Source organism: Sylvia atricapilla, chromosome 4 (assembly GCF_009819655.1).
Source record: "Sylvia atricapilla isolate bSylAtr1 chromosome 4, bSylAtr1.pri, whole genome shotgun sequence".
Taxonomy (NCBI): Eukaryota; Metazoa; Chordata; class Aves; order Passeriformes; family Sylviidae; genus Sylvia; species Sylvia atricapilla.
Genome location: NC_089143.1, coordinates 65,981,738 through 66,221,946, shown reverse-complemented (window position 1 = coordinate 66,221,946; position 240,209 = coordinate 65,981,738). Strand labels below are relative to the sequence as shown.

Here is a 240,209-nt window from a genome sequence, read left to right as displayed (position 1 = left end):
TGTGAGGCGGAGGCGGCTCAGGAGGCACATCGCTGCTTAGGGTGAACGTACTCGTCCATTTTGGTGTGTCAGAAAACGAGGTGCTTGCTAAGAGGGGGCCGATGCGCTAGGATCGCCTCCGGTGCCGTGAAATGTATCACTGGAGCTCGTAGATGGCTCTCGGATACCTCGTTACGTACTACCCGTGCTCCTCGGGAGTGAGTTTGCTCGCTGACGTGAGGAGAGAGACTTCTCAGAGGTTTTATTATTTCCAAAGGGAGAGGTGGTGCGTGTCGACCGTCTCAGTAGAAGGACATCTGCAGAGAAGGCAAAGACCTGGAAGCGAATTAAGCCTTTCTGCACGTCTTACTTTGAGAAGGTGTTCCCAAGCAGCACTGACCATCCTCAGCGGGCAGTAGGGAAGAACCACTCCATGGATGTGTAACAGGGCTCAGGGATGTAAGCCTGCCTCAGCAACTCTCCCTGCGGCTGGAATGTGGTGCAGGGAGCACTCCGGACTTGGGAAACGCTGTTACTCCACTGTACCTCCAGGGTGCTGAGGCATCCCTGCTAAATGCCAGCTTTAGGAGTAATCCACAATCACGTACTCGCTTGGAAAACTCAGATGTTTCACAAAGCTGGGAAGACAGTGGGAAATAACATTAAGGGCACTTGGCATTTTCATGAAGCCCCGAGTTTTCAACACCCTATGTAGTGATTAGGTGTTTAATCTTCTGCCCTGTGAGCTGGTTCAGTAATGACTACCTCTGTGAGGAAACAGGATAAGTTCTTGCTAGTTAAAGACCTGCAATTAAAATACTTATCACTATTCTCCTTAACCCGGCAGGCTCTATTTAATATATGTGTAAGTAAACACTATTAAGGAAAGCCTTTTATCTGAACAAGTCACAGCTTGATGGTGGTTAACAACAGTTTTTATTACAGAATTATAACATGTTTAAATTGTCTGGGCACAGCTGTCTGTGGTGCAGATCAGAAAATGACTGTCACAGTCTATCTCTGGATTTCCTTCCCTCTTGAGTTTTAATACAGATTTTTTCCACATCGTCTTAAAGTGTTCTCTTCATTTCCTTTGTATTTCAAAGATGGGTTCAGAAAACAAAAACAAGTGGAAAGAGATGTGTGAAGCACTTTTACCTATCTAGAAAGATCCTGCCTCTAAATCCATCCAGAGGGTTAAATCATTCTGCATGTTTCTTTGAAAACCTGTGGTTTCCCACTGCATGAATGTGGTGGAGTGGTAATCCTGGCAGGAATACTTTAAGAAATTGGTGGTGGCAACTCCAACCTTTCCTTTAATTTTCATTTCTTCTATTCTGGATGCCTTCTGAAGAGCTTATGTTGCTGCCTAGGCTTGGTTGGGACGCCTTGGCTTAGTTCTGTGAGCCATGGTGGTTATTTTTGATTCCCAGATAAAGAGCTGGAAACCAAAATGAGTTTCAGGAACCTGCCCTAAGGACGTGAAGTAATTTAAAAGACCACATTTAGAAGAGTTGGACTTGAAAGAATTTAAACCCTAGAAAAGAGACAAATACTAAATAAATCTGGATTAGACTGTTTCCAAACCTGTCACATTTTGTTACAGTGCTGACAGCTTGACCTGCCAAAGAAATACCAGAAAACAGAGTTTCTCCACTGTGGCTGTTTCCAGCATTCTTCCTTGCCTGACTAGTTTGCCGAGACAAAATGTCTGTCTCTGTACAGTGTAGGAGTTACACAACTGATAAATGGTCTCCAAAAGTCTCTCAGCATTACTGTGCTGCTCTGCTGTTCTTGACCTGTGCTTCTCAGTGGTTATTTAGGTGTGAACAAATCTTACTGTGATCTAAGTGACAGGCAGCTGTCATAGATCCTGATCCGTGATTGGGAAGTCCAGATATAGCTGATGTATGTAATTGCAGTGTCAGGGGAGTAATTGCAGCAATATGATTAAAGGAGTGAAAGGAAAGTTGGACACTCTGGGTGATCTGTGGGGGAAAAAACCCTCAGAATGCTTCAAATTCTGAAATCCATGCACAGCTACTTCATTCACATGGATTTAATCTGAAGAGCAAACAACAGAGTAATAATATTTACCTATGACAGTTTCCGATAAAGTGCTTAGTAAGCCCAGAAAAAAATGTATGAAGGAAGTTTCTAATTACAGATGTTATAGCTTCGGTTGCTCTTGAGTAGTTATTTAATTTTGTAGGGATTTTTTTCCCCTGAGAAAATTCAGAGAACACCTAGAAAGTGAATAACTCATCACTGTATTCACACGCAGTCTCACCTTGTTCTACTTCCTCATCTTCTGGATAACTTATCTGTTAGGAATCAAGGAGTGCCTTGACTCAGAGTGATGCTTTTTCTTCTCAAACACTGCTTCTTACAGCCTCTGGAAAGAGCACAGCTCAGGGAAAAGGCCAAGGAGAGCACAGCTTCGTGAACTGAAATTGAACTCTGACACCAACCACTCATGGCTGAGGCCAATTTTCCAGTGATTTTGAAGGTGGAGAGACACATCTTAGTGTGCAAGGACAGGCTTCATTCAGGGTAGATTAGCAGGTGGACCATGTGTGGAGGAATGTAGGGATTTCTGAGTAAATTTGGAGTCACAGAACAATCAATCAGCTCCATTGATCTGGGGTATTTTAAACTTGACTTAATGTATGAGATGCACTGACGATTTTGTTTTAAACTGATACAGCTTGGAAATACTGATGAGGTCAGTGCAACGCTTAATGGCTTATTTCAAAATAGTACCTGCCTGAATCCTTTTGCACATATTTATTTCACATTTATTTTAAGTTCTACATGTAAACCTATGAAAAAATTGTTTAATATGTCTTATAATGAAGGACTGCTGAATTATTCAGGAATTTCATTTAAAAATTTAAAAATGCAGTATGAACAGTCACTTAACAAAATTTGTATTGGCCCAGTGTGCTGGTTTGGGCTAGGAGAGAGTTAATATTCTTCAGACTTACTGGTCTGGGGTTCAGTTTTTCATTGGTAAAAAATCAACTGTTATTTCTTGGTCTTTATAAACTATATTTTTCATTTTAACTCTCTCTTGGGATTATCCTTGTAAAATGCCGTGGCGTTTCCATGTGCATACTGTTTTGTAGGATCAAAGTGAAGGAACCCGTGTCTCAAGCCAACATCCATTTTTTTTTTAGCCCTATCTGTTACAGTGTTGGTTTTTCCTGGAGAGATTGGCTTCCGTAAAGGACAAAAGCCATTTGAATGTCTTAGACGAGTTTTATGGCCTCTCTTCCATCCCGAAGTCCCCCTCGATAAGGGAGGATGGTAAATACACAGCCCAGTGTAAATGTGTCACCGTAGTGACCTATAAATTTTAAATAGGCACCATTCATGCAATTAGATACCTTTTCTTTTTGTGTGATGTCATGATTTGGAACTGCATCATTCACACATGATGGCAAACAGATTGAGATAGAGTTGTCGTGATAATTAGACCTCTTCATTGGACAAAGCTTGTCAGGGTTCAAAGTCACCAAAAGTCAGTCTGTCCTTGTGAGTCTTTTTGGTTTTTTCCCTTCTCCTTTTTGGGAGGGGTGTGTGTGAAAACTGCAGCGGTGCAGCTCCTGTTCTTTGGCAAGCAGTCATAGCAAGGAGTAAACTGCTGAAGTCCTCTGTGGCAAAGTCCATGTTTATTTCAGGGTTTGCCCTTTGTATTTTTCTATTTTTGATGACAAAAAGGAATAAGTTGAGGAATACAGTCAGATTTTGTTTGTCAGGTAGGATCATTCACATCAACAATTTACAGTAGCCTTTGCCACGTTCTAATAAGTACTACCTGTGAACTTATTGCACAGCCAGAATTTTGATTAGTTTGATTAATAAGGTGAATTTTGTGGGTAATTTCTGTTATTAAGACTCGCATTCACTGGTACATGGTACTGTCACCAGAGTCTACAAAACCTTTTCACTGGCTGAAGACATTCCTGTAGTGGAACACCACACCTTTTCATTTTTTAAACAGCACAGCTTTTATCTTAGAGTTTGTAAACTGAGGCCTTTATCAGAGAGAAGTCTGACAACATTTGTTATTGGCATCTCAGATCAACAAACCCTCTTTCTCCAACTTTGCAGGTACTCAGAGGATGGAAGGGACAGTAAGGAGGCTGAGCAAAGCCACTGCTACAGGTAGCAAGGAAGTGTATCAAATTCCCAGTGACATTGCTGTGGAGATGCACAAGAGGAACACCAAATTCCAAACTTGCAGCAGGTACAACAGGAACAAAGGGTAAGAAACTGACAATGGCATGAGGAAAAGAAAAATGAGGGAAGAAGACATTTGCTAGAAGGGCAACAAAGACTTCCCACCATCTAAAGTTTATGTGCAGATAGAAATTCTGTAAAGACTAATTACAAGGTCCCTGAACAATAACTTGTATAGTGTAGCACATAAAAGTTATGACAGTGCATTTATAGGGTTTATTTTCACACATTTCACTTCAGCTTTGGTCTGCCAACTCTACTAGGCAGTTAAAACTAGGGTTTTGTTGGCTGACAGGAGGTTGATGCCCTTGCTCTTAAACATTTCCCTTTATATGTTTTTCATATTAATTACGTTGTTTGTTTAGACATTTTTGTTCACTTAAGCATAAGGAAAAGGCCATCATGCCATTCTCAGAATTTTGAAGGTGAGTAAAGCAGCCAACCTGTAAGATCAGCTGTAACAGCATCCTGTGCTCACAGAAAAGCACACACTGAGATTTATGTTTAATTTGACATGTCATCTAAAAAAGCAATCAACCCTGTGGAAACCTTACAATGATTCTGGCACTGTAAAGCTGAAATTTATGGCCACCTAACCTAAAGCTTGTTAAAGAATAAGCACCACAGGCCTCTCTAAAGCCTCATAACATACTGTCGTGGTGGTTCCAAACCATTTTTCTAGCACCAGACCGTCCTATCTATCACCAATAAACTGCTCCCTAAAATGGCCTCATTTGAATACACACATATGAATACTAATTTTAGTCTTCCTGATTTCTTTTCCAAAGCAGCTCGAACCAACTCCTGGCAAAATGTTTCCAAGATCCAAACCTTATCAGAGTCCTCACTTTCAGTTTCTCAAGTGAAGGTGCAAAATGAAGTAGGCAACAAATGAGTGTAAGCTGTTGATAGCATAAAAGGAAGTGTCCTCCTGTCTGCCAAACCCGTGGCTGAGAACAATAGCTGATTTTTCTCTGCAGGTCCCACATTGTCTGGGGCTTGCTTCTAAAATAATGTCAGGAGAAGTTAGATGAGCTTGACCCAAGTATGTTAACAACTGCTGATCTACTGCAAGCAATGCCACTGGTTCTGAACAAGGTTCCAGTTTGTCCTTTCAGTGCTTGACATTGGAAAACAGTGGTTTTGACATAGGTGTGACCAAATTCCTCAAGACATTCAGAACTGGACTTACATTTCTTCTGGTGTTAAAACTTTTGGGAGGAAAAATTAGGCCCAACTTTTTCTGAGTGGGGAGTACTCCCTATGGTTGTTGATGTAGATGAGCTTTATTTAAGAAGATATCCTTTTGGGAATATCCTTTTGGGAATAATCTAGACCCTGTGATGAGAGGAGTGTAATTATAGTACATTTAATAAATACATTAGGTATTTAAAGATCTGAAGGACAACTGGAAACAAGAAGAACATAATTTTTGTGTTTTGTTGTTTTCTTGACTGTACGCGCTAGTCTGAGAATATCCAAGGCTAGATTCAGAGTTTCTAATTCACAAGTGAGGTACAGTAGATATCATACAAATCGTTGGTTATTAAACCTTTTTGTAAATAAGTAAATAATAGTAAGAAATTAAAATAGGAGCCCTTGTCCTGTGTTTTGCACTCACATAGCAGGCCTGTGTGTGACTAAATAAAAGACACTGGAAAAGCAGGCTTAGTGTGTGTATATCCATCTGTTATCTCTGTAGCCCTATGTCTTCCTTTTGATTTTGAGTAGTGACCAGGACTTAGGCTGAAACTGAGCGAGAAATCCATGTTCCAAAAAAAGCAATGCTCAACTATAATTTAGCAATCAGATTGTTAGAATTGGAAACTGGATGGACAGAAACAGCCTGGGGAGAGTCAGAGGGGTTGGTTGTCTTTAACACAGATAAGGATTTGGGAACTTTGCTGCTAAAGCCTGTGTTGGATGCAGACTTGCAGAGGTAATCTCAGAGCCTAAACTCTTCCTCCAGTGGTACCAGCAACCAGGTACTTGTAGCAGTTTGTGCTGAAAAGGGATTCAGCTATGCAGAGGTGCATAGGAGAGCTCAGCATAAAGCCTGTTCAGGACTGTGAGCTGTTGGAAGTCAGAGTAGCCTGTTTCCTCTATTCCAGTGCTGTTAATGGCTGCAAAGAGGTGAAAAGTAGCCCACAACTACTCGAGTTTGTCTCCAGTGGTGCAGGTATACTGCTATCCGACATCGCTATTGCAGAGGGGTGTTACAGCCTGCTTTGCCTTGTGTGAGGTAATTTCTCTACAGACCATAAAGGTACAAAATCATGTACACCAGGGTTATGAAAGGGATATTGGTACTCTCTGGAGATCATGTTTTTCCCTACTTGAAGTACCATTATGCTGCAGTAGACTCATGCCAAACAAGTATTTGTCAGGGAGATTTCAAATATCTTTGCAAATATCTGTATTCTTTATCTATGTCCATCATAAAGTAATTAAAACTCAATTAATATGTAGAAGAAAATGAAGCAATGTAAGGCTGTGGTTCTGCAGGAAGTCATACAAAATTTGTGAATGTGGGATTTCCTGGCAGTTGAAAGTTGATCCGTATTGGTGTGAGCACACGACTGCATTTTTACCAAATGAGCCAGAGCATATGTTACATTGTTTATTCAGGGTTTATGCCAGCTTTCTGTCAATTGAGCTGGATGAATTATGCCTGATCCAGCACAAAGTTAGAGTGGTACAAACAGACAGTATCTCATCTGATAGGACCTCTCCTGGGACAAAATTATTTCTTCAAGCTATTTACATTCACATAGAATGATAGCCTACCACCCTAATATGCTATAAACCCTGCACAGACATTAGAAAAGTCTGTTGCAAGTCAAACCATGTCTATACCTGATTAGCTGTAAATAGACTGACAATTTTTTCCTCAGAGAGAAAGAAGGGGAAACTCACAAATTCACATTATATTTTGCACCCTAGGCAAGTACAGAAATGTTCTAGGATATGATTTGTATAGAAATCTTGAGTGTAGTCATGTAAATGTAAATAATGAGGTGGGAAAAAAATGAGTCATGGTGATAGTTAGAAACATAATTCTTGAAATTATTTGTTTAGGTTTGGGCCCATGTTGTGAAAGAAAAAGGATTTGGTTTTGTGTGTCCCACCATGTCTCATCATTTAAATATGTAGCTTCTGTGTCTGTTATGAATCCTTGGCATTTCATTCTGAGGCTGAATTGTCATGACAATAGTTGTGGGAAGCAAAGACAGCAAACCAGAACATTATGGTGTGAACCCAGAGATTTTTGAGATCTCCTAAGCTGGAGGGCCCATTAGTAAGTGTATGCAGGTTTTACCAGTTTTGATATAAAATTGGCTGAGGTCCTGGTAAGAGTTTTGTTGGGATTTTGTTACTTTTCATTTAAATTTCATCAGAATTTGTTAACTTATTTTTGTCACTGCACCAGTGTCAGTCTTTGGCTAGGGATGGTGACTGATTGTAATGTATCATTCAGTGACAGCACTGCTTAGCACTCTTCAGGCCACCTTGGCCACCTGTTTCTGCCTGCACCTGTTCTGCAGCTTTTACTGGGCTGGAACAGCAGTTTTTTGGGTGCTTGCTACACCAGCCTATGGAACTGATTTGACTGAAGAAAAGCAGGGATTATGACAGCTGGGACTGCCACTGATTTTTTTTGTTGTTGTTGTTTTTCCTTCAAACTACACAATCTATGAAAACAAATGGATCTGGGAACTTAGAGCAGACTTGACAAAAGGGTATGATGGCAGAGTGGAATAAACTGAAAGGAGTATTATCCCTGACAAACTTGAGGTAAGAGTTTAGTTACCTGCACCTCCATCCCAACAGGAAAAGATTACATGAAGTAGATGCACTCATATGGATACAAGAACACTTGAAAAGTACAGCATTCACTGGGGGCTGTGAGTCAGATTTATTTTGGTATGACCACATCTATACCAATGGTGCTGGTATAACAGTGTTAATGAAAATGTCCTCCTAACTGAGAGAGTGATGCTAATAGAACTTTTACAGGTACAAGACCCCTAAAAAATTGGAATCAGTCATCAATAAATGACATACCCATCTAATATAAACATTGCACACCCCAATTAAACAAGAATTCCTGTTGTGCAGGTCTGAGTTTGTAGAGCTGTTACTCTACTAAGCTAACACTGTGGGAGAATGCAGAAGTTACCTTTTAGAAGTTGAAGAGCCATTTTAACTTCCTGCATACATTTTGGTGAACTTTCCAGAATCAGTCTTGGCACAACTAAAGCATCTTTGGCATTCTTCCATTACTACTGCTTCTACCACTGTTCTCTCTTAAAAGCTCGTGTTTGTTCTCCAAATGGGACCAGATTGTACAGAGAGATTGGTATTTTTAACCCAGTTTCCTGTGGAGGAATAACCTGGGCTCCTGGCAGTGCACTGCTATTCCACTCCTTCAAAACACTCCCATCACTCACTCCAGACACAGGTTGGACTCCAGGCCATTCCAGTGTAATCTGCACCAGCAGAGCCATCTTAGCTGCAATCACTTTACATTATGTGCAAGTGCTGAAGACATACAAGAACTTACAACATCCTTTGGGGTTGAATTTTGCAAAAAGCTCATCAACATAAAACACTTCCAGGCAATATTTGATGAAATATACCAAGTTTAAGGTGTGATGATACATAGCAGTTTGCTGCGTATGAGGGTACTTAACCCAAAAAGTGATTTATATATTTGACTTCTACCTGCATGAGGAACACTTGCTGTGCTGTTTGTGATTCCAGTGCCTTGGGATGGAATGGATCCAGCTGCTGAGCAGCTGCAAGAGGCACTCTCTTGGACAGGCTGCTGTGGATGCTCAGTCTCAGGACTGACCACAGATCCTAAAGTAAAGGAACTGCTGAAGATTATTGAGTGTGGCTGGCCCAGATCCTCCAAGAGGATCCAATCTCCTTCAATGATAGGGCCTGTTAATTAGGGTAATCCAGGTGGGAATCAGAATCGTGAAATGAAACCAGACCCATGCATGTGATTTCTCCTGGTGCATTTTCTTGTAAAACAGTGGCAAATTTGTGTAACATCACACTCTAGGAGTCAGAATTTTCCTCTGCCTCTTCTGTGCCCTTCCCACAAATGCTGTGCTGAACTCCTAAGTCTTTTTGCTCTTTGCATAGAAAATGCAAAAGTATCAGGATATTGAGAGAGTGCATAGAATTCCCACAAAAAGTACAGGGAGGACTAGAATTCAAACTTTTTGAGGCCACTTGTGAATTGAGCTTGATCACAGGCTCTGAGACAACATCTCTTTAGAGCAAAAGATATGAAGATATCCAAAAGGAAAACTCAGATGTGCTGGGGCTCTATGAGAGCTCAAAATATGCAGGATATTTTAAAAAGATATTGACAGTTTACTCTTCCATTTTGGACATGGACAATATGGGAGAGAAGAGTTAGTGGGATGTGACTGAGGAGTATACCAAGGGATTTTTGGTATGCAGAGACTTGATTTCTCAGGAATGGATGTAGCCCTGTGTTCCTCCACCTTCCTCTTTCCTTTCCTCCCAACATTTCTATTGCTGTCTGATCTGTCAAAGAAATACTCTGGCTGTAAGCTGCACTGTAGGAGAATTTATTAAGAGCCATTTTTCTTACCATTGTAAGATATTGTTGCAAAAATGGTGTTGTGTACAGGTAGTATTTATTTATTTGTTTATTGTTCAGGTTTTGTATAGGTCTAATTAGCCTTTTTTAGACACAAATCTCTAAAAACCCCAGAGCTCTCACATTACACTAGTGAGGCAAAATGCACAGAAGCATTTTACACAATTTATAATTATATGCAAGTATTATAATTGCTATGCTATTAACTCCCAGTGTGCTTAAACCTCATTGCACAGCAATGATAATGACACACCTAATGTAGGCTTTGCCCACAGATGATAGGAAAGGAATTCCCCCAAAGGAAAAGTGCTTGGAAAGGCTCTAATGCAAGGCAAAACCACGTTCTGATTTCCTGGGTAGGTCTCTTAAGGTTCTCTAACCTTACAGAAAATAATAATATTGTTCTTATAAATATTTATTTTACTTTCCTTGTTTTTGTTTTTGGAAAGTTAATTTAAAGCCTTTTTACCCATCCTTACCCTTCTCAGTGTTTTGTGAATTGCACTTAAGCTTCCCTAATGTCAAGGTTTCCCCTAAGCTCTGTACTCTTATAAGAGATACTAAGAAAGAGTGAGAACATTTCCTGTGCTACAAACAAGCTGCTGTTTTTACTCACTCACTGCTCTGTTGCAGCTTCTAGCAGTGTCAGAGCTGTGGGCATTTCCTTAATTTCCAAAGCATTTGAAATAAGAGGTGGGAAAAGACATGTGATCTCCAATCTCGGGAAGGAAGCTCAAAACCCGAGATCAAAACCTTTGCTACTATGAAAACTGAAATTGAACAGAACTCTTCACCTTTCTGGTATTGCTTCTAAACACTGAGCTTCTCCCAACCACCTGTGTTATCAAGAGCTTACCTGTCATAGTTTAGTAGGGAATTAAAGTTAAAAATAAGGGGCTTTTTGGTGACCTTAAGAACTTCAGGAAATGGATAAGTGATAAAAGGATAGGCTGAGGCTTTGCTTTTTTTGACAGCTTTTTACAATTGTCCCTGAGCTATTACGTAGTTAAAATCCTTAGAGCTTCATCAGTCATGCACATGGCACTCCTTGGTGACAGAATTGCAGAATAATTTAATTTGAAGGGATCCTGGAGGTCACTTAGTCAATCTCAGACCAGAGCAGGGCCATTTGAGATCAGATTAACTGGGGCTTTGTCCTGCAGAGTTCTGAAGGATGGAGAGTCAAGAGACACCTTTGGACAACCTGCTTCAGTCTTGGACTGTCTTTATTTTGATTTTTTTTCCACAGTAGTTCTGTATGTCCTACAATCCATCTTTCCTACTATCCAGTTGATGACCACGGTCATTTTAGGAAGTAATTTTATCTCTTCAGAATCTTCTGCGCTTGTCTGTTCTTCAGGTCTTAGACTCTGATGTTCATGGAGCACAACTGGCAGGAAATCTCGAGTCAGGACACCATAGAGTTATCTTGGGAATCCTTCTGGATTGTAAAACCAGAGAGGATTTTGTGCAGTGCTTTAGACAAGGTCTTAGTATAACTCCCACTGAGCAGCTGAGCTGAGGAGCACCTTTTGCTAAGGGTAGTCAGGAGAATCAAGGTTTGCACTTTGGTGGAAACCAAATTTGATATGTCTTAGTTTTGTTTTCCCTTAGGCTGGTGATTTGCAGTCACGTGCTCAGAACACTGCTGTTTCTTCAATCCCTGCTCTGCTCCCAAAAAGACAGGCAAATTCCCTCACAAACACTGGTAAAGGATTACTGCTGCCTCAACTTCTTGCAGTAGTTGAAGTTGTGGACCATGGCCCTGTAACCAGCCAGTGCACATGCAGGTAAGCAATGCCAAGATGGACAACAGTGAATGGATTGTTCCATGCACACTTTGGCCAGCAGCAGTGCATTCCCAGGTCAACTGCCAGCTTCTTGTTCCTGAAACCCTTTCAGCTGTGCCAACACAGCTGTATGTGTTTATGTTTGGGAACTGAATCAGGAGACTGATTCAGGTTAAACTGACTAACAATGCTTTTTTTTTGTTTGTTTTAGAATTTTTCTCTAATACCTGTTAAGTTCCCTGGTTCTGATTCACAGGGCAGCCTTACAGACAGCTGTGTTGATAAGTCATATAGCCCTTGAGCAGGACAGGCAGCAAGGGAGGAAAATTTGTTGGAAGTACCTTAAGTCAATCCTGCTGCCAAAGGCAATGTCTCTCCAACATAACAGCCTTGTGACGCTGCTGCTGACAGCTGAGCTGAGCTATTGCTCCTGTGTCCATCTTGCAGTCAGCCTCTGCAATGCTGCCACATCCATGGACTCATAACAATTTGCTCATCAACGGTGGTGAGCTAAAGGTTAAATTTAAAGAGCGTAGCGGAAAGGGATGCCTCATAAATTTGTGAAGTTTTTTTAAAAGGAATTCCTGGCTCTTTGCAAGCACAGTGCTGCTGAATTAGCAGAGCAATGCTCTTTGCAGTTGTGGAATAGAATCTGAATTAGCAGTGTATTTAAAACTGAGGTCCTCATTTAAATTTTTATGTTAATTTTAGTCTTCCACTGATGTCACACAAGTGTACATCAGGAATAATTTTACTGAAATCACAGACATTGCTGTGTCCCTTGTGAAGTAATTTCTACCTGTGCAAAATGCATATGAAATGTTACTAAATCAAGTCAGCATTTTTATTGTCTTGACACCCATATTGCAGTGATGTAAATTGTTGCAATATGAGGCATCAGTGAATAAAATGGCACTAGAATAAAAGTCTCGTGTCAGAATTTGATCCCATATAAGTGTTTAGTACTGTTGTTTTAATGGAACATTGCAAAATTGAAAAATCATTAGTAGTCCTGCCAATGCTTTAGCATTTAAAAGGTCCTATTTTCTATTTCCCCGTAGTCCCTTTATGCCACTCCATTAGTTTAAAAAGGCTATAAAGAGAGAACATTTAGCCACTTGGGAATATTTTCATTTCTGTGTTACTCTTGCCTTTGGCATAGTAGATATGTTAGGTTGTGGCTGAGGAGAAAGGGTCACGGCTGGCCCGCCCCCTTGTTCCAGCTATTCTTGGCTGCTGGAACAGCTCCTGGGGGCCCCAGGCTGCCAATTGTACTAAAATTGCTGGTAGCCTTAAGTCTATTCAAGGAGTAATTAGCTACCAAATGTGGGTAATTGTGACAGAGTCTAGCTAATACTGCTTTTGTCTAACGGACTAATTAAAGGCTGCACATAAGAGAAGAAGAGAAAAAAAACCTCTTCTTTTAAGGAAAAGAATTATTAAGAAAGAAAATTTGATCTAATATTAAAAAAAAAAAAAGTTCTGTTTCTTCTAGCAGGATCCTAGAAGGTTTTGATAATTAATCTTGGATAATGAAGCCCAACTAGAGTTCTTAGATATAATGCTTCATTATGGCATCCTTTCATACTCTTCTTTGATTTCTTTTTAAAAACATCTATTTTTTTGGAAAAGCATTGTTCAGTGCAAGAACATTTAAAAATTATTCTTGCCTATGAAAAGTCAGGAGTTCTAGTTGTGCTATCAGATGTAATTTAAAAAGCCCAGCTGGAGATATGCCATCGTGGGTACTATGATCTGTTTCTCCCTCTGTACAAAATGGGATGGGGAAGGGGAATAATCACCTGCCGGCCTGGCAAGACTACAGCCCTCCATGCATCAGTAGAGCTGAGTTTGCTGTAATTTGTACCTGTGCTCCTCCCCTCTGCTGCTCCTGCAATCAGCTGTGAATAGTTCCATTCCAGCCCACTTATGTAGTGTGTGTCTTCAGTGGCACTTTGATATTTGCTAATGTAATCATAAAATCTCACATCTCAGCTAAATTTTCTATGCCTTTAGCTGTGCTGCAGGCAATAGCAGGTTTCTGAACTGCAGGAGTCCCATCTATAGCTGATTATATTTACTCTTTCTCTACTCTGAAGCAGATCACAGTTAAAAGTGAATGAGATCCTTGCAAGAGCAGCAGACTGAAAAGCAAACAGTTCCCTTTCCTTCTTCCTGCCCAGCTAAACCAGATTATTTTAGAGAACACTTCCTTATGTCCTGAGATGCTGCAGTGTCACTCACTAATACCCTCTCAGCCAGCATTTCCCAGCCACCAGCAGCCACCTGACCACCCTGAACATTCTATTTCTTTCTCTTTGACCTGTAATACATTTCTCAGATACAGCAAACAACTTGCAGTATCTTGCCTTGTGAACTGACCCACATATGCAGACAATCTGCAAAGTTCAAATCAGACTGAATTCCAGACATTTTACAGGTAGGAATACAAGTGTTGCTTTATTATAGCAGCTGCAACTCCTTTTTTATAGCCAGCTTCAAAGAGCAGCTGAACCAGCCTTGTCTCCCTGTTTAAATACCTTCCTACTATGTCCTGAAAGTGGATTAGAAATAACATATTGCAACTGCTCTTCATGATCCAGAAAAAAAAGCAAACAAAACTCTGTGACTTACTGCAGACTTCAACTAGAATGGGCAGTTTCTGATTGTCTTGTGGGGAGTCAGCAGAGTTCGTGGCTAATACTTGCTTTTTCCTTCTGTGTCCTCTCTGTTGATTTGCTCTTGGGAGTTCCTCTAAGTGAGATATTCTGCCTTGGTGTGAGAGTTCCTGTGGATGTGGGAAGACATGGCAGCTCTTTAAACTGAAGATTCAGGTGACTGAATGTCAACTCATGAAAAAGCTCTTTGGTACAGAGCAGCAGAGATACTGGCTTAACAGGACGGTCCAATCTGAAAGTCTTCAGGTGGCTTTGACTGCTTTTGAGGCTGGGGATGAAAGTTCTGTGCATGATGTCTGTGCAAAGATGTCAGAAGGCTCATGACACAGAGTTTCAAGCAGTCTCCTTGTTTACAGTCTTTATAACAGCCATTCTCTTTTCCTTGGTATTAACAATTGGAAGCATCTCGAAAGGGAAAGGCAATCATTGCAGCCCAAAGGAAGGGAAAGAAGTAGAAATTCCTCTGGAGCCTTATCACTCTTTTCTACAGTTCAGGGAAGAGGAACCCAAAAATAGGAATGGTAATGTCTGTACCTTTTTGAAAAGTCTGATTGTTGCAAAATGTGGAATGTATAAAATTTTCTTAAGAGAGTGTGTTCTTATATGTGTGGTCCTTGTATACTGTCAAGCCTAAACAGCAAGAAAGGAGATTTAATCTGTGAAGCAGGTAGCAGCTAGCAAGATCTAAGTGATGTCCAGGTGTTAGAAAGAAAAATGACCTTTGGTAGAATTGCCTTGTTAAGGGCAGGACACGCTTCAATGATCTCAGGCTTAGGGGGAGGTTAACAAAGCTTGGGTAAGAAGGATGTACTGCTCACAGATGACACAAAGAATGCAGAATTTAGGGCTATGAGGATGTTTGGCAGGACCCCCAAAGTAAGGAAAAGACTAATAAAGCCAACAGAGCAATTGTGCTGTAATCAGCTCCAGCTAGGTCAAAGGAAATTCTGGCAGGGGTAGATCTGGGGCCACCAACTCAGACCACCAATCCAAGAAATACACTGACCCAAAAAAAGAGAAAGACTGAGCATGCAGACTAATTAGCATTAGAAGTGAGAGAATCATTAACCAATAGAAGATAGAATGCTAATTAATAAGAGGACTGTGTTCCTTATAACCAATGAACAGTAATCCCCTTGTTTGCTAAAATATGTAAATTGCAAAGAAGTTTTGGTAGTTGGTGTGCTTCATTTGTGGAATACCACTGAGCACCCAGGCTTGTGCAACTCTGAAATAAATAATCAACATCTCTTTTGAGTGCGTAATTATGGGCTTGTTGCACACTGGGTAATGAATCCAATTTGTGTGGACAACAATATAAGCAGCAACAACATTTTAAAAATACCTGTCATTGTTCATCATTATTCACATAACTTTGCAGAGATGGAAATTGTGGCTTCTGTATGAGTGTTACTGCACTGTTGATAAAGTAAATGATAGTGAAGTAAATTAAACTAATAATATAATACTTAATAAAGCAAATTAAATTAAACATGCAGGTTCCACCTGGATATGTGAAAAAACACAGACTTAAAATTCTAGAGGACAAATCTGTGGTTTGGGTTGGGGTTTTTGTTTTGATCTTAGTTGACAGTAATTAGCAGCTCACACGTGAGAAAACGAAATATTTTTTTCCCCTTGTTCATCTGTTGCACTGTGTTTCCCATACCTACACTTGGGCATCATGTCATGAGGGTGAATTCCTTCTTTGTCTCTTTTTACATTAAAGGATTACTGTCATGCTTTCCATCTTGCCCAATGAGCTTGGAATTCTGTTTTCCCTTCAAGTAGCACAACTTCAAGTACTACCAGTGCCTGATCATTGCCTTTGCTCCAGAATAAATGTTGGCCTGATGATCACAGCATACCTCAGAGTGGTTTGTGTTTAACTGCATTTGGCCAAGGAAGAAATTAAGCCAAATTTTCTACCTCCTACCGAGGCTTAATGCCATTTTGTAAATTGGAGCATTATCACCATGAGCAGATCCTTACAAACAGAGATGGAGGACAAGACAGGACAGGACAGCTGCTTTCCATGACTGTGCAAACACATTGCCTTCAGCTGCCTGTGAGACCACAGGTACAGGCTCTAGGTATTTTGAGGGAGAAGTGTTTCTCTATTTTTAGATGAAATAGCATTGCCACTCCAGTTTATCTAAGTAGTCTGGCTACAGAATGCTGCTATATTTAGCAGTCACTTAATGCAAGAACAGCATCTTACAAAGAAAGGTCACGGTACACTTCTCTGTTCTCTTAGTACTGAGTTTTACAATTTATGCTAAACCACTTCATTCCTCTTTAATTACCATGCACTTGAATGTACCTTTTCCCTCTGTAATTGTGGCCTCCATTTCCATCAATATTTGTCTCAAATGTACCTATAAAGAGCATTCCACTGATTTTCAGAGTCATCATTAGCTCTGAGCTCATCCAGAGGCTCTGAAGGGCAGAAAAGGAAATGCATCCTGGTAGGTGAAATTAGAATACATATTGGTACATACCAATGCATATTGGTACATGAAATTAGTACCTTGCATTGTCCTGCCCACTCCTTTTCAAGGAATCCATTCCCTTATTAGGGTTGGGTTGGCTGGCTAATGAGGGTGGATTTACAGCATGTAATCTGCACATCAGCATACACCGCGAGACTCACATTTCTAAGGGGAAATACACTGTGCACCACACTTCCACATCTGATTTTCATGAGTTTAAACAAAGAACTGACTCATAAAAAGACATACTCATTGTAAAGCAGTGAGGCTCAAAGTCAGGCATGGATAGCAGGGACATAGGATAAGGAGTCACTGAAGAGCAGCAAAATAAGGGTAGGGTTACCCTGCTTCTTTGTGACTATGAACTAAATTGGTCAGCTCTGGATACACATTAGATAGTGGGGAGACAAATCAGTTCTAACCGATTTCTGGCTTTGGAGTTTGATTATGCATAAATAGCAGGAGCTGTTCTCCAGGATAGAAGGTTTATCAAGTTTTTCATCTGCTTTTCAGGAGTTGCAAATCATTATTTTTCCTTTCAAATTTCTTTTTTTTTCCCTTCACATTTGCCTGGGAATTTGCTTTCAATGAGAAAAGGCTATGTGTGTGTGTGTGGTATCAGAAATTAAAGTCTGAACTGTGTAGAAATGTGTTACAGAACACATGGAAACATGTCCTGGTAGTCTTTGCACCTTTAAAAAGCTAATCTGAAATGTCAGGAGATAAGAAACACCTATCAACATGAGTGTATGTAAGCACTCTGGATTTTCAAAAATTAATTTGGCATGAGGTTTAGACATTTCAGATGTCGGGTTGAGAACTGTAAACACTATTATCTTGTTACTCCCTCAGAATGGCACGCAGGAATGGCCAAAGAGAAATCAAAGCCAAATCTCTAAATTTTAAGGATATGCTACTAAATTTTTTTGTGTGTGTGTCAAAGAAAGTACACGATGTTAATTAAGTGAGGGGAATTCATATTGAATGTCATATGTCGTCCACACTTGCAGTGTTCCAAGCTGTGCTTAGCCTGTGCTGTGACTTAATATACACAGTGGCATTGCACAGAACAGGTGGGAATCCACAGGCCTCAACACAGAAAAACCAGGCAGCCTTGGCAACTGTTCTCCTGATATTTGTCATTTGGCTGTAACAGGACAGATTTGCTGTTACACTTTCAGGTGTACAGAAACAGGAACTGATTGGTTACTAATTTGGATGATTTTAGTGGTGCATCCAACGCAAATAAACCAATTTACCAGACAATCTGTCAGTAAAAAGATTCCGAGCTTTGCATCGGCTTTGTCATTTGTGAACTTAGCAGTTAATTGCCTGACAGAACTCTACATAAAAGCAGCATTACAGGTATAGGTACTTCGTATTTTCTGACCGGAGTAGATTGAAAAAAAAATTGTCATAACAGTAGAATAATGAGATTATTCTGCGGTTCTTTGTTTTTAGAATTTTAGACAAATATTCTGTTCATAGGAATAAACAGTTGGGTATTCAGTGGTTCATGCAGAATAAGAAATTGCTGAGATTTTATGTCTGAAGGAGGACCACTCCCAAACTGAGCTTGTGTCTCTAAGCAACTTGAATTGTAACATGTAATTTAGAAGCACTTTAAAAATCTAATTCATGTGAGCCAGTCCCCCATTATATACACAGTATCATGTGTGTACCAGAGGCTTGATAGACCAGTAAAGCAGATGATTCACTTGATTTGCTTATGTAGGTGGTTAGATTAGTGATACTACTAATTCCATAGGCTCTGTCTGCATCTCCCTGTGTCATATTTGAATGCTGCCCCACCCATTTCACTTGTCCTAGCTTGGAGCTGGCAGCTCCTGGTGCCACCTGCCCTGGAAGGAAGTCTGTGACCTAATCTCTGTGAGGTGGAAGATTCCCAGTGCAGCAGCTTAGCAAAGGCTTTCCAAATCAACACTGGTATGGGAAGATTGCTGCTTGGTTGGTCTGGTGTGGTTGAAAGTGGACCAACACCTAGTTCCAGAACAAGGTCAAGAAATTAAAGGAGGTCAGAACAAGCCAAGAATAGAAAGTTATGCTCAGGGGCTTCGCAGGGGAAAGCATTCCTGGCTGAGGTATGATGTTTCCTGGGAAGATTTTAGCAGGGAAGCCCACACCTGTGACATGACACTGTGTGTAGTAGGGAAAACAGGGAAGGGATCTCATTGCCTAGTGGGTGGTACAGAAGAACCTGATTTGTCACAATTTTGCTTTTAGGCAATGATATATATATATTTCAGGCTGTCCTGGTGTTTCCAGCTCCATTCCTAGTATCTGACTCAGGCATTCAATATTCCTGTAGCCTGACTTCATTCCTGCAAGACTGCTGTTTCTGTAATTGTCAAGAGGGGTAGGGTGAGAAGTGGGGTGAGAGAGAGGAGCCTGCAGCCTGCAGTCTGCAGAGCCAACTGTGGGGCTTTTATGCCAGATGGTATTCCCCCATCTGAGGTCAGGGCAGCATATGGCATTCAGGAGTCCTGGCATGCCAGGGACACACTGCATGCATTTTGTGTCCAGTGATGGGCACCATGATTATTTTAAGTGTAAGAGGTGTCATTCCATCCTGTTCCATGATTTGTGTAATCATTGTAGGCAATTAATTCATGGCATTAATTCATTAATTCCTTGTAGGCAATTAATTCAGCTCCTGACTTCGAATGGGGTTAAAGCGCACACATAACTTTAAATGTGGCTGCTCAGTTAGTTTCTTTGAACTCTGTTTTCTAAAAAATTACAGGAATTTAAAGAATGTTCTAAAAAGCAGCAAAACCAGGGAGTTCCAGAGAGATTTTTCTGCAGGTGTTTTATTATCCACAAGGTTGCTGTTACACACAGTGAAGAAATGAATCAGGCTGGGAAGGGGTTGTTAGCTGACAAATGTCTGCAGTCTCCTTTCATGCCTTGTTCCAGAAGAGGACTGAAAGCAATAGACAGCAGCACTGAACCTGACCCAGCCTTCCTTGCCCATGCCTTTTTCTCCCTGTCTCTCATTCATCCTGGCTATAATAGGTACCCAGTAAGACTATCCCATGCAATTAAAGAAAGAGTCAGAGGACACTACACAGACTTTGCATATGACCTTCAGAACACAAAGACAAAAGAAATCCAGGCATGTGGAGTTAGGTTTGGTGCCATTCTGAATTGTTCGGGACAGAATCGGGTGAGGGCAGACAGACAGAATGACAAAACCACATGATTCCCTTTTAGGTCCTGTAACTGAGTGTGTCTGCAGAGGGGGAGTGAAGGGGCCATGCTTGTCATTGTCACTGCCCACAGGTTGAGAACTGCAGGAACAGGGAGATTTGTGCAACAGCTCTTCATCTCCTGAGCTCATACATTTATACTTTTATTCCCCAGCGTCACTTAGTTCTCCCCACAGCAACCTCATTTGCTTCCTTGGAGGTGAATTTACTGAGTTTTCCTGCTACAGCTCATACCTACTACTGCTCTTACCTGCACAACAAAAGAACACTGAATAGAATCACATTTGTATTTTATCACTGTTGTATGCACTCAAATGGTAACTGGTCTAGATAGTGCATTAAATTAATTGTAATATAGTTAAATATAATACACACAAAATACTCTGGAGTAATTTTAAAACCTGCAGTAAAAAAGGAAATAAAGTTTTTATATTCATGGATGACCATACTCTTGATGCAGGGCTTGTTTTACACTTTCTGTGTAGAGAAGTAGGTTCCTATTCCAGAAAATGGTAAGGGAGCTTAAGCAAATACTGTTCTATGTTAATTCTTAAAGAACATGAGCATTTTAAAATAGTATACATTTTTTAAAAATTAAGCAGTATTTTAAACTATATGATCTGCTTCTGTTTGCAAACTGAGCTATCAAAAAAACCCTAGCTTCTTTTCAGTACGATTTTTGGTGCTTTTACCCTAAAACTTTAATGCCAGATAATCACACTTGGAACTGACCTGTATGTTCTACAAACCAATTTTCTTATCACTCTGGTTCATTTCAACAACTTAGTTGTTCTTAAACTAAATGTATTGAAAAACAAGTACTCAATTGAAAAGGACAAGCAAAAACTCCTGCTTATACCTTGCTTTTTAGTCTCAAACCCTCTTTTGCAGAAAGCTTCTCCTGGCCAGAAGGGAAATTATTTGCCAATTGCTCACTTAATTGTGCTTCTTGTCTACAGTCAAAAGGTTTCACTGGTTCCGTAAGTCCATCCAGTGGCTGCATATGGGAATTGCATATTTTCAAGGGTAAATGCCAGTTGTGTACAATTTAGTTTATTAAGTGTAGTTGATGCTATTACTGGAAATAAACATGAACTGAAATGTAGAATTGAAATACTCCCAGCCCTTGCTGATAAGTGAAGTATCCTTTGAATAAAACTGGGAGTTGATTTGTTATTCCAGCAACAGGAAAAAGATAAAAGTTTATGATTATTTATCAGTATTTAAATTAATTACCTACTAGAACACGGGACAGAAACCTGCCGAGTGGAAAGTTTTAGCTAATTTTCATTGTGACCCTGAGACAGCTGGGGACATTCTGAATACTAGTTCTTGTTAGCTGTCATCTTAGATCTCATGCTTGGGTTTATACTAAAGCAAACCTCCACGAAGTTACACCTTTTGATTATTAAATATGTCTTTTGTCAAATGGCATAAGGTGCTACACAAAGTAATTAAGAATCTGAATGTAAAGAGGACAAGATCTGAACAGTGTGTTCCAAAAGTCATATTAAGAATTTATACACAAACTATTTCCAGAAAATCCTGGTTAAGTTCAGTATCCAGTCTTGATGGGTCATCAGACTAAATCAGGCCGGCTGATTGTCTGAGAATCTGTGATTAGTTGCAGCATTTCCCCTTGATGATGACAGCAATTTGAGCCTCAGTGCCTTGAACCCTAATTCTAACATCACTCCCATTATTGCCACCACTGTTGGGGTTGTAAGTGTGGAGAATATCAATGGAATACTTTTACCAGTTAGAAAAAGTCCATTTGCTAAAAGCCTTTTAATTCTCTGTTCTTAGCAAACACAGGCTTCTAAAATGTTCACCGTCATTACTGGCTTTATTCTTCCCGTGAAAGTAAATGTATCTTTAATTTTGCCTTCTAGAGTGAATACATTATAATACAGTGTACAATTACATGATAGCCTATAATTTGCCTAGGGGTGCCCTGCTTCACCGTAGGCTGGGGAGGCATAAATAGAGAATGACTTTTGTAACACCAGCCTAAATCTAGCTCTAAAAAAAAAAAAAAAAAAATCAGATGCTTTATTTTTTCTATCTACATAAATGAATTTTACCCTAGAAAGTTTCAGAAGTGTGTCTAAGATACTTTTTGCATGGTCAAATAACCGTATAATAACTACCGCATGCTGTGGTACAACAGTTGCCTTTATAATCCTTTCCATGGTTTTGCACATTTCAGGTCTTCATTATTTCCAGGCTAAAATTGCCACTGCTGAGGTTGCTGTGGTAGTAAACTCTAGCAGCTTCTCTTCAACAAGAGGTCTGGTTTTAGTAACAGAGTTGAAAGTTAGAATATCACAGTTCTTTCTTGCTGCAGTGATTATTATAGAAATAGAGAATGTCAGTGTTTTGAGGATATAATGCAACTGCTCAATCTTTTCTGCTACAGAAACTCTGCTTTCAGGTTGGGATTTTTTTTGTTTGTTTGTTTTTATCTAGAGCCACCATAAATTTATACTTTATTTGGTGACCTAAGTACTTCCCAGACCTGAAAACAGAGTCCTGTATTTAGGCTCCATGGGACTTCTAGTTAAAATCAGATGTCTGCAGAAAAATGAATGCAGAAAGCATTCAGCTCATCTCTGGACCCCAGCAGAATTGGCATGGTTCCTACTTTCCATAGTTGGCTGGTATCTTAGGGATTCACCTTCTTTTGTAAGGGTGAAGAGCTGAGTAGCACAGAACCACTGAATGAGCTCCTCCTTTTCCTTTCTCTATAAGCTGTGACTCTCAGCATATTTCTAGTTGGAGCATAACATAGGTTTCCTTAGAGCTGGGTGTTTATTTTAATACTGTGTGCTTGATCAGGCCTCAAAAACTGTCATTATAATACTGCCTTTGTCCTATCCTTTCTTACAACCTGAGTATCAGTTGGTTATTTTCTTTTATTTGCATTTCCCACTGTTGGGTTTTTGTTGTTCAGGTGTAAATTATGACTATCTCATTTACAAGAACCAAAAAGACTCTGCTCCTTAGTACATTACATTGCAACAGCTACAAATCTTTCCAGAGGTGTCCAGTATATTGTTTTAGTTGTGTTTGTTCCATTAAATATATAGGGAAGTATTTTCCTCTAGAAGACAAGGAATAAACACAATATATTTCTGATTTGTTCTGAGCTCTTTACTGGAGGTGGGAAGAGAACACAAAAGGTATTACAGCTTTTCATTGAGGCCTTAGCAGAGCCCACTTTTGGACTCTGACAACTTCCGTTCTTTCTGTCTGAGGAATATTAATACTGCAGTATTCTGTTAATGCAGGACCTGCATGTTACCCTGTTCTGTGATGTGGCTGATCAATAAACCCCTTCAGGGGGGAGGCTGCAAGTAAAACTGTGGAATTTACAGATTTAGAAAATTATTTTCAAATCAGCCACGGCTTTTTAGCTAAACAAAACAAGATTAATAAGCACCTGCATACCAAGCTCTTCCTATGAGAGTTCACGATATTTACTAAACCCATGGGTTAGTTACAGTTTAGTGAGTTTTGGAGTACACCCTTAATCCTGACCTCAGATGATAGGTTGTTACAGAGACATCAATATGGAAAAATCTGTGCTCTTTCTAGTAAAAGGAAAAATCTAGTTTCTCTTTCAAAGGTCTCCAGCAGTTCCAGAAGTCATGAGATCCATTGCCTGCCTCAATTTTGCCCTTTCAGAACAACTGCAAACAAGGAGAAGCAGTTTTCTCGGGCTTGTAGGCAACCTTTTTTTCTAGAGTGAATACAAATTAATTATTAAAATTCCCACTTTTGGCATACTTCTCATTAATATGTTCTTGCTGAATGGAAGGACTTCACTATTGTATGTGTATTAACTTCAAAGTGGAAAAATGCAGAAGGAAAGAATAAACAAAATTAGAAGCTTTTCAGAGAAAATAATGGTCACAGAAGTGAGTTTACAAGTCAGCACAAAGCTTACAGGCTTATGTTAGTCTGTCATAATTATGATTATCCATTTGTTCTTGCCTTATGAATAAAAATAAAATATGATATTTGTACTTTTGAGGCCAGATTTTCTTTAATCTTTTTCTAAACCAAGTAGTCCTAATTTTTTAAATCTTCTCCTGTGCACAATAGGGGCCAATTTAGTAAGGATTGTCAAATGTCATTGCAAAACTGGGTTTTTCAAATTCTAAAATAATTTTTAAAAAGTCTACTCAGGGTTTATGATGTTATGTTCCATATTCCTTACACTTAAATCCAGAGATCTGTTCCAATTATATTTTCACAGAGCTTTGAAAATTTTGTTACTATTTGATTATGAGGTTAGAAGTTAGTTTTGAAAAATTGTTTTCATGAATATTTCCAGTCCTTCTATTTATGAATGAAGCACAAACTGAAGAGACAGCATAGCACAGAGTCATGAACTGGTTGTTAATTATTTCAGTTTGGAGGCTTGCTCCTGCATCGTCCTGCAGCTGCTGGCTCCTGGCCTCCCATTGAATTAATCTCTTAACAAAGCTGGAGGACTTTTGGATGTCCTTTAATCATCTTTTTTGTGGGCAACTTTGTGTCAAAGAGGGTACAAGCAGAAACCAAAGGAATTAAACAGCTTTGAAGCAGGAAGGCTGACTGCAATGAAATGGGAATGGGATTATTTTAGCTAAAGAGAGTTTTAATATAATGAACAATCTAGAAAAATCTTACTCCTAATAGAGTACAAAAAAGGTCCGGTGGCATTTGATTTATTCCTGCTCTAAGGCCTAGCTTACTTCTGAACAAGTGGTAAGAGAAACTGTTCTGTCAAACCCATTTAAAAACAAGATTTTATTCAACATGAATAATAATGGATTCTTCTAGTGATAAGATTAGAAAACTATTCTGTTTTTATGTAAGCGAGGGAAATTAATTAAGAAAACCAGCAGTGTCTGTGCAAACCCCAGATGTTCTTCTCATCTTTGAAGTCTTGCTTGTATCTTGTCAGGCTCTCTGTCCAATAGTTTTGTTTCTGTGGATAGTATTTAAAAGGCAACTCCTCTCATTTTTGCTCCACGATAAATATTTTTGGCCAGGATATTTTCAAGCCTGATTGGAGTGTGGGTACTGACATCAGGCAGCTTGCAGTCGGTGTATAAGGGAGGCATATTGGCTGCTGTGCATACATTTGGTAGGTCACCCATGCAGGGAGTAAATGGAAAGAAACTGTAAGTGACAGGGTTATAAATACGTGAAGAGTCTCTTGAGCAAAGATTGAGTGGTTTCTGATGTCAGCAGAGCTCTGAGATGAATTTAGTGTCTTGCTTGGGTTTGCTGTTTTTCCATACCTTGTGAAGCAAGGTTCCTTTATAAAGAGCAAGAGAAAGCCAATGGTAATTAATAGAGAACTTAGACACTAAAGTGAACACTAAAAATTTACAGGATCTCTTGTTCTGTCACGGCCACAAACACATGCGTACAATTTTGTTTCATGGATGTAGCTCAAACAGGAATTCTGAACCTATTAAATATAAAGTACTTCAGTTCCTGCCTCTGAGACTGTTGTAATTGGATATTACAAAGAACAATCTTGGACTTTAAAATACTGTTGGTATAGAAACTGAAGTATAAAAACAGAACATATATTAGTACACTACAGATTTAAGCAGGCAAATGAGGAAGATAATGAGTATATATTATATACTAAGGAACAATAGATAATTTATTTTCATGGCAATGCAACAGAAAATAATTTTAAAGACAAAGAATTTAAAATTTCTGTAAAATCAGTGGTAACCAAGGAGGAATAATCTCAGTCAGTGACAATCAGAAAAAAAAAAAAACTACCCTAAATTTTTCTTGAAGAATTATCCATAAGCTTCACTAATAAAAAATTGTATATTTTGCAAATTGTACTGCAGATTACTCTGAAACCTGTTGGAAGAATCAGTGTGACAATGCCCAACTGTATTGGCTTCTGAGTCAGAGCAGGAAGAGTTGTGGACTGAATGAAAAAGACAAAATAACAGCATGTCCTGTATATGAGCCAAAGCTCATATCAGGCTTAAATTCAGTCACAGGAAATAATGATTTTATTTTTATAGAAGTATCTATTTCTCACATTGTATAGTAATAGTAACTCATAGTAATCCTAAGAAATCAGTTGTGATCGCATTGAAGGATGTTGCATATTTCCTGTAGTTGGTCTGAAGGAGCTTTAAGCATGTAAACAGCATCATTTGTTTCAGAGGTTGAAGGTCTAGACCAAAACCAAATGTCTTCTTGGATCAAAAGCCAGTCAAAACATCTAATATTTCAGTGTGGGGGAATCTATGAAACAGTGAAGACCCCTCGAGCAGAATTACCTTTGAGGCACAGCTAAATTTTGTCTTATCTGCCAATACTTATTTGAAATAACCCAGTAATCTATCAAAATCCCATAATGTGTTCTTATCTCAAATCTGAAAAATTAGCTAAGGACAATGGTCATTGGGAGGACGTGATTATTCTGTGCCCCCATCTTTTCCTATCCTTTGTAAAGTTCTATACAACTGGAAAATATTTTCTAACGTTGTTACTAAAATATGTTGCCCTGGCAAAAATCTGGGTATCTGAAAATCAGGTGTGCATGGAAGTAAGTTAGAGGTTATGGGATGACAATTTGAGATGCTTTCTCCGTGTCAGATCCTCCGTGGTGATAACAAAAATGTTCACTAGATTTCAGGCTAAAATGTGGAATAAGACTCAAAGTAATGACTTCTGTGTGACTACACAGCTCTTTCTTCTGACAGTAAATTTATCTCAGGCTTTAAGGAAGTCTACAGGCATTGAGAATTATATTTAACATATTCCATATGTGCAAAAGTGAAACAGAAATTTAAAATACATTAATTTCAGTCACGGATGGGATATAACTCTTAATATTTCCACTTGCACTCTGGACAATATCTCATAGTTCTGTAAAATTTCTTACTCTAAATGCAGGTGTTTTCTTAGAGCAACCCTGTAGAGAAAAATCCCACTCCTTTCCCCTTGGAAATCTAGAATAACAACTCACAGGGTAGAACAAGAAATTAGTTATATCTGGGGAATGTTACTGGTTGAAAAAGGAAAAAAAGCCTATAAAATACAGGTTTGATATCACTTTCCAGATAATGCAAAACTTTGAGCACATGACTGGCTGCATTGTCATACCATGCTTGAAATTGGCAGTCCCACATGGCATTGAATACAGTCCTCTCACTGGGTCTGGCTTGATGAGAAGAGAGCCCTCAACAACTTTCACTCATCTGTTGTAAAATCTTTCTCCAATTGGGCTTTTCTTCCCCTCCACTACATTGCTTTTGAAACACACTATAATAATTACGTTAATATTTCTGGAATTAGGTGCATTTCAGAGAAATGAACTGTGCCCTGTACTGTACTGAGCAGTACTGCCCAGAAATTTATCTGTGTAAAGTATTTCATCATATATATTAGGGTGATATTTTAAAATATAGGTCCTAATGAAATTTGGTTGCGGTAATACAGGAATAAACATACAACAGAAACTCCTAAAAACTTCAGAGTAGACCAATTTCTTACATGTGTATTATCTAAAGATAAAGGATATTCATTATAACAATAGAAGATATAGGTGTAGATGAACAAGATGAACACATCTCATTTTTTTCCTCTTTCACTTCAACACATTTGGGAAGATCTATGATGGAACATGCCTTCCACTTTCCCTCTTAGTGGAAACTGATGAAGTGCTTGGCAGGATCAGTTACTTTAAGGTGTGATTTCCTGCTGGAATAAGATCTGGAGGCCAAAGGGGAGGTGAGGACTTTATTAATCTTAGCTGGAAGTAGGTGCAAGAGATCACATCATAAAACATTCTGTCAGTGTCAGCTATATGTTCCAAGAGTGGATTAGTGGATTAGCATTTTAAAATCTTACTGAGTCTGACAAGCAAGTCTTTCCATTCTTAAAAAAAGAAAAAACAGCCTTCTCAAGTCTGTATTTTTGTCAGAAATTAAGTAGTTTATTTATAAAGAATGTTCACAAAACCAGCTTGAAATGATGTCATACTCGTAGAAAAAGGAATCTTGGAAATACTACATGAAGGTCTGTGCGTTTATGGGTGGGGTTTTTGTATTTTGATTTTGTTTGTAGTTTTGTTTTTTTTTAAATGCCAACTGGGTCTAGATCCATCAATGCAAAATAGCAATAGAAACAATAAGTGTCAAGTTTTTCTGTGTCTCCCCAGAACATGCTAAGTCAGGGCTTTTTCCTGGAGCTGAGGCTCCGAATCTCTTGTTCTCTGTATTTGGAGCCAAAGGGAGAGGAGAAAACATGGATGGCATATCCTGAGAAACAGATAACTCGCATTAACCATGGAAGAACAAAAATCAATTTATCCAGAGTAGGAATTCAAACAAGCCGTTCCTCCTACAAAAGCAAAGTCACTAGGGGAAACAAGTGTGAATTTTCTGTCTTTTTTGGGTTTTTTTGATGAGGAGGGGCTGATGGGACATAGCTGTTCTAGAGAAGAGCCAGTAGCTAAGAATCCTGAGTAAGGGTTGGGCCCTAACTAGTGCCTGGGGGCATATATTAGACCCTCTTCTTTTTTTTCTTCTTCCTTTGGTGGGGATGGCATCTTTTACTGGGCTGTCAGTCTGTTAAGCTTGCTTGTTTAAATGCCTGAATTTTCTGCATTTTATGGGGATAGTGGGCATGTCTCAAGAAAGTGAATTTTATTGTAACACATGAATCATTGATGGAATTAAGCTAGTGTAATTTTTTTTTCTACTCTAAAAAACCCTGAGTTTGTTCCACAAAATAAAGTGCCAGTTTTTGTGCTCATTCAGCATCAGGCAGAAAGCAAACCCAAGGCTTTTTAAAAATTCAGGTGTGAGAAGTTGTGAAGAGCTCTGCTACCATGTGTAACTAAAGGAATGTGAAAAGTTTTAAGTCCTGGTGTCATCTGATATGACAGACCTAGCTGTGTAGAGCTTGCTGCCAAATGCTCATCTAATCAAGGCAGATACATTTCCTGTAGCAAAAGAGTTTCAAGTCATGTCAGAAACAAACCAAAAAAATAAGCGAAGCAGTGAAGGAAATTGTGATGTACTTAAGAAAACAAGGTAGTTCTCAATCTGGACAGTATTTTATTACTTTATTATAAAACGTTAGATTCAGATTGGGTGTTGGTTTAGTTGTTTAGTTTCTGATGAGTGATGCATTTATTTTGGGAAGTATATAACTAAAAGCTTACTGTACTGACAAAATAATGTCTGTGCACAGTCAGAGTGGGAATTCAGAAACGTGTCAGATTATATTTCTAATGAAAGTCTGTGAATTTAAAACATAAATCAAAATTGTTTCATGTCTCATTGGAGCAGAATAGGGTCATTTGGGCATCATCAGAAACAAACCAATGATATATTGTCTTTTTCAGGACACCAAATTTGTGGAACAAAAAAATCCCAAGTTTTTCTGGTACCTAGTTCACATAGATTTTTGTGGGTAAAAAAATTATTTTTAACTTCATTAAATTTGAACAATTGTGCACAAATAGTAAGAGATGATCGTAATTATATGGAAGGACTGTATTAGCCTCAGATCTTTTTTTATTTTGGAAGGGTTTTGTAGAAGAAGGGAATAGATGTGACCCTGATGAGATAAGTAACAGCTGTGTTAATTACCCAATCCAGCTGTGACAATGAGTCACAGCTATAGCAAACAAAGATAAGTGTGATAAAAGGGAGTGGGTGAGCTAGTGAGGATCATCATGGAGAAGAAGGGTCCTTAGGAGAGAGGATCCCTGCAGTGAGGTCAGTGTGGGTGTGCAGTCAGAGCCTGTTGCTGGAACCTGCAGTCACAGTCTAGCCAGGTAAAAGCTGCAGCCAGAGGCTGCACACTGCTCCCTGCAGTCAGAGTTCAGCAGGAAATAACCAGCAGTCAGAGGGAAACCCACAGCAGGAGCTGCTGCAGGCAGAGTCAGTGAATGGTTGGAGTCAGGGTGGCTGAGCTGTAAAGGGGAATAAACCAGGGCCCTTTTCATGCTGTGATAAACAAGGAGTCTGTGTCTTAGGTCATTTCTGCCCTCCAACAAGAGGGCTGCTGCAACAGGGTTCTTTTTACTGCATTTGCTGTTTAGAGTTACTCATGATGAAACTTCAGATTTTGGGCCTACATGTTTTATATCTGAGCTCCCTGGAGTGGTCACACCTCAATTTCACATCCGTGTTGCTTGAAAAGGCCATGAAGGCACTCAAGGATAAATGTATGCAATGGTAATTATGTAATCAGGTGCCTGTAGGTTGCTTTGAGTGCTCTGCTACATCAGGAACAGAGCAGATGAAATGGGGATTGGTTTCTTTCCTGAAACACCTATTCTGTTTCCATCTTCCAGGTCTCCTCTGCTTTCTGCCAGGAGTAGCTGTAGCCCACAAGATGGCACTATACCATAGCAGGGTGTTGGGACATCAGCCCTATAAGCTTAAGCATGGATAGAATCCTTTCTAAGGAATTGTTCCTTTTTTGGGAACTCCAGAGATTTATTCAAACCGTAGTTTCCTTATGCCACAAATATCCTGCCTTCCAGACTGTCACCAGCTGGGAATTGCAGGTGATTCCTGCTAGGGAACACAGGGGAATTCCAGTGTAGAAAGGGATCAAGTTACCAAAGAGTTTGGGAAACATGCTTACCCTGCATGAAAGGAGACTGTTAGGTGAAGGATCCTCTTAGGAGCCCACAAGAGTGTCTGAGAAACGCAGTCAGCTAAACAAGAGTTTGTAATATTAATTTTGTATGTTCTTGGCCCATCTTCAGACTCTCAGCTATAGCTCACAAGTTGTTTTTTTAATTAATAAATGAAGGTTATATCATTTAGAAGGTGTGTCCTTTGAATAACTTTTATCCAGGCCAGCACAGGGAGAAGAAATGCCTTATCACGTTCTGGCCACCTGAGACCCACTGGGCTGTTGAGGCCAAGTTAATTGGTTCTGGGCAGGGTGATATGAGCAAGGCCAGCACCCCTCCCTCCTCAAAACGAGGCAGAAAGAGCAAAGTCCTTCCTGTCCCGGAGCTGCTGTGCAGCTTTGCAGGGGGGAGAGTGGCAGGAGAGCTCTTGCCTTCTGGAAGAGGAAGAACCTTTGCAGCTGTGAAACCTGAGAGAACAATGGAGGTTGTGTAGACCAGCAGTTACAGGGGGCTGCTCTTGGGGCTTGGTGCCAGAGATGTCCCACAGCAGCAATCTTCTCTGTAATAAATTCTAAACTTCTCTTGACCCGATTGCTGCATTCTGGGCTGAAATGCATCTGAACAACTGATGGGAGGTACCCTGTACCTTAAAATTTGTGTGTGCATACTCAATGTCAGCACAACTGTTCTGGGCAAAACCTAAATGTAACTGAAAGCATTTTTCTCTTGTTTCCAGGCCGAATTTGAACTCAGCTTTTTACTCCTGCCATAGGCATGCACTGGAAGAACATCTCACACCACCCCCTCCATCTTGCTGTGGTGAATTAAGTTGCTTTTAGAAGCGATTGCTCACGTGCAGGTAGGCCTTTGTGTACCCTACATGTGTAGTCGTTACAGACCATTCTGCTTCCAATAATCCCTGTACATACTAAGGCTGGAGTTCTTCCAATTTTATCAATATGCCTTAAATCTATTCATGTGAATATTCCCATTGATTTTTTTTTTTTGTATTGTGTACAAGAGGCATGTGCAAAAATTGGAATTGAATTATTGCTTTGTCCTCAGAGGATTAAAACCTTTAGAAATGTCTGTTTCTTGCCAGATGAGACATAAGATCCTGATTTGCACCATCAGTTTTCTATACATTGCAAGACAAAGATATTTAAATAATAATACTGTAAAATAATAAAACAATATAATATTGTAAACAGTATTATTTCCTCTAATGTATAATGGTGGACTCACATAGTAAGTGGCCCACAGCTGTTGGATTAATATATGTAAGGATTTTTAATTTCTGTTTTAAATTAGATAGCCCAGGATGGGCTGTGCCTTTTTTATACATAAGTACATCTATATATGTGTGTGTGTGTATGAAGTCTTGGATTGTAGTCAAGACTATGTAAGAAATATTGCTTGTGTGGAAACTCTGAATGGCCTGCTTCTACAGTCATCATCGTGCAGGCATTTTCCTTCTTTAAATCTACTACCTCTCAAGGCTATTTCCTTTAGGTAACTATTTCTGGCTCACATCACACTGAAAAATATTCCCTCCACAGCCTGTCATCTACTAGGATTCATTTAAAATGAGGTAGTCACTATCCTTATCTAATGAATGATATAGGTCTTTGGCCAGTAGAGTTTAAAAATTAGGAGGATTTATAGTTCAGCTGTCTGAACATAATACAAGATTTTTGACAGTGAAATAAGCATTTGAAATTCAAATTTTATAAATGGGTTCCTTAAAACTATTTGATGTTAAATCACACTGAAAAAGAACTTTATTGCACAAGTGGCTGCAAGACTTTTGAATGCTGTCTGTATTTATGCCACACCAACGCAAGAGAAATTATCATTAGTTACTAAAAAATAAGCTCTGTTCTTTCTAGTTGGATTATATTTAAATCCTGAAAGTTTTTTACAAAAGATGAAAGCAAAGGTCAGTGAAAGATTTATCCCTGAAATAGTTGAAATGTGGTTTGTGGGATAAATGTTTTTTTTTATATTGACTGCATGTCAGCTCTGTATTAGATGTGAGCATGCCAGTAACTGATAAAATAACTACCACAATTTGCCTTCTTTTATAAAAGCAGACATTGCTGTTTGACCCATGCAAGGGTGGTATTATTTAGTAATGTGGGTGCTTCTCATACAGCCTCATTCAAGGCACTTCAAGGCAAGTGCCTGTGCTGGTTGATTAGCCTTCCTAGAACACTCCAAAATTGTTAGGAGGAAGAGATTTCTACCACCTAGAGGGCAATTCAGAAGAAGGATTCACCACAGGGAACAGAATTACTCTCCTAATGAGTCCCTCTCACCCTGCTGATGCACAGAATGCCAGCAGCATCTAACTTCCTACTTTATTGTATACACAGGAAAAAAGAATGACAATGTCAGGAATAAAAACCAAATCAGGAGAAGTGTATTGGCTTGTAGCTGACACATGCAAAATAAGGGCACTTAAGGCCAAAATTAGGAACTTGAAAATGAAAATGCCTACTTCTGTGGTACCAATTTCTAGGCTTCCTCAAAGTGTGCCAGGAGTCAAGTGATGCATCACCAGGCATGTCTGGAACTGCTTGAAAAGTGGTGGTGCTGGAGAGGCAGTGCACATTGTGCCTCAATGTAATCCACCTACAGAAACTAGATGTTCTCTCTGTTATAAGACAAATTCTTTTCTTTTCCTCAGTTTTCATGTCAAGGCCATTATTAATGATTTCAATGGTTAAAGCCATGGTTAAAAGGCTCATTCTCATTTAAAAGTTGATAACGCAGGCATAGAAAAATTTTAAGCATTTACAGTTTGAAATTACTGCAATGATTGCAATAGATGCTGCACAGTAATAGAGGGAGAAAACAAGATCTCACCTGAAGAAATTGTATAATGTAATAAGATTCAAAACCTCTTTTAGTTTAGAACAGTAGAAAAAGTTTAATCAGACTCAAGGAACTGGGGAATTGACAATGTCAGTGCCATATTGATGCCATCACTGCAGCACAGGCTTGAAGTTTCTAGTGTAACTAAATAATAATAAAGATCATGACACTAATTATTTTCACTTTTTTCTTTATTCCTAAGAGACTGTAAAAAAAGGGAAAACTCAAGAATAGTGTTAGCAGAGTCAAGACAAATTGTATTTATCACTGGCAAATGAAGAGGTAGGTGTTAACAGATATCTTCTCATTCCTTTTATTTAATAATGTCCCACTACTAAAGAAATCCAGACAAATCTGGGTGAGTGTTTAGAGATAGGACATCAGAAGATGCCTGTACAACAGTGCTGTTGAACAACTGGCCAATAATGAGAGCCTACATTAATTCCAGAAAGTACACGCAAATTCTATTCCTTGGCTCCATTTTCAAAGCTGCATTTGGAAAGTTATGCACGCTAATCCAGTAACAATAACAGGATTTGTGTTGCCAACACAAGCATAACTTCGAAAATGTAACCATAAGGGTCCAATGCAGCAGTCAGAGTAATTAATCCTTGGCCTTTTACCCTCTGAGAAAAAAAGAACAATTTTGCACAAATTTTTTGTCACTAAACTAAAAATATATCCTGTACCCTGGGGAGTCCTCACATGAACATTCTCTTTGTGGCTGGAGAGATGCAAGATCATTAGGGAAATGGAGGAGAAATAGCAGTTATTGAAGGAATCCAAGTCTGCTTCTTAACCTGTCTGAAAATGCTGTTTCCCCACCATTCCATAGAAGTGTTATTCTAGAATGGTTTGGTTATTAAGGGACTTTCAAAGTTCATCCAGTCCAACAGCAGGGACATCTTCCACTAGATCAGATCACTCAAAGCTCCATCCAACCTGACCTTGAATGTCTCCATGGATGGGGCATTCCCACACCTCTGGGAAGCATGTGCCATTGTTTCATCATGATCACTGTGAAAAATTTCTTTTTTATATCTAGCTGGAATCTACCCTCTTTTAGTGCAAAATCATTAATCAACCCTTGAGCTACTGCAGCAGGTCCTGCTAAGAAGGTTGTGACTTTTGAGTGCTATACAGTTTAAACTGATACAGATGTGAAGTTATAAAAGTAAATATGCTAGTTTACTCTCCTGTTGCCTGACAGGGCAAGGTGTTGTCTGTTCTCCTTCAATTCTTATTTCCAGAGAGTTGGACCTTTGGAAATTTTCACAACTGGCATTTTCCCTTTTCTCCCTCGAATGTGAGCTGTGTGTAAGTCTGATGTGTGAACAGAAAGTTAATGAAATTCAGTAATTCATACAGGGAAGTGGTAAATGCGATCTGAGAAGTTTTAGCCTGGGACTTTTCATTCGGAATTCCTGATGACTTGAGAAAAATGCAAGCTGTGGATCTTTTTCACAGGAGAAAATCAATCCCCTGTGTTAAATATCTGTTGGACTGAATGGATGGTTGTGGCTTTTTTGTCTCATACTGAATGAAAGCTGTCGACTTCTGAGGATATTGGTTTCCAGTCTTAAGGTTCAGAGCAGGATTATTGGTTGTTATTATTATTTGTGATACCTATTTTAAAGAAGGACCTATTTAATATCTGTCCATGATGGAAATATCTAAAGATTGCAGACACAAATATCAGTGTTATTGTAAGTTTGAATAAAACTGTAATAATGTTTTTATTTCAAATTACTCAAGCACAAAGTCTTCTTAGCATTGTTAAAAAAAGAAAATGGCCTAATGATCAAATACAACAGAGGATATTAAATATCCAATATGATACCTCTGAGGTAAAAGAAGGTAGAGAGAATTTCTAAAACAGAAGGATTTTATGGAAAAAGAAACAATGTTATGCTCTACTGAGGTTTTAAAAAATGGGGATGAGGAATTTTTTTTTTTTTTTTAGGAAATGGCCAAGAGGTGGCAGCACACCCTGCACTGCTGTGTGCCTGGAGCCCTCAGAGCCAAGCAGTGCTCATTCCCAAGGGCTCAACAGCCACTTTGCTTCAAATACACCCGATAGGATGATGTCCTTAGAAAATAAATCCTTTTGTGGCTACATTTGGATTTTCTAGAATTATACACGGCCACTTGAAATTAAATATTTTAATGGTTCTGAAAAACACTTGTTTGACACGCTGGCATTCTGGGCTGCTGGTTCTTGCTGTAGTCTCACATGGCACATTGCTGTACCACAAAAGTCAGACATATATGCTTGTGGCTTAATTGGCATCAGTCTGGATCCATAACGAAATTTAGCCAGATTAAGGCTGGCTTGATCCTTCTGCTTAAGAAAACCCCAGGATGCAGCTCATGTAAAATCATCTTGTATTTAGAAAAGTATCTACAGGGCACCATTCAAACAGGTTGGTTCTTTATGCCTAGAGGAGTCACACAGTAACGGAGGTAAACGTGCAGATGTTAAGATGGGAACAGCTGTGGTTCTTTCCTGTGGCCATTATCCTCCCACAATCTTCAGACAGAGCTCAGCCAGTTCTGGACCCCTTTCTCATGCTTGAAAACAGCATCTGAAGGCTCCTCGCTATTAGCTGTGGGTGGTTTCAGCATATGGTGAGACATGGCAATAGTTCAGTTCTAAATGTACACGATGCAGTTGCTGGTTCCTGCCGTGCCAGGATTGTAACTGCGGCACTCGATTTTGCTGTGCTCTGTCACAGCTTGCACGGGCTGGCTCGGAGTGTAACTGTGCCCCTGTTGCCTTTTTCCTGTTCCCTCTGGCCTCCTCACGGGGCTGGGTCCTCATTACCCGGGTGCTGTCTTTCTCTGATGGAAATGTTCACCCTCCCTGCCCCGTGGCCAGGAGCAGTGCTACTTCTCCCAGGGAGAGGACAGGAAGAGCACTGAGCCGCCGCACATTTGATGGGGGTGGAGGTTTGTGTGTCCTAGAAGGCAGCTCAGGTGATTAGGAGTTCAGTGAGGGGGCAGTGGGGCACGGAGAGGAGCTGAGGAAATCCTCTGTAGTGGTCTTAGCACAAAAAGCACATTCTTAGCTGTATTTCCTCATCGATTGCTATCAGGGTTACAAAGGACACCAGTGATGCTCTCTGCTGCTGTTGCCTATTGTGGTGCAGATTATTGCTTTCATTGCCAAGAAGATGGGCTTATCTTCCTGAGTGCTGCAGTTCTTTTCACTTATACCCTTTATACCTAGAAAATAAAAAATGTGACAAGAGTTTCTCTGTTAAATTTAGCTGTTTGGGCAAATATTACAGCCGACAGTAACTGAGGCATTAGTTATTATCTTCAGTCGGAGGAAGGCTTTGTTCTTCTTCTGATGTTGAACTGATTTAGTGGCTTGCAGTTCTGATCAACTCAACATGTGGCCCTTTCTCTTGGCCTCATGTTCCAGTTTGCTTCCTTGTCTCTGATTGTGTATGTTTGATCCTACTATAACCTAGTTCCACTCCCTAAACCAGACAAAACTAACCCAGCAATAGAAGTGATTTGTTGTCTGTGGTGTGGAGAGAGCTGAAGCACCTTCTCATGAGGCTCACGCGAGTCTGTAGTGGTATAAGGTCAAAGGGAGTGAAGGAAGGAACCAAGACAGCCCCTCCAGGTAGCAGAATGATGTTACATTGGCTCAGAAAAGAAAAAGAAGAGTCATTAGTAAAGTTTATTTTGCAAAAATAGGTAATTAATGGCACCAAGGTATGCCACCAGTGAAGTAACCAAAGTCTGTGCTCTCTGAAAATACATGTGAGCCAAATGTGCCAGACATTGGTTTCTCCCAAGAAAGTCAACTTAGGAAACTGTCTCCTTCCCTCAGTGGCTTGTTTCCACGTGTCCTGTGTTTAAATTGCCTGCCTGCTCAGGTCTGCCAGGATAGTATTATTTAGGAAGCACAGTAAAGTGGATCACTGGAATGACCTGGCTTCAAGGTCCGTCCTGTGGCTGGGAATGAAAGGCAGGGAAGAAGAGCAGGATCTTCATCTTTGGGTGCTATTATCTTCTCATATTGACTCAAGCCAAACCAAGTGTTCTGAAGTCTATTACCGGTGTTCTCAGGCAGCAGCCATCCTCTTTTTACAAAAACTGCCTACTCCAGTGTCAGTTTGCAGGGATGTGTCTGCAGTCTCAATACAGAGAGGCAGCAGTTGCCACCGGCCATTATTTTTGACCTGACAGTATGACAGTATCTCTTTGATTTCTGTCTCTCTGCTTTGGAAAAATCTCAGAAATTTGTAATCTCTAAACCATATTTATTGAGGTTTCAAGGAAAATGTTTTTATGGTCAGCAGCAGACCCAAGGTAGTTAAACTTGTGAATGACTCTCTCATGTAGATTGCGGTGATGTAAATGAAGAAACTGTTTGCTGATCAGCCATAGCTGATTCCCTTGTTCTTGGCTGAGACCAGCTAATTCCTTCTCCTAATGCTTGAGATAATTGTTAACTCAAAGGAACTTTCCTTTTTGTATGAGGGAGCATTTTGATATCTCCTGTTGTCTGCATGTATTCCTGTACCTGACCTTGATGTGGCTTCCCTACTTCCCTCCAACAGGTTTTGGACTTCTTTTAGTGCTATTACAGCATGAACATGTTCACATTTTGTACTTATGATGTTACACAAAGTGCCAAACACACTCCACATAAGATATATTTTTAGTTTTTCTTATGTCATTTAAACATAAAATTCCTCCCTGAGTTTCCACTATGAGAAAGGGAGATCAGTCACCTTTCCTAAGTCTTAAAGAGCCTAACGGTGGCATTCTTAAACCTATTGTAGAACTCCAGTAGGCATGAATCTTTCTGATAGTCAAACCAAAATTAAATTAAAAATAGGAAGAAATGTTGTCATAACTGTAGATGTTTGATAACTGCATGTTAGTTTCTGCAAGAATTTGGTGCTGGTACACCTTTAAAATTAGGTATTTCTAAAGGCATTTTGAAATTATTATAACTTAAATAAGATTAGCTTCATCAATGACACATTAAGAACACATTTGAATATATTATTTCTATCTTAATGCTCTGTTTTGAAGTGTTACAGCTATGCCATTTTCTTAAAAGTCTGCCATGCTCTGATTATCAACAGTGAGCAGTCAGGACTATTATTAAATATTTAAAAAAACCCATGGAGAATGCAAAGTAAAATCTATATTGAGAGCAGTGATTAATACTGATGATGGCCCCAGTTGATCCTCTTACACATGACAGTGTAGAATTTGCAATATTTTCCTGAACAAACAGACAGAATTGCTCATCTGCTTTCCTGAATTAGTTTAGGGAAACATTTTGAAAGGTGTACTGTGATATTAAAGGCCATTTCTTTATGCATGGTAGAGTTTTCCCTTGCCTGTGCTTGGAGGCACATAGATAGTTGAGAAATCACTCTATGATGATTCTTCTGAATTATGTGTAGCCCAAATCGGATGCAGAGCTGATGAAAGAGTACAGGATGTGTTAGCAGTCCTGCTTCCAGCCATGCTTATAAGTAAATAATATTAATCCCTTCAGAGCAATGTACTACCAAATTATTAAAGCTGGTTCCCGAGGAAACTTAGGCTATGGTGCTTAATAAAAATGTCATATTCCATGAGTTATTAGTTCCTCCCACACTACTGAGAATAGTTTTGAGCTTTTCTACTCTATCCAAGAATTTGTATCTTGTTAGGAAAATGAAGCCACAGTACTATCCAGACGTTGGCTGTTACTTCAGATGTGCTGTGACAGCAGAGCTTGTAGGAAACCTTTGGGAATATGAAAGGGGGTTCTGCGTTAAAGAAATAGTCCAAAGTGAGTTCACTCCAGAATCTGAGTTTTCATGCCTGATTTTACAGTTCAGCTTACAAACACATCTACGTTATAATGTAACATTAGTAATTTCTCTAAGAAGTCTCATATCTGCATTTTCAAATTACCTCCACGTGGTTATGGAAACAAAACAAGGCTAGCTGCTCAGTTGGCAAAAAACTGCCTCAGTTGAGATTAGTGAACTATCCCAATTTGTATCCGTGGAGAAACTAGCCCACAGGTGTTAACAACAAGTACAATGAAATTATTGTAATCACATAAATTTTCCATGGTGATTTTCTGGTTTTCTGTGTAGCTCATATGGGAAGCGCAAAGATAATAATTAAATTATATTTGTAGATAAACATAAACCATTTTTGGGTGAAAATTAAACCTGTTACTCAAAGGTAATTAAGAGACAGTAAATATGCAAATTCAGTGGAATGCTTCAGACAGATTATTTTTACAGATTAACATTTTAATGGTGCTTTCTCCAATAATTATCAAATTGTTTATGCAGGTCATTTTTATGTGTGATTGCTCAGCAATTCCTGTTAGGTAGTTTTGCTTTCATTAATGCATACTCTCTGAGTCACTAAATCTTGACATTTTCCCTACAGATTAATATTTCACTATTTTTTATTGAAAGGTTTCAATTTTTCTGATATTTTCTACCTAGAATTTTAACACATACACTTTTCTCATGATACATCTTCTACATCATTAATATTTGATGGTAGCCAGAAGAAATTAGTTTAGAATAGAGCTTGCCAGGAGAGTGTAGCATGTATCTGTCATTCTTAGGGGAAAATACCTTATCTACTTGTGTCTATCTGTCTACTTATCTAAGCATAATCCACATATAGAGAAGTATAAAAATCTGCTCAGATTAAGTTTTTATCAGTGATATCCTGAAATTAAAAGCATCCTCAGTAAGGAAAAAAACCCTTATTGCCTCAACCACTTGCTGAGACACTCACCTAAATGTAAGTGCACCTATATCAGTTTTGCACAGTGGAATAAACTTATTTGATTTTGAGCATGTATCTCAGGGCTTTGGGGGATTAGAGCTTTGGCATTGTGTATTCTCATGGAAGTCTGACCATTGAAGTTTATGCTAACTTTGAGAAACACTACAGACATACTCTGAGCTACAACATCAGAATCTGTCTGTTTGCAAGACTTGTAAGTCATCAGAATAAACCAAGACTTATTCCAGACATTAAGGGCATCATTTTCCCACTGGTATAAGGAGTTTAAATTTACAGGTGTCATGGCTTATTTCAATAAAAATGCCAGATATCATTTTCTAAGGGGTGCAATTTCACATACTTCTTCATCTCAGCTAATTTTACCACACTTTTACAATGACTCTTGGTGTTTGTGTTACCAACAAATACAAAACAGCTTAAAGCAGAGTTAGTTTTCTTACCATACCCACAAAAAACACTTCTCCATGAGTGATTGAAGAAGCAGAGTCCAGTGGTGATGGCCTTGATCTCTAGAGCAAGGCTTCCATGTCCTACATAAATCTCATAGCATGCAGAAAAGAGCACTGAATTTAGAAGTTGCCTCTTGTGTGGAAATCTTGCTATCTCTGCCATATGGTTTGTGAGACAACCATGGTTGGGTTTTGTGAGGGTTTCTTGCAGTGTTGCTGTGTTTGTGGTTTTTTGCATCTAAGTATCAACATTTTCAGGTCAGATATTTGGAACTCTGCTTTGCTGGAGTTAATTTGCTCATAACACAGTAGCCTTCCTCCCTTATGTTTGCACAAACTTCAATAGAATTAGCATGTCTGTAATCCTGTTTAGTGTGTAGAACCAAAAAGTGAAGATCTCTCTAGTGGTTTTCAGACACCTAACTGTTGGGTAAATTAGAGAGGATTTTTTAAACATTCAGGAAAAGCTTTTTCCATTAATAAGTCCTATTTTTTTCTTTTCCAGTCTGAATTCTGCAATGCTTAGTTAATTGTAAGCCTGTTACTTTCACTGTCAGATAATAGCTGTCGATGTCTTTAATGGACTGCCTGAAACAAGCAGTGTTTTAGACATATTGGTAGTTTTCAGCATTAAGTTAAATGTTGTTTGATTCTAGCAGCAGAACCTGACTTTTCTGAATTATGCCAAGGAGAAGGAATCTGTTGTTTGTTTTGTAACCCACATAAAAGGCTTACGATTAAGCAGATAAATGTCCATTCCCACAGATTAGTGCAAAACCCTTTCTAATTTTAATGAGAGATTTTTTTTCTCTCAGGTAGCTATTTAAGATTATATTGAAGTTAGCCACAATCTCAACTAAATATACTTAGCTCCTGTAACTGGTAGATAGAAAATTTTATAATAATAATTTTAAAAAGAAGCTAGAGAAAAAGACTTTCTCTGCTTCCAAAAGACCAACAATAAATCCTTCCCAACAATCTCTTCAGTGTAAAATCTTAGTAGAAATAGATTTTCTTAAAAGATGAAGCAGATAATTTTCTAATCCTTTTGGTTGTGAGTGTCTTTTTATATTAATCATAACTTTCAGAATTGGATGTTCTACACTGAGATTCCTTTCTTGGTGACTAACCTAATTCTTGCATTAGCCGAGAATAGTACAACTAAGCATATCAGCTTGAGAGACAGGGTAAAACATTGGGACTTTAGAAATACACACAGATATACCAAAGGCCATATTTTCTTTTGGCTGAAGTGCTTAAGCACAGGATAGGCTTAGATTTATCACTTAGATTTACAGGTAGCAAACAACAATATTTTGCTTTGTGAAAGCTATTCACTGTAAGTTTATTTTTCAACAAGTGAGTGTTTGCTTGCTGAACTGTGAAAAACTGACGAAGAAAGCTTTTTTCCTTCATCAGAATCAAAATTTGAAGTATTATTTGGGGTTAGGATGGTTCATAAACCTGCTTTTTGGGACAGGATGTTTGGCTGAGATAATTAGGCATCGAGTTTTGGTGCAATATCATTACTGCTTACCTACTGTAATTGTAAACATAACTGCCAGAACAAAAACAGTCTTTCCAAGGACAGCATTTAACATATTTTCTTGAGCTGTCGATCACTTCTTTGTAGGATGTAAGGAAAGAATTTCCCTTGATTTTAGTTAGAAATCATCCCCTTGTTAGAAATACAGGGTTTGGTAGTCTGAGGAATTTCTCAGGAAAGTAAAATGAAGCCTTTATAATTACTGAGAATTTATCTATATAATTATTTAAAAAGAAATGGCTATGTTAAGAAATATATAATCTCTTGTGAGAAGGAAAATGGTGACCTAGTGCCAAGCACTGACAAGTTCCAAAGAAGTGATGTCAGGCAATTTGTGACCTGGTGACTGACAGCTGCTGTGTGCTCAGGATGGGCATGGGACTTTGAATGTTTTGAATACTGAGTACTCTGGCTTTTCAACCATCTGCCTTCACTACCTTTTAACCATCCATTTCACTTAGAAAGGAATTCATCAATCCAAACTTCTTACCATTTTCTTAGTGATGTTATTGAAGCTCTCTTTAGGTTGAAGTCTTGATGATGGTTATGTTGAGCTATGTTGTTCAATTTCAAACATTAATCAGCATCAGGGAATGCTCTTAAAGCCCATGTGCATTGTATTTCTGAAGGTCTCTCACCTTTTATAAGGAAGTTACTAATCTACCTTAATTCAAATTGTTCCTTAAAGCACAATTTCTGCAAAGCTTACCATTGTGAATGATGCCTTAAGTTTTAGCTTTTATTAGTACATTCCATTTACTGTCACATTAATAAAAAAATCCTCAGACCATTCTGTAATGTACATAAATGTTACATTTTATCTATTCCTTTGCTTTTGTACATTGCTGAACCATTAAATATCTTCAACAGAAAAAACAAAATACTGTTTTCTATCTGTCCAAATATCATCATCTATCCATCCATCCTTTTGCTGTTTACATATTACATTTTTACTCCAGTTTTCTTTGGATTGATAGTAAAAATCTAAGCTTTCACAAGTTTTCATTGTAGTTCAACACTTGGGGTTTGCATATGAAAACACGATTCTAAATAATACTCAATGTAATGCAGAGTAGTATAGGTCTATACCAGTATATGGATTTCCAGTTTAAAGCCATGAGAAATTTTATTTCTTAATATCTGACATGATGGGAATGAGTTTAAAATCACAAATAAATCATCATAATTCAAATATTTATTAGGTAAGAAATCCAGATAAACTCTTAGAAGATTTTATGTTCTTACAACTATAAAATGTAATCCAAAGGTGAAAGAGGAATGCTTATGTCCTCAGGAAATAGTTTCCTTTGAAGTACTAATTTTCCTCTTTGTGGAAAACAAATGGCCAGAAAAGACACTGTTATTTTGCCCTTTGCATTGTGTTGTGGAGGAAGAAGCTCAGTGATTTCTTCAAGGTCTTAGCTTTAGCTCCTGGGCTATAGCTTCAGAGATTGGTTGCTGCTCCTGTCTGCCATTAAGGGTGTTGTATATTTGGTCTTAAGCATTACTGGGCATTGTAGGACCCCACAAAAATCTTCATGTATTTCTCTTCAGTCCAATGTCAATGAGCTTTCATTTTGCTTTTTCCATTGTCCAAATAGGGATCCTGATTTTACAGCTTTCCTACTTTGAGAATATAGTTTCAGATGCTTGTGTAAATGATTTATTGTCCACTGAATTGTAACAGGCTACATATCCATGAGATTATGAATTTATACCAGTTTATGATAGATTTAAATTATTGATAGAAATGCTATTTACTGACAATGACAAACGTAGTATGAAATAATTATGCTAATATTATCTGATATTTGGAGTTACAAACGTTTTCTGATTTTCACGTGATAGGGCAAGAACCTTTTCAATGACAACTTGTTTTTATTTCTTCCGAGATTATAAGAACTTCCATGACAAAAAACATTGCAGATAACAAACCTAAAGTCCTGAAGGTATTTTATTTTGATAGTCAGTGTAATTACTTCATTATCAGCAATAAGAGTTTTCCCATTGTAAAGTAAAATGACCTTAGTAATTTCCTATTACTCAAGTACCTTACTAGGGATTTAGAGTGACCATTCTTTGGGGATGTTCCAGTCTCTATCCCACTTCTGTCCCTGGTATATGTGATGTGTGTGATTTGTGTTAGCAAATACAGTGGTATCTTTTGCAAATAAATTTTCAAGGGTATAACCAAGCAAGTAGTTAACTTTGCCCACAGCAGGAAAACTTTACAGCAATTAACCTAAAAATGTTATGGTCAGACTGGACTGAAATAAATTTAAATGCCATTTTTTCAACCACTCTTTTTATATAGTTTATTCAACCAGTTATACTGAGCTCCCTGGGATGAGCGATGGGATGTGAGCCCTCACAGAATTAACTAGGTGTATTACTTTCTGTTGTCTGGGGCAACAGAAAATGGAGTAGGAGACTCTGATAGCAGAAGAATTTCCATAAAAAGATCATAGTACAAGTATAGGTACAGAAGCACAGCACTGGATCGTGTCCTCAAACCTCTTATTTCAACCCAGAAAGAGCTTGAGTACCTCCAGACCATGTTCTCCCTGAGGACAATATCAGTGTTTATAACGGATATTTTGATTTGCTGAATTTGCAGGGTCTCAAAAAGCTTGTAACCCAGCTCAGTCCTTCCACCAGAGGGAACAGCTGCCTGTCCCACCTGATCTGCTGAGCCTCTATCCCACCTTTTGGAGAACTTGTCCCCTTCCAATCTGATCAGTGTAGTGGCTGGCTTTGTTTAAGTTTTCTAGGGGATAGGCTTGATCTTCCATTGCTTTTCCAGAATCCCTGATCTAGTCAATTGGATCTCCAAGGGATGGGTTACAGAGGTAAGTCGTAGGACAGTTTAATGCAAAACTGTGTCATATGAGGTCTTTTCTTCTTCTTCTTCTTCAGATGATAAATTATGTTATATGTGAAATGAAAATTGTTCTTGGTAAGAAAGCAACAGGTTACATGGTTGGCCTCTTTAGAAAAGGAAAGTTACACTAATATTTATACCTACCTGTTCCTGTGCTTCTTGTTAGATCTCAGTATGGTTACACCGAGGGTGAAATGTAGGCAAAATGAAGGAAATTATTTTCCAAAAGATTTAGTTTGTAGGTGTACTAAAGGAAGTTGTTCTTTAATGGCTTGAATCCATGGAAGATAGAGAGTGGATTTTGATGCTAGTAAAACATGCTTTGTAAAGCTCTTCAGAAGTCCCTACTGAGGGAAGTTTCAACTTTGCATGTAAATATTCAACTATTTTATTGTAAAATATTTCTCTTATACATGGAACATATTCTTCCTAAATTTACAATACTTTTATTTGATGTTTTTCTTAATTTTCAACTAAATGAGCAAGTCTTATTATTAAAATATATATATAAGAATACAGTTAAGTTTCATTTTCTCAGATGACTTTGATATTGACGAATCTTCAAAATTCCTTTGTAGTTAAAATTCAAAGGATAACACTGAAATAGTTGCATTTGCATGATTTTAGAGGTTACTGGCTATTCTGTCCTCCTATTTTTCATACATAAATATGGCTTCTTGAATGATACTGAGTATTGATGAAGCTGTATGAGCCCTGGGAGAAAACAGGCCTCCCTGGGCATCTCTTTTTTTTCTCCTCTCTGCCTATGGCTGTCTACATATTTTCCTCTAAAGAGTAGGGGAAAATATCACTCTAGAATCTACTCAAAAAGCAGCACAGTTGATATTGTAACAGCAAGCTACTTGTCAGGGAGCACTAACAGAGGCTGAAATCCAAAGCAGGGTTAATGTTGCAGAGTTTCAAATAATTTCCTAAGATTGTATTCATTGGAAATTGGCTTGTATGTTAGTTATAACGAGCGTATTGTATGCAATCTGGCAGAGTATAAATCTTCTGGACTCCAATTTTGGCATAATTTAATTCTAACTGAGTTTTGTTTTCTAACATAACAGCTACTAAAACTGCAGGTGCTGCTTAGTTGAATGACAAGAGATGCAAGGATTGCTACCTACAAATAAATTTTAGGGATGTTTACTATGTTGACTGGATCAAGTTTAAGTATACACTGATTTATAAAAAGAAATGGATTGTTTTTTCTGATATGTAGTAGAAGTTCTGATCTGTTTGAGATAATTCCAGAATTCATTCACATATAGAGGTTCTGAAAAATTAAGATGCTTGAAGAGATTAAAGGAGGCCAATGCTCTTGCACTTATCTACCTCACACAGTGAAGAAAGGAGAGAATTGCATTAAGCAAATTGTGATAAGTGAGACAAGAAAAGACAGACCATGATTCTGTAAAAGCTCAGTGACAAAGTCTAAAGATTTGTCATGAAATTTCCATTTGTGTGTTTAGCCAAGCAAACCTGCAGCTAATAGTGTTGAGGTGCTAATGAAACTGATGACAAGGAACCCTTTAAAATTAAGTTCAGATGAAACAAAACCCCCTTTCATTAGCAACAAGTGAATTGTATAGGGCTTGAAAATCTGTTTCTCTAATTCAGAATCAGGTTTTTTTCTCTTTTAAAAAAACTTCAAATTTCAGTTGTAAACTTCTGTGACAACTGCCTGTAATGCAATAACAGAAGGATTAACTGAGGATTGCATCTATACTCGTGGTGTCATTCTCCCTTATTGATTTGTAATCTAAAATATCTAATCCTGAATCTGCTGTTGGTAGTGTACTTTGAGGACTCTCCTCAACTTCCGGGATTGGATCCAGATGTAGAAGAGCTTTTGTTTCCCATCTTTTCTAAGGATGCAAAGTCCAGATGTGGACCCAAGTACCACTAAGGTCCTGAAGGGATGACAGTTTTTTTTCTTAAAATTAAACTGAGAATTGGAAGTGTTGTTGGAAATCCTTTGGCAATTCACAGATGGAGTTTTCTAATTGATGATTGCCTTTTACACTGATGTCTTGTAAGGAAGATAGCTCTTGGGTTTTAGGTAAAAGAAGGTTTGCAGATAATAACTGGAAGAAAAAAGACAATGAAGGATAACTGAGAGTGCTGGGTAGCATAATCACTGTGAAGTATAAGCCTGGAATAATTTGTTTCAAGTGTTTCTATTAATGAAACCCTGGGAAAATCACCTTAATCTTGTAATCCAGCATTGCTTTCACTCTGCATAGTATTTTCTCTTCCTTTAACGACTGTCTATATTTCACATGCTAGTGATAACATAATAAGGCCACATGGAAATCCTATAAAGATTGGAGAGGAAAAAACAAACCTCTCATGAGAAGCAAAACAGATGCAAAGCTATAACCTTGCACCTGGAAGTCTTTCACATGGCAGTTGTGTGCATTCCCAACCACTCCATAAGGACAGAAACAACACAAGCAGCTGATAATGTGATTGTGAGGAATGTGTTGACCATAGTGATGACAGGGTGATACATTTACCCTCAAGAGCACGAGTGCACCTGTGAAATATTAGACTGTGCTTTTTTGCTAGATCAGTTTAGAAATATTTAGGAGTAAGCTACAAGATTGGAAGGAGAGGGCACTTAAAAGAGGCTGGGAAGAGACATTTGGGAAGAGCAGAGTGTGCTTTCAGAACAGCTTATCACAGAGCTTTGGAAGCTTTTTCCAGTCTCATTAAGAATAGATCCTATGGAGGCAAATGTCTATCAATGCAGCTAATTAAATACACTAGAATTAGCAAACAAGGAGAGAAGATTCCTAGTTTATATTAAAAGTACAAAAATTAACATGTAATTAGCAATGTGTATTTGAGAAAGTGGAAGGGAATGTTTCAGAAAGCTGATTTGATTGCACTGACTGTATTTCTAATTTATGTTTGATGTTAACACACCAAATGGTACAGAAAACATTACATGCAAGGAGAGCATCAAAACTGAAATTACTGTTGGTTTGGTATCCTCTAGATTTCCTGAATTCTTGGAATCTTTTCTTTCATGCTCTTAGATAAATAATGTTTGTGGTTATATTTAAAGAAAACTCTGCATGCTAGTATTGCTGTTTCCAAATGATCCTTTTCCATTTTGGAGTTCTCCTGTGAAATGAAAGAAAGAAAGAAGGTGTACTTGTGGATTGGCTTGTTGTTTAGGGTTTGTTTTCTTTCTTTTTTTCTTTTTCTCTTTTTTTTTTTTTTTTTTTTTTTTTTTTTTTTTTTGCTACTGTTTAATGGTTTCTTATGGAAAATTTAGCAAATCTTCAGCTGGCTTGTAGGGAATATCTGTGGATCAAGATGTTTTGAAAGGAAGATTCTTCCCAGCTAGCTGCTGTTGTGTCTGGGAGATGCTGAAATACATCGGTCAATTTACCTACTTCGGTGCTTTGTTGAAGCTGGATGAAAATGTGTTATCTTATACAGAGGCTGATAGAAAAGAATGTAATGCCATCTGTATAAAATAGGGAGTGTGCCTTATGCAGGCTTGTGAACAGATGCTAGCTGACATGTTTTAGCCAAAAACTATGAAATTAATGATAAGATTTCCTGGGAAAAATATACTTCTGTGAGTATTTGGGGAAAGCAGTTCTGAGCTTAAAATGTCTTCACAGTCAGTTGGATGAGGATTGATTTGGCCTGCTGCTGAGGAGAAGTAGATTCTTCACTGGCAACACCTGAAAGGAAAGGCAAATGCTGAATACAGAGTTTAATGCTGAAGAAAATAGCTGTCAGGAGCTCAGAGCCCAGCTTTCTAGTGTGAGGAAAAGGATACCAGGAGGCAGAAACAGTAGGACACCTGGATCTAGAGTACATTTTTGGAGATGATAGATTAAATTTTCTAAATCTAACTGTTGGAATCAGCCTTAGGAAGAGAAAAATGCTTGGAAAACGAATTAATATTTTGGCAGTCTGTCCAATGTTACTTTGCTAGAGAAGAGGAGGAAATCAATACTAAATATATATAGGAGTACATTATGCTGAGTTATGCTGACCTCATTAAATATATCGCTAACAAATGGCTACAGTGCAGTCAGTAGTGGGACAAAATTGGGCTCCTAGCCTGCTGAAGCTTCCTTTAATGCCAAAGACATAAAGTAGCTCCTTCAGGACATGGTTTAGCAGAGACTCTGAAGCTGGTTAGCCAGATCAGCTGCTGTCAGCTGAAGAAAGGGAAATAAACTAATTGAAATCTCAGCGCAGCAGGAGCTTAGTAAATGTCAGACTTCCCAAACAGTCCCATAACTTGTAAATGTGCTAAAACAGGCCTGGTCATGCACTGCAAAATAATGGAGCAGAAACGTGGTGAAAATGCTTTCTGAGATTCACTGTGGCCTTGTGCTTCAGGGTACAGGATGGTCTGGAATAAAATCTCTCCTGGAATGACAACTAAGTGGTAATCTGTGAGGTTTCTGTGAGCTGAGGGGGAAACTGCAAGTGTTTGCAGGACAGTCATTCTGCAGTGTCTTGAGCAGTGTTATTGAGAGGAATTAAACCTTCAGACTGAGGGATTCAACCCAAAACTGGTTTTGTTTTGAGCATGGCCTGGTAAGGTTCCTTGAGCTACTAGGTCATACTCATTTGACAAGGTTCTAATTTCTCCTAACAAAAATAAAATGTGGAGAATGTTCCAGTATGACTTTATAATGATCTGACCCGTTTCAAAGGTGTGTATGTGGCAATAAACTAAACATTAGAAGCCTAGTTTCTTTAGGAAATGAGACTGAGGGTGTAATTTCTTGGTGCTTGTCCCTCCCCTAATAACTTTTGAAGCCCTTCTTTCATTGTGTTATTAATTTCTTTCACTCAATTTCAGCTGAGGATGGAGATCAGCCTTTAAGGTACTTGATTTCTATGAGCTTCATGAAAATATAATCCATCTCTCCTTCCCAGCTATCTATCAGTGCTCTCATTAGGGGAGTGTGTGTCAGCTCAGCCCTTATCTGTTACCAGATAATCTGTAGGTGGCAGCAATGGTATGAATTGCCCTGATTGCTTCTGTCAGTTCAGTGCTTTTGTGAGCATGGGAGAATCCAGTGTGAGAGCTATAGCTGTAGGAAGTCAGTCTTTTCTAATTCTGCTGGTCATATTTCAAATCAGTTTGACTTCAGGCACTAGTAAGAAGCAACCATAAAGGTGATTAATATTTTGTAATGAAGCTATTGGCACCTAATAAGATATTCACTTCTGTAGGTTCCTTACTAAAAATATTTAAGAACTTGAAGGTAAATGTGACATTCAATTTTGAAAACGTGCATTTGGATGCTAGGTCCTTTGTCTAAATGAATTAATTAGTATTGATTGATCAATTGCCTTCCAAAGAGATAATCAAGGAGTAATCTTGTTAAAGACAAATGGACTACTTAGTATGACTCAAAATGTCAAAGGGCCAAATCTCGGTGTGAGAGTGGAGAATAACCTTGTGGTTACATGGGGACTGCTAAAATGAGAAAGGCAAGAGGGACTCATTCCAGAAAGGAAGTGAGTTTTTTCCTAGATCTCTAAATCAGAGGAGCCTGCAGCTGGCTGATCCAGCAGCTTGGCTTCAACAGACAGTGCAGAAGGGAGAGAATGCAGATATGGGAGAGAATTAGGCCCATTTTGGTATTGTGCAACAAGAAGAGATAAGGTCACTTGAGCTAAAGCTTATAATTGATTCCTGATGTTAGATTTTAAAATGAAAATGTTATAAAAGGTTTTTGGCAAATGTTGGAGTTGACTTTATGGATAATTCCTAATGATGATTATGAACCAGCTTTGAAAAGAGTATTGCAAACTTTAATGTGTTTGAGTATTTCATAATGATCAGCTAAAAGTTTATTATATTAAGATGCAAACAGCATTTGGAAAATGTGCAGCTTCATATTATACTATCACTATTAAAAATCCCCTAGATCTGACAACCAGCTGTGTGCTTATTCCAGTTCTTTTCTGGGTTATCTTAATTTCCGTTTAAAGTACCAGATACAGAAGGTGGTATCTGTAAGCATTGTACTCCAGCTCTTCAAAGACATTTTTAAAAAATTTCTACAATTTCTACTGCTGTAAATAGTAATAAAGATTCTTAATGTCTCATTTTTTGACTGACTTAAACTTTAGACAGTAATTATGTTTATGTTCAAACCTACAGAAGACAGTGGAAAGAATGCTTTGTGAAACATCAGTACATCATTCTGATGATCAGATACATCAGAACTCTTGGTTCTCTTTACAATGCTCTTCCAGTCCCTGGAGTTCCATGATACCATTTTCTAGAAGAGTCTTTTGAACAGTGCTCTGAAACTTTCTGTACTTAGTGTATGACCAGCTGCTAAGGAGACTAAAATCTGGAATAGAACTTTGGCCCTGGCAGTAAGAGTGACCTGGGACCTCTCTGAGAATCAAAAGATACCTTTTCAGTCCTCCTGATAGTGGAGATGGTGCCTTCTGCAGACACACCACTGTTTGCTTATAGCTTGCTTGGGGTTTTCTCTTGGTCACTTTGTTGGGGGTAGAATATAGACAAGGACTCATGCATTAAGCATCACTTGCTGAGTGCCCAGGACTTAATTCTCTACAAACTTTAAAATGCTACTTCAGAACTAGAACAATAGAAGAAAGTTGAAAATGATGATGGCTATAATGAAATATAGTTTTACAGTGTGCATACAGGGGCACCTGGAGCTGGCTGAGTTTCTTTTTTACTCATAACTTCTGTTTGTCTTTTGCTTCGTAATATTTACTTGTGCCAGACTGATCCATTATATAGGGACAGGCTGCAAACTGTTCTGTTACAACAAAAATCTCTACCAAATGGTTAAAAAACTAAATTTTTAAAGTTGTCTTTGAGTTATAGAAACCTGGGATATGCTTTATGGCAATTTCATTTCAAACTGGCTTCTACTTTTGGTGTCATTGATGAAAAGTTTAAAAATTGTAACTTCTGCATTTATCGAGGTTTCATGTTTGTTGAGCTCTGGTCTGTGGCTTAATGGTTGATACTTTTGTATTTTTGAAGAAACATCTGTGACAAACCAGCTGGAGCTTATAGATTCATTCTTCAAAAACTCATCCTGCATATGTTCTGATGCTACAGTTAATCTCCTCTTCACCCTGATATTCCAAGCTTTGTTTTTAAGCCCAGGCAACTCATTGTACACTGATCTGCAAGGATTTCCAAGCAATAAGGCAGACTAAAACACCTTATATTTAAAATTTTGTAATATACATGCCCATGTGTCATGGTTTAGGAATGATGTTCTCCAATTTAGCATTCCCACTAAAAACCACACACTGCTCCCCCCCACCCTCCAGCTGGAGGCTTAAAAGGCAAAGATCGTGGGCTGAGATAATAATTTACTGGAAACGGCAATGAGCTAAGAAATGAAGAAAAAGAACAACAATAATAATAACAAAAGGTATGAGAAAAGAAACATTTCACATGGGGACACCCCTCTGATGACAGAAATACTGGATGGTTCCCTCTGCCACATTTTCACAACTGGACGGAGCCCGTTCTTCCTGAAGAGTGACAATTACACCCTTTCTGTAAGTTGTAAAAGTAAATCTGAGCTACATAAATGATTTGAGGTGGTACAGAATATCATCTGTGTCCTGGCCATGCCCTCTTTCAGCTACTGCAAAAATTAGCCCTGTCCTGGCTGAAATTATGACACCATGAGAAAAGTGGGGCATGACATGAAAGTTATTGCAAGGCTTAAAAAACTGCAAATATCTTTTGGAATATACAGATGGGGGGGTTGTTGTTGTTTGTTTTTGGTGGTTTTTTGTGACCTGCTCTTCATGAAACTCACCACTTCTATGATCCAGTGTTTACATTTGAGGTTGTCACCTCTCAGAAACTTGTATACAAAGTTTACTTAGGAATGCAGAATGAAGTATTCCACCTGCTTCATTTCCAAACCTCTGTTTCATGCAGAGGATGCTCAGGATTGCGTGTCTGTCATATGCTGGTACTTGAAGCATCAGAATTCATGTGGCTGAGGAATTGGTCTGAGTAGGCACATTTCATACAGACACAGCTTTTGTTACTGCTGTGCCAGGGGTTGGCATAATAAGGTTAAGCTTTCGCCTTTGACATGATCTGCAGTGAGCACCAAGTCTGTACTCAAGCAAGGGATTGTGTATGAATACTGTAGGAAATTCAGGCTCTGGCTCAGGTCTGTGTTTCAAACACAAGTTAATGCATGTGAAGTGGTCCCTTTCTTGTGGCATTGATGCTGAGGGTTCCCTAATGATCAAATTGTTGTTTGTTGTGTCTTGACAAATATTTGGGATGTACACAGCAACAGACAACCAGTGGCTTGGTTGTCAGATCTTGGCCAAGAAAGGTTTTGGACTTACATGAGCAACTAAATTACTGATATATTGAGCATGTTTTTTCCCAGGAATTCCAAGATATAAGGATAGTTTCATTTTTCACTATTAAGGACTTATTTGCAAAATCTTTGTAAACAGTCTTTTGTTTCTTATGGGTGTGTTTGGTTGGTTGGTTTGGGGTTTTTTGCCCTTTTGAATGTGTAAGTGAATGATACATTGTTCAGCCCATGGTCCTGCTTACCCTGGCTTGTTCCAGGTGTTCAGGCTTTGGGATATCTGTGCAGTTGGTGCTGGCTGTCAGCTGGAGGTACAAGGACTGATCCTGGACTGATAAGGGTGGCTCTGAGTGCTGACTTTGAGGAGATGCTCTAGGCTGTGTTAGTTGTGTCCTCCAGGGTAGCATTTCTCTGATCTAAAGTATCTCCTGAATGTGTTTTTGTGAGCTGAATGCTGATTTGCACAGAATGAACAGAGAATTTAGCTTTCAGGTTTCTCATGTGGTCATTATTCCTACCCAAGTATTTTAGTTCCTCCTTCCTTTTAAGACAACTTAGACTTTCTGGATTTTAGGTAAGTGGCTCTAACATGGGGTGCACCAAATCATACTGAAAAATTTGGCCAGTGATTCTTGTCATTGATTTTGTGGGGATCAACTTGAAAGGTATGATGGCTTTGTAGGATCAGATAAATCTGTGAAGAAATGTTAGTTTTGTCTGGTGATGAATCTTTGTTTTTCTTCTATTACTGGTTGTGACTGTACTTGGCCCCCACCTTAGTGACCAATGGCATGGCGTTAAGCAAAACAGAATGAAGTAGCTTTGATTTGTTTCCAGATGCAAATAGAGTGTTTGCTTGTTTATGGGCACAGCCTGAATAATCAGTGAATTAACTGGGATTGAAAGAATTTTATTAGTGACTTTTCCAGCATCAAGTACAATGGCCTTGGCAGGTGAGTTGACTTTCTTTTGTAGATTGAAAAATTGAGACTTGGAGAAGCAAGTGACAATTACACCCTTTCTGTAAGTTATAAAAGTAGATCTGAGCTACATAAATATTTATAAAATAAGTGAAAATGACTGTTGATATTACCATAGCATTTCCATCTCTAATTGTTCCAGAGGATTTGTAATGCAAGAATTTAGGACAGTTTTCTTCCAGAGCTGCTTTGTGGGGGTAGAGATCCCTTTCTTCTTTCCATCCTCTCTCTGTCTCTTAAATACCACCCCTCAGACCCCTCCAAAAAAATCAGAGTTGAGATGGCTTTTAGTTTTGGTCCTTCCAGTGGCTATGTCAGCTCCTTTTTTCACCTGTTGCCAGAGTGCTTTTGTTTGTGTTTTGTGTGTATTTTTGGGATCAGCAGTCTTTTCTTCTGAACTGAGCTCTGCTGTGAGTGAGATTTATGGCAATTTGTCCATTCCTTATGCATCAGTGTTACTCTGTGAGCTCCCAGCATCTCTGTCAGAGGAGGAACAGCTTCTCAGAGCAAGCCCACAGTATTATCTTTGAACATATGTTCTCTATTAAGTGAGATGAGGAAGTCACTTAGTTTTCCTTCCATGTGGAGGTTAAAATGGAGGGCTTGTCTAAAAACAGATTGTGCTAAATTGGGGGTTTATTTGAACAGTATGTCAACATTATTAACTTGAAAATATATATACTAAATTGATAGGTTTCCTTCAATTACCTCATCTTGAAAGCTGCTCTCAAAAAACAAGCAAGCAGTTTGAAAGTGATTTAATCTGCCTGAAAATGAGAAAGTCAGATGAAAACACACAACACTTTTGTTGTAAAGAGTGCTAGATAAACTATGACACATCTTTGGCCCATTTTACATCTCCCTGTTTAGAAGTAATAACGAATTTTAAAAACAGAAGGCATCCAGGTTCTAGAGTTAACCTGCAGACGTGCCAACATTGTCCTAAACTTCGGGCACAGACACCACACTGAGTTGCAGAGGGGACAGCTTTTAGCTCTGACCATTTTACAACAGATTATGTGACTGGGATCCTGGGTCTCACACTGTCACCTGGCTGCACTGACAGATGTGTAAGGTGGCAGTGTGAATGTTTCATATGTGAAATGCATATCTTTAAGACTTCCTTGCTTTTAGACATTATTAGGAATATTTTAATGATGTTGTATATGCTAAGAAAGCCCACTTTCTTTAGCATTCCACATAATCATAGACATTTCAGCAGCATTCACTCAGCACTACTTATATCTGTGCCACCCTTTCAGACTCAAGAGCTAAAATTAGGGGCCTTCTAGATTACCCTATTGCAAAGGAGAATCTGGGAATTTCCAGGGAAACTGAGCTGCTTTAGCACAGTTAATGAGAAACATGTGCCAAGCCTGACTTTCTTCAGCACAGCACATAAACTGAGACAGTTTCACCATTTGGAGCTTTAAAACTCTTTCAGTAAATAACCCATTTTAAGAATCCACTTGTTCACAACACAAAAGGAGAGCTCTGGTATTGAGTTCTGGTGTGGACATGAGTCTAGCTGGAAGGAAACAGCGCCTTTACTGACCCATTCTGGTCAAGAACAAGTGCTGCCATAGTAGGAATTGATGATCCTCCTGACCTAGTTCACCATTTCAGCTCCTGATAGAGTGTGAAAGAAATATGACATTTTTACATCTTCCAAACTATTCATTTTCAGCCTCTCCAGTGACTATACCCCTGAAATATCAGAATCCAGAAGTGGTGCTATCTGACAAAATGAATCTAGGATGTCACAGTTCTAGGCAAGCTCTTGCTGTCTGGTGTACCAAATGTAAATGTACCAGTCTTTGTCTTTTTATTTCAAAAAACAAAAATAGCAGATCTTGACCTATATGAATATTGTGGTCTGAGTAGCTTCTGTGGAGGTTGATTCATTAGTTTTCTGTTATTTTAAATATTGCATCCAGTTTATTATTGAATCTGCGCCCTATTAGAAAGGCAGCTTTGCTGTTGTACAAATCAATAGTGTAGCAGTGAATCTAGCTGAGATTCCTAAGCATTCAGGCAAAGAAATCTAGTGATGGTGCACTGTGTAATCCTGGTTTGTTGTGTAAGGTCCAGACACCTTCTCAAGTGGAGGAGACTGCAGAGTGTTTCCTTCATAATTTGTTACTGTGCAGAGCACACAGTGTGAGTTACCTTCTTAGCTACAGCTGAAGGATATGCTGGTTCTGAGGTGTAAAACTGTGATTGGCATTGGGGATAGTGGTTGGGATAGATAGGAATTTGGGACACTGTTACAAAACATGGCAACTTTTTTTTATTTTTTGGGCAAAAATAGCTTGGTCAGTGAAAGGCCTGCACTGGGCTCTTCTAATACCATTGACAGTGTATCTGGCCTGATAAAGTGCAGAACACATCGAGGGTGCTTGAACTGCTGAATAGGGACTTGTTAAGAGATTATAGTTACATGAACAAAAGGAAATTCTTCAAAATGCCTCTGGATTTTTGTGGTACTATATTCAACAAAAACGAATATGCTTAGAACTCCTGAGAACCTGTGGTCTGAATGCCAGTGGGAAAGAATTCACTGAAGCTGGAACATCTTCTTTACTTGAAACTGCTTTGGGATCTAGAAGATCCAGAATTTGGACTTGAATTAGCAGTGAAGCAACATGTGACATGTCATGGACAATTTTCCAGTCCTGCTTGCTGGGGTGTTGCATTTCCAATAGGAAGCTGTAAACCCAGACTGTTGTACTCACATCTCCTTCCCATATGCACATAGGAGCAATATCTTTTTATCTTGCCAATTATTTTTCGTGCTTGGGGTTGGGCTACTGATCTTCAGCACCTCGTTGTTAGTCTGTGTGATTCATCAGTTTGCGTTGCCCTGTTTGATGTGGCAGCTTGTCATTAAAGAGCCCAGTAATTGTCACTTGGTACCAGCCCATCAGCCTCCTCTCTATGTCCAAATTGCAGCTGAGCAGTCTCAGCCTCTTTCACTCTCAGGTGTGAAGGAACTGGGTGGCATCAAGCTTCTCTTCTTATTTACTCTGTCATTGCTCTGTAGTAGTTATGTCTCCCTCAAATGTTGCCACTCTGTATCTGGTGATTCTCTGTTTGCTAAAAGTATACAAGAAAACCAAGATGGAATCAGCTGCTATGTTTACTTATTTGCCTCTCTTAGGATTTATTGTTGGTAGCTTCATGCTATATAACACATGAAAATAAAGGCAGATTTGTATCTCAAAGAGCTTATTATGCTCCTTCTGTAGAAATGATTCACTGGGAAATCCTTTTGGTGTCTGCCTTTCTCTGTGTTCTGGAAGTTGGGACGTAAATTGAAACGCAGAAATGTAAAAAAGAAATTACCATTGCAAGCAGGACTGAAAGTATGAAAGACTTTGTAACTTTACATGCATATAGCTGTGATGAATGCAAACTTATTTTGTTGCGAAATGAAGGCTCATCTTATGGCACATGCTGTATTATGCCTTTATAAAAAACATTTATGCGTGTGTTTGCTTCCCTAGCAGCAGGGCTGGAGCTAAAGACCACCTGATTAAAAGCCTTCATCCTGCAATTCCCAGTATTAGGATAAATCATAGAGCATTGTTTATATGACTCCTTGTGTTTCCTGCCATGTATCCTCACATGCAGATGTTTTTAATCATTTATTGCTAATAGTGAGTATGTCTTAAAGTTTTCTAGACTGTTTTTTGGCATTTGGTATGTTTAAGCTTTGCCAATGTAGAATGGAGATGATTATGTACCTTGAGAGAAATGAAACATCCTTGGGATAATTTTTGGTTTGTTTTCTCTGTTTATGCATCAGCTTTTTGCTATTCTAGAAAAAGGCAGAAACCTTTCACTGGATAAAATTTCTGCCTTGAGTTTCTGTGTTAATAATGCAAGCAGAAAATACATGCTAGGTTTATTGGGTTTGTGTGACAAAGCCCTAAAAAAGTCCTGTGGAAAGCTCCTGGAAGCGTCTCCTGTGTCCAACAGCCAATGCCAGCCAAGATGGACCTGAGGCCAAGCCCATCAGTGCCAGTGGTAGTGCCTCTGGGATAACAGAGTTATGGAAGGGAAAAAGAAACCATGTGAAATAGCAACTGCATCTGGACAGAGGAGGAGGAATGTGAGAGAGGAACAACTCTGCAGACACCAAGGTTAGTGCAGAAGGAGGGGCAGGAGCTACTCCAGGTGTCAGAGATGAGATTTCCCCTTCAAGTCATGTGAAGAGTAGCAACATGAGAGAAAGTACTGACACAGTGTGGGACAGAGTTTGCTTAGGGACCAAGACAAAAGGGAAGTAATTTAGCTATAACTCCATACCTCAAGTCCTTTGTGTATTGAAAAGGGTTCCTTATCAAGAACTTCAAAGACTGAAGGCACAGGGAGTCAGATTTTTCAACTGTTTTAAGTGACTATAGGTACAGTAGTGGTGAATGGGTGAATATCTAATTGCATGTGGTTAACTGGTCTGAGTCATTTGAAGAGCTGGTTGAGAAGATTTTTTTGAATGAGTAATAGGGGAAGGATAAGGAAGATAGTTTTGAAAGAGTATACAAAATTCTGATTTTTCTCCCTCCTCCTCTTATTTGGACAATAACTGTAGGTAGCTGGTAAGAAGTTCTAGCTGAAAAGCTTGATTTAAGAGAGGATTTTCAGAGTTGATTCCCTTCTGAATAGGAAGCTAACCAAAAAGCCTTTTGACTGCTCTTACAGGAAGGGGAAAGGCTGATGCCCAGTTAATGTTTTTCTTCAGCAGTTGCTCATATTAGCAAGAACAAAAATCGCTCTTCTTCAGGGTAATGGAAACTCAAAAGGAATGCTCAACAGTCCTCTAAGTGTGTACCCTTTTTGCTTTCTCTCTTCTCTCCTAGGTAGTCTTGTGGGAAAAAAAAAAACCAACCTTGATTTTGTATGAGAGTTTTATTTTTCTTTATCTTTTGGCAGAAAATGGCTTTGTTAAGGTGGTGTGTGTGTATGTGGGGTGGGGTGTTCCATTTTGTTTTCCCTACCACCATCCAAGTCTCGTGGGAACTGTTTCTCACTTTGTCCAAGAACTTCACAGCTGCTGCTCTTCTTCCTAGTGTGTTCAAAATAAATTGTGAAGACTTTAACATCATACAATGAAAAAAGCCCCTAAATGCTAGAGAACATATCCCAACCTTCTCTCTTACCTATCAGTCTGAGTGGATGAATGAACACATGCTTGTGCTACTTGTTAAAATTAATCTTAAAGCCCTAAAAATGACACAATTAAAAATATATTTGTTTAAATTCCTGACTTCCGAAGAGATACTTGAGTGTTTTATAAATAAGGTTTTGTTATGAAACAGCCAAACTGTCCTTGTGAGCTGTTTCTGGCATCCTTGAGAATTTAATTCTAAATTGTGAGCTTTCTTTTCTCTAGAGCTTGAAAAAGAAACAAAAAAATATATGGGTAAAATAACAGCACATCTAGGATAGATCCACAGAGATTAGTAGGCTCAGAGTTAATGGTCTGCAGTTCTTCCAAATAAATAGTACTCCCAAATATGGACCACGTTTAAAAAGCACAATCTGATTTTAGTAAATGCTGGAGCGCTGTGTGTAGCAGGAAAGGTTGTATTGTGCTGAGGGATTAGAATTTAGGATTCTCCCGGATTTTGATGTTTTCAAAGCTACTCAATTGCCTTCATTAGTGCTTTCCTTTTCCAATTGCTTCCGCAGCAGCAGGGATGTGCCAGAAACTCTTGTTTTTGCTGGTGCAAGTAGTAACCTGATTCTGTCCTTACTCACTAAGGTGCTTTATTGTTGCAGTTCATGTGTTTTAATAAAAATCCCTTATAGTAAGCAATAAACTATCTAAGCTTCTGACTTATTTTCTTGTCAGTCCCTTCCTGGGCACAGGGAGGAGGTTGAGGAAGAAGGGTTTAAGTGTACCTGCAGTCATACAGCAGCAGCATATAAAATGCTGCCAGCTGCAACAGATGTGCCTTACACCTGCTAAGCCCTTGCTAGCAAGCCGGCCTGGCACCCTCTGGTTGTGTAGCAGGCAGGAGTACAGTTTGATCACACTCTAATTTCAGGTTTAGACAATCTCGGTTTTTATGGATGGCGTTTATTAAGTGAATGTCCTGATCGAACTGAGCATCCCGTCGTCTTTGCAGAGCAAAAGTCTCTGGTATCCAGAGACATGAAAGAGAAAAATACATTATCAGTGTAAATGCTTCACATATTCTACATTTGGAAGCTCTGTGGATTCTATATGTACTCCTTCATACATCGGTACATGTACGTCCAACTCTCTTTTCCCAGAAGAGTAAGGAGAGAAATGTTCTGCTCCATAACATTATTTTCTTGTTAAGCTTCAGAGTGTTTGAAAATTAGTGGTAAATTCAAATAGGAAGCACCACATGAAACTGTAGAAGTGTCATCAGTAAATCACTTACTTGCTGCTAGGACAGAGGAAAATGGATGAGATTAAATATGGATAGATCAGAGAGAATGACATGGAAAGGTGGAGGGATGCACTTGCATGTGAAATGATCAGACTGAATATCTTTGGATCATCTCATTTTTGAAGAAAACATCTGTCATAGAGTTTTACACTTGTGATATCTTCTTCTATCATTCAAACTGTTTTTAATTCCTCACTGTGAAAGGGAAGTTTCTTATTAGATGGAGTGAATTTAATTAATGCTTGTCTTTCATGAGAGCAGCCTGAGGTGTACTGCAAAACCAGAGCAGACTCATCCGATTCAGCAGACCTACCGTGTGACCAGCTGCCAGAAGTTGGACTAGGGAGTCAAAGGGAAAGGCTTGTAATCAATTTAGAAAAGCATATAGCTGGGCAGGGAGAGAAGTGTTTCATTTTCAATTTTTGCATGGTGATTTGAAGGACACAGAGATGATTCACGTGAAGGGAATTGATTTTTCCCCCCCTCTTCTAAACCTAAGTGAGCTGAGTTTAAAACTGTTGAAGGATTTTCTGTGAGATGTTCACGCAGCTCCGGTGGTGACAGTATCTTGGCTTCAGTTCTGAATTTTGTTCTAAATTTAGGATTCCTCTTTGCCTCTCTCTTGGAAATGTAGTTGTTCCCTTCCCTGCTTGGTATCAATAACAGTCTGCCTCCCATTTAGCATTACTTCTGAACTCAATAGTTGCACAGTGTGTGAATCTCTTTATATCTTCTGTGACTATCACCATGTTGTGGACATAGATTATTTTTGCTTTCACAGAAGCAATTTACAATAGATGAATCCTTGTTGACACTTATGGGCAGGCAGAGAAAAGTTGTATCACAACAGTCTCAGCTCTGAATCAAAAAAATGTTGTCCTTACCACCTCCTACCACATTTCAGAAACTGTTTTGTTCGAGTTATCCATGTCTCCTATATTTTCTTGGCCCAAAGCAAACAAAAATCAAGTGGAAACCTGCCGGGAGGTCATGTCTGAAGGACAGATTTTTATTATTTTTTTAATTTCTCTATTCACCAGGTCTCTTATTAACATGTTGCTACAGTTTATGTGTAGCTGCATCAGCACCACCAGCATTCCTGTTGTGTGAAATGGCTTGTCTGCCTTCAAAAATTATGAAGAGACAGCAGGCAGAAAGACAATAGATCAGCCAGAGTGTCTACAGATGTTTTTAATCCAATCCTGTTATATATACAGTGTCATAGGTATGCATGTTGTTTTATAGTTATATAAAACCATGAGAGTTTCCTGTCCTGAGGGGCTTACAACATGCAAAACTGTAAATTAAATCCTGCAAGATTTCTGGCCGTCCTGTTCAGTGCCCAGTGTGTATAGGTTATAGCAAATGTGATATGGAACAGCCCCACTTCTCACTGGCTCCATGTGTAAAGGCAAGAAACACATGAGAGAACTGGTAATGGATCTCAGGGCCTCTGATAGAGAATTCCAGTGTATGAACAGGGTTAGGGTTTGCTTTTGTCCAGTTAGTTGCTGTGGAGGAGCTCTAAAACATGCCCAGTGTTTGTTTCAGCTGTGTGTGTGTGTCTTCATGTGGAGCACTGCGGGGTGAATTTAAGAACTGTGGAGAGGAGAGACAGGCGAATAATTTCCTTACTAATGAAATGAGATGGCCATTTCAGAAGCCTATTCATAAGTGGGTTTTAAGGTCACAAAGTTATAAACCAATTACATACTTTTTACTAGCATTTTACAGCTACTGGTCTGGTAGAATTCATACCTTCACAATATATCTGATGGAGATTTGTGCACTTTGCACTTCAGTCTTCCTTCTTTGTGCCATGAAATGTTGACTGGAAAACTTAACTGGGAAATTTATTCTTCCTTTAATATAAGTTCTGTGTTAGGAGTGCAACCTGAGAAGCAATTTTATGGTTTTTACTATGGGGTAAAGAAAATCTTGATTCCTGATAAATAAGGGTAATTTTTCTAGTCCTGAATTCTGACCCTAGGATGGGGTAGTATTGACCTCATTACCTTGTTTCAGGCACAATACCCGTTTCTCCACTCTACCTGGGAGTGATTTATCTTCTTCAGAATGTCTCCATATATGATACAGACCTTACAATTTTGTAGTTGTTTTTTTGATTTGTGGAGGTCATGATAATAATTGCCTGATGTCTTTGACTATATAAATACCTCTCCTGCTCTTCAATTTTATTTTCCTTTTCCCATTATATTAATTTTCAAGGTTTGAAAACAACGATAGGACAGAGGGAAATGGGAAAAAATCTGGAAGTTGGAAGCTCAGAAAAGAGTTAAGTGGGGGTTTTCCTGGCTATAAAATTATTGGGCAGAAGCCAGGTGCATGAGAGCTGGAGAAGAGGAATTGCAGAAGTTGTTTCTCTGTGTGTTGTAGTCTGGAGGAGGAAAAATGAGTGGAGCTGAAACAGGGCACGACTCCAGGGAGGGAGCCTTTTATGACAGCTTTCTGGGAGAGTGGAAACTAGGAGAAAAGATGGCCAGTACAATGTGCATGAAACATGTTTGTTTTACTTAGCTCAGACTGCTTCTTAAAAAATTTAAGCTAAGTTAATTAGCACTTGCAAAATGCTGCTCCAAGTTGCTGAATCGCTTCCTGTCTTTGGGCTAGTTCATTTAGAATTAGCCAGTTCCAGGCTGAGATCGCCGAGTTTCTAACCCTGACAGAAAAAAACCCCAAAACCAACTGAGTTAATGGGCTCATACCCATCTACAACACCTCTGTGCCTCCCCTTCAAAACTCAGAGCGCTTCTGATACTCCCTCATTTCATACTGCAACAGGCACAGGGACAGGGATACTTGGAGATGTGGAATGGCTGCCACACAAACCCCAGCTGGTTAACACGGCCTGCTTAGGGCTGGGGAAAACAAGGCTGTGAAGAGGGCAGGAGAGAAGATTCTGAAATCCTGGGTGACATGGAAAAGGTGGCTAAGGAGCAAGTAACCACGTTTTCTCACAGCCCAAGGGCTGGAGGAGCCTCAAGTGATACTGAGGCTGTTCCAGGATGATGATCCTGGGGCACTTGTTGCCATGTGGTAGTACAAATGCTTTTAGGTAGCTTGGGCTCACAAGCGATGAGTCAAATGAAATCTCACGAGGGTGTTTTGAAAGCAAGAATGTTGCAGAAGGTGCCTGAAAAACTGAGGGATATGTTGGTGTAGCATTGCTTCGTGCTCACCCTCCTCTTGTGCTCTCTCCAGATATTTGCTACTGGCTGTTATCACAGAGACTCTAGCTCAGTGTGGCCATTCACATGGAACAGCAGGTCCCAGGCAGTAAATATAATATGGAATAATCACTTTGGGGCAGTACAAATTTGCTTTTGGGTTCCCTTACAGAGTGTAAATAATTTGGATTCTATTTGAATACAGTCAAATACCAAAGTGGTTTTGCCTTTTAGAGCTTTCCTTCTTTTAAGCTGAAAGAGAGTAATTGCTAAAATCTAAGGCTATTCAGGCAAAATTTCATTGCTGAAAAGAAGGTTATGCATGCAAATCTGCATGGTACACATGTTTGATTTGATGTCTAAGTAAGTTTCAAATATGTATCCAAATGTTAAGATGCTGGCTGAGATTCAACCAGGCTAATATCAAACTTCAGCTGTTGCTTCAACACGCTGGATATGTATTTTGCCTAATTTATGTTTAGTTCTAACAGTGGCAAGCTGTGTTGCCTGAACTGTAGTTTCAGAAAAAGCTGTAGTGTTTCCTTTTTTTTTTTTTCTTCTGTTGTCTTGTTGTTCCTGAAAACAGTGAAGTTACTGTGAAGGTTCTGGTCTCCTTAGAAAGTTAAATTACTTAAAAAAAATCTTTTTCTTTGGCTTCAGATTTATAATCTTTGAGCATGAAATAGGGCCATTGAGAATGTTCACCTCTGGATCTGATTTTTGTGTTGACACAGCCAGTTTACTATACACTGAAGCACTTGACTGTGCCTATGTTGATATTTTAAGATAGGGCTCAGATAAACACCACTTCTGCAAATGTAAATCATGATGGTCACAACCCCATAACTTTAGTCACTTCATTTCAGGGATTTCTTTTGCTTTAGGCTAGTGGAGAGAAAGATTCCTGTAGGAATCCTGTGCACCATCTCTGAGGGGAGACTGAAATGGGACTATCCCCTCTGAAGTGTTTCATCTTACTACATGTATATAAGCACTTCTGCAGGAATATCACAAAATTCTTCTTTCCTTTCAAAAATAAAACTCAAAATTCCATTGAGTAGGAAACTGGGTGGTAATGGGAGGCTTTTAGTGAAAATCTTAGTACTGTATAACTAAACTGTACACCATTGTAACATTGCAGTTCTGCACCATTCTTCAGCTAACCATTTGTATGAAGTGCACAGAATTGGAAATGTGTGTAAAGTAAGAGTTTCTTCTTTTTCTTAATGGAAGAGAGGAGGAAAGCATCCTAAAATATCTCTTATCAGGTGCAGTAATCTTAAATCATCTGGATCTAAAATTAAAATCTGTCCTGGTTCTCTCTAGGGAATACTAAATTGGAGAATACCATTTCTAAACCATGACAAAATTCAACAAGCCAATGGGAAGGAAGAGAGATTATGAAGTATACAGAACAAAATCTGAAGCACTAGGAAGTCAGAACAGTGAAAATTGGATGTCTCTCTGGTGGATAAATCTTTGCAGATTTGTTTCCATTCCTAGAATTACAGAGAATGCCTTGACTGAAGACAATGATTAAGAGAAATGTAGCTCCAGAAGGCATGTGGTTCACCACCTCCCTCAGGAAAGCTTGGTATCAGTAGAGAAAAAAGTGATTTCAATTTATATTTTGGAATAGGATGTTCTGATCTGTGATACGCTGCTGTGAAACCATGGTATGATGTTAATCTGGGCTGGTGTTTAGTCTGCACTCTGCTGAAGACTCCTTTCTGTGTGAGAGAGAATTCAAAGCAAATAGCTCCTACAATTTTGTGGGTTTAAACAAAACAAGCAACACTTGTGTTGTGGTTCATTGCTGTAAAGTAAGGAAAGATATACAGAATTAATCCCTAGTAACCCAGGGTTATCAAAACGTCTTCCATGTTAAATATTCACATCTATGATCTTAATTCCCAAGCCATTAGCAGCCATGGGAATTTCAGGCAGATATTCCAGAGTAATTTATGTTGTTTAGTTGTTTGTAGGCCTTTAAATGGCAAAATTGAAGAGCATGAAGGGTTCCAAAATCAGGAACACATACATCTGTTACATAGGACAAGTAGTGGGTCAGATCCATGTGTGTTCTGAGAGTGATTTGAGGAATGGAGTGTAAAATCCAGTATATCTGTGGGAGATGGGTTTTTTGAGGGGCAGAATAGTGGGAAAAAGTGAAGAAGCAATGAGAGAGAACCTCTGTGAAATGTGTGTCGTTATATACATGTATCATGGCATCCAGGTGCTGGGGCACAGCTCCATTTTAATAGGGCTCGATACAGCAATGGCATCAGGGCTTGTGGCAGGTACACACAGACTTCTTCCTTCCAGGTGTTTTCCAGGTGCTTTTTAGAGTCAGTAGATTGTAGGTGTTTCCTGCAATTCAATTAAAGTATTTTACATTTTCTTCCTCGTTATGTCTAGTCAGGGTAATGTTGAGGTGCCTTCTACCTGCAGTTGCTTAGTCTGGCACAAAGGAAATGCAATAGTAGTATGCAGAAAAAGAGAAAAAAACATTTAATCAATTTACTAGGTGAGTGCTGTCTTCCATTAGTTGGATCAATTACCAGAGCAATTAAATGCCCACTTGTCCATGGCCAGTGTAAAGTCTTGTCTGTCTTTCCAATTCTTCCCTTTGGGATTCCAAAATTTATGCTGGGCTTTGTTAATTAATATCTTTCTAGTGAGCGTGGCAATGACAATTGTTATTTCAAGAGAGAATGTCTCGTAGCTATAGATTGTTAATTCTCCTGTCCCAAATGAACTCCCAAAGGGAACATGAAGTTACAGGTGCACATCTATGACTGGAGAACAAACACTTTAGTATGTTAATGTTAATAGAATGAAAGAAAGGCATGAGAAAGCCATAACACATGGGATTCATGTTGCTTATTGAGGAAACTTTGCTTCCCAAAGTCTTCACCAAACCTTTGATATTATTCAGTATGTCTGCTAGCACAGACAGGGTTGCAATATTAAGTGCTTGAAAGTTAAAAAGTGACCAGATGACCTTAAACTGTCATCAGCATTTGTGTTCTTTTCACAGATTTTGATAAATTGTACTTCTGAACTTTGTCTGCAATTGTTATATGCTTCAGGTGTACTACAGTGGAATGCTTCCTCCTTGTCAGGTCTGGTAGGGTGGCCTTAATCCATGGCCTAATTCTAGGATAAACTTTCTCAAAAATCCCTATAAATAAATATAAAGCCCACAAAGAGTGGACTTCCTCTACAGCTGTAATTAAGTAGTAAATCACAGGAAAACCTTTCTGGTGTTTGATAAAAGAAGTGATGTTTAGTATACTGATTTTTACTGCTGTTTGCTAATAATACTATGTTCAATTCTTAGTTCAACAAAGCTGGATAAGCCACTGTGGTGCTAATTTGAGTTATTACTTGAATCATCAAAGCTGTTCTAAAACCAAATGAAGCTCAACAAATGGTTTAGTCTTGCTTGTATATGGAGCAGGGAGGAGTGAGAGAAACCTATCCACCTAATTATGAATTTGTTGTTGCTCTCTTGCACAACTGCACATCACAATGGAAAGCTTTAATTTATCTGCTAAACTGTCCTCTCAGTTATGGAGAAAGTGAGCTACCTGCAGTTCCCTAAAGCAGTATGTAGCATGAATTATTTACCCCAAGAATAACTCTGGTTCTACATTCTGCACACTGACAAAAGCAGCTGGGTATGGCTGCTTATGGAATCACACTGCCTTTTGTGCAGCAACATGTGGTATTTTTCTCTAGCCCTACTGTTAAACTTAGTTATCAAACAAAACAATGCCAACAAACACATGAACAGACCAAGCAACTTTGTGACCAGCAGGTCCATAGCTCGTACAACAGATGTTTAGATTAAATTTGTTTTCAATCTGCTCTGGTCAGACCTGTTGCTGTCTCAGCCCTTTGAGCCCTGCATTGGACACCAAATAAGGCTGTTGTGGTTTAGGAATGGTGTTCTCCAGTTTAGTGCTCCACTGAAACACTCCTAACCACACACCCCTCATTCACTCTCTGTGTGTCTCCTCCTGAGGGGGAATGGAGAGGAGAATTTGAAGCAGGAAAAGAAAAGATCACTGGCTGAGATAAGAACAATTTCCTGAAAACAGCAATGAAATAAGAAACAAACAGCAACAGCAAAAATTTTAATAATGAAGTGAACTAGATGAGTGAACGATTCACATGTGAGAGCTTATCAGTTTCTCTGTGCCAAAACTTCTCTTTGCCAAAACTAGAACAGTTTGGTTGACAAGAAGATACTTAGGCTACAGTAGATTTTTATTTCCATTTTTAAAACAGTTCACATTAGTTTAGTTTTACCAACAATAGTAGTGAAATAACAGACCAAGGGAGAAATTACTGTGATGTAATTATAAGGGTTTTGCATACATTTTCCCACTCAGATCTCCTCAAATCTGAGACATCTGGCAAAAGATAACCTGAAGGGGACGTCTCTGTTGCCTTATGCACTCTATCATATTTGTCATGTGCTTAAATTACATGGTAATTTTTTTCATAAACTTTTATGTTGTGACTGGTGGATGGTTTTGAGAATGTTTTCCATAGTAGGAGTTTGTTCATCTCAAATTGTCTTGCAGATGTGATGAATGCTGCCTGTGTCTTCAAAGCACAGATAAATGCTGAGGAATGAAAAGAAATTAGATTAACTAAATCAGACGACTGGATTGTCTACTCAGGTATGTCAGTTAGTTGTACTGCCTTTATAAAAACTGTGAAAGCAGTTCTCAGTCAAGTCACTCCACCAGCAGCAGAACAAACAGACCCTGGTTTCATACAGATATGCCTGAGTAGCTGGAGTTTTTCGTGTCTGGGAAGATGTGAGATCCAGCAGATGCCTTTTTGCAGATAGGATGGTTTCAGCTGTGCTGCTGTGTGGGCATTTTTGCCTGTCTAGTAAGGCTGGAACAGAAGTTACAGCCTTTCTCTCTGCTGAAGTGTTGAGCCTCTTTCTTCTCAGCCTACCTACCTCATATCATTACGCTTGATGAAAACCACTGTCTTTGAGGAAATTAGTTTATTGATTCAGAAATTACTGGTAAGAGAGAGAGATAGAAGGATAATTTCTTTGGGAAGCCTTGATATAAAAAGTTATAAGGTAGTGAAGATCAAAAATAACTATTTTAGTGCAGTCTTACAAAAGAATTTTGTTTTTCTTCACTCCTTTATAATATAGGGAAGTTCAAAATGATTAAGTCTGTTTTGGGCTTGTTATTTGTTTGGTGGTTTGGGGTTTTTGGGGTTTTTGTTTGTTTGTTTGTTTTGTGGTGTGTGTGGGTTGGTTTTTTTCCCCTAGGTTTTGATTCTGGTCTTTTTTTTTAAATCATAGATCACCTTTAAAATGCATTGCTTTGCATACACTGAAAGCTATAACATGCATCAGGATATGCTTGTGATGTAAAAATTGTGTGCTTTCATTCTTTTCATGAGGTGAAGGACAATGGCTTTTCTTTTTTTAAGTGTGGCACAGACATTTCTCCTTGCCTGTTGCTTTGGAAAGCTTCTTCCTTCCTTGTCTTGAGCATTTTCTACTTTTTTAGTAAATACTCAAGGAATTTTAATTGATCTGTGCTACTGGATCAGTCCTAAATCACAAAAAACCCCTTCTTAAAGCTCTTCCAAATGCTTCCCAAAGCATGTAGCTATAAATTAAAACCAGTGCAAGGAAATGTACAATAGGGAGAGGGAGAGCCAGGGAAATAACACCTCTCAATTTGTGTAAAGTAAATTAATTAGTGTAATATGCAAGATAAGAGGGAAAGGCAAGTTCTTCCCTTTGACACTGGAACCTCAGGATAGAAACGTCCTAAGGAGGAACTTAGTCTCAATTCATGCTGATAATTAATGCTCAAATTTTGCTGTTTCTTAGAAACTTATCTCCCCCTGTCTTGCATTAATCTTTCACTGAATTTGTGCTTCAATAGGATTTTTAAGAATAAAGAGGGAATAGAAAACACTGCCTTTTTTTTTTTAAGTTATAGTGTATCTGAAATAGCAACAATTATGCTACAGAAAACCCAATCTCAGTAATATGAATAACTGAATGAAGGCATTCTTAACACTGCTGAACTTAATTGTCATGTAAGAGCCTAATGCTAGCCAATTCCAGTTTCTTCATCCAGCAAAAAGGATATATGCAGCTTTGTGTGGGAAGAGAATATAGAAACAGCCTAATTTATCTTGCAGTGGGAAAACCTGACTAGGAGTTGATTATGTCAGTCAATGCTAATGTTTCTGTTTCTGAAGACTAACTATGAGCAAAAAATGATAATGCAGAACCTTATTTGAAATCCAGTTTCTCTTTGTTTCCCCTTCATTTGTAGAAAGGGGTGCTGTGCTGTGGACCTGTACTAAGTTGACTTCAACAGCTGGGTGCAGTGATTCACATTAGATGGAGAGATAACAGGCTCCAGGATATTTCATCCATACATGATTAATAAGATTATATCCATTCTGCCTTCTTGATAGCATGTGACTTATAGGGAGCACTCCTGTGAAATCTTCTTTATATTTGCTGGAGAGTAGCATGAGCTGCTCCTTCCAGCCAATCCCATCTCCTGGCTGTCAGCTCTCCATTCCTTTCATCTCTAAACCCAAATTTTCCCAGCTTCTCTTAAGTGGTGAGTGCCCCCAAGAAAACAGTTTTTCTCAGTAAGATCTCCAGTGATAATTTGTAGTGACTTGTCTTGACTGAAAGGAGTTGAGGGAAATAACAGTTGTACCATTTTCCTCACTATTTCAAATATTATCAGGGGAATTTTAAGGATGGGGTGCACTGGATCAGTGCTTTATGTAGGCCTAAGCCATTAATATCATTACATAAGGTGTAACATGTTTCCATCACATAGAAATAGATAACAGGGCAGTCTTGCTCAATTTCCTGACGGGACACAAAATCAATTGAGGTGAATGAGAATCAGAACTATAATTATATACATGAGGGTTTTCTTCAGGCTCAATGAAATACATGAGAGCCTGCACTAATTCTGTTCCTGCTGTATGTCTATTCTGTGTCTATGTGCTCTGCATTCCTTGGCCTCCAGACCTATCAGTTTGTTTCTTTTCATAAAATTGACTTTGCCTTTTTTGATAGACAGTTAGCAAATATGCAAGTCGGTGAAATTACACATTACAGATGAATGCAGATTTTTTTTTTTTTTTAGGTTTGTTTTTATCCAAGATTTGTATATTGAAGCAAAGTTGATGTCCCTGCCATTGCTTATCATCATTAATAGTCTGCCAATGACATTGGAAAATACTTTTACATCACAAAACCTTATATTTCAGCTTTCATATTTTTTGCTTGGTATCAGAAAGTATTTCTTCTGTTGTCATGTTTTCTACATACTTTTCATGTTGGCATAATCCTATTAATCCCATTATAGAGATGTGAGCATCTTGGATCAATATAAACTGTATTTTTTTTCTTTTTTTTGTATCAAGCAATGCAAAATGAAAATGAAGGGACTGAAAATAAAAGCAGTGGGGAGCTGTTGACAGACAAATAAAATAAAGCATTTTTACATGATCTAGGTTGTACCAAAAGAGGGCAAAACTTGGTGTGCAATTGCAAGCTATCATCTGAATTTTTATCCCTCATGCCTCACAATTAAAAGTAAATAATTTACTTCCCTTGTTAGATAATTTTGTCTTGGTTCCTAGTTGTGTTTCTAATGTAGTTGGTAGAACCCTCAGTCTTGTCAACTTTCAGAACCTTTTAATACTGTAGAAAAGCAGCTGACTGTTTCTGGAAGTAGGTAACTGAGTATTTGACCTATATTATCTTTGCTGTACTCTTTGCATTAAAAAAGCTGATTTTCATTTAGTTGCTGAGGAATTCCAGATGCAGAGCTTTGACATGGTAAATGGCCTTAAAGAAAGAATGCCTCTAAGTTGAGGGTTTGGTTCTTTACTTCCACCTCCCAAAACAGACAGGACTTTCTTGCAGATCCTCAGGTAATTGTTTTTCAGACATGCATTGACTACTTTCCACAAGTAAGAACTGCTGACTAAATTCTTCATTTGAGCTGCTTTTTCTTAGAGGAATAAAAAATGGAGCATTTCTCCATAGGGAATTCAAAATAGAGGTTTTAATTTTAAGAAAAACTCACAGCCTCAAGTGTAATCAGGGGAAGAAGCAAGAAAATTTGTCAAACTCACTTATCTGAGGGTGCCCGTTGTGACAACTGTTTTTCCTCACTCTTGGAATATGTGTAAAGCAAACCAATGACATGGAATATTGTAAAGCTTGAAGAGTTTGAAGCTGTCACAGGCTTGAGTGAGACCTTAAGAACATGAAGAACAGCAGGGCATCTCCTCCTAGGCTTTTCATTCCTCCACAACACCTGCTGCTAACACCATCAAGTTCATTCCAGAGTAAATTGTTGTGGAAGGGGCACTCTTTTGCCTGTTTTTAGTAGGATCCCAGAAGCTCAGGCTGTGCTGGCAACAAAAATAATCCAAATGTGGGTGAGATGGCTCAAGGATAAGGTGCTTAGATGTCTAAGAGCTATGCTGTGAGTTTGGAGGAGTTTGCAATACCAAATAGGAAGAAAATGAGAGTTGAAATCTTTGTTTAAAAACAATGTGTGATCTTCAAACTTTCTTTCAAACATGTTTGAGTTGAGTCTCATATCTCCCAACAGATATGGGGATCTTATGGCATATTTATATATAGACTTGCAGTTCTGGTTTTGTGTTACCACCGCAGATGAGGTTGCTGCAAACAGTGTTGGCAGAGAACTGGGATGTAAAACAGAGAAGGCTCCTTTTCAGAAATTTAACCAAAATGAAGTAAAGCTGAGCAATTCTAATCAAGAGAACGTGTGAGAAGACTTGCAGAATTTTTATATTTCCTGGAATGGTGCTAAAAGGAAGGCTCTTCAAGAGCTTTCTCTGTCTTCTGTGCAACTCATGGCTACTAAAGCTTTATTAAAGGAGCTATTTGAAATTAGTTCTGATTTAAGGAAGAGACAAAGCTCAGACCCTTTTAAAAACGTTTAATATTTGACAAGCCATGTTGAGTCTATACCTTACTTGTGGATTATGACTTGTAATTTATTCTTGCACATGGTGTGCAAAGGTTTTGTGAATTCATCACCAGTGAAGATGTGCATCATTGCACGTGTAAGTCCAGTGGCAGGTGTTGCTGCTTTGTTTTAGAGTTCCTGATGCTTACTCAACAGTTAAAAAAAAAAAAAATAAAATCTGTGTTATGTCATCATTGAATACGTAAAGATATTTTTGTTGGACTGTGGAAGTTCAACTTTTACATAGCTTAATTTATCTCTGTCTTTGATTTGTAATGCTGTGAAAGCCAGCATGCCTAGTGGAGGGTGCACATACATTTGTCTGTCTCTATTTTTTTTTTTCAGGGGTTTATATTCAGGTACACAGTGCTGTTGTTGTCTCAGTCACACCTTTGCTCCTTTTGGGCTTACTATGCAAATAATTTTAAGAATGAAGCTTACAAGTGTGTTCTTCCATGTTAATTGTTAAAAAGAATTCAGGATGAGGAACATAAAATCCAGCATAATTCTGAATGAGAGTATCTACATGAGGATTTAGTGGTTTAAGTATTTGATTAGATTAATTTGGATTTCTGAATGTACTTAGGTAATTGAGCTTTCCGACATATGCTATGAAATAATTTCCTGCCGATTTCAGTACTGTGGAGCTTTGGAACTTGAAGATGCTTATACTTTTTATTTCTTTTGCCTCCTAACCACATTACCAAGTAAATTTTGATACTGTTGTTCCTTCTCAAGTCACTCCCATGTGATACCTCTTAGCCACCGTATTTTAGGTGGCCAGAGATATAGATAAGGTTGAACAATTTTGGTTGCCTCAAAACTTTTCTTAATGCTGCAAATTTCTCTGAAGTCATGTTACTTTCTCAGAATGCTGTAAGTTTGCCACTGCAACAACTCAGCTGGGGTGTAAATGTTTCGATTGTGTTGAAAAGTTACTTTTATAAAATTTCTCTGTCTTCAGATGCTGTTAGCTAATGGTAGCACCTAGGACTGTTGAACAGATATGCTCCCTGATTCTTGGTGGTTGTTTGCAGCTGGTGTTTATATGGCACAAAGGCTGATGAGACATGAAAAATCAGGTCTTTTTTGTGCTTTTGGATGCCAGTGCCCAAGGTAATGATTGGTAGGTTTCTAGAGGTTCAGCCAATGGTTTGGCTGTGATTCAAGGACTCCAGCGATGTGTTTCGGAAACACGTTTCTATAGCAGGCACGTGCTAAAAGCAATCTTTTTCCCAGTGCTGGTGCAGGGAAAGGAAAGGAGTCACAGTAGCTTGTTCCACATGATCTATTTACATGTAGGTTCTACCATGCTGGTTCATATACAGGACTGTTCACAGAGGCATCTTTTGGCTTCTTTTTTAAAAACCAACGCAGTTTCCCAAAGAATAGGGCTGCTTTGTTTATTTGTGCTCTGTATAAGCTTATGAGGGAACCAGTGTACACAATGTATTTCCTGACAGCCAGGGCAAGTTGTCCCCAAAGAGGCAAACAGCTGAGCTAAAGACTGTAGCTGACACGGGAGAGTTGCTGAAGTGACAGCACTGTGGCTGTTAATGACAGGTTTACTGCTATTCTTGCTGTCCTGAAGGATTTTTTTTGCTGAAGGTAGGAATACAGTGCAGGCAGTGAGAATTAGAGGGCTGCTGGTTCAGATTGCTGGCTTTGCTTGTAATACTGCTTGGCATAGCTTGTAAGGAGATCTTTTGTATAACCTGAAGTTTGTCTCTGTCAGCTCAGCTGTAACTCCTTTGTCTCTGGCAGCAGTTCTTTATTTGGTATATGAAGAGCAGAGATCTGAATTTCTGGGAGGGGGGAGAGAGGGATGCAGGGCCTGGGGCAGGTGGAGAGAACTTCACTGTGCCGGCAACAAGGAATTGTTTTCCAGATTTAATAATCTGAAACATTAGAGAAATGGTCACTGCATCAGCTTCCAGAGAAAGGAGAAAAGGGTTGGCTTGAGACATTTTTGAGCCACCAGACATATATTCAAAGTGCCTTTAAAATACTGACTCCAGTGCTCATTTTCTCTAGACTTAAAAATGCATGGGGGGGGGGGGGGTGGAGGGAGCGCTGGTTTAACTCGCAGAAGCAAAGGTTTATCTGTAAGCAGTGCTTCTTTTTGGTGAGCTATAATTTTCAAAAACTAATCCTTGAGGGACTGCCAGTGGAGAATTTGTTCAAAAACCTTGGAGCAAAAGCTTTAAATGAATTGCAAAAAGAAAGAAGCCTTTTGATGTTTAAAGAAGTTTGTCAACATGCTCTCAATGTGTCAGGATGTGTGTGTCTCTTCCCCTCACCCTGCTTCTTGTTCAATGTCCTGTTGCTTGATCTTTTGATATAAACCGGGCTGTGCCTTGGACTGGGAATGAACTGGGTTCTTCTTCTAGGATAAAAGGCATTTGTTTTTGTAAAAAGGTATTTTCACATAAGAACAAAGAAGAAAACCTAAAAAAATATTCAAAAATGTCCTATGATAGCAGCTTTTGTGAATGAAAAGTGGTTAAAGGAATAACCAAGAACAAACTCTTTTTTGTTGAGCCTGGTGAGAGGTGTCAAAAGGAAGCTGGAGATGAAGGGAGGAAGATGAATAAAACTTATTTTATGTTACTTTTCTGTCAAGTTAAACCACCTATGACACTGAATGCAACTTGTCAGTTTGAATGTTGTAACAGACCAAACAGCAAAGCTACACTTGGGAGAGACAATATTTCAAATGGCATTTGCAAGGACAGTCCCTTAAGCTCACAAGTTTTACACACATGCACACAGCTATCCAAGCATGTCACTGTGGGCTTGTTCAGGAGCAACCAGGAAGTTGCTTTTCATGTTCTTTTTTCCCCTGTTCTGCTGGTGATGTCACCTGAGAAAGCCTCTAGTCCTGCAGTGTCCTCCAGACAGGCTTTGACCATGGCATGGTACAAGCGGTTCCATTAAACTGAGCCAGACCCTTTGATCTCACAGACTGGACCCAGATCCTGCTGCTTTTAGTGGAGGCAGTCCTTACTCCTATTAGTCCTTGGGCCCCTCTGAGCTGTGGCATCCAGGTTTGCCACATGCTGGTGTTTATTCCCTAGTTCTCCTTCTTTTTCCCTATAAAACTGCAGGTTACTTCTGTAACCTGAAGGAGACAGCACAGACACTCACTGACACATTCTGCTTTGCACACAAATCCTATTTTGTTGGTGTAGACCACTCTCTTAGCCCTATTTCTCATCTCCTGTAGCTTCTCAAAATGGCCATGAGCCACATGTTCAGGGCTGTTATAGACTGAAAAACTATTGTTACCAGAATATGAATATCTATTTATAAAAGAATTAAAGACAGTTGGATGTCCAAAACATTTGAATTTCAATCGGGAATATTCAGTCGTGTGAACTGAATGTAATATTTTGCCAGATTTCCTTTAAATGACATAATGATAAAAGAACTCAACCTGTTTTCGAATGGCTGCATATTAATAGCTTTGAGCAGGTGCTCTGAAAATCAAGGGAATCTGTGAAATTTCAGAATGCCCCCTCCTCCCATTGAAAGCTTATTTCTAAAAAGTGCACATGTCTTTAGTCTGGTGTAGCAAATGTGTGAGACTATGATCTGTTTGTACTTCTGCTGTTTTGAGATTGGTATTTTTGTAAGGATTCATCTTGCATCTGTCTCAAGTGGAAATTCCACAAAAGCTTAGTCAAAGGACCTCTAAAACATATCATTTTAGGGTCCCTAAAGTGCAAAAACAGTTAGCATAATGCTTCCAGGAAGAAAAACACCAAACAACAAGAAAAAGCCCTAAACTCTCTGAAATGTCTTTTGTCACCTGACCTGCAATTGCTCCAAAAAGCTGGCACAGAAAACTACAAAACTGCATTTCATCTGCAGTTACAGACTGATAGATATTCTTTGTGGCTGACAGTAGGCAGTGAGGCGTAATTTTTTTTTTTTTTTTTCCTATGACTGTTTAGCACAGTAAGTAAATTTAGGTCAAACTCTCAGTCATTTGATCATATGCCTGGAGATGTAATACATTTTGTCTAATAGCCAGGGGAAACAGTCATTTAACCAAGTAACTGTTTCATTTCTTCAAGTGACTAATTTGATGGACAAGGCACAGTTCACAGGAAGACAATAGATCCTACAATGGGATGTTCTTTGCCTGACCTTTCTGCCCAGCTGGATACCACTGGGGTCTGTTAGCATGGAGATGTTTGGCAGCTTGAGGGAAGGGTTTCAGCATCATATCTGTAATACACTTACATCATGCAGTGCATTGCATCATGTGGCTACTACAAATAATTTGCCTCTCTCTTTTTCTGCCACAAGGTTTCTGAAGTAGGGTACAAAGGAAGAGCATTTAGTTAAAAGAAAAGCAAACAGTTTGCTTTACCTTTAATTTCAGGAGAGCACGGGCTTGTATATTTTTCACCATTCTTGATCCTGAAGACAGAATTCAGCACTTTATTGCACAGCTAAAACAGCAGGTGGATTTAAAATGAAGGGACAGCTGTATGGATGAGCTGCTGTATAAGCAGATTATAAAATATTCAGTTTGTAGAGGTGGAACTTATCTACCCTCAGTAAGGAACTCTCTGCTGGTTGTTATTTGACAAGTTCAGCCATCATCGCTTGAAGATAAATGTTGGTATTGCCATTGAAGCTCTGATTAATTCCACATTGGCCTCTTTATCATCATGGTTTTGTCTCTTTGGAAAGGTTTAGTTTATAATGGAAATATATTTTGCTGGTCTACTTTAATCATTATAAACCGCCTATACTTGTAGTTTAGCGCTGTCAACTGAGCATTTCCAATTATTCCGTACATCATGTTCTTCAGTGACAGAATTCCTTTCAGTTTGGTGATGACCCAGGAGAGAGAATCTGCATTTATATCTAAACTGAAAACCACTAAAATTACTGCTAAATTGCATACTTTTATATTCAGATTTAACTGAAAAAAGACTTTCCACTGCAATTTTTAATTTAAATGTGGAGAATAAGGCTGCACAGCCAGCTTTGCAAATTGTTGTAGACATTTGTTCAGGCAGAGCAAGTGTTCTTACTGTTGTAGTACCACACTTTTTATACCAGGCTCGCATTGCTATGCCACCTTGAGGGAAAGTCTTTATTGTACATACCTTCATCTGGGATGGTAGTTTGGGGCAATTACCTTTTATTCTCTTCTTTCTTTAGTGCATAGCATCTGCAGGATTTTGTCCAGTACATACCAGCAAATAAGCATATATAGAATGATTAGTCCCAAGGACTGGAAAAAAATGTAATGTGTACAATTCAAAAATCTTTTTTTTCAAACTCGAAATTTATTGGACTGTTAATCATATCCCATTCTTTCACAGCACTTTCACTTTACACAGATTCTTAATGCTGTTGCTTTAAAATCTTGTTTTATGCTTCTTTTCTTTTTGGTAATTCATGAAGGTGTCATGATTCTACGTGTTAATTTGCCCATGGTTCCAAGTTGTGTGTTAGACTGCCTGTTTTATCTTCCTGCCTGGTCAAATCCAAATTTTTCTCCCTCGTTCTTTCTCCCTCGTTCTTTCTCCCTCGTTCTTTCTCCCTCGTTCTTTCTCCCTCGTTCTTTCTCCCTCGTTCTTTCTCCCTCGTTCTTTCTCCCTCGTTCTTTCTCCCTCGTTCTTTCTCCCTCGTTCTTTCTCCCTCGTTCTTTCTCCCTCGTTCTTTCTCCCTCGTTCTTTCTCCCTCGTTCTTTCTCCCTCGTTCTTTCTCCCTCGTTCTTTCTCCCTCGTTCTTTCTCCCTCGTTCTTTCTCCCTCGTTCTTTCTCCCTCGTTCTTTCTCCCTCGTTCTTTCTCCCTCGTTCTTTCTCCCTCGTTCTTTCTCCCTCGTTCTTTCTCCCTCGTTCTTTCTCCCTCGTTCTTTCTCCCTCGTTCTTTCTCCCTCGTTCTTTCTCCCTCGTTCTTTCTCCCTCGTTCTTTCTCCCTCGTTCTTTCTCCCTCGTTCTTTCTCCCTCGTTCTTTCTCCCTCGTTCTTTCTCCCTCGTTCTTTCTCCCTCGTTCTTTCTCCCTCGTTTCTTTCTCCCTCGTTCTTTCTCCCTCGTTCTTTCTCCCTCGTTCTTTCTCCCTCGTTCTTTCTCCCTCGTTCTTTCTCCCTCGTTCTTTCTCCCTCGTTCTTCTCCCTCGTTCTTTCTCCCTCGTTCTTTCTCCCTCGTTCTTTCTCCCTCGTTCTTTCTCCCTCGTTCTTTCTCCCTCGTTCTTTCTCCCTCGTCTTTCTCCCTCGTTCTTCTCCCTCGTTCTTTCTCCCTCGTTCTTTCTCCCTCGTTCTTTCTCCCTCGTTCTTTCTCCCTCGTTCTTTCTCCCTCGTTCTTTCTCCCTCGTTCTTTCTCCCTCGTTCTTTCTCCCTCGTTCTTTCTCCCTCGTTCTTTCTCCCTCGTTCTTTCTCCCTCGTTCTTTCTCCCTCGTTCTTTCTCCCTCGTTCTTTCTCCCTCGTTCTTTCTCCCTCGTTCTTTCTCCCTCGTTCTTTCTCCCTCGTTCTTTCTCCCTCGTTCTTTCTCCCTCGTTCTTTCTCCCTGTTCCTCCCTTGTGTCCAGCTCTGTTTCTGATACACTTTGGGAATAGTTTTCTATTCCCACACAGGCTTCTCTGGAGAGTCTTCTTCCTCAGCTTTCCTTTTATTAACATCCAGATCACTGCTCTTGGAAGTGAGAATGGAGCCAGTTTTATGATCTCTCACCAGGGTCCTCTTAGTCTTCTCTCAGCTAGGGAGAACAAATGGGCCTTTAGTGTACCCATAAAGTCAATAAACTAGAACTAGTTTGTAGGGGGTGGGGGGCAAGTCCCCAAACTGGGTGGAGGTGACAGCAGAGAGGGTACATCTGCCTCTTAGTGGCATTCCTGCCTTAGTGCTCAGCTGCTCATGGTTTGGTACAAAGAAGTTGTTGTTTGGTTTGGTTTCTGTAGATGCATACTTTTCCCAAATACTTCTAAAAGCAAGTTTCCAAAATACTTTAATAATTTAATTGGCAAAAATAAATGCCAGAAGAGGCTGAACAACGGGTCAAAAATGTATTTGAAAAGAGATGAGATGCTGATGCTACGTCACTTTGTAGGTGGTTTTTGAATTTGACATATAGTAGTCCACCTGCAAGGGGGAACCTGTAGCTGAGAGCTGCAAGATGTAACCTCTGCCAGAACAATGGCAAAGAAAAATGCTGATTAGGTTGTATCTGTCACTGAAGTTCTGGTTTGGAGCAGAAATCCATTGGCTCCTTCTTTTCTTTATTGTAGATGCAAGTTTAAAATTCAATACAATATCACGGGTTTTTTCACCATTTTGTAATTTATTAAGTTTCTGTGTACAAAGTCATGAGGGTTAAAGAGAAAAGGAAATAAACGTGCAAAAATTTATTGCATGGATGTTACTGGAAGAATAGAGAAAAAAAGAGTTGTTCTGACTTTTGAGTGTGAAAGTAAAGCCATATTCTTACATCCTTAAAGGAGGTGAAAGAGAAAGGCAGTAAAGTAGCTTAACAATAAGACCATGTCAAAAGCAAATGTGTTTACTCTTAACAGCTGAGATTGATTAGGCAAGAGTAAATTACTTTGTTGCTTTACAAGCAAACAGTGATAAGGACATACATCTGCTTCAACATGGCATGATTACAGTTCTGGTGTGAGACAGATTTCCTCTGAGCTCTGGGAGTTATCAGATCGGGCTCGAGGATGCTGCTGGGGACATGTCAGGGCAGGACAGGCTTGTCTTGGGCAAACAGATGTCAACTGGCTTGGTAAAACAAGGCTGCTCCATTTTGTGTCTCGTCAATGGTACCACAAGCGCCCTGCCAAACTTCTGGGCTGGATAGTTTTGAGGTGAGACATGTGTGATTTTTGTTTTCCTTTTGAAAGAGAATTTCCTTTCATGCTTGCTTCCTAATAATGTCAGAAGTGATAAATTTACAGGCCCTGAGGTTTAAGAACTCTTTTATTTCCTTTAAGTGTGAGTAACAGAGAAGTTACACCCATATTGCATACACAAAAGGTATTTGCATCATATTATGTTAACATAAAGTTTTAGATGTCCCTTGAGAGCAAAGACTTTGATTTAATCCCCTATTTTTAGACTGAAGTACATCTAAATTGAGGTATCCTTTTCCTTCTACATAGAGTCTGTGTTTTCTCCAGAAAATTCTTTAGAAAGTACAAGTTCTCAAGTACTGGGGTTTGCCTTTGCAGAAAGAAAGGATTTCCATAGAGGAAATCCCATTTCTACCAGCAGCAATAATGTGTTTTCAGGCTTTGCCTACCTGTGATAGATGAACCAGCCACTGTGAAATCCCCAGGGAGGCAGGCTGTTGCTGTGGGGCATTTAAGGACAGGGTTCACTGTACTCATTTGTTCATAACTGACTATCTGGTTTGTTTAGTGATAAGACTAAGACTCTCTGTAGACTAGAAACTGTCTCTACTAGTGAATAAACAAAAGAAACTAATTTCTGGCAGTCAAGACAGAGCCATAATGTTCCAGATGGCTCACAGTATTTGAAATAACTCTAATATTAAATAGATACAGTGTTTCAAAAACTACAAGTGCCTTGTAGGGTTTTTTATTCCCTTATCTCTTTTTTTTATCTTTTAATTTTTAATTTCAGGATTATTTGACAGACACCATTGCTAGGGAAAAAATGGTAAAAATATGTAGCATTTGACATCCAAAGTTTAGGAGGCTGCAGAATAAACCAGACTTTGTGGTAGTCTCATCATTGGAAGACGCGACACAATTCTGTTTGTAAATTATACAGGCTTGTCTTTGTGTGTGTGTGCTTCTCTCACAGTCCCATACCTTTTCCTGTGTGTTCTGAACATTTTTTCAAAAGGAGCTTAGTGGAAAAGCAGCATCTTAAAATCTGCATTTTGCCTGATAGAGTCTTCTTAAATATGAACTGCAAATCTGAATTTTCCCGTGAACAGTTATTCAACAAGAAAGCCAAACAATTAGGAGCATGATGCAGATGACTGGGCAAGTTACAATAAGAGTAGTAAAGTCCCAACCAGTGCTGGAAGCAATGTATTTGCAAAGAAATGTACAGGTCCCAAATTAAGAGTGGGTAAGCAAATGGGAGAGTGCAGGAGGACCAAAAGGTTAATTTGATTGATTCTTTAATTTTCCTTCAGATTCCTGGGACTCTCTTGGGTCAATGGAGAAGGTGTATTATTTAAAGTGAGCTGTTGGGAAAAGATGTTAGAACTACAGTCAGTCTTTCCTTGGCTTCCAACAGAGCTTGGAAAATACTGGTTTGAATCTAACTGTACTTAGATTAGAAGTAAATTCTGTCAAAAATTGACTTACTGAATTTAGATGAACATGAGTCTAAATCCTGGACAAAATAATTAAGCAAGGCTCATTTAGCATATTTTGGCCTGTACTGTGCTGTTTATGTAAATTGCATTAGACCCCCATATGATAATGAGATGGGGATACCAGGGCAAGTTCTAGCTGATTGCATGAACACCATGATTTATTGACATGAAAATAGGAATGACTCCAGCTTAGTGAACTGCAGTTAAAAAACTCCCTCTGGGACCAACATCAGTTGGAACTGACCTCGGGTGCAGTTACAGTATCTCAAGGACACTGAAATTTATGTGAGCTTTTCAGCTTTATTAAGAGAATGATTTTTTTTTTTTTTTTTTTTTTTTTGTGTGTGTGTCTTCTTATTAGCTGCTGAATTGCAACTGGCTTCTTTCATTTTCCAGAGGCTCCTAAATCCACAAGAAGATCAGTAGCACTTTGCAATTAAAGGTTTTCTCAGGTGTGCTGTGCACAAGAGCTATAGCCAATAATGTAGTTTTGGGAAGATTTGTACTTGGCAGGTAAATTCTATGGGGATGGTCCTTCTTTGCTCTTTTTCCAGAACTCTGTGCCCTTGAAAAGCTTTGGAGTATTTCTATATGCATATGTGGTGTGGCTATCTAAGTCAAATATTGCACATGACCCTTCCTAGTTCAACACCAAAAAACTGAGAATGTGCCTTAGACTTCACAATGCTTAGGATTTAAAGTGATTGATTTTCATTTTTTTATACTGAAACTTCAAGGTTTTTTTTTCCACAAAAGGTAAAACAACCTTATTTGTGTCTAGAATATGTACAGCACAGGCAATGATTTTACAGGTTTACTTACACTGTCTAAAACATTCTCTTCAACTCTGACTCCAAGAATGAAGTAGAAAAATGAACTTGTTCCAACCCCCTCTCCCAAAAAATTGCAGTCATTTTTTTTATTCTGAAAGCATGGGAAATCCAAGAAATGGATACCCTATTTATCCAATGACTGGCACAAAGGGAGTGCAATCCTTAATTTTAGGCTTTAGCTATTTTCAGTAGAAACCCTGATCTTTTCATAAGATTCTGTGTCTATTTAATCCTTAGACTATGAGGTTAAACAAACATTTAGACACCTGTGGTGATGATGAGGAGGGAATTTTCCTGGCTAGGCAATGGGTGTAGTTTTAGTGATGGATAAAAATGTTTGTAAATGTCAAATACTTGGTACTCCAGATCTCAGTACAAGAAAATAGTTACCTGTTTGCAAGTAAAAGCAGAAGAGAGAAAATAGCTGGCCAAGGTTTTGAACTGTAATGGGAAGACTGAAACTGTATCTATATGAGCAGCTGGATTTTAAATGAGTGTGGTTTTAAAGTGAAGCCCTTTGATTGTCCAAATATACTGCATATATATTCAGTTCACAAAGGGATGTAAAAACAACTAGATTCCTCTAGGGGGAATCTGACCTGGAAGTTCAGGTCTCCAAATATGCTCCAGTGCTCGAGTTAGGCTCTATCCTTCAGTTTGGGGTTTGCCACCATGAAGTTACCTTGGAAGATAAATACAGAAGGGTCAGGATGAGGATCTGAAATGCTCATGGCTCTCACAGCATCCTGAAGAAACCTTCCTCACTCATCTGTACTTATTTGGAATTGAAATGCTTTTCCTTCTGTAGCTGCCTATCTTTCTCTTTCTGTCTTCCCTTGCTGCATTTGTCTTTCTCTTTATTTCCACTTTGTATGATGCCTTCTCTATTTTGTTCACCACCTTCTGTCAAGTCTATAGTTGCCTGTTTTACTTCATGAAATTCAGAAACCTGCAGCTTTGGGGCCCCCAAAGATCTGACAGTCCTTGAACTCTGCAAAAATTGGGATTTTAGTGCCATCAAATGTATCTGCTGTTGACCTGGAAGTCATTAATCTCATGATGGCTGTTGAAAGAGGATACTGGCAAGCAATGAGAAATTCAACCACCTAAAAAATGAAGGTAGAGCCCTCAAAGGGCTCAAGAACAACATCTGACAGAGGCTCCATGTAGAAGAGTCCAGAGAGTGGCTGTTCTGGAGTTTACTCCAGGATTCAAATTCTACATAGAAGGCTTCTGCAAGGACAGGCCAAGAAATAGAAATACCTCCTTCCATGTTTTCAGCCAGTCTGGAGTCAGTGACCCTTTGTGCCAGTGCTCTGGATCCCAGCCCCACAAAGTGAGCAGCTCTACGTTGTTCTAGGAACAGCGGGAAGTCGGTGCCTGACCTTTCTGGTAGGCTTACAGCTTTAGGCTCAGAGCCATGAACAATCTGTGCACTGCTGGTCTGATACCTTTAAAACACCTTCAGAGCCATCAGCTGTGGAAAAATTCCTGCATGGAACATCTATTTCAGAAATTCCTTCTCCAGTCCTTACTCTGAGTGAGTACCTCTATCAGCCCCAGTGTCAGGGAGCTGTGTTTAATGCAAGCTGCAAAAGCACAGCTCTCTGAGGTTCCTGTGCTGAGAGCCTCCAGTGCAGCCCCTTTCTCACACTCACAGGGCAGTAACTTTGGGGAGCTTGTCCCTGACCCACCAACACGAGATTAAGTATCACTTTTCTGACATACTACAAAGTAGTTATTGGCCGAGGTGCTGGTGGATTGCAGTAACCCTTCTCTCCTCTGCATGTTTCAACATCAGGAGTTGCTGTGCCACCCATCTTGTGTCAGCCCCTGACGGGGAGCCACAAGGATGTGACCATCTGTAATTGTGACAGTCCTGCAGAAATGCTGTGCAGGACAGAGTCACCCCCCTTGCTTTAGGAAGCTGGGAGCTGTGTTGGTTCCTAGTTTCAGTGAAGAGCTCAGAGACAGGATAAATTATAAATCTCTTGGGGTGGGAAAGAGAAGGAAGGGCTGTTGGCTGTTGGGTGCTGTCAGGCCATTACTCCAAACAAGGTTTTGGGTTCATGTAGTACCACAGCATTAGCAGTTTGGGATGCAGATTAAGGCACACTTGTGCATGAGAAGGAATGCCTGAGTGGGCAGCCCACATCATTCTTTGGATCCCCCTAGTCTGCAAGGATTGAGCAGATTCCCAGCTGCTGCTGTGCTGAGATCACTTATCAATTATTCTTGGGAAACAGGAGATTTTCTACCTCCTTTCCTATGGCACAGGCTACACAAAGTCTGCGTGTGAATGTGTGTGAGTGTGGGGACTGGTGTTAAACAGCACACAAGTTCATGTCTCAATAAAAGGGGTAAAAAGAAGGGATTTTTGCTGGGAAGGTATTATCCTTCCTACCCCAGATGGCTGCTGCATGATTCCCTGTTACTGATTTTTCCTCTGCTGTGCTAAGGCTGCTGCTTTAACAGCTCTTGTCAGGCTTTCCTTCACCTCTCCTTTCTTGTAGCTTGATGATAAAAGGGTGTGGCTTTGTGACTGTTGTGGGTTGACTTCAGCCTGCAGCTGAGCACCCACATAGCAGCTCACTTGGTTCCTCCCTCAGTAGGATGAGGGAGAGGTTAGGAAGACCAAAAGCAAAAAAGCAATCATGTACCAAGATAAAGACAGTCTCACAAGTTAACTGCATCCCAGACAGCCCCAGTACAAGAGTCCAGTGTCACGGGGGGTCTGTAGCACGTCCTGTGATGTGAATGGGCACCCAAATGCTGCAGATGATCCTCTCTTCCTTGTGTCTCACTGCATTCATAAGTGAGATTAATGTGGTGCTGAAGTATTTGTGAGAAGACAGAGGGTGCTTGGAGAGACCCTTAGTTTAGGTTGTGAAGTCCTGAAGGATAACTGCCCTTCAGAAAGTTTTGTGAAGATGCTTTGGCCTTGGGCCAGGCTGTGATCCAATGTGACCCTTCTAAACCAAGCACCAAGGAGGTATGAGGTGTCTCAGCAACAGCCTCATAAAGCTGCTGAACAGCTCAATTTAGGCTGAGATGAGGAAATGATGAGAAATAACTTAAAAGCCAAGGTGCTGGCCCTCAGTCTTTTCAGCCATTTATTATTCTTCCTCCAACTTGTTTTTTTTTTTTGTGAAGATTGTCACCCTGTTTCTGTATTTAAATACACAGAAATGGATCTGTTATCACTTGTGAAAATTGCTTCAGTTTTAATTGAAAATCTTCATCATGACTGTTCTCTTACTGAAGCAGCTGCACAGATGTTGGGATCCCATTTATACTGACAGAGTTTACTGAAGGGTGGGGGCCACTCAGTTTCCATTCTCAGGTTTGGTGTTGCTGCAGTGTCTTATATCCATCCTGAATTCCCTGACTCAGTACTGGCCATCAGCTGTGCTTCTCAAGGTTGTGGTTGTGTCAGTGTTTTTAAGGTAACAGGATTTGAGCAGAGTCACTATCTACATGGAAAATACCCTTGGAAAAACCCAAAGTGCTGAAGGAAAGTTGTCTGAATCGCTAGACAGTGGTTTCTCCTTGCCACTCAGTCCTGCATCCGTGATTGAGTTGGGAGGAGATTTCCAAGCTCGTATCTTTTTAAATGTCAGACTTTTTTAAACTAGATGTGGTAATGCGATACCAGGGTGACATTTACCACCAGCAAGGAGTGTTAGTCTGGGCATCCTAGCCTTCTCCAGCAGGCAAGAGGTGAACTTTGAAAGCTTGCCTCTTCAGGAGGTGCCAGTGACAACACACATGTGGATACTCCCCTTGCAGCACTCATCTGTCCTAGGGTAATATGAGCAAGCAGTAGCTTTTATAGCTATTGTTTGTTCTGTAGTCACATAAGCAAATTTAAACCACAAATCTAGAGCTGACAAAATATTTGAAGTTAGAAACAATGCCAGTAAATCCAACTGTCTTTCCATGTGGCACTGCAGCTTCTTAGACAACTCTGTGGGAGTGTGTCTGTCTCGCCCTGCTGGGTTTGGAGGTGTGTGTGGGACAGAGAGAGGATGTTTGCAGCTGAAAGGAAAAAAGGGGTAGGGCAACCTTCAGAAATAAAACTGTGGGCATGGCAGAGGATACAGAACTGTGCAGAGAAATCTAGGTAGAATTAGTAACTCTCCAAAACCTGAAGGAAGTACATCTCCATGGGCTGAAACTGAGCTGTCTGGAGAGATACTTAAGAGAAACTTAACCTGTTTTAAAGAAACTGGCTTCCAAGAAAACCAAATTAATTTCAGCCATATGCTCAGATTCCTCAGAATTCCTGGATATAATGATATAGCAAGACTGTTCCATATTTCTTCTCTGTCTAAATATCAAGGATCAGTTATTAACATATCACCTCTGCATCTGTGACTTTGATTTTTGCACACACTTGCTGTACCTTGAAATGCAGGATTTTGCACACGTAATATGCTGCTTCTTCAACATTTCACTCCAGGAAGCACAGCAGAAGTGGACAAGCTCCACACCAAATAATACAACCTGTAACCTACATACCACATGGCTCTTTGGCCAGTATGTAAACATCCACTGGAATTCATGCCTCTTAATATACCCAGTTATTTAAATTGATTGATATTGATGGGGATAATAATAAATTGGTATCAGATTCATAGGTACTGATACTCATCAGTTTGTATTAATGCCTACTGATGACTGCCATAACAATAAGTATCTCTATCAAAAGGTATCATATTGATAGGTATCCATTCTTATGTAAATCACTGTATCAATACTTACCTGTGAGTAGGTATAAAAAATTATAAATATTAACTACTCTTGCTTTTGAAAGCTATCACTATCAATAGGTATAGATGTCAACTGATATCAAAATCAACAGGTATAGATGACTATTGAAATGAGTAGCTCTTGAAATTGATAAATTTTCATGCCTATTGATGCCTATTGGTTTCAAAATCATTACAGAAATTGATAGATATTAATTCCTGTATTTTGATACCTATTGATATCAGTAAGTATCGATGCCTAATAAGATAAAAATCAACATTGAAATTGATAGCTATGGTTGCCTAAAAATATTGAGATTAGTTTTGACAGACATTTATATTAAAGGTATTGATTCCTTGAAATAGACACCAAAATCTTTGAATGCCTATTGGTATCAAAATTCATATTGAAATAGGTTTTGATGCATTCTAATATTGAAATTTGCTTTCACAATTAGGAGGTACTGATAACTTTATTTATCAATGCACTAAGATATTGAAATTAGCATTAGAAATTAAAAAGCATTGGTGCCTATTGATATCAAAAGGTAAAGATATGTATAAATATCAACACCTGTCAATATCACAATTTTGAAATTCATAGACATCAATGGGTAGCAATGCCAGTGGACATTGACATCAAAAAGTAGCAATGCCAATTGGTATCAAAATAGGTATCAAAATGTATACTGTTAATATCTTTACTATGCCTGGGTCCATGGGCCTGGGTTCAGAATATGTCAAAATTCCTGTGTAATCACACTGTTATATCACTTCAGTTTAGTGAAGATAAGTATTGAATGGTCAGATTTACTGGGAGATGTAATCTAGTTAGATGTAATGCTGAATGAATTGCAACTTGGAGAACTCCTTGATGTTTTAGTGATGGTGCACTCCTGGAATGAAAAGCAGAACCTGTTTCTCATTCTTTTTGAGACAATCTAGACCTGTATATAGATATGAGGTTCACTTAGCCCTCAGTATCTGTATTTGAAAATCTGTGTCCTGCTGCTACTGAAAATCTTTTTACTTTCAAAGAAAAAAGTGTCTGAGAGATGCAACTTTTTATTCTAACTTTACTTTTTTCTACCACTGTCCCATTTAAATTTCCCTTAAGTGCTTTAATACTAAATGGACAGCTTGGCTTTTTTTTTTTTTTTTCTCTTCCTAAATGGTTACTCCACAGTTATCATGCTTTGTAATATTCCTGAAAAGCTACTTAGGTTATTAAATCAAGGGGAGTTTTAAGGACAGAATTCTCATGGACAGCATGCTGTTTCACTATCCTTTTTTTTCTCTAGTATTCTTCCATGGTTTTCTTAAATGGTTTCTCCCTCAAGTATTTCTGCTGAACATCACAGGAGGCATATATGTTAATGTGAGAGTTCTGAGAGGGCACGTCCTGTGACAGGAATGTCTGCATCCTCCTCCCCTGCCTTTGGTTGGTTTGTGTTGTCAAACTGTCTTGGAGAGCACAAACTCAGTTCCTCTTAGATGAAACTACAACCAAAGGCAGGCTACAGGAGCACAGATTTATAGTGCTTTAACTGCTAATGGTCATTCAGTGCAGGGCAGAGCCGGTATAAAGCATTTCTCCTTCCCTCCCGTAACACTTGTAAGCATGAGGTTTTAATTTACAGCTACACCTGTTTTGCTATTCAGACTTGCTCTGAGTGTGCTGCACGACTTGCTAATGAAAGAATAGCCTCAATTATGCTGTGTTCTCATCCACCTAAAAGAAAAATATTAAAAGTGTGGTGTGAGTCCTAAAAATAAGCTTAAATATTTGCATTTTGGTGCTGTTTTCCACAGAATAACATTTCCTACTGAAAAATACAGGCCATCAGTACAGTAGTTTGGGTTCTTAATCTTTAAAGCACCTGTTTAATCTTATTTTTTTGATGTATGTGACAGAATTTTAGTAGGAAATTCTGTTGATGGTTACCAGAGGGAAATAGAATTCAGTTCTTTTGCAGATACTCTTTGGTGAATTAAAAGAGCAGTATTTTCACCACTAAAATAACCTCAAGGGACTCTTATCTGTATAGAAGGAACATATTTCTGAAGTGCAGGAAGACTATCTCTTAATGCTGATGACTTTAATAGAACTGTAGTTGCAGACCTGACTTTCACTCACTGGCACCATAGAACTCCAGAGAGTTTTTCCAGAGAAAATCCTTCCTGTTTATTTGGGCTGTTTGTGAGGGTTTTTTTCTTTTAAACAGCGAGAATATAGATAGCATGATCGTGCCACAGCTCAAGCCATGGCATGGATGCTTTCAAAAACTGTGCCGTTTTGGTTTTCCTCTGAATGTTTGTTACTAACCAAAAACCCCAAAATTGATTCTTGCTGCTTTCTGTGTGTTTCTGCAGATGGCTTTTACAAGGAGGTAGTCCTAAAGTATAAATAAACATCAGTATTTACTGATAAATTAGCAAACTCGATTTACTTGGTGAGAATTAAAGAGAATTCACCAAGTGTAGAGTAATTGAGAAAAAACACACTCTGAGAAATGCCAGCTTTATGATACAAAGGACAAGACCACTTCAGCATTACTTCTATGAAAAGTTCCACAAGTCTGATGTAATTTATGGCAGAAGTAGTGGTCAAACCAAACCCCTAATCATTCTGCCAGGTAAACAGGTAATGGCTCAGCTGGCAGGTGAAGGAACTGAAAGGCTTTGGTGAGTAACACCATGAAAAGAAATCTGGATTTACAGGTCTTTTGCCAGCTGCAATTTGGGATGGTGAAAACCAGCGCACTGAGAAGGGAGGAAAAGCTAAAGCTTGGGGTGCCTTCTCTTTCAGAAAGCAGCTCTGTGTAGAATAGGGATAATTGTGTGCTCAGAGGACTTTAATCTTAGTCTTTTAGACTCTTTAGAGAATCAGGTTGGTGTGCACATGAATATATTTAGTATTTAAGAGACTTTTAAAAGCTAAATCTGCAAAGTGCTTGTGGTAGCTAAAATGGAGATTTACAAGTGATATGTTGCACACAGAGTTAAGCATCAGTTTGCTTCTGTAACCATGTGCTTGCTCCCTGGAAAAAAATGAGCTGGAAATTGGAGTGTCCTGGGGCACGGTTGTAGAAATCGGCCTGTTTTGGGGAAAATTAGTGTTGGTTGATTTGGAACAGCAATGGGGCTATGATAAATTGCATGAAAGAGTGACTGATAGAGAGCTAGTGAGTGCTCTGGACATGTACCAAAGATGCCAAAGAGAGAGAGAATACTTGAGCCTATTCCATCCAAGCAAGCCTAGACTGCCTAGATTGTGGTGCTTTTGAGTGGCCAACAGAGTCCAAGTGCCAGGGAAGTTGCTGAAAGGAACAGCTGCCAGGAATGGAAACAAAATAAAGGATATCCAAGAGGAACAGGAGAAGAGGAAATAAGTATTAAAATGAATGAAAAGGCTCAAGACAGGCTCTCCTCAATGAATAGAAGAATTTTGAAGGGGAAACTTTGTATTGACTGCAGCAGAGAAACCTTTAAGGGAATATATAGGCTGTTTTGGCAGACAGAGGTAGCCTGTGATCTCTGGTGAAAAGATACTTTGAAAATGCTATCTACTTTGACCATGTAGATTATAAATATTTTAGTGAACTACTGTTATGCTTTAACTACCTATTCCTAGGAAGGAATCAGATTTTGGGTTTAAGCTTTTGCACTTTTTCTAGAAAAACTTTACAGCCATCCCCTGCTTCGAAGTAAGAAACCAATTTGCGGATTGTTTTCTTAGCTGGTTGGAACTTCATATATCTTACAAGCAACTTTCTCCTGAAAATATTATTGCCATGCTCTGTATCAATGGAATCCTTTAGTTAACTGCCTTTGCTGTTTATTAGAGGACTTTCTGTTCATTCAAGGAAGGTTTTCTGTAATTTTGGCATAGATTTGGACCTTGAAGTAAAACCACTATAAGGGTGTGGAAGATATGGAGTGAGAGAGTTCTTTTAGTTGTGTAGGCTATAAGTTGTTTGATTTATTTGACCTTTAATTCAAAGTACAAATGCTGGTTTCAGTAAGTGCAGAAGGGCTTTGACCTTGTATCATAGGGCATATTTAAGATTTCACAGAGTGCTCCAAGAAGATTCTAAAAAATAATGTCTCAAAACTGAGGTAAAAAAGAAAGATGAGTAGAGGCATTTTATGCCTGCTTTCTTTCAGAACTGCTACTGTAATACTAGAACAGAAGAATTAGTCCTTCCTAAGTCTCACATTTAAAACATCAAAGACTAAGTTTGCTTCTCCCTATCAAATGTGGCAGTCAGCAGTTCTTCCACAGATAAATAAAAGGAAAAAAAAAAAGTTAGGAAATGAGGACATTCCAAACTCTGGCTCACACATTCTGCACACCCACTAAGGGACACATTGTGGTTTATAATTTACCACCAAATAGCTGTGGAATTGCCCTTGCGTATGTTTCCTTCTGATTTGGGTACATTTGGGGTTGATTTGTTGGGGTTTTCTCTTCTCCCTGTATGTGAAGATAGAAAACATGTTCTGTGCTCCTCAAATGTCCTGTGCTCTTGTAGTCCAGGAGAAAAGAATGCCAATAATATATATATTTTAAAATCTAAACAGAGCTCCATAAGTGTCAGAGATTATTTTTGGAAGATGATTTTGAATCACTATGAAAAATCAGCATATTGTAAAATTAACAAAAACGTGTATACATTTTAAATAAATAACTGGTGATATTTTACTTATTGCTTCTGTTGTCTGTGTGACACAAAATATGCATGTGCACACAATAGGCACAACATGGTTCAAGGACTGAACATGTGTTCATCCCTGCACATGTTTATAAACTTCTTCTCTTGGAGTTCTTTCACTAATTTTAATGCAATAGAAGTCTCTTTTGATTTCTGCTGTACTAGTGAGATTCCTGCTTTCATCCTTTTATGATTGTCTTTGCCACTAAAAGAAAATTGTGAGTGCTTCTGAATGCAAAAGCAGCAAATTGCTGGTGACACAGCCATTGGTTGCCTTGGGAGTACTTGCTGCATCCTTCAGTTTAATTTGCTTAATATATGTAATTAATTAGGCAACTGCAAAATGATAGAAATGTATTTGTGGATTCAGCCTCTGTAAATTAGTGATAAACAATTTGATACTGCAGGACGTTAGTGCTTTCTCTGTGGGACTAATGATGTCTAATGCCTCAGCAGTCATTTGTGGAGCTCATCATGTTTACCTATTAAAATGAAGTCATTACATTTTGCTGCAGAAATCTTAGAATGCTTTTTGGTACTACCTGCTGTGAATTTGGCTGCGAGTTTCTGATCATGAATAGCACCTGAATCCAGGTGGGCAGGATCTTGTCCACTAAAATAAGCATTTTCCACAAAGGCAAAAAGAGGTCTCCTGAAGGGTGGAGACCATTTAAAATGCTTGGACTGCATAGCTGGAATGTGTCTTCTTGTGTGCAGAGAGCTTTTAGTGCAGCAGGTGCTGTGCCCACGTTGTGTGCAGCTGGGCAGCTACACATGCAGCTCCTAAGCCTGCCTGCACAAATGATATTTTGTACATGAAAAGATGTAGGGAAAAAAAAATTTTGGAGGCTCAACTGAAAGAATTTTCAAAATTAAGCTCAAGACCAAGCCTTTCTAATTTCCTGGACAGCGTTTTTGTTTTTCTTCCCTCAGACTATTTAGGGGAAAGCGATAGTTTAGCTGTGGTCCAGGCACGTGGTTACGAATGTCATCTGTACCCAAGAGATAAGTGACGTCACCTCAGTGCAAAGAGGAAAAAAAATTGCAACTTCACTTGTTTGCAAAGGTGGTTTTTCTCCTTGAGGAAATTCTTGTGGTTTTTTTGGTACTGTCAAGCAGCATAAGAAACTTAGGAACTTAATCATAGAATCAGGAGGGTTGGAAAAGACCTTTAAGATCATTGAATCCAATCAGGATGGCAATTTAATGGGACTCTGCTGGGATGAGCCTTTTGGAGCCTGGGGTCTTGAGTGTCTTTGTCCTCTATTTTAACTTGCTCCCCCTGCCAAATCTATTAGAAAATTGATTACTTGTTTATTTTTGAGCTGTAGCCTAAATATTTTAATAATATAATAATACAGGAGATTTTCCTGGATATGAAATGAAATGACTTCTCAATAGTGAACTGTAAGATCAACGTAGTGAAATTATTAATAGAGATTAGAGTACAAAAAAGATAATTTAGGTGGTATCCTATGTATGTAGTATGTGAACAAAAGTGTTATTTTTCACAGGGTTGAAGGTGTCTATTTTTCTGCTGTGAAGTGTGAACAGGGTTAGGATCAGCAAACACCTTTTAAAGTAGAATTTCATTTGGTGCTTATGTTGGAAATGACATGCAGCTTTTAAACCCTTTGTCAACTAATTCCTCACTGGACATTGAGCTTGAGATGGTGGTGGTTTTCAATCAGGGCATAATGTGTTGTGTGTGATACATCAGTTTATTAAGAAATATCATACAGTTCCAATGGCAATGGCTATATAGAATTCTTTGTAATTATAAAGTAGAGGCTTGGGAAAAAAAAAGCCTAGCTCCAAAAAGTTAGGGGCATAAACACTCATTCACAAGGAAAAGAGACTTTCAACTCATGCTGTTGGTTTCAATGGTTGCTTACAAACTCTAAGTACATGGAAATATTTTTAAAGTAAGACAAGTATCAGTGTCTTCTTTCTTTAGCTGGGCTTGGAGACCTCCAGGCTTTGAGATATTTGTGAAAACAAAGCATATGTGTATGGAGTAGCAAAGAATTTTGTGTGTACGCTGTAGCTTGATTTTCTGGACTAATTTTTTTTTTCATGGGGAAAAAATAGAATTCAGGATATTAGAAGATCTTTGGCAACTTTAAGGGGATTTAAAACATTTAACCAGGTGATGCTGATTGCATCTGAAGGACAACCAGCTTAGTTAATCAATGAGGCTCCCTCACTGGGACCAGTATTTTCAACACTTACACACTTCACCTGAACTGCCAGGGCTCACACAACCACTGATTTTGGGCTCTCTTTGCTTGGTCTGAGGTGGGGGACCCTTTTTGCTATCCCTGATTTCCTTCACTGAAGTCAAACTCCTACCAACAAGCCATCTAGGATCTCTAAACCTTGTATCAGGCACTGCTGAGTGAGCACTACAACAAAATGTGCTCACACCATTTTATTAAGGAAGGTGTGAAGGATGCTTAATCAATTCATTTAAAAAGAGAGAGAACCCACAGGAGCAGCTCTTGCAGAAGATAAACATGTAAAGGAAAGTAGAGACAAACTGAGGCTCTAGGCTCCACTGTCAACACACTGGGAGAGAAAAAAAATCCCTTTGCTCTCTCTGTGGGCCTGTCCAGCCTGTCAGTCAATATGTGCTTTATTACACATGTTATCGACCCAAAGCACCACACCAGAGTGCCAGTACACTTTGTACTCTGCCATGGGACTGGCTGCTCTGGGGCTGGCACTCTTTCAGGCTTTCCTGAACTTATCTTCTGTAAACTCTGTGTGCTGTGGCCTGAGACTCTATCTTAAGTAGCTGTGCCCTTTCCCAGAAGAGATCTGAGCACTGTGGGCTCACCTTTAGCTTTGGCTGAGGCCAGGGATGCTGCTGTGGCTACATGAATACTTGAGGAGCTGAGTAGGCTGTAACTGGGGTTTTGGCAGTTAGGTAAGGATTTGTGTGCCCACTATAGGATGTCCCTTTAGGGACCCCAGATTACAGGCAGTTGGCACATTTACTTTGCCCCAGTTCTTACTCTTCCACGTGAAGAAAGTAACCTGCCTCAGATTGTCAGAGACACAGATGTGAGATCGTTTAAAAGCATGGTCTGGGTGAAATTCAGAGAGAATATTTTCTGACTTGTGCAATTTGAGGAGCAAACATGGGTGTTTACTCTGTGCCAAAATCTGCCCACATAAGCAGATCAGACTTTTTTTTTTTAATGTTGTTCTGGAAGGTCAGAGACTATTTTCTGGTTTTTGGTGGGTTTTTTTTCTTTTTTTTTTTCCCTTAGTAAAGCAAAGTTCGCAGAAACCAGAGTAATGATCTGATTTCCAATTTTTGTTCATTCTTCTTGGTGTGCTTAGTTAAATATAACTGTGGCAGTCTCACCTTTGAGTAAAGATGCTGTAACTTCTAAAGAAACAATAAACTCCTTTGTCCATGGGAAAAAAAAAAAAAAGTAACCAAAGAATCACTGGTATAAATGGTACAAAATTACTCGAGGCCTGTTTACATCCTGAGCCCTGAAAATTTACCCTGCAACTGTTAGGGATTCTGCCTCTGGACATCCTCGTGCCCCAAAAACTGTGCCCTCTCCTGTAACCCTCACTGCTCTGGTGGAATCTGGAGCAGAAATTTGGGGTTAGACAAGTTCAGTGTGCAAACACAGTGTTAAGGGCAGCTTCCCCCTCGTCCTGTGTGTGTTTCAAACAGCGCTGAAGGATTAGCCTGCTGTAATGTGTTAGGGCTGAATCATGAATTTGAGTCCCTTTGCTTTGCCAGGGACAGTTTTGATTTGTATCTCTTTACAATTATGTCTCAGTATCTTATTTGCAAAAGAGATAATAATTCTCTGATAAGGGTACTGAGGCTTTTTCTTCTGTCGGGGGATTTTTTTACTGGGTATGTGTTTCTGATAAGCTCTTAGCAAAGTGGAAGTGTAGCAGTGAGAACTGTGTTGGTTTGTGAATGTGCTAATGACAGTCAGCTCGGGCCAGTTTCTGCAAGGTTATGTGGCCCATGGCTATATGGCAGAAACTGCCTCTTTACCCCAATAGCTGCCCACCTTTTTGTGGGGGGTGAGAGATGGAGAGGGGTTAGATAAGGATATCTCAGCTTTCCCCTACTCTGTAAACATTCCTTTGTGCTTAATATTCCAAATCTCTTGTTCCGAGTCCTGTTTGATACTGTTGGACCTCTGAACATTAACAGTAGTGAAATCTAAGTCCATGAGGTAGCTTTTATAGCATTGATGTTGATTTAAACATCCCACACTGTTTTTTGTGCTTATTTACACAGTGGAACTCGTAGAAAAGGTCAGCAATCAATATTGCCACAGGAAAAATATATTTAGTTTAGTTTTCTCAATATTTTTTTCCTACTTGTTAAACACTGAATAACCTAATTTCTAAAACATGTATTCGGTAAAGTAAAATAGCTGAAATAGACAACAGTTGTCTATTTGACTAGGATTTCCTTTATCTAGTAGTGATCACCTCTTTACACTCTTCTAGTTTGTCTACTAGTGAGCTAAATTACTAATAGTTGAAGTAGGTTTCAGGACAACTTCATCTGAAATCAGTGGACCTCTGACTATTTAAGAAGAAAATTTGCACTTTGAAATCATGATTGCCACATCCCCTAAGAAGAATTTCAAGCATGGAAACTGAGGAGAGGGGCTTATTTGTACCTATTGAGGACAAACAGAATACCTCCTATGCATTGTAACTTCTGGCTAATTGTCCTGGGTGTGCTTTTTGCCATGGAGGGTGTAGGATTTCTTGGCCCTTGTGGCAGACCTCAATTTCATGGCCTGCAAACAGCTTTAAATTCAATGAACTGTGAGTCATTGCATTTGGAAGAAGTCCCAGGAGACGCCACAAATAGAAGTGACTCTGTGATAACATGTCCACAAAGAGCAGAAATCCTGGAAGTAACTTGCCATGTGGCCCTTTTGGCTTCCCTTTGGTGCTTGATGGAATCACCACAAACTGCTCAGAGCAATTGGAACAGCTGATCTTTCTTTTTTGAATTAATATTTTTCTGATTTGTAAAAATCCAGAGTTGCAAATCTTTTTCAAAGTAATTTTGGCACTAAGCTGTTACTGAAAAAAAGATTGATTTTTAAACTTCTGTGATAAATTGATACCACTACTCCACTTCTAGCAACCAGTTATCAGGTTGCACTCTGCAATCAGAAAATCTGTAATCAGATTCTTTTGAACTCTTCCACAAGTCTTGTCACAGCACCTTTCTTTCACTATGTGATTTCTGCCTGCACAAACACAATTTAATGTTGAAGTTCATTTAGATGAGCTGTTGTAATGTTGCTTGATGAGCTGCCAGATAGGCACGTGTAGATACTTCACCTGAGATTTGATCTGTTGCTGCTAAACTCTCACTTGCCTGAGGTTTTCATAATCCTTAGGGCATTACCTCGGCTGCTAATTACTTCTCTCATCATGTACAAAATTGTGTTATTTTCCTTAAAGGTGGTGCATCATCTTCATCCAGCTTAACTTGCAGACCTGCAAGTCTGTTTCCAGTTGTTCCATCGAGTTTCTTGTTCTACTGGTTTCCTGTCAGCTTCCGCTTTTCAATTACAATAATTTGGGAACATGTGATCCCAGTACCTATACTTTGGGATTTTTGAATGTAGTTAATTTTACCTATTGGGCATATGTGTCCCTGCTTTCCTTTTCCAGATGAATGCACAGTGTCAGCAGTTGCATGTCCATGCAATGATTGTGTCTGACTTGCACAAAGATTTTAAGATATCTATGTACAAAATATCACGGAGGTATACTTTGTACTGTGTTCTGCGCTGCGGAACAGGCCAAAGGAGAGGATATGGTTTAATCATTAGAAACCTTGGACTGAGAGGCATTACTTCAGGTTTCTATTCTTGGTTTTAATGCTGATTTAACATGTGACTTGTGTGAGTGATATAACCTTTGCATGCCCCTGTCTACCCACAGATAAAATTAGTGTTATAATCTCTACTTCTCAAGTTTTGTCATTAAAAAGAGTACACTGGTCTGTCTGCACAAGCCTTGTCTGAAAGCCTGCTAAATATAAAATTCAACTCTAAGGATTCATTTTCATCTCTTTACATCCCCATCCTTCACTGGCACAGCTTCTCCTTCCTGGGGTACTGGCCCATACACCCAGTTAGTGATGTCTCACAGTTTCATCTCAATAAACCAGAAGAACTATAAACCAGAAGAATGGGGGTTGTGAGCACAGGAGAAATGACATCTTTGGTGTATGGCCTATGAATAAACAAATTACTCTGACAAGCAATCCTGGTAAGCTGTAAACCTCAGCTTCAGAGTCAAAGGCAATAATTTACTACCTGAACTTAGCCTTTTTGACCTGCCTAACTCAGACACAGCAAATTTTGGTAGTTGTAGATAATGAGAAGGACAAAAAAGCCAGAGCACCAATTGGTGGGATGTTCTGTGTGTAATTTTGTGCTCAGGTGCCATGTTGCCATAAACGATGTATTTGGGTTGGACAAAACTGTGTCAACTGTGTTCCTCTATGGCCCATATAGGAGCTGCATTGAGTAAGTTTTATTTCTGCAGGAGTTAAAAATATTGCACTTATGCAACTTGTAAGTGGTATAGATTTACATATGCATGAGTCAAAATCTTTTTTTCTCCCCCTCACTTGTGTGATTAGACCAGCTAGAGACAAAATGGACCTCAGTAGGAACTGGCCCAACTGTGCATCTGTCTTTATAGGGCTCTGCCCTATAAAACACCTCTCACAGGAGATATGAAAGCTCTCTGGAAAATGCCACTCTTTAAGAACAATCTAGTGGTGACAGTGTGGATTTGGGTCTGTGCTGTTCTTCTCTTCAAGTTTCTAATCTTTAAAATAAAAAAGAGCAAATGGAAGTTCCTGAAAGCTGGAGCCAAAAGAGCAAAAGAACAGTTTTGAGTCTTAAGCGATACTCCTGGGCTAAATTTGACAGTGAAGAGAAACTCAGCTTTGTTAGCTCCACCTTCATGTGTGAGGACTGCATGAACTAGTGGAAAAGATTTCAATTGTAAAAGGAGTATTATCAAAATAAAAAATAAAAAAAGGAAGGAAGAAAGATATTTTATTAGCCCCTGCTACAGCAACAGATTTCCACAAAAGGGTGGAAAAGAGTGCTGAAAGGCCACATAGTCTTTCCTTGGATTTGTGCATCTGCTAAAAAATTACTGATCCAAGAGGGTGACATGAAGAAACTAATCAAACAAAAAAATTAAAATAAAAATGAATATAGGAGTGAGTACATCTGATGAAACAACTTGGAGAAGGGACCAGAAGTTCTGTGTGCTAGCACAAAGCCTAACTCGAAGCCTGATACGTATTCTCTGAGTGCTCCTGGAATAAATGATAATAGTGATAGAAAGATAAGTGAGAGAGGCACAGAGCCTTATGACGTTATTTATTGTACCAAAGTGCCTGCTTGGCTGACAAGGTAAATACCTATTAGAAACAAAGGCCAATGTCAAAACTTCTAGTGATTCTACTTAGAGCAGACTTTTCCTCATCCCCTTGATGTTTAGTCAGTGCAGGTAGCAAATTATCCTCTCTTGTTTTACCATAGCTATACTGGTATGCAGCTTCATACCTGTAGTGCTGAGCCAATAACCTTTCCTTTTTGTTTCCAATCACTTCCAAAATTATTCTTCCAGATCCTAGCCCTTTGATCTTTTTTTTATTTATTTTTTTTAATATTTCCTTTTAAAACATAGAAGTGTGTGTTATTCCAGAGGAGTCTTTGTGGGTACACTGCACTCAGAGACAAAATAGCATCTTTGTTCCACTTGTGTTACCTTCTTGTAAAGACTGGGCTAGCTGCTTGTGGAGCACAGAAGGCTCACATCTGGGGAGTATTCTACAGTAATGGAAAACACAGCCCATCATTCATGGTACCATGAAAACATTCATGTTATCTTAAATGTGAAAACAATCATGTTATCTTAAATGTATGGCCTCACATGGCTTCCAAGAGAAATGTTTCCTAAAATACAAGGTGTAATGTAAACTTGGTTATATATGCAAAGGAAAACCAATCACAGGAAAACAAAAATACTGCTTCAAATCCAAGGAGCTTGAGACAGGAAAGTCTGTCATTCCTCTTGAGAAATTAGAGCCCATTCACATTTAAGCTTTTCTCAGAAGCTTGTTCTGAACTTCTTGGAAAGAATTCAGGAAGTGGAACAAATCACATTTCTGGTGATTCTTCAGTCTTTTACAATGGACAATATTGCTTAAATTATTTACAAGAAAAATCATCATATTAACCCACTAGAAGTGCGTACCTCTGTATAATAAATGCCAGTTGCCAGTAGTTTTGCCAATCATGTTTGCTTTTTGTGAAACTTATGAGAAGTCTCTGAGCTCCCGAGGGGCCTGCAGACCAGTGATGGGGAAAAAACCTCTGACTTATTCTGTTCTGTGGTTTATACCATGGCACAGCGACATGTATATGGTGTTTAGGAAATACAGAACAACTAAGTCTTCAGTCAGTGTTACTTACTTACTTCAGGGGTAAGGTGACAGGGGTGTGTCAGCAGGTTTGTTATAATTATCAGGTACTATGACGAGGTGTGTTGCATGGATCATCAATGGATGTTCCTAATTAGGCTGCTGATGTACAGAAAGCTATGCCAACAGGTATCTTTACAGGTCTGGTTGCCAAGGCAAGTGCAGGAAAAAAGTAGGGAATGTGTGCCTTTTCGTATTTTCATGTAGTAGAAAACAAGGGAATCAAAGTCTTAGGCTCTGAAATCTGAAGGTGCTTCAGGGTGTTCTGTGAATAAAACCACGACTGTCTGATTTTCACAGCGCAAGAATATCTCCGGGGGGAGGATGTTTTTGTAGTAAAGTACAACTTTTTAGGATGTGCGGCTTCGATGTTAAGTTACAGTTTCATTATTGGGTAGGTGGGTGGGTGAGACGGCAGAATAAATGACTCCGTTTGCACGCATGAGTAACGACCCAATTCCTCTGCTGAACTGAGGTGTGATTCTTTGGCAGACTGATATTGCTGTGGAGGCTGCATTAATTTGTATTTGCATACTATGGGGATTACTTTACACAGATCGCCTTAATTCTGTGTCTGAGCTTATGCTGAATCTTCTCTGTAGTGTTTATTACCTCAGACTCTATCTGCTCAGGAATTCTGCTCAAAAGGGGGAGTTTTTCACTCAGGGAGCACAGGTGTATGGCGCGAGGTAAAGCGATTTATGTGGAAAAATAAGGAAATCTGCATTCAAACGCGCTTTTTAGGTAATGGGAAGTTTAGTATGTCATTTGGTGCCAATTTAAGGTAATTTCCTCTCCTGCTAGAGAGATGTGAACTGAACCGCAGATTGTGTTGGCTCTTTCTAGTCTTTGAGAAGTATCAAAGTTAACGAGCCAGAGGGATAACGCTGGGGGCTGAGAATAGGGAGCGTGCAGTTTTATTCTTGCCCCGGCAATTATGCGCTACGCATGTGGCCGCAGCGTTTAACTCTTGGTCCCCTCGGTTTCTCTGCTTGACAAATAGTGACTCATGCGTTCTGCACGGGGAGCCAGTGCAGCGCTAGAATTCCTGCTTGCGAAATCGCCTTAAATCTTTTGGAGAGAAGCGTTAATGGTTGCAGGGTAAGGCCAGCAGTGCCGCGGGCGGGATGCGGGTGCGGACACGTATCATTTCCCAGCTGCCAGCCGCACGGCGTTGCCTCCCATCTGCATCTTGCAGCCCGCTGGAAGCCGGGCGGGCGGCGGGCGGCCGCGCTGCCCCGGGGCTCCGGCGGCGAGGGGCGGCGGGAGCCCCGCGCGGTGCGGCCGGGCCCGCCAAGAGTTAACGGCGGCTCCCCCGGGGCCGCGCCGCCGCCTCCCCACCCCGGCGCTGCATTATTATTATTATTTCTCCCCCCTTCCCTCGCCTTCCAGTTTTGGCAGGGGATTAAAGCAGCTCCCCCCTGTGGCAGCAGTGACCCAGAAACGAGTTTGATTCACGGAGTCCTTCCTCCATAACAAGTACAAACGTCAGTCGGAGGGAATCTGTGTGTGTGTGAGAGTGTGCGCGTGTGGCGCAGCGAGCCGCTCTCCGTGCCCGCTGCCCGGCGCCGCGCCGAACTCATGCGGCGGCCCCGAGCCCTCCGCGCAGGGGGAGCCCGGCCGCGCCGCCCGCCCTCGCCGCCGCCGCGCCGCCGCCAGCAGGTAACCGTGCCCGCCGCAGCGCCGGCCGCCGAGCCGCCAGCACAGCCATATTTGATGGGGTTTTTTTGTCGCTCCGGAGGCGGCGGGAGAGCAGTTTCGTGCCGAAGGTCGCTGCCTAGTGGAAATAAGATAGTACGTCATTAACATGGCGCCAAGAGCCGCGCCGCTCGGTACGGGGCGAGGGGAGGCGGCCGAGTTGCGGCTCCGCTATCCCACAAGCAACTTGTGCGGGGCTGTGGCGGGCGGAGGCGGGAGGGGAGGCAGCGCTGCCGCCCGGCGAGACCGGCCGGTGCCGGCTCCCTTTTTGTTCCGCCGCGGGCGAGCGGGGACCGCGCGGCTCCCCAGGTGCGGCGGCCAAGCGAGCCGCCGGTGTGCCGTGCCGTGCCGTGCTGCGCCGCGCCGCGCCGCCGGCCCCGCGCCCCGGGCGTAGCTGCGGGCTGCGCCGCGGGGGCAGCGCCGGGGATCGCCCGCCGCGGAAAGTAGGAAGCGTTGGAGCAACTTGGTAGCCAGATGGCAATGGCAGAGCGCAAGTCCTGCTCGGATACTGATGTGTAGGAAGGGGGTGGGGGAGAGTCATGGCCACTGTGTGTCACCGTGTTACCCAGATGCCCACGAGCCCCGTCGCCTCTCGCCGCGGGCGAGGAGCGGTGTGCGTGGGAGAGGAGGTGCTCGGTGTGCGGGGGCAGCTTTGTTTACCCCCTTACCTCCCCCCAGTCGCACTTGGATTTGGCTTGGGGGGGGGGTGGGAGAAGAAATGCTTGGAAAGCGTAAAAACTGCTCATGGGTGAAATTAAAGAGAAGTTGCCTTTCGGAGCGGCAGAGCCGCGGCCGGTCAGCCGCCCGCTTGCAGGGCGCCGGCGGGTGCTCCGCTGGAGGCGCGGAGCCGGGCTGTCAGAGCTGGCCCTGTCCCCGCGGGCGGGCGCGCGGGCTCTCCTGCTGGAGAACAACTTGCCCCGAAGTGCACGTGTTTGAGAGTGGGAAAAGGCGGGGAAACGTGTGCGGCGCTGCTCGGCCCCGCCGGGGCGCGGGGCGGCATCGGGGCTGCGGCCGGCAGGTGCACGGACCCCGCCGCGCCCGGCCCCCGCCCCGGCGGCGGGAGGTGCAGCGGGAGCGGGGCGGGGGGCGCGCAGCCAACTTGGGCAGGACGCGGCCCCTTCCCGCTGCTCCTGCCCGGCGCGGGCCGAGGGTCGGCTCCGCGTGGCCGGGCCGGAGTTTGCGGGCGAGGGAGCGGAAAGGCGGCCGGCGGTGTCGGGGCGCGGACCTCGCATCGCGGGGGGAGCGCGGGGAGCGGCGGCGAACGCCCCGACTTGCTCGGGCGGCGGCCGGGGCAGCTCCGCGATTTGGCTCTTGCCCCGGTGCCTGGCGAGCGGGACGGAGCGGGGCTGCGGCATTTCTGTGTAACGGGCCGCTCTCCCTGGGGAGGTGAGTGCGGCTCCAGCCATCGTTCCACTTGTTCGTGTTAGACAAAGCCACCCTGCCCGGCCCTGGGCTCGCCTAGTCGTCTGCTCCCAGAAGAATTTCCGCGGTGTTTAGGTTTGGTTGTTTATTTAATTTTTTTTTTTTTTTTGGGGAGGCGGTGTTTTGTTGTTTTGGTTTTATTTGTGGATTTTTTTAAAATTTGCCTTTCCCTTCCCGTTGGCGCCCGCCCGTTCGTTCCCGATAGGATGATTTTGGGAAGGGTGGAGGCAAAGGGTGTTTGTTTGTTTGCACCGCCTGCTGGTTGGTTTCCTGTGACAAGAGGTGATAACACAGTTTCCAGAACTGTCTGGGAGTGGGAGGAGAGACGGACACAGAAAAGGAGCTCGTCTCCGAGCTGCCGCCCGATCGCCGTCCCGTCCCCCCCCTCGGCGGCAGCGCGGCCACGGGGGCGGGCGGGGACGGTGCCGCGGCCCTTCTGGGCAGTGACAGGGCTGCGAGCGAGAGGCGGCGGAGCCGGGGGCACCAAGTTTGATTTGCGGCCGTGGCCGAGCGGATTGGTGCGGCCGGCGGCGGGGAGGAGCGGGAGCCGGGAGGGAGAAGGCGGGGGCGAGCCGGGCCGCTGCTCTGGGAGCCGGTGGCCGTGCCATGGCCGGGAAGGTGCCAGCCCTCCGGGGACGTGTAGCCGGCGGCCGGGCCGGGAGGCTCCGTCCCCTCAGCCCGGCCGGGGCCGAGATGGGATCGCTGCGGGAGGAGGGTGATGAGGAGAGCCGCTCTGAGCGGCGCCCGGCCGGGCTGCAGCCGGCGGTCGGCGTGAGCGCCGCTTTGGAAGTGAGTCCCGAAGGCTCGGCTGCCAGCCTCCCGGGACGTGGCTCCCAGCCTCCCGGGACGTGGCTCCCATCCCGCAGCCCTGGGCGCGGCGGGGAGGCCGAGGCTCATCGCCCCTGCGAGCAGCGCCTGCCGCCCGCCGAGCTCTCCCGCCGGCTCTCTCCGGCCCCTCGGCTGACCGCCCTGTGCTGAGAAGGGTCATTAGGTTCACCCGCAGGTGAGCGCCGGGCCGTCCTGACATCTCTCAGCCCCCGCTAAAACAGGCCCTGGGTGTCCTGGTCAGAGTGGGCGCCCGCAGTGCCCAAATTCCAGGAAGATTTAGCACACGTTTTGGTTGACGTTTTAGTGTCAAAGGCTGGGGATGCTTTTATGCCAGCCCAATTTTTTTAGAGAAGGATTTAGCTGTTATTTGGAATAATTTCCTTTTTAAGCAGGTGCTGTCTTTTAACTAAGTCAGAAGCTGCCCACGCTTGCAAACCTAAAACCTTCGTGAAAGTTATGCCAAAATCTGCTTGTTATGATTCTATTTCTAGAAGTTTCTCACACTCAGTGGGATATTGTTGAAACAGCAAGGATTGTATGTTTTAGTGGAAGGATTTTCCCTCTGGCTTCAGATACCACTTGCTCCCTGCTTTTGAGCTATGTTTAATACATATGTTTAAAATAAAATAATAATAATAAACTCCCCTTTCCTCTCACAGCTGCAGATTTCCCTTCCAGCTTCTCTGGTTTCATTCCTGATTCACAGAACCTAGTAAAAAAAAACTTCCAGTGTTTCCTCAAATGTTTTCTCCATGTGGTTAGTACTGCTGCTTCGTGCTCCTGTTTTCAGCTGGAGATGACCAAGGTGGTACCAATTCCTAGGTGGAAGAGATGGATTGCAGTGGGTGCAGGTTGGGTTGCATTAATTCATGGAGCCAATTTATGCAGTGCTGGAGATTTTGATGGTCAGGTTCACTCACTCCCACAGTTTGGGAATAGTTTGCTGCCGCTGCTCAGGTGGTAAGTTAACATTATGAGCTGGCTTGCACAGGTGCACACATGAGCACGTGGGTCCCTGAGAAGTGTTGGGTTGATATGGCCACATTGTGCTTCTCTCTTGTCTTGTGAAATTTTGAATAGATATGCTGAATTTAGTGGAGATATTCCTTGTGGAGAACAGTGTTGTCCCTGTTTGGCCAGGTACTTATTTGTTTCATGAGACTTGGAGGATTTTTTTTCTCCAGATTTAAGGTCTGTATCTCTTTGCACTGTGGATGGTGCTCCGTAATACTGTAATATTTAGTTTCAGAACCCTTCTTGTATCCTTGTGACTACAAAATGGTGCTGTGAAAGCTTTTATGGAATTTTAAAGTTTTAGGTGGATTTTAGTAATACAGCTGATTTGTGATATAGTTTCTTTTTTGGGGGACTGTTTGATTTTTTGGGGTTTGTTTTAGTTCTAGGGTAGAGGCAAGAAAGTTTCTTGTGATGTCAGGTGTCAGTGAAGAAGGGTGGTGTTCTAAATAAGCTATTTAAAAAGAGCCCAGTAGTAGAAGCCAACTGTCTCCATCATCTGTCCATTTTATTTAGCTGTGTCACACTTCACTTCCATTTGTACAATAGGTGTTCTGAAGCAATTTTTTGTGTACTAGAGATAATTAGGTCTTCTTTTCATTGCAGTTAGTGGATTACTTTCAGGAAAAGCCAGTTTTTCAGTTTGTCTTCAGGGTGTACATCTGTCATAACTCTGCTTTCTTCCCATTCTGTCTCTGCAGCTGTTCAGTGCAGTTTGTTATAGTGACACCCGTTAACATGGTTACAGTTAATTGTCTGTCAGAGTTTGAATTATACATTCTTTACCCAGGGGTTTATGCAGCCCTTGAAAATACTTCAGTAAGAATTGTGCTGTGGAAAACCTTTGACCTGAGGATGTACATTTTTCCATGTATAATTTTTTTTTTACAGTCTGGTTCTGTTTAGCTATTTGCATAACAAGGACTGACACACTTTACATCTTTCTCTTTGATTGCCTCTCTACTTGAGGTCAAACTGAGTGAAGAACTGTGTGAGGTTCTTAACTGTGCACACTGTAAGTGGCACATGGGTGTATATGTGTGCATGCTGTTGTCCCAGTTTCGTGGGGTAGTGTCTGGATTTCTGCTCTTGGCATTTTTTACACTCTCATCAGTGCAGCTCCTGCAACTCCAGTGGGGGAGAAAACAGGGAGGGTCTTGACATCACTGTCCAGTGGGGTCTTTGGGTTTTGTTGGTAATTTATCTCTTGGAGAGGTAAGGATGGAGTAGCACGATAATGCACACTGCTAAAAATAGTGAATTTGCTTTACTATGTCAGGTTGCTGAGTCTAACCCATTGCACTGCATCTGTCATCAAATACTGGGAAGTGGACAGCGAAGTCTGTATGCCTTACCTGCATCTAGCTATTTGTCTGGATTTAGATGTTTGTTGCTCAGCTCTACAGGGATATGTAAATTCAAATGCTGTTTTGTGGGCTGGCATTGATTATATTGGATTATTTTCTAGTCATTTCATTTGCACAGCATTTACAGGTATTTTGAAAAAGGCTTGCCACTCTCTCCAAAATACAGAAGCCAGTTTCAGGTGGTGTAGTTTTTACCTTCAAAAACGATTTGAGCAAATGCACCATCAAAGTCCAGAGTTGCATTCTTATGTTGAAAGTGAGTAAAACCCACAGCTTAATATCAGAGCAAGCACGATCAAAAAGGATGGAAAAGCAGCTGGTAACTTGTTTCTGTGAAACAGAGCAGCACCTTCAGCCTCTGGAGCAGCACAGTAGGGCATGTTGCAAGCTAACCAGTGCTGCCCTGGTGTGGCCAGCTCATCTGAGGGTGACTGGGGACTAAAAAGGCATGCTCTCTGTCCCATTTGTGCCGTTTATCATGGTGCTGCAATTGCATGAAGCGCTCTTGGATGCTTTGCTGCCCATGGAATTGGAGTAACATTGCCAGCAGAGTAGTGGCTGTTTCTGGAAAGCTGTGTTTGGCTGAAGGCTGGCATTGGTCTGAGCCCAGTTTGGTTCCTCCCCAGTAAATGGGTGAATGTTGTACTGGAGAATGGTATACTGCTCAGGAGAAAACAGGATCAGCATGCTGCGTGTTGGTCTGACTGATTCCTGAAAGGATGGTTTTCACAAAAAGAAACTGGTCTTTGGAGGAAATGAAACTGAAAGTTTACATACGAAAGTTGCTGAGTTATTAAGAATTCACAGGAGTCACTGAAAACTGATCGAGTGTGTGGCTTGGTGATGCATTGTCAGCTCAGGGTTTTGGACTCTGCAGCAGCTTTTGAAGTGCTGGGCTTTCTCTTCAGGTGAACAAATGGTGTTTTGGGCAAACGCCCTTTGGGGCTGGTGTAAGAATTTGGGAAAAACAGTTGTAGGAGTGTTTGCTAGGAGATGCAGGGTTCACTCACAAGCACTGCTTGGCTGAGTGTGTCCTTGCTTTAGAGCCCTGCTCATTGTGCAGGGCGGTTTGGGAGCTCACTCTGTGGCCTGTGTGGGTGCGGTGGGTGTTTTGTGGGAGCTTCTGGGCTGGACAGCAATTACACGATTGCACTTGGGAATTGAGCTCAGTCATCTGGGTGTCTCTTTCCTGCCCTGCCAGTGTTGCAGGCTGGGGTGCATAGCTTTTACTCCTGGTGTGAAAGCTGGCCTCAGATGTTTTACTGGTTTTGTGCTTGCATGTGAATTCTCTTTGCTTGCAGGCATAGTGATGGTAGTGTATGCCTGCTGAAAGGGGGAAGAAACTTACAGTATCAGTCCGCATCTAGCCATCACTCTCCATAACCCATGTTTATTTTTAATGTGCGCTTTTTAACATGTTTCTTGTGTGTCTTTGAGTCACCCACCACCTGACAGAAGCCAGTAGCCTTTGAGGCAGAGGCACTGTGATACTCTTAAAACCAGAAGCGTTTCAATCTGCGTGGCTGTAAGTCTTATTAGCTGTTCCAGTGTTATCTCTAGAACATGTGTTCTGAGCTGTGGGTATGAACATCTGGTGGAAGCAGTTTAAAATTATTTTAGAGGTTGATAAAAGCTGTTCTTCTAATGACAGAAGTTCCAGGGGGTTAATCTTATGGGGTTTGAGTCTTGCTCTGAGAAGCCAAATGGTGTTTTTTCATCTGTGATTTAGCTCCCTGTAAACTCAGGTTAGGTTCAAAGATGAGAAAATGAGATCTCTGAGTTTTAACTTTTTTTTTTCCACATGGATCTATAAAACAGTCTCACAGGAGTTTCATCAAATGGGATATTTCTGTTAGTGCTACTGTTGAGAAAACAGGCTTTTCAGTGTGGCCAATGTCAGATGACTAGAGTGGACAAGGAAATTAGCTGCCTTATCTAATACTCTGTACTCAGGAAAGTGGCTTCTGTTCTGGCTTTTTTCCTGAAAAGCTCTGGAGAGTGCTTAAACTGGGAGGTGTGATTACCACTCTTTCCTTTAAACAGTAACTAAAAAGGAGATGTTCTGCTTGTTTTTTAAAGACACGTGGTAGGAGGAAGAAAGTTCCATCTCTTTTCTTATTTTTTTGAATTGGCAGAAAGTACATTAGGAGAAGATCAGCTCAAAATGTGCTTGTCCAGAAAGATGTGAAGGAGCAGAATTCCTAATTTTCTTGTTTGTTGCAAGTTCGTAGATGTGTGTTAATGCACATACACTGTTATTTTGCTTAACAGTGTAGTGTACTTTTCAGACCGTGTAGGAAATAAACCAGGTTTGAAGTGAGGATTTTGACCAGGAATGTATAAAATTACACTTCTGAGATAGGACAATTTTCCTGTGTTTTCTTCCAGATTTTCTTTACTTTGTTTATGGGAGGTTTTTGCTAAGGGAATATCTTCTTTTACATTGCTGTTATTAGTATGTGAACTAATAGAAAAAGTACCTTTCAGATAGACATTCATCTGCCTTGTTTTGGCCTTGTAAGAACTAATTGATTTTTCAGTTCTGCCTTAGCGTGTTTTGGATCTGAATATTGGCTTTCTGTCTTTCTAAGTGACTGTATAGGAACTTGGCTCTGGATCTCCTGCATTTATACCAGATCTGTATTCAGTGGGTTTTGATGGTCCTGGCTGGTTTGTATATTTATCCACTGGCAGCATTTTTGTCTCCCATACACACAAAGTTCTGGGCTGCTTCAAAGCAATTTTTGGAGAGAATTCTTCCATCCCTGTAAGAGGCTGCCATTGATGATTCTTTATTCTCTGCCATCAGACACTGTATGTGAACTTTTACTCTATGAAAAGGTGACCAAAGGTCTTGGTGAGGTGAACCATTCAGCTGCTGTTTAGTGAGCGAAGTTTGCAGTTCAAAACTGTTACATGTTTCAGTGACAGGTGTATTAAATCCCACTCTGAAAAGTCAGTCTGTGGGAGGGAGGCTTCCCCTCAACTCTGTTTGCACGTGGAATATGAAAAAGGAGGGAATCCTGTAATGCTCATGCTCTTAGAACTGTATTAAGTTTTCTGGAAGTGTAAAATAGAGTCTCAGGTTCAGCTGCTTGTGACTTGCTGGTGGTGACAGAATGAATTCACTCAAAAATGCTAATTTCTTTTTATATGAATCACTTCTGGAAGAGCAGACATTTTTGTGCTCTGTTGTAAATAGTGTCAGGCTTTTTGGGTTTTCTTGCTTTGGGAATCAGTCTTGTAAAAGTTGAAGGCGTTATTAAATTTCTTGCAATAAGCAAGAGTGTTCTCAGTGAGCAAAGTTGAAGCAGTTAATTCTCACACGAAGGACCAATGAAAAAAGTTTAGTTGAGAGGTCTCTAGGAAGTCTGAACTCACATGGAAATAAGGTGAGATTTTCCGCACTTAGCTGGAAGCAAAAGAATATTTTGGCATCTGATCTCCAAATCTGTGTGCAGAGGTAGGTGTGAGGGGTTTGCTGCTAGCAGAGTGCCCAGACCTTGTTGATACCACGATTGATAGGTGCTAAGCGAAGACTCAGGGGTTTTAATGAGCATCTAGGGTCCTTGTCAGTTTAACTTATGGTGGATATGCCTTTCTGGGCTTGTCTTGTCATCTTTTTCTCTGCTCTTCAACTTGCACTTTTTTAATAGCTTTCTACATATAAATACTGACTAGCTATTTACAGCTTCCTTGTTCCTTGTTTTTTTTTTTTTTTTTTTTTTTTTTTCTGAATTTAGTTTTGTTCCACTGGGAATAAACGTGAAAATGTCAGCGCCCTGAGAACAGCAGTTAGAAAGATTTGGAGTGTTTGGCCTTTTTATCACAGGCCCATGTGCCCATGAATTTGGCATTGGTAGAAATCTGGCAGTTTGGAGGAACTTCTGAATAATCATCTGAATATTACTCCCAAAGAGCAGTTAGTGTTAGGCATGATGCTAGAAATGTGCCTGCAGGAGGAAGTAACTCTCTCATCTTAGAGGGTGGTGCTTTCCAGGGCACAGATGATGCATGTTTAGTTAATCTGGGAAAACTGGGTTTGCTACTGCTGATGTTTCGCTTTTTACGTGGAAGTGGATGGCTTTAATCTCTGATTTCGTAAATCTAGCACTTTAAACAGGAATAAAATTGCTTCAAAAATATATTAGCCAAAGTAAATATTGACACAAGCAGTAAAACGTTATTGTATTGCAAATCTAGTGTCGGAATAGGCAGGGGAAGTTAAGCACACTGGCTGCGGATGTTTAGTGATTTTGACACATCTCAGGACCAAAACAGAGTTTTTTGGTGGGGGGAAAGCATTGGTGGGATTGTCATTGCCACTCTCCAGCGTTGTTCACCTGTTCATATGATAACAGCCTAATTAAGCATCCTTGAGAGGTTCACTGTTCATATTTCAGCTGCTGTTGGAGTTGTTTGTTTTCCTTTGTGTGCTGTAAATGCTCACATGCCACCAGAAGCACAAGTTGATGACTGCGTGTTATTACCTGGGGTTAAGTGCTGTCTCATTGCTTCCCAGGCTGCCTGCTGTTTCCCGGGGAGATCATGAAACGACATCGGCTTCCTAGCAGCAGTGAGGACTCTGACGACAATGGCAGTAAGTGCTCCTTTGTTGTAGAGTGCAGGAGGTTATGGGTTGGGGAACGTGTTCTAATGCGGTGTTTCTTGTGCCAGAGGCATTTTGCATATTGGTTGAACTGGTAGGAATGTGTGCTGTGAGGATCTAGTTTGGAACTCAGTCATTCTGAGCACAGGTGGACAGCAGATCCAGGATCCCTCGTTGAATTGGCACATAGTTTTGGTGAATAAGATGAAACAAGAGCAAAAAGTCAGTGGTCATCTTTGAAATCCTGGCAAGCAGCATAATTTATCATTATAAGGACAGAGTGAACATGGAGACATTGCCCGTAGAAGTTTGTATAAGGATTTAAATTTGCTTCAGTCTTCTCATACCCTCTTAACACAGTGGAAAATAATAGTGCTTCAAGCTTAAGTAGAAAAGATTAACAGAGCATAAAAGTTGTTCCTCACTGTATTTGAAGATTTGCTTTGAGGAATTGCTTACAAGAATTGGAAGTTAGCAAATCACTAATTTGGATACAGAACTTATTTATGGTTTTTAAGTGTTTCTGTACTGCTGAAACTAGCACACACTGTGGTATATCTCTCTGTCTTGTGTTTGGATTCCAGTGACGGATAATCTCTCATTTAAGCAGAAAAAAGAAGGAGGAGGGTGAGACAAAATACCAGTTTGGGGATCATTTCAAGGCGTCCTATTTGCCCAAATGAGCAAGTAGATTGCACTTGACAATACTGCAGCTTAGCCAGTTGTCAGAGGGGTTTTTGTGGTATTAATTTCATCTATCTGGATGCACATCTTTAAACCTGAGGGTTTTTTTTGTAAATTTTCAGGTGGTTTCCTAGGTACTTTTGAAAGCTTCACTCTGAGAATTTACCCCTGTGGTAGGAACACTGTGGCACCACGTAGGTGACTGCTTCAGCTGCATGCATTTTTTAGGTGTGTCTGTGCTGCTGGCCATCTGCTCAGGTATGGCCAAATCTGCCTCTTTAAACAACCCTAGGCAAACTGTTGCTGAAATGAAGTAGTAAAGGTGAGAGGATTAGAGAAGGTAAGAACTTACAGGCTGATTAGGAGTTAATCCAAATAAGGATTGAGCAAAATCTGTTAGAGGTGAGGAATTTGGCTTGGTTTTGGAGAGCTACCTGCAGTTGGGGGATTTTGGAAGAGAAAATCCCAAGCAAGTCAGACACGTTTTTATTGGTAAGAAGTTTAGCTGAGATTATTGGAATTGGAGTCAATGTACTTCCTTAAAGATGATGTGTGCTTCCCAGAAACAAAGGTGTGTGCTTATTTGTAAGGTAAACAAGTAGCAGCAGACATGATGTCTTCCATTAGAATTTAGCTTCACCCTTTTTTCATTCCCTAGCAACTTTCTAAAATAGTGTTTCATGTTAATAATAGTCTTTGTTTTCACTCTCTTAGCTGTTTTTTAAAGCCTTTGATCTCTTCGTGTGCCTTGTGTAACAGCTTTTACTAAATAAAATATGAAGCAGTTAATCTTGGAATTGAAGTTCTGAAATAGATACAATTGACTGACCTGTTGCTGATTACAGTGCTTGTTTGTAATGTCATTTAATGTATGAGTGTTTGGAATAGAGTTATCAATTCAGTGAATTATATTTTCCACAAAATCTGTTTCATAGATCACGGTATAAGAAAATGAGTTTGGAAAAGAAAAGGAAACCTCTTGCCCTTTTATGATATGTCTATTTTAAAGCCTGGTTATTGCAAATAACTTTGCTGAATAAATTGCATGGCAAAGGTAGTGCAATTTTAAAAGTGTTTTCAAGTATTATTTGAAATATATATGACTTCCTTTGCATTATACTTGTTTTTTCTTTATTATGTGGGGGGGTTTTACCTCTTGTTACTGGGTGAATTCACATACAGATTCCTACATATTCATTCTATTAATATATACATGTTCAGAAGGATCAAGGGTTATTAATCAGAAGCCCAGATAATGTTTAATGTGGGGTCAGCACTTCCAAGGCTTTTTGTCATTCAGACTTCCCTGAAAAGAATGACTGACTTAGCTTAGGTCCTTTCCACTTTTCCTGTTACAGGAGATACCAGTGGTTCCTTGCAACTGTGTTTGAATGTCAAGGGTGTCCTCTTACAGGTTTCACCTTCACAGGATCTCTCTTGCCTTTAGTAGAATTACTGATTACTCTTCACTATGTTTCTTTCTGTATTCTTGCTCTGCCAGTAGTATCTCTGATCCACTGTACTTACAGTGGTCTTAGAAGGGTAAGCAAGCTTTCCCCCCCAAAAAAATAAAAATTTCTGTTGAATTTTTGTGGTCTGTATTGAAAGCTTCAAGTTTTTCACTAGCTATTTTTCCTTCTCAGAGTTTCCAGAAGCTGACAACAATTACATTTGACTATTCTGGGCGTTTCAAACATCATCTAATTGAAAAGTTGAAATTTTAATCAACACCTAGTTGGAATCCTGTTGTCAAACACCTGCTTCCCATTCAGTTAGTGGTGCCTCTTGACCCTCCAGTGGACTTGTTGCATCATTATGAGCTCTGTGGTGTTTGAGCTTAGGGCTCAGCCTTGCTCTCCCTCATCCTACAAGATGAGGATTGTGCCTCCAGCTGCTGCAGTTCTACAGCTGAGTTTGCATATTGTGCTTTACTAGACTGTGAGCAAGCATCTCAGGTTCATCATGAGGGGTCACTGACTAAATGTGTTTGGGATAACCTGAATGATAGTGGGGTTTTTTTGGGCTAGGTTCAAGCATGTAGTTTGTGCAACCCAGAAAATATTAAAAAAAAAAAAGCAACTACATTTTATTCTCTTGAGCTCAGGAACCTGAATGTTTGGAATGTAATAGTGATGATGCCACTAATAATGGAATGTATTAAAAAAAAAGTTGTTTTCCATTGGATCACTGAACTGAATCAGTTTCCTTGGTAGTCACAAGGAAACAAAGCTCATACCCAAGTGCTAAAAATACATTATTCTGGAGACACAGTAGTTTTTCTGAGGGAGGAAAAGGTGCTCTCATTTTGTGAGATGAAAGAAAGGAGAATGCCTTTCATTTAGGGGTGAAATACAGCAGAGAAGAAAGCTTGACAACCTGGCTGCAGTCTTAGAGTATATACATGTATTTACTGACTCATGTAAGATGTTTTAATGTGGGTGGTTTTGTGTTTTTTGCAGTATTTTAAAGCCTTGCAGCACCCTTGCTTTCCTCATCACTTTTTTGCCCTCAGACTTGATTTGTTTCTGGAAGCTAAGCTCCCAAAAGTATTTATTGCATGTACTTCAACCTAACTACTAGAAATTGTTTAGCTGTGTCCCCTTAGAATTAAAATTCTAAATCTTCATTTCAACACAAAGCCAAAATAGCGTGTTTGAAGCGCTGGGCAAGAGGTGTCAGTGCCAGTTTTCCCTGGCAGTTCTGCAGTTAGTCCCTGGATAGCCGAGCCTGTTCTCAGGGATTTCATTTCCTGAAATTAGAGGTCACTTTCGGACCTCTTATCCGTGAAATATAATTGAATGAAAAATGGCTGCAGGCATTGCTCTGGATTTTGAACTCCTGTCTGAACACAGAGGAATGGTGTTGAGAGAGGCTTGAGGAAGTGCTTAAGTGTGTTTGCTCCTGAAAGCTTTTCTCCTTTGGTCACCTGGCAGAGCTTGTTTGTTTCTATGGCCTTCCAGAGAGTGTAGTACAGCAGCTGTAATGGGCATTCATATTAGCCAGGCCCATCATAAAAGCCTTGTGATGTACATGCTGCGTTCTTCAAAGCCTGTGGAAAGGCAATCAGTCATGTCGACCTCAAATCCATTACACTCCTGTTTTCTGGGGGCTGACTAGGGTTTTGATAGTGTTTAAGCAAATTTTGTTACACTGTGTTTCAGCTTGCTCCTCTGTTGCTAACCCTTCTCTTTATAGTTTGGGGTCTCACTCTAATTAAAGTTAGATACTGAAGCTGTTTAAGCTTTCCTGCTCTGTGTTTGACACACCTGGCTTTTTAGTCTCCTTGGTGGGTAAATCTGCAAAGGTGGCCTGTGCTGAGTATTCCATATGCTGTTTCCTGGTGAGATCAAGTTGTGCAGTGGAGGAGTTCCCATTTATAGCTTCAGGGCATTCTTTTTTGCATAAATTGGTTTGACGTGTGGACAGCTTGTTTTTGAGAAAGGTCTGAAACTCATGGACATTTGTATAAGAGAAATTGTGTGAAATCCAGGCACTCCTTGATGTCAAAGACAGTTTGTGTGCTCTTTTCCATGAGCAAGGAATTCAAAGCATGATTTTATTCAGACTTTGCTTGCTCCTATGATGCTTTTTCATTTATTCTTGGAGGGGTTATCAATTTATCATACTCCTACATGCAGAGTGTCCAAGAGAAGAACCGAAGACACTTGCAGATGAAAAATACTTCCAAGATTTACAGAGTTTGACGTGAGTCCTGAGAAATGAAAGATTTAATACCTATGGATTATGGAATAGAGTTCTGTAATTTAGGCAGACCCTTATTCTATCATTGCTAAACAAATGTTATTTTAAAGTTAAACGAATTTCACCAATATCCATTGCACTGGCTGAATGACGAGGATCTTAGATTTAGAAAGGGCTTTGAATCCCAGTGGATTCCTGTAGTGTTTGAGCTGGATCCCAGGGTGCCTTCACAAAGGTTACTGAGTACATAACCTTGGGGGTGTGTGTCATTTACTGTAGAATTGCAGCCGCTGCTGGCCTGAAATGTGGTGATTGCATGTGCAGAGCTTTGTGAAAAGGAAGTGAGGAACAGTTTTTAGTTTTTTTAGTTGAACTGCCTGGGAGGAAGGGATGGTGGCAAAACAACAGAATGTAATGTAGTTACAGTGCTCAGAATTTGGGCAAAGCAGCAAGTGTAGTGGGCACTTATGTGCCTTTGAAAAAGGCTTGGTGAGTGATGACAGATGGTAAGAATGAGCGTCTTACCTGAAGGTTAGTCTCAGAGTGGGGCAGAGTGGCTTGTGGTGAAGTTGCTGGAGCAATCTGGAGGAAGAATGATTTGAAATGCTTACTTTGGCTGATACTGTATTGCATCCGAGGAAGGCACTTCCCATAATGATCACCATCATTTGACAGGAAAAAAAATTTGACAGGCGGAAAAGCGCCAGAAAAACTGCAGCTCTAGACTGAGCAGACCACATTGCTGCTCAGGGAACTAGTGAGTAAAGTCCCCTAAGAAAACGTTTTTGCAGATGCTGGGGTCCATCAGTGCTTGTCAGTTTTTAAACCTCCTCCACCTCCTAAGGGCACAGGAGCAGGCAATTCCTAAAGGTTGCAAGTCAGGCAGGCAAGGCAGAAGGCTGGCTGGGCTGAGCAGGGCTGTCCTCTTGGATGTAAGGCAAAAAAGGAAGGTGCATTCCCAGGCAAGCAAGGTCAGGTGACATGGGGAGAACACAGAGATGCCGATTCCCATCGTAGGGAAAAAATCACGTGGCTGTGGCCAAAGCTCACTTGGAATTGAAGGTGGCCAGAAATGTGGGGGACAATAAAAAGAGTTTTATTAAATGCATCAATGGCAAAAGGCAACAGGATGAGGATGGTGACCTCACAAACAGGGACATGGGCAAGGCAGAGGTGTTAAATGCATTCTTTGCCCCTGTCTTCAGCACTGATGGTGGACCAAGGGGGTCTCAGTGCCCTGAGCTGGAGGATCGTGACAGTGGGAATCATCAACTCATAATTAACCCTGAACTTGTGCAGGATCTGTTGCTGCTGCTGGATCCCTACAAATCTATAAGGCCTGATGGGATTCATCACAGAATCCTCAAGGAGCTGACTGATGTCATTGCAAAACATCTCTTGATTTTTGCACAGTGTCAGGAATCCTGAGACATCCCAGCTGACTGGAAGCTGGCAAAAGTTGTCACGATTTCCAGGAAGTGTGAGATGGAGAACCCCAGAAACCACAGGTCTGTCAGAGTCACCAGTGCCTGGTAAAATCATGGAAAAGATTATTTGGGGAGGTATTGAAAAACAGCTGTAGGATAATGCAACCAGCATTGGTCACAGCCAGCACAGCTTTTTGGGGGGAAAGCCCTGCTTGTTGAATCCTTCTACAACAGGGTGACCTACCTAGGTGATCTAGGAAAGCTGCTAGATGGAATCTTTTTGGATTTGAGCAAAGCTTTAGATACTGTCTCTCATAAGATCCTTCCGGACTAGATGTCCAACACACAGCTGGACATTGTGTTACGCAGTCGGTGGGCAGCTTCCTCAGGGGTCAGGCACAAAGGACTATAGGGAATGGGGTAACATCAGCTGGTGTCCAGGTTTTGCAGGGCTCCATCCTCCGTCCCCCTGTGCTCTTCAACATCTTCATAAGTGACCCGGACACAGAACTGCAAGGGATACTAAGGAAGCTTGCCGAGGACACTTAATTGGGAGGTGCTGTCGACTCCCTTGAGGGCAAAGAGGCCCTGCAGAGACCTGAGCAAATAAGAGGGCTGAGCAATCACCAACCATCTGAAGGTGAATAAGGACAAGTGCGGGATTCTGCACCTGGGATGGGGCAACCCTGGCTGTGCATATGGACTGAGAATGAGAGGCTGGAGAGCAGTGCTGTGCAAAGGGTCCTGGGGGTCCTGGTCTATGGCAAGTTGGACGTGAGCCAGCAGTGCCCTGGCAGCCAGGAGGGCCAACCCTGTCCTGGGGGCATCAGGCCCAGCATGGCCGGGCAGGCAAGGGAGGGGATTGTCCTGCTCTGCTCTGACCTGGGGCGGCCTCACCTCCAGGGTTGGGGGCACTTTGGGGTGCCACAAGGTAAAAAAGGCGTTAAGCCATTAGAAGCCATCCAAAGAAAGGCCACAAGGATGGTGAAGGGCTTGAGGGGAAGTCAGATGAGGAGTGGTTAAGGTCACTTGGTCTGTTCAACCTGGAGAAGATTAGACTGAGGAGAAATGTTGTGGTTTTCAACATCCTTGTGAGGGGCAGGTACCGATCGGTTCACTCTCATGTCCAGGGACAGGGCTCAAGGAAATGGCATGAAGTGAACCGGGGAGGTTTAGGCTGGTTTTCAGGAAAAGGTTCTTCCCCCAGAGGGTGGCTGGGCACTGAACAGGCTCCCCAGGGCATCACCAACCTGACAGAGTTCATAAAGCATTCAAACAATGCTCTCAGGCACGTGGTGTGACTGCAGGGGCTGGTCCTGTGCAGGGCCAGGAGCTGGAGTCCATGATCCTGATGGGTCCCTTCTAACTCAGCACATTCTGTGATACCATGATTCATTTTTGACGAGGCACATTAATTTTTCTTTACAAGACTGCTAGATTGAGTACACCTAAGCCCACCGGACTTTCAAGGCCTTGACGACATCATGTTATCAGTCTGTGAATGGGAGGTGCTCCAATTGACTTTGATAACCTGTAGTAAACTTGAGTTAAAGCTGTCTGCAGTTATGGTAAGGCATGGCTACCGTGGGAACTGGTGTGGGGAGCACGACTGGCATTTGGGTCTTATGCTGAAAGACAAATGAGGTTTAGGAATTCCTGACTGTTCTAAGAGTGACATGTGCCTGTGTGTGTTCTGTGAGATGATAAAAGTCAAATACGTGCTACTGAGGAAAGGGACGACAGGAGGGAACTTGCGTTCAAAGTGCTGTGGTGGGGAGCTGCAGGGAGGGTTTTTATGTGTGTCAGAGACCGAGCAATTGTGCTGTGGTGCTGTAAAGCACTGCAGAGATCATATGGATCGAGGCATTGTTCAGCAGCTGCAACTGGGGAGTCGTCAACTGATAGTAAATTTCAAGTAGCATTGCTGTTGACAAGAGATAAAAGGCTATTGCTTCTTCTGTTTTGATCCTGAATGAGATTATTATATAATAATATGCTATAAAGATACGGAAGATAGATGGGCAAACCCTCCAGCAACAGAAAACTGAGGAAGGAAATTTGGCTACGTGAAATGGTGTCTTAGGTTGTGCTTGCCTGCATGCTGCTTTCTCTGTGATAAGGCCTGAAGACTTCTGCCCAGCCAGCTCTTTCTGTCCCTGGCATAATGGAAACTGCCCACAGAGTAGTTTGCTTCTGTTTGCTCTGTGCTGGAGTTCGAGTCCAAGCATGGAGACATTTCTAAGTGGCATGGAGCCTGTGCTGTAAGGAGCTGTGGGCCAGGCACTAATGGGGAGACTGAGCACCTCTGTTTTCTCCTCAGGCTGCAGATTTCCTGACAGCGCTGGCAGCAGCACCTAGTTGGTCTCAGAGTGAGCTGCAGAGCAGCGCAGGCATCTGGAAAGGCTGGTGTTAAGCAGAAGTGACAGCCAGACATGGATCTGTGTCAGGGCTGCTTTGCTCTGTTGTGCTGCCTGCTGTAGCGGGGTAGAGGAGTGCATTTACGGTGGGAGCAGTGCTTGCAGTGATCTGAGGCTTTGAAGTGTTCAGAGGCTGTAGCAGCAGGTACTTCTCCAGGGACACAGCTGGGTGCCTTACAGGTGGCTTTACAACAGCCTTGTGCATGATTCCTAATAGCTGAGACTTCTCTGCTCATGCTGAGCAGTGTATTAGTTGTGGGGTAGAATTCCCTGAGGGTTTGAATTGTTTTATTGATCCCAAGCAATTTTCTGTTTTGATTGGATTTTTTTTTTTTTTGTTGGAATGAAAACGTATTCTTGACAGATCATTTAATAAAATGATGCAGTTAAAATTGATTAAGTTTTTCCTTTTGGAAAGTGTGTGTTCTTCATAAGTGGGGAAAAAGAATGCACACTCCTTGATTGCTTTCTTTTATTATCAGGAGGCGTGTGTGTTACATACACCCTGTGGCGGTATTATAAGAACACTGTATTTACAGTGTGAAGTGTTCATAGCAGCCTTGGGGAACAGAAAAAAATCCCTCTTTGAGTCTGAGAAGTCCTTTGCAGCACCAGTGGTGTGTTAGAGCTCTGCCTCCCTTCCTGAGGATTGCACCTTTTTCGTGGTTTGGGATTTCTTTTTGCTTTTTGTGCTTTAGTAGATAAATGCAAAAGGAAAACAAAGAGCATGTAATAGGAGTATGATCCCTCTCCCGTTGTTCTCAGTGATGAAATCCTTTTAAAACACACAAACACCTTGGTCATTTGAAAGAATCTGAACTGTAAAAGAATCCAAGTGATCTTGGTCTCTCTCCCAGAGTGATGATGCTCAGTAGGCTGCTGTGTTCATCCTAGACTTGCCGTGATCATGTGACGTTTATTAAGATAACCTTTTATCTCTGATGTTTAACCGTGATGGAAATGCATGTTTTGGATGTGTTTTTTTGGCTTCATGCCTTGGAGTTGTGTATTTTTCATATTTACTGTTTCTCACATGGCTTATGGTAGCATAGGCTCTCTTAACATCTCACTGTTTTTCCATCTGCTGTGAAACTCATTCTTCCCATGAGGTATCTTACAGAACTTTTGTATCTTGCAAATCCCAGTGATTCAGACTTGCTGTATAATTTTTTTAAATTTTAATTTTATTTTACCATGACCAAATTTAACTCTTGTTTTGATCTTGTTTTTCTTTTCTAGTCTTGGCGATCCTAATCCAGTTTGGGACTAGGGCTAGTACTGAGAAAACTTGGTGAACACACCGATTTTGGATAGTTAATGAAAGAGAATTACTTTGGTAAAGTGTTTGGAATCTTTCTGAAATAACTAAACTAGGTTCATGTGCTTATTATAGAGAGCTGTTTTGATTGCTGTGTTTTGTTTTGACCAGAGTAGATTCTGCCTTCTGTATAATCCAGGGACAGTTCTTTCTTCCTGCACACTCAGGTGTACAAATCAGATCATTAACCACTGAAGTAGGTGTAATGGGCTGTGAATTTCTGCTTTCAGCGAGGTCCTTTTTCTGGATTAGGTATGAAAATATGGAAAGGGTGTTTAATAGACAAATAACATCCTTAATTTTCCTCGTGCAATGTCTTTGGTGTAGGCAAAGTGGGTGGATGGCTTATTAGTGATAGCAGTCTGGGAAATGCAGACTTGGGCTTGGCACTGGTGAAGACAGTGACATTTTGCCATTAGCTCTGGTGGAAGCAGCGTTGAAACTCTTGTTTGGGATTTCAAAAGTAGGTAGATTCAGTACTGTTATGGGCTGGATATTTCGCTGTTGTTCAGCTAGCTCCTTCAATTTCTTGTTCTCTTGTCTAAGCAGTGGGGCTGGTTTGAATCTGTGAATTCAAGGCTTATAGCCTGGCTTTGTTTATTCAGTGAGTAAATGTTTTCCCTATTGACGTGAAGCCCTTGCCAAAGGTCATCTCTTAGCTGCAGTGTGTGGTAAAACCTCAGTCCCATGAGGAATTCTTCCACCGTTTTCTCCTGGTATTATGTAGTTTACACTGCTCAGAAAAATCCTCTTCAGTAACAGTGTTTCCTCTGTGCCTTCACCGATTTTGTGTGCGAGGAAGTGGCTATTACAGAACTACCTGAGAAACTTTCTTACCTTATTCGGTGTGGCGAGGTGCTTGGCACGGAAAAGACACCCATTATACCAGATCCTGAGGAAGGCTGGCTGTGTTTGACTTGTCTCTTATGTATGGAAATTTTACATAGTGTGCTTTCACACAGCACTTGAAAAATCATTAAAAAGTGAAGCTCCTGTCGTTTTGATGATAAGAGTTACCCTTTTGTAAAACGTGGAACAGTTAATTAATCCAGTGACCAAACCCTTGTGTACATGGAAATAGAAGTGCGTATTTAAGACACTTGTTCTGATGTGTAAGATGACACAGTGAAGAAATGGAGAGGGGTGAGATATGGCAGGGATTGTCTTACTCCTCACCTTTGTAGCTTCTTTGTGGCATGAGAGGGACCTGGAAAAAGCTGCCCATGCTCTTTTTTAATTCAGTTGGTGATAAGTTGTCATCAGAGCTGAATGAAAGGACACTGGTAAAGACCCAGAAGTACATCACACTGCCACTGCATTAATTTTGCCAGATGCTTGCCTTACTTGGGAACAACTGTGTTGAAGCCTCCAGACTCACAGGCTCATCTCTCACAGAAACTTGAATCAAGCACACCTTGCCAGTACAGCCTGTTGCTCTTAGTTCTTTCTCTTGTGTGCAGGCTCTCTCTCCCAGGTCTAGCAGTGTACAAAACCACTGAGATCCACAAATGAATTGGAAATTTCCAGGTGCTGACTTGCTGGTGCAGCAGTTTAACTCACTAAACACCTCAGTGGCAGCTAGTTGGTCAGATATTAATGTCTTGCCAATGGAAAATATCAGAACCCATGAGAACAGAATACTAATCTGTGTGGGTATGTATGTGGTCTGTGTCTTCTAGGGAGGCTGTTCATAAAAGAAATCACATCTATCTGAGTGTTAAAATGTTAATATTTACATTGCTGCATCACAGGAAATAGATCTGGATTTTTTTGGTCATGCATTTTAGCTGTATATCTCACAGTTTTTGTAAGAAATTTTACTTATTCCCTTCTGACCTTAAGTTTGGGGATGGTCTGATAGGATCCTCACAAGAAGTTCATACTCCTGCTTGTGTTTGCTCTTCAGTTTTCAAGGAACATTTAAATGGAATGGTAGTTAAATGATCTTGGGAGTCTGGCTTTTCACACAGATTAATAAATGGTAATCAGTCACTTCTGTTTTTTCCCTCATAGAAAGAATGAAGAGTGCTGACAATTTCACCATCTTTTATATTAAAACACTAACATTTGCTTAAAATGATCCTCTCTGTATTCTTACCTCAGGAGATAAGATTTTTAGCTATTTGCTGGGAACATTGCTTCCATTTTGACCATTATGCATATTCTCTGCAATGTCTGTTATTCATTGCTGTGTTCCAGAGAGGTTTTATTGGGGCAGATTCCTTAAGGTATCACTAACTGAAAAGAGAAGACAAACAGATAACTAAAACATAATGAATTCAGTCATATCTTTCCAATGAAAGCCTTGGACAGTTACTTCACTTCTAGAATTATTTTATTTATTTTTGATAGAGAGCTTATCCCATCCTGTGCTTTTGAGGAGGGCTTTCTGATCCTCGAGAAGTTTCTGTGGGCTGGTGTGAGGCAGTGCTGCTCTTACAGACTGTAGAGCAGTCTTACCCTTTTTACTCCTACCCTGTTTGTGCACAGACAGTGAAGGAGTGAGCAGTGTGGGAAGGCCTTTGCATCATTTTTCTTCAGTTTGTCTACAATTAATGTCCACATTTGCAAGTTCTGAGTTAATGACATGGGTCTTAGCTTCCCTATCAGATAGACCTAGTACAAGTCCTTCATCTCTGCAACCCAGAAAGATTTATTGCCTTTTTTTTTTTTTTTTTCCTTCCCCCACTACTGCTGTATAGTTGTATAGTTGGCAGTGGAAAATACGTGCTGTACCTGTAAATCTTACTGTGTTGAAATTAGTTGATTTGCACAGGTATAATATATTCTGGTGTCAAAGCACTATCTTGTCAAAGGAGCGCAGATTCTTTCTCTTTTTCCTTTCCTCCTGTTACAATATTTCTGAAAGCTGACAGAGACGATGTCAAACGGTTTCAAGGCAAAAAGGTATAATTTGTTTGGAATGTAGTGAATAATTATGCTGGTAGAAATCACACAGCCACACTGGGAGATTTGCTTGGGAGAAGAAACAACAGCTTATTCTGTGGGCTGTGCTGTGTGTATGTGGCAGTGTGCTTCATTTTGCAGAGGCTTACACCAGCAGAAATCAGGTGACCAGCGTAGGTATCTAGGACATTAACTTCAAAGAGTACATCCCAGGCTATTGGCAGAGCTCCTGGTCAGTTAAGAATCTGCAGGAAGTCATTTACTGATGCTCAGGGGGAAGGATGTTATGAAGTGGCTTTTTTTGAATGTCGGGTTGAAGGCAGGTGAGTGCAGTGCAGCCAGTACAGGCGCATCTCAGTTAGGAAATGAGGAACAAAACAGACCCGGGAGAGTGATCACAGAAAATTGAGGATTGAGTGGCTTTCATTTTCTGGTTCATTTTGAAAGAGTTTCCTGGAGGTTTGTCACAGAAGCCTGCGAATTCTCATTTCTGTATCCTAGGTCTGTCTACCTGGTCCCAGCATTCCAGATCTCAACGTCGTAGGACCTCGTGCTCCAGAGATGAAGACCGGAAACCTTCTGAGGTATTTCTGGCATTTGACTTGCCTTTTGTTACATCTGTCAAAGTGCCTGTGCACACAATATATACATACATGGTTTCTGGTAATGGATCAAATTTGTCTGTTTTTTTGTTTTTTGGGGCTCCATTTTGGCTGGCACATACCTCCCCTCCCTCACCTCACCTTCCCCTCTCTCCCCTCTCCCCAGAGGATTAGAGAGTTCAGCTGTTGGCACAGCTACTGCCACCACCAGTTTCTATCTGTGAATTTTGTTGTAGTCTGACACCCATCCAGCATAGCTGCAGTGTCTTCTTGTGCTATTTTAGGCATCAGGGTTTATTTGCAGCTTGATTTGTGAACAGTGGAAATTTACATTAGGTGCATTTATTTCATAGTTTGTACTGAGGCTTGGTGTGTGTGATCTTCGCTAAAGTGCTTGTCAAACTAGAAATCTGCTTCTTGACAGTTCTGCCTCCTCTAGTGCTTTGAAGAAATACTGCCAGGGGAGATAAAAATCTTTGAACTTTCCAGGTTGGATCAGCTGTTAGTAACACACAAAATGTGATCCATTTCCTTGGAAATGTTCTTGCTGAATCTTCCTGTCTTCAGGCAAAATACTACACTGCAGACTTTGTAGAAGCTGCAAAGAAAGGATTAGCTCTGGGAGACGGAATTTCTCATTTGTTGTACTTGCCTAGTACGTGTATTACACATTAGTGAGTGGTGTTGAGGAAAAACTGCCTTATTAATCTCCCTAATGACAGTTACCTGAGTGTCAGAGAAGAGTTTTCACAAGGAGAATCCCATTCATTGTTCAGTGTGAACTATGCCTAGTATTGGTGATTCCCAAACTCCTTTGATTGTTGGCTATTAAAGACCTATTTTTTGGTAAATGTGGAGTTCCCTGGTGAATTTTTTCTTGTTAGCAATAGTCTTGTTTTCCTTAGTTACCTTTTGTGTATCCCTTATAGAAGTAGCCCCTTATACCTGCTCTTGAGAACTTCCTTGTGAAAGGCTATCAAGAAATTATCTGAGATAATTAGGAGTCTTGCTGCTGATTTTTTTGTGTGCTTCTCTTTTCTTCTCTCCCTTACCTTGCTTTTGCTGTCAGACTCTTTGCAGTTTTGTGCTGTTCTCTCACGTTCTCTCAGTCTGGAGGAACTTCTCTTGTGCTTCCCTTTAGCTCTGCTGCACAGCCTTTCCCCCGTGTTGTCCCCGCTCGCCGCAGCAGAAGAGCGCTGGCAGGAAAGTGACACTCGGAAACTCCCCGGGTGAAATCCTGGGCTCATTGAAGTTGGTGGCAGAATTCCCACTGACTTCAGCGTGGCCAGGGTTTCACCCTTTAGCTTTGAAGTGTTCAGTGCTTCTGAGAGCCAGCACTTCTGTAAGCTCTGCTTCCCTTCAGGCACTCTGATTGCATCAGCAGCTAGAGCAGAAAGAATGGTGTCATGGGGCCACTGGCCTGGGAAGGAGTTTCTTGGCTGTCAGGTGCTGCATTAGCTTTGCTTCTGAGGGAGTTTTGTGACAGATTTATCCAAGAGCCCGAGTTATTTTGGCTCTGAGATTGAGCAAGGTCTGCGTCCTATTTTATATTTTTAGTCTTCTTTTAATTTGACTTTTGATTGCTTTAAGTCAAATCACTTAAAAGTGCAGAATACCCTGGCCAGCCTGTTTGTTTTGTGAGCCCGTTTACTTTGTGGTTTACTTTTCATTTCTTGATTGAAGCCTCACAGGACTAGTAATTGAATTGTTTTAAACATTTCATTATGTTTCATTACCAGCATTCACCATGTTCTTCCTATGGCAATCTTTTTCTTTACTTCGTAATGTTGGCGGTTTTTCTGAACATGTCAAGACAAGTGTTAAGAAAAATGTCATGATCTTATGCTATTTTAATGACAAAACCAGAGCAGAAACAGAAACATACGTAGACAGAAGTGGGACAGTATGTGTGTGTTGGGAGAAGAGGTTTTGAGATGCAAAGTGTGGCAAGGCAAATCACACTGGAAAATATTCTCAGAAGTGTAGTTAGTCATCAAATACACTTAAATACTTCCTAAGAATCCTGGGGTTTTCAGGTGTGTGAGTAGTGGATGAGGGAAGTGGTAGCTCTCTGTGTACAGCTGGTTGTGTCTCAGCCTGAGGGGCTGAGGGAACAGCATGACCATTGGTTTGGGGCTGGGAGGATGGGTCACTTTGCCCCCTTGGCAGCCTCATAAGGGAGTCTAGGAGCACTGCCCTGAAAATCCAGTCTTTTCTGCTGTAGCTGCAGTGTGGGGCTCTGTGGCTGTTGGTTCTGACCACCACGGACTGAGAAGTCTGCTGGGAGCTCTACCTGTCGTCTTCTTGTCCTGGTGGCCCTTATTTTCTGTTACCTGGTTGCTTTTTAACCCTTTCCTTTGAATGAGGCCTGGAGGAGTTAGAAATTAGTGTTGTGGAGGTGAGGAGGGCCTTGCCTTTTGCAGGAAGCAGGGTGGGAAGGGCTGGAACTCACGTCAGCAAGTGCAGGCTTGTAGCTGGGAATGTGCAGGGAATGAGCCTGTGATAGCAGCACTTGGATTTCAGCAAGGCCAACAGGCTGAAGCTGCCACAGCAGTGCCACAGCAGGCCTGCCACAGGAGTGAATCCCTTTTTATTTCATTCTGTGGCTTGCTGAAGACAGCATGGCTGCTTGTTTATGGCTGCTGGCCCACAGGTTGCCAAACATCCTGCTGGCTTTAGAGCTGGATGCCTTTGCAAAGGAAAATTACAGTTGTGACACAGAAGTGATGGAACAAATACCTGTGGTGAATGGGGCGCTGCCACCAGAATTCTAGTTTGGGCCTTATTTTTTTTTAATCTTTTGGGTTATTTTTGTGAGTACTTGCATAACGAGTCATCTCCTCAGAATTTCCTCTTGCAGCTGGTCATGGTGGTGTCACACCTTGATGTCTGCCACAGGGAATTTCTAGAATGTCTTGGTATGAGTCAGAGCTCCAATTATTAAAAAAAAAATCCAAAAAGCCTGAGAGCACAAATGAATCTTCCTTGTGCTGTTGTTTTACAACTCGGAGCTCCTGCAGCTTTTATTGCAGCCAATATGGAGGTAAGGGGGGGTAACACCTTTCAGAAGAAGTCTCCAGTGCAGGAGGAGCACCAGGACCTGTAGTGCAGTTAGGTGGAAGTCGTCCTGTCAGTATTTGTGCCTTCAGCCACCCCTTTCCCTGCCGTGAAGCTACCCCCTGTTGTGCACTGGTGGTACAGTGACCTTGTTCCACTCTGTGCTCCATGGTTACCCTGAAGCTGTGAATCGTAGAGTGTCGATATCAAATGTCAGTGTCTCTATTTTTCTCTCTTGGTCACTCTCTTTGCAGGTGTTCAGAACGGACCTGATCACTGCCATGAAGTTACATGACTCCTTCCAGCTGAACCCTGATGAATACTACGTGCTGGCAGATCCCTGGAGGCAGGAGTGGGAGAAGGGAGTTCAGGTGCCAGTTAGCCCAGGGACCATCCCAGAACCAGTAGCCAGGTATAGTTTGGAGGAATGGGAACAAATACACGTTTGTGCTAGCAGTTTATGTCTGCATTGCCTTGGCTTCCTGAGCTTTGCTGCATAGTGCCCAGTTAGGAAGGTCTTGATTCTCAGAGATGAAGAGCAACCTTCCTCACCTTTTAGAATGGTCAGAGAGGTCAAGGGTCAGGCCTGTTCTGCACATGTGAAATACAAATGTCAGAGAACTGTTTTTGGCAATAAGTGAGCGTGGAGTATGATGACAGAACCTTGAAAATAGCTTCTCTTTTTAAGCCAGATTTGAACTCAGTTATTGCTGGAAGAGCCCTTGTCTGGTGTTCCCTCTGCTTATTTCCAAGCCATAGGTCCTTTGTAAGGACCAGTTGGATAAACCAGGCTTAAGGGCTAGAGAAAACACAGGTTGTATTTTGTTTTTATACTTTATTTTGTGATTTTTTTATTAACCTGAGAAATTGATTGTACAACATTTCAACTGTTTCAAGAACCGTCCAGATGTTCATGTAACTAAATAATGTGAGATTTTCTAGCTCTTATCCAAAACCCCCTTATTTTCCTTGCCATGTTTGTTACACATAGATACGATTTCCTGTTTCAAATTAAACACTGCAGTTCTAAGGGCAGGAGTGTGCTACAGCCCGTTTTATGCTTACTAGGGATTGGAGAAAATAAGAGCAAGGATTTTTGCCATGTAATCATTCTAGATCTCTTTGACTCAGTCCAGGCTGGCCCATAAGGCATAACTAAATGACCCCCATGGAATCACTGCAGCTCAATCCTTGATACATAGCCAAAATTTTGTGATGATGGAACATTGCGTCTTGTTAGGTCTGTATCTGTCAACTTTAGCCTTGGATTCAGGGGGGCACAGGAAAGTTTGTCAGTGTTGTTTTTGATCCGTGCAGCAACCTGCAGAGTGCCCCACTAGGTCTGTGCAAGGAGGAGCTAACCTGCACATCAGGGAAACCCTGTCCTTCCTTCTAAAGGATTGGACCCAGAGTTCCAAGGACAAGCTGGCATTTTGCTCTCTGCTCTGCTGTTTAGGACGTGGGAACAGCCTTTCCCTGTTCCACACTGACCTCTCCCAGTCCCTGCAGAGGCACGCACAAACCTGTGCACTCACATTGCCTGCTCCTCACTGATTCCTCTGTTAAGCATCTCCCAAGGCTGTGAGAGGGCCAGGACACCTGTGGACTTGAGCAGAGGAAAAACCTCCCAAGGCATCACTGTGTCTGTCAGGGAGATGCTTTGGTGGCTATGGCAGGTCCAGGTACTCACGTAGGAGAGAGCTGTTCTCTGCCAAAGGCCAATAGAGATGTTGCTCTAAATTTAAGATGGTAGAAGACAGGGAAAGAAGGCATCACAGTTGTAGCAGGTACAGCTTGTTTTCTGCTGAGGCATCTTGTGTAGTCCTATTGCTGAGCGCCTGCTGGTCAGAGGGGCCTGTTGATGCCTGGTTATTGTCCTCTTTGCTCCCTCATTTTCAGAGAGCCTGCCCTGGAGTGCAGGAACTGCTCTGTGCCTGACTTTGGGAGGAAAGTGGGGGTGTTCTGCACGTGGAATTAGCAATAGACAGGTCATAGCTGGTGTAGGATAGAAGCCAAAGCTGTACAGGGAGCTGCTGCTAGTAAGGAGCATAACAGTGAGTAAAAGGTGTGGGCTGGTAGTGACTGGTGAGGGCAGAGGAGCAGGAGAAAGGAGTGAGGCTGTGTGGAGATTCCCTGTAAACACGTGCTCAGATGGACAATTCAGCTGAATGGCTTGCAGTGTGCAGTAAGCCTTTTTTTTTACTTCTTTCTAGCACAGAAATAAAGCCAGGAAAGGGAGTTGTTTTGAGGTCAGAGTCACTGTGCTTCTTTCTTCCATGCCACTACTGTGGCAGGGTGCTGCCCAGAGGTTATGATTTCCACAGAGAGGTACTCTGGAAGGAATTTATGATAAAGAGGATTTGGAGAGCAGTGCCCAGTTTCTAGTACATTCTCTGTGAAGATGCAGTAGTCTCTAACATTTGAACACTGTGGATTATGACCAGGAACAGTTTGGGCAGCGCAGTTAGGCTGGCAAAGTCGTTCACATTTGTATTTTTCACAGCACCTCAGAAGCTCCAAATTCAGCATTTGGCTCTTGCTCACTGTTTCTTGTTGTCTGAAATAAGCTAAAAGAGGGGAAGCTTTAGGGATGTGCAAGACTGAAATAGGTAGAGGATTTACAGAGATGTGTTTGTGCAAATACAGCAGCGGCAGAGCAGGGATTCTGCTAGGAGTTAAGACATTGGACCTCAGATGGGGGCGGAATAGAGTGGGGTAAGGAGGCTGTCCTGCTCCTTGTGGATCTTAGGCTGCTCCCAGCAGAGTTGTGGCAACACAGAGTGTTGCAGTCTCCTCCCTTGTAGCACTAGCACCCCAAAAGATCATCTCCAGTGGTAGTGCAGGAGGCAGGCATTTGGCACTGTTGCTCCTCGAGGTAGCAGAGTTGTGTTGTGAAGGGGGTTTCATCCAAGCTCGATTTCAGTGTGTGCTGTTAACTAAGAGAAAGGGCAAAGTCCTCTACTGAGAAAGACATAAATATTTCTTTTTTTCCTTGAATATTCCTGTGGTCAGTATTTTAGTTAAACAGATTGATTGAAAAAAGGTCTTAAACCTGAGTTTAACGTGTGTATATATGGCAGCGGCTCTGTAAATACAGCGTCCCTGCTTTGGTTTAAACAAGTGTGAATTTCAGATAAGAGTAAGCACAGCTCTGTTCTCTAATATTTAATTTCATTTAGAAATCTGGCAATGAATTGGATTTCTAGACAACTCCAGTTAAGTTCTTACAATACCACCAATTAATTACGGGAGTGCACGGAACTGTTTTCCCATCACAGCGGTGCCGGGTGGTTGCTGGGACGGTTGGGTGGCTGCTGCTGCTGGCTGTTAGTCCCTTAGAGTAAAGCATTAGGGATTCTGTAGAGCTGAGCCTCTCGGCAGCCCGGCACTGCTCATGGCCTCCTGCCTGTTTCAGAGTCGTGTCCGAGACAAAAGCCATCACCTTCACGCGTCCCAGGAAGTTCATCGTGTCGTCGGGCGCGGAGCCTCCGGAGCTGGGCTACGTGGACATCCGGACCCTGGCCGACAGCATGTGCCGCTACGACCTCAACGACGTGGACGTGGCCTGGCTGCAGCTTGCCAATGAGGAGTTCAAAGAAATGGGTGAGCAGTCAGTCCTTTGTTGGCTGTTCTAAAAATTGTCTTTTCTTTTTAAAGCTGGAATAATTTCAGGGAGGGCAGCAGTGGGAAGGAATAGTAGAGGTATGAGAGATAGTAATCATATGAGTTGGAGTAGCTATGGGAAAGCAGACCTGATGTGGTTAAGCCCTAAGATAGATGCCTTCCTAACTCCTGTGTGTATCTGCTTAGACCTGGTCAGAATCTGGCCACGTGCTTTGGGTTTTTGCTCTGCTGCTTTCCGTCTCACAAAGTTCCCAGTTTGCCATCTTGGTTCTCAAAGGGAACATCAGAGATAGCACTCAGGTAGCTTTTCCAGGTAGTCCTATTTATTGATTTTTTCTCTTGATCACAAATCTGTGTCATCCTTTTAGCTCATGGTGTTCAGTGCAGAGAAGGCAAGACAAATTGTTTGTCAGGTTTAGAGAATCTGTGCCAGCTGAGTGGTGCAGGGAATGAGACAGTAAGGAATTCCTGCACTGATTTATTGGAGGGAGCTCCCAAGTCTCACTGTGACTGTGTGCTGTAGTTCCAAAACAGAAGGAAGAGCTGTCACAAGGGGAGCTTTTCTGCAGAATGGGTTGTGTGTGGGAAGGGACGGGGGAGAGGGGCAAACTGGAATGTTTTCTTGGAAAGAGGAATGCTTCAGGAGAGGGTTTCAGAGGAACTGAATAGGATGTAAGTCAGCACAGAACTTCTGCCACGTTGTTTGGCTGAGAGAAAATGCTGTGCCAGATGGAAGAGGTTAGGACATGTTGGTGAACACTTCTGGTTTTTGTTTTGGCACTCTGGCAGTTCTCTCCTTTGGGTTGCAGTTCAGTGGAACATGTTTTACCTGGCTGTAGCCCATAGGTGGCATGGCTGAAGAGCTGGTAAACCAGGAAATGACCATTTGTAACTCTGTTTCTGCTTTCTAAACCAACACATGAAAAAAACAGATGTCTTGGCCTGGTCTCATATCCAGGCCTTTGTTCCAGATCTCACATCAGCCCTGCTCAGGTTTAGTGTTGGGGTTAGAGGATTTCAGTTTACAATTCTAGAGTTTAGGTTACCTTTTCAGTTACCTTCAGGAGAACAGCAGCAGTGAGTTCCCTTGACTTTCTTCTGGGGAAAAATGCACTTTTTACTGTTTGTTTGGCATCTTTCTATCCAGTCTGTCTGTCTTTTGCCAAAACCAGATGAGGGCTCCTGCAGTGGGGTGTGAGCAGCACAAGAGGGGCAGATTTGTACCTCTGCAGGGAGCCCCATTCTGCTACACCAGCATAACCTTTAAAAAGCAAATCTTACACATGGCACGGTGAGCAGCTAGAATTTGTTGGATCTTATGTTTTGGTGTAGTTTCTTGTAGTTTGTTTGCTCTAAATCACTACCCACTCAGTTTTGCTGTATGCAGAGGGAAGGAAATGCTCCTGTCTGTACAGGCAGCACCTTGAGGGTCTTGAAATATGTACATGGGTGCTTGATCAGACATTGCACACTACAAACACTACAAATGGGCATTTGAAAAGTGAGCTACTGGCTGATCTGCACCTGGAGCACTTCCTTATGGTGTCCCTGCAGCCATGATTTCCCTGTGTTTTCTTTGATCCCTGTAGGACTGCTTCAGGTACCGAGAACATCCAGTGGTTCTGTAGAAGAATGACTGTAAACATCAGAACAGGAGCTGTGCAGCTCCTGCTTCCCTTTCTGTAACCTTTATAAACACACAGTCACATCTCCAAGGGTGACTGACAAAGTGAGAGCAGATAGAATTCAGCTGCAAGCTGGTGTAAAACCTGCCACCATCTGCTTTGCTGGTGCAGCAGTTCTGGGTTGCAGGGCAAAATCCTTTCATCAGCAGGATTTTGGATGTTCCCTCTTGCTACTTTTCAGCTGCTCAGTTTGGGTTGCATGGGACGCTGCAAGGATTTACCTGTCAGTAAGGGAAGCTGGGAGTACTTTTGTGGAGTGTTTGTCTTCTGAGCTGGAGGAGCTAGAGAGGGTTTTTTTTATTCTTTGTTTTGTGGAATTTTTGGCTCAGTTTTTCACCGGGAGAGCTGAAAGGAGTTTTCTTTTTAAAACCCCCATCCTGAGATTGCCATCTCCTCTCTGTCTGTCCTGGTTTCACTGAGGATAGAGCTCATGTCTTCTCAGTAGCTGTTACAAGTGCTGTGTTTTGGGTTCCTGATGAGAATGGTGTTGATAACACTGATATTTTGGGGTCTGTGGTTATCCTAAGTCAAGGGCTTTTTTTCCCCTTTGTGTCGTGCTTCATCAGTGAAGAGGTGAGCAAAAGAAACTGGGAGGGAGCATAGCCAGGACAGGTGACCCAAACTGACCAGAGGGATATTTCACATGATAGAAGGTCATGCCCAGGGTATAAGCTGGGGGAGTTACCTGAAAAGCAAGGCCTTTCTATTTCAAAACAAATCTGAATTATAAAATACCACAACATAATGGGTCTGTAGCTTTGTGTCATGAATAATCTTCTGATGGATGCTGTTGGAAAGGAGCAGATTTAAGATTAGATATTGCATTTAGTTATTGTGCCAGCTTTGATGTTGCATTTGTTACAGCTATGTTTTTCACTTTTTAAAACAAATTAATTGATTGTTGTAGCAGGGTCTGATGCAGACCTCAGTTGGGATTACATCCTGTTGGGCTGGAACTTGTGATAAACAAACAACTGTTGTTAGAAACTGCAGATTCACTCCAAGTATCATAGTAGATTTTTTCACTGATTTTCTCCCCCTGCTCCATCACTTTTGGCTCAAAATACTTTCAAATCTTTCATCAAAGAGTCAACATCTGGGTGGCAAAATTGGAGCAAAAGCCATAGATGATGCTGTCCCAGAAGGAAAAATGAGAACAAGACCAGGAAGCCAAAATCAATCTTGGAAAGTTTTTCTTAGAATTTGAAAGTTTTGGACACTCCACTTTTGTTAGTTTAATACAGTTACAAGACAACTGTGCCATTTTTTTCCCCTGGTTTGTGTTGGAACAGGCATGATTGTCTAGGAATGAAATGTGTCTGGGGGGGGATTGGCTGTGTCTACTCAGCTGTTAAGAAAGCAGGTGGAGCTGTTTGTGGTGATTGTTCTCTCTTTCCTTTAACTCTGTGAACATCTCCTGTTTCCCAGGGATGCTGGAGCTGGATGAGTACACCATGGAGAGGGTGATGGAGGAGTTTGAGCAGCGCTGCTACGATAACATGAGCCACGCCATCGAGACAGAGGAAGGGCTGGGGATTGAATACGATGAGGACGTTGTCTGTGACGTCTGTCAGTCCCCAGATGGAGAGGATGGCAATGAAATGGTGTTCTGTGACAAATGCAATATCTGTGTGCACCAGGTATGGCAGCAGCGGGGGGTCCGCTGGTAACACAGGCTTTTCCAAAAGAGCAATCAGTAAGGGACACAGGTGGGGTTTATTCCAGGTAATCTAACAGAGAACCTGCTGGGGATGCACTACTGTGTGTCAGCTTTCTGTGGCAGTTCAGAAGTTTTCTTAACATAAGAGATATAATTTTAGCCTGTTTCCATGGATGCCTCTTACTCTGGCAGGTGCCTTCCCATCAGCCTGTCCTTCCCTCCCAGCTTTAACAAGTTTCTGTTGTTATTCAGTGTTTGGGAAAACTTGTCTGGTGAGCAGGAAGCACATTTTCTGGCATGTTACTTAACTGCTTTTGTACTGATGATAAGGACTAGGCCTGTGACAGCTGTAAGTACAAGTGACTATCCCACAAGATACGCAGACTAAAGTTGGTATTTTCAGACCTGTAGGGCTTCTCTGATCACATGAAACCTGCAACTTAAGTGGATTAAAGCTGATAGCAGCTGGGATAGAGGGCTCTGTAAAGACACAATCTTCTGAAAAAGTGCTCTTAATTAGGTGCCGTCCTGCACTTTTCCCTCTGAGTAAAAACAGCCTGGAGAGCTGTGAGAGGCTAAGTGTGTGTGTGTTGGCTGTGTGTTCCCAGCTTTGTTTGCTTTGTTCTCTTTGCCCCTGCCCGTGGGTCCAGGCGTGCTACGGGATCCTGAAGGTGCCCGAGGGCAGCTGGCTGTGCCGGACGTGCGCGCTGGGCGTGCAGCCCAAGTGCCTGCTGTGCCCCAAGAAGGGCGGCGCCATGAAACCCACCCGGAGCGGCACCAAGTGGGTGCACGTCAGCTGTGCTCTCTGGATTCCAGAGGTGAGTGCTGCTCCCGGCCTTCTGGGGGACAGAAAACCTCCTTAAAGCATTGCTCGGCGTAGGAGTGAAGTATAAAAGCGTCTGGGTTAGGTAAAAAGTCTGGCAGGGGTGATCCTTCACCTGTAAAGAAATTAATTAAATCTCTTTGGTCAGTTGGAATTAGGCCTTGGAAAACGAGGCCTTTGCTGCTGGCAAAGCTGCTTTAACAAGGACACCAGATACCCTTTCCCTTTGTAAACAGAACATTAAAGGTGAATCAGGAAAGTTTGAATCTGACAGAATTCCTTTGGGTTCTCAAAGTGTTCACCCTGCATGATAGACTTAAATTGGTGAGCTTCACCTTCAGACTAGTTTGTTTGTTAACAAAGGGAGAAACTGATTTTTTTAAAAAATAATTATAGATTCTTATATAAACTGAGGAATTTGGGACACACTAAATTGCCTATACGCACAAGGAATTTTTCTATTATAAAATTGTTTTTCTTTTCAATTAACAGTGTCATAGTCACTCCAGTTTCATGACCATTTTTCTCTTAGGTGAGCATTGGAAGCCCTGAAAAAATGGAACCCATCACAAAAGTTTCCCACATTCCCAGCAGCAGGTGGGCACTGGTGTGCAGCCTCTGTAATGAAAAAGTTGGAGCTTCTATACAGGTAATTTAACCACACAAGTATCCATGTGTTTTCTTTTGTCAGTTTTTAGTAGATAGGAAAAAGTGTTACTGGTTGTTCCTATTGACAACTGATCTGCACCAGAGCATTTTAGACTGGGCAATGTTGTTCCACATGCACATTTATTTTAGGTTGTTAGCTGTAATGCACCTGTAGATCCTTTATGGGGAAAACCACTCAGAAATGTTCAATAACCCTTTAAAGAAAAAAATTTAAAATCTAGAAAGACTGAGAGAACATATTACCAAACCTCAGATTTTTGAAAGAGGAGACGCTGGGACAACAGACAAGACTTTGATCTCCTTTACTTGAGAATAAATGATGAGAGAGTGTTAAGACAGGTGACCCTTTTGGGGCAGTGTTGTGCTTGTGTAGAAAAAGACAGTAAGATGTTGCTTAGCGTTGTGGTGATGCTCCTCATCCTCAGAGCACTTCCAGCAGCAAAACCATCCTCAGGAAGCTCCCTGAGATAGAGGGATGATATTACAATCTCATAAGGAGGCTGAAGTAGAGCTCTTTGTTCTGGGGTAGCCTGATGCTACAGGATCCACAGTGCTCAGACCAGCATTAAGACACAAAAATTGCTCAAGTCCTACGCTACTCTGAAATTAGTTTATATCTATTTCCCTTTTCTCCTCTGGCCCAAGTTATTTGATTGAGGCTGCCAGGAAGAGCTGTAAACCAGCAGTGCAGCAGTAGTTCCAGTGAAACCTATCCCAGTCCACTTCCATGTGAGGAATGTATGAAATAGTAAGTGTTAACTAGAGAAAATAAATCTGTCCACAGCATATAAATTTGCAGCCGTAATCCCTTCTTGCAGAGCCATCCCCTTCCTCTTGGCTGCTGTTATGTAGTTGAAGCTGTTTTTGTCTGTTCTCCAGGCCACCTTCTGATATGTGTACAACAATTAGGAAAAGTGGCAGCTGGAAGTGTGTGTCAGGCTGGTCAGGGAGCAGCTGCAGTAAGCTGGGAAAAACAAGACTGCATATTCCCCCGGGTTCAGCAGATTTCCTCCCAGTGAGACAGGCTTGCCCCTCTTCTCCCAATAAAACATGAGCTGCAGTAAGAGCTAATTATGGCTGAAGCACTTCTCTGTACTGCCCAGTGTTCCAGTTGGGATGCTCCTGGCCTGTTTGTCAGTAGGAGAGGAAAGGGCAAAAGATGCTTTGGTATTTTTCAATTCCTTTTATATGTTGCTTTTATTAAAGACTGCTCATTTGAAACCTGTGTGGTTTAAACCCTGCCATACCTTTATAAGCCATCTGGCTGCTGAGTCAACCTGAGCAGGAAAACCCAGAGGAGAGAGAGATTTGGCTTCTTTACAAAGCACTATATAAACATCCCCGTGCACTGTGTTGCTCTTTCAGGGTCGTTGGCTTGGGTTAGCATAGTTCTGTTTCCTAGTTAGGAGCACTAATGCTCATTTCCACTTTAAATCTTAATCACCAGAGGTGTGAGTGGGTCCAAACACATATGTATGTGTGTTTGTGTATATATACATATTTATAAGTATTTAAACGTTTCAGCTGGTGGTATGTATGATACCATTTTGCAAAAGGGAATCAGATAAAATGGAGATGAAGTGCTAAATCAGCTGAACTAGTGCCCATCACTCTGTGATGGCTGGGTTCACTGAGTAAGAAGAAAAATGACAATATTTGAATTTCCTGTTCTCCTCTCCAAGGTGAAGTGAGGGCTGTACTCAGTGAAGTAATGGTTGACAGTGATTTAATATTTGACATTATAAAATTGGGATAACGAGGGGGGGAAATTCCCATTGGTTGAGGCCTTTTGGATAGCAGGGCTCCAGGTGCTGGGAAAGATTTAATTAAAAGTCTCAAGACTGGCCTGGAGCCACCACAATGTTTTTTCTCCCCCCTGTGCTGGCACAGTCCAAAGGGGAACACTTCACTTAAGGTAACGGTGCTGTAGACAGGCGGCTCTGGTGTCAGTAGGAGTGTTGCTCTTGTGGCTTTTGTGCATGGAGCAGTGTGGTGGGGCTGGAGGGGGCTTAAACACTCCTGTCCCTCTGGGCCACTTGATCCTTGCCTGGCCTGAAAGCACTAAGTCATAACCTTAATTAAAGAGAGCAAGGAAGTACATGCAGCTGAGCAGCAGAGCACGGTGACAAGGTTCTTCTTCCAAAGCAGCCCCGACTTCTCCAGTAGTTTTAGGCAGTGTGGCTTCCTAACTTTGTATTAATTTGGTTAATTGTAATCTATTTTCTGCAGTGCTCAGTGAAAAACTGCAGAACAGCCTTTCACGTGACCTGTGCGTTTGACCGGGGCCTGGAGATGAGGACCATCCTGGCAGAGAACGACGAGGTGAAGTTCAAGTCGTACTGTCCCAAGCACAGCTCCACCAAGAAAGCGGATGCTGAGACTTTGAGTGAAAGCCCAGGTCAGGAGAACAGGAATGGGACTCAGGACACCTCTCTTCCTGCCCACATGGACCCTTTCCACAGCATGGATCAAAACCAGGAGGAGGCCCACAGGGTCAGCCTCCGCAAGCAAAAGCTCCAGCAGCTGGAGGACGAGTTCTACACCTTTGTCGAGTCTCTAGAAGTGGCCAAAGTGCTGCGGCTGCCTGAGGAGCCGGTGGAATTCCTTTACCAGTACTGGAAACTGAAGAGGAAATCCAATTTCAATAAGCCTTTGATTACCCCAAAGAAGGATGAGGAGGACAATCTGGCCAAACGGGAGCAGGATGTTCTGTTCAGGAGGCTGCAGCTCTTCACACACCTGCGGCAGGACCTGGAGCGGGTAAGCCACAGTCAGCCCAGTTCCCAGAGCACTCCCCCCGGGCTGCAGCTCAGCTCAGAGCTGTGCTGTCAGGCACGACCACTGACAGTAAATTTCTCCGGAGCACAGCAATTGCCCTTTGCACACAGAGGTCAGTCACAGGGCCGGCAGGTCTTGGCATGTAGCATTCAATCACCTGCAGCTGGACTGTCGTGTTTTTGCTTGTGCATTTTTACTGATTAACTCGCATGGCTGTGGACTGTGCTGCAGCTGAAGCTTTTCAGCCTTTAAGGGCTTTCCATGCTGCTTTCATCTGGTGTAAAGGATGATGAAAGTTACCTTGATTTGCAGCAGGTCTGTTCTTCATTGGCATACCAGAGTAGGGTGATGTTTCCCTGGATTGTCTGTGTAGGTTTGGGAGGTTAATGATGTTTGATTCATTAAACGTTCATTTAGGTTTTGAACGTTTGATTCAGTAGGATCAGTTTAGTTTTCAGTAAGTACATCTGATCCTGAATTCCTTTCTTTTTGGGGTAATATAAGAGCTCTTGGGGCCAGAGAGAACACTGAAATCAGTTTTTCACGTCCCTACGCACGTGGCTCATGTAGGCCATGGCCAAAAGCTGGCTCGGGAGGTCCCACCTCAGTAACCTGTGCACCAGAGCCTTTCTTTCATAATACTGTCTTATCTTTAAATCAGGACAGAAGGCTCTCATAGATGTACTGCATCCTTTGTAAAGGATCCTAATTACTCTTGTAATGAATTGCTGTCGTTTTTCTTTTGATTTTTCTCCCAGTTTTAACTCCAGCCCATGGCCCTTCTTGTAGCTGTTCCAATGGCCCAGATCCTAGCTGTTACCTGAGATCTTTTGTTCCTGCTCCATGTGCTAAAGCTTTCTAGTCATCCTCTCTTTGATCAGCTAAATAATTAGTTTGTAGCTGGTTCCTGGATCTTAAATTATTCTGTGTGTATCCTTTCCATTTCTAAATGTGATGTTAAAACAGGATATGTGATTTTAGTAATATTTTTAAGGTTTTACTACTCTGTTCCCACTGATGGTACAGTCAAGATAATTTGGATTTTAAAAAAGGGACCTTTGCAAAAACAAACACACTTGTTACATTTCTGCAGATCAGGTCACAAGGTTGTAATTGACAGGACACCACCCTGTACTGAGAAATAAGCCTTGGAGTCATCCACCTGTACTTCTCAGTGATTCCCTCATCTGGGAAGTATTTAATATGGAGTGCATTCAAGGGTTTACAACATTTCCCTCGATTTCGTGTGTGTGAGACTCAGGTGTTTGTAGCAGTTACTTCTGTGCTGTGGTTCTCCAAATCTGATGGAATAATCTGTCAGTTAAATAGACTGTTCTCTAAGAATAGTGTTGAAGGTGGTTTAATTTAAATACATTACTAACTTGTTTAAATGGTCTATAGTGCTCCAGCTGAATTAATTCAAAGCACAGATAGGACAATATCCTGGGAATCCAATTCCTGTAAAACCCATCCCCTTGCTGTCTTCCAGGTGCGTAACCTCACTTACATGGTGACACGGAGAGAAAAAATCAAGAGATCTGTTTGCAAAGTTCAGGAACAGATCTTTAACAGCTACACAAAGCAGTTGGAACAAGAAAGAGTTTCAGGTACGCCTCAGTGTTCCCTTCATCGTGTTAGACCACAGGGACAGCGTTTGCTTACAGGCTGTGAAGGACAAACATTTGTTCTCATTTCATTCCTCAGAAAGATGAATACCTTCAAAATTACTGCAGTGGCCAGATTATCCTTTAACTATTGAGTAACTAATAAACAATATTTTAGATGGCATCAGTCAGATCCACTTGCTGGTTGTTTTTTGCCTCTTGTCTCTGAGGAGTGTCTTTGTCTTAGTGGACAGAGCAGTGCTAGAGTTGTTTGCTACAAGTACCATTAGGTGCAGGTACAGGAAAATAAAACCACACCAGCAGAATGTTGTGAAGCCATGATGGAGCCAGCCACACAGTTGTGACCTAGAAGTGCAGGACAGGCAGCCAAATACCCATTTCTGATGTGAACACGTCGGGCATGAGGAGCAGAGTTAAAACAGGTACATTGCAAGCCGGTATTTACACAGCTATAGAATTGCTTGACTTGAACTGAGTTTGCTTCCCTGCAGGTGTGCCTTCCTCATTCTCCTCCCTGGAAAACACGGTGCTGTTCAACAGCCCGTCGCTGGGCCCCAACGCCCCCAAGATCGAGGACCTGAAGTGGCATTCTGCGTTCTTCAGGAAGCAGATGGGCACATCCCTGGCCCACTCCTTGAAAAAACCGCACAAGAGAGACAGGGTAAGAGACAGGAACGACAGCAAATCCCTGCTGAGGCAGCCCAGCCCGAGGGAAGGGGGCGCAGCTCCGGGCGGCTTTTTAAATTTCGACAAGACCTTTGCTGAGACGCGGATTGTACCGGCACAGCAGAAGAACGGTGTCGTTCTCCCAGAGCACAGGAAGAGAAGAGACAATCGCCCGCAGTGCGAGGTGGCCAAGGCAGAGCTGAAGGAAAAGACTTCTAAACACAACCACAAACTGCTGAGACCCACAGAACTCTCTCAGAGGCAATTGGAAAACAAAAGGGCTGTGAACCACTCCGGTGGTAGGTCAGCTCCTGGCACTCGGAGGGATATAGTGCCTAAATGTAACGGGGGTCTGGTCAAAGTAAACTCCAATCAGACAGTAGTTAAAGTGCCTACCACGCCCACGAGCCCGGGGAAAAACTGGGGCGGATTCCGAATTCCAAAGAAGGGGGAGAGGCAGCAGCAGGGGGAGAGCCTGGAGGAGCCCTGCCGCCAGAACTCCGGCTACCCCTACCTGGGCGTGGGCAGAGTCCCGGCCAAGGAGCGGACAAAGAGCAAGTTAAAGGCCGACAGTGAGAACGATGGCTACGTCCCCGACGCCGAAATGAGCGACTCGGAGCCGGAGGTGGCCGAGGAGAAGTGCAGGCAGCAGAGGCTCAGCCCCAGCAGCAGCATCGGCAGGAGGACGGACATTATCCGGAGGAGCATCCTGGCCACCTGACTGGACACAGCGTCAGCAGAGCCACTGCCCACAAGCCAACTCCTCCTTGCTCAGCGGCGTGAGAGAGGAGCGTTCCTACACAGAGCTACAGACTGACAAACTGAAAGCCCGTTTTTTCTGAGTTGTATAAATATGTTTACATGCACTTAAAGCTGTTTTAAGCTCTTTGGTTTTATTTTGGGTTTTTTTGTTTTGGGTTTTTTTTTTTTTTTCCCTCTGCCCTATCTACACCCCCTCACCCTCCCCATTTCTGTGAAAGGTTTGAGTCTCCCTTATTTGCCACTTTCCTGAGTAAGCAGAAGAGTGACATCGATACTCAGACAGGAGTTGGGATGTACACAACTCACAAAAATCTTCTAAAGGGGCTAGGGTGGGTAGGAGGAATCAGGCTGTATTTATCCCTTCTAGCTAAAAGGCACTGAAAATTTTACTCCTTTCCCCTGACTTCTGGAAAAGCACAAGCTCTTAATTTAACGTGTGTATTGAATGGAAGATGGTTGTAAGACCATGCTGCACTGCACTGGTAAATCTCATTACAAATGCTCCCCGTCCCTGGGCAGGGGCAGCTCTTTCTCCTCTCTTTGCAGAATGTGTTCTGTTGTGTTCAGTTTGAGCACAGGTGGCAGCTCAAACCCCTCCCTACGCTCCAGAGTTTACAGGTAGATGATGACCAGGCGCAGCCAGGACATTGCACTGAGGGAGGAGGAAGGGACAGGGCAGGGCTTGAAAGATTGGGACTGACACAAAGGATGTTCCCAAATGGCTCAGCTCTGAGCAGAGGCAGGTGTGGGGGCTCCAGCACTCCGTGGAATAACCTGTCACCTGTAGTCAGGCACCTGCCTTCGGGAGTGTGATGACAATGCCAGACAGGAGTTTTCTATGGCACTAGGCAGGAGGATTTCCCAAAGGCCACCACAGATGCACTAATGATATGTACTGGGAGAGTCAGGCTTATGACACTAAAAGGTTGCTTTAAATGGACACAAATATATATTTTTAAATAGGATAAAACACAAAGGCAATACATTGTGATTAGCTCTTTACAGTCAAGCAAAGAAAAATCTATTTGGTTCTATTATGGACTAGATTTGATGGAAAAGGGAACTCGTATTCTGATTGTGTACTTTTTTAGTAATAACTGCAAGTGGCAATAATGAGTAAGCTGTGAGCAATAATATGACCAGGTTGTGAGGATACTGTTTTGTACTGAGGAGAGTGCACACATCACAGTGGAGCATTAGGAGCCTGTACCTTTTGGAATTTTTCATAGATGTAGGAGAGGTATTTACTGGTGAAAAGTTTTAGCAGCAATGTGTTCACAGAGAGACAGGCATAAAGAACCTCCTTCTCCTCCACTTTCCCACTCCCAGCATGCTGTTATGGCATCCACTCACTTTGGAATGTCTGACCCTTGTCTCCCAAAGAGGGAACACTGGCAACATAAAATTCCTCTGCCATAGGACTGAGGATTCAATCAGAAAATAAAAAAGGCAATCTTGCTATGCAAGTCAACATTATCAGTTAAATATTTCACCAGAATGCATCCCTGCTTTGAAACTTGGAAGTCTTAACCATTTGAGGAAGGGGAATTTTATGTAAGATAATAGACTTCCAAAATCCTGTTGCTGGTCCCAAGAAGTCAGAGTAATTACATGACTTAGAGAGGTGAGAGTCAGGCAGGGCACTGGTGACTGAGGTTACACAGTCCAAAGGTAAAAGCCACTAAGTTCTACTCAACATCCAGCAACATTCTCCAGACAGGCACTGGTATTTTCTGTAAGAAAAAGCTCATGACCACACAGGAATTGTCAAGCCATAGATGGAATACCCTAAGTTTGGATTCTGAGGAAACCTTTCACCTCACACCCCTTGGACAGAGGTACCTTGTTAATTTGCACTATTATGAACACTAAAGTTGTGCAGAGTGAATGCCTTAGCTGCTTTGTCCCCTGGCACTGAGGACAAAAAGCTTTGGGAGGTTTCCAGTGGAGCTGACCCCAAACCAAAAAGGCTGTGGTACGAGCTCTGTAGGTTAGTTTTGTCCCTGTGCTTAGCCCTCAGCAGGAGGTTGTTGTAGGTACTGCAGTGACAAACCCACCCCTGTGCTTTACTGGGATTTGCTGGATTTCTGTTTCTGAGCGTGACCTTTCCTTGTGCTGACTGACCAAGAGATCTTTGGTATGATCCGTGTGTTCTGTCCAACTGTAGGCTAGCTGAACGTCTGTAGAGAAGCCTGGAATGCCATTTGTTAGGTTATAAACTCACACAGATCTAAATGAAGGGTTCATGTTGTGTACAAATCTTGATTTTCAGAAGTTTGAGACAATTGTGATGACATTTGTAAAACTTGTACAGATTTTTCACTATGTGCCTAGCATTGGTGTCCATTCAGCTGAAATTAATTAAAAAAAAAGGTGCATGAAGAGAAACAGAATTAAAAAAAGTATATGTAGAGATGACTATTTTATATTACATGGCCCAATCCTGTATTTATTTTCTCCCTTTTTTGAAGTATTTCTAAAGACCTAGTTGAAACAGCTGTATTTTTTGTTAAAATATTCCGTAGAATTGTGCCTTTTGTCTGTATGTGAATAAATGCTGTACATTTTTGCAGTATCCTTGCCAGCAGTGGTTTAGACCTTCCCATATTTGTATTTGGGGTCTTACAAAAGCACTTCCCTGCAATGATCTGAGCAGCTTTCATGGATTAGTACAGGTATCACTGTGCACACTGCAGCTGCAGGATTTTGTAAATTTTTGAGGGTTTTTTAGGATTGCTTGTTGCTGATAGCTGTGCCCATCCCATCAACAGCACACTGTGTGGTTTTCCCCTTGGCATCCTCACAGAGATGCTGCTTACCTCAAAACATTTCTATTTGTAGACAGAGGATATCCTTGCAAAGTCCACGATCTCCATGTGTGTTCCACTGGAAAAGGAACATGAGGCTTCAGCCCATGGATCTTTGGGATAATTAGGCTGAAAGGTCAAGCAGTACTGGCTGGGGTCAAGCAGCACAGGGAGAAGATCTGCTTCTACAGCAGGATTTCCAGGAGATGAGGATACCTCCAAACTCCAGATCCAGGAATAGGGAATGGATTTGGTGCCAAGCAAGAAACGGCAAGGCAGGAAAAGGACACACTGAGCAATTCATCGTGAAAAAAAACCAGATCTCCCACTTTGGGAGCAACACGGGAGCAGACCCCTCTGGACAGCCTAGGAAATGAAAGGAGCTGGAGGGTGTATGATGAGCTCCATGTGGCCACATTGCTGTTGGTGGTGCCATGAGGCAGACCAGGACAGAAACCTTTTCCTTTCCTGTGTCATCTGCTGGCATTGCTCTCCTGCCCCTTCCTTCACCCTGAGGTGCTTGTGTCATCCCTGCACTTCCTGCTCTGGCAAACAGCCACCACACAGGAGCTGCACCCCAAGGTGAAATGCACATCCCCATAATTAACAGGGAGAGTGCAGGTGCCCTTCTGTGCCTCCAGCAACAAATACACAAATGCTGAGAACTGCCTGCCCCTTCCAACCAGGTTTCACTTCACAGCCAGAGCCTGCCTTTGAGGAGTGAAGGGGATTAATGGCTCACACAAAATCTTCCAGGTGGCCTGTCACCATCTCAGCTGTGCATTATGCCAAGGGAAACAAGGTGCCTGGTACTTGCCTGCTTCTCTCACACTGCTGACTGATGAAAACCTCACCCAGACAGACACTTGGAACTTCTGAAAAATGTATCCCTGTAGTTTTGGAGAATCTTCCACATCTTTTAACCAAAACTGAGATTAAGAGATTGCAGAGGATACAGGCATCTATCAAAAAGAAAAAGCAACCACTGTAGGAACTAGTGGCTTTCCCTGCAGGAATTGTTTCTGAGGGTGTATCCATCTTGCAGGCTCTACCTGAACAGCCAAGATTTCAGGAGGCAGCACAAAGTCTTGCCTCCACAGGGGGATTAGCCCAGCTCCATCCTCTAAAATGCAAATAGGATGAAGATCCACTGCCATGGACACACAGGTTTGTTAATCCAAATGAGACATTTCCATCACGCTGGGCAAGCACTGCCCAGCAGCTGAATGAGAGGTTAGAAACCAGAATTACACTCTTCACATTTAAGTGGAAGGACAAGCAGTTATGTCAGTTAAGGCCAAGATGTGAGCCCTTCAAAATCAGTAAAACACTTATTAAATGCTTGTAAGACATGCTCAAAGAGAAAATGGAGTTTGGCTGTAATTGCAGAATGATAGCTATGACACGTCTCAACTATGAAAAAATCCCTACGTACATGAGGATTCCCACATCCTGGCATCTGTAGAATTGAAACACACTGTTTCCAAAGGCATCAGGGCGGGGTGACTTCACCTTTGAGTAAACTGAAATAAGAGAATGGAAGTTCATTGACATGTCTAAACCAAGGGAGCAGATGAACAGAAAAGCAAGGAATTGTAAAAGAATTATAAAATTAATAGTATATTAGGAAGAAAAAGCACAACTGCAGGAAGATTACAGAGCTGAGCAATGAGCTGAAGAGCCATAGCAGCATTTCCATTTGTACCTTAGGGACATCACACCAAACTAAACTGAATTCTTTACACTGGAAGGCAATGGAGGCATCATGCAGCTGCAGCACTGACCATCAAAAGAGCAACTCTTTGACGTTCATGATGTAATGAGCCTAATTATAATTAATAAAGGATCTTCAAATTGTTCCCAAGTTACCTGCACTCTAAAGAAAAATTAAAGATACTGAGTGCACATGAGGAAAGCCGAGATGAATTTCAGTACAAGTGTTATCTACTCCCTGTACACAATCTTGTCACAGTTGGAGCTGGTGGATTTTAGACCAAAAACCCAGGATGTGCCACAGCACTGTGTCAGACTGTTTTTCATTTGCTACATTAAAGGACTTGAATGACAATATTTTGCAGTCCTCTTCCAATCTTTATTGTGCATACAGGGACAGGATCTTCATCCATTCCCTTTCTTACCGGAATAAACCAGAATTTGTCTTCAGTTTTACAAGCTTTGCTGTGCTTTGGACTGTAGTGCTCCAGTATGAAGTTTCTCCAGCAATCCTCCTCACTCCCATGGTGAGTGATAAAAACCCGTGTTTAAATGTTTTCCAGATCCTTCAGGGAAACAGCTTTTTTATTCTGTGTAGTTATCAGGCTGAGCTGTAATGAAACACAAGCAGATGATAGCTTCTTAATAATTCTTTGTAGGATCAAAGTAACAGTAGAACTTCCATGCTGAATGTGTCATGAAGGAGAGGGAACAAGCACAGGCAGTGTGAATTTGGGATGAACAGCAGAATTTACAATGTACTATGTAGATGACTACTGCTTTTGTCTTAGTTCAGATCCCAGAGAATATAAGATGATAGGTAACAGGAATACACTTTAAAAGACACCTACAGGATAGATGTTTTAAACTTGTGTGAACATTATCCTGTATTTTTTATGTTTCTCACTGAATCACTGTTATTTCAGAATAAGCCAAGATTCACAGTCATTGAACTGACCACAATAAAAGTGTTATTTCTAGGCACCCTACTAGTCCAGCTCTAGTCCATATTTGATACAGTTTTACAGTGAAGGTGGATAATGCAGTGAGAACACACAAGTCAGAAAGGAGACCTCAGCCTACAGATTAGGAATAGAGAGAATCATCCCCCTGAATCTGATGGAATTCACATGTGAACATTCAGCCTTCTGGGGCCTAGGAGAGAATAAATACCCAGACATTCTTGCAGCACTACTGGAGACCTCTAGCAGGGACAATGCCACTATGTGTTTTTTGGGGTGGACAGTAAAAGGAAGGGGCTTGGCAGAGAAGTCACCACAGAGCAGTGACAGGCCTCTGCAGTAACCTCTGCCACAAGGGCAAGGCAGTTCTGAAATCTGGCAACAAGATCTGGGCAGCATTTGGGCTACACAACATCATCTCTCTTTGTTACCTTTCAGAGAGCCTGGTGAGGAACAGCTAATTACCACTGTTTTCAGGAACAGCAAGACCTCTTCCTCTGTGGGCACTGAGGCCATGAGTTTGTTCCCTTGAAATGTGACATAAGCATGTCTGGATTTTTATGGGAAGACAGCATCTCAGAAGCATTAGAGCTAAACACATCCATATGACAAACAGGAGGTTAAAAAAAAAAATTCCTCTTTCAGAGCAAATCTTCAGCAGCTGAATAGACCTTGTCATGACTGAGAGCATTTAGAGCCAGGAACCACAGCTTATGTTATGACAGCTTGGCAGCTATGCCCATTTATTCACTGCTGTTGGGGGAAAAAATGCCATTTGTCCTAACTGAGCAATTTAGGTCAGCCAAACATTTCCTCTCTGCAGCTCACATGGGGTCACCCACAGTAACAAGCTGCAATTTGCAAATGGTTTTCCTAAATCACTGTAAAAAAAAGCAGGAGGCAGAAAGACCATCTTTACTTAATAGGAGGCCAACTTGAGTAATGAACTTCCTTGGCAAAAAAATGAACTCTGTGTATAAACCCCCATGGGATTTGCTCCAAGTTGTACAGCTTAAACACTCTGGAAAGCCAGAATACTGAGAGGGATGCACTCTTTCTCTCCCTTACCTCGCCAATGGCCTGGAAGGAAACAAGCATTTCCTACTGTGTCTGCACAGTTTTTACCACTGCAGGAGGTGTTGCACACAGCCAATGGTAACTGCATGGGTGCACTCCGACAGACCTGCGCTGTGCAAACAGGAGCTGCGGTTATTTAAGGGGTGTTTTTTGTCTTTGCTAACTTGCCATTTCTAAAGCTGGAAATGCCTCTACACCTTCATTCAAACATTTTGAACTGTGCAGGTTTAATTCATATCAGACTGGTTTCCACAAACAAACCCAAGCTATCAAATAAACATCCTGTCAGAAGGTGACATGTCCAAACTCCAAGCTTGTCAAAACCGTGTTGGTAGTAATGCTCATAAATGATCACCTCTGCCTCAGGAATGATGTCAAGTGAGCACTTTTGCACATCCCATGTGCTTGGATAACACTTGTTATGAGCTGGGTACCTGCTGGGATGCTGTGGCTGCCCTCTGTTCTGCCTGGCTCAGCCGCCTCTGAAGCCTGTCGATGTATTCCCGATATTCCATGATCAGCGTCTCATCCTGTGGAAACAGAACCTGTCATCGCAATGCCATATCCTTCTTTGCTGAATCCACTCCTTCTGTAGCAAAAACAGAGAGCTTAACACAAGAGGAATGTCAGAAGTGGAACTGTCTTCCCCTTACAATAAAAGCCTGAGGACAAACAGCTGATGTATCATAGAGAATTTCCAGCTCAAATGTGACATCATCTGACTTTTCCAATCAATCAATCAATCAGTCTGCAGGGGAAGTTTTACTCATTTCACCATCTTGAAGCAAGATGCATAAAGGCTGACATGTTAATTCAGGTTATTTAATCCACGCAACCGTACAACATAAATGTTTTAGCTTTGCTCAGAAGAAAGAGGAATACAGTAGAGAAGACAAATGGGATGATAAACCTGCTACAGATCCTCTGTTCCCATCAAAGGGTCTGTAAAAAGCCTTTCTTAACTCACAGAAATCTGTTCCTGCATCATTTTTCTCCTCTAAATAACACAGCAGTGAAAACAACAACAACAACGACAACAAAAAACAAGACAGAAAGACTTATCCTGGATAGAATTGGATGTTATCCTAGATTTATAAGGCTGGCAGAAAAGACCTTTCCTAAAGTGGCCATTAATTATTGAACAATGCACATTCCAAAACAACCCTGCCCTTAATCTTCAATGGATAATGCTTTTAGCCATATGCATATATGGACACAGAATGTAAATGCTGCATGCACACAGCACGTGGAGAGCTTGGTGTCTCTGTATATCCCACATTATCTGTAATCCCAGTGCCTGCTCCTGTTTTGAGGCTTGCAGGGATTCCCAGGCAGAAGAAAGTTCAGAACCATTTCCTGAAATTTGTCCAGAATTGCTACATTAGCCAGTTAGAAAGACAGAAAGACTATTTCTCCTTTCACTTTTGTAATTTGAGAGTAAAGTTCATTTGTCTTCCTGCCATTGGAACATGTCAGTCAGCAAGAAACAGTGAGGCTTCCCAATTGTTACTGACTATCCCTGTCAAAAATCCTTAATTTTCTTTAAACCAGCAACATAACTCACCTAAATAGGTTTCTGCTAAGATCTTAGTGTATGCACATCAGGCTGTAACTGAAAGTAGCTGTCACATCAGTCATTATCTTACCTCAGCTACCTTCTCATTTGCTATTTCCAGCTGGGAAATGAGCTCCTGGCTCCGGAGTTTTTGTTGACGCAGCTCGCTTCTGGGAATCAGAAGAAAAGATGCTGATTAGCAAACAGTGGTACTTCAGTTATTGGAATGTAATTCCATAGATAGTTCTGTGAATTGTGGAGGCTTATGGTGGGTTTTAATTACGGGGTTACTCTTAAAACACCGATTTCAAAAGCACCACACAGCACTTCTTCATGCTGTGCATTCAAAACTGTAATGGCAGAGGAACAAGATGTATTTGTTGGAATCAGCAAGACTTTGTCAAGAGCACTTGACATTTTACAGGATTTTTTTTTTCTGTTTATTGAATCTTATTTTGGAGGCATGCTATCTAGTATGCAATAAATATAAGCTGCATTTTGCACAGCGAGTTCAATATTGAGATTAACATTCTAATTAGTGTTCCATAACCAGACCTCAGCGTGGGTGTTTTTAAAGGTGCTTTGAAGTACCTAAAAATAAATCATTCTCTACTTGTGAGACAGACAACAGTGTGACACTTTGTGAGGAAGAGGAAAATACCACCTACTTCAAAGCAGTCTTTTTACTTTTATACTGAATGACTTCTAGTGATCCTCAGTTTACACAGTATTGAAGACAAAAAACATCTGAGTTATGACAGACAATCTCTGAGCTAAGGCCGAAAGGAAACCGTTCTTACCTCCTGTCATCACAAGAAGAGGGATGACTGAAGACACGACTCCAGTAATTCTGGCCAGGGGAAGATGCAAACCTAAGTGAGCTGCTCTAACCTCTGACCAGTCTCTACCACCTCACCTTAAATACTCCACCTGTTGCTGAAACTGCATGCACTGCAAGGGAAGCCTTTATTCTTTTTGAGGGAATGGAGGTAAGGTAGGAGATAACTTTAACCTCAGATCTTCATCTTAAACTCTGCTATTTTAATGATGGCACTTAGTTCTCAACAATGTTTATAAACTTTTAGACTTTGTACTTTAAAGTTAGTACTATAAAAGTTTGAAAACTCACATATGGCACTTGAAATGCAAGGTTGCAATGCATCTGTAACATCAGGTTACCACTACATCTGGTGAGGAGTTTCCTCCCACCTGTTCTCAACCCACCTTCTCAACCTCTTTCACCAGTCCCAGGTAGGTATCACAAGAACAGTTCAACAACGTTGAATTTTCATAGAGATCAAAGTACATAGGCAGATATTTCAATGATGGTAAACAGTTAAAATCACATATAGATCACACTTGTTATCACGTGAACACTTTTATATAAAGTAAGAATTAAAGATGGATTGAGATTGCAAGATCAAGACAGCATGTTACTATGTAACATTACTTTTGTAATTTGTCCTCTGTAATTAGTATTAAGCACCAAATGAGGCATTTTCAATATGGAAGACAAATTTTTAGGTGCCCTGAAAATTCTCAGTTACTGAGAGGAGCCTGTCTCCTGTGCTGTGTGAGGTGTGGAATTAGCATGCTTAGCAGCACAGACCATAAACAGAGTTTACAGGCTCATACACAGCTGTGATCAAGGAATTATTTTTATAATGAGATCACACCAGCACATATTTAAAAGGAAACAGTTTAACCTTGTAAGCATAAGGAAATGTGATGGCTATTGAGCTAGACAGTTGATTCATTCCGAGTGTTAACCCTCCCCCAAACACAACTTATGAGAGATCTCAATATTAGAAGTGAGCAATAAGCCCAACTGCTGGATAATTACATCAGCCCCCACTGCACATTGTCTTTGCTAAGTGAGTAGGAAACAAAAGGTGAGCTGCTGGAATTTCAGCAGACGGGTGATAAATCCAGCAGCTGCAGCAAGTGCTTTCTGCAAAGCTCTCATGACAAATATAGCATGTGCCAGCTGTTTTTTTTGGTTGAATTATACTATAATATGCTTCAGTTACTCTTAGTAATTATGAATTTTGTCTACTGCCAGTACCTGCAGCTGTCTCTCATCCTGTTAATTTTTTTTTCTTTAATGAACATCTTAAAATAAGCAGCTATGGCTGCCAAACATTACACAAGTACAGCCAAGAATAATATTTCAGGAAAAGAGGCAACTTCCTCATCTCAAGATGCCATGCAATTCATTCCATGTACTGTACAGGATGCGGGTAAAGGGAAGAAAGCATTCATGGCCAACACTTGATATATTGCCACCAAAAAAAGCCATTCCTGAGAGGCAGATTCTTTTCAATCACAAAAAAGATAAAAACTAGAATTCCAAACCCCACGCATGCCTACTGATGAGTCAGGGACTCTAACTATGACAAAGAAATGTGTTGGAGGCAAAAACTGGAACAAAGACACCCAAAATAGCTCCAATCAGATGGCTTAACCTAAGCAAAGTCTTTAAATATTAAAACCAATATAGCAAGGATTCCCTTTTGTTAAGGACTGACAATTATAATGCAAGTGACTATTAAGGAAATTAAGCCATTCTGTATAGGTACTCAAATAAATGGGTTTATGCTACAAGTGGTTTTTATTTTTCCCCCTCTAAAAGTTTTATCTTGCTACTAGACAATAATGGCAGATGAATAGGCTTAGTAATTTATTAGCGTGTTCACACTGTGTATTGTTACTGCATTTTATTACTTTGGTAATTAAAGAGCTCAGATTTTAAAGCTCCTCAACTGCAATGTTTCATGGAAGCAAACTTACCCTCCTTTATCATTTAGGCAAATGTTTATAAATGGTTTCATGCTTTGTAGAACAGACCTGTGTGTACCTATTTCTACCCCCATTCAAGCTAAACTGTACCTAAACTGAGCAATCGTCCATGTGTCCGACAGGCCAAAGCAATATCCATGGCAAAGCTGAGAGAACTGTCAATTTCCTGTCAGGTTTTCAAGTTAGAGGATCAACCTTTCTCCCTGTCTGCAGTTGTCCAGTTCTAGTCCACTGAAGGGCATTCTGTGATGATTCAGTCATTTGATTCAATATAAAACTTTGTTTATCCACGGGAATCTTATTCTGTTCCCTGCTCCAAACAGAATCACGTTCAACAAAAATAAGCTCTTGGTGTTGGCCATTGGTGCAGAGTCTGGCAAGGGTTTATCTACTTCCTTGCAAAATTCTCTCTATTTACCCCAGCTCATCATTCTCAGGATAAGGACATAAAAATCTACAAAAAATACTGATAGGCCAATGAGATGGGATTAACCATCTTTTGTATTCCTGCATTTATCTACAGACCTGTAAAGGTGGGCTTTAAAAAACAAATGAATCATCTGCCCTTATTTTTAAAACTTGCATACGGTCTGTCACTTCATTTTATTTGAGCAGATGCTGGCAGATTGTTTCCCCGGTTTTGCCTGAATTCTGCTGTCAGAATTCCTTCTCTGAACCCCTTCCATTCTACCCTCTGCTCTGTTGGTACTGAAGTTTATTTCCATCCAATTTACAAATTCCCTAAACATTCCTTCGGTATTGCTGATTGCACTTTCCATGTGCTGCCATTTATTCTTCCCAGCTGAAGTGTGAAGAACTACAGAGCTTTACACTGATGCTGTAAGGTAAGAGAGCAGTCTCCTCCCCTAGATGTGGCCACAGGAACCATTCTGCTGCATTATAGTGCTTCAGGCTTTTAAAGAGCCTTTAAAAACTTGTGCATTCTTTCCTCCCCTCTTTCAAAAGTAAACTCCTTCAGATGAAGACAAGAAAAGTAAAAAGCTGGAAGCACTTGATAATGACTTTTTTTACCATGGCTGTCAAAGGCAGATTACCTTAAATTTTTGGGACATTCAAACTGAGAGCCTAAAGCTTTACAAATTGGAAGCTCTACACCCTGTAGATGAGCAACAACAGCAACATGGATTGCTTCTAATTCTTATCAAGTTTTACATCCATTTGTGGAGAAATGACACTGGAGATCCAAACAGCTTTTTCTACATCAAGTCTGATTTGGTTATTTAGATTACTTGGACAACATTCCACATATGCAGGAGGAGGGGGAAAAATCAATAAGTAACTCAAGTATCAGTTAAACTAATGAACAAATTATTCACCAAGACTTAAAAGCTGTTTTTGTCTTATGAAAGAAATTACGGTTTGAAATAAGTTTGACAGTTTTATAAAATTTCTATACTTACGTTTTCCAATTAAACACCTGTAAAGAATATAAAAGATTACTTTTTACAGCGATCACTCACTTTATACTATTTTACTATTATTTTACAATTGTAAACATTTGCTGTCTAAGTTCACTTCAGTACATATCATTAGAACTCAAAGTACATTTAAAATGGATGCAACCAGGGGTCAGAGCAGTTTGGTTTCTGACTCTGCCAGAGCAGACACTCTGGGAATAAAGGGAATAAACTTGGCAGTGAGTTGTTAGCCATGCTGCCAAGGGCAAAGTTTGTATTTGGAATGATGGCCCGTGTCACAAGGAGCATGACCTTCCTTGTTACCTTTCAGGGTTGACTGGCACAAGGTTACTGAAGCAAAAGTGGCTCCTTGCCCTTCTGCAAGGTGAAGATGAGGTCTGTTACCCGTAAATGATGTAAGCAGCATCTTAAGATGCTCAGAGGGAAGAAAGCTTTTCTTATAAATGAAGACTGCCATAGATCTGTATGAAGAAAATGGTGTAATTTAGTCTACAAGTATTCAGTGCACTGCCTCCTGTTTCAGCACTGGTTCTGAATTCCAAGTTCAGTTTTATCAGCAACAGTTACTTGTTTAACTTGAATGAGATCCAAAGGTCCAGAAAAGCACAGAATAATTTTCAATGAAGCCTGGAAGTATCAATTTACTTATCAACACTTCTGTCTACGGGTTTTTCCCTGATCTACGAGATCCCTATGTTATTTACATTACATGCTCTACCATTACAGGTTGCAAAATTTACTTTTACTTCTTCATCTTTTTTCAGATCAAAAATCCCCTGGCATTCACTGATGCTGCTTCATTCCTTAGAATTATTTAATGCTTCCTTCATGCATATGGATTACACCTCACCAACAAAACACTGCAGACTTAGAACATGACAAATGAGCAGCACAGAATGTGGAAAAGTTAGCAGCTGCTGCTGGGAAGTTTAATAAAGAAGCCAAAATGTTTCAGACACCTTCACATGGAAAATGAAAGCAATGGGACAGAACTGGAAAACCACCGTGACTTTTAGGCACAGGAATGGGAAACACCTACACTAACAAACGGGACACTGAGTCAGTGTTTACAGGAGCTGCACTAACAGCAAGCTCCTGGTGAAATGCAATCTGAAATGCTTCTCCCTACACATGGATAGGACTTGGTTAGAAGTTTATAACTTCCTGAAAAACCACTCAGCTATAAAACACATTAGCATGCTTCAAGAGGAATGATTCTTGTTAAAAGCTGTATTTTTGTTAAAAAATTAAATTCTGCTTCATGTCACCAACACGTCCTCTGCATTTGCTCATGTATTTACATGGATCCTCCTTTCTCTGGGACCTCACCACGAGGCTTGGTGAGAACATTTCCTGCATTAGCCTCAAGAGGCCTTCCAAACAGAGTGCTTAATTAACAATAGAGTAATTAATCTATTACCAGTATCAGTCTGTTGTTTTGTGTCCTTACTGAAATTTCCCTGTTAAATGCATTTCCTGCAAAATTATTCTGCTTTTTAAATAATCAGCAACTTGATTTTAGTTCCCAACAGTCAGAAGCAATTGGCTACTCTGTACTTGCACTCAAAATGTTATTGTGATAAAATATGATAAATATGACAAATTTATATGATATAAAATATATATGATATATTATATGATAATATATAAAATATGAAATATGATAACAATTAATTTATAGCATAAGCAAGGACCTTTGTGCTGAATAACTAGTACAATGTAAATTCTGGAGCTAAATTTCATAGCAACTGCATTCTGCACTACATTGCTGGGTGTCTGGCAATGCATATAAGGTGAAAAATAAGCTGGCTTGAAAATTTCCAGATAATACTGATAAGGTTCAGTTAGACTGCTTGTCACCATGATATCAGAGCATCACTGCACAGATTTAATACCAAATTCCTGCTGCCAGGCTAAATGACAACCTTCCTGTTTCTACTGCCAGCTTCCTTGCCAGGTAGAGCAAATGCCTGTTAAAGACTTCTATTTCTAGCTTATACAGTATGAAAAAGCAGAACACACAAAACCATATCATAAAGCAACTGACTTAGCTTTTAGACTTGCACCAAAACATCTACTGAAGTCACATAAATAGGGACATTTTCAAAATTTATTGCTCATTTTTCATCCAGGTTCACAAAGCAGACTTCCTTGTATTTTCTATGTCAGCATTTTGCTGCAGATAAATAAGGTCTAAATCTTTTGGTCTGCTGTAACAACATTTTAACACTGAACAGGAAAGGTTTTAGAGGGAAAACAGCTGTTTCACAGACAACTTTAATTATTTTGGAAGTCTGCAATTCTGGCCTTTTAACTGGAACTTGCTGAACCACATCTAGGATCCAGTGATGAACCTAGATGTTCAGCTGTGAAGTTTTTGCATTTTGATTTACAAAAAATAAACTGCAAGTTTTAGAGCTAAAATTTACCTTAGCATGAACGATTGCAAAATAATTTTCTTCTCCAGTTACTGCATTTACAAAAGAAGCTAAAAAAGCATCAATAAGAGCCAGCTAATTACATATAGTGAAGCTACACCACTAAAACTATCAGTGAATCTGCACAGCTCCCAATGCCTCACACACATGCTCAATACCCATGTTTCCTGAAAGACTTTTTCCTTTTTTAAAGAACTGGTTAACAATAATCTTTGCCTGAGCCTAGAAATGAAATAAAGCATAGAAGAAACTTGCAAAACTTATATTCTGCACTGCAAAATACAAGTATCAGGCTAGAAATATAGGTGAATTAAGAGAAAAGTGAAGTTTATATCATATTTTTTCTTAGGAGAATCCCACAACCCATTTTTTATCTTCATTTATAACAGATACTGCTCAGAAGAGAACATTAGATGTACATTCCAAGAGATTTTTGTCCAGTTTATTTCAGAAGTCTGGAGACTCACTCCACAACTGATGTTACGGCTTTTCTGAAGAGGTACAGAAGTTCTCATAATCCAAAGTTAAAATTGTCTAAATTGAGTGTGCTGTATCTTGAAAGAGAAAATCCAAAGTAATATATTCCATTTCCTCTCTGCCATTACAAAACCTCACACGTTATCAACAAGATAATGAAACAGTGGAAGTTTTACTTCAGTGCTAACTTCACAGAGTTCTGTTTAGATCATTCTTGGTTTTGCTGCAAGCAAATTCTTTGAGTCTGGATGATTTGTTTTTCATGGTTTTTCATCACAGGTCTACTGCCATACACCCCCAGGATCTGAAACACAGTTTGCAGAAAGGGAACAAAACTGCACTTACTTCAGCTTAGTGATCCGGGCCTCTGTAGTGTCAGTGAGGTTTTTTGTTTCTTCTTTCCACCGGTTTGTTGCTTTTTGCTGAGCCACCAGGAGACGCCTGAGCTCAGCAGTGGACTTGTGACTGGTGTCCTCCATCTCCCTGAGCCGAGCTTCATACCCATGTTCTTTCACTGCATGCTCATGCTCCATTGTGCTTATCTAAAAAAGCCCCACAAATCCAGTAAAATCCAATCTCTCACTCTTTACCTTTTTTAAATTTTGTTTTACAATGCCAGAGTTAAATTTATAAGCATTTGTTGAAATTGTGTAATGTACAATAATTAAACTTCTAATTATATACTCAGAGATCCGTGTTCCCAAAGCCAATTTAAGCAAATAGGACAACTGACAATAAAGGATAATGAGCTGTGTATGCTTATTTTTGTAAGTAATCTTTATTCTTCTCCCTTGTGTTTCCTCCACAGAAACAAGTTCATTCTTTTTCATCTAGCTAAATGCATTAGTTTCTTAACTGCATCTGCAGTCCTTTGTACATCAGAGGGAAATGAAATCAGGCAGTGAATCTTATCTGTGACTATAATGGAAGCCTGTCTCATTAAAAAATGAGACAGACAAAGATTTAGTATATGCTTTCTATGCTTCATATCCACCACCTCTCTCTGTCACAAGATTCTGATCCTTTGTTTAAGCAAAGAGTTCTGGAGTTAGACAAGAGTCCCTGTTCAATCTGACAGCGTTCTTTATCTTGTAGTGCAAAGTGGAAGCCAGATTTGAGCTGGTCCCCATACACAACTTGTAAAACTGCTTACTGAGGTGGTGTTTCATTGCTCCAGATCCTTAGATCCCCTTTTTTGGTATCTTTACACTGCAGAGGGAAAAGTACCAGCTTTATATGTTCAGAAAGCACATCAAGGATGAAAGCTGTTCCTCCCTCCAGAAGCCACAGGTGCCATGAATCTGCTGAGGTTACTACTGATTCCTTATTCCACCTGCAGCCTGCTCAGGGGCATTGAATGGAACAGCTTCAGAAAGAACAAAGCAGCTTTCAGCTAATAATCTTGTTTGCAGCTAAAGCATAGAAAAGAGTTTCCTCTGTCCAGAAAATAAGAGCCAACATTTGTCAGCCACACTATTAAATTATTTATTAGTTACACACTGCCCTGACAACGTGGTGGACACACAAGTAGAGGAACACTCCGGGAAGAAAGTCAGACAAAGATTTCTGACACATGAGAGACAATAAATCAATGAAGATTGGATATTGCAATATTATTTAATCTATTCATCTTATTTAAAGCAAAGAACATTTGGGGTCTTCTTATCAAAGAGAATTTAATACACATTAAAATACAATTTAATTAGCAAAGATTGTTTTACCTCATGGACTCTGAGGACACACAATGCAACAAGAAAATTACTTTTATGCAGCAACCAGGAAGCATCACTGAAACTCTTCATCTTAGTTTAAGCATTTAATAATGTTATTTTCTTAGAACTGCTGCCTTACTAAGCAAATATTAGTCTTCTATTACAAAAGAATAATAAATAAAACATACCTTTATTTTAGCTTTTTGTTGAGCCTCTACTGCCAGTTTTCTCAAGCTCTCCATTTCGTTTTGCAATTGTTCATTCTCTTGCTGAAGTTTTAATCTTTGATCACTGACAGAGGCACTCTTTTCTCTTTCTGAATCCAGAGTGCTTTGCAATTTACAGATAACTTCCTGGCAACGAGATTTCTCTTCCTCAGAGCTAAAAGAGAAGGAAAGTCTGGCTGCAACTGAACAACTCCTGAACTAGAGAACAGAAGATAAAGACTGGGAGCTATGCACAAATCAGCAAAGAACTTTATCATGATGACAGAATTGATAAAATCAACCTTAGTTTCACAATTATGGTATCTGGATACTATGTCTGCTGCTGATTAAAAAGATTTGACAAACGCACACTGAACAGTTTAAATAGTCTGAAGTAATTTCCACTGCTTTCTCTTCTTCTGTAAACATCTGTAGCACCACTTACTTTATTTCCAGCTGTTTCAGTTTATTTTGTGTCATCTGCAGACTCCGCTGAAGGTCGTCTCTGGCAGCTTCTGCAAGTAAATACTTGTGATGCAGCTGCTCCAGCTTTCTACTGTCAGATTCATGCTCTCTGTGCTCCCTGTAAATCTGAAGAGTGAACTTACATGGGAGTTGACTCCTCATTGCATCCTCTTTTCCCATGATTTAAATAAAACTGAATTTCTAACATTGTTCTGCCACTTGAAAAAGAGAAAAGCTTCCAAAGATCTGATCAGACTTTTTTTTTTTCTGTCTATTGATCTTAACTGGAATATGCAGTAGCATTCTTTTGGATTATGTTAAATATCTCTCTTTTCCTTCTTACACTTTAAAAGATCTTCTGGATTTTAAAAAAAAGAATGCAAACAACCTTAAAGTAAATAAATGAAAATTTACATTTAAGAAAATCTACTCAAAAAATAAAATAAGAAATTAATGGAGAAATACATGAAAAATGGGGGAAATCTATGTATTTTTTCTTCTGTAAAGAGATCTTAAATGTGATGCAAAAATACATACAATTGCCTTACCTTTTCAAGTTCTTCTTCCACTGCTCTCTTTTCTCTAATGGCTCGTTCAATTTGACTCTGTTTCTCTCCACATTCCTTTTTATAAAAGTAATTTTTTTAATAAGATTTAATAAATCAAAGTAAAAATTCAAGAAGTTCTGAAGCCAAACCCTGCCCAGGGTAAATGTAGTTCTTGCTGCTGCCATAGATGCATTTGATGATATTTACCTGCTCATTATTTTCCTATAGGATCATCTAATAGACCAAGACACATAAAATGAAACCTTTTAAAAATAAATTTAATGCATAAATAGGTGCATCAGCACAGAATTATTTTGATGACCTGCATAATTTATTACAAGTTCCTGGTTCATTCAGAAACATGATGTCTGTGATCCACAGACTTCCTCTTAGGATACTTCATCAGCTTTCATATCAGCTTTCCTTTCTACACACACAACTCCAGATAAGCATGGAAGGCTGAATTTAGGGGCTCTCTGAAAGAAACAGGGACACTTCAGAAGTGCCATCACATGGGGAAACATTTTCTAGAGCACAGATGTCACTGTCACAATGCCTGTGAACTCCTCTCTGGAGACATGCAGGATGCAATGTGCTATACAGTAATAGAGGACTGTCCCACACAATTACTCATTAATCACATGTTGATTGAACTCAGATACTAAATTCTAGTGGAATTATTTGATCAGCAAAACCTAGAAGTCTCAAATGCTTTGCTACTGAAAATATTTTTACCCATCAACTCCATACCATCTGAAGAGCTGAAACTTCTTCTGTCAGCCGAGAAAGCTGCATGTTACATTGCTTCTTTGCAGTGTCTACCTGTGACCAAAACAGAACTACAAAATTAGTCCCATAAACTATTCTTCCATCTTGCTTTTTCTCACACACACACGTATTTATAGCCTATAGCTGGTGCATATATTATAAAGCATAAAAATACTTGTGACTGCAATAACTAACAACTCATATTCTAACATAAATGTTATAAGAATGATTATTATCATCCTGCTTTAACTGAAGGTGTTTAGGGAAAAAAAAAGCACAAATGAAGACACCACAAGTGTCATGCACATCTTCACAATGCAGCCTTCTCCATGCCAGTGTCTGCAGAGACACCAGCAGTTTTGGTTCTTGTTTAGAACATGTCTAGATAATAAATGCTGGAGAGGGTGGTGCTATCAGCATGCTGCCTTGGCACTTATATTATCCAAACTCTGGTGAGAAAACTGCTCATGATGACCATGCATCAGCAGCAGCTTTTCACTCTGAAGAAAACCAAAACATCTTCCCATTCTTTCTAAACATTGTAACTTACTTCCTTTCTAATTCTTGCAGCGGTATTTTCTGCAAGTTGAGACATTTCCTCCTGCAGTTTTTTAATCTCTTCTTCCTTTTGTTTCTCCTCAAAGAGTGCCTAGAAGAAAAATAACAAAATGAAATATGACTGATATTTCAGTGGGATACTAAGAGCATCAAGAGCAAAAAACTCCATGCTGCTCAAAAGACACCTTCTTTTCCTTTTTACTTTGGAGTACCTGACACTGAGACTCAGTAACACTGACACTGAAAACATGTTGCACTAAATTCACATTTCTTGTAAATCAGAACCACACAAAGAGTTAGTGTCAGTAGATGCCTTTTTCTATTGGGACTTGGAGATTTTGGCTGAGCATGGTATTATACAGAAGAATGCACAGGAACCGAGAGCAAAATTTCCACTTCAATCTCCTACAGAGCAGGCAGAAAACAGTTCAAAATACAAAGTGTCAACAGATATGTATATTAATGTGCATTTTTAAATTCTGTTCATTAATACAACATTTTTATTTTTTTCTTCTCTTCATTAAATTTTCTTCCCAATTTGAAAAACTTAGGATGTTTAAGCCACAGCAGTCAATTAAGAATTGCCTGCTTTTTTTGGCTTCTTGAGCCATGTTTTCATATCAATATTTTTGGCATAAACGTTATTCTGTGATAGTTTCATCACAGATTGCATATAAAAGTTTCCTTTAAGGCCTCTCCACATGTCTAGATTTCTTTGCTGACAACTCTGCACTTCCTTTGTTTCCTATGTCTCATCTTTAACAGTTACAAATTTGTAACAGAACTTTTTTTTTTTTTTTTTTTTTTTTTTTTTTTTGACACCAGTATTTGGTAAGGAACTCTGAACTCTTGTCAGAAACTTTGGAAGATTCATGTTTGGGGACAGTGTTATCATTTAGATGACCTTTATCCAGGCACTCAACATTTGAAGTTTCCACTGTATGACAAGTCTGAGTGATGTGTGGCCACATCCCAGTTCGCTCTCTATCATGACTAAGTTTAGCACAACAGACACAAAAGAAGCTAGCTTGTGTATCCTACATATCTTCATTTCTGGGAAATACCTTCATCCAGTGACTTACCTGACTTTTTAAAAGGTTAGCTTCTTCCAAGAGCTGTATGCAATCTTGGACTTTTGCAACAGCATCATACTTCTCACTTTCTAGACTGGCAGACTTGGCCTGAAGCTCTCTGACCTGTTCCTCCAGGGCTATTTTTTCTGTTCTCAGCCGTTCAGCACCTTGCACAGTCACACACAATCTACAAGACAGCAGAAATTTAACAATGTGATGGGTAATTAGGATACTGATCCATTCAAACTGAGCTATTACCAAGTATCTATTCATAAACTGCCCAAATTGCATTGCTTTCTGCTTGGTTTTGGACAGAGTATTTTGAGTTTGATGATCAATCAAGTCTTAGAAACAGAATTACAGGAGTTAACTCAGATATCTAATCTCAGAAGATCCTTAGAAGAATCCCAGGGATATCCTGGGATACATCACTGGAAGTGTTCTATATTAAACCAGCCCCAGAAGAAATAAAGTTTTCCTCTGTGGAGGAAACAGAATAATTGGATGTGGGCTATGAAGTTGCAGCTACAGTTTTAGAGAAAGAAAACCACTGGTAATTTCACAACAGCTGAGGAATTCTTATTGTTTAACTATGATTGTCAGTACTGGCAGGCATGAGAAAGGACAAGAGAGCCTCAGAGGGATCATCAAACACGTCCCTTTGTTACTTCCTAACATGTTGGCCATAAAACATACGAAGCCAGACAACCTCTCTATTTTTGCAGAGCCAGGGTATGATTTTTGCATGTATCCTGTTAGTGGCACACAGTGAGCTCCCTTTACCTCATTTCTAACTGTTTTATGCTAGATTGCATTTGCTGCAAGCGTTTGTCAGATGCTGTTTCTCTCTCCTGGGCAGATATCCTGTCTTCTTCCTGGAAAGAATCAAAGTATTATCCAGACCTGATCTGAGTTCCCCTGAACAAAACAAAGATACACTCACATAAAACAACTTGCAGTTGCAGGTAACAACTTGCAGTTAATTTAACATCAGCATTCAGAAAATGACTGTCCATTCAGTTGCAACAGAAATTATTCCTTTCTCTAGAATACCTTTCTCTCCAATTGGCTATGAAGCTTCTCCTTCAATGCCATCATTTCTTCCAGCTTAGCATTTGCTACCTGCCCATCTATTTTGGCTTGCCTGTATATAAAAAGAAACAGTTATTATAGAGGGGAAAAATTGCTCAGTTAAAAACTTTGTCAGAATAGCTGTGAAGAGCAGAAAAATCCCACAATACTGTTCTTACAGGGCAGAAGAGGTTTCCCCCTTCTCCTTTTCACTGTGTGGCACACAGAGACAGGAACATCAAATTCCAAAAGTCCTGTGGAAATTACTTCACAGATTATGAGGAAGGTGTAAGCATTGACTAAAGAAGGAGGATTAGGCAATCAAAAACTTCAAATGATTCAAGACCTTAGGTATAACTAGCCACAGATACGTAACAGAGAAGTCTTTTGCAGGACTAGATTTCACTTTTTAAAGCAATAGGACTAGGAATTAAAGCAATCATTATACACTTCTAAAGAATTTAGCTGATGTGCTTTGTAATCTGAATAGTTTTTGTAGGCTGAATGAGAAGAGAGAAAAAAAAAGGACTAGTTAGTGAATCATGTTAATGGCTAGTGGCTCTTCATTCTCAGTAGAAAAGCCTGTTGAAAAAAGCAACCCTCCCACTGCTCTGACTTGGGAACACAAAGACACAGAGAGCCTTCACCTGGGGTGTAACCCAATTATTCAAGCTGCATATTAGGCTATATTTAAAAACCAATGACTGACTCTGTCATAAAGTTAAAAGAGAGTAAACACATATTAGATTAGGTCATGCAAACTGCAGCACCAATAGTCATGAAAGAAGCTGGAAAATATTTCATACTTCTAAAAATCCATTTCAAGCAAATATGTCTTCTGGAGATACTGAATTAAGGGCATAAAAGTCAAGCATACTGTACCTACATGAAAATCTTCAGCAAAATATAAATAATGCAAGCAATTTTACAGCAAATTCTGTATTTCAGCCCAATTAATTGGAAAAGTTAATTTGGCTACAATTTTTTAAGAAGCAAAAACTACAACAAGAACATTATTCCTAAAGAAACAATCTTCACTGTGGGTCCAAAACTTTGACCTTAGTCCATCTGAAACATTTCATCTTTCTCCTACAAGAAATACTGTAAATTCAGGAGGACATTAAATTGCCTCCTGCAAAATATTTTAGAAGTGTTGTAAAACAAAATAAAACCTCAAAAAACCCTCAAAAAAAACCCTCAAAAAAAAAAAAGTTAAAAATAAGAAAAACATAAAAATATCATAAAAAATCACAACACCTTAAGTATCAAAAATGCATTTTAACAACTAAGTTCAGATTCAGATTGAATTCAGAGATCTGCATTTTACAGGCAACAAATTGATCCTAAAGACACAGCTTTTATTCTTTACTATGCAATATATTCTTAACCAAATCCTGGCAAGTTATCTCTGTTTAAGAGGTTTAAGATTCTGAAATGTAGATCCATGCCCTAGCTATGCCAAGTTTCCTAATTTGTGTGTTTTATCCAGGCGATACAAACCTAATTTAAACCTCAATTCTCTAACACACGAGTTTGGTTTTTTTTTTCTTAAATCTACTTTTGCATTCCTGACTTAGTACTCTAGTACCATAAATCATGTAAAACTATTAAAAACATCCCAAAGGATTAGAATTGTCTGCACCATATGCTATATAATCCATACAGATTGCATCTTCATGTTATAGAAGAAACTAGTGAAAATATTCCAGGCTTCTTGGAGAAACAATGCAGCACTTTTTCGGGCTAGGTAGGGCTGCTGCCATTAACTTTGGGAGCAAAACTCTGTTTTTAGGGGTGCAAGGACTTTAAGGTGATCTGAGAGGAAGGTGAGCATAATCAGTGTCTGTGATTAGAGATGGATAATGACTGAATCTCTTATTTCACTCTCAGTTCATAAATCCACTGTTGAATGAAACAAAATTTTAATTTGACATCAACCATCACTAGTTAAAAGAGAGGATGCAGTAAACTGGCATTGAATAGACTTCAGCTGTAAACACAATCAATCATGAAATGGTGTCACAGATATTATTTCTCCTTTTCCTTGATATACTTTAGGAATGTAATGAACATTTTTTTACCTTTAACTTCCATAGAACCTATGATTTAGAATTCTTTATTGGCAAGGGGTGAAAGCAAGTTTTATTAAAAACATTAAAACATTAAAACTTGCTTGAACATTCAAATTTCAGAACTGTAATGAGTAACCATGTAACTGGCTTCTGAGCAAACTGTATTCTAAAGAAAGCCTATCTTCAGAATCAGTTGTCATGTGATACTGGCAATTTTTTTTTCTTTTCAATCAAAGATCAAATGTTGACTATTTCAGGGAAAAGCTGAACCAAACAACACTAACTGGAAATATGTTACCATAACACTAATGATGTTTAACAAACTTCAGAGACAGTTACTGAAACCATTGTAACTATGAGGATGAAATTAGCCTGCAGTACAACACAGCCCATGACACAAGTTTGGAAAAGCTGTAGAAAAGATAATAATATTTTTTTTAATCTGCCTGATTTATACCTCAGTTGTTTTCGTAGCTTCTCTAGTTCCACATCTTGTTCTGTCACAGTTTTCAGAAACTGCTGATTGGTCTGTGAAATAAAAAGGTATTTGTGACATGTTCATTATAGTATTGAAGATGTTATACATGTTACACGTGCCTTACACTGTGAAACTAAAGATGACCATAATGGCAGGCAGCATTCAAAATGCACAATATTCTCCTTTTCTCCCTTCTCTCCTATTAATTGCTATTGTTCTTGCTTTTTTGACTGTTGCCAAGAATTACTTTCAGGCACTTCCTACTTCTAAAATATCTATTCTGAGTGCTAACAGTTCATTTCAAGATCATCAAGGAGTATCCAAAATAAAAACCCCATCTTGCCCGCAAATGATTATTTTGGTTTCATTAATACCAACAAAATGTCAGATGAAATGCACTCACACAATTAACGAGATCTTTCTGCAAATTTCTGCAGTTTACTTCAGTTTTTACTCCCCTAAATATTTCAACATCAGCAGTGAAAAACTCTTGCCTCAATACTGAATCTCATTTCCAGAGCACGCATAAATATGCTGAACAATTCCAACCTGAGCACATCTAGGAAAAACAGCTGTTTTACCACAATAAAAAACGTGACTAATTTACAAGTCTCCTCAGTTCCAATTTTTCAGTTTGTTAGTTTAAAAAAGGGCTTGATGCTTTATCCCATGACATCTTTATGCCTTTGGTAACAGATGGTGCCAAATGGTTTTTGGATAATGGAAACAAATGGATGATCTTTATCTTAAATATTGTCTTAACTCTTTTCTCTGATGTGAGGAAAAAAGATTTCACTGATAAAAACAAAAGTAGACTGTTGGAGTAAATTAGGAGTCTTTTTGCACTGCCAGTATTTAAAACAAATCCTCAAAAAAAAATCATACAGGAATCAAAACCAAAGCTGCTCAGTCAAAAACTTCACCCCCTCCTTCACCTCAATTTTTCAACAAAAAACTACCTGACAGTTTCTACTGAAACTGTTTGTCAATTTTGGAAGGCCCAGACTAAGGCTTATTAACTAAAAAGTCTCACAGTCCAAGGATGTGGATAAAGCACTAGAGCTCAGAAAAATGGGCATTAAAATGACAAAGACACTGAAGACAGAAGCACCAAAACAGGAGTGGAGAAAAATTTACCAGAGCTAGCATATGTAAGAGGCCATAATTTAAAAAAATGTTCCCTTTGTGAAGACATTTTTGAGTGTGTGAAGTACACCAGCCACATACTGTAATTCTGAGTGTAAGCTTACCCCTGAAGTGTAAAAGAAAGAGCTCACATAAAATTAAAAGCTGACCTCTCAACCACCTTGACCTGATGTTTGGAGCTCAGGAATAAAGCCATCACTGCATCCTGGTTGCTGGAGGAGTTTGCAAATTTGTGTGACACCAGGTATGTGTGAAGGCCTTTTTGCTTTGGTGTTACACTTTGAGGGTCTAGTAGGAAAATGAATAAATTACTAGTTCACTGTTCAGAAAGTTTTACTCACCAACTCTATTTTCTCCTTGGCCACATGCAGTTGGCGAGTCAGCTGTTGAAAGCTGGCCAGCTGATCCTAAAAAGAGAATTCAGAGCTGCTTATAACCAGTACAGTCAGAAAGAGTGAATAATTAGAAAGCTTCATAGTCAACTGAAAACATTTTATAAAAAGCCTATATATGTAGCAGGAAATTCAGCGTGTCTTCATAGATTTCAATTAGATTGTTTTTAGCTGTTAACCTTGTACCCCATAAAATTAGATTTACTACTGAACAATTGATCTATTTTTCTATTTTCAGGGTGACACACTGCCTCCTTCCAAACCTCACATGCACTTACTATTAAAACATACAAGTACACATGACCAGTGCTTTTAAAGAGCCACACAGACTGTGAGGCTACAAGCATTTTTGCTAAGCAAACTAGCAGATATGTACCTGTTAATTGAAAAATGTCTGTTATGGACATTTTCATTTATTCTTTGCCATACAGGATGTCTTGTGTCCATTAAAAAAAAAAAAAGTTCAGTTAAGTTCTTGAGTCCCTGAATGTAAACTCTGTTATCCTAGTAGAACTAGCATAACTCAGAAAAACCATCTGCAGCATGCCAGGTGCCTTTAGAGCAGAGAGAGGCCTGAAGTCCCTGAGCTAAAGTATCTTTCAATTGTGCAATCTAACAGTCTCATGGATATGCTAGAAACCTATTCCTGCCACTCCCTTACCTACTGCATCCAACCCTTATGACAGCTCCCAGCTCCTCTCCTCCTTGCCTTCTGGCAATTCTAATTCTACTTGATCTTACTTATTTCTGTTTACCTCTGACAGCTGTTTGCTGCTTCTTCACTGGAAGCTAAACCTAAAATAAAAGTTTATTTAACTGGAGAGCTGTTTTCTCTGGGAGAGCAGTAGCATTAAAGAATAAATGCTTTTCAGCCTTGTTCTTGTTACAGTGGCATTAAAAAGCACCAAAAATTTAGTTACTAATAAAATGGGATCTGGAAGCCCTAAATCCTCCAACACCTATCAATGACTCTCCATACTCTGTGTGAGTATGTTATTACTAACTGACAATATAACACAAGAAACAATCTAATAGAAGAAACAGGAGCAGAAAGATGGAACTACACAAATGTAAGAGTCCTCTTAACTATTCCTTGAAATAATTATGAAACTTGACAGATTACAACAGCTGCACACTTTTCCTGTTTCTCAGAAAAGATTCACTGAGGTGAACTTATAACCACAAAATATCAAAAATCAGCAAAAAGCTATTTCTGAGGTGAGCTGTAGCTGTGCCCATAAGTCAAGTGTGTTTGGAAAAAGAGGAATAGAGGAAAATAGAGGAAAGGAGGAAATATTAAAAGAATTTGTAGGTTCTCTTCTAGAAATACACGTAACAAGGTACATAAACGCATCAAGTTCCTATTAGTTCCTCACACACTCAGCATCTTTACATAGCTCATCAGAGCAGAACAGCTTTTCTAAGAATTGCCTGAAAGGCCTTCCCCAGACTCAGCAGAAGAGAAACAGGCTGCTAAATGCAAGCTAGCATTAGATAAAGACTGGTGAACTTGATTTTTCACCTGTTTACTTCTTTACTGAATAACAGCAGGAAACGGTGACTACTTTTCCAGCTGTTCAAACACAGGAGAGTAGATAAAGACTTTCACCTCAGAATTCAGAAATCTTAAGCAATTTTTTCAAATGTTTTATTGTCCTGAAGATTTCTGACCATGCAATTAAAGCATAGGATTATTTATATGCACTTGCATATTTTGTGTACATATATATGCATATGGAAAAAAAAAAAACCAAAAAACCAAAAAAAGAACAAAAAGAAATGAAAATTACATTCTGCTTTTTCCTCTCAGTCATGAGAATGTGTGCTTTAGTCAGGTGCTCCTGGTACTGCTGCTGAAGTCGATCGTGCTCCTGTGACAGCTTCTGCCAGCGCTCAACTGCTTGGTCTTTTTCCTAATTTACAGAACAATTATTCTATTATAGCACATTTGTCCTCATCTGTCATTGACTAAAATGATAGGTCTTAACTTCTATTTTGCAGAAATTCCATCATCTATGCTTTTTTCTGCACATATTTTTTTCAAATTTAAATTCAAGTGCAGAAAAACAGATGCTTGGAAGGTCGAATTCCACTTCCAGTTTTTTGCCTGGTTTTTTTTTGAAGAGCTCAAACTTTTACAGGTCTTTAAGGTAAGACTACAGTATAGATACTATTCAAATACCAAAATTCAGCTGTCAAATTCAACTTAATCATACACAACAATTGATATCCTGTAATAAACTGAACAAAATTTGCTTGTTATTAGATTATTATCAGATAATAATTAGTTATTATCAGATTTAGATACAATTTTCTATATCAAACACTTCCCTCCTCCTTTCACATTAACAATAGCTTTGATTTAAATGACAAGTTACTACAAAAAGCTTGAATTCAACAAAATATTTCATGGAGTTGCTGATCATGAATTCAACATATGGATCAAGTCAACTAGGTAAAATAATCTGCACAAATAAATATAAAAAATTTTATTTTATGAATCTAGAAAAGGAGTTTCTTCAAGTTTTTAAGGAACTCCAAACCAAATGATTTTTGAATCAAGAAATAAACCAGCCTCCCCTAATCTGCCAAGGCACAACAAGAGAAATAAAACAATATAAATGTTTTATCTCACACACTTGTTTTTCCAGCTGTAGCTGTTCTTGAAGGGTTCTCACTAGGCCTTCATCTGCAGGAATATCAGTTTCCAGATGCACGAGAGGAAGAGCCTCCAGTTGCTTCTCAAGAGCCTCTTTCAACTCTTCATGCAGCCTGAAATTCAAAAAACTAAGTTCAGCAAGGTATTTCTTTAAAGGGGATTTTTTTAACAACTGAAATATACTGTACCTTCCACCTTTACATACTATTTCCTTCCAAGTCAAATTGAAATCTATTAAGTTATGTTCTGTAAACAAAACGGACAGTCTGAAATAGTTTCACTTCTAGTTTTTTTAGTGACATGGTAAAATCTCTTATACCTGGTGCTAGAATATGTATTAAGCACATAAAGACTCTAACTTTAGGATCCTGAATTTACATAATAAAAGATTCCAAGGTCCTAGAAAAAGCAGCTTTCTAATGTTCAGAAATCATGAGAAACAGTAGTGGCAACATGGCAGCAGCGTAATTATTTACCTTTCATTTTCCTTGGTGACTTCTTCCAATTTTAGAGTCATCTCACCCATTTGTGCCTGACACAAAGACATGCAAGAGTAAGAGCTCTTTTAAGTGACACAGACTCTGGCAACACTGCCATCCTGTATTTCTGACTGACACTGGAAAAGATGGACAGTTTAATTCAGCACAACACAGTGAATGAAAGTCAATTGCTTTTTTAAGGCAAGTCACGGAATGCCACTTGAATTTAACAGCTGCCAAGTCCTGTTACACCTCAGCATTTGGAAGTTATTATGGACATTAAACTTAACCTTTTGAAATTCTTACGGCACTTACAGATTGATTTTTAATTAACTCCAGTTCTTTTAGGGGGAGAGTGGATAACTCATCTTTTATGCTGTAAGCATTTGATGAAAGTTGAGGAATTACCTGAGGAGAAACTCCAGTTATATGAATCAAATTGGCTGTTTTGTTTACTAGTGCAAGGAAGTCCTAGTGCTCCTGTTGCCTTCTGAAATTGATCAAGCTTGAAGACTATTTGCAAAATCTTTATGAGGGACAGATCAAACAAATTAAGTGCATTAAACCAAAACCAGTGTGTAACTTCTGCATGAAGATCACAAAGAAAAATTGCTTTCTATGCCACAAGTTTTAATCTCACTTCGTTTTCAGTCATGCCATGAAGCATTAAAAAGTTTCATGTGGAGTGGCTGAAATGAAGATGGTTCCCTTCCACCTCAAGCCTCAGGATTGCACTGTTGCAATTTGGACACTCTCCCAACCTTTTCACAGAAAGCTCTCCATTCATCCCTGGAGGCAGCCTCCACTCCAGCAGCTTTGTGCAGCATTACAAAAACTAGTGCCTTACCTATTCTCACCACTAAATGAAGATCCAGTCTGAAATGCTGGGAATGCCCCATACCTGGTAAAGCTGCAGCTGTTGTTTCATTTCCTCCACGTGTTCACCATACTCTGTGATTAGAGCTGACAAGCTGAGAAGTTGAAAAACATGCTCAGAATGAGTTTTGTAAATGCTGAAATGTTCTGATAATTAACTAGTTTTAAACAATTCTTTATCCTGAGGCCAGAACAGAACAGTCACTTTTCTTGAGTTCCAAGCTTGACGTTGCCCAGAATCCAATGAACAAATTTAATCACTACTTTTAAATAATGATCATTAACAGCAAGGGCCCTATCTAACAGAAATACAACATATAATGGGACATAATAAATGACCATTAATACAACATTAATATTTCATAAATTCACACAGAATCTCAAATATTAAAATAGACTTCAGTGCTGTTTTCACATACAATAGTAGAGTGGCCTGTAAGACAATGCAGAACACTGTAGTTCTACTTCAATACTTTTTCCCTCCTAATATTTTGATAACTGGTAACAGCTCTCTGAAAATTCTATATTAAAAGCTAAAAAGAAAAGCTAGGTTATTTTTTTGCAAGATGCAATTACAGTGATCATGAAACCATTTACTGATAGACAACTGTAAGTTGAAGAGTGTCAAGGAAACATTTTTAAAACCATACCCCAATCCCGACAGACAGCAGTTACCTGTGTTAACTAGATCAGCACAGTCTCACCAGAACTTCTGTTTATTCTCTCCAAACTTAGACTAGAGAATTCCTTCATTCATCTCTCATCCTTTATTTTACAGCTTGTGGAAGCAAAGTCACTACTTTAATCTACTGAATAATCACAATACCACCTAAACCCAACTTTTACAGTAAGACCTCTACAGACACATGTACACAAGTCCCAGCTCACCTGGGTCTACACTCCTATGAGCACATGACAACTTCCTTCAAATACACTGCATTATTCCCACTTATCACCTGCAATCAGTTACCTTTGGTCTATCATCCTGGGTCCTGATGTGCCATCATCACCAAGGGCATGTTCCTGTAATGGAATAATAATCCACTTACTAGTAATTGCATGTAAATGTATGTAGTTCAAAACTTTTATATGAAACACAAAACTCTCTGTACTGTAATCTGCACACAATATGCCAAAGAATAACTTCAAGGTTTATGTTCAAAAGTCCTCGAGTGCTGGCCCAACATGAAAAAAATAATGATTTTTTTTTTCCTGGACATGCTCTGATCTAAAGCATAACTACATCTGAAGGAAAATCAACTCCATCTTAAAAGAATAATCATGGGTTTGTGTAAGTGCTTGGCTCATTTCCATGCATCTCAGCATCAGGAAAGTGAAGCCATAGCTTCTGCACAAGCTTTCAGACAGGCTTATGGTACCCAGCATAAAAAGTAACCTCAACATGAGGCCAATCTCTTAGGAAAGGGAAGCCTGTTAAAGTGAAAAAGTGTACTAAACTACAAATCAAGTGCTCTTTCAAGGACAAAACATTTAGAAATGCAGCAAAAATACGATCATTCACTATTAGGATAGTTTTTTTTCTGTTGTTGCTGTGTGATGGGGCCAGACAACAATGAGGTGAGCAGTGTCCATATTTGGGAAGTTGTCTATCAGAAAACATCATCAATAAAGTTCTTACTACTCCCATCCCTGAGTTCACATACCTGCTCATCAGTATTCCTCAGAACCTCATTGGTTTCATAGTGTCCAAGGGCCATTTTTAGCCTCTGTTCTGAAAAACACCATATTTGAGAATCATGGCAATAACACAGGCCTCTATCTACATAAATAGGACTGGCAGTCAGAAATATGCTTAACAATATAATGCTTTGGGAGGAGGGGAAAAAAAAAAGCTTCTAAAATTCTTTTGTTTAGCATCATTATTTTAAAACCCCCAGGACTTGAAAAAACCTACAGGAACTGTAATAATAATAATAATTTCAATTTATTTCATATTTTATTTCTTTAAGAAATACTTCAGTTCTGTTTTGTAAGAATCTGAGTTACACTTTTGTAACTGGAATGGGTAACAAAGAAGGAAAAAGAAGTTGGGAATGCAGTGGCTATATTTTGATTTAAACAACTTCTTGCCTATTTTTCTTGGGACACATCCTATAGTTCTTTTACTACTTCTAAACTTCTAAAGGTGGGCATAGGAAAAAGACAGTAGTGATAGAAATGAAGTAACAGCAAAGGAGTGCCAGGACATATGAAGAGGAAAGGTGCTGCCCTTACAAGCCAAAGGATGTAAACATGAGATGCCCATAGGTGCAAAAAGGGACAGATTTTAAACATCACTTACAGAAACTCACTTTCAACAGTAAAGCATTAAATACATTCTGGAAAAGGTTCAGCAGGTATCACAAAAGTATAGAATGGAATGGAGGATTATTATTTGTAGGTCTGGCTACTAATATTTCAAAAATAATTCAGGTAAAACTCAACCTACTTTACATTACATATTTAACACAACAAACACTCTACAACATTAGGTATGATAGTGTTTAGAGAATCTCTTTACAGATGTATTAAAAGAGTTTTAGAACTTTGATTTCACATTCATGAAGCAAGAGAAACATCAATCCAAGTATCAAGCTCAGAGTAGGACTAAAACAGCTTAGGGCTCAGCTGGCATAGAAGCCAACCTCAAATCTGCCTTTCAGCACCTGTGATAAAATGCCTTTTTTTTTTTTTAAAGAATTAAACTCTTTGATAGGAAAGGCAATTCACCACTTCACTGTGAATTTAGTCTGAGTTCCACTTAGATTCTAAAGACATATAAAACAAGCTACAGCCTTGAAATACATATGAAAAGGCAAAGAAATACATATGAAAAGGCAAAGAAATACATATGAAAAGGTAACATTCCAGTATTTGAAAAAACATAATTTGTTCACGTCACAGCATAATAAATACTCTTGCAAAACTCAAGAAAGATACAGATTTTTGAACCAGAATGACTTTGTTATCTCAGACAGAAGCTCTTCTGCTACTGAAATCTTGGGATTCTTTCTTTCACCTCTGGCCACCCAAAGCCATCACACGAAACTTGGTACCCGGAGAAATTCAGAGGTGTGAATGAGTGATGCACAGCTACAAACGCTGCAGGCACCGTGCCCCGGCCTGTTCTGGTTATTAACTAGTTGTCTAGTCATTAACTAGTTATCTAGCTATTAGATACATCAGTTAATATCTGTACTGCTCGCTTACAGCCTGCCTTGGCTCTTACACACTGACCAGGGACAGTGACAGTCCTGGGGACAAGGCACCCGCCACATCTCTAACTCACAGCAACAAACTTATTTTGGCCAGTTATTTTACTGGTGAGTAACCGGGACATACTCTGATTAAGTCACACTAAGGTATATCAAACCCATCAAGTAACGCATAATTAAAAACACCGATTTTAGTCCGTCGAGCAGATTTCATGAATAAACGGCAAGAGAACTTTCAAGCGTAAGCAAAGCACAGGAAACGCCGTGGTTTCATAACGAGAGAGGCATTCACACAAACCCGCATGTGTTTCTGGCCATTACCTTGTTTAGCAGCTTTTAACTCCTGGTGTTTAGCTCATCGAAAGTACTACCCACCGCTGTTCCTCACTGCAGCGAACACTGGGCAAGCTACGGGATATAAACCCTCACCGCTACGGGATATAAACCCTCACTACCAACACTCACCTGGCCGTGCCTCGTTCCCAGCTTTCCCCGAGCAAACTCCGCGAAGGATATCCCGGGATAAAAGCCGCCGGTCGGGCGGGAAGGAGAGCGGGAGGAGGCGCCGGGAGCCCGCAGGAGCCCGGGCGGGACTCGCTCCCCTCAGCCGCCGGTGCCCCGGGGCGGGGAGAGCCGGCCCTCCGCTCCCTCCGCTCCCTCCCCTCAGCCCGCCGCCGGCCCCGCCGCTCGGGAAGGGCTCGGCCCCGGTGCCGGAGGAGCCACGGCCGCCTGCAGGGCCCCGCAGCAGCGCCCAGAGCCGCCCAGAGCCGCCCAGAGCCGCGGCGGGCCCGGCCGCCCTCAGCGCCGCCCGCCCTCAGCGCCGCCCTCGTCACGTGGGCCGCGGCCATGGCGCGGCGCCGCGGCCGGGGAGGAATGCCTTGTGGGAAACGTCTCCTCAAACTTTCCTCGAGGGTTGAAGATAGGCGCTGAGGCGTTTATACTTCCCTTCAGGAAAAGGAAAAGATCAGTTTGTGGCCGGAGTAGCAGAGCGGGGAGGCGGGAGCGGTCCCTCAGGGAGTCGCTGCCCGTCGGAGGCTGCAGCCAGGCGGGATCGGCCGCTTCTCCCCGGGAAACAGCGACAGGAGCAGAGGACACAGCCTGAGGCTGCGTCAGGAGAGGGCCAGGTTGGGTTCTAGGAGTAATTTCTCTACAGAAAGGGTGATTAGACTTTGCAACGAGCTGCTCGGGGAGTTGGTAGAGTCACCGTCCCTGGAGGTGTTGAAGGAAAGGCTAATGTGCAATGACTGCAAATCAAAGCTTTAGCTGGTTGCTTCATTTTCTTGTGTCTCAAACATTGAAGGGTCTCCCCTCAGTCTGTTTTTCTGATGTTACCAAATCATGTAGTGGAGACTGTTTTGTTTATCTACTCTCTCGATTAACATTTCTGGTGGTGTTGGGAGGTATTTATTTGGATGTATGTTTGAAAAGCTTTAATCTGAATAAGATTTCAGAATCATTTGTAACCCTGTGGGTACAAAAAACTATGAGAAACAGCATTTATGTAACTGTTTACTTAGGTTTTTTACAGAACTATTTTGTTTCAGTTAAGATGTCTAAAAACATGATTTGATAATTGACTTTATACTAAAGTGTGTGTTTGGGTTTTTTTTTGCTGGGCAATCGAGCAGCAATTCGTGCGGAGCTGGAATCTGAGCTCTTCTTTGACAGAACTTTCCTTTTTCATTTGTGTAGTATCTGAAGATGGAATTTCGAATTGAACACAGGTGGGATGGTGTTCCTGTGAGCCATGAGCCGGTTACAGTTGTGCTGAGGCCGGATAATGCAGGACTGCTGCTGGAAGTTCGTGCTCCTTTCTTCAATGACCCTCCAGCACCACCTGGAGAGCCAGGGAAACCTTTTGGTGGACTGTGGGACTATGAGGGTAGGTGTAATTCTTCTCCTGCAAATATATCTGATCTCTGTAGACACTGATGTTCCTCTGTATTTGATATGCCTGGTCCTTTTTTAAGAGTTTATGATTTTTTTTTTTTTTTTTAAAACCCCAAAACTGGAATTCAGTTCTCAGTTCATTTGGTCTAGGTTGTTTTCAATAATTCTGAAGTTGAGTTCCTCACCTTGTCAATAGTGCATGCTTTCAAGCTTAGTTTTTGGGTTACTGATACAACTTGTGAACTATCAGGGTTCACAAGTACATATTTGGATATCAAAATAATTTTGTGGCATATATATATATATATGTTTAATTGCCCTGGCAATTAAAGGATAAGTGAAATCCTAAAGATTGATTCTGTTTTGCTTTAAAAAATAAAGTGTTTTAATAGCTTTTCCAAAATGCCTTTGAGGAATAGGAGGGTGTGAAACACAGAAATTACACCTCGTGAAATGCAGTTCAAAATTGTACCCAAGTGGAATGGGGGAAATTATCATAGTAGTGCTGGGTGTTTTCTTTTCTGTCCATACTGTCACTTTTACCCATTGCTTTGAGTAATGCAAGAATTGAATATTTCCAGCAGTTCTTTACTTCCTGTTTATTGAGCTATTCTGATGCAAGCTCTACTAAAACAGTATTAACACCTCTTTGATGTTATTATAATAAACGTGCTTAAATAAAAATAAATAAAGATATCATTTGTGTCATAACTCTAACTAAAGTTTTTTGATAATGTCACTGCTGTGAGAAGCGCTGCTGTAATTTTACATGAGAAGCACTGTAGGAGTGGAAAGGATTGCAGGTGACCTGACTCCTGATAAGTCACTGTTGTGCTGATTACCAAAGAAGAGGAACAGCCTGGCCCTTAATGGGTCACAGCAGGGGCTAATAAAGATAAGTGGGTTGGGTTGGCTGGGCAGAGGAAAAGGATTCAGGAGGAGGGGATACTGAAGGAACAATCCAGAAGGACTGGACAAAACAGGAGAGAGAATCCCTGCTGTGAGGTCAGTGTGGGTGTGCAGTCAGAGCCTGTTGGTGGAACCTGCAGTCACAGTCTGGCCAGGTAAAAGCTGCAGTCAGAGTCTGCAAACGGATCCCTGCAGTCAGAGTTCAGCAGGAAATAACCAGCAGTCAGAGGGAAACCCACAGCAGGAGCTGCTGCAGGCAGAGTCAGTGAATGGTTGGAGTCAGGATGGCTGAGCTGTAAAGGGGAATAAATCAGGACCATTTTCATTCTGTGATAAACAAGGAGTCTGTGTCTTGGCTCATTTCTGCCCTCTAACAAAGAGTACTACTACAACAAAACATGAAATTCTACTTTTTGTTCCTGAAACATGATTCAAATGTAATATGTGGCTTTCAGGTAAACCTGGAACAGTAATCTGCTCTCCAAAATACCCATCTACCTGAAAAAACTATTTAAGAGCCAAATGCTTTTTTTATTATTCCTGAAGTTTTAGTTGTGGGTGTGTGCCCTGCTCGGAATGTATGAGCAATGCTCTTTCCCTCATTTTCCTGCTGCACCAAGGTGAGTGTTTTAAAAACTGGGATTGGTAGGGCTAATAAAGTTAGTGTAGTGCTTTATAAAGTTCTTTGTGATCATAGCAATTAAAAATAAGAGCTCCTGAAGTTGGAGTTGTGGTGCAACATTTTGAATGTTTGGGTTATACTTACTGTGTACATGTCAGTAGTGAGTCTGGCATGGCACAGGCCAAAACCCATGGACATTGAGTTGTGTTAATAGGATATGAAGATCTTAGGCTATTACAAAATAGTTAATATAAAGTACTGACAGCTTGGGGGTTTGTTTATTTGGTTTTTTTTCAGTTGTAGAAGCATTCTTTCTGAGTGACAGAACTGAGCAGTATTTAGAAGTCGAGCTTTGTCCGTAAGTACGGTCCTAAAAAGTCCCCAAAATTAAATTGCACTTGCAGTTTTAATGCTTGTGAGATACATGTTTGAGGGAGACTAGACACTGAAATTGTTTCAGTGTGGGGAATGTGCATATTTGTGGTGGTATAATACACTAATAACTTGATGTAGTTTTAGGAAAACTCTGCTCTGATTCTTTCACAGCCATGGGCAGTACTTACTGCTGCTGCTTTCTGGCAGAAGAAAAGCATGGAAAGTAAGTGGTCAAGTACAAGCATAATGATTTTATTTACCTACTTTCTTATTAGAAGATTTCCAATACTTGGGGTTTTTGTGGTTTTTTTTTTTTTTTTTTTCTTTTTTCCCTCTCCTTTAACAGGAAGAACTTCCTCTGGAGTTTGAGGTGACCAGAATGAAAACCAAATGGGAGGGTAAAGCTCTTCTTCCTTGGAGTTATTTTCCACCATGCACTGACAAATTCAATGCATTTGCAATTCATGGCTCGGGAGAGGAGAGGACATATGAAGCACTTTATCCTGTGCCTCCACACCAACTTCAAGAAGGACAGGAACCAGATTTGTAAGCCTAAAATGAGCTCTTCTGTAATGTAGTTGCACTATTGTTGCAATACTTAAGAAAGCTAATCTGGTTTTTGGATTGAGTGCCCTCTTAGTATTTTTATAATAGTATGCTTAGCTCTGAGTCTAGTGTTGTTGTGCTTTGTATAAAAGCACTGTGGCACTGTAATTAGTGCTTGGTTTCTATGTTGGGGCATAGAAATATAGAAGTTATAGAATGCATAATAGAAAACTATGCCTTCAGTGCCACTGGTATCTGCTTTCATCACTTCCCTCATCTAAATCATGGATAGGTTGTTCTACTTTTCGTTCTTGACTTCACTTCTTCCTGAAGTGCCATTTGGTGATAATTTCACCAGGTACATTTTCTAGTAAATCCTTTCTGCTCTTTCCCTGCTGTTCTAAAAGCTTTCACCTCTACAGATGGTTCCGTGCTATGGAAAAAAATTGAAAAGGCAGCCTAAACCAAAAAATACAATTAAAGGATACCCAGTGTCAATAGAAAAAAACCAGATAATTTGGATTTTTAAAGTGTGCTTTGGGCCTGTTTATTTTCTTTGGCTGTGAGGCTGATAAAACCTAGTACTTCTGGGCATTTTGTATAAATGAGCTAGCTCTAGAGGACACACTGTAGTTCTTATAAAACTTGTCACACAGCATATAGTGATGGTGAGGTAGGGTAAATTTTAGATAAATTACCCTTTATTTGCCTTTATTTATGAAAAGTTTAGCTTCTGCAACTGTGTATTTTTAAAAATTCTGAGCTATTGCTAACAAAACATATTATTGCTGTTCTGTGACAAATGGGTGTTTTTATTTCTCTGTATTAAAGTGGAGAATGGCTATAAGATGTTTTAAGAAGGAATTGTTTTTTTTAGTACCCCTTTCAAAAAAATTGCCTTTTTCAGGTATTGGTAGCAGATGAAATTATGTGAGAAGACTGTTTCTTGCTGCTTTCATTGCTCTGTTTGTCTTTGCTCTTACAGATTACTACAGAAGTCATGCCTCTGTTTGTTTCTCTTTTTTTTGCAGCCATCGTTTGGAATTTTTCCAGGACTTGAACCTGAAAGAACTAACAGGAGAAGCCTGGAAGCAGCCTGAATCAGATATATGGCAATCTCTCACCAAGTGAATGGATTGAGGCATACATTTTTATAATGTTGAAGTTGGCTGAAGCTGTATGGGAACAAGTTCGTCATTCTGAGCAGGGGTTGTAGATACCAGATTAGCAAGGCTTTCCTTGACACCAAAACTATGGATCTGTCTGAAAATCCACTGCAAAGCATGTGGTTCTCTTGATTCTAAATGTGTGAATGGCTTGTGTTTCACTCCATGTATGTATGGAGTTTTTCATCTGTGCAAGAGATGAATCTGCTGCTACCAGTGAAGGAGGGAAAATGTGCTAAAATTGCAGGTGTGTTTTGGTGAGGGCTCTGAAGTCTGACAAGGCCCATACCTTGAAATCTTTCGGTTTTCCAATAGCTGCTGCATTTTTGCTGTGTTTTTACTGCTGCTTGTTTGCTTGTAGACCGCTGAATGAGATCCTTATGTGCCTAGATTTTTTGCTTACAATCGGGAGGAAGAATGCCTTATTCAGGAACAGAGAAGAATATAGCTATCATGCATTTTGGAGGCTCAGTACTTGCTCTGCAAGAGGTATAACACTTTACAGCCTTTTCCTGGTATGTTCTTGTGCCTGAAGTTTTTCCTTGCTTAATGTTGAAGGGGGAACTTATTCTGTCTCCCAGACCTCTTTGTGGAGTTTCTAATGGTGTCTTAAGTGCAGAGGATACATTTGCAAAAGGTTTTATGTGTTTCAGATGAAGTTTCTGGGACAAATCATGCTTAGTAAAACCTTTTGGTATAGTTGTGTGTGTGAAAAAGCAGATTTTTTCCTAAGACTTGTCACGTTAATTCAAGAATTTTATCTCAGCTGTCTGATTTTTTTTTTTTTTTTTTTTTTTTGTCTAGCATAGCAAGTTGCTGCTTGATTGTGGCTACTGGTTTAATCTTGTATAAATTAGCTTAGGAAATGTGAAACTTGCCCACTAACCAGGTTCTTGCTAGTGTGCACAAGTAAACACATGCTGATGGTCCTATTTTCTTTGCTATCTTTCACCTTAACTCTGGCTGTAAGTTCTGCCTGAGAAGCAAAGAAGGTGGGAGTACCCCACCTTTGGGAGGAACATCTCAGTGTGGTTAATACCTGAGATAGAATGTTAGTTCACAGTTTTTGTTTAGCTTTGGATTCCCTCTTTGCACTTCCAGTTTTATAGAACTGTGCTTTCCAATTTGAAGATATTAGGCTTTTTCTGTGACAGACTTTGGCATGTCCTTGCACTCTGCCATCCAATTACTTTTGCTCTGTTTCAATTAGACATTAAAGGTTCCTTGCTGTAAAGTGCCATCTGTTGAAAATTGTAAGTATTGAACACTCAGTTGTTTGACTACTTTTCTACCTTCTATCCATGTACAGTTTTCTACAGAATGACATCAGTCTGAAATCTTGAATAATTCAATAAATGCTGATTAAAGTATCATCTAGACAATGATATCTCAAAGCTGCTTTGAAAAATTTTAGTCAAAACCAAAATGGCATTTCAGAAAACTTTTAGACTTTATTTTGAAAAGTTTGTCAAAAAGTGTCTGCAAAGATTCTAAATGGGCGTACTGCTTTTTTTACAATAGGTGTTTCATATGAGGAATGATACTTTGTATGTAAACGACAGTAAATAAAGTTTTTTTATTCATCTCATGTTTATTCCTACTTCAAACTGACTGCTTCAGAATTGATTTTGGATGTAAATGATGAACTTGGAGGGAAACAGATTACTTCCCCTGAGTAAGAAATTTCAAGTAAAACCATTGTCTTTGCAGTACAAAATGCAATGCTCGGTGTTCCAGGAAATGGAGATTCTCATACAGACTTTATTCAAGGCCTGTGCTACTCCGTGCTGCCATTTTCTGGTTCACTTGTGTGTTTCTGAGCTTTAAGTGTCCAGTTGAACTGTATGTACTGGGGGCCAGTTGTAGCCTGTCTTTCCTGAGCTGTGTCTCCTTTTTTTGATGACAGGAGAAAAATGACCAAATGACTCTGTTCTGCATGACAGTGATAGAATGCTCATTACTTGTGAACTTAACCAGAATTATACATGGCTCAGTCCTCCTTATGATGTCAAATGATGTCTTTAGAGCTGGTGTTTGAAAACATCTTATGTTTGCACTCCCAAAAACCTTGTTCTTCGCGCTTCTGGCCACTAGGTGGGAGAAGAAGGTTGTCTAAACTGTGCCTTGGTGCTGGCAGCCTAGTTATCCTTAACCAGATCTTTACTTCTTGCTGGATGCTTGATTTTAGAAAAAGGATATTTCAGTCAAGCTGATGGTGGCTTATTTTGGTTTATTTGAGACATCTTTGTCATAAGAAACACTTTTCATGCTGTGTAATTACAGTTCTAATGTTTACTTTCCTGTGGGGCTATTTGCAAAAATAATTTTGAAGACAAAATCAAAAGAAGATAAATTTCAACAAGGTGTCAGTCAGGCTGTAGTATAAAAGTGCTTTTGTGGTGTTCAGATGATTTTAATGTTATTCTGGATTTAAATTTTTTTTGCAAGTGTCTTGTATAGTCTCTGGCAAACTTTCCAAAAGGGCTGTTTTGAATTCTGAAGGAGTTTTTCTTTTAATACAGCCTGATTTGTGAGAGCTGATGCACCCCTTCAAGGATGAGGCTTCAGTGATTTGGACAACCTGCAGTGAAGCTTGGTGAAATAATGTGAAAACTGTGGCTTAAGAGAGACAGAAAATGCTTTTTCTTCAATACAAAAATGCCCCAAAAAATTATGTCAAGAAAACTTGAATTGCAATTTGTGCTACTGATAGAAGTTATTTGTACCTTAAATACAAAGCTGGAGCAACTTAGGCTGTCAGGTAACATCTAATATTTCATGTAATGATTCTGCACACTGGGGTTTTGTTTGGATGCAAAAGCTCTTAACAGGAGTAAAATTTTTCTCATCTATTCATATACTTTTAAATATTTTTTTTTCTGATATGCCAGGTCAGATACAAAAGCTAGGAAGCTCTGATTTAATTCAGGACTATATACATTTTGACTGCTATGGCTGATACAGCTACTGCGTTATCTGTCTAGTTATTGGATACAGGAGTGAGTTAATATTTGCACTGCCCAGCACCATGATGGTAAGTTACTGCTGAATGTGATGTTAAGCACTGTGTTGCTTGCAGTTCCTTTTATCCAGGCTGTTTTGTGCCTGTGAAAGGCACAGCACAGAATGTGGTGGTGTGTTTTAAATTCACGTACAAATCTTTTTGAAATGTGAATGGCACAGTGCATCATTTGCTGCACATAAAATTTAGAAGTATTCTTTCCTGGTACCAGGGCAATCTCTAAAGTAGAATTCATTGCATTTAATTATGGTAGATTTAGAATAATGCTGCTGAAATTTGATAGTTAACCTGCATTTATTTAGTTGGTGATTCCTTTCTTTTTTGTTTTCAATGAGTGCTTTGGTTTGCTGCAGTGTCCCTGAGCAGTGCTTCAGCACAAGTACAGGGAAGTGCTTTAGGGCTGATTTTTTAGCACAAGTTGTATGAACAGCTGTGCACGTGCTCATGCAGACAGCCTCAGTGAGATCAATACAGCCCTTTCCATAAGCTGTATTGCAGTTATGCCTTTTGCCCTCTCCTTGTCTGTCTGTTGAAATTAGTATTGTCAGGAGAATTCAGTTCTAGCCAAGCCTGGCTCTGCTTGTTTTCATTATTCTGTTTCTAAACAAGTAGGAGCCTTGGCTGCAGGGGGTCTGTGGGAGGGTTTCCAGTGATGGATCAGGAGGCACTGTTTGTATCTGCACTAAGCTATGAACATACCAAAATATGTTCCTGTTTCATTTTCAGGAATTATGCTGTAGACTATCACAAAGTATGTGTGTAACTACTCTCTGCCAGTTATGTAGTGTATTTGCAAATACAAATGTGTTTTTAAATGTGATAGACCAGAACTGACTAAATAGTGTTAAAATAGCTGAAGTAAACATTACTGAAGTAAAATTAAATTACCCTGTCCTCACTGCTGTTTTAAAACCAACCCAGCCAGGCTAGTCCAGTGGCTTTCTTGGAATATGGGACAAATTCTTATAGGGGAAAAAAAAGAGTTTTCAGATGTCACTTTTTTAAAATACAGAAATTCCCTCTGCAGAGCACATTTGTTGCCAATTTAATCTTGTCTTTCATTTCATGAGTTAGTTCTCTTGAACTCAGTCTCTGCAGGCAATGGAATTTATATCTTGGTGCCAGTAGTAGCTGTCACAAAATTATTCATCACTAATTCTAGGCAATGTAATTGGTTCACTTCTTACTGCTGAGTTTGCTTCTTTCAGCAAATGAAACCGTTTGGAAACTGGTACTTTCTCAGTGCTTTATAGCTTATACAAGCCATGGCATTTATGTTTAATTGTGTCTGGCACTTTAAAGAACTGGTTCTTGTTTTAAAATTGCATATTACTTTCCTAAATGTTAATAGAGTGGGCTGTAACTTCTTATGCCAAGTATCTGCTTTAAATCTTTTTAATTTTGGCAAAATATTTAGTGGTTTTGGAGGAAGGATAGTTCATGATGTTAGAAGACAAAACTGTCATCTTGTACCTCCTTAAATTCTTATGACTTCTAGAATGAAGTGTCGAGACTTGGTGAGAGGTCCCTGTTGTCAGAAGTATTTTGTAATTTCTGTGGAAGAGATTCTCAGAAACCTCAGAAAAGCACAGCTTGAGAGGTGCATTCTCTGCAGATTCTGCTGGGAGTGGGAATCCACCCCTGGCAGGTAGAATTGCCAGGGCTTGACTTTTCAAGTGGGAAGTGTTCTTTCTGCCTGGCAGGGACAGGTTATGTGATGGGGAATGTCCTTTGATTGTGAGCACCTGCTGTTAAGGCTGGGGCTGTCTTCAGCCTGCTGGGAGCAGAGCAAAGTGGTTTTTCCCTTAACACTGTTTTGCCACTATGTGCTTGAGAACGTTCTGTGGACTCAGTGGGAGACTGATTGGGAAAGGTACTTGGAAGAAAGATGAAGTGGTGGGTTTAAAGTATCTAAAATCAGATTAAAGAAATCCTCTCAGCAGAAAATCATTTGAGTTTGGGAGTGTGATAGGATAAGCATATCCTTTCCTTTCTAACTCTGTTTTAGGCATCTACCTATGTAAAAAGGTCACTTGTGCTGGATGGATTGTTGGCTGGAAACACTGTAGCTATAGCTATTCTTGTAGCTGGAAACACAACTGAAGGAATTTTTTTTTTTTTTTTTTTGTAATTCCCTGCAGTGGTTTCTCATTACTTACAAGCTATACTAGAACTGTGTGTTAATAGCTAGGGGCAAAGCAAAACTCCTTGCTGATGTTCTCAAAAATCTCTTGCTGAGCAAAGGTAGTGAGAAGTGGAAGAAGAAAGCTGCTAGAATTCAGGAAATTGGGAAGCTCAGGCTTTGCATTTGTGGGCTGAGTGTGAGCCATAAATGAAGAGGGAATGGGAAATCTCCACAAATCTTGCTGGTAACAGGTTCATTTTCTTCATGCGCTCTATAAGGTGAAGTGAGAGTATTGTATAAATTATAGAATTGTTAAGGTTGGAATCAGCTGTTAACCTAATACTGCCATGTTCACTAGTGACCCATGGCCCAGGTGCCACATTCACACGTTTTTGAACACTTTTAGACATGGTGGTGATTTCAGCACTTTCCTGGACAGCCTATTGCAGTTCTTGAGCTGGGCAGACAGTTCTGATTCCTGTCTGATCACCCTCTCAGTGAAGTTCACGTCTATTGTGTCATTCAGTGGAGTGTAGGATCATATAGCCATAGGCTGGACACTAAATATAAAATGTGTGAGGCTGCAGAATACTTGATCAGCTCTGAACTCTTGAGTGGTAGAGGCAACAATGCCTTTCTGTGCTTCTTTATATTCTTGGATGGATCCCTTCAACCACCTCTGCAGGTTCTTTTGTCTTGAAGACAATGGGTGAAGTGCTACCAGCCTGTATATAAGAAATCACTGTTCAAACTAATGTCAGTCATGCTTCCTTATATTCCTAAAAAGGTCTGACTATCTTATTTGTGTTTTTAAATTGTTGATAAAAATCTGTGTGCAGAGGAAGAGAATCAAGTCTTCCTTGAAGGGATCTCATACATCAAGCTCTGTCAGGTTATTGTAGTAATGTTGTTCTTTGAGTAGGAAGTGGGAACTATATTTTATCTGTTCAGGTATTATTGATGAGATGGTCATTAGCAAAGTCTTTAGCATGAAAGATGGTTTTGGATTTTAAGTGCAGGCTGCTGCCTAAAAGGAGACATCTTTATCTTGCCAGTGCTTTTGGCTTGACATGTCTTTGTGAGCTCACAGGGGAATTTTTCAAGTCACAAAGTTGTTATACACAAGGGGAATTATTTTATTTTATTTTTTATAAGGATACTGAAGTATCCTTTGGACATGAGTCCATTTCTACATGGTGCACCTCTGAAGTGTCAGGACTTACTGAGATTTAACATTTAGGATTGGAAAAGAATGTCTGAGCTAATGGGAAGTGGATTTTTTTTTCCTTTTTATTTCTGCACCTGTTTAGGTATAATAGAGAAGTAAATGGACTGCTTTCCATATCAGTCTGTGTATTTGATGCTTGTGTGAGGCCCTCCAGATTAATTAGCAGGTTTAGTAAATGATACAGGAAAGACTGATCACATTCTGCATATGTTTGCTTCAGAGTGCCAAGTCTTTACTTTCATCCTCTGGAGTCTACAATGCCTGAAGTGCTTCAAATCCTGATGGCCTTGCTTGTAAGGTGTGCAATTTATCTGTTAAAATGAGGGCTATTGCACAGATTCTGTATTGCCTCCACCAACTGACTGCTTTGTGTGCACTGTAATGTGATATGCTGAGTAAATAACCTCTGGTTATTAACACCTTCTCCCTCTAGGATTTATAGATGCATTCTCAAAGTCCTCTGTAGTTTTCAACAATGTCTGGGGCTTTTTATTTCTGATGAAGTCTGGTTTTTTCCTGATTAGCAAGATCATAAAAACCTTAGAGAAGACCTTTGTCCAAAGATCTGTGCAGCTTTTTTCTGTCTGTAGCTTGTGTATTATTTACACCTCAATGTTGGTTAACCAATACAGCCCTTAAAAATTGTGTTTTAGTCAGAAGAATTCTGTTCCATATGAACTTAATGAAACATCTGGGTGTGTGTGTTTTTTTTTTTTTTCCTCTGTACTTGTGGAAAGATAATTTAATTAAAAATTGATAGTGCTAATTGACAAATGCGATGATTCCTTTAAACTATTAAATATACTGCTATTAAAATCAGTCATTTCTAAGTACAAGTTAATGGCTACTTTATTAGAACTACTAATTGCCTAGTTTTTCAGCAGATGTAATGAATCTAATTATAGTCATAAAGAGTGGATTGTTTAAAATGCAGGTCTTATGCAAGATGAGTTTTTGGTTTTCAGTAGCAGGAGATGCTTTAGTGAACGAGTTTAAAGTAAGGAATGTTTTTTCCTTTTCCTTTTTGAAGATAAAGGTTTGAAAGGTGAAGTGCCTCTGCCTTTTCTGACTTAGCTGCAATGTTCCCTAAGCCATATCAAGAGTAGAATTAATTGTGGATGATTGTGTATCTCTTCGGCGTCTAATTAGAACATCCTAATTAAAAGCTGTTTTGTGAAGCCTGGTTTCCATTGGATTTGTGTTCCATGTTCCCTGAGCCCTTCTACTGCATTAGAAATCACCTAAGAATCTCAGGTCTTGTTAGAAGAATTTGTAATTGCTGCGCAGAATCAGGTTTTGCTGGGTGTCCATCAGCAGCTTCACACAAATGGAGGCAACAGGAGTACGCTGAGATTTATTTACGAATAAATTTCTTTGCTTGTATGCCTGTTGTCACTTTGCAGTATGCTCTACGTGCTTGCATTTGGTATCTTAGCAGCTTCTCTGAAGATAATCTGAAGCTTTTCATATTTGCTTAAGCTCCATTAGCACTGGTACTGAAGGTTATTTTCATGTCTCCTGGAGGAAGGTTGGCAGAGTCTCAAGTGATGTGTGGATCTGAAAGGCTGGATGTTAAAAGCCATTGCACAGTGGAATAGCTCTAATTTTGAGAAAACAGATAGATGAGGCCACCTGTTAGCCAATCTGGAGTGCTAATACTTGTGATTGGGTATGTCAGGCCCTGAGGTACACCGAGCCCCCCTGTCCAGCACAAGGTGGAAATCAAGTTGGCTTTGAAAACTGAAACCAGAAAAGTCAAACCAGATTTTGCAAGGGGCAGGGGAGGGAATGTATGCAAGATGATGAGATTGTAATTTCAAGTGTCCATTCCAGCTTTGTTAAATCAGCTCTCTTGTTCCCAGAAAACTCTGTTGGAGTTACTTTGCTGTAATGATTTCCATATTGATTGGATTTAAAGTCTACAAGCATTTAGACTGAATTAAGTTTGGGCCAAATTCTGAGACTTGCTGGACATCCTCTGTGTCATCTTGTGATTAGTAAGAAGTGGATTCAAGTGTTCTAGTTATTGTGGACTTTTAAATTATGTAAAAATATTTGAGAATCATAATGGTAAAATTAATTTCTCTAATATCTCTTCTTTTAATTTTTTCCTAGTTTTTCATGTACAGGAAGGTTTTCCAATTGACCATTGTTGTTCTTTTCACCATCTTCCCCTCTGTGATCTTTTATTTCCTTCTGGTTTCTGAAACCTGTAAATTTCATTTAATTTGTTTTACTGTGCTGAAATTAAGCACTGAAATGATGTCCTTTGTGTAATAAGATACCTCTGTACCCCTTATAAATTGGCTCAGGTTATCCAGTAAACCAGAAAACTGTTCTGGGAGTATCTCTTTATATTCAAGTTTACGGTGTTAATTTTTGTTAATTGTTGGAAAGTCCAGCCTCACTGTGGCACATTTTACAGAATACAAACATGGGTTTTTTTAGTAGCTCAGACTTTCAGTTAACTGCACACTTTAAGTTGATGTTTTTAGGGTAATTTTTGCAACCAAGTACTTGATCTCATCTGAAGGGGCTTTTTGTATCCTTTAACACTGAATTTACATAGAAGTACTTTTATGCATGTCTGCAGCATCTTGTGCCTGTGGAAGCTCATGAAGTGAATAAAAGTGAAGCCCACTGCTCTTAGAAGCATATAAATATTTTTTGTCATCCCCTTACTTTCTGTCCTAATGGGTAGCACTTACGTTGTTGGAAGTATTCTAACACCTAACCATGCAGTAACCAAGGGTAAAGAAGAGTAATTTTCCTGTTTTATTTTAATGTTTTATATTTGTCTGTGGTTAGAGACCATGCTTGGACAACTTAAAGATTGTCCTTTGTTTTTAATGAGACTGAGAGAGAGCTGTAGAAGAAAAAGATGTATTATCTTTTTCAGCATTGTCCACAGTAAGAGTGAATTAAACATTTAAAACCAGTTCCCTTTCAGGGTGGTAGTGGTTTAGATATGGCTGTCTTGACCCAAAATATCCACACACACAGTAAGAAATAATTTAGAAACTAATTTATACCCTTGCATCAGTGTTTGATTGAAAAATCAGTGGTTTTCACTTTGAAAAGTTCAAATGGAAATTAAAAATGAAAAAAACTGATGGTACCACTTAGTGCTTTGATAGAAGACTTGTACTTCTCAGTTTATATATAGACGGGGCAGATTTAGATGAAATGGAAGGAAGAAATTCTTCACTGAGAAGTGGTGGGGCAGTGGAATAGGTTGCCCAGAGAAGTTCTGGGTGCCACAGCCCTGGAAGTGTTCAAAGCTATGTGGGATTGAGCTTTGAGCAACCTGTCTATCACAGAGGTGTTGGAACAAGATAATCTTCAAGATCCCTCACAACCCAAATTATTCTCTTATTGTGTTTTCATTTGTTTATTAAAAGCATCTGCCACCTAAGAAGAATGAATTCTACACTATTTAATATGAGTGGAAGAATATATAACCATTTTATCCAATACTTAAAATAGAGATTAAACTGATTCAGGGGCCTAATATGTGAGTAGGAACAGTTTCTTTTTGTCAGTAAAGCAAGATTGGGCTTTAAGGCCAACATAAGTGTTTTTCCTTTTGATTTGAATATGTTTCAGGTTAAATTCAGAATGGAATGTCATCTGCAATATCTGTCATCTGCATCTCATTTCATCTAATAAGAATACAGAGCGTCCTTTGTAAGTTGATTATTTGCATGCAATCACAAGGAATGAATGTTTTAGAGGAAATACAGAAGGGTACATACAAACAACTGGCAGAGAATATATGTATTCCTTACATGGGGGATTCCATTGGCTTCAAAGGTCCAGGGCTGATTTATAGTGTGCAGTGGCTCTGATTTCAGAAAGTGAGCAGAATGCTGTTGGAGAAAAAATTTCTATGGGAGCTTTTCCTTCATTTTAGGTTTGGTGGTTCTGTAGTTCCTTAGAATTTTTTGACTGCCTGAGGGATCCTATGTGGTCTCTTGTTAACTCTATCAGAACATCATTTCCTATTTAGTCCCAGTAAAAAAAAACCCCAAAACATATTTATGCTGCTTAAAAAAAAAAAAAAAAAAAATCAGTGTTTTGATGTGTAGCTACCTGATTAGTGGGAATATAAATAGCATTTTTACATTTGTATTGTTACACAATATTACTATACAGTTGTTATTATGTGATACTGGTTTGGTTAATGCCAGTAAACTCCTTATAATTACTTGCTGCACTAACTTAAAACCTCAGTGCATTTAAAGCAAAATTGAATTTTGCTGCCCTGAAATGTATCTTGTCAAATACTGCTGTGTATTGGGCACACATCTGAGGCTTTGAGTACTGTGGTGGACTTCCAAGTGGTTTCATATGAAAGACAGAGGCTGAATTCTGGTTTCATGAGCGAGTTTAATTTTAAGAGTGGAAATTGTTAGTGGAACTCGTAGCATTTACTTGCAGAGTGTTTTCCTGTTCCTTGTTTTCATCGCAATTTACCATTTGGTGTGTTTGAAAATGTTAAGACAAAAAATGGAATCTGGGGGGGAACTGGGACCCAACTGCCTTACTAATGGGGATGTGGATAAATCGGTTCCTACTGTCAAGAAATGACTAAAACTACATGAAAAGAAATGTCTGGAGCTTGTGGTGGAGCTTGTTAAATTGTGTTGTCTCATGCTGAAAATTAGTCAGGTAAATGTTCAAGTTCTAAGGGGCTACACTTGAATACTTCATGTGTTTTGCATTGATTGTAATAAATTCTGGCTGTAGAGGGATAAGCAGGGCTTTAAACTTCTCTTCTTGGGCACAAAGAACTTTCCTGAAACATTTTCTTAATGGAAAACATTAGAAGACTGGGAAAAATAGTTTCCAAGTAGTGATGGTATTAGTATTAAAAAGCTGTAGCTTAATCTCTCAAATTCAGAGAGGTGGTTGTTCATGTTCTGTTACCACAGTCTCTAAACCCACGAGTTTTAGGTCTGTTTTAAACATTCCTTTATGTATAAAGTAACTAGTACCAGCTTACCATTTCTTTAACTCTGCAATAAAAGCATTTTTCAGATCATCAGATCATTTTGCCAGACATGATTTTTTTTTTCATTAGTCAAAAAAGCAGCTACACTTTCTCCCCTTGTAGGAAAGGATTCAGACCTTTGGAACAGCTACAGTTTAATAATTACAGCCACGGTGTACCTGTTCCTTTTTGATACAGATTTTGGCTTTGCAGATTTTCATACATTGTGTTTCAGGGTGGCTCTTGGGAGTGATCTTGGGATGCTGCTAAAATTGGATTATTTCCAGTAGCCAAAATGGAATTCTCTCTAATGAGATTTTCAGAACCATGGAGAGACTGCACAGATTCCTCACTGTTTGTAACGTGCAGGTAGGAATATGATGGAAAATAGGATAACAGCGTTTATTCTGGACAGTCCATACTTATGGTTCATAGTAATAAGTTAACTTTTCTTAGATCCATATGGATTTTACAGGATTACATATTCTGGACTGTTTCAACTTTCTTTGCTCTAAATAGAACCTATAGGATGAAAATCAGTAAAGAATAAACTGATTCATAAACTGTAAAATATTACTCCCTGTTGTGGAGTACTACTATTAGGAATGGTAAATGCTCCCTCTGAGACTTTCCAGACCACAAGCCACTCACTCCTATCATGTTTTTAGTAACTTGGTTTTAGGGAGTGATTTTTGTAGGTGGCTGAAAAGAGTGGTTAATAGTCAGGCTTCTTTCAATTAGAACCAAAAACGTGTTTAATATCAAGCTTATTATTGCTGGATGTTACTGTATCAAGAAATCCGGCACTGGTATCATTACAGGTAATGACCCAGCTGATGGTCATCTGTTCTGCTGTAGTTTAGTAGCACCTTCTCACTGTGGTTTTGATCCTTTTCTGCATTTGAGAACCCCGTCCTGGTAATGGACTTCCTGCAATGTTGTAGATCACTTCCAAGAAAAGCCCCAAATGGTAACATATTTAGACACCTTACTGCATTGTCTTGTGCCACTGTGGTTTGGGCCAAACCTTGGTGTGGGTTCAGGACACCTGTTTTCAAGTCAGCTGTGTGACCTGAGGGTATCTTAAAGTCATTGACAACATTCTCGGCAATTCTGTATAGTGCCACTTTAAATGTAAGTTCAGGAACTTTAAATGAAAGTGTGTTAAATTTTCTTTGCAGAGTGTTATTTAACTAGAGGGATTCTGGATTAATTTAGCAGCCAGGTCTGTTCTTTCAGCCATAAGCCATGCTGTCAGGGAAACTTAATTACACTTTAAGTGGGATGCAAATGAGTTGTGACACTACATCATTTCACATGAAAGGTTCATTACTTACATTAACTGCACAATACTCTCTCCTAAGCATAGGGCTCATTGCAATTTCTCTATTTTTTAACATGCTTACATCTGACTACAGCTTTTACTTTTAATGTGTCTTTTCCTACTAAGTGTCCTTACTTAAATAATTTGAGCTTTAAGCTGTTGACTCTATTAAATGTCTTGAACCTGAGTAGCATAGAAGATATTAAAATAAGGCCTTTAAGGTCTTCCAAAATGCTCACTTGGAAAATGTCTTCTTCTAAAGGTATATACAACATATACCTTTATATGACACATGCCCTTTAGTAGGGATGTACATTCCTTCCGTCCTTCCCCAGAAAAATTAGAAGGAAATAGATGCCATTATTCATAGCAGTTCACCATATTTGTCAAGTCACAGTAAATAATGATGATGGAACGAAATGTCTTTCTAATGACTCAAAATTATGGAACTTTGATTCATGCTTGGTCATTCTCAAGTGAGAAAATAAGATACGGTGGTATGTCTTAAACTCCTAGATCAGCTCCATAGTTCCTTGGCAGGTTTCTGCCACCTCTTAATTGTTCCTATACTGGTGAAAAAGGCCAAGGGGGCAGCAGGTGGAAGGACTCTTGAGTGGTCTTAGTCAAATCTATTGATTTTTGTTATCAATAAACTTACTTTGTTTCTAAGTTCACACAAACTGGATTATAGTTAAACCCTTTGCTGCATAGGTAGGGTCTTGAAGGCAAGGCTCCCAGGTACTATCAGCACTACACTGCTAATTTCATAATTGCCAGTTCTTTCAGTAAACCCTGTTCTGTTTCACTGAATTTAGTGCTTGTGAAAAATGGTAACTTAATGCTCTTGAACACACCTGGCAAGCATGTCTATTGCTAGTTCCTGTGGGTTTCTGAGGAATATACTGAATCCCTGGCTGCAGAGGGGGAGCCAGTGATTCTATATCAATGCTTAAACTGGCTGTTGTGAAGAGCAGAGGTTTAACTAAGCCGTTGGTAGCATCTCACAAGCAGTAGTAGGGTCACCATGGAATGGAGTGGGACTCTTCCTTGAAACCAGTGGGCCTTCCCTCAGTCTTAGTTTCATTATGACTTTGGGAAAAGTGATACCTGAACAAGTTCTAGTGAAAGATTTATTAGGTCTGCAGTCTACCTCGGTACTAATTTTATGCACCTCTGAAGTATGGCTCATTAAGTGCACTGCTGCAATTTTAAGAAGGGTATCCAAGTTCACAAATGCTGTTTGGTATGCTGCTGTGGCCCCAGCAACAAAATAACTTGCTTTTCCTTTGGGAGACTTTGGATATCATCATGCATCTCTTAATTTCATCTCTTTCTCTTCTGTTAAATTAGAGCAAAAGGGAGATCTTATTACCTTCCCACTAAGTTTGAAACAATGTGGTTTTGTGAAACTCGTGAGAATGATTGCACAAAATTCATGTGCTGCATTATTTTAAAGTATAAATGCACCTGTGACTAATTTCTGGGCTGAAAACTTGTTCATATATGACTACAACCATACCATCAACAAATTTTGATCTTGCTGTTTCTTTGAAAATTTGTCCTTCTATGACTATCTCTTTAGATTAAAAAGGCACAGTACATTAGAAAATTAAAGGAAGACTTTTCTGAGGTATTTACTCCTTTCTAGTTAAGTTGTATGTTTTTGGAGGTACATATTCCCACTCCAAGCAGGAGGACAGGCTTAGCAGTCATAAATTAAGCTGAGTGAATGGAGAATATGATGTTATGAACTCAGCATTTACAACTTAAAACTTGTTGTTCACAAAAGTCACACGTGATGCCATCGTGTGAATTATCCAGGCCAAGGGAAAATCTGGTTCAGAAGCTGTGTTGAAGTGTTCCACAGGTTTTATTTGGGTTTTATCAGGAGAAATAGAGAGCTGCAGCTGCAGTCAGCTAAGGCTCAAGGCTTGTGACACCAAGTCCTTCCTGCAGTGCAGTAAAACAGAGTTCATATGGGATCACCAAACAAAATAAAAAACAAAAAAGGGGTTTTTTAGTTCATGGCGAACTTGCTTCTCACAATTGCATTATGTTTTGGTATTTGTGGTGGAGTTTTGAAAGCTTCACTTTTTTATAGGTTGATGCATTTTTTCAGGAATTTGAAAACTTACTTAAATAACATGAAACTTCAGTTTCCTTTCATAGCAGGCCTTAGGAGCTGAAATATTCTGAAATTCTGAAATACCAAAATTTGCATTTAAAAGCTTTCCAGAGATTACCTTTTTTTTTTTTTTTTTTTTTTTTTTTTTTTTTTTTTTTTTTTTTTTTTTTTTTGTGTGTGTTGGTTGATTTTTGGTCTGTTTTTCAGTAGAAGGGAATTGTGCTTGATGGTTATTTAACTTTTTGGTGTTACCTATCATCTTCTTATCTTTAAATAATAATCAACAAGTTTGAAACCAGAATGCGGTTTACTGTGCATTGCTATTTCTGGGAGCAACCTGGCTTGAGTGGCTGGTATGCAGCAGGCTGGGCTGAAAAAGGGGTTGTCCATAGTCTGTGGTTTTCCCCTGAAGTTACAAGAAGGAAAAGAACAGAACAGAATTAGAAGGCAGAGGCATAAGGAGTAACTATGAGACCTGGGACTTTTGGGGAACATTTTCACTTCCCCTCCCTCTCCCTTCCCATTAAAGCTGTTAAGTTCTGTTAAGTTAATTTTATCTTGTAATAAATTTAGATTTTCTTTCTAATTTACACAACAGATTATTATTTGATTGTGGTTAAGCTAATAAAAATGCCTTTCCAATATCTGTGAGAATAGAGCTATTCCAAACAGTGCAACTTGCCCAGTTCATTAACAATGCTTGGATGTAAAACATTTGTCCCATTCCCAGTTATTTCTGTGCAAATCATTAAAATTCGTGGACTCCCATGGGATGAAAATTGCTAAGAACTCTTGAAAAGAATGTTCATAGTTTCAAAAATGCCTGGGAAATAGGTTGGAATAATCTTGAGTCTGTAAACTTATATGTTTACTTATATTCAGCTAGTGTCCTAGAGGCCATCTAAAATATTTTGGCCTGTTTCCTATGCTAAACTGAAAAATACTGATAGAAAAGTGTTCCAGTCACATTTGATTGTGTGTGATCTTGAGGGGGGAACAAGACACAAGTAGAAAATCTGCTATGAAAAATGAAATTAAAGACTTGGAAAATATTCCTAAGGAAGCACATACTGGGGAGAAAATGGACTGTTCTAATACAACTCTAACAGAAAGGTGTATCTAGAACTACTGTTCAAACATAGAACTGCGCAGAATTAGAAACTCAGTACAGTTGTGGGGAAGTGTTACACCTAAACAAGTTGTGGGGAATAAAAAGCTCACCAATAAATCACTTGTCATTGTAAATAATACTGCATCATTTTCTCTCAGCTTAAGTACAGGTTCTACAACAACTGCTTTCTCTCAAACAGTGTGATCTTACTGGAATATTCAGCATTGACATCCATGGTTGCTGGGGGCCAGAATTCCAGGGAGTAAGGGCTCTTCAGTGCACTCTCCTGTGTGATTCTTGCTCTCAGCTGCTTATTCCTGCTATCTCTTGTGTCTGTTGCTCTTGCTGGATGAGGTGAGTTGGGAGGAGTGAGTGATGACACCTAAATTTTAGCTTTTGCTGTACTGGTTGTTCTAACTCCTACTGGGTAAGGTGGGCATGAGCAAGGGGTGGCAAATGGGAAGAAGCTGTTACTGATAGAAGGTCTTGAGATAAAAAATATAGCAAGGAAATTATTACAATTATTTCAGGCACAGCAGTTATGAATTGGCCAGTTTATTGTTTACAGTGTGCTTTTGAGATAGAAATATTTTTGCTTTTCCTGCAGTTGTCATAATTTCTGAAAAAGATGCCATAGTATTTAGTAACACAATAATGATAAGAACATTTGAAAGACAATGAATTTTGAATTAATGGAAGAAAACCTATTTTCCTTGAAAAAAACCAAAGTCTTGGCTGTAAATATTATTTAAAGTGTTCTACTGCAAATATTATTCAAAGTGTTCTGAATAAAGGAAGTGTGGTAAATGAATAGCTTGTCTTGCTTTGAATAGTAAGCTGTTAAAATCACAAATATTTACGTTTCAATAGAAACACTGAGGTACCTCAGTGTCTTTGCAACTAATTGTCTGTAACTGGAAATGCTATTTTAAAGTAGCCTTTATAACTATTATTTTTCTGCCGTGAAATTGCACAGAAGGTGGGGAATGTTACAGATTAAAAGTAAATTGCAGGAGACAGTTGGGACTAGATATTGCCACCATTGTATTGAGCTGTGTTTTATGCTAAATTAGTTTAAATAGGACTGTCTTGGGGCTCTCATCTCAATGAGATTTAGATCGAAATAGGAGTCACACAATGCCCGCAGTGGTCACTAATTTAATTTTTTCTGTGTGGCTTATCTTGATCTGAATTTTTTTTCCCCTGTTCTTTGACTTCATGAGTTTTTTGCCTGTGTTCAGAGAATTTAGTGACTGACCACCTTTTGCTGCAGTGGTGTGAAATTTTAAATTATACCCCCTTGGGGTCTTTGGATTTGCTGTACTCTTATGAAAATTATTTATAAAACAAAGCTAAGGAAGGATTAACTCCTCCTTTTAGCACAAAGCAATAGTGTTTCCACTTGACCTCATGTGATGAGGACAAGGTTTCAATGTGTCAAAAGCTTGGATTAATTCTCCACACAGGAGACTGGAACTTTTTCTTCTATCTATATCAGCAGTGTAGTTAGCAGTCTCATCACAACAGCAGTGTAAACCATAAAAAAAAGGTTACATTTTTGAATTTTACCAAATGAGACAAGGCTTACCTGAAGAAGAGGACATTGGTGATACATGGTAATGGAGTATATAAACTCTGTTAAGGCCATGTATTCCAGAAAGCCTCTTACCCTTTAATCAGAATGGCAAAAGCATCTTGATACCCTTAGAGGATGTAATTGCCTTTTGCTCTTCCAAGCCGTGGACACTCCTCTCAGGGTGTGCCCGTTTGGAGCAGTTCATTACATCTGTGTTGTGAGGTCTCTGACAATATCATCTCCCTCCTACAGGTACCAGTGGAAGCACAAGGAATCAATGAAGCTGACAAATAAACAGCATGTGGCTGATGCATGACCTGTCAGTGAGAGTGTGCAGGTCATACTGATGGCTTCTGGTGAGGAATATTGACAGCAGGAGGCTGTCTGTGATGAACGTCTAATTGGGGCTGTGTTTACATGGAAAACTATAGCAAGTTTACAGTGGTGAGAGAAAGAAAAAAAAAAAAGTAATCCAGCTCGCTGCTGTGAAAAAAAGAATAAAGTATTGTAAAGGATTTAATAATGTCTTTTAGAAACCTGTTTTAAGACTCAACAGACTATATGAGCCTTTTATTTCTATTCTATATAGGCAAAAGAATTTGATGTAAATAACAGAAGATTATCTGTTCTTGGGAACTTTCCGTTTATTTGCTATTTTCGTTTTAATTTCTACCTTTTCTCAATATACAGGCTTTTTTCTGTGTAAATTCTAATATTTTTGGAGCATGTAAAAGGCAAAAAAACCCAAACCCAAACAAAAAGAGTAAAACCCTCCCAAAAATCCTTGTTGCTTCATGGCTTGAATTTCTTTTAGCAGACACACCCTTCTCCCGGTGTGCCATGTTGATGAGGTGCTGATATGCTGTGAAATAGCTCAGGGTTTCCTTTTGAGTAAAAGAAATAAATGTTAAGTTTTAGTATCTTCAAAGTGCCACTCTTTTTAAAGGGATTTTCAGGAAATTATCATGTTAGTCCAAGGTCCCAGAGCAGTATTTCAATATAGGCTACTGTGGGTTGATTTTCCAGGCAGCTGAGTCCTTAATCTGAGTGCAGTTCTTTTATTTTGTTTTAATTTCTGTAGTAGTTCTGAAATATTCTAAAATATTGACATGGAATGGACACTTTTCTGGATTGAGGGTCAAATTTCATCAGGTTATATACAAATATTCCACTCAACTTTTTCTTCCTCTCACACTGGTCTCCTCCACTATAAAGGAATATTGCCTTTACTGTGTACAAATTAATAGCGACTTCAAATTCTGGTAACATTGGAAAGCAAATGAATTCTATCTAAAATAGAAGAAAACTAATTGAGCATTTTGACTTCCAAAAGGTAAGTGTAGTTCAGCATTGTGGTAAACCCAGTGAGAACCTATACTATGCATTTTTATGGCTCTGATAAATCTGTAATGATTGGTATTGTCTAGTGGCTTAAAAGGATTTCCTCTAGTCTAATGTTAGTCTTAATTTTAGGACAAATTTTCCATAGTCCATTTTGTATAGCTCTGCACTGTGACACTTCATTATGGCTTTTGGAAGAATGAATTTCTTAATGATGGCTGATACTCCATCCACTTGAACCTGATCCTCTCATTAATAAAAGAGGAGAAAGGTAGAGCTCCTACCTTTTCATTGTAGAGGATTTTGAGCCTTTTTAAAATCGCAATTATTGCCTGCTTCTGAGAGTGTAGGAGTGTTCCTTGAATGACCTAATATAGCTTTAAAAAGAAAAAAAAAAATCCCAACTTTATAAACTACTTCCAGCTAAGAATTATCTGTTTACTTTTTCTTCTCCTGGAATCAGGGGTAATAATAATCCCAAAAGTCTCTGGAATGTGAGTGTATGCCATCAAGTTCTTTTTTAGAGGGTTTCCTCTGTAATTTAGCATGATGTCAAACAGGCTGTTACTTTAAAGCACCAATTTACTTTTCTAAGGAGCATCTTTAAGCTATCCTGACACCTGTGCCTGTGAGAGTTTTGGGGGGTTCCTTTTAAAGTGAAATCAAACCCATGCTTACAATTTGAGACATTGCATCTCAGAGCAAAATAACTTTTGGTTGGTGACAGGCTTTTCCAAACTTCTAGGCTAAAGTCCATAATATCCTGGAGGTGGCAGCAAAGTACGTGCAAGGGAAGTAAGGAGCCCACTAATGCATAAACAAGTGAGAGATTAATGTTGCTCTGCAGTGCTGCTGATGACTTTGACTAACTGCATCAGCCTCTCCTAGCTTCAGATGACAGTGCAGGTAAATAGAGGGTTGATGTATTTATCTATTATTTTTTTAAATTATATTGGGTTTGCTCCAAGTGCACTGAATTCCCACTTCAGCATATCCATTTTTAGCAGAAGATGGAAGTTTGTGTATTTTTCCCTTTCTTTTTCAGTATCATTACAAGCAACTAAGACAAAAAGCCCTTTTGATTAAAATTTTTCAGTTTTGTGTGCCAATCTGGCACTGTTCAAAACCTTTATTCATTAGTCTGCCTGCATGGTTTTTTTTAAAGAGCTTTCCTTAATCTGGAAATATAGGTATTTCAATCCCTCCTGGTTTTTTATGCCTTCAGTATTCATAATGGTGTGATTAACTGGCAAGGTGATTCATACTCTAATAATGGATTGCAAAGGACATCATGTTAGACATCCTACGAGGCCTCTTTACTCCAAAGCATACACACAATAACACCCCAGAGACATGAGTTATGGCTGCTGCAGCTGGAATAACAAGAACTGTGAGTGCTGGGCAGAAACATTATTAAAATGAAAGGCAGAAAACCCCTGGCTGCCAAATTGCAGCTGTTGCTTTCAATGTTAAACTTGTTTGTCAAAATACTGTTTTGTGGAATTGATAAAAGCCGTGGCAAGAATGTTCTACAGGGTAGCAGTCCAAAGCAGGAAAGTTCATTTTACATCTGTCTAAATGTTTAGGGGAGTTTTTTGTAAAGAATATAGTGTAACTTTTTGCAAATGGACAGCTGGCTTGTTGTTTTTTTTGTTTTAAAAAAAGGCCTGGCAGCATAGAAACATTTATTCATAGATACAACATAGGCAGAGATGGAGCAACTTCTCAGTTCCCACTTCACCTGTGTGTCTAAATTCCAGCTTCTGTGAAAGGCTTCAGTGGATCAGATGATGTCAGGTTCAGGAGAAAGTCGATGTTTGGTCTCTGTGAAACAATAAGCACACTATAACTTTGTATTGAGTGCTTACTGGGAGAGGGGAAGAGAGATGCATCTGCCTAACATGAAAAAAAGCAAGCTTTGAGGCCTTGCTTCCCTCTTTTCATTGCAGTGATGAGAATGCTGGAATAACTGCATGGAAGCAATGAGAGGGGAGCCAGCACAGGTGTGTGTGCCAGGGAAAAAGGGGTGTGTGCCCCACCACTGTGGCATCTCTGCTGGAGCTTCCATGGAAATCAGCAAGGACGCCTGAAAGCAGAGCCTATTCCCTGCAATGTCCATTTTAACACATCCAAAGGTATTCCTACCACTTGTTTGGAGAGGAAGGAAGCAGGAAGCCTGGCAGCTTTCTATGGCTAGTAGCAATGTGTAATGAAAGGCTGAGCAATTGTGGAAGTTTTTCCCAGGCAGTGTTTCTTTCCTACTGAGTTAAAGAATGTGCAGCAAAGTTGAATTATGTCTCTACTCTCTTCTCTTGCCCAGTGTATGTGGCAGCAGCAATGACAGTGTGATTCTAAACTGCCCCTTTTGTGGCAGGTGGGACTGAAGTAGCATCTCTCTGCTACTCCTTCCCCATATACAGCTTCTTGCACTATTTCCTATTTTATCTACTCACTGTTTTATCCAAAAATGGCTTTTTGTGAAACAAAGGAATCACAAACATTGTTAATACTGTTTTTACATATAATTAGTGTGATAAAAAACCTACCATAATATAACATGTAAAAATGTTGTAGCTAGTGTGTTGAGCAGTAAGAAATCCCTGTATTTTAAAATACCAATTAGAAAAGTATTTTAGATGTCCTTAGAAGGTTTTAATTTTTATTGTTAGGTGATGTCATGCATGGAGTGGTAGCTTCATATAAATTTTATTAAAGAAGCCCTGATGCTGAGTCATGAGGTGCTGAAGTCCCCCTTGCTTAAGGGATTTAAGATTGCCTAAGGTTTAAGTTTTCAGCTTTGTTCTTCAAATTTTAGTAAAGGCAAGTCAGATATATTTATATAAAATGAATTACTTGTTATGGCAAGTGAACAGACAGAAGATCTTAATCAGAATTACTACACAGTACAGAAGCTCAAGCCACTATAACATAAAATGGCAGGGGCCACTTTATTAAGGCAGTAACCTTAAAGCAAGAATATATTGAGGTTAGCAAAAGAAACACTGAGTAGAGGTTTTGATGTATGTCACCCCACTCCATTTCATGGAATGCATCTTGATTATACTATTTGCTTCATAATTAACTGTTAACCTGCGTTTTAAAAACCAAAGCAACACTACAGTTTTTCCTGAAATATGTATTTCAATTAAACTATTCATCTCAGGGTGACCTGTCCTGAAGTCTTTAAAAGTATTACTTATACTTAACCATTTAGTTTAGCTTGTGTGATGTTTAGGATCACCTAGAGCTTTTATATTAAGTGGTTCACATCACTTCTGCTAAACCCACTTGGAAGTAAGATTCAAATTGATCCCAGATGATATTAAAGAAGATTAAAAGATATTTCTTGTCAAGCCTTGAAAAACAGGGATGGAGAAAATGACCAAATTTGTCTCAGATGTGAAGTCATGCTCTTTAACATTATTAATAAACAGAACTGAGAGATACGTTCAACAAACTAGAATTTGTGGGATTTCTCTTTGTTGCTGGAGGCTATTCTTGTATTCATTTTTTTTTTAATTTTTCCATTTGTTTAAAGATGAACTTGATGGTAGACTTCAGCTTCAAATTGCTTTCAGATCCACTGAGTTAACTCACACCTCTAAATATTTGAGGAAGACAGTTTTCATGTTTTCTCCCTTTTGAAACTTTTGCTGGCTCCAGTGTGTGTAAAAATTAACTTAATGATTTCCATACTGGAATTTGAGATGCATCCCATGGAGTTACTCTGTTTTACAGACATCTGCATACTAAGAAAACCCTGTGACACTGTTCCTTGATGATACATCTCATCATTATTTTGAAATCCATCAGATTCAGTTCCTCTCTTAATTTCTCAGCCATGAAAGCTGCTTCACTGTAGTTTTATTGCTTATTCCATTAATGTGTCATGCCATGAAGGAGGGTCAAGGAATATTGAGAAGATATGTTCCAGAGCAAATGAGATGCATAAGGAATTCGGATGGCTGCAGCAAATCACTTTCATTGTGCCAATCACTGGTATTTGTACCATCTTTTTAAGCAACATGGCATGTGGCAAAAATATGTCTCAGTGATAGTTTGGAATGTATTATCTCCCCAGCTTTCCTTCGAGAAAATTAAATTACTCAAAAAATTTCACCCTCCAGTTTCCATGACAGTGACTATCAATCAAAGTCACTGCCTCTTGATTATCTGTGCACCCTCTGAGTAGAGTTGAGAAATTTTTAATTACTGTAAAAGGCTTGCCAAGCATGGATATAGGGGGAAAAGTTGGTCAGTCAAGGTGCAGTTCTGGTGTAGACACTGAACTGTAATCAGATGACACTGGAGAAAAGGAAGTGAAATTAAATAAAATCAGTTAGAGAAGCAGATGTAGGGAAGGGGATTTGAGAGGAGAGCCAAGACTACTTTATGGTCTGGTGTGCAAGCTCCTTCCCACTTGGTAGTCTAATATCCCTGCCTGTAATTACAGTCTTGGTGTGTTGGGAGGCCTGCTAAAAAATGTTTTTTAGATTACTTTGTTTAGGAGCCTCATGGTTCCAAATGAACACAGTTCTCATACTCTGCTTTTCATTAGTGTTCTTTGCCCTTTTTGTCTTTTCAGGTGGAATTACCTTGGGGTGCCTAAGTAGGACCAGATTGAGGCAAAAGTTGGATCTAAACCAAAAAATAATTTTTGTCTGTTGTGGTTTTGTTTTGCTCTTTTTTCCCCCTTTATTTATTAAATAAAAAATTACAGAGGTACATGGAAATGAGGATAACAGGTCAAGTTTGTGTTTATAATTCTTACATCTAAAGTACCTTTGCTACAGCTTTTACCCCTTGAATTTGTCCTGCATCACATCCCTACTCTCTACAGAGTTGGATTTTAATCTCCTGTTTCAGAGAAGCTGATTTCTGTCATCTACCTCCTTTGCTGTCATGAGGAAAACCTATTGGGATAGATGCATAGATAGATGGGGACTCTAGGAATGTGTGACATTTCAGCCACAGTTCTGTTCCACATGCAGGTTTTAGGGTTTTTTACTTCTTGTTTTCTGTGTAACTTCCGGGTGTCTAAACATTTAACTTAAATTGGATGGTTAGAGTCTCAAAAGAACTGGAAAAACAAATCCTAAATTAAGTTCTAGGAAAACAGCAAAAATTAACAAGATGTTTACTGAAAACAAAAATATATCATTTTCCCCTTTCACAGAGTGCTGCTGAGGTAGCTATGGAATGCTGCAATTAACTAAGTTATACTTTTCGTTGAGAAAGAGATATTAAATGTTATTGAAAAATAACTGAGAGGCATTTGAGACTTTCCTCTATTGCAGCTTGGAGTGAAATCAGATTTTGAGTTGTAAAAGAAGTCCATAAGCATAATTCACTGATCTGAGAGGGTGATAAAAGACCTTTTGCTTTCTTTTTTTCTAGGATAAATTGCACTCGAATGTACCGGAATGTCCTTTTCTAGTTTGAGAGTAAATGGATTTGTATAATAAACATTTCTGTAACATTCAGCTACTTTAGCCCAGACAGCTCAATTAGGGCTGTGCAGTAAAATACAGCTTCTGTGCACTTTGTGAGCACTTAATGTGACTGAAAGCCTGTTAGCAAAGAAATCTCATACAAAATAGGTCCTGTCAAGTGTTTAAGGAAATTGAATTGCCATATATTTAACTCATAGATCTGGAAAGCAAGAGATTTCTGGATGCTTAGTAATTTAATTATTTTATCATATTTGACTTTTCCCATTAGACCCTCCTTTATTCATTATTTTTAATATATTAAAAGCTGTGCAAAAGGGGATAGAAGTTACTCATGCAAGCTGACAAAGGTAGAAAATGTAAAATTAGGCTTTAATTTTTTTTTTTCCTTTCGTAGTCACCTGTAAAACCAAGTCTCTCAGGTAAGTGATGAGCTAATGTGTTTCAGCCAAATTTTTGAAAAAGAACACATTTTCCTTCATAAAGCTTGTAAAAGAGTGTTCTGATAGTAGAGAAAAAAAATAGTTATGTTTGTATAGCATTTTATCTTTAGCAGAACATAAATATCTGTAGCATAGTTATACTTAATCATAGCATTCTTTATTTTTCTCTAAAACACTCTAGCTATTGATGTACAATTAAGCCAGGAATTACTGTTTTGCTGTAGCCACCATTCCACAAATGCAGGTTGAGGTTTGCTTTTATTGATGTATTACATCGTTTGCTTTGCACAGAGACACTCTCTGAGTTGACGTCCTCATCTTTAGTTATCTGACAGAAGGCATCTGTTTATTCTGTGGTGAACAGAGAGGTGACTGCAGTTCTGTGTCATGGCATTTGTTGTGGAATGGGATGGAGTGTCCTCTGGAGATGGATTTTTGGATGTTTCTCAATACTGGCTCCTGGCTAAAGACAGCCTAGGAGTCTTGCTTAGCCACTTGGTCAGACTTCTGGCAGTCAAAGTGGGAAAAACCAGGCCTCTCTTTCACTTTTCACCATGAAAAACTCAAGGTTTGATGTGGAAAAATACAGATAATACCGAAGAGATGCTTTCAGCCGTAACCAATGATTTGGCCCCTCATTTATAGAGTATGTATTTCAGAATAAGAGTCAGATTTAACCTTTAAAAGAAAATAAACTATATCATACTACCAATCCTAGGAAGGGTGCATTGCTTAGCTCAGTTATTTCCTTTGTGGTGATGAAGATGAGATAATTTGGTACCAGTTGCATGCCTGAGAGGTTGGATGCAGGAAATAAGGTGAATTTTTGTGGCACTTGCTTGAGTTAAATAGATATTTAATTCTGAAGAAAGGTTTGGCCAGGCAGGCTGTTGTTACTATTTTAGGTGACATTTCTTCCAAATATGTTGAATGATAAAAATGGAGAGCTATTTTGCAGTATCCTCATCAGCGTGTATAGTGATGGTTTGCTATCGAGACACCACCTAGCTGAAGAGAAAAAATACCTGTTTTCTGTCTTCTGTGGATTTTACACCAGTGGAAGTGAGACCCAAGAGGACTCATTTTTGTTAGGAATCAAAGAGCCATCTGCAGGCAGCCCATGTTACTCTTACGATTGCCACTGTAGCGTAAATGTGCTAGTGTGTCTAACTTGAGATGGATGCCCAGCAAGTGCTGATGATACTTCATGCTGCTACGGTTTGAGTGTGCCAGATCCATCTTGTCACAGTGAGGAATTGCTGTTGGCTCTAGGGCAGAAGGCAGAGAGGAAAATCAAAGTTTGAGATGCTTTTTCAAACCAGCAGCACTTCCAAATGTGTTTGCAATTTACATTTTCTCTTTCACAAACAATGGGAATACAGAGAGTATTTTGGCAAATATAATTTTTTAGAAGGAAGGTCAAGTGATTATGAATGCACTTATAATTTTTCTCTTTTACTGCACAGCAGGGAAGCCATCAGCAATTCTGAGTGCAAGTAAATATTGAAATGCTGCAATTTGCTTTTGAAGAACCAGTCAAATATTTACTGTTGTATAGCACCCAGTTTTCCATTACTTGCCTCATTTATTGAGTGCTTCAATTATACATTGAGGAAGGTGATTTTGTGTTACAGTAAGCAGTTTAAACCTTGTACTGTTGGAAGTAGTAGTTGAAGTTTTAAAGGGATTTTGAAGCAGGATCAAATAAGCTAGCCTGCTGTCTGGTGGTGCTGCTCTGAGTCACTAATGCTGCTGCTTTGCTAATTGAAGCTTGGTTGATTTACAATAACCATTCTGTTTCCTTACAAGTGTGTGGACACACCACCACTTTTTCTTCTTAATGAGTCCACTTCACTATAAACAACAAGTTTATATGATTGTAATGATTTTATTATAATCATTTGATACATTTGATCTTCTTCAGCATGTTCCTGTATGAACACTTGGGCAAAGTCATACCTCCTTTTCCATGCAAGTGCTACAGGCAAAGGTTTTAAAGGAAACTTAGAGGCCCTTTTTACTGCTGGGCCTTTACATCCAGATGTAGGTATTTAAATGAAGTTAGAATCAATTGTTTAACATAGCAATTGTTTAACTGTTATGATGAGCTCTGCAAAGGGAATGGGAGCTCAGAATGAGGTTAGGATAAACTATTGCTGGCCATTGTATGGCTCATAGCTCTTTTACATGCAAATGGTGTCAATTAGCTGGGTAAGGTTTTTATATTTGGTCCCTTGATACGTTTGATGCTGAGAGAGAAGTGTACCCATGTTATGGTAGCAAGAGTGTACCCATGTTATTTTTATCCAGTGGAGCAGTATTTGATAGTCAAGAAGAGCTTGGACCTTCCTCCTACTTATGTTTTAGTGCTATGCTGATATGCCAAATATGAGAATGTTGTTTTGTCAGCATTTTTCTATAGACATTCAGAGGAGGTGAGCACACTCCAAAAGTCACTCATCCCTTTGAAAACCCGAGTTGCTTTCTGCCAGTGCTCTTTAAGGATTACAGAGGGAGCTTATGGTTACTGCACCTACCTTTGGTACCTTGCTTGAGTGCGATTAATCTCAACCTCAACACTGTAGGGTTTGCATAGAGTTTTCTACCATAGTCACTTCCACTGTAGTGGTTTGCATAGTTTTCTCTCTAAATGTAGCTTGAGAATCGCTGGAAATGCATAGTATTTCCCAGAGCCTGATGAAGATGCTAGCAGAATTTGCAAAGTAGCTTTAATTTGAGGCTTTATTTTGCAGTTAATCTGGTAAAGGCTCTGTTCCATTCTAGTAAAGACTCTATACCCTGAAGCATTTCCAGGAAGCCATTGTTTTGAGTTGAGGCAGTGTACATTCCTGGAAGAAGCTATTGAAGGAATTGCTTCTTAGAGTCTCAGAGTGTAATAAAGGCATTGCTTCTTTTATTTGTACATTTATGAATATAAACTGGTGTACAGGTCACTGAAAGGGGAAGAATCCCCTAATTTCTCTAATAAGACTCAGCTTGCGGAGAGCTGGTACCAGAAAGAGAACAATGAAGAAATAAAATTTCACAATTGAAGTAGATAATGTGGAAGTAGAAAGATAGGGAGTTTCTTGAGGAGGAAGGTCAAGTTACACAGAAACAGATTTGGTCCATTATTAAAGGGGTGAGAGGAATATTCAGTGCAGATATCCCTTTTCTGTGTTTGCAGTGTATTTCTTAAGGTATTCTAAATATTTAACAAAGCTCACACTGCAATGAAGGTTAAACCCCAAGCACCACTATTGTGCCTTCCTAACAACATTCCCTGTTGACCCTGCAGATTTCTTGGCAGGAAGCTAACGGAGAGCTAAAGCTGCTTTTGGAATAGCACTGACTGCCCTCATTTGCCCTCCTTTCCTAGAAAACCATGCCAGTGGGGACTGAGGAATGAGGGAGAGCAGTGGGGGACTGGCATGCTTCTGTGCCAACTCCTTTGTTGCCACTAGGGCAGAGTTCCTGTTCATAATTCAAGCCCTGCTAAGGTGGCTGCTGGAGCATAAACCCTTCTGTAGCTTTCACAGGGCCTGCTCACGATGATTTAGCATAGAACTGGTTTCTCTGATGTTTTTCAAAAGGCAGTGTTCAAGTAAACATACTCATTCTGTAGAAACAAGTAGAACAGCCAGGGAGAGAGAGTTCTCTGTAAATATGCATGAAGGTGGTGCTGCTTGATAATAGTACCAGATAACTGATAATTTTGCACATAATCAGTGCTGTCACTGAGCTAAACAAAGCCCTTCAGAAATTAGGTGAGTAACTGCTTCATCATATCAGGAAATATTGTTGAAATACGAGTGGTAAAGGAGGCTGTGATTTTCAAGGGAGTCTTCTATTAGGCCATATACATAGCTGCATTTGAAACCTAACCATCCAGATGGATGTCACTCACAATTTTGTGTTAAAAAACTTGATTTTGAAAGCAAACTGCTCTGTTTAAATTAACAGTCTTTCCTTAAATATAATTGTTGAGGAGTGCTTGAGATCCCTTAAAGGATGACTGGCAAGGGTCTGAGCAGAAAAAGGAATTTAATATTAAGCAACAGCACGAGAAAGCTCATTGGCAATGTTCACTCTGCTACTTACTGGAGGGTTAAGGCACACTGAGGCAAAAAGCAAGAAATAAAATCCAGTCAGTCCATCCAAGCAGAAAAAACAAACTATTTGTGTGTGTGTTTAGGTGCATGAGACAAAAGGAGAGAAAGGGCATGGATAAAAAGGAATATGGCATGACAGCAGGCTTAAGCACTCAAGAGTACTTAAGCTGTAACTCAACAATTTAATAAAGGAACAACATTTAACAGCATTTATCGCAGCCTATAACTTAAATTAACTTACTTACAGGCCTAACTTCCTTAAGTATCTAAAGAAAAATATCTGAGAATGCAGCATTTCTCCTGTGTTTGCCATCACAAATGCACTTGTGTGTGCACACAGACACAAAAGTGTCACTGCAAGGTCCCTGTGATGCACCACCACAATAATATATGTGTTTTACAGACCTTTGGAATTCACAGTGTTTTAAAGTGCTTCATATGTCTTTAGGAGGTTATGTTAATGGAAGATGAGTCTTCTAGATTTCAGACATAAATATATCTCATGTGCCAGTCACCTCCAGGATCTTTTTGCATTTCTCTTTAGTAGGGCTACTGGCATGTGTAAGTGCATGTGTTCCTGAGGCTTTAGCACTCAACACAGATGGGAAAGGACCTCAGAGCAGGTCTGTGTAAAGCACGTTCCTACCTTCCTAAGTGAGAGCTGGATTCAAGGTAATGCTTTTCTGGTGTTATAATTATGCAGGTTATTTGTGGCAATAGGTAATTTATAGTTCTTATGTTATACGAAATATGAACCGCATTTTTTTTTTTTTTAGTTACTGAGGAACACTGAAATTCATATAGAAGCAAAGATTTTTTTTTTTTTTTCCTAAAGCATTTATTTCTCTTCTGAAGTGGATGAGCCAGTTCTCTTGACATCACTTAATCTGACTTGAAATAGAATATTGAAAACAAAACCTCCAGGAGCCCATGTGCCAGGATTAAAGGCAAAACAAATACTGCATAGTGCAATCAATATTATAAAGAAGTGTTTCTCTTGAGACCAGGCCAACAGTCGACAGATAAGAGTTCAATGTACAGAAATGTAAGCTTATTAAAAGTAGAAGAAACTAAATAATCTGGGGAATACCTGCTAAGTGGAACAATCATCCAGCACACTGATCAAGAAAAAGGCTTAGGGATTATTCTGGGGAAAAAAACACATTGAAAACATGATCTTATTGAACTCAGTTTCAGTAAAATAGTGTAAAAATTGTATATTAGGTTGTATTAGAAAAATGAGAAGGCAGAAGATCAAGGAAGGTTACTGTGGCCACTTAATATAAGCTACCAATGTTGCTGAACACTTCTATTATAAAACCTCCTTGTGACAGTGAAATATATTTAATAAGGTGGCCGAGCAGGTTGTTGAAACCTCCTTTGGTTAGTCTGTCAGTTTAATTTGTTTTGTTATCCAAACTGAGGATTTGTTCTTCCAGTGATTTGTGTTGCAGGAAAGTACAGCAGGCTTGTTGCTGTTTTTCACACATGGCTATATGAATAAGGATTTAAATTATGATGTTGGTTTTGATTTTTAATTATAAAGTTTCTCTGCATTTTAATCTGGATGCCAAAGTAGGTGTACCCTGGAAGTGTAATTTCAGTGTTTTACCATGAATGGGTCTGGTTAATTGGTCCTACCTGGTCAACTGTGCTTAGCTCCACTTCTGCAAAATCTCTGCAGGATAATAGCTGCAGAGGGGATGAATGTTCCAAACAGCATTCGTCCTCTGTGAATGTGTAGATGGAAGATACAGAAAAAACACCTAATTCTAATTCTCTGTTAAGCAGCTGCATAGGTATTTTAAAAATACATGCATGGTACATTTCTTCACTTATTTCACCCTGGCAGCTCTTGCTTTATTAGATGTCAAGCACCCTCTGTTTTATCCTCATCTCTATTAGATTATTTGACATTCTGGGATATGGCTCTAGAAGCATTCAGAAATGAATAAATGAATATATTGTTAGTATTTTGATACAGATAGCATTGGTCTTAAGGAAAGGGGAAGCAAGTCAAACAGACCAATTTACAAATTGGCAAGGAGAACAAGAAAAAAAAAGTACGGAAGCTCTCTGAAGTTCCCAAATACAGTGGCTGGGCTGACCCCCAGCAGAGGATGCTCAGCAAGACCTTGCATTCCATCTTCATTTAGTCGCTGTTGCCAGTGTCATTCTGCAGAGCAAAACTGGCTTTTGAAGCAAGTGCAAAACATCACAAATGGATTTCTGACTCGGGGAGGTTTGTGCAGATGTCGCCAGAGGATGTTCTGTGAAGGAAATTAATTACAGGTGTTTAATTTCCCATCTTCCCCTCTCATTAACAGCTTTGCATTATGGCCTTTGCATTATTGTCATATGGCAAACTCGGAGCTTTCCTGTGGCTTTGGAACAGCACCTGCTTCTGTATCAGTCATTAGCAAATGTGAAACTCAGCAGACAGGAGAGGTAAGGTATTTTAGCTTTGTAGCACATTTTTGCATCTTTGATGGAAATGACAATAATGTGGTCTCTTTCACCTACCCAGGATATGTCCTGAGTGAGGAAAAAAAGCAAATTGGAAAAATAGACATTGAGGGAGCAGTGATTGCTGTAATATGTATGCATGGAAGAAACTTTTCATCTGTAAATCTTACCCAGGAAATTTTGAATTATGCAAGAGAAACTTCAACTCTGGGAGCATTGCCTCTAGCCCAGATTGAATCCAGAGTTTTCTGAAATGATGTTATGGGTGATGCAGGCCAATATCAAATACAGTTAAAATTCACTCTGTTCTTTCCATCCTCAAAAAATAACATTTTTCGAGGGGCTGATTCTATTCTAGGCAAACAGTGGCTAACTAATGCAATCAAGACATAACTGTTGTTTTTGTAACACCAGGAATTGTGTTGTCCCTTATAGACAAAAGAGGAAAAATGGTCATGTTCCTTCCTTGAGGGATTGATTATTGATAAATATGAAGCAGAACATAAGTTACTGAAAGAGGATAAAATGTTGAGGATTTATGTGCAGAGGCCGATGGGCAGCCTGGGATGAAGAGATGGAAAGAAAGAGCTCAGGGGATGACTGGAATCAGTCACCCCGAGATTTCCTGCCTTTTTTGGGAGGGCTGAGGGCAGAGCTAAGGCTGGGAAAGGATTTACCAACCCTCCCTGTGTGTGTCCATCTGAATACAGGGGTAGCCTTTTGCCATTTTGAAAGCCTGATGTAGGGTGGCTTTTTTTGAATGAAATTTGTGTTCCTCTTTCAGAGCTCCTGGCACTTCTAATCTCAGGAAGAGCAGCCCAGACTTGCCCCAGCTGCCTGACCCAAACCACATGTGCCTCTTGCTACTGTGCAGGGCATCCTGCTGCCTCCTTTCAAGGGCAATGTCCTCAATATTCCCTTCTGCAGAATGTGGAGCCCTGCAAGGACAATGCCACAGCAAGCAGCAGGTAAAAGCAGGCATGCTAAGAAATCATGTTTAAATTCCAAACAGTGAGGGAGGAATTTCCCAAGGAAGTTCCTAAGGAGAAATAGGGAATGGAAATACAAGGAATAGGGAATGCAAAAGGCATGGGGCAGAGACACATTTTTATCCTGGGCTACTACTGGGATGGAGATTAAGTATATACTCTTAATAGACACAGCCTCTGACTGCACCCTTATCTACTTGTAATGTTTTATTCAAAGCCATGTTTTCAGGACTTGTCCTGTTGAGTCCCAGTGACCGTGTTTGGGGTGAAGAAAAAGCTTTTGTGTTTCCCGTATTTCACAAGGGAAGGAAGTACTGTCTTTTTAGATATTGTTTGTAAGATTTGAAAAACTGCAGAGGTTGGGGGAGTGTGGAAATAGAGAAGATGGGCTTTGCCCTTTGAAAGTGTATCCAATGCCAATGTTTTTTTTATGTTGAGTCTTACAGAAAAACTGGAAGTCTCATACTCCATATACCTCCCACTGCCACTAGAATCTGTTTTTTACTGGGCTGCATGAGAATGGGGTCATGCCATACTGTGTTTAACAAACTAGGATGCTATTTTGAGAAAATTCTTCGTGACTCCCTCCTAGGATTTGTTTTCCGTGGTGATAGATTGAATTGACATGTCCCTATAAATACTATCCCTTACTGAGACCCAGAAATTCTGATAATGCTCTAAATTTATTTTCCCTAATTCTGAATTCTGCTGGTTATTCCTGAAACTTCACTGTTTTACTTCCAACGTCCAGTGTGGATTCTCTTCAGTTTACATGACTTTTTTTTTCCCCTGGATGGTTTCCATTCATACATCTTAACCAACACTCCTAATGTCTGCAGTTCATGGCAAGTATGTACTTCTTGCAGCAGAATTAGAAGTTATCCTTTAGCATAAAATATCCATTAGTCAAAGCAATTGTATATAATGCTCTTTTGGTACCAAGTTATAGCAGGCCCTTGACACTTATTAGTTGTTAATGTGATTTAAAAGAGTAGTACCATCCATTTTTCAGAATCATTCCTTATTTTATTTTTTTTTTTTTTTGCTGTGGTAATTCAGTTTTTGAAAAACTCTTGAGTGTCTGATTGCAGATGTTTTGAGCTCTTTCTGTGTCTGGAAAGAGTTTTAGTTTCTATAGCAGAGCATGGAATGAATAAAAAAGGCAGTGACTTGATATATATTATTATATTATATATGGAGGCTTAGAAAATTATCCTCAACGTTATTTAAAACTGTATAATAATGTCATATAATAATGTTTGGTGCTATCAAAGGACTTAGTATCTGGAGCAGATTTCCCCTGGCTTTTGTTTGCAGAGGAAAATGAAGAGAGAGACTTAGTAAAATTTGAGTCTTAAAATTCTGATCCTTTTTCTAGGCTGACCTGAAAATGAAGAGGTAACCAACCTTGCACTGAATTTTGTGATGTCATTTGCTGTTCTCATGTTTGTGTGATTTGTTGCTTGAGATAACACATGTGCTATTTACAACTCTCTGACAGAAGCCAAGGTATGTGCCCTTTTTTAGCTGAAAAAAAAAATTGCAAGTAGAGCCTGGAACTGATTTCAATATAAATTATTCTTTTTTTTCTGCTTCTGATTCACATATTGTGTTTCCTCTAGCATGTGTTTTTCTGTTTCTTGTAGATTCAGCTTTTAGTGGAAATGATCTCCCTTCCCATAAGTGCTTGGTTCTAGGTCTGCTTCTGTAGGATTTCTGCAAGATGTAATATGCTGGTAGTGCAGCCAATGACACATGAACACCACAAATTATAATAATCACGTTCCTGTCCATGAATATTCTATTTTTCAGGAAACTGGGTCTTCTGATATTAATTTGTAATCAGCTTTGTGAACAGTTGTAATTAGACATTTGGAAAATGCAGCATTTTGCTTTCCCTCATTGCTCAAAAGAACAGATGACTGTAGAAAAGGACTACTCTGTAACAGCTCTGAATTATGTTTAAGTCTTCTTAATCTGATCTTGTTACTTTTATTATTTCTGTTTGCTTACTTGGGTTCAGTTTGCTGGATTTTATTACATTGGCATGCCTGATTGTTCTGGCTTCAAATCATAATGAATTTATCAATCCCTAAATTTTCAGTGCTGTCCTGTAAACATACATGCCATGTCAGCCCATATCTGTTTCCATGCCATGCATGTGGAGCCAACATGGATTTGGTGTCTTTATCTCTGCCCCTGACTGCTTCACTTGCCTTTTAAGGCAGGATTTACAAGTGGCTTTTCAGTTTCATGCAGCATTGTGAATAACTGCCATTAAAAAAAATAAAAAAAGGGCTCAGAAGAAACTCTTTATGGTCCTCTTTTTCCTCATGTGGAGCTCCACTGGAGCCCTGATAGAAAGCTTCTTATTTTGCCAGACACAGTCCATGGCTGGAGAAGTCTGTGCTGCACTGCACTGAATACCTACATGAGGTTAGGGAATGTGTAATGGCTGAGTTTCACCCGTGCCCAATGGAGAAATCTCCCTGTAAATTTCTGTTCTGAAGTACAAAAGTATAGAATCCAGGATACCAACCACAATATGTGATATTAAAACATGCTTTTCTGAAGTTTAGAAAAGTTATTTGTTCCTTTAAATCAAGTTTTCTCCATAAATCCAGCCTTTGTAGTGTAAAAACAATACACATTTGTTGTGTGTAGTGCACATTTATTGCATGACAATAAATCTCTTTTCTCAAAAGGAATGATTTACAGAAGAACTGAAAAAAATGAAGGTATTCAGACGTTAATGGTATGATAATTTCAGCCCACATCACTGCAGTAGTCTGGGAGATTTTATTTTAAAAATCCGTATTTTTAGACTTAGTTTCTACATTTTTGAGCACACTATTCATATTTAAAAGGCATAAGTTCAAGTCTGGAATATGAAGACCACTTCAGCTGCAGAGGAGATGGGACTAAGACTAAAATAATAGCATTTCTGTTGAGATGCAGCAGCACAAGACCTTAACACTACAGTAAGATAACTGGACCATGAGATTTTTGCAGAGGAGAAGTTCTTATTAGAAAATCTAAGATAAATCCATGTATTTAAGATACTGCAAGTATTTTCCTCTTTTGTACAATTTTAATTTATGGACTTCAGTTGTGGTTGTGGGCTTACCTTTCCACCATGCACTAGAAGAAATTTGGGTTTATTTAATCCCAAGTCATTTTGACATCTATCACAAAGGTAAATAAAGAGTTTTGTAGTGGTGCATACTCTCTGCATAGTGTGCAACTGGAAAATGACAGTGCCTGTTAGAAGCTAAAAATATCAAAACAAAACAAATTAATGTTGTCTCCTACATCTTAAAAATGCATTTAAAATTAAAAATATATAGTTTAATTAGTTTTAAAATGAAATGTAGAAGTATATAAAATATATTAGGAAAAGGTATTTTAAGCTTATATTGAAAATCTATTCACAGAATTACATCCTATTTTCTTGCTCGTGGGAGAATTTTAACTTTTGAAATAATGCTACCAAAGGATCATTGATAAGCTTTCATCTATTCATAGTATTGTTAAAGGCAGTCACTGAGATGGGGATTTGGATAATTTTAGAGATGAATGACATGCAGTTTAAAAAAAATGCAAATTGTTCCCATGTTAACAGCTTTAATAATAACTCAGGAGTAGGATAAAAAAAAACTTAAGTCTTCTGTACTGCATGACTGTAATGAAAATTATAATTTGGCCTTTTTTATTTATTTTTTTTTTAGTGTTGTACAAAACTGAATTTACACTTATGAGTCCTAAACCACGGAAGCTGTCCTTGTAACATCAGAAAACAGTGCACATGTTGCAGCTGTCCTTAGACTGGATATAGGCCTGTAATTAATTTCAGGGCCTTTTCTTATATCTCATGCTTCCAGAAAGAGCTTTTATTGACTTCTGAGGAGCAGCAGATTGCAGAGGGTTAATCCAGTTTGATGGACTCTCTGGGGGCGCTTCTAAAAATGAAGATATTGAAGATGAAATGAAACGATACCAAAATTTGGAAATCAAAAAAGTTTTGACTCTTTTTTTGTAGTGAAGCAGGATTATTTATATGCAGTAGTTCTGGTTTTGTGCTAGTGGTACCTTAAATATCTGTGCCTTTTCATTTGACTTACATGTATTTAATGACTGGGTTGCAAAAGAAAAAAAAAAAGCCATCTTTCGGAATATACTGAAAAGTAAAAGCTGGTGTGAACGGGCTACAGACAGCTTTGCTGACTCAAAATTCAGATGTTGGAAAGTGTAGGGTCCATTTTGTACCACATATTTAGTGTATTGCTTTCAAAAGGTGGTTGGTTTTTTTTTTGTTTTTTTTTTTTTTTTGTGTGTTTTTTTTTGTTTTTTTTGTTTTTTGTTTTTTGTTTTTTTTTTTTTGTTTTTTTTTTGTTTTTTTTTTGTTTTTTTTTTTTTTTTTTTGCTTCAGTGTTTTTCTTAGTAACCCAGTAAAATGTCTTTCTCAAGATATGCTGTAGGACTACATGAATTACTGGATGAAGTCTTCTGTAGAACTCGGTTTTCTCCAGAGTCCTTACAGTTTGACTGTATCTTACTCAATGAATGGAATAAGTACTTTCCTTTTCACCTCCTGCTGGATTGCCTGTAAAAAAAGCTGTTATCACAAAAGCAAAGATTTAAGGGCGGGACAGGCTCTGGTGAGAAAATAGGGAGGAGCATCACTCCGAGGCAGACCTGGAGGTGCAATCACTCCCAAAGTCTCATTTCAGCCCTCCAAAGTGGCTCCTATGGAAGTTGCTAGAAATAGACTCACCTGGGGGCAGTTTTTTACAGCCCAAGAAGGAAAGGGTAAAGAACTGTTCTGTTTTCTTTACTAGGCTGTTTTCATGGATGGCTGTTACAAAAAACCCCCAATCTGTCAGTCAGTTGTGAGTCACACCTCTAAGGATGCTCTGTGTACAAGTGATTTGTGCAGTGGGATCCCAGTGAGCTGCAGTAAGTACTCTGCTCAAGGAGCTGAATCCAAAGAAATTACACAGCTTGTCCCCCCTGCCTCCTCCCCTCAAATCAGCTTAGAGTGGTTAAAAAAGTTTCTCAGGGAAATGCAATAATTAACAAGATTTAATAAAAGAAAAACAGCTGAATATGAGGAGTTGATATTCTTTTTTTATTCCTATGTAGTATCTGATAATAGTGAGAAAGTGATTACATTTTAACTAAATGAATTAAACAAAGCTCCGAAAACATAAATTAGAATTTAACTATGCTATTAAACCCCAATTTAATTAGCAAGCCATCATTACTAGATAATAAACACCTAATTCAAAATGCACAACAATTTCTTGTATACACAGGAAAAAAAAAGCAAGCAGTAAATTTCTTTGAGCAGATGACTTTCTGTTACATTAGTAGAGGAAAAAATGCTGAATGGATTTTTTAGTACATAATGAGTAATTAATAGAACCGTTGGACAGCCCAATTTTAGCCATAAATGATTTTATGGTTAAGGGAAGACCTAGGGAATACCAGAAGAGGATGCATGCACTTGATTTTCTTGGCATTAATTTTTTTTGGGGGTCAAAATAGCCAGTGAATTTATAGTATCCTTAACTTAACATGCCTTAGAATTAATTCATAATTTCAGAAGAAAACATTGAATTCAAGGCTTCACCAACTTACGTGGAGATGCATGTCATAACAATACACAGCATGAGTGTGTATTAAAAGGTGCTGATTTTCCTGAGAGAAAAATAGTCTCTCCAGGCTGATTAATACATTTTTGTTCTGCTGGATTTGTGTACTGGCTGCCTCTGGTAGAACCTGCCTCAGGTTTTGCAGATGAGAGCAGATATTTGGTCTGCAGTTTGCTGCTGCTTTTGGTTTTCTGTCAGAGCTGGAGCTTGTCCCTGCTAGGTTTGCAGTACGTGTCAGGAAGGATCAGAGTCTTTGTACTTTTTGACGCATTTTAATATCGTTGCTGTAGGCAGAATGTGCCTTGGTGGTGCAGCCCAGTGCGGGGTTTTTTGGCGTGGTACCACCTGCAGGTGCGCCAAGAGCCAAGTCCTGCAGGAACTACCAAAAATACATCTCATTGCCTTTTCCTCATGGCTGGGACACGACTGGTGCCAGTAGATGGCAGTCCCGTACTTTGCTTCTGATCTACCAGCAGTCAGCTGACGAAATTATCCTTTTAATTTTGATGCAATGAATTCTCTAGCTAAAAGAAATGCTTTTAGCTTGATAATTCCCACGGTTTTGGTTCCTTCTGTGCCCTCATTATCAAGGTGCTGGCAGGAAGTCCACCCCTCTGCTTTCTCCTCTGCCTGATGCCAAAGCTTCAACTTTTACCTTCCAGCCATGTCTGTGTGAAACTGAGAGGCAGGTGTATGAGAGTTGCTGTGTAGCCTGTCCCCGTGGCACTGGCACGACTCTATAATTTATAAGCTTCATATTTTAAGACTCATTCCATCTGAGTAATTTTAATCACCCTACCTGCAATTCTCCCTGTAGTATCATGAGGTCAGGTGCTCTCTCGCCCGAGTGGCTGCCTTGTGTTGATGTCTGAGGATGAAACAGTTCCATGCTCAATCACAGAGGCATAAGGAATGTAATTTGTTGTTCAGGCCCAACTCTTACAAGCTGTTAGGCACACGCACAACTTCAGGCAAGTGAGCTGGAGATAGTCATGGACTGAGTTATCAGTAGGGGTCTTTGAGCAGGATTGGGGCAGTTTGTAAATTGCTCTATAGAACCCTTCAGTGTATTTCAGTCACAGTGGATACACAGAGTTACTGTGATAACACATATAATTGCATTTGTGGGAAGAATATATTCATATCTTAAATCTTTTTTCTAGTACCACTTCCCATTCTTTCTAGATGTGGCTTTAAACTGGAGGCAAAACTGATGATGTGTATTAGTTACACACTCTGAGTGAAATTTTATTTACACAGGGTGCTGCTTCTAATACCAGATGGTCAACACCAGAGACCAGTGAAGAGACTGACCTGATGAACTGATATAATCAAAGTCCAGGTTTGCCTGCTTTTATGGCTTTACCTCTCCCTGAGCTGCTTTAACATTGTGACTTTAGTTGGCATTAAACTACCACTTCTGTGTTTTCTGAAAGGTTAAGAAAAAGCTAAATATGGGCTTTAAAAAGGACACTGACAGGTTACAATATATCCACAGAATGATGCTTAGAGAGTAGGCTTCATAACACCAGTGAATTCTCTGTTTAATATTGGAGTGGATGAGAATGCACATAGATGTACTCTCCTGTACTGTTCTTTCACTGCTGCTGTGAAAGCATCTTAATCTGAAAAAGCAGTAAGATCAACTGCCACTGAATTATTTTATATTTAACCCTGTAGTTAGTGATTTGAAAACCAAATGGACTTCAGATTGCAAAAAAGTGGTCATATCTTATCTCAGAATTAAGGTGTGCAACATGATGCCTTTACTGGTATAGCTGGAGGAAATATTTGTATTATTTGTGTGGCTGCAAGTGCTGTTGCAGAATTAGTCACTGGATTTTTGTAGTGTCAGGCCTGGGCAGTTGATGTCATGCACAACTATAACAAAAAGGGTGATTAAAAACAGGTGACCACCCATAATGACAATAGGCTCTTGCCACGCAAAAGAAATACCAATTAAGAATCTTATGAATTATTTACACATAATTTCCTCACAACCCCCTCCCAGTTAGATTCTAAATCAAGTGCTAGCTTTAGGTTTTATGTGGGGATCTGTAACCCTTCTGAGCTGCACATGCACTCATTAGCTGCAGGCACATTTGCACATCTGCTGGATTTCTCTCCTATAGCTGCCTGTCTATTAAATAAAGACCAGGTTCCATCCTCAAAGCCCTGCTGCTGTGTTGCCTCCTACAGGAATGTGCTTTTTTTTTATGTTTCTAAAAGCTGTCTCGGCCCAAGGATTCTTTCTCAGGTTAGAGGAAATGACCAGCTGTCAAATTACCAGCAATGAGGGTTGCTTTTTATTTTACTTTGATTTCTAGCAATTAGTATTCAGCCTCTAGCAGTAGTGTTATTATCCACAAAATTTTAAAGAAATTTTCGATACTCCGTGTGTGTGTGCTGCCAAGATCTTCTGGCTGTGTGGGAAAAACGAGCAGCCTTTTTTGGCCAAGTTTCACTGATTCTTCGTCAGATGATGCTGAAGTCATTACAAAGGCAATCAGAAAAAAATAATCAAAACCCCCCCCAAACCCACAACAAACCATTACTAGTAATATCTGGCTATTAAATGGAAAGTTCTCATTGAGTATTTTTGATCCAAAAAAGCTTTAGATTGTTTGAAGTAAAAACAGAACCTTTGCGTGAAAATCGTGCGTGTGTGACCTAGAAATCATTGGAGAAAAAAATTCTCTGCTTTTCCCTGAAATAACTGAAGAGCAGAGCGAAGCCTTCATTACCTCTTTCTTCCCCTGATATTTCTGTGTTTGATACTTTACTAGGGTCTTTTATTTGTTAATAATTTTTTGATTTCTATTAAAAGTCAGTTAAGTTGCACTGTTGAGTTTTCAGGATGTGATCTTGTCTGGTGCCTTTTCCAGTGGGAGAGGCATGTGTCAGAGAGATGTGTTCAAGTATTGGTGTGTTCTGTGGGTACTCTGCTGCTATTGGTTTGACAGCCAGAGAAATGTCAGTTCTCTTTTTCTTAGTGAATTCTGGAAGGTCTTTTTCCTTTTTAACCTTGATGAATTAGATGGAGGAGGGGAAAAGTGGGGAGGCAGACAGGCTACAGTGGAAAGTTAACCAGAAATCCAATCTTGTGACAGTTTTAACTGTACTACTGATATGTAAAATATTCAAAAATAACAGGTTCTCACTATTACTGGCATGGCACAGAAAGTTTGGGGTCAAAGTACTGTTACCAGTGCTTGGAAGCTCTCCGTAGTACAAAAGTTGCTGATATAATCCTGACAGCTCTGGGATTTTGCATTCCTTAGTAAATCCTGTCTCAGATGTCAGGGTTTGGATTTTATTTTTCCCTTTTCCTCTTAACAGTATGTTTACAGGATTCACAACAATATCTCAGGATTTGTTCTTCTTGTAAAGCCAGTAAGAGTGATGTGGTTAATCTTCTTCACTGTGTTCCAAACGTCTGCCCTGTTCCTCAGACTGCCTAAGTAAGTATTTGGTATTAACCAATATACATCTCCTTGTTGTCTTCTTTGCATCCTACTTTCCCAACTCTGTTTCATTTCTGTAATCACAGTGATACGTGTATTATGAATGTCGCTTTTGTAGTACCTAATCTGGTGTGGTATTAGCATAATCTCCTTTAATTTTTATGTTCTTAAATATTTTTTTCTTCCCTTTTTTCTAATATGAAAAAGACCCTATTTGGGCAAAAGTTGAAGAAATTCACATATTCATTTTAGTTCTCTCTTCTGGCTAGTGTCTTACCATGCAGCAACAACTGCTGAAAAAGAAGTGTTGGCAGGAAGGCAGCTTTTTTTAGAGAAACCTGAGTTTACTGCATACAGTTCTCTCCATTAAAATGTTAAAAAGCAGTGCTTTTCAGCAGTCACTTCCCTGTCCATTGAAAATAGAGTTCCCTTTTCCTGTTATTTTATCCATAGATCCAGTATCTTGCCTTTTTTCAAATTGAATTTCGTTAGCCACTTATCTGCCCGTGATTTTAGTTTAGCCCAATCCATGAGAATTTTATTGCTTCCCTATTGTGTCTTTGTTGACTCGCCCATTCCGTATGATCAGCGCATTTCATCGCTTTGCTGCATTTCCCCTCTTTCACGTTGATAAAGTAAACAAAATCAATACTAATATTACAGTACTCCACCAGTCAGCTTCTTCCACTTGGGTCTGCCTGTAGTCAATAAGTACATTCTGGCTCTTGTGTGCTTGCTGCTTTTTATGCTCCCAAGCACCTCATCTCTTATGTCTCATGTATTAAAGCGAGTACAGGGCAATAATTTGCAGCAATCATGAGGAGTTGGATGCTGCTTAGAGTCAGATCTCCAAAAGGCTCAACAAAAGATTGTGGCAGCTCTTTAAACAGCAAAGAAATTTAGAGAGGCTATCCCTAGAGTTTACTTGTAAAGAACAGAAGAGCATACCTGTTCCTTGTTTGGTTATTCCTGTCTCCATATTACCAGGCTCTTCTGCATATCATATATATTCGTATATATATACACATATGATGGGACATGATGATATTGGCTATTCCTGAGTATGACTGATTTGAATATCAATTGTCATGGTTACATGCCTCCATGATGATATTCTGTCAAGACCAAGCTCAAGATAATCTATACTAAGAAGGCAAGTCCCTGACATTTGTGCGAGAAGGGCAACTTTTAACTTCAATTAAGTTACAGATTTGTGGTTAGTCCTTGCATTGATCACTGAAGAAATTTAGGCAAACAGCATCAAACTGCTGCTTTTGCTTCCTACAGAGCACACCCAACCATTCTTCAAAATTTTTAAAATCAGTACAAAAATAAATGTCTTAAAATCGTAAAATATTTCATTGCAGCAATGTAATTGTGTTTTACCTGGCATTTAATAAGAAGCCTACTTTATTCAAGCTCCAACTCAAATAAGAATTCTCAGTAAATGAACCTATGAGTTAAGAGCCTGTGAAAGCAGGAGAAAGATTTATGTATGCCTTTCTTTCTGTTAAAATGAATGAAAATATCTAGCATGAATGTTCTAGGAATTTCACTGTGAGCAAGGACTGGATCCTACCATGACAGTTACCTTTAAGGAGGGTGTTTGGTCTTACTGTACCAGTCATTTTACAAAAAACCCCCAAACAAACCAAAAAACCAAACCAAAACAAAGTGGGGCAGAATCTACCCCCAGGAATAGAGTTTCAATGAAGAAAAAGTCTGGAAGCCAGGGGAAGGAAGCATCAAGATGTGACATAAACTGATTACAGTCACACTGTAAAGGAGTTTTATTTATGTTCCTTGAAATATAATATTTTAAGATAGCCTTCAGAAAAGGCTGAGTGATCCATATCTTCATGGAGTCTATCCTATTATATCCAGTTGCAAGTACAAATCAAAAGGAATTTCTGCAATGCCCTTTGAACTCCATAATAAATTCTAGACACAGAAGAGATGCTATCTTTTAATTTTCACAATATGGATGTTCTCTTCCCATCTATAACAAGTTGATGTACTTTTTGTCTGATAGCAACAAGCCTGTCTGTTGGAAATAATGCCTAAAATAACTTCTAGTGTAAAATATACCGGATAAGGTGCTGGTTTTCGTGTTGCAAGCATTATGGGCTGAATTTATTTGCCTCTAATAAAAAAAGAAAGCAAAGAAACCCTGTATTTATGTTCCACTAGAAGCAGTTCTCTGTCTAAAACTCTCATTTTTGATGTTTATTCAATTTAGTTTTAATGCATTATTGCTATAGGGTGAGCTGTTATTCTTTGTTGTTATTTCAGGACTGTCTTCAAGGTCTCCGAACAAGGTAAGAAACAGGGTAACAGCAAAAAGCCCAGTCTAGCCTTTTGTGAGTGTTTGCACTTTCACTGTTACTATTCTTATGGCCGTTGTTCTCTTCCTGAACTGCACAGCTTAATTGTGTTTGTCAGCCAAAAAGAAAAATTGTTTTTTTAAAGGTGCATTCGGATTTTTCCTCAGGACAAGCCTCTTGGCTGTATTCACTGGCAGAAATGCCTCCTGCATTTTGCATCAGATTTGGACTGGGAGATCCATCCAGTCAGGCATCTGATTCAGTATTCTGTGCTCTGTTTCCAAAAATTCGATTGAAATGTTGGATTCCCTCTCTTCATAAACCTATCATTCACAACTACTGTGTTCTTCCATCCAGGAATCATCAGTGTCAGCATTGATAGGAACAAGAAGACTGACAGTCACCTCACTGAAAGCAGTCCTTGGCTTGGCAAATCTAAGTGCATTTCAGTGAAAATGAATATATTTTCCCTGATAAACCATTTTGAGGTGCCATATTTAGTCAGAAAATAGGATTAAAAATAATTTAGATACTGCCTCTCATAATCGCATAATGCATCACGTTTAACATATATTTAACCAAAGTTTAGCTACCATTATGATTTTCTGTGCAATATTAAGTCACTACTGCTGCCAAAGTGATCAAATACCTTGCACAGAGTACCTAAGTAGCTAGCTAAAGGGAATAACCACAAATTTACTGCTTTGTGTATCTTGAGATATTTCACAAGGGAAGCAAACACGAACTACGCTGTAATGTGAGAAATACCCTGGCTGCCTTTGTAACAGTGGCAGATTGGCAGTCCTCAAACAGGTCTTGGTTTTGAAATCTTCAGAGTCAGTAGAGAGATGATTGCTGTTTCAAGTCCCACGCTGCTCTTTACTCAGAAGGTAAATCCTTAAGTGATGGAGACCAAGAGCACCACAAGTCACTCTTGAGTGTTTTTGTGAATCAGCAGTAATGAACCCTCCATTTTGAGGTTCATTAATGACATAGTTGCATTAGTAGCCAGCTGTACCTTAAAATAATTCCTTTTGTTCCAGATGCACTTAGCCAGGTTGTGTCAGCTGCTTTGAGATTGTAATTGGATTAGCTGCTCCCAGTGAGGGATGCTTCTCCAGTTTTTATAGTAGCTGACCTGTCTCATACACTGAATGGAGTTCCTTGGCTTTTTGGTCAGAGACACAGTAAATTAAATCAGTCAGATTAAAGTTGACTCTTACTAGTAATATGTTCTGTGGGTGTCTCCTGATCTCATATAAAACATGAAGAAAATAAAAATTTATATACTTGAAAGAGTAAAAAAATCTCACCCTGTATATCACATTCTTTCTTTCTTACTAACAAGCAATATCATAAAGGCAGCTGCCAAGGACATAACATGTCCTTTAAAATGTAAATTGTTTAGGTATAAAGCACCTTTCTACCAAGATACCTCTTCAAAGAAGCTTCTTTGAAACAAAACGATGCAGATACTGTACATCATTTCAGAGGAGCTTGTAGGTGGACCTTTAAAGCTTTCTCTCATGATTTCCATATAATTCATGGTAGATTATATTCCAGGATATGTTATTTTTTTGTGCTGATTTATAGAATTAGTTAAAAAATTAATAGATACAGTGAATCTGAGTGGAGTTCCTACCTCCCCCAACATAAGAATGAAAATATTTTGACTAACAACCTCTCTTTCAGAAAACTGTCTGGTGCAGATTCTCTCTAGATGGCAGTGGAGCTCTTTCAATAATGATTCTGCTTCCTTCCCCCACCCTCTTTCCATTTCTTCTGGAGACTCATTTTCAGCTGTATTGCTCTATGATTTAACAGGGCTTTGATGCTGTGAGATGTTGGCGGGCACAAATCAGACTTTCTTTTCTAAAAGGATAATATACTGCTTTTTCAAAGTCAATTAACACTTAGGGCAAATGAAATGGGGAGAGCTAAAGGTCAATTACTAAAGGATGGCCACAAAAATTTTTCTGGTTTACACAGCATTCATCCAGGGATTGCAGATCAGTGGGGAAAGAAAGGAAATAGTAATTAGCTCATTTGATTTCTTGATGGTTACCAGCAAGATAGTTAAATACAGCTTATCTCTTTTATTACTATCAAGTGTGACTGGTGCTAATAATCATTCTGACCAGCTCCAGACCATGTTTTCTCAAGGCATTGTACCTCCATCACAGTAGCTGCGAGGTTGTTGTGGCAATTTGTGCACCAGACAAAGGTTAGCAAAGAGAATAGCTTTAATACTTCAGGTTTGGAGTGGAGTTAGTAAGCTTGGTGTGTAAGAGAAATATCGTAGCTGGGCAGTCCAGCTATTAAACAAAGAAGGACATTAAAGGCAGGGAGACCGAGTGCCTTTTTCACTGTCGTTCATCATCCTGTTTAAAACAAGCAGGTAAGTTAAAACTTGGCCTTTGGAGGTCTGTGGTGCACTTTCATTGGCTAACCACCAGCTTAGTTCTCGTGTCATGACTGTAATGCTGTTTTACTGGTGAACCACTATGGATTTAAAGATTTAATCAGACAGGACTCCAGCTGCTTAGGTTTATCTGTCTTCATGTTGCTCATCTGAGTCACTCTGGCATAAGTGATGCAACTGAGTAGTGTAAGCCACAAGCATGTAAATCATTTTGAGATGTATGCCTTGTTTAGAAAAGGGAGGTACATGTCAAGAGAGCATGCAGCTTAAAGGATCCCTCCATAAAAGTAACAGTAACCCTGAATTTAAAGGACCATTCATATCAAAGTGAGGTAGCAGATTACTCTCTTGTCAGCCTAATGGTGACTACACATGAAAATGGCCAGCCTTGAATCTGTGCTCTCTGCTTTCCTTCTGTGTGTCAAACAGCTTCCAAGCAAGACTTACACTTAAGATTGCAGTCAAAGTTCATTTCTATCTTTTTTAGAATAACTCTGCAGTGTAATAACCTTTTCTTTTGTGAATAAGGAGTTTCTGTTTGCAGTTACATGAAAAGAGAAAAGGGCCAGTGTTACAGGCAGCGGGAGATTATTTAAGGCCTGACTATTCGGAGAGCTTTGCAAGACCATGAGGGCCAGGCAAAGCACATAATGAGCAAATTCTTTTGTGATAAATTATTATTTGGGATTCTGAATGGGTCTTTAACTTGTGTGGGAAAACACTGTGTATTGCACTTGACTTGCATGTAGGTAGCGACTTACCTGCTAGCTGTCAGCTGTGTTCATTTCAGTGACTGAGGCAGCAGGAGAAGTAATACAAAGTGCTGGACCTAGAAGTCATGCTCCCTTGTTTTCTGGTGTGTCAGAGAGGCAAACCCCTCCCCAGCAGCAAGTACAAGTGTGTAGTGCACTGTCTGCCCTCACTACCTGCAGGCAGCAAGCTTGATCCTTTTGTTCTCAGAGCTCAGCAGCTCTGCTCTCTGCCGCAGGCACAGCGGCACGGTGCCAAATTTGTTTCCTTGAGTTTACCAAGAGAGCATCAACTGGGGATCTCTCTTCTTCCTACAGTTACAAACTACATCCCACTTGAAGGACATATGTAAGGTTCTGTTGTGGCAGTGGCTGCTGTTTTGTTGATGCCTGAGCTAGCTAGAGAGCACAGTGGCTGCACCTTGGCTTGCTGTGCACAGTCCAGTTCAAAGAGACGTTTTCCTGGCCAAAATCCATCCTGCTGCCTGGGTGCAGTGTTTTCCCTGGACAGACATGCTGTTAGAAAGTTGGCAGGTAGATACTGTAGCTGTGGAGCTCTAGGGCTATTTTGGCAACATAGCAACACATAGCAGACACTTGACCAAATTTCTGGGCAGGTTTTATAGCATATGTAATCTCAGTGCTTCTGTGGCACGTTTTACTCTGATTCCATGTTTCTCTTGTCATATCTACTTATCTTGCAAAAGGTTTGTTTGGGGCAGACAACATGATATTTTTGGACTGCTGAGTGCCCAGGAAACCAGGGCAGGTTCACTGAGCACATTCAGGTCAGTTGTACTGTGTCTACAGCTGATCTGCAAATGTAACAGTACACAGTGTAAGGGGCACTCATTGTGAAGAAATCACATTTGTCTTATGTCCTGGAAAAACACCAGCTTTGCTGAGGTGGCCTCAGGGTTGTCACTGTAATGACCCCAGAACAATTTTGGTGAGCAGCCTTCCATGTGTGAACCATGTTACCACAGCAGCTGTTCTATTGGGGAGCAAGAAATTCCACAAGTGTGCCTGTAGATATACAAACAGGGAGGTATTCTTCCCCACAGTTAGTAGAACTGTAGGACTGATTCTCCTTCCTCTCTTTTATGAACTTACTTTTGTTCTCTGTTGAATGAGACAGCATCTATCCTGCACTAATAAAGAGAAAGGAAATTTGGATGCAACTTCTGTATTTGCAGCTTTGAATTGGTAAGCTTGTGAGAACAGCTGTTCTTTACTTCAGCAAAATCAGGAAATGCAGTGATGAGCAACAATAAAAAAAAAAAGACAAACCCTGGGTGATCAAAAACAGTCCCTAAAGCTTTGTGTATAATGTCTTTCCATCTGAGCCAGCATCCATTGAAATAAATGATAGCTCCTTTTCTCTATTGTCGACAGAAACAGCTTCAGGCAAAATTGGCAAGGTATGTTAGACCACAGTTTCCCAGTGTGTAATGTTTTAGGGAACTCATTCTCCCACCCAGCATCTAGAGGGTGAAATCCACTGTTTTACATAGAGTAAGCAAGGAGACATAGATAAACTACAAGCTTTTAAATTATTGGTATTGATGTATAGCAAGAATTAAGACATGAAATCTTTCCTTACAAGCTGATGCCATGATTCACTTCAGGCAATCTACCTTAACAGATGTGTAAAACCTGGGATGGTTTATGGCCATTACCATTTATGTCTCTTCACAGTCCCTCTTGTGACCCACTCAGATCAGAATCTTTCAGAAAACATGCATTTTATTCTGGAATACAAACAGTCATCTAGATGTAGATAAGTGATTTTGATTAAAAAAAAAAAAAAGTCTGCAAAAAGTCAGTGAGTTATGTATTTGCACTCCTTGTCTTCTTGATCCCTGGAAATAGGGGAATAGACGTGAGCTATGAATGTGTGTTCATGGGATATTTCTTATATTTCAGTATTTACAGTGGACTGTAAGGAAAATGAGTTTAAAATAGCAAAATTAATATTTCATTTCTCTTAATTTGATAGAGGGGAGGTTTTTGAGCTTGACAAGGCTCACTAATTAATTTGCTCTTCAGGTTGAAAATATTTCTTCCAATTTTATTCAGGCTGTGAAAGAAACAGTATTTTTGTTCCTTGGAATACACTCCCTGGTGTCTCTTGCCTCTTACAAATAGAATTATTGGAAGAGGACTCCAATGGATTATTGGAAATTATTGTCTGTGGACATTGGGCTGCAGTGGTAAGGTTAGTAGGAGTCAAGAAAGCACACAGAACTTGCATCCTTTTTTTTTTTTTTTTTCTGTGCAGAAGGACCCTGGAGGGTTGTTCTTCAGGAAGCTGTACCTACAGGAGACAGAAGCAGTACACCTTTGAGGATGGAGGTAGAGAACATCAAGGACTGAATAATGGAAATTGTGTTTATGGAGAAGGCTTTTGGTGGTTTATTTTCCTTGCACACACCTAATAGACAGAAAGGAGAGACTTTTTTTCCTGTTGTTTTGCAGACAAACCTGGAAAAGAGAAGGGAAGAAATTTCAATGGGGAATTTCATGGAAATATTTTGTCATCTTCATATGAAGCAACTGCCAGCAGACTGTTATTTTCTGTAATGAATGTGAAGGTAAAGGGGAACTGAAGACCCTTATCTGCTATAAAGTAAGATTTAATTAAAAAATGAGGTTCATCTTCTGTTCAAGTCAGCCCAAGAAATGGTTTTGAACCCATGTGGAAAAAAACCTCTTGATGCATTTATATGCTCTGTGGCTGAGACAACATAAAATACTGTTGGAATTTGGAGCAGTTCATTATTTACTCATAAAATTGAGTTCACTGTGAGCCACATATTGAATGATGCTGGATTTATCTTATGGAATTCATTTGGGGTTTATATCACATTCCCTGTGGAAAGATAAGCAAGGTAGTTAGCCATACCTTCCTTGTCAAGTTAGTTTCCTTCCAGGTCCAGATCTTTCAGAGGATGAAATATTGTATTCCCACACTGTTGAAGAAGAGATCAATGGCCTTCTTTCTTAACAAACTTAAGAAAATCTGTGAGATAGCTCATTTGTGTTATTCTTAGCTGAGCATTACACGTTCCATTGTGTGTTTGAAAACAATTTTTTTAAGGGGAGGAGCTTTTTTCTTCCTTTTTTTTTTCTTTAATAATAGCATAAAGAATGATGTGTAAGAGAATATAGATTGTGTCAGTCCTTCCAGGTTCAAAATTTCAATATTTTTTTCTGCTACAATGGTTTAATTCAGAGGAGTCTTCTTTTGGTAAAGGGATTTGTATCTCTTTAATGAAACTGAAGAGCATGAAATGTGGTTTCCCTTCTTTTAAATGAGGCCAATTTTAGCGAAATAAAACGAGACATGAATAAATTGTTGAAGTCACAGTGCATGAAATTAAGAGAGCTCTTGACTATATTGGCAACAAGTTTTTCCTCTAGTGTTTTGATGACCATATAGCTAAGTGGTTGTGGGCTAATTGAGGAGAGTGGGATTTTTGTTTGGTTTTGGTTCTTATGCCTTTGACAGAGATACTGGCTTCAAGTTATTTTGCAGATTCTATGGTCCTCATCCCACAAGTGTTTTGAGGCAGGTGGAGCCTCTTGGCTCCAGCCAGGAGTTCTGTGTATAGAAGCATGTGCTTTTTGATTTAAATATCCCTCCTTGTGATGCCTTGGGAAGGCTGACCTGGAATAGAGACTAGACAGAGCTAGAGAATAAAGTGGATATTTATTGAAAGGCTTTTAAGGATACATCTTGGGCAAGACAAGAGCCCGGCCAGGGCTATGCCCAAAATGGATCCAAAATGGTCAAGCAGTCATGAAGTCTCACGCTTTTATAAATTTTGGTCCATTTGTATAGTGGGGCTAATTGTCCAATTACAGCTTTGGGTTGTGAAGCCTCATCCTTCTTGTTCCTCCCTTCAGTCCACTGTTGTTTGTGCTTTTGGGTCTGAAAGCTGTACTCATTGTACTTGGTCTTCAGCAGGAAAAGGATTTGTTTTGTCCACCTGCTCTATGAAGAGAGCTGACTAACACTTAATATGAGGCTCAGAACCACACCCCCAGGCAGCACAGAATCTGAAAAACATGAAAGCTAAAACTTAAGGCATCATTTCCCCGCTTTAGAGGCTTGATAAGGCCTTTTCCTTGTGGAGTCTCTGTTCTAAGTATCTTCTAATAATAGATATTCAATAGCAGTTAAGTATTTAACAATAGTAAACAACTAACAATAAAAAAATCTAACAACAGATTAATATCTAATAGTAAGTAAAGGTATGGTATTTTAATAGTAAATAAAGTTGTGGCAGGCAGGTATGTTGAAATCAACAGGGCTCTGCACAGCCCAGTGGCTTTTCTTGGATGCAAAGAACTGCAGACTCAGAGCTATTTGTCAGGATTTCTGAAAATTTTCAAAGCAGTTGTGAGTTCCTCATCCACTAGGTGTGATCTAGTGCAATGCAGTGGGGTGAGGAAACCTTGGCAAAGGGCAAATACTCACCCAGTCTCTCTCTCACTTCACTTCCTCAGCAGGGCAGGAAGAAGAATGAAAAAGGATGAGAAAGTTGATGGGTCAAGCTAAGACTGGGGAGACAGACCACTTAGGAGTTAGTATTGTAAAGAAAAGAGACCTTAACAAATTCATTTCTAGAATTACTATTTTATTGCTGATTTAAATGGAGTTGTTAGGAAAAATTGACAAATATTACCACAATACCTGTCCTTCCATATCTTCCAAACTCATCTTTGCTTCTTTGTTTTTTCACTCCTTGCACAAGGAGGTATATCAGGTTCCAAAAATTTTCCTTTCAGAATGATCTCCCAAGAAGAGCTCTGGTTTTTCTGAAGTAAATCACAGAACACCCTCAATGTCCTCTACTAAATTTTATATTCTTCCACGTCTTCTGCAGAGTCAAGAATGATAGAACTCTGCAGGAATAAAAGAGGGAGACGTTAAAAGGATTTTTTTAAAAAAGAGGCCTTAAAAAAAAGGGTGAGTAAAATCAATCAGATTCAAATAAACTCAGTCGGGTAAACAGTGAGAAAGGGAAATTAAACCTTGTAAGAATTGAAAACAAAGATACAGTGAATATCAAAATTCTACCTTTTTCTACTCTTTTGGATATATTTTAAAGCAGAAAAGAAGTCCTGATTTTCTGCCACTAAAGAAAAAAAAAAACCAAACCCTAAGAGATACTTTAATGAATAGAGCACTAATTTTGAATGAGTACTCGTCAGAATGCAAGAGAATTCTAGAATTTTTGCAATATAGAACATTTCTGCTTTAGAGAACTTTAACAGGTGTCAAGTTTTTTTTGAATTGTGACATTTCCTCATTCATTTAGAGTTGGGTGTGTCTGAGCTCTGTTTCAGAAAACTAAAAGAAAAGTTTCATAGTCTCGAGGACTGTAAATGTGTGATTTAAGAATCCAATGTTTTTAGCACTTATTAGCAATATAATATTGCTGTTGGACTTTACTTACTGACCCACTGACTTCAGTGGGATTGCAGTGCTGTGCTGGTTTGGGATCTAAATCACCATTTTTCTGAAAGCAAAGGTAATATATTGATTTAATCAACTGAAGATCTGGCCTCACATGCACACAACCATACCAATTTAAATCAAAATTCCGTGTCTCTTGTGGAATTCTGATGGTTTTAGAGATCTATCTCCAGCCATGGTTACATGGCCACAATTTGTCTTGCTGTTCAGCATAACAAAGACCTCAAACTTAAACTGTTCTTAAACCTGTTCTATATTGTTTTAGTGGAGAGGATGGGAAAAGACTAACTTTTCTTGGTGGGGTGGTGTGGGAATCTCTGAGGTATGTAAAGAGTGTGGCAGAGAAGAATATAATTTGTTTCTGTAGCTCAAACATCTATCAGTGTAAGCCTGATTCTAATGTGGTAACTAAATGGCAAATCAGAAACCCCTGTCAAAAATGCTCAATCTTGGAAATTAAGTATCACTTCATGTAAGAGAAAAATGATGGTAGATCAGACATACTGATGCATAAGAATGGAAATAATTGTGATTTGTATGAGAGGATTGCCACTTTGCAGGATTTAAATTGCATGCAAACTGGATTTTACATCTCTAATTGAAGATGTGTTGCCTTAGAGGCTTGACTTGACATTGACAAACTTCAACAGAATACAAAGACAGGAAAATGGGCTTTTGTTTGCCTTGAAAGTGATTAACAAATTCATACTGTGATGTTCCTTTTATTCCTAGGAATGCCAGTGGGATGATAAGGTTACTTCTGTGGGAGATTAAAGGTGCCAGTTACATAGTGGTGGTAAGAGGTATTGAAACACAAACAGGCCAGGCAGAAAGACTCCCATTTCCCAGAGAAAAACCTCTTATTTTCTAAGACTATAACAAGTACAAAGGAGGATTTTGGACTGATGATATTCATGAGGTTTTCTTTTTAATGAATAAAATTCATTCTAGAGAAGACATAAGATGTTGGATTGATTTTATTATTTAAAATCTTTTGCTCATTAGATTAGAAGTTTTGCATGCATTTAGGAGAGCTTCATCCTTTATAGACCTAATTTGAGAATCATCATTTTTTGAAACAATATAGCAATGTTTGTTACTCCTATTTATTAAAATACAGTATATGTTGCTGATTAATGGGCTTTTTCTGATTTTTTTTCTTCTTTCAACGACCCTGTTTTGTTTTTTTTTTCTCAAATTTGTACACAATGTTAAGCTTTTGTTAATATTTAAATGGCAGAATAGATTTCTTACACATCTGGTAGGATCACTTATTTTTTCAAAGGAATCATTACTAGGTGAGACAAGATGATGTAATTTCTAGGGGATGTACACTTTGTCAATAAAAGTTAAGGCATGATATAAGAAGATAAAAAAGATCATGTGAATTGTAAAAACAGGATGATGTTAGGTCAAGGACGTCCTTTTGGTATGGATAAGAAAATGCTGAGTTGTCTTTCCTGAAGCTGGTTTCAAACAGAGTCAAACTTTTTGTCTTTAGATGCATGTAAAAAGTGTATCTGCTTTTATTATTTTATTATATATTTATTTTTATTGCAGAACTGTCATTTGGTATTATTTTGCTACTGTTTTATATAGATAAGCAAATTATGGAAACTTTTTCAAGAAAAGTGGATGCTCATGTTCAGAGAAGAATAGTCTCTCCTGGCTGGGGGGCTGGAGATGCAAGAATTCCTTTCTGTTCTGGGTCACACACTCAGTTTCTTCTGTTTATTTAAGAAAGGCAGAAGATCAGCCAGAAGTTGCAAGGTAACCCAGATTTTCAAGTGGCAGTTTTGAGAAATGAACAAAAATGTTTTTTAGAGACCATGGGATGATAACAGTTTAGAGGGTTTTCTAGAGGATTTTTTGTAACAAAGATATGTTTCTTGACTCTAATCCTGAGATTTATATTGACAGTTTCATCACCTTGTCTTGTCCCTCTTCTGGCCAGGAGAGAAATATTTGTAGATAGAGCAGACCTGTAACAAAAAGTAATGCAGGGTTGGTTGCTCAGTACATGCATTCCCATCTGAATGTAGCCAGGGATGAATTAGTGGGTTGTTTGTGCCCTGTCTAAAGTAAATTTGCATTATTGAGGTGGCAAAACCAGATATATTCTCAGGATGACTGTTCAGTTGTGGGGTGCACCAGCAAGGGCTTCAGCAACTGAGCTGTCCATGGATCTGATGAGATCCTAGGGACTAAAAAGGCTGAAAGAACTTTCTTACAGTTTTATGAAGATCAGATTTTTGCCTCCTTTACCTGAACTGGTTTTCACTATACGCTGTGTGTAATCCTGTGATCTCTCAGTTTGCTGAGCCTCAAGTATGAGTAGCCCTTAGGTTAAGCATACTTTACTATTATAGACTGAGCTCTGTTGAAGTATTTAATTTAACTACAAATGATGAAGAAAAGAAGACAAAATTCTGGAGCAGCACACCTTGCTTTGTCAGGACAGCACTTTCTGTACACATCTATTACTGTAATTGAGCTAAATAAAAAAAATCAGTACAATAATATTGTGAGTTCAAAATGAAAAATTCTTATGTTGTTCAATATACATCTAAAGCTTATGTAGTTGTGTTACATTTCATGCTGCAAGGACTTACTGTAAGTACGAACACCCCTCTAAAATGAAATACTGTTAGAAAAGGCTTGCTAGCTGCATTAAAAAAGTTATATTAAAAAATAAGAATACAGATGCAATTAGACTATCTGCCAGCCTCTCACAGAGGAAACCATGAATGAGGTCTCCATACTGTAAAATAAATCAAAACATAGGGCAATTCATTCCATCTTCTTAAAAAAAATGGTTTTGGGTGTGTTTCTTATTTTGCATTTATGAATGCTTTCAAAATGCAAGAAGGGAAAATGAAATTTATTTTGGCCACAGGTAATAACCCAAAGATTGACATTTTTCTTCCTAAAGCTCTGTCCTAGGGTGATGTTATGATGCTTGTATCCCAGTTGTCTGTTCTGTTTATGCTGGATATTAAGTTCTGCACCTTTAAGACTGGTTCCAAGAATAAAGGGGATGGGAACAATAAGAGTTTATTTTGTTTAATATTATTCTTTTTTTATGCTTATGAATACTTTGCTTAAATAAAAAGTTTTTTCCACTTTTCTCCAAGGAGGTTTCTCTCCCAAACAGGTTGGGGAAAGGCCGTTTGAATTACCTTTCTAGAAAAGACCACTTCAGAAGTTTCCTCCCAAAATTTGCCCCAAACCAGGACAAGCTCCTGCAAGCAAAGAGAGATTGTTTGTAAATATGAGATTTTATGCCAGCAAAATTTGAGATTTTATTTATATTTATCCAAATGATCTTTATCCAAACTTGGAATAATTTATACCTGTAATAGGTTGTAAAATCTTTGTTGTTTCTTTAGGTAATACTCATAATTTCTGGGAACTGTTTTAGTTTCAGGGAAAACCACAGCAAATACAAAAAATAGCAGAATGATAAAATAAGAACTATGCACCTTATCTAAATTTTATCATTTAATAGACGTGATACTCCTGCATCTACAACTTAGCATGTTAATCACAGATAACACTTTTGCTAACACTCTTTATAATCTAAGTTATATTATGATAGGTTTTTAGAGTGCAAGGTGATGATTTTGTTTATAGCCTTACTTTGTGTAAAAATATTTGTTTGTCTAAAATATCCTGATTATGGGTCTCTTCCTAAGAAGCAAGAGCTAAAGAACTGCTCTAACCTCTTCAAAGGAAATGGATACTTCAAAGAAAAGAGAGAAATTATACATCTAATCCCTCCCCACACCTACATTGGATTCCCTTGACTTGCATCTGAAGGAAAACATTGTCTTTGTGAAGGTGAGAGTTGAATGTGTGCTACTTCCTTCCCATTCCATTTGAAAGAGTATATACTGATTTGTTACCTTGCCATACCTTCATTTAGGGTATATATTTTTTTTAGCTTCTTTGAAAAATAACTTTTGTAACGCAGAAGCTTCCCTGAACATGATTTTTCTTTAAATGGCACATTGTTCTTTGAAGATTTTTGCTCAGTTGTTTGGGACTTTTGAGCTTAATTTAAAAAAGGAGGCTGAAACTGTCTGGTAGTCACTTGTTTATTCTTTCTGTTTGGGAAATGCAGATTTAGTTTCTGTTGGAGTCTCTACATGTGCCAGGTCATATATATTTGGTTGGTACTTATTACAGCGTGTTAAAAAGCAAAGTTGTTTCATGTTACCTCAGCTTCTAGATTCAGCAGATGAATTATAATGCAGGTCACGTAGAGTATGGACCTTTAAGTGAAAGTATATTTCAGATAGAAAAGAAAACCAAGCCAGTAATTGGAATCCAATTTACCATGCATTGACCGCAGCCAAGGAATTTATTAAGTCACTGTAGCAGGGTAGCACAGCAAGATCACATTTGTTTGACATTTTGGCCAAGTCTGACAGATGTTTTCAACCCATTGTCAATCTCAAATATGTTTTAATGAGTTTCAAGTGACCAGAGCTCCCCACTGCAGATGTCACTGTTACTGAAACCATAAAAAGAATCTCTGGGGCAATGGCAGAATGGAAAAATCTTGTAAGTAATTTGTGTTTTGGAAGAAATGCTTACTAGTGCCACAAGTGCTATTACAGGGGCTGATCCTCACCTTTTCAGTAATCTGAGCTGATGCAAAATCAGCTGGGCTTATGGGAATACCCCAAATTATAGAAGCATTTGATTCTCAAAAATATAGGTGAAATTTCAGAAGAATGATTCAAGGTTTTCTGCTCATTTTTATTTCTATGCTACTCAGAAAAAGAAATTTGTGGAACAATCAATATTTGTACTTCCACATCTGTGTCTGGGTAGGGCACAGAAGCATATCGACATAGAAATAACAACAAATTTTGTTAGACTGGGCTGAGAAGAGGTGATGGTGACCCTTCAGTTGCAGGTGTATGGTAGGGTTAAAACAGATCAAGTGGTAAGCTGCTCTTGGTAGCACTGATGTAGTTGGGCAGGAGAGATGCACTGCAGAGCAGATCAGTGGCATGACTGAAATACAGGGGGTACCTAGGGTGCCAGTCCATTCCATTCCTCACTGTGATAGAATTTATTGAATTCTCTACTGGGCAAAAGACCAAACCAATGTAAAATGAGTTTGGGGCAAACCCAGTTTTGGAAGATTATCATGAGTCAAGTACATCTGTGTAAAAACTGGGGGAGTGATTGATTGAGTCTTTTTATTACAATAATCTCAGTTTTCCATTTGCCCAAATTCACATCATATTTTTTTTTTCTTCCTAGCTCTTATTTTTTGCAGAACATATACAATGTTAGAAGTCCAGTATGTAATAGGATATATTTTGTAATTTGATGAATTAAAAATTGAGTAAATTTTCAAAAGAACACTTAGTATGCTGAATAGAAAAGTTCCTTTCATCTGTTTGAAACAGGAGCACGTTTATCCCTGAAAGATAAATTTTGAACACAAATCGTTATCTTCACTGATCAGCTAGATGTATCAATATGTCATTTAACTAATTTGTTATCAGCCAGACTGAAATGCCATTAAATTTCCCAGTGAAGTCCCAAAAAACAGCTCCTGAAATTCATAATTCAGAGATCTATTAGTTTATTTGTCAATTACAGTAATACTTCATGTATATGTAGTTTAGGAACAAAAACTTTTTTAAAATACAGCTCTGTCTGGCTAGTTTCTTCCTTTTTCTTTTTGCAGGTTTTTCTGGTTTTTTGGTAGATTTTTTGTATGGTTTTTTTTCTGTTTCTTTGTCACCTGAGCAACTTATACAGGTGGTAAAAAGCTTTTGCTAATAGACAGAAGAAAATATTTTGGAAGGATGAACCTGTAGGTTCTTTATTAATAATCTTTGTTTTCATATTGGTCAAGGTATTCTTTATCAAATGGAGTTCAGTATTGACCAAGATATGACATTCAGTTTTATGTAAGAATTGCTTGGAATTGAGCATGTTCCAAAACATCCTTTTAAAATGTAAATAGCTCACTAACAGTGCTACCCTACAAGCTCTGCCTGCTTTAATGACTGAATCATGTCAGGGCAAGGAAGAAGGAATTTGTTGGGAAGAGAAGCTGGCCAAAGCATTTATTAGTTTTAAGGATCACGTTAAAAAATCATGCCAAATTTTATCTCTGGTTTGCCAAATGAACCTGTACCTAAGTGTTTTTTTCAGAATATTTTTGGTATTTTTAATACCAAAACCACACAAATGCATTTCTTGCAAAACAACTTGAGTGAATGTCTGGGATGTACCTAAAATTATAGTATATAGACACTCAGAAGGGAAAAAGCATTTAGAAGAGAGTTGGAATATGTTTCTCATGTATCAAGGCTATCAAAGAGACACAAATTTATTAAAGGGCTTATTTTAGTTTCTTAAATAACTGTGTAAATATAGAAGGATATAATTTAAGAAATTACTGTATACATTATTAGATGATTTAACTTCTATATTAGATATCATAATGTCACTGAAAATTATTCCTTAAACCAAGCTCTTTAAGAATATGGCCATTTGGCTGTTGCTTATGTCAATCTTGTTTAAACTATGTAACTAATTTTTTTACTTCTTTCATCCTGTTA

General features: G+C 39.8%; 3 protein-coding genes across 21 annotated transcripts; 2 read left to right on the top strand and 1 right to left on the bottom strand.

The window, feature by feature from the left end:
- Positions 1 to 31,427: 31,427 nt before the first annotated feature.
- On the top strand, positions 31,428 to 145,295 carry JADE1 (jade family PHD finger 1). 18 transcript variants are annotated; one of them, XM_066318184.1, is made up of 11 exons: positions 31,428 to 31,550; positions 112,228 to 112,305; positions 125,271 to 125,353; positions 128,683 to 128,840; positions 131,844 to 132,031; positions 135,166 to 135,377; positions 136,048 to 136,215; positions 136,753 to 136,869; positions 139,119 to 139,649; positions 141,157 to 141,274; positions 141,784 to 145,295. In XM_066318184.1, the coding sequence occupies exons 2-11, from the start codon at positions 112,254 to 112,256 to the stop codon at positions 142,677 to 142,679; spliced, it is 2,523 nt and encodes an 840-aa protein (XP_066174281.1). In that variant the 5' UTR covers positions 31,428 to 31,550; positions 112,228 to 112,253; the 3' UTR covers positions 142,680 to 145,295. The 18 variants fall into 18 exon arrangements, with proteins under 18 accessions (XP_066174281.1, XP_066174280.1, XP_066174289.1 ...); XM_066318183.1 differs by lacking the exon at positions 31,428 to 31,550 and adding an exon at positions 102,758 to 102,863; XM_066318193.1 differs by lacking the exon at positions 31,428 to 31,550 and adding an exon at positions 102,896 to 103,038.
- Positions 145,296 to 147,597: 2,302 nt separating this feature from the next.
- On the bottom strand, positions 147,598 to 176,210 carry SCLT1 (sodium channel and clathrin linker 1). 2 transcript variants are annotated; one of them, XR_010743500.1, is made up of 21 exons: positions 176,171 to 176,210; positions 174,155 to 174,222; positions 173,461 to 173,513; positions 172,516 to 172,585; positions 171,612 to 171,667; positions 171,116 to 171,248; positions 170,267 to 170,389; positions 168,426 to 168,491; positions 166,918 to 166,988; positions 164,371 to 164,461; positions 164,101 to 164,192; positions 163,327 to 163,504; positions 162,237 to 162,335; positions 161,669 to 161,740; positions 160,919 to 160,993; positions 160,351 to 160,496; positions 159,888 to 160,080; positions 158,333 to 158,529; positions 150,926 to 151,004; positions 149,714 to 149,868; positions 147,598 to 147,851 (listed from the first exon to the last, which is right to left on the bottom strand). XR_010743500.1 is itself a non-coding variant. In XM_066318199.1 (21 exons), the coding sequence occupies exons 2-21, from the start codon at positions 174,206 to 174,208 to the stop codon at positions 147,789 to 147,791; spliced, it is 2,007 nt and encodes a 668-aa protein (XP_066174296.1). In that variant the 5' UTR covers positions 174,209 to 174,222; positions 176,171 to 176,187; the 3' UTR covers positions 147,598 to 147,788. The 2 variants fall into 2 exon arrangements, 1 of the variants encoding a protein (XP_066174296.1); XM_066318199.1 differs by having other exon boundaries at positions 149,714 to 149,809; positions 176,171 to 176,187.
- An 837-nt stretch (positions 176,211 to 177,047) lies between these two features.
- Positions 177,048 to 183,509, top strand: C4H4orf33 (chromosome 4 C4orf33 homolog). Its single transcript, XM_066318200.1, has 5 exons — positions 177,048 to 177,587; positions 179,424 to 179,484; positions 179,673 to 179,724; positions 179,848 to 180,047; positions 181,079 to 183,509. Exons 1-5 carry the CDS (start codon positions 177,407 to 177,409, stop codon positions 181,176 to 181,178), a joined length of 594 nt encoding a protein of 197 aa, XP_066174297.1. The 5' UTR covers positions 177,048 to 177,406; the 3' UTR covers positions 181,179 to 183,509.
- The last annotated feature ends 56,700 nt before the right edge of the window (positions 183,510 to 240,209 follow it).

What these genes read in the sequence shown, in the direction of transcription:
- C4H4orf33 (XM_066318200.1), top strand. Translation starts at nt 177,407, where the DNA reads ATGGAATTTCGAATTGAACACAGGTGGGATGGTGTTCCTGTGAGCCAT. An exon ending in TGGACTGTGGGACTATGAGG is followed by an intron (nt 177,588 to 179,423) that starts GTAGGTGTAATT and finishes GTTTTTTTTCAG; the next exon opens with TTGTAGAAGCATTCTTTCTG. An exon ending in TTAGAAGTCGAGCTTTGTCC is followed by an intron (nt 179,485 to 179,672) that starts GTAAGTACGGTC and finishes ATTCTTTCACAG; the next exon opens with CCATGGGCAGTACTTACTGC.
- JADE1 (XM_066318176.1), top strand. Translation starts at nt 103,586, where the DNA reads ATGTGTAGGAAGGGGGTGGGGGAGAGTCATGGCCACTGTGTGTCACCG. An exon ending in ATCCCAGAACCAGTAGCCAG is followed by an intron (nt 128,841 to 131,843) that starts GTATAGTTTGGA and finishes TGCCTGTTTCAG; the next exon opens with AGTCGTGTCCGAGACAAAAG. An exon ending in GGAACAAGAAAGAGTTTCAG is followed by an intron (nt 141,275 to 141,783) that starts GTACGCCTCAGT and finishes GCTTCCCTGCAG; the next exon opens with GTGTGCCTTCCTCATTCTCC.
- SCLT1 (XM_066318199.1), bottom strand. Translation starts at nt 174,208, where the DNA reads ATGGCCCTTGGACACTATGAAACCAATGAGGTTCTGAGGAATACTGAT. An exon ending in CCCAGGATGATAGACCAAAG is followed by an intron (nt 172,586 to 173,460) that starts GTAACTGATTGC and finishes TCAACTTCTCAG; the next exon opens with CTTGTCAGCTCTAATCACAG. An exon ending in ATAGCCAATTGGAGAGAAAG is followed by an intron (nt 164,193 to 164,370) that starts GTATTCTAGAGA and finishes GATTCTTTCCAG; the next exon opens with GAAGAAGACAGGATATCTGC.